Here is a 288,358-nt window from a genome sequence, read left to right on the forward strand (position 1 = left end):
CGGCCGCGGCTCCCGGGGTCCGGCCGCGGCGCGCTGGGGAGGGGGGTCGGGCGCGCAGGGAGACGGCGGCGGCCCCGCGGCGGATCCCTGCGCCGCAGCGAGAGGAAGAGGCTGAATGAGGCGCCGCGCGGGGGACGTGGGGCGCCGCGGGAGGAGGCGGCGGCATGGGGGCAGGCGCTGGCGTCGCGCGAGCCCGGGCTGGAGCGGCGCGCTAGAGCCCTGACGTGCGCCCTTTTCTTTCTTCTCCCGGCCGCGGAAAGCATGAGCGTGCAGACCCGCCGCTGCGGCGGCCGCCCCGGCTCCTCGCTCGCGCGTCCCCTGGCCGCCGGTCGCCGGTGAGGGCCGCGAGCGCGCGCGCCGGCGGTGGGGGGGGAAGATGGGGGCCGTGCTGAGGAGCCTCCTGGCCTGCAGCTTCTGCGTGCTGCTGAGAGGTGAGGCGAGGCCGGGGTGCGGGCAAAGTTGCCGGGGGTCGGCGACGGGGCGGGGGGGAGGGGAGGCGGCGGGGACAGCGGCGGGGAGAAGAGGCCTGGTGCCGGGGAGCCGCGCGACGAAGGGGCCCGCGATCGGGGGGCCGCGCCCGGCCACCGTGCACACCCCTGCCCGGCCCCGCGGCGCGGCCGGACAAAGCTGCGGGCCTTGGGGGAGCCCCTGGCCCCCCGCACTCCGTCGGAATGACCGGCTGTGCCTCGCTCTGCCTGCACTCCCGGGCAGAAAGGGTCTTTTGTAGTTCGGCTTTCAGCAGCGTTGGTGTTGACCTCCTTCTCTCTCCTTTCCCCCCACCTTTCCCGTGTCTCTTAGGTGAACTTTTTCCTTCTTCTTCGTCGTCTTCTTCAAACCTCACTATCTTTCCTCTCCCCTCCAGGCCTTGTTACAACTAATAATTGGCTTCCGTTTGGGATAGAATGATCCTGGGTGAGAGCACAGTTGGAAATTGACTCCAGGGTTATAGGTCGCGCTTTTCAGCATTGGGGAATCTTCTGAGCCCATAATAAAACACAAACGTTGCCCTCGCAACCCCTGGCATTCAGGACTCGCCCCCTGTTTTCGGAGTGTGCAAGTGTACAGTTGGCACCAAGTAGGGAAGTCATCCTCATGTGGCGAGGAGCCTGTCTGTCGTGGGGACTAAAGTATCATTTGCTGGGCACCCTTGGGAACTGCTTGGCACTTTAGTAAATAACAGAATGCCCTGGGTAATTTGCTATGGGAATCGCTTACATTTAGTGGCTCTGTGGTGTTTGGGATTGGGTTGCGAAGCTGACACCTACGGCCTGACTTTTTGTCTGTGACAGTTGCAGAGGGAAAGCTGGGTCTTCTCCAGTTGGTGAGAGATGGAGCTAATGCTGTTGAGTGTTTGACCCGTGCAGGAATTTAGGTGGTGCTTGGCGTTGTGGCTTGCAGTTCTGCTTTTGTTAATTTCGCTTGTTCCACTTAATGGGACTTCCCTGGCATTCTTAGTTATCAACAAGCTAAACTTCTAAGTCCCCCAGAAGTAAGGCAGTTGGCAAAGCAGGATAGTAACTAACAATCTTATTAACGGGACAGGTGTGTCATCTCTGTGTATGTGTGTGTATTTGAATAAGAGTAGTTGCCTTTAAAAATAGGTAAGCATTTTCTAAAAATAAGCATATCCCAAATTGTCTAGTCCTACTTGTAAACTCCAGAAAGATAATTGTTTAATTTCCATGGCGGAGAACTTAACATTATTAGATACTCGAGAAATTTAATAAGTACATGCTTTTTTCGTTATAGTAAACTCTACAATGAAAGATTTTGCTATAGCTTTGAGAAAGCCATAATTGACGTGAGGATTTAATTGACTGGTTCATAAGAGGTAAATATAAGAGTCAGTGGATTGATTAGAGTTGGGAAAACCCAAATCCATAACCTAGGATGAATTTGGCTTCTGATAGTCTAGCTGCAGTTCTTAGGCATGGTGTGGTGTAAATGCTGTTTGTTTATTTTGATACCAGATTTGAGTCTAGAGTTGAGCAGATTCATTATTTGGCTGTATTTTCGGCAATAGTTTAGAAGCATGATACTATGTAACAAGCCCAAGAAGAAGTAACTGTCCAAAGTGGAGCTTCCTTTAAATGTAACATAGTAATGGTGTGAGATCTTTCTTCTGTTCAGCACTATTTAATTGTGAGTATATATCATTTCAGCTGAAACTGTCTTTTAATATAAAAGATTCTTGTTCCTAATTTAAATTCTCTTTACTCCTTGCTAATGTTAGCCTGTTATAAATGACAGTTACTTTTGGTTTCCTAGGAGCACAGTGTGGTTTAATTCCTTGTAGCTCGCAGAAGAGGTGGTATTTTTACATTGGGTGTGTGAGTTTTGGACTTTTGGCCTTATAGCCTTGTTTATCTGCAGCTGAAAGTCATTTAGTACTGCCATCATCAGGCTGCATCCCTAACCCTATTATCAAGTGACAAGGTATATTGGAAAAAAATTGAAACTTGAGGATTTCAATCCTGAACTCTTGGGTTTAAAGCTAGATCTTCATTATTCCTGCTTCTGGTTCTCTAGGCCTCAGTTTATAAAACATGGGTAATGATACCTGTCTGCCTGATTTGCAGGGTTATTAGGTGTGTTTAATGAAGTCACATATAAAGTGCTTTCTAAATGTTAATTAAAAAGTGTTTTTAAGACATTTAAAAATGTTGCCCAGGCTGACCTCTAAAAGCAACTATTCTTCCTCAGCCTCCTGAGTGCTTAACGTATGGCTATAAATGTTATGCTTATGTGTGTGTGAAAATTTTTTATTCTTTATGGATGTGTCCTCCATTGTTGGTGATTAAAGATTTAATTTAAGATTCAGGGATTAAAGTAGATGGTATTGTGGTCATTTGCAAGGAGTGGGGACAGTATGTGCCAGCTAGTTAATGGTAGAGCAGAGGTTAACTCCATTCTCTTGGCAGGTGTGCCCAGAGTAGCTCCTGTAAGTACCTCAGCTCCTGTGATAGCTGTGAATAAGGCAGACAGGGATGTGTTCTATTAGACTCCATAGCTTAGGTTAGGTCTACCCAGCTACCAATAGAAAAAACAGTATCTCTGCTTTTCTAGATGAAATATTATTGGAAAGAATTAAAATTTTATAAAAGGTTAATTTTTAAAAATTATGAGTGTCTGTATATATGAATGTAGAGGTCAGAAGCATGGATTCACTGGAACTGGAGTTACAGATGGCTGTAAACCACTTAATGTGGGTGCTGGGAATTGAACTCAGGTCTTCTGTAAGACAGTATGTACTCTTAAACCCTGGGCCATCTCTCCAGCAACAAGAATTACAGCATTGGAAGGCAAGCATGGAAGGCAAACACTTGGGAGGTAGAGACAGGAGACAAAGCCAGCCTAGACTACATGATAAGTTTGAGGACAGTCTGGGTTACATGAAAACTTTATCAACAGTAACAACCATCACCCCCAATACACAAAAAAACAAACTTTCAAATGACATACAGCCTTGTTTTTTTTTTTTTTTTTTGAGGAGGCTTTTTAAACTTACTATTTTCTGTATAAATATTTTTATTTTCTTGAGAATTTCATACACACATACAATGTCATTTTGGTTATAATCATCCCCCTATTTCTCCACCTAACTCCTCCCCCTAATTTCTCCCAGATCTACCCTCACCCTAGAGTTCTTGCTCCTTAAAAAACCTACTAAGTCCAATTTTTGCTGTCCATATAGATACTCATGAGTTTGGAGCCATATACTGGAATGTAGTAAACCCATCAGGCCACACATGGGACTCTTCCTCCCCCAGAAGCCATCAGCTGTCCATAGCTCCGCAGGTAGCAGTGGGGGGCTCACGAGCCTCTCCCCACCTCCATGTTGGAATGCTGACACACTTGATCTTGTGCAGGTCTTACGCAGGCACCCGCAGCTGCTGGGAGTTCATGAGTGCAGTGGTCCCGTCATGCCCAGGAGACATTATTTTGCTCTGATCCTCCATGACTTTTGGCTCTTACAATCTTTCATTCCCTCTTATGAGAAAGATCAGATTCCTGATCCTTGTGGGGAAGGGAGTGTGATGTAGATAGCCCATTTGTGGCTCAGTTCTTTGCTGCTCCCCCACCCCTCACCCCCTTGTAGACTGGTGAATGGTATCAGAGCAAACTAAAATGTTTTCAACTTACGTTTCTAGAAAAGTGAGTCTTCCAAATGTGTTTTCCTTTAAATCAGGTATTACGAAGTTTTGGGGCTGTCAAATAGGTTTTGGCATGGGAATCAGGTCATATAGTTCTAAGTTTGGTGTTCTGTGCTTGAGCTGGTCACTTAGTCTCCTTATACCTCATTGTCTTCATCAAGGCGAGGGACCCTTTGGGAGATTTCTGCCCCTGTAAGGGCTTTGAGATGTCTTAAAGGTGACGGGCAGTTGTAGCTTCCCTTGCATAGTAGTCCTCAGACTTGACAGTCATAGGGTTTCTGTTGTTTTGCTTTTCCTTTGCATCAAGATGTTTCTGCCTCTGCCTCCTAGGTGCTGGAATCACAGTCATGTACCACCGTGCCTGGCTCTCACAACAACTCTGTGTGTGTGTGTGTGTGTGTGTGTGTGTGTGTGTGTGTGTGTGTGCGCACATGCTTGTGCACCTGTGTAGTGCACTCATCTCCGTGCGTAGGCATTAGTCATCCTCAGTTGCTCTCCACCTTATTTTTGGAAAAAGGTTCTTTCACTGCATCTGGGGCTGACGGAGTGGCTGACTCCAGCCCGGTGCGCCTGTCTTTGCTTCCCAATGCAGAGATTATAGGTGTTTGTGGTGCCTGTTCACTGGGTGCTAAAATGTGAACTCAGATCCTCAGGTTTGCATAGCAAGCATTTTGCCCACTTAATCTTTTAAAACCGAATCTTTTTTTAACATGTCAGGGAACTTTTGCTGCAAGAAACGCACTGGAGAAGATTGGGTGATCTTTTGAGTTTTGGGCTGACTCAGGTGAATTGGTAATGTTGGATGACAAGTTGGTTTTGTTTGATCTGTTCTTTCATTCCAGTTCACTTGTCCTAGGTTTGCTCACCTGGCTAGAGAATAATTTGTAAACCTTTAAAATTTCAGTTCACTGTTATCAGAAGTGCTTACAGTGTTTACCCATGGATCTATTTTTTTTTTTAATGGAATTTTTTCCCTTTAATTAAAGGTGTTCCCATTTGCTAAACTGACCAGTATCTTTAACCACACTTTGACCATCAAAAAGGGCTTATCTTTTTTCAATATCAAAGACAATTCTGTGAAGAGATACATTTGTTAGGGTCCATGAGAAGTCCCATAGAAGTTGTGCGACTGTAATCCCAGCAATAGGAAGGCAGGGATCAGCAAATCACTGGGACTCACTTGCTATCAAATCCCAGACCAGTGAGACCTAGCCTCTTTTACCTAGGATTGGCTTATGCAAGTGGCAATCATATTAGTAGCTTTCTAATTGGTTAGGGCTTGCACGGGTGGGCTAAGGCTATATCTTGGGCAAGTCTGGACAGTCTCAGGCTGTGTCCTTATTCGGTTATTACCTGTGTTGGGGGAGGGGTTTTGCCCAGGTGTCTACATGCAGGAACTGAGGCCTAGTTCTTAATTGAGTTATTAGGAACCTGTCATGGTACTTGCCTGGCCTTCTCACATTGATGGTAATTATTTTCTGAGAGCAAAATTTGAATAATTTAGATGTGTCAGAAAAAATAAGTAGAAAATTTACTACTAACTACTGTAAGAAATTGGTTTTCACTGTGGAAACTTGAATGAAAGTTTATATTTGGAAATGATTATAAAGGGGCTGCTGTGTTAGAAAGGTGTGGGTTTTTATCATCCTGTTTCCTGTCACTCTATATCTCTTATGACAAGTAAGTTATGCAGCCAACTTTGCTTTCTGTTCATTCATAACCAGCAAGATTTTAGTGAGAAATGGTAAGGTTTGTGAAGGAGTACTGCGGGTAGCAGGCATTCAGTAGGTGGTCGCTCTTAAAGATGCCAAGTTAAGTCAGTCTTGGTGGCTACAATCCCAACATTGACAAGGAAGAAGCAGGAAGATCAAGAGCACAAGGTGAGCCTCAGTCACATAGGGAGCTTGAGGCCATCCTGAGCTACCTGAAATCTTGTCTCAGAAAGTACTATCCAAGTTTAGTAAAACATTTAAATGCTCACTGTGCTTCAAGTACCATTTTACCAGTTGATAGGTTCAGGACTATGTTTTTGAAAGTTTTAAATCTGTTACTGAAACATGAACTTCCGAGGTTTTGTATTTTGCTTTCTATGAAATAGCATGGCTGCTGGCTACTTGACATTTATTTCACGCTAACTTTTTTTTTTTTTGGCAGAGTCTCAGTGAAGTGCAGATTGGCCTTAAACTCTGCACGTGTCCTGCCTCAGCCTCCCATGTGCTGGCAGTCAGGTGTGAACTGCATGTGTCCTGCCTCAGCCTCCCATGTGCTGGCAGTCAGGTGTGAACTGCACGTGTCCTGCCTCCCATGTGCTGGCAGTCAGGTGTGAACTGCACGTGTCCTGCCTCAGCCTCCCATGTGCTGGCAGTCAGGTGTGAACAGCCACATCAGCTTTCTTTTTACTTCTGTTTTTGTGTGCATATGTGTGTGGGGCCACAAATGTGTGCAGGCGTATATATTGTTGTGTGTGCAGTTCCTTAGAAACTGGCATCTACCCTATTTTGAGGAAGCAGGCTTTCTCACTGGTTTGGGATTTGATAGCACGTGAGTCTCAGTGATTTGCTGATCCCTGCCTTCCTATTGCTGGGTTTACAGTTGCACAACTTCTGGCTGTGGTTTTTTTTTTTTTTTTTTTTTTTTTTTATTTTTGAATAGACATGGGTTCTGGGGATTAAACTCAGGTCCTCTTGCTTGCAAGACATTTTACAATAATGCTTTATGGACCGATCCATTCCCCTAGCCCTCTTTTACCTTCTGAAGGGTTATAAGCTTAACACTGATTTAGGTGATGATGACTATAAAAAGGTTAGAGAGTAGAGAACTCGAACTCAATTGATTATGATACTTTTTCACTTACTAAAGAGTTAAGTAAGCTATGTGTGGTAACATATGCCTTTAATCCCAGCACGAGGCAGAGGCAGAGACGAGTGGATCTCTGTGAGTTTGAGGCCAGCCTGGTCTACATAGTGAGCTCCAGGACAGCCAGGGCTATTACACAGAGAAACCCTGTCTGGAAATACAACAAACAAAGAAGTGTTAAATACAGGTAATACAGTTTTATCAAAATAATTAAAAGTATCTAGTTGGTGGGTTCTTTTCTGAAGACTGAATAGATGACATCTATACTAAGTTCTTAAGTGTTTTTAGCCTTAACATAAGTGTTCCCATGTCTTCTCTAAAATAAGTTCTGCTTTAATGACTAGAGCACTGCTCCTTAGGAATAATTTTGAAATGTCAAATACATGATGAAGAATCAGTTTGCCCTTAAAATGATTTATTTTGCTGCGTATGGCATCGCAAGCCTTTATCTCAGTTAGTTGGAGACTAAGACAGGAATGTTAAAGCTTGGAGGCCAGCCTGGGGTCCCGGCTCAAAAGAAAAAAAAAATCTGTATGCACAAGTACAGAGAAAACGGTGTTGTTCAGTATTAGCACAGAGTTTTGTCTCTTACAATTGTGTTATTTGTGGCAGTGAGTGTACTCACGAAAGGGCCAAGCTGTTCAGGCATGAGGTCAGAAAACAAGAAAAAGTGCTTGGATTCTCCTTGTTGAATGATTGGGCCATTGTCTGTTGTTTAGCTTGTTTAGAAGGGCCATGTATAAGTGCTTTGACCAGTTGACACCAATCTCAGGAGATGGGAGATGCATGATGAGGTTAGAGTATGTAAGTGACTGATTGATACCAGGCATAATGTTACTGACCAGATTCTTCGTGTGAAGTGAAAATGCAGAGGTGATCATGATCAGCAATTGCCACCCCCAACCGTCCCTGAAGAAAAAAAAGTCACTCAAATATTAATAAAAAATTTTACCTTACCATATGTTTGACTAGTAGGTATTTTCTGCATTGGCTTTGGTTACTTTTATCACTGTGAGACCTGTTACACTGTGTAGATTATTAGAGTAACAGTCTTTATTATTGGCTGGCTTTGTTAGAAAGTGAAGATTAAGAATATTCCTGTATTTTGGGAGGCAGAGGCAGGTGGATTTCTGTAAGTTTGAGGCCAACCTGGTCTACAGAGGAGTTCCAGGATAACCAGGGCTACACAGAGAAACCCTGTCTCAACTCCAAAAAAAAGTTGTATCTATGCTTGACAATACAGATTTCCCCTTCTTCTGTTTATTCCTTAAGCAGCAGTGTGACATATGTTTTACAAAGTGTTTATATTAGGTGCTGTATTCTTGAGGTGGTGGTGGTGGTGGTGGTGGTGGCGTGTGTGTGTGTGTGTGTGTGTGTGTGTGTGTGTGTGTGTGTGTGTGTGTGTTTTAAACGTACATACTATGCATTTTTGTATAAACTTTCTGTGTCTACAGGTTTTGGTAGGGGTCTGGGTTAGGTGTGTGGGGTAGAGAGGATGTGAATGGAGGTGTCCAGGAATTGATAAGCAGAGAGTGACTGCCCTGTATTCACCTCTCCACCTCCTGTGTTAGGGATGGAGCCCAAGGCTTATGTATAAAGGCAAGCACTCTCCACTGAGCTACATTCCCAGTGTTGTTTTTTGGAGAGAGCTCAAATCTTGCAGTTCTCTTGCCTTTGCCTCCTGAATGCTGGGTTATTGGTCTGTACCACCATGTATAGCTATGATAAGTTTTTTAAACCCATTTTTTAAAAGGCATAATTCAAATAATATAAAAATTTCCATTTAAAAGTGTCTACATAGGATAAACATCTCCATTTTTAAATGTCCAGTGGTTTTTAGTGTATTCACAGGGTTGTAGATGTCACCATGATCTTATTCAAGAACATTTTTAGTACTTGCCAACAATCTTCACACCCCTCAGCAGTTACTTTGTACCTCTCTGCCCAGCCTCTGGTAACTGCATCTGCTTTGTGCCTCTGTGGATTTGCCCTTTTTGAATAATAGTTCAGAGAAATGGAACATAGCATGTGGCTTTTTGTGTCAAGCTTCTTTCACTTGGCATAATTTTTGTAATGTTTATCATATAACATGAATCTGTATTTAATTGCTTTTGATAGCTGAGTAATGGCATTGTATAGACATGAAGTGAATGTGTGCTTGATTGTTGAAGTCTTTACCTTATTTTTAAAATCTTACCCCACCCCCTTTGTTTTATGAAAGGAATTTACTGTGTAGTCCAAGCTGGCCAGGAACTTGGACTCTTTCTGCATCAGCTTCCTGAGTCCTGGGATTCTATGCATGTGTCACCACACATGGCAGGAACCAGAACGTTTCCAGGTTGCTGAAAAGATTACAGAATGTCGTTTCTGTTGGGCTGCCGAGGTTTACCTAGGTACTTACTAGGTTTACCTAGGTACTTACTAGCATTTCTTGCTTCTCTCTTTTGACTTATAAAAAGCCTTGTCTTAGTTAAACCATTGTGTGTGGTGCGGGGAGGCCAAAGGTTGATGTTGGATGTTTTCTTCATTTCTCCACCATCTGTATTGAGACTTGGAGCTCAATGATTGGCTAGACTTGCTGGCCATGAGCTCCAGGGATTGCTTATCTTACTTTCTAGGTTTTTATTTATTTATTTTTAAACAAGTTCTGGGTCTCCTGGTTGACCAGTAAGAGTTTTACTGAGTCATCCTAACTCTTAGTTAAATTATTTCACTTTTGATATTCACATCTACCGAGTGCACATCTCCTAAACTCTTATTTAGAATAATAAGGTAGAAGAGGCTTGGCATTCTGTGTTCTTTCATTTTACAAATTAGAAGGTGGACAGCTAACTTAAAGGCCAGATTGCTGGCAATGGACGGAAGTTGCAGCCTCAGTGCTTCCTGTAGGTATCTGGTCTTACCTTTCTACCCAAGTCTCTTTAAAGACAGGGTCTCACCTTGAGCCCAGGTTGGTCTGTAATTCATAATCCTCCCATCTCAGCTGGGATTATGTGAGTTTACCACCATGTTTATTGTGTTTTTTGGAATGATACTGGAAAAAATGATTTATTTATTTTTGAGACTGAGGCTTGGTATGTTGCCCAGGCTGGCCTTGAACTCCTGGGCTCAATTGACATTTCTTCCTCATCTTTTTAAGTAGCTGGGATTACAGGCAAATGTCACCACACCCAGCTAGTCACTTTTGATAGAAGACAATAACATAATTTTGGAATTTGCAAGTAGATGGTTTGTTACAGGATTGCAGGTAAAGCACCAAGGTAGAAGAGAGGCTCATTTTTATCAAAAACACTTTCCTTAGATCCCCACCTATCTCAACACCACATTTTGGAAACATTTCATTTCTAGGGGAGGGCCAGAAAGCTGGCAGGAACTCGGTGGGAGTGGAGCCAAGTGGAGAGGGTAAGCAGATTGCACGACCAGAACCGTTTAACTGGAAAGTTATGTTTTGTCTGGTCAGCTGATACTTGGACTGAGGGAGAAAGTTGTGCATCTGCTTGCTTAAGCTTAGGGTGAGCCAGAGTTTAAGGGCTTGAGAAGGAGAGAAGTCTGACTGAAGTTTGGTCAAGACTAGTCCGTGGGGACTGTGATGAGCATTTGTCAGAGTCCCTGTTGTTTAGAACAAAACTTGTCTCCCTTGGAGATGGAACAAGAGGTTGTGAAGTTAGTCTCTGGATTTGGCCTCATTGCTGCCATACATGTAATGGGCCTTTTAACAACTTTGCTCAGAATTTTTAAAGGACTCTCAGAGTTTTTTTTAAAGCCTCTTGAGGCTAGAAATGTAAGTGAAGAACTCAACATCAGTTTTCAATTCTAGTATAAGATTTAGGTTAATTCCTATATTTCAGATGCTCCCCAAATACTCTGGAATTGTGAGGCCTGCCAGGAAGTGACCATCCTTAATGTACCTGTGAAGCTGGGAATTCTTTGAGCCAGAAAGCAGGGCACGTTTCCAAGAAAGCTATGAATGTAGCCTGTGCATTCAGCCACACTGCAGCTCCTTTAAAGTATGTGGGCCTGGGAGACTAACGCTTCAGCCTGCCCTTTGCTTCCAGTTTGGAGGCCGACTCGGTGAACCTAGGGAACAACTGTATTCAGGAGGAGCTCTGGAACTGAGAGATAGGCAAGGAGAAAAGATAACTCTTAGATTACAAAGGATTAGACTATTACCAGTAATGGAGAATTTAAGAAAGAGAGGGATTACTTACATTCAGGAAGTAGGGCATTAGAGCATCAGCAATATTTTAAACAAAACCCACAATCATCTCTTAACAGTTCATTCAGCTCTGTGTAATTAATTCTTGTTCTGCTGGGTCTGTGTGTTAGTTTCATGAACCCATCTGTTTATCTACCAGCTTTTTGGAAATCCTGACTCAGTCTTCTTGTGTGATCTCAAAAGACACCTGTGTACAAGAGTCACTTGGCACAGGATGACCTTTTTCAGTGTCAACTTTTTCTTTTTTAAATTGTAGATGAATACTTGCTGATTTGCAAGTGTGTCCCAGGAAGCATCAGAGTAGATGACAGCATAAATCACATGGTATAACTTACTCATTACGAAGGATTTTAAAAGTGGGGAAAAAAATCTGATGAGTGGTTGTTAAAAAAAAAATAGCGCAGTTGCCAAGGATGTATGGTGTGTGGTGATTTTTGAAGCATGTACACCAAATTGGGTCCATCCAAAAAAGTTTTATTTAAGATATCTGTAAGCAGACTGATAAACTTTATTTTAAAAGGGGAGTGGCTAGTACATCTGATAAGTGAATATAGATAGATATAACCTTTTCAGAGAAAAAAACTAAAGATATAATAATCCTCAGACTTAGTGTTCTCAAACTACCAAGCAAGCATAGAGTATGTCAAGAATAGATATCAAGTAAAAAGACTTAGTAAGTTTGGAATGGACACTTCTTGTCTGTATAGTAAAATACCTTAAGTTAATGATGTGAGTTCTCATCTAAGAATCCTAGTTTACCTAGAAGTTATTGCATTCAAATTAAAGAAGTTAATTGTGACCAAGTTAACATTGAACCAAAAGTATAACAGGGATGGACTGTAGTGTATTATAGTCTTAAGCAGACCAGAGCTCTGATAATAGAAACACATAGTTAATTTCTAGCAATTTCATACTTGTATACATCTTTTGAAATAATTCAGATTAATGTCTTACCTATACTCCTATAACATATGCTCCTATAACAAAGAGAAGATAAGCTTTTTTTGATAGTGCCTGACAATTTTTTTGTTTTGGTTTTGGTTTTTTGAGAAAGGGTTTCTCTGTATAGTTTCGGTGCCTGTCCTGGAACTCTGTAGACCAACCTGGCCTCGAATTCAGAGATCTGCCTCGAATTCAGAGATCCGCCTGGCTCTGCCTCCAGAATGCTGGGACTTAAGGAGTGCACTACCACCGCCTGGCTGCCAATAGAATTTTTAATGTTTGATCAGATAAACAAAATTATTGTTAACTTTGGACTTGTACATTTTAACGAAAAAAGCTCTTTACGATTTGTCAGGATTCCTCTGAGAATTTTAAAGGCAGTACCTTAGACACATTTCATTTAGGATTTGGTTTTGAAAGGGCAGAATGTCATTTGTTGTTAAGAGGACTGAATGATTAAATAGATCATATAGGAGGTAATACAATGGTTAAAAAAATAGTTCTTAAATGAGATTTTCGTTCATTTTGTTTTTGTTTTTAAATAATCTAGAGCCGTAAAATCAACATTAAGCATGGGGAATACTGATAAGGTAGAGAACCTATGCTTTCCAGAGGGAGCCTGTTATTTAGAAGGCAAGGCAAACCTTTTAAATCTTCTCTCTAATCTCATACCTACCTATAACCTACGAATATTTATTAATTTTAACAGAGAACACCAAAATCTATTTTTTTATAAGGATTTCAAAGAAACTCTTGTATACAAACTCATTGGAGCCCAGCTAATTTTGAATTGAACAAAATTCCCTTCTCATGAATAAATTAAAAACTTTTATAGCCATTTAGATTTTGTCATACATTCCCCTGTGCTAATTTTGTAACAATGATCATTTGACTTTAGCACAAAAGTGTTGTCTTTTCCTTTCACAAAAACCGTACCCTGCATATCTTGCATATGAAGTTGTTTCTGTGTGTCATTTTGAATAGTCTTATTTGCATATAAAATTATAACTTACATAATTGCAGCAACCGATGTTTTAAGAGGAAGCTACTTGGTAGATAATTGTGAAACTTGTATATCAGCATTTCATAGTAGACTAATTGAACTTACGAATACACCTCTTTCACCTTTTTATAGCCAGATGTTTCTTGACAGTTCAACTTTTCTTTACTCTCTTATTTTTTATTATTACTCTTTTTTTAGTGGTGCTGAATTTGAAACTTGGAGCCTTACACATGACCACTGAGCTGTATTCCCAACCCAGTACAACTTTTCAGTGTTACAAAATGAGTGTTCTTTAATAAACTCACATAGCCAGGTGGTGGTGGAACACACTTTTTTTTTTTTTTTTTCCAGACAGGGTTTCTCTGTGTAGCTTTGGTGCCTATCCTGGATCTCACTCTGTAGACCAGGCTGGCCTTGAACTCACAGAGATCCGCCTGGCTCTGCTTCCTGAGTACTGGGATTGAAGGCATGTGCTACCACCACCTGGTTTCTGAGTTCCAGGACAGCCAGAGGTATACAGAGAAACCTTGTCTCAAAACAAACAAGCAAACAAACACACCAAAAACCTCCTCATATATTTAACTTTTCTACCATAAAAATAAGAGGAAAGAAACTATATAATTAAGCATACTTTCTAATTATAGTGTTATAGTTTATTTAAAATAACCTAGACAGATAATAAACATCCATGAACTAATAGCACACATCTGAAGTTTTATAGTACCCAAGATTTTGGAAACTGTCTTCACATTGGGTTAGTGTGTGGTGCATGCGTGCATTTGTGAGCACGTGTAGTGTGCACATTTGGAGGCCAGATGTCAAAATGTTGGGTGTCTGCCTCAGTTGTTCTTCATATATATATATATATATATTTTTTTTTTTTTTTTTTTTTTCTTTTTTTTTTTTGGAGACAGGGTTTCTCTGTGTAGCTTTGTGCCTTTCCTGGAACTCACTTGGTAGCCCAGGATGGCCTCGAACTCACAGAGATCCGCCTGGCTCTGCCTCCCGAGTGCTGGGATTAAAGGCGTGCGCCACCACCGCCCGGCACTTCATATATTTTTTGAGACAGGGTTTCTCACTGAGTCTGGAACGTATCGACTTAGCCATGTTGCATTGCTAGAGCTCCAGGGATCCACCTGCTTCCGCCTCTGGCACTGGGATTAGGTTGTACTGCAATTCCCTGCTGTTTGTGTGGGTTCCAGAGACGGGAACTCAGGTCTGAAGCTTGTGTAGCAAGCACTTCACCACTGAGCTTTTTCCTAGCCTTACATTGGTTTGTTACATTACATAATTGGAAAACATCCAAGCAAAATAAAGATTTATGCTAGTATTATATTTAATGAGTAACTTAGAAGATACAGGATACAGATATAAACTACTACTTGTAGTGTTTTATTTTTTTGTCTCTTTAGTGCTGGAAATTGAACCCGGGACCTTATGGATGTTGATGAATGTTGTGCTTAACCACATGCTTGTATAAATGTTAGTAAACCAACAATATTTAATTAGTCTCTTGTCAGATTACCCAAATTCACTTTAACTTACTTAACCTTTTTTTTTTTTTTCCTTTTGGGATTCTCTGTGTAATCTAGATTTCCTTAGATTTGATTTGTAGTCTGGAAATCCTGTTTTAGCGTCCTGAGTGCTGGGATTACAGGTGTGAGACACCATGACTGGCCTTAACTGGGCTTTTTAAAACATTTGGGTTAGTTTCTATAAAAATACTTTTGAAGGTACATTTTGGATATCTCAGGAATGATGGACTGAAGGGAGACCATCTGTCTTAATGGGTGTCTCCAAATCTCATCTAAGTGTGTAAGAGCCTGTGTCTAGCTCGATTTCTGACTTCTGCATGTATCCTCAGTGGAGGATGGGCAGCCTCAGGTTTAAGCAGGCCTGCAGTATTTGGGAGTTTGGAGATGGAGGGAAGAATCTGACAAGATACAGGTCATTCAGTTTGAGGAGCCTGAGGTATTGAAGGAGTACATGAAAGGATTTAAGGGAGCTTTAGGGAAGGTTGAAGACAGAAGAAAGGAAGAGGGGGGGGGCGAGGGCGAGGGCATGCCAGGTCTAGAGGCTTAGGTGAGCCAGTGAGGGAAGATTTCAGGTTTCTGAGGATGTTGAAGTTCTTAATTGTCTTGAGTAGAATTTTGTGAGGCATTGAGCTGGTTTTAATGCCATGAGAGCAGAGAAGGGAAGGCATCTGCTAAAGCTCTTGTGAGGGTTTAAAGGGTCTAGGAAAGACCCTTGTGAGGAGCCAAGGAAATTCCTTGTGACATCCCCCCTGGAGAAGTAAAGGGAAAACACAAGACCCTAGAATACTTCTGTTAGTCTCAGAGACTGCTTCTGTGCTCATAGCCAGAGGAACTGTTTGCTTTGAAAGATCTAAAGTAATTTCTTATGCTATTACAATAGACAAGAGGTCTGGAGAATTAGTTTAAGAGTTTATCTCAGGGGGCTGGCTAGTGGTTGAGAGCACTTGTGGCTCTTGCAGAGGACCCAGATTCAATTTCCGACAACCACATAGTAGCTCATGCCCAACTGTAACTCCAGTTCCAAGGGTCTGATGCCCTCTTCTGACCTCCTTGGGCACCAGGCACCACATGGCATACAGTTATGTACCAGGCAGACACTTAATACACATTAAAAAAATAAGTTGATCTCGGGAACACAGCCTAGCCACATCTCTGAAGAGGAGAGACATTCAACTAATTCCCAGAGCACTGTCTTTGGGGTGGGGTTGTCACACATCCATAGATGAAGTTCTCTTCCCATACAAGCGATGCCCCCTTCCAGATATTGAATGGAAATAAAATCTAGGCAGGCCTGTGTAGGAAAGACCTTTTAACAGAAGGTTATGTTTTGATTGTAGGATCTTTAGGGACCTCACAAACATACAGAAAGACTCTTGAGCAGGTAGTGGTGACAGTGCTGTAGGGTTTCTGCTGGTGAGGTGACTAGGTTGGTTGTGGTTAGCACATGTCAGGATTAGGTCAGTTTAGCAAATGACTTGATGTGGTCTGCGGATTTCTGAATGATGGTTAAGAGAGGATTTTCAGGGGCTACGGCTGTGCTTGGTGGTAAGCCATTGCTTAGAATGTATAAGGCTCTGGTTCTGTTCTCAGAATAGCAAAAATAGAGAAGAAGAAAGAAGGATGGAGAGGAAGGGGAGGGGAGAGGAATTGCATCTGCTTAAGCTGAGGGTGCTTAAGTCAAAGTTTAAGGGATGATAGAAGCCTGACTACATTTAAAGGCATGGCATTGGGTAGTTTCATGGGCATTTGTGACTCTTGGTTGTATATATTTGTTTTTCTGGGCTGGGGATGTGTTCCAGTACCTTGTACATGCTAGATAAGCACTTTACCATGGAGCCTACCTACCCTTCATGGTAAATTTCTCCCTCCCTCCCTCCCCCATCCATCCATCCATCCATCCATCCATCCATCCATCCATCCATCCATCCATCCATCATCCATCCTTCCATCGTGTGTGTGTGTGTGTGTGTGTGTGTGTGTGTGTATGTATGTGTGTGTGTGTGTATGTATGTATGTGTATGCGTGTGTGCATGTGGAATTCAGAGGACAACTTGGGAGGAGTCAGTTTTCTCCTTCCACTATGGAGATTCTGGGGACTGAACTGGAGTCACCACGCTTGTTGGCAGGCATCTTGACCTGCTGCTGAGTCATCTTTCCAGTCTCTAAATGTTTAGATTAGGCTATGGAAAATGGATGATTACTTTTTTTGTTTTTGTTTTGGCAAAGCTGGGGATCTAGTCAGGGCTTTGTGCATGCTGTGTAAGTGCTATCATTGAGCTATATCCCTAGTCCTGGAAGATTGCTTTAAATGCTAGTAAAAATATTTACCATATGACTGTGTGCAGTGAACTCAGCTAGGCACCAGGAGTAAATTAGTTATAAGGCATATAGCTCTTACTCCCAAGGAGCTGAGATCCTAGTTGAGGTAGAAAATATACTTAAAAATGCTAGTATCAAAAGTACATGTCGAGCTGGTGGGATTACTCATTGAGTAAAGGCACTTGTCCCCAAGCATGAGGACCCGCATTTGCTCTCCAGAACTGACTTCTGAAACATGTCTTAAAATGTAGTGGTACATGCATGTGTATACATGCACATGCACTCACAAATAATAATGAAAAAAGATGGGTATGGTAGCATGCATCTGTGCCCCAGCAAACCCCCCCCCCCAATGTTTAAACAAGCAAGCAAAAGCTAATATGAAGTAAGTGATGAAAGACTGTAGACTCTACAGTGTAGAGGTTCAAAGAGGAAAGATGTAGATAAGATTTGAATCTAGCCTTGAAGGACTTAGATTTGCTCACTGGGAGAGAAGTATGAGAGAGAGGGGAAATGAGTACACGGGTGATAGATGACATGGGATGTGATGTGTTTCCAGTCTATATGTAAAACTCTGTTTTTGCCGGGCGGTGGTGGCGCACGCCTTTAATCCCAGCACTCGGGAGGCAGAGGCAGGCGGATCTTTGTGAGTTCGAGGCCAGCCTGGGCTACCAAGTGAGTTCCAGGAAAGGCACAAAGCTACACAGAGAAACCCTGTCTCGAAAAACGAAAAAAAAAAAAAACCTCTGTTTTTATGTGCAGAGGTTATAAAAGATGAATTTAGAGTTCAAGGAGGAAGTTGATGACTAGTGGAGAGCTGAGGCATTGAGGCTTCATGCTTTATGCAAAGAGAATGAGAAAGCTTTTGAGTTGGGTGAAGTACAGCTATATATTAGAAATAGGAAAAGGGGAATGTTGAGATCATTCACTGTTTGGGTAGTTTAGATGTGAGCTCATGAAGCCTAGGGTAACAGAGTGGGTCTAGAAATGAGGGGCACATTTAAAGCAATGGTAAGGAGGAGTTAATGACACAGTAATTGGCAGACTAGGAAAGAGGAGGCATGCCCTTAAGTAAGGTTAGGAGACGTGGGTTGGGGGCTGTCTCTGTGTAAAAGTGCCTGTTCTGCAAGTGGGAGCACCGAGGTCTGGATCCCTGGCACCCTGGTAAAATCAGTGTGCTGTAACCCTAGCACTGGGCCAGATTCAGGAAGATCGGGGGTGGGGTGGGGGCGCTCACTGGCCAGCCAGTCTGGGCTCAGTGAGAGATCCTATCTCAGAAAGACATCTGATGTCCACCACTGGCTTCAGCATGTGCATGCCTGGGCTAGAGCAGTCAGCCCATACTTGCACACACTGGCATATACCATCCCCCCCCCCACAAAGAATTGTAACATTTTTTGGAGGGAAAGGTAATGAATTTTAAGTCAATGATAGGAAGGTTGCAGCCCCTCTACCAGAATAAAAAGCCTGGGGAACAGAAGATGATGTTAGGTTAGGTTGAAGATGCTGGTTTAGAAATCAGTTGTGTAGAGTTTTGTGAGGAGATGATCAGGAGAATCTGAGTAGTTGTTTTGTACTCTCTTATTTTTTGGATTAGAGGTCTCAATACGATGTGTATGAGAAGTGGGAGAAAGATTGAAACAGACAAGAATAATAGGTAGTACGGTATGGAGAGGACACTCTGCCGGCAGGGCCATAGTGAACGCTGTAGAGAAGTAAAGAGTAAGGACTGAGAAAAGGTGGTCAGTTGGATTTTTTTAAACCTTGGAGAAAGCAAGTTTAGTTGAGTAGTGTGTTTGAGGTTAGATTAAAGAAATTAATACAGAGTGAATGTTGGTGTGAAGTGTAGTTAGGAGAAAGAGAATTATTTTCTTGATAGTAAGCAAGGTTAGAGTTGGGTAGATTGTTTGATACCTGAGCCTGCCATGATCCTTTGAAGATACGGAGCAACTGATGGAGCTAAGTTGCGGAGTATGTGTTGCTTGATCCTACAAAGAAGGGAGGGCATTCCCCCACCCTCTACTGAAAACCGGGGAAATAGGTGTGTAGCCCTGGCTGCCTATAGCCTGCTTATATAGATCAAGCTGGCCTTAAACTTTCAGAGATCCACCTGCTTCCAGTGCTGGGATTGATGGTGTGTGCCATCACACCTGGGCCTGGATAACTTTTTGAGAAGTATAATAAGTAAGATGTTGAAGGTGTGACCCCAGACCAGAGAGACTTTTTACTGTTTGAGACCATCCTGGGCTACAGAGCAAGACCTTGTCTCCATCAAGGGGGGAAAAGATGTATGGCATTTAACCCTTCCTCCTGGGACACTGTGTTTATGAGTTAATTTGAGAATGAAGAATTAAATGGACCCCAAGAGCTTGTTTGGAGGTTCTACTCATGTACCTTTGACTGAAGACCAGTCCTCCTTTATTTAGTGAAGGTCATCCTCTTTGACTGAGTACACAGTTTTGGGAGGGATGCACATGGAAGCAGTGAGTGAGGAAAGTGACACCCACCTAGCCAGCCAGATCAGCCAAACCAACCCTGAAGATCAGTGGGGTAACAGATGCTTTCACATCCATTGAAGGGTTAAGGTGTGAAAATCTGTAGAGCAGAGGAGGTTCAGGAAGGAAGTTTGGTGGGGATTTGGTGAAGGCAGCAGATTCCTGAGCTCCTGCAAGCAAGTGCTTGCTAAAGAGATGCCACGGCTGTTTAAATTCTGCTGGTTATGAAGTCAGGTAAACATTGTGGAATGAACACGTGGTGTGTATTACGTGTGCTACTGTCAGGAAACAAGTGTGTGGAGTCTGTTGTATCTAATAGATAAAACGGTATTGCAATTTTCTCCACTACTCAACAGATACTGGTGGCCATGTTGTAGACCCTTTTCATGCATCAGAAGGGTAACTGTACAGATAGACCTTTTGATAATGTTCAAGTTAGTGTACAGTTCCTAGAAACCCTCAGTCATAACTAGTGCTGCTAACGGGTTAATGTGCAGTCCCAGAATGCTCAGTTATAACTAGTGCTACTAAATTTTTTTTTTTTTTTCGAGACAGGGTTTCTCTGTGTAGCTTTGTGCCTTTTCCCGGAACTCACTTGGTAGCCCAGGCTGGCCTCGAGCTCACAGAGATCTGCCTGCCTCTGCCTCCCGAGTGCTGGGATTAAAGGCGTGCGCCACCACCACCTGGCTTAGTGCTACTAAATTTAAGCTCTTAATCTGCTTCTGCTCTCCTCCAGAAAGCCCATGAGACTTTAAATTACCAGAAAAGTTCTTTAGGCTTTTGTAGATAAAAACTGTTCAGTGGAAATATTAAAGTTCGACTTAAAAGTTACAAAAGTCATTTGACTGCCACTAATGCCACAAACAAGTGTAGTATATAAGCAGTCTTGGGTGGATGATAGAGCCATAAAGAAGGTATCTGTTAACTACTCCATTGTTTTTACTATTGAATTGTAAAGGTTAAGTGTCCTGGGACTGTTTTTTAGTTTTCTGCAGCCTTTGGCATCGAACCCTTCACTAACAGGTCTAGCTAGAGTTTTCCTGCCTTGCCCACAGTCAGGACAAATCTCTGTCACCCGCCAGTCCCACAGCCGCTCAGACCCAACCAAGTAAACACAGAGACTTATATTGCTTACAAACTGTATGGCCGTGGCAGGCTTCTTGCTAACTGTTCTTATAACTTAAATTAATCTATTCCCATAAATCTATACCTTGCCACATGGCTCCTGGCTTACCGGCATCTTCACATGCGGCTTGTCATGGTGGCGGCTGGCAGTGACTCCTTCTGTCTTCCTGTTCTTTCTTTTCTCCTCTCTGTTAGTCCCGCCTATACTTCCTGCCTAGCCACTGGCCAATCAGTGTTTTATTTATTGACCAATCAGAGCAATTTGACATACAGACCATCCCACAGCAAACAGGAATGTTTTTCTGATGTTCCTGTTTGGCTTATACTATAAAAAGCTGAATATAAGACTATTCTATAGTGACTATTAGGATTGGTTAATTAGTGTGATGTGTGCAAGTCTGCAGTGAGTTCAGGGAAATCTGATGTGCTTGTCTGTCTGTAGTTGTTACACACAGTAAGAAGAAAGGACTCAGTTTTCTTTTTCTAGTGAAGTAGATGCCCACATGTATTTGACTGAGAAATTTGGGTTTCAGTATGTTTGAATCAGAAATTCATGTTATCTAACAGATGAATAGAATATGTATTCATAACTCAATTTGGCCAATGCAGTTCTATAAATAAAAATGGCCTTCTTTTGTAATTTTGTGAGCCACTTAATTTTTTTCAAATTAGAATAATGTTTGTAATTTATAAAAGGGAGGGCACTTTTAGGGGTGGATAATTGAGTGCACTTGATATGCTTGCACAAGACCCTGGTTCTGATTCCTGTTATTTACAGGGTGGCTCACAGCCATCTGTAACTCCAGTTCCAGGGGATCTGACACCCCTTTCTGGCCTCTGTGGGTACCAGGCATGCATGTGGTGCACAGATGTGTAGGCAGAACACTCATATATATGAGCATGTGGGGGGGGGGGAGACAGAGAGAGAGAGAGAGAGAGAGAGAGAGAGAGAGAGAGAGAGAGAGAGAGAGAGAGCAGAGAGGCACAAACACAAGGCTTATTTTCAGATCATATAAATCTCTTCCCATTTACTGAAAACAAAACACTCATAAAATAAGAATAAATAAATTCTTTGTTTTTTGTTTTTATTTTTTTCGAGACAGGGTTTCTCTGTGTAACAGTCCTGGCTGTCCTGGAACTCAACTTTGTAGGTCAGGCTGGCCTTGAACTCACAGAAATCTGCCTACTTCTGCCTCCCGAGTGCTGGGACTAAAGGCGGGTGCCACCACTGCCGGGCCAATGAAATCTTTTAAAAAGAGAATTGCTGCTGTCAATAGTACCTGGGTTGGGTTCTGAGTAATTTTAGACCTTACGGAACTGTGAAAAGATTGTGGAGATTATTGTGTTATATTCTCATTTGTGGCCTTTGTTTGAGCTTTCCTTTACTGACACTACCCCTATCTGTTCACTTAAATAAATTAGTGTTTATAAAGTGAAAACTTAGTACCCCACTAGCTGTGTTTTAAGTGCTCTGTGGTCACATGGCTGACGGGTGCTCATTGTGCAGTGACGACTTCCCCCACTGTCACAGGCAGCTATGGGACAGTGGCCCTCGTTTTTAAATTGCTGCTTGATGCTAGGAAAGTAGATGTTAGAAATTTGGGATAGATATTTAGAATAAAAAAACAGAATTTATGCAATTGCAGTCCTAGTAACTCAACTTTATCAAAATTATTTCTTATAAATGTTATTTCTTTAAGGTAGGGCTTATATTTAATTGTGGTGTTAGGTCTAGTTAGAGGTCACTAATATTGAAGAGCATAAAAGAGTTATAGTATCAGGTTCTGTTAGGCTGCTTATTTAAGTTTTATTGATGGGCAGTGGTAGAGCATACCGGCACTCAGGAGGCAGGGGCAGGCAGATCTCTGTGGGTTTGAGGCCAAATCTGGTCTACAGAGCGAGTTCCAGGACAGGTTCCAAAGCCTGTTTTTTTTTTTCTTTTTTTTTGTTTGTTTTTTGAGATAGGATTTCTCCGTGTAGTTTTGGTGCCTGTCCTGGATCTCACTCTGTAGACCAGGCTGGCCTCAAACTTACAGAGATCTGCCTGGCTCTGCCTTCCGAGTGTTGGGATTAAAGGCGTGCCCAACGCCACCTGACCCAAAGCCTGTTTTGAAAAAAAAAAAAACCAAAAAAAAAAAAGTTTTATTAAGATACTGATATTGTATTTCAATGAATGTTACTTATTTAAAGCATAAAATTTAGGAAGTTCTGATATGTATATACAGCTGTGAAGCTATCTTCATAATTGAGACAAGTTTCCTCATACTCCTGTGGGAAATGTGGCTTAGCCCTGAGTGCTTGCCTGGTATATTCAGGTTCTGGGCTCAGCCCCTAGCATTACAGAAAAGCAATGAGGGAGCTTAACTTTTGCTTCCTGTTCTTTCCACTGCTTACCTCAAGAAAATCATCCTTTGTCAGATTAGACTAGTTGACGTTTTCTATATGCTTTCATGGACGAGCATCATGAAATATGTTTTCTTTTTGATCTGGCTCTTTCTTCATGTGCTACTTAGAGATTAATTCATTTTTCTTGTATAAATGGTTCATTATTTTTTAGAAATGGTGATTGATTTTGGCTTTTGGAGATGATATCCTTTAGCTCATACTAACCTTCAAAAACCTACGTAATCAAGAAAATCTGAGCTCTAATTTTTCTGTCTCTTCCTTCCAACTGCTGGGATTACAAATATTTAGTACTGGGGTTGGAGAGATGGCTCAGGGGTTAAGAGCACTGTCTTGCTCTTCCAGAGGTCCTGAGTTCAATTCCCAGCCACCACATGGTGATTCACAACCATCTATAATAAGATCTGGTGCCCTCTTCTGGCCTGCAGGCATTCCTGTATGCAGAACACTGTCAGTGATAAATCTTTAAAAAAAAAAAAAGCTCTGTTAATTTACAAACTAATATGTTCTACTACTTCTTATTCTGTTGATATATCACTGTTTATTAGTTGTTGATCATATTTGGGTTGATTTTAATTTATGTTATTACAAACAAATTTATTTGAACATTTATTTATGTGTTTATATTGATATGTATTTATTTCTCTTTAGTAAATACTGAAGTGTGTAGTAGCTGGATTATATGGCAGGTTGTACATTTAATTAACCATTAATAAACTGGCTGGCTTGCGTGGCATTCTGGAGGACCCTGGGTTTGATCACCAGCTCTGCAAACAGACAGTTAACCAAGCACCCTCCAACTCTTTCCCACCAATAGAGCATGTGTGTTCTTCCAGTTACTCATTTTTTAGTATGTATAAGCTTTTAAATTGTATCTGACAGACTCTCAGTAAGAAAAGACATCTGGATGGAATAGATTTCAACTCTCATATTCTTCTAAGGTGCTAGAAAAATATTTTAAATGTGAAAAGATTTTAGCCAGTTCACTATTGATTTATTTCTCATTTAAAGAAAAAAATGTTTTATTATGTGTGTGGATGTGTGCCTGTGTGAGTTTATGTGTACCACATGTGTACAGTGCCCAGAGACTCAGAAGGCATGTGGTCCCTGGAGCTGGAGTTACAAGTGGTTGTGAGCCATTTGATGGGGGTACTAGGAACCAAACCCAGGTCCTTTGCGAGAGCAGCAAGCCTTCTTACCTGCTGAGCCATCTCTAGCCTCTTTATTTCCCGCTTTCTTATTTTTGATAGTGTTTGGTCACGGATGCCGATTTGAAGCCCAGTTTATAAGATCTGATATGTTTTCTTCTTTCTTTCTTATGTATTTTTCTTTTTGTTTCAGCGGCCCCTTTGTTGCTTTATGCAAACAGACGGGACTTGAGATTGGTTGATGCTACAAATGGCAAAGAGAATGCAACGATTGTAGTTGGAGGCTTGGAGGATGCCGCTGCGGTGGACTTTGTGTTTGGTCATGGCTTGATATACTGGAGTGATGTCAGCGAAGAAGCCATTAAGCGAACAGAATTTAACAAAACTGAGAGTGTACAGAATGTTGTTGTTTCTGGATTATTGTCCCCGGATGGGCTGGCATGTGATTGGCTTGGAGAAAAATTGTACTGGACAGATTCTGAAACTAATCGTATTGAAGTTTCTAATTTAGATGGATCTTTACGAAAAGTTTTATTTTGGCAAGAGTTGGATCAACCCAGAGCTATTGCCTTAGATCCATCAAGTGGGTAAGTTTCTGTGTAATGTACAAAAGGCATTCCAATTTCTTATTCTAGTCTTCCTTCCCTGGTAAACACTCCTTCACTGCTAGGGGAGAAAAAAGAAATGGGGACTCTTGGTTTTGTTTTCAAGTAGACTTGACTATGGAAAGTTGGGTTTATCCTTAAAGGACAGTGTTTATTCACGGTTGGTGGGGTGCAAATAAATAGAACCATTGTGGAAATCAGTTTGGAGATTTCTCAAAAAATTGAAAATAGAATTACCATGTAACCCAGTGAATTCACTCCTGGGCACATATCCAGAGAGAACTATATAACCTACCATAGAGATATTTACACGTCCATGTTTATTGCTGTTTTTATTCAGTACAGCAAAGTATTGGAATCAACCTCGTTGTTGGTCAGCAGATGAATGGCTAATATTATGAATACTGTTCAGCTCTAAAGAACAGTGAACTATAAGAATATCCAGGAGCACTGGCCCTGCACATTGCTCATGGCTGCAAGGGGTGAACTAGCCAGGACAGTACTGGAGAGCTCACCCTGGAGGTGAGGACAGGGGAGAGCTGGCGGGCTGACCAACCCTGAAAGTACCCAGGCCCAGAACAAGGGTTTTATGTTGGCCTACCCAAGCATCCACCCCATCTGTGACCTGCTGAAGCACACGGGTGGGGTTGGGGTGGGGTGGGGTCAGTCCTACCAGAGCTGCGGGATCTCCATGACACAGGGCAGCAACAGGTTGTCCAGGAAGAGTCCCAGTGAGGGCCCAGTGTTGATGGTGCGGCAGAGACCAGGGGCCTCGAACCAGACCAGTGATTCTTTTCAATAAACACCTGCATGCAAAAATATATGGATAAAGGGGTTTCTTGAGTGTCTCATGGTTTCTCTTCCTTCCTTCCTTCTTTTTTTCTCTTAAATCTTATTTTGTTTTATTTTGTGGTAGGGAGGGAGATGGGTGGGGTCAGGAGACATGATGTGAAAGACACAAGGTATAAAAAAAAAATTCAGGGAAAATGAATGGACTTAGAATGTAAAATATTAAGTGAGGTTATATAATCTTAGAAAGAAAAAAAAAAAGCCCTGCATATTCTCCCTCATGAGGAATCTAGTCAAACACACACACACACACACACACACACACACACACACACACACACACAAACACAAACATGTACAAATACATACAATATAATGGTAGAAAAGAGAATAAGAAAGGGTAAATACTAATACTTTACAGATTAGGAAAGACTGAATGTACATAATGGATATAAGATATGAGAAAGGCTGTAAAGCTGATTGTTTTTCTAGTTACAATGCTGTTGTGGACTTATTGTTTTTAATGGTGGATAAATTCATTAAGTGAATGTATAAAATCAAATGTGAAGCTTATGGCTTCAGAATCAGTATTTAAACTGTACAGAAGTTTACGGAGATGTATAGACTTTGAGTCTGATTGGTTTTGGTGTGTGATTTTTATTTGCAGTTTTTTAAATAATAAAGTTTATAAAATTAAGAAATATAAAAACAACAGTATAAATAGTTGTTTTTTTACAGCAGTTATAGAGCAGCCATGTTTATAGTTCTTGAGTTTTTTCTTTTTTGTCTTTTTTTTTAAAGTAAGAGAGAAGGAAGACTTAGTATCCGATCACTTAATGAGATTTTTAAAAAATATCCTTGATCATAGACTATCATATAACCAATCATTTCACAGTATACCAATCATTTCACAGTAGTATCTTTTATATTAAGCTATGAGATACTACTTAATGTATCTGTGCTGAATGGAAAGAATAATTATTAAATAACTTATTTCTACTTAGCTAAACATGTATTTCATGTACTTGCAGTGATGGTGTTATTTTGTGTCCATGTGTCCTCTCCCCACCAGACAAACCCAAGGCCTTCCTGAGGCTAGGCTAGTGCTCTGCTATTGAGCTACATCCCTAGTGCTGCAAAGGGTTATTTTCTAAAGAGAAATATAGCTCAAAATTGAAAATGATCACAGAATATGAACTCTGCCTGCATTGCTCTTTGCTTAACTGTCTCAATCTTACTGTATACTATTTTACATTTTTAGTCAATATATTGCTATGGCTGAATGTAAGTAACTATGTGAACATGAATCTGAAATGACTTAACTGATACTTTGTCAAAGTCCTGAGGTAGCTTCTGTCTGAATACCTTTGAGTAGTTTAATACGTTTCTTTGATTTTTTTTTAAAAACAATATTAGAATGCTTCAAACCTCTTTATATATGGGAGTAAATTAATTTCATCTAATAAAGTAGAACTTGGAATAATCAAATAAAGGTTTATATAGATTCTTTTGTTATCAGGCCTGATTTGGTGGCATAGATTAAAGATGATGCCATGTTGTAAATAAATGAAAAGTTTGTTTAGCTGTGTTTAGCTGTAAAAGATGACGGTAGTACAGTGAAATGTTAGGTTTGGATGTTCTGGAGAGAACAGATACATATATATATATATATATATATATATATATATATATATAAAATGATATTAAGGTGTTGTGGTTCTGGAGTTGCTTAGAGATTCACCATGACCATGAATAAGTTTTAATAAGAAAAGGCTTTTTATTTAGATACAGCATCCAAACCTGGCACCATGTTTATATACCTGAGAACACTCCCAAGATACAGCCCCTAACCATATCAGTCCAGGGCTTACAAAGGCAAAACCTTGAAGTTACAGTTTTGGGTCTTATGACTGTCTTTTTGAGCAGAGTAAGCAGATTTGATTACAAAAGCAGAAATAAGTCTTATGACCTATTATTTTGTAAGAACAGCAGATTTTACAAGATCAGTCAATTTAAGAACTGTCTTCAACATCTGGGGAAAAGGGAAGTGGGTTAACAGGGTACAGCCTGTACAAGCTAGGGGCTTACATGTTAGAGGCATTTTTTTTTTTTTTCCTTTTTGGTCTCAAGCATAGAAATGTTACTCATCACAAAGGAGCAGCTGTTGAAGTGAGATGGTCCTTTAAAAACACACACACACATTTGGGGTGTGCAAAAGTTGAAGGGCAGCTTTCAGGAGGTCAGTTCGCCCAACCACATGGATCACACTTGTGGACAGGCTTGGTGCAAGTGCCATTAAGCGACACCATTACTCTAAGCTGGCTCTTAATAAAGAAAGCATCAGAAGTGTGGAGGTAGGAAAGGGTTGGGAATCAGAAGAGGGACTCTTAGAGATTGTGCATAGTAAGCTGTTCCAATTAGAGACTTAGGTTGTTGAGAACTTTGAAGATAATCTTGAGGGGTGGAGCTGGTATTTTGCTAATTCTCTAGTAAGTCTGAGGGGTGGTGATGTGTTTGTGGGGTTACTGCTTATGTAGATCACATTAGATTTGCCGCTTTCACTGATGATTAGGAAAGAAGTCTGGTGAAAAGAAACAGTTCTCCTCCCCTTCCCTTGACCCTTCCCCTGTTCCTCTTCTCCCTCCTTCTGTCAGGTCTCAGAGTTTCACTGTGCAGCTCATGCTGACACGGCATTTGAAATCCTGCTTCAGCCTTCTGAGGTTGGGATTAGAAATCCCTGTTCCAGCATTTCCCCTTTTCTTTTTCTTGACAGGCTCATTCTTACCACAAGGGAGGTAACTGAAATTAGCTATTCAGTAGTTAGTATGTTTCAGACCTCTCCATTTGTTACTTCCTTTGGGAAGAAACGGGGGTATAGTTTTAAGGATCTGCTGTCTACTTAAGGACAGAAACTTGGGAGAGAGAACTTTTTTCACAGAATGAATGTGTATTATGTTGCATGTATTTGGAGATGGAAAGAGTAGTATTAAAGGAGTTAAAAGGCCAGTTGAGAGCTCTTACTGGGTTTCCATTCCATGGTTTTACAGCTTGAATACTACAGTTCTGGTATAGCACCTTGTTCATTTCTACATGGGGTTATAATTGTGTGGTAGTACACTACACTACACACACACACACACACACACACACACACACACACTTCCTCAACTCTTTTTTTTTTTTTCCCCAAGACAGGGAATTTCTCCGTGTAGTTTTGAGTTTTGGTGCCTGTCCTGGATCTCGCTCTACAGACCAGGCTGGCTTGAATTCACAAGATCCTCCTGGCTCTGCTTCCAGAGTGCTGGGATTAAGGCATGTGCCATCGTGGCCCAGCCTTTCTCAACTCTTAAATGATTACAAGCTAATGATTTAGTGAGTGGATATTTTTATTTCATTTCATTTCTTAAAACAAGTGAACTTTATTGCTGCTATGATAGGTCTGCTGTATTACTAAAAATGCATTAGAGGTTTTTGTTTATCTGTTGCCTTTTCTGTATTAAATGTGAATATTTACTAATGACTCAGCTTATACATCATTGTAAGAATGAGTAATAATATACTTTGAAGGTAGAAATAGTATCTTTTAGCTTCTAAATGTGATTTGGTGAAAATAAACACATTCTTTTTCTGAGGCCCAAACACCTATTGAAACATTTTTCATTCTTTCTCACGTGGTTAACGGGGTGGGGGCGTATGTTCACCTTTTCCTCTTCTCCTTCAGCAGTTCCAAAAAATTCTTTTACTTTTGGGGACATTGCTTTGACTCACATGGCTATTTGAAACATAATTTATGCTGATGAGATGGCTTGTTGGTTAAAGGTGCTTATCACCAAGCCTAATAACCTGAGTCTGAGTCCTAGGACTCACGTGGTACAAGGAGAGAACCAACTTCCACAAGCTGTCCTCTGACCTCCACATATTCATGCACACATTCTCTCTCTCTCTCTCTCTCTCTCTCTCTCACACACACACACACACACACACACACACTCAATAAATATGATTAATATATAATTGGGACTAGATAGAATTCAGCCAAATGGCATATATTTGATAATTAATATGATAGGGAAAATATTTAAAAATTGTATTTTAAATTCATGAGTTAAAAATAAATCACTCATTCAGTATTCTTGATCTTAGATTTGCATCATGGATTGTGCTTTTAGTGCAAAAACAGTCACAGGTAGAGTTTACTACTTGTCAAACAGAAGAGTTGATTTCCAGATTTATTTTCTAGGGAAACATGGAGTTTACTTTTCAGATAAAACACTTGAAAACAGTACTGAGGAAAAAAGTACTGAGGAAAAAATTTCAGAGTTCCAGAATCCTGGGTTTTGAGATTCAAGAGTCAACTGAGCTCTCTGACATCAACATGTATGAGGAAGACAGTTGAATGACTGGTATTGTTGAATATTGGGAACCAGTGCAGAAATCTGTGTGCTTTGGGATGTATGGGGTTCTTTGTATTACCAGTTTAGTTAGCCTAGACTGAAGGAAGATTTTTTTTTGTTGTTGTTTGTTTTTATTTTTTTAATTTTTATTTTTTAAATTACACTCATGATATTCATTAATTACACTCATGATATTAATCACATTTGTGGTATTCATAGATTACATTCATAGTATTCATTCAAATATATATATATTTAAATGCTGAATGTCATTTATTGAACGAGGGAGGAGGTCTTAAATACAGGCTTACAGCACAATGGGAGAACCCTGGAGGGCAGAAGTTCACTACTGATGTTTTACAATCTTACATCTAAGCTGTTAACACCCATTATTCAGGATACACAGACAAGGAACTTCCCTTAAGCATTCAGGAGGGTGGAACTTGGCAGGGAATTAGCATAGGGAGGATATCAATGTCAAGGTCCACAAGCAAGGCAACAGTTACCCAAAACGGGGGCCAGGGACCTATAGGTCCCCCTTTTATTTAAAAATGAGCTTCTGACTTGGGTTGCGTGGGACGTCAGCAGGTCACCTTACCTGTCATGGAGACGCCTGCCCAGGCCACACAGGCGCTCTGTCTTAGGTTGGTGAGCGCCCCCCCAGGCATTACCTGTCTCTGAATACTCATTATACAGGCTCAATCGTGTGTGAGCTGCAGTGTTAACTGCTGCCAAAGATCTCAAAATGGCACTGGGCTTGCAATCTGTGTGTTTGACACAGAAAAGACCAACAGAGGTCCTATCTCACCCATAGCCAATAGGCTAAAGGCAACTGAGCTATTCCCTTCCTTAATGAGCCGTACTGGACGTTGGAGTCCTTGTAAGATAGTATCCCAAAAGCAACTGGAACTTGAGTTTATAAATTTATAATTTTCAAAGCCAATCGAGATATATATAACTACTGAATTAAATTTATCATGCCCAATAGAATAAAAGATTAATTAACTGTGGTAGCTATTTTTGCTGCCAGGGTCTCCACTGTGCTAGCTGTAGTAAGCAATTATGAAATGGTAATCCCAGAAACAATAGCAGCGGTGGCTGCCACTGCTATAACAGCAACAATGGCACCAGCAATGTCAAATTCTCTTCTGGAGTATGTGGACATCCACTGGCATGGATACAACTCCAGTAACCAAACTGCCAAGGCCCATTTTTCTTGATCCCAGCATGACTTTAGCTGGCAGCTCTGGGTCTCTATTAGTCTTAATACTGACTGGTAGTGTAGAATTTAGGCCAAGGAATAAGAAAATGTGTGTCTTATGAAAATTGTTCCAGAAGCAGTGTTGTCTTTTATATTGGGTAGAGGACGTTCCTGTACCACCCCTGTTCAAGTTCTTCTTTCTGATTCCCACAATGCTATACTGACCTTCATGATGCTGAGAACCTGGTTCAGTCCCATAGTAATTCTAAGATTTTTTTTTTTTGCTTGATTCACTAAATATTTCTTGCAAGTTAAATGCTAGTGGTTCAGCTTGAATTCATCCTGTGTGTGGCCAGTGAACTTGTGACCCCAATGGTACAGGTTTTAAAGATATATTTTCTAATATTCATTGTTGAGTGTAATATTAATAACACTAAAAGCTCACTTAGAAATACCTTCGTAAACACTGGGGAGGTGGAGGTAGGAGGATCAAGAATTAGAGGAACGCCTGGACCGTATAGCAAGTTTAAGGCCAAACCTGAGCTACATATAGTAAGACTATATCATAAAAACATCTAAGAGTTAGGGATGGAAAAAAGTGAGTTAATGTATATGACTGATAGGGAAATTAATTATCAGATTATGTTTAAAATGTATGTTGCACTGGTATATCAAGGTGATTAAACTAGTCCCTGGCTCATTCAGGTGTTTGATAAATGTGCTTTGAATGGCTGAACTTTGTAAATTAAAAATGTTCTTGTAATGTATTCTCTTAATACCTTATAATGTATTCTCTCAGTTTTCCTTGTTAAGAATGGAAAGCATTTTTAAGGTAATGTAAATTTTAGCATTGTCTCTTGTGCATTAGTGATTATAGCCTGGGACTGGACAGATGGCTCAGTGGGTAAAGGTGCTTGCCGTAGCAACCTGAACCACGCAGTAGAGGGGGATACGGACTTGAGTTAGTTGTCCTCTTCCACACATGCAGGATTGCGCGTTTGCACCTCACCTCTAAACACATGCGCACAGATAGATACAAGTTTAAAAACTAGAAAAAATACAGAATAACTTTTATTTATGAATGTCTATGTAAAAATTAAAAAATTTTAGTCTTTACTTTAAAAAATGTTAACCAGGTACTGTTTTATTAGATTATGCCAGCCAGAGTTTGTTCTGTTTCTCAGCCTTGCCATTTTCTGGTGTATTGACTCAGCTTTGCCATGTACTAGTGTGCTGACTCAGCTTTGCCATGTACTAGCGTGCTGACTCAGCTTTGCCATGTACTAGCGTGCTGACTCAGCTTTGCCATGTACTAGCATGTTAACTTCAGGTTTGTTATGTCCCAGCGTGTTTCTCAGTTTTGTCATTTATTAACGTGTTACTTCAGGTTTTGTTATTTATTAGTGTGTTACTTTAGCTTTGCTGTTTACTACCACATTACCTCAGGCTTTGGACCTCAGTTTTTTCATCTGTAAAATGAGTTTTTTCCATCAGTCGTCCCCCCCCCCCCCCCCGTGTGTGTGTGTGTGTGTGTGTGTGTGTGTGTGTGTGTGTGTGTATGTGTATGTACTAGAGATTGAACTCAGAACCTTGTCTGCAATGAGTATAAGTTCCTTTCAACTGTGACATCAAGTTTCAAAAGAGACATTTTAGAAAAGCTGGGCATGATGGTTTACGCCTATAATCCTGACACTTGGGAGGCTGAGGCAGGTGGATTATCATGATTCGAGGCTAGCTCAGGTTACGTGAGTGAGTTTCAGGCCAGCCTGGACTACAGAGTGAATCTCTATCTTACTACAAATGTAGACATTTGATGACAGTAGTCTGAATATTGGAACTTTTTATTTCACATGTATATATTCAAGTCAGCAATTTAGGTATGCTCTACTTAGAATTGTGGGGTTCTGCCCTTTTTTAAGTCCAAGTGATTGTTTATTTATATATGTATTCTGGAATTTATTCATTCTTTCACAATTTCATATCTATACATATCAAACTTTTATTATATCTTTCCTACCCATGTTATTTATCCTCTGTGTCCCCTACTCCTCCCCTCAAGTTCTTCTTTCTTTACTATTTTCCTCCTTAAGCTCAGGTCTGCTCAGGTCTCACTGTGTAGCTCAGGCTGGTCTTGAGAGCCTCAGAATAGTTGAGAAGGCTTTGGGCTGTTATGCCAAGTTAGAATTGTTTCTACAGAACAGACTCTTAAAATATTGATTCAACTGTTCTTACTGTATTTCTTAGATTGGGTCTTGCTTTTTCAGAGCTACTTTGCCTTTAAAACCTACTTAAGTCCCCCTCCCTACAGTTTCACTTGATATAGACTGAAAAAGACTTTAAAATGTAAAAGGAGTTTTTTTTATTTGCAGAATGGAAAATGCAGTCAAGGGATTTGTATTTATCCTTTCTGTTTTCTATTTTTTAATTAAATTATTATTTATTTGGAAGTGGGCTAATACTTTATTAGCATAAATGCATTATAAACATAATGAGTTTATTATGATATTCTTATACATGTGTAACATTTTTAAATTCTCCTTATTGCCTATAAAACAACCCTTGTTCCCCCCTAACTGCCACACACCACACACCACACACCACACACACCACACACACACACACACACACACACACACACAAACACAAAATATCACCTAAAAATTAAGAGTAGTACAGCTGGGAGGTGGTGGCACATACCTTTAATCCCAGCACTCGGGAGGCAGAGCCAGGCAGATCTCTGTGAGTTCGAGGTCAGCCTGGTCTACAGAGCGAGATCCAGGACAGGCAACAAAACTACACAGAGAAACCCTATCTGGGGGGGGGGGAGTAGTACATTAGAAAAATTATTACTCTTCTCAGGAAATTCTATTATCAGTTGTGCTTGATCAGCTTCTGGGATATGAATCCAGGCCCTTGGAGGGGTAGTGAGTGTGTATATATGAATGTTCTCAAATACTAGAATAGAGCATTTTTCCTGAAAATGTCATATCCCTCATCCAGTTTTTCCTTATATAAAGTGATGTCCATAATTTTGCTTCAAATTAATAAATTTTAATTGTCTTGTTGTTTGTTTGTCTTAGCTATGTAACTCTGGCTGGCCTGGAACTCACTGTGAAGACCAGGCTGGTCTCCAGCCTAGAGTTCTACTTGCCTTTGCCTCCTGAGTGAACTGTTTGATTCTTTTTGTTCCACTGTTTTGGTTTTTGGAGACAGGGTTTCTCTGTGTAGCTTTGCACCTTTCCTGGAACTTGCCTTGGAGACCAGGCTGGCCTTGAACTCACAGAGATCCGCCTGCCTCTGCCTCCCGAGTGCTGGGATTAAAGGCGTGTGCCACCACCGCCCAGCTTGTTCCACATATTTTAAGCACCCTTTTATTAAGGTAATATTGAAAGGGAGTATTTGTGATGCTAAGTGACTTTTTTTTTTTTTCTTTTTTCTTTTGGTTTTCCGAGACAGGGTTTCTCTGTGTAGCTTTGCGCCTTTCCTGGGACTCACTTGGTAGCCCAGGCTGGCCTCGAACTCACAGAGATCCGCTTGGCTCTGCCTCCCGAGTCTGGGATTAAAGGCGTGCGCCACCACCCCGGCTTGACCTTTTTTATATAGCATAATATTTTCCAGACCATTGTTTTCTAGTGAAAGCTTTCTTTGTAGTATGATCTTTTTGTTTGCTTTTTTTTTTTTTTGCTGCCAATTTGTCAGATCGAAACTGGGGCCCCTGGAGTGCTAGGTAAGCCCTGTACTCCAAGCTACATTCCTGACTCATAGCTTATGCATTAAAATTGCATTCTTAGTATAAAGAAAGACATTTTGTGATGGTAAAGAATAAGATACTTAGTTGGGTGGTGGTGTTCATTTCTGTTCTTTGACTCTTTGGGGGTTCAACTTTGACTCTTTGGTTGGTTCAACTTTGCAGTGCTTATAATCCCATGTCTCTTAGCAGCTGTTGTTTGCTTGTTAACATTAAAAAAATTGAAAATCAATCAACACAATATTATACAGGATCCAGACTTCTGTGTGTTTCCCATCTTATGTGGCTTTTTTCTTTTATATTACTTTTATTCTCTCTTGAAAGACTTTATTTTATACTATTATTTCTTTCTACGACTGTCTATACCCATATTCTTTCTTAAACATTTGCACATTGTAAAACACACTGGAATCTGTTTAGAGGTTTTTTTCCATCCGGACCTCTTTTACTGTTTATCTCTTGTCCTCTTTTTGACTGTGAGCAAACCTTTAAACTGCTAACCTACACCTGGATCCTCTGCCTGGCTCTCTTGACTGGCTCTGCCCACTTCTTGGGTCATGAAAGCCAAGCCTACAGCTCACAGCCTGGTTGAGATAGGTGATCAAGAACTGCATTCAACCTTCCTAGAGATCTAGAATGCTGGTGCTTGCACTGTGACAAGCATTTTTACTTAATTTTTTGTTCCTGCTTAACATACTAGCTCCTCAAGGGCTCACCAGCAGGCAGAAATGCTTAAAGGAGCCATATCTTTTTAAGTTTTCTCAGGCACTGCAGAAATTCCAGCACTATGTTGGTGTGCCAAAATGTTGTTGGGGTTTACTCTTTTGGGGGACCCCCCACCCAGCTCCCAAATAAATCATACATAGAGTCTTATTGTTAATTATAAATGTCCGGCCTTAGCTTGGCTTGTTTCTAGCCAACTTTTCTTAAATTATTCTATCAGTCTTTTGCCTCTGGGCTTTTTCCTTTTCTTACTTCTGTATATCTTACTTTCACTCTTACTCCCTGGCTGGGTGGCTGGGTGGCTGGCCTTTAGCATCCTCCTCCTTTCTCTCTCATTCTTTTTCTGTCCTCCCAAATTTCTCCTTCTATATATTCTCTTGCCTGCCAGCCTTGCCTATCCTCTCTCTTGCCTTGCGATTGACCGTTCAGATCTTTATCAGACCATCAGGAGTTTTAGACAGGCACAGCAACACAGCTTCACAGAGTTATGCAAATGCAAAACAACAACAACAACAACAACAACAAAAAACTAACACACCTTAAAATAATATTCCCTAATAGTTTGGTTTGTTTGAGACAGGGTCTTATTCTGTGGTTCAGGCTAGTCTTAAACTTCAGGATCCTGCTGGGAATACAGGGTCTCATAGTGTAGCACACATTGTCCTCTTAATTTGTAGCCATCCTCCTGCCTCAATCTCCTAAGTCCAAGCACTATTATGCCTAGTTCTGTATTTAATTTTGGAGTTGGGAGTTCCTGTAGTATATATGATAAATTCAAACCCTAAACCTTTGTGAGGGCACTCTGGCTACACAGTATTTGGTGAAGTTTTCATTTACCACATTTTTAGTGGGTTAAGCCAAGACAGAAGGACTTTGCTTTCTCTGTGGGTTGGGCAAATTGTTCTGTTGAGTTGTTCCTAGAGTGCTTTGTGCAGAAATCTTAACACAGGCTTGTTGTGTTCCAGGGTTTGTCTTCTTTCTCTGTTTGCCACTAACATAGAAGCCCTTTAGTTTCTGCGACCTGAAAACCTTCTAGGGTTGCTGTTCACTCAGTCTTGCAAGTTCTGCCTTTTTATTCTGTCATGCTTGGTCTCTGCAGATCACCCCTTTCTTGATACTCTAGTTCTGTGCTGAAAGAAGTATTTATATATTTTATTTTGTATATCTGTACAAATCAAGTAAAACGTTGTAGTTTTAGGTGTTTTGTAAAAGGGGGTTTTCCTGGTTAACTGGTTTCTAAATTACTAGAACCAGAAATTCTGACTTTTATATTTTGTATATTGAAAGGCAGCTGTGCTCACCACTATACCACCAACACACTGTCCCTATATTGCCTATTAAGGTAGCTGGATTTGATGCATTCTTATGAACAGTGGAACATGCAAAGCTTGAGTGTGCAGTTTGTTTTCAACAAATGAAAGATGGATGTTCCTACAGTATCATAACAGATTACTATATATTTTAAGATTCATACTAATGTGTATGTTAATGACTTTTATAGGTAGGTTAAATAAGTAACTTAAGGGTCATAAAATGAATTGTAACTTAGCATAGATATGGTTCACTTGGGTTTTATAGCTCAATTTTGATGTTACCTTTTTGTGTAATTATATCTTGTAAAGGGCAAATATTCTCTCATCAGTTTAGATTTATTGCAACCAAAAATTTCTGAATATTTTCATTTTGGAAAGCTGGATTCAGATTGAATGTATATACCAAAATAAGGATTTATGAAGATTTTGAAAATTAGTATTTTTTCTTACCTAAGCATAGAAAATATATGCTTATAATTCAATAAAAATTTATATAAAGTAGCTTGTGTCTAATTTGTAGTTTGAGATATTTTTACTTTCTTGGCATAACAGTTTTTGATGTCTTAAAAACTCAATATGAGCCAGGCAGTGGTGGCATATGCCTTTAATCCCAGCACTTGGGAAGCAGAGGCAGATGGATCTCTGTGAGTTCAAGGCCAGCCTGGACTACAGAGCGAGTTCTAGGACAGCCAGGGGTACACAGAGAAACCCTGTCTAGAAAAACCAAAATAAAACTCAGTATGTATTAACTTTAATTCCCTTTCTGTTGAAATGAAGCCTGTCTTCTGTCCTTTACTCCACTTAACATTTTTTTTTTTTTCAGAAAGTATTACAAATGAATATCAGGCCAGACAGAGCAATGAAATTGTATTCATAGGGACACTAATCAACAGCTTATGACAACCTAGCATTAGTTTTTGTGAGTTTTGATAGCTTGCAGATGTGCATACTGTTACAAAATAGGACTGTAACCACACATTCTTAATTCTTTAATATCAGTTAAATATGCTTATACTCTTATTCAAAGCTAGAGTAGAAGCCATTGAGGCCAAAATAAAGAGGCAAGTAGGCTACATAACTCAAGAGTTAATAATTGCTGATGAAAAGAGATTTCTCCTCTATGAGACTGTGGCCAGGTTTTTGAGAATCCATGGGCGATAATTTATCAAAACCTACTGAGTGCTTCCCTGATCTTACTTTTGAATGTATTGATAAAAACCTACAGAATATAATCCTAACTAGTTGAATTTAGCAACTTTATTAGACTTCTAGGTATCCATAGCTCCCTAAGAGAGGTTCACTGCATTAAAAAACAAAAAAACAAAAAACAACCAAACCTACTCTTTAATCTGTGCCCACCAATTAGTTTTCACTTCTGAGTTTAAAATAAGATGATGACTGTCAGCCAAGGTAAGTTCTAGATGGCTGGGGGAGAGTAGCATTTGATCTTGAGATTGCTCTGTCCTCCTGAGAATTTATTCTGTACACTAAGGTCTTGTAGCCTTCTGATGCTTTCCATTCCAGAAGCCCACCTCTAAATGAAAGTTAACATATTTCCTTCCTCACACTGCCTTAAAAAATTTTATTTACCCTTTAAAAAAAAGATTTATTTTTATCAGTGTTATGCTTACATCTATACATGTGCACCATGTGCTGTTGCTGGAGGGCTTCTCTCCAGGTTCCCCAAGCCCCGCAGTCCCACAATCCACGTATAAAATAATCACTCAGACACTTATATCACTTATAAACTGTATGGCCGTGGCAGGCTTCTTGCTAACTATTCTTATATCTTAAATTAACCCATTTTTATAAATCTATACCTTGCCACGTTGCTGGTGGCTTACCGGCATCTTTACATGCTGCTTCTCCTGGCGGTGGCTGCAGTGTCTCTCTCTCAGCCTTCCACTCCCCAGAATTCTCCTCTCTCCTTGTCCCACCTACTTCCTGCCTGGTCACTGGCCATCAGTGTTTTATTTATATAGAACGATATCCACAGCAATGTGCGTGTCTGGTGCCAGTGAAATTCAGAAGAGGGCTTCCAGGTTCCCGGAACTGGAATTTGTGAGCCATCATGTGGTCAGTCGTTGGGAACAGAACCTAGGTCTCCTGCAAGAGCTGTAAGTGCTCTTACTGTTTAGTTTAGTATAGGAAGAGCATACCTTTTACACATCATTTCATTAATCTCAGAGCCTTTACCTTGGAATTAAAACACATTGAACAGAGTTAAGATGGGAATAGAAAAATATATTAATGTCAGTACTTTGAGTATTTCATTTAAGAAAATGGTTCTCAACCTGTGGGTTGTGATTCATAACAGTAGCAAAATATAGTTATGAAGTAGAAACAAAAATGATTTTATGGTTGGGGGTCACCACAACATAAGAAACTGTATTAAAGGGTCTCAGCATTAAGAAGGTTGAGAACCACTGATTAAGAATTACTGTATTGCCGGGCAGTGGTGGCGCATGCCTTTAATCCCAGCACTCGGGAGGCAGAGCCAGGCGGATCTCTGTGAGTTCGAGGCCAGCCTGGGCTACCAAGTGAGCTCCAGGAAAGGCACAAAGCTACACAGAGAAACCCTGTCTCGAAAAACCAAAAAAAAAAAAAAAAAAAAAAAAAAAAAAAAAAAGAATTACTGTATAATTTGTCATATCTCAGGGACAAAACGGTGGCGGGTTGGGGGAGGCGGAAAATCCTAGGCTTAGGTATGTTGTATATTAACCATATTGCTGAATGTTTCCAGCATAAGAGAGATTTGTGCTGATGTAAACATGACCACAGACTGGCTTTAATATATTGTGGTATTTATAATTTTGTTAAATATAAATACAAAGTTCTTTCCTCTATTATTCTTAAAAAAAAAAAAGCGTTCTAGAATGTCTACATAATTAGCATATGTACCTGCTTTTTAATTAAACGTGTTTTGTGGCAGGACTTACCTGGTCACTCACAGGCTGTTCTCTGAGGCACTGATAAAAAGGCTTGTGATGTGAAAATTCAAGGTACCCCCATCCTGGGAAAGCGAGGGCTTGATTGAAATAGACACTTCTGAAAAAATCTTAAGAGTGTCTTTTCATTACTTTTCTTCGCTGTTGGCATGTGAAATTACCAAATTGTCTGGGAGGATGATTTTAAATACTTTATTTGATGTTGGACTCTCGTGTAATTTTGGGTTCATAAAGTAGTATCACATATGGAGATTTAATTGATGTTTTCTGAATTGATCGGTAAGCAATTTGCCAATTGCTTTATAGGTATCTGGAAATATTCCTTAGTGTTTTTTTAGAGTTGTATATAAATTTTTTCATATTATGTACTGATTGTGCAGTTTCTGATAGAGCATCATGAGTTAATGATTCTTTACTCAGGTGGAGTTTGAGATTTTCCTGAGCCCAGTGGCTCAAGGACCACACTTTGAGTAACATAGTTTAGAGAGGGATAGCAGATGTTTTCTGTAAAGGTGCAAATAGTAAATAACGTAAGGTTTGGCAGGCCACATGCGGTTCTTGTTACAATGCTTTTCTTTTTTCTTTCTGGAGTTTGTTTTTCAACTCTTAAAATATGTAGAGATCATTTTAGCTTATGGAGCCATGCAAAAACATGGTGTGGTCAGATTGCTGGTAATTGCTTTTCTCTGAGAGGTGTATGCATTTAAGTCATCCTAGAAACAAAAATTCTGAAATCAATGCTTAAGACTTTTAAGCATTTTAGATGACCATGTGACCCATGTGACTTTTTTTTTTTTTTTGACCTAACTTATCGATAAGGTGAATCATTGTTGGTGGTTTGAAAGCTATTTTTTTTTTTTTTGCAGATTTTAAAAAATTTAATGGAGACATAATTTATACACAGTAAAATTCACCCTTTAGTTCCACCATTATAAACAGCTGCATACAATTATATTCTGTCAAAGGTAAAGCCACACATTATTGTTGTCAGAGCAGATTTTAATCAGTAATATATTGCAGTGGGAAAAAGATTAGCACAAACTGAATGTACAAGGATGTCCATTCTACAAGGAAACAAAGGGAGGAAGAAGAGGAAAGGGGAAGAAGCACAGATTGGGAAAAATTACCTCTATTTGTTAGTATAATTATGTGTTAAAACTTCTGCTGCTCATGCAGAGAATCAGAATTCCCAGCACACTTGTTGGGTGATTCACAATTAACTGTTAACTCCAGTTGCAAGAGATCTGATGTCTTTTCCTGGACTCCTTGAACACTTGTGCCCACATGCACACACACACACACAAACAGACACATAAATAAACACAAACCTTAAAGAACACTGAAAGTGGTCACTAGAACTAATCAGTGAGTTGAGCAAGATCACAGATTGTAAAATGGTATGCAAAGCCGGTGAGACTGAGTAAAAGCACCTGCTGCACAGATCTGGTTACCAGACTCTGACACCTGGAACTCATGTAAGGCTGGAAGGAGAGAACCAGCTCCACAAGTTGTCCTGTGACCTACACTGCACTTGAGCTGTGGCACATGTGCACCCATCCCTCATGCACGCACACGTGCAGTAGCAAGGAACAATTGGAAATTAAAATGTTAAACAATATAATTTACAATAAAACATGGAATGCTCAAGTGTAAAAGTAACTATGAAACATGCAAATCTCTGCTGGAAACTGCAAGGGAGGAGCTTAAGAAGTCAACAAAGACCTAAATAAACTAAGAGATATACTGTAATGGTGGACTGGAAGATGTAGTAATTGATATGCTAATTCTCTTATGCTGATTAACACTTTCAGTCTTAAACAGACACTCAGCATAATTTAATTAGGAAATTGGCAAGCTAGTTTAATACTGATTAAGAAAATCAGATTAAGTTGACAATACTACTTGATTATGAGACACTGTTAGAAACAATAGTTTCATTGTTGCGCAAAGGAGCACATGAACAAAGCAGACGTAGCTCAGCAAGGCAGTTTTTGCAAAAAGGAGTTTTAAACCAGACTAGAGAGAGATAGTTCTGGAGAGAAAGTTCACTTGACTTTTATTCTAACTCAGGTGGTGACTGTGCTTCCTCTCCGCCCCCCATTGGTTGGAGTCATAACCTCGTAGATGATGAAGTATAATGATAGGTCATTAGGGTTAGTTTAATACTGTGCTCATTTAGCTGGATAATAATTGTAGGTCTTCTTCTAGGGTCTGTGATTTGTCTAGCCACAGGTTCTTGGCCTGATAATGGTGCTAGGTATGGATTTCATTTTGTGAGTGGCCATCAATCCTAGTAGAAAGTGGTTGGCTATCCCATGACCTCTGTGTCACTGTCACACCAGCCAGCATGTCTTGTTAGGCATAACAGGTTGTTCTTATAGTTTACAGGTTTATACCTGCGTAAGATTGATGATTTGGGGGGCTGGAGAGGTGGCTCAGTGGTTGAGAGCACTGACTGCTCTTCCAGAGGCCTGGGGTTCAATCCCCCGCACCCACATGGCAGCTGACAACTGTCTGTACTCCAAGATCTGACACCATCACACAAACATACATGTAGGCAAAACACCAATGTACATAAAATAAGAATAAATAAGTGATTAAAAAAAAAAGATTGATGATTTGTTTCTCCTCTGGTAGCATGCATAGTATCTTCTAACACTAGGAAAGCTAGCCAGTAGGGACGATGTTTCCAGGTGAGTACCTGCTTGATTTCTTCATGTTCTATGTTTGAGTATGCACTGTCCTAAGCAATAGGGTCTTATCATCAAGTCCTGGAGGGTAACCAGGAGCTGACAATAGCCTATAATGTTTGGAGGTCTTTAGGGACCTCACTGGTTAGTAATTCCAGAGGAAGTGACTCACTCCTGGGACTGGGCCTTTTCTTTGTTAGCCTTATGGTTTCTGGTAGGGGCATTGCTGCTCTGTTATAAGGTAACTCCATTTTTACTTACTTGATGTGTGTGTATAAATATATTTTAAGAACTTCTACAGTAGTAGGTTTCCATATGACCTTTAAAAGTTTTTAGTGTTATTTATCCTTCCCATTTTTCCTCTTCTACCCTACCCTTCTCTCCCTCACCACAATTTATCCTTTCCTGTTCCATAAGTCCCCTTTAAAATTTTATTTTTATGTGTGTGAGTGTTTTGCCTAGGTGTCAGATCCCTGGGATTGACTTACAGATGCTTGTGGGTGCTGGGAATTGAACCCTGGTCCTGTGCAAGAGCAGGCAATTAGTTCTCTTAACCTCCGAGCCGTCTCTCCAGCCCCATAATTCCCTTTTAGCTTTTTATATCAGTGTATTTTCCCTCTCTTGAGAGCCCCTCTCCATGGGCCTTTAATAACTTCTGTGAATATTCCTATTGAAACACATATCTAAACATTCAAACCTACTTTCTTTCTTTCTTTTTTTTTTTTTTTTTTAAAGAATGGGGTCTCTATGTAGTACAGGCTGGCCTCAAACTCATCGTCCTTCTGCTTGGGGTTGTAGGTTGGTATTAACACACTCATTTCAGTTGCTTTCTTGAGTAGTACAGTTTAGGTTGTTAGTGACTTGTAAGAATTGATTTCTTACAAAAATATTATTATTTATTTTTCTTTGTGTTGGGTGTTTTGCCTGCAAGTATGTTTGTGCAACACATGCTTGTCTGTTGCCTGGTTCCCACTGCCCTGGGACTGGAGCTACAAGAGTTGTGAGCCACCATGTGAATGCTGGGAATTGAACCCAGGTCTTCTGGAAGAGCAGCCAAGTGCTCTTAATTGGTAAGCCATCTCTCCAGGTCCTAGAATTAGTCTCTTGCTCTACTGGACTTATTAAGGAGTAGACAGATTTCACAGTGGTTAAAAACACTCATTGTTATGATCTTCTCCATACTTGTCCTGTAGCCAGAGGTGGTTAACCTAGTGTTAGCAGCACGGTGTCAGCCTGTGCAGTCAGTTGTGTGTGTTTTTGATGACTGCAGCAATGCCATTTGGCTGAAGATGAAAAACTTTTAAAAGAATATTTATCACACTAATCTTATTAGTAAAGACAAACTACAGTAAATTGGATGAATTAGCAAAATAAAATATATATAAAAATTAGGTACTAAAAGTCTTGAAAGGTTATTGGGGAAATTTGAGATCCATTATTGGGGGATTTATTAAGGCAACTCACATAGTTATAAAAGGGAAGTTTATTTTGGGGTAATTTACAAGTAAAGGGGTTGATTACAGGATTCAGGAGAAGTGAAGGTGCAGTTCAGCGGTGTTCTCTGGAGAACTCTGCTCAGTCTACCATCCAGCATCCAGGATCACCAGGAACCACGAGAGCTGGCACATCCTATCTCGGGTCTTAAGGGCTCCCGTCTTGGCCTCGCCTCAGGGGTAGGTCATAGGTAGGTATGACAGTTACCAGAAGCCTCACTGGGGGGTAGTACTTCCAGGTCAAAGCTGGAGCAGCTATCCACTACAATCCATTTTTTTAAACCTCAAATATTTCCAGTGAAGTTTAAGTGGTCATTGTGAAGTTTTAAAGTCCCATTCTCAGATGTTCCAAAGAAATGGGAGGTGGTTGTGTGGGAAGGGATCTATTTTGTGCTTTGCTACCATGTATGGACTTGCAGAACTTTTGGGTCACCTGAGCTAATGTTTTGAGTCAGCTGGTTAATGAGTTAAACACATTACATCACCAGTATAAGAACAGAGCATGATGGATAAAGAGGTGTTGAGAAGAAAAATCATATTCTGCTTCACTGGTTCTAAGCCCTGTCTGAATATATTAGAATTCCTTGGGAAGTTTTTTTACTTCCAGTTTATTTTGAGACAGAGTCTTGCTTGTAAATACAGGTGTGCACCACCATATTTGTCTGCCTGTCTGGGACTTGCTCTGTCTGTCTCTGTATTTGTCTGTCTCTCTGTGTACATGCATGTGTGCACCTGTGCACCTGTGTCTGTCCTCACCTTCCATGTATTGAGACAGGGTCTCTGTTGTACACAGCTGCATATACCTGGCCTCCCAGGCTTCTAGTGATTTTTCTGTCTCTTCCTCCCATTGGTACTGTGCTGGGATGACAGATGTGTGCCCTGCTGCATCCTGCTTTTTTTTTTTTTTTTTTTTTGTTTTTCAAGACAGGATTTCTCTGTGTAGCTTTGTGCCTTTCCTGGAACTCGCTTTGGAGGCCAGGCTGGCCTTGAACTCACAGAGATCCGCCTGGCTCTGCCTCCCGAGTGCTGGGATTAAAGGCGTGCGCCACCACCGCAAGGGCGCATCCTGCTTTTTTTATATGGGATTTAAACCAAGATGGTTAGGCTTACTGTGGGAGCCCACAAAAGCTTCCTAGTGAGATCTGAGCTTGCTTTACCCAGCAAGGCTGCATTAGGGGATGACTTGACCATGTGCATGGTCACCAGGTGTCTGGGATGGTCTACACTTGGCTGTGCTGGGAGGAGGTCTTTTGCTCCACCCCTTGGCATTCCTTTAAACGCCCTTTAGTAGAGACAGAAGGGGCTGGTGAGTTTTGACCCAGGACCTCCCAAGGCTGTCCTATGTTTCTAACTGTCTCTGTCCTCTATATTTCTATCTAAGTCTCTTATCCTTCACTCCTCAAGAATCCCTAGGGTAAATAAATGTGGGAGCTGGCCCCCCAGAGCTTATATGGCAAGTGCTCTACCCACTGAGTCATCTCTCCAGCAGCTGTTTCAGACTTAATGGAATTTTATTCAGCCATAAGGAAAAATGAAATTATGAAATTTGCAGGAAAATAGATGTATCTGGAAATTATTAAATGAGGAAACCCAGACTTAAAAGACAAGAACCACATGTTCTCTGTTATATGTGGATTTTAGCTTTTAATGTATGTATGTGCATATATGTGGGTGTGAGTATGGGTATAGTTCATGAAATGACAGAGGGAGAAAAGAGGTTTTGAGGGAGGTGAGGTAATAAGCGCATGGAGACAGTGGAGGACTGCTGGGGATGTAAGGGTTCAGAGTGGGGCCAGGGAAGAGGATCAACAAAAACAAGCTATGCATGAAAATGCCCCAGTGAAACTTAGTACTTTGTAGTACTTTGTACTCTAACAATAGCAACAACAGAAATACATTGATTCCACCTCAAACCAACTAAGTCAGAAGATCTGGTGGAAGAATCCAGATCAGTGCTGTTTTTAGTAAATTTCTCAGGTTGTTCTCAGTTGCCAATGATGAAAATTCCCTCAGCAGGGGCTTTCTTGCTTTGATCTTGATGCTTTGTGTATCAGGAGCCAGGGAGGAAAGCATACCAAAGAGAACTTAGAAAAATCTTAGTTTTCATTATCTCATAGCTATCCTGAAGCCTCCCAAAATGCTGGTGACCACTAGATGTGCCTGCCTGGCGACACTTGTTATGAATGTATGGGTGATGCTAACTGCTCATTTGGGGTTTCTCTCAGCTCCATTATTTCACTGGTCATGGTCATGTAAGTGTCATCTTAATGCTATGGTGTGGCCTTTTGACCTGTCATGTGCTCCCTTATCGGTTGACAATCAAAGCACCACCTTGACACCTGCACAGCAGAGCGGTCAGGCTGCTGCCTTGCCACTAGTGTTGCCCTTGGCCATGACTGTGGGAAGAGCGTGGGATGTTGAAGTGCCCTTTGTTAGAAGTGGGAAGCTCTAAAGGGAGTTTTGAGATGGCTTTGGGTCTAAGAGTGTGTGTTATCTTTCATAGTTTTAATCTAAAGAAATCTTTTTAGTTCAGTCACCAAAAGATTGTAGGTAAAAAGCTGTTGGGTTACTTAAATAATTTTTTAAGCAATAGAACTTGGCTTGGACTTTCTATATAGGAACAGTGCTACAGATCACACCCATAGCTGGCTGTGTAGGCAGTACTGTCAGCAGTACGCTCGTCTGTTAGTGCGCTGATGTGAGATAACATGGACCCCTAAATCTACTGTAGACTCCCTTTTGAAATTGGTTGAAGGATTAATGAATGCCAGTTACCTACAGCCTCACTGGAACGAATTGTTTGTGATATTTTCTGCTGCTTCCTCCTCTTCTCCATCTTCTCTTCACACTTCATTTCTTTTTCTTTTTGAGGCAGGTCTGTTTGGCGCAGGCTCACCTCCAGCTCCAGGCCCTTGAGACTCTGCCTAAATTCTAGAGTTACAGATACAGTTACTGAAAGTTGACGTTGATCTGTCTGATTGGCAAGATTGGGGCTTGTGCACATGTACTGATTGCAGGGGAGGATTGGAAAGCAAATAGCTGGTGTTCTCTTTCTGTGCTTTCGAGATGTGGCTCTGTCTCATAAGTTGAAGGATTCCTTAAGTACACAGAGAAATAGTTTAAATGCTGGGTTGCCCCTTTTCCTCCCCCAGTGCCAAGTATCTGTGACAGCATTTTGTGAGTGAAAATGAATGCATCTCAGGTTTGTGGATGTCTTTGCTACAGTTTGATTCTTGCTTGTATTTTCCCCCTTTCTAATGTTAGAAGAATGATTGAGATATGATAGTGAATATAAAAGGAGATGACAAAAATTAAAAAAAAAACATGTAAATAAATCAGATCTTAGGAATAATCTACTTGGTCCCTTTGCTTTATTAAATTATTAAGGAAAAATTAAAGCATATGAAGATTATGAGATTACAAAATCAAAGCTTAGATACTTTAAAAAAACTTTCCAAAGTTAGACTAGCAGCAGATCTATCACATAGATTAAGACATGCATTACCATTATTCATGTGAATTTAAGATTTGGGCAGTTAGAAAGATTGTGAGAGCCAGAGGTGGTGGATGACTTAAAGAAAACTGTTTTCTGGACACACCAAGGCACATAGGAATGCACAGGAGTTGTGACAGCATACCCCCCCCCTCCAAAAAAAAAAGCTCAAGTCAGACAGAAATATCAGTATCTCCTGTAAGCTTATGCCTCCTGTGTTTAGTTCCTACAATAGCTGCCTCATGTATTCTGTTTTAAATTGTGATTGTTTATTGTGGAACGACTGTCATGGTAGAAGTTACTGTTCTAGCTGCAACTCTTGGATAATTAAATGTGCTTGCTAGCCTTTTAAATTAGGATGGCATACGATAGTATATGTTAAAATATAGATGTGAGAAGCTGTATGATGTATTTTGGGAAGACTATTTTCTCATGTGTTTAGAGTAGGGTCAAGCAACACAAGGCCAGTAGGACTCGCCTGCGCTCTTGGCTGAGCTGTGCTTCAGTCTTTGTTAATGGTCTACCACAAGAAGCCACAGTGAGACAAACATTTGTTCATCTTATCATGAGGCAGGCTCTAAGGTAGGAAACATTCAAAGATGGATCTGGAAAGGTAGGCTTTGTATAAATGAATATTTCTATTGTTCAGCTACCATTGTTTCATTAACTCTCCCGTCATTTTTTCATTCTTTTAAATAGAATTCAGTGATATTTATATATATATATATATATATATATATATATATTTTATTATATATATATATATATATAATGTACCTCCTGGGGACAAATCAGCCAAATTCATTAGTGGTTTCTCAATGCTTTAATAAGACAAGTTGGGGCTGGAGAGATGTCTCAGTGGGTAAGTGCTTGCCATGCAAACATGACTCGAGTTTGGATTCCCTGATGCCATGTAAAGCTGAACTGGTAGCATAACCTGTAAGATGCTGTGGATGGCAGAAACAGGAAGTCCCCAGGCCAACTAGCGTAGTGCCTAGCATGTGCTACATGAACAGTGAACAAGAAAACCTGTTTCAAACCACATGCCCGATACCCCTCCCCCATAATTAAAAAAAAAATCAAAATTAATCATCTGATTTCTTACATAAAGTTTTGTTGGTGATTTGACCACTTCTGTGTCTTTCTCTCAGCCCTTCAGTTTTATGCTGCAGTAGTAATAGAATCTATGCTCTGAAGTTCCTTATTACATATATCTGTGCCCTAGGGTGTGGTCCCTCTTCCTTGAATGTTCTTCCTCTGAGGCTCAACTCAGTGTCTTATGTCTGGAGGGATTTACCCTTTGTCTGAAATATATGAAGAAGAGATCTAGAAGTGAGAATAGCGTTAAAATCTTTACTAATGTGTGGCTTTGGAACCGTGAACACTCAGATTGTAAATTAGCATGTCGGACTGGAATGAAGTCCCGCCACAGCCACCCCCTCACATTTACTGTGAATTTCTACTCACCACCTCTGCCAACTCATTCTTTAAATGTTAATTTTTTTTCTAAATCTTTCAGAATAATCAGTAGATTATTAAGAATCAACATGTAGAGGGGTGCTGAGGAGATGTCTCAGTGGTTAAGAGCACATACCATTCTTGCAGAGGATCTAGATTTGGTTCCCAGCATCCATGCCAGATGGGTCGCAGCTTCCTGCAACTCCAGCTCCAGGGGATTAGATGCCTCTGGCCTTTGGTCCCTTGATTCATATACACATGCCTACACACAGCTGTAGTCACACATACCCCTAAAAATAAAATCTTTAAAGAATCACCGTATCGGAAGTCATAAACCTCAGAAAAAAGCAATACTTCCATTACTTCAAGAAATGGAAAAAAATTATTAATTTTTTTACCTTTTCTTATTCAGAAAAATGTATTAAACTTAAATGTGTCAGAGGCAATAAATCCTAAACATTAATTAGTTAACATAAATTCTAAGAGTGTAAGATACTCTTAAGTTTATAAAGGATCATTGATCAGATTTTGGGAGGAAGTATTGCGCTATTGGAGTTAAACTGTGAGAATGGTGATATGTAGATTGAGATGGCCACATCATGATAAAGTGTCCGGTGAATGTGTGGAAGCTGAAGACACAGGTAGAGAGGTCAGTGTAGCTAGAGTTTTCCTGCCTGGCCCACAGTCAGGACAAATCTCTGTCACCCACCAGTCCCACAGCCGCTCAGACCCAACCAAGTAAACACAGAGACTTATATTGCTTACAAACTGTATGGCCGTGGCAGGCTTCTTGCTAACTGTTCTAATATCTTAAATTAACCCATTTCTATAAATCTATACCTTGCCATGTGGCTCATGGCTTACCGGCATCTTTACATGCTGCTTGACCTGGCAGTGGCTGGCAGTGACCCCTTCTGCCTTCCTGTTTTTTCTTTTCTCCTCTCTGTTAGTCCCGCCTATACTTTCTGCCTAGCCACTGGCCAGTGTTTTATTTACTAACCAATCAGAGCAACACATTTGCCATACAGACCATCCCACAGCACTCCCCCCCCTTTTTTTTTTTCAAAAATGAATCTATACCTTAACAAAGTAAAATTACATATAATTTGGGAATTTTGGTGTAGCTTCTCTTACTACTTCCTGCTGGAGGGGGGCGCTGTATCTTATGGGGATACAAAGAAAATTTTAGAATTATGGAATAGTCCATGAGGCTGTATTGTCTGAGCTAGTTGCTTTCAAACCATTCTGGATGTTGGATCATCTGGGCCATGCTGTCATTGGAGACCTTTCAGGGGGTCTTGGCTGGTCAAACCTGATGTATCTTAATCTGGAACAAATCCATAGCCTCTGGCTTTCTGTGGGAATAAAAGCAGAGCCTCCTTTCCAAAGTAACACATCCTTATATCCAAATTTTGAAGTCAAGGTATCTTTAAAATATACATATTGGTTTAACTCAATGTCTTTTACGATCAAATGTTTTTCTGCAGTTAAAAATCCCAAAGACAACACAATCCAGATTCTTTGTGTAATATTCGTCTTTACGTGGCTTATTTTTTATATTAATTTTATTGTCTCTTTATATCACCTTTTTTTGTCTCTTTCAAGCCTACATATATTTTACACACATTGTAACCTATTACATCTCAATCTGTCTTATTGTGAATCTATTGCTTTAAACTGCAGCATTTGTAAGACTGAAACAGGGCTATGGCTGCTGGCTCCGCCCACCTCCGCTTCTCAACATGGCGGTGGTGCATTTACTGCCAGCTCTGGGAGCTATCGTGGGTCTATGCTTTTATCCAAGCAGCATGTAGCCCAGAAACCTTTTTTTTTTGTTTTGTTTTGTTTTGTTTTGTTTTTTTTTGTTTTGTTTTGTTTTGTACTAGCAAAGGTTAAATCCACCATGCAGCTTAATGTGCCACTTGCAGAGGCCTCATTCCCGCCATATTGCAGATGGAGCGCGCACACCAGGAACCCACAAGTAGCTCAAACCGGCAGCTGTTGCTCATTTGAGAGAGACAAATTAGGAAGCTGTTTTTAGCTCCGTTTTAGAATCTTTTCTCAGGTTTTAGGTGGAAACTCTTGCCAACACGTTGGGCACCATATGTAGCTACAGTTTTCCTGCCTTGCCCACAGTCAGAACAAATCTCTGTCACCCACCAGTCCCACAGCTGCTCAGACCCAACCAAGTAAACACAGAAACTTATATTGCTTACAAACTGTATGGCCATGGCAGGCTTCTTGCTAACTGTTCTAATATCTTAAATTAATCCATTTCTAAAAATCTGTACCTTGCCACGCGGCTCGTGGATTACCAGCATCTTTTCATGCTGCTTGTCAGGGTGGCCACTGGCAGTGACCCCTTCTGCCTTCCTGTTGACCCTGCCCTTTGCTCCTGAAGTGAGAAACCAGCAGAGTGCAAGGAGGGCCTCTGAGCTTTGTGAGGCAAGTCTGTTTTTAATCTTCATGTTGTAGAGGAAGAACTTGAGGGACAGAGGTGACTAATTTACTCAAGGTCACTGTAGGAAGTGGCAGAGCTTCTGTTCTCTGAGGCATTGTGCCACACTCTTTCCTGGTAAGTGCTTCATGATTAAAGGATTTGTAACTGTAAATTGTGCGACTTGCCACTGAAAACAACAGCTCCCTAGTCTCTCCAGTGCCTGTCCATACTTCCAGGTCAGCTCCCTCCTTCTAACAGCTGGGTTGTTCTGGGATGCCCTGATGCCTCCCACTCTACGGACACGGCTTTCTACCCAGACCTGTAGAAACCATCCCTGATGTCTGCTCATGCCTTGCTGTCATCTCCACCCCATTCCTTTTTTCTCAAAAAGATGAACTTTCTGTTTTCCATCTGCTGCGAGTTGCATGGACTATAGATATTTGCTGGGATTAGTTAGATAGCATTGCAACCACTTTTCTCTGTTTTCACAGAATACTTTTGACACCTATGTCCTGTGACATTAATAAGGATTATTAAAATCTTCAGAAGATTTGACAAGGTCGTTTTAAATATTTTGGCTTGAATTTAGTTTGTAAAGTGTAACCTGCCATTGTCTGTGCAGGAGTGGGTTTGTTACTCTTGTATGTGAACAGGGATAATTGCATTATTCCCCTTGGTCTTATTGGGTCTGCTCTTGGGGAGAATACATTCTTTAAAATGCTGCCTCCCCACCTTCCCCACTTTCACAACTCCCCAGTTTCCATTGACTGACAGCCTCAGAGGTTTAGAGCATTCCCATTACCTGGCAGAGGTTCTTGCTCTCACTGCCCCAGGCAGCTGCTAGTTTTCTGTACCCTGTGTATTTGCTTTTAATGGACTATTGATTCAATGGAGTCTGACAACATGTAATTTCTCTGGCTTCTTTCACTTTATGATAGTATTTTTGAAGTCTATCACATATTCATCCATGAATCAAGTATGTAGTTTTGTTTCATTGCCATTTATTATTCTATTGTATGAAGGTAGTAAATTTTGTTTTATTTCATTTATTAATGAAAGATTTGGAAGATTTCTGCTTTTTCCTATTACTAGTAATACTGATATAAGTGTTCATGTATAAGTCTATATGAATGTAGTATTTTCTATTTCTTGGGCAGAGAAATTGCTGGGTTATCTGACAAATCCAGGTTTAACATATTAAAAAAAAAATCCCAGCATTGTGTGGTTTATTAAAGTGGCCACACCATTTTATATCTCCCCCTTACCACATCCTTGCCAAAACTTAAAAAAAAAAAATACAGTTACTTCTGTTTTCAAGTCCAAATTAGCTGTGTGTATGTCTGATGAAATGACTGCCAACCATTGTAGAAGTCTCCAAGTGCCTTCATGTTGCTCTTAGAATTAAAACCCTTAAGGGAAACATGGCCTGCCTGTCCTCCTGTATAACTTTATCTTGTGTGAGCTAGTCCTTCTCTTCCTTAGTCTAGACGGTGTCCAATCATCACCCTTCATTTAGGAAGACTCTGCTTGCTTTCTAGTCCTTAAACACCAAGGCTATAGCCTGAGCATCGACTTTAGAATCAAAGAGAATTTTGTTTGAATTTCTCTTCTCCATTTGCTAGCTGTGCGCCTGAGCAAAAGTGAATTTTCTGAGTTTTCTTGTTTGACATCTGGTAAGGAACAATGTTTCCCGAGCTTGTTGGAGTTGGTATATGTAAGTCAGGTGCTTCCTGACGCTGCCTTCTCACCGGTTCTTTGGGTGAGGCACCGTATGCTACAGCGACAGTGCCAGTGGGTGCAAGCACAGGCAGTTCCCTGTCACATTTCCATACTTGGTTCCATTTGGGTTTTTCACATATTTATTGACTGCCTAAACATAAACATTTGTGTGTGTGTGTGTGTGTGTGTGTGTGTGTGTGTGTGTGTGTGGTATACAAATGCTGTAGGCCTCCTGTGGGGTTCAGAGATGGTTTATGGGAGTTTACTTTCTACCGTGTGGATTCTGGGGCTAGAACGCAGGTTGCTACACTTTGTCACGTGTCTTTACTTAATGAGACATCTTCCTAGCCTGAATGCCTCGTCATATAGGTTTGTAGTATCTTCATTAGCTTTCTTAAAAGATGTGCTGTCAATTGATGCATAGCCCATTTTTCCTTTATATCAAGGAAAATTATTTTTCCTTCTGTAATGAGAACATTAGATTTAGTTATCATGCTTGGTTCCCTCTAGTCTGGGTTGGCTCCTTATTAACCTTTTTGTGACTTTTATGTTGTCAGTATTGTAGCACGAATCTTAAAGGTTTTATTAATTAATAAAATCAAACCTGAAGCTAGGTATTGGGGTGAACGCTGGATAATCAGAGAAACAGAACAAGCCATAGCCACCTCATCTCACCAATCCCTCAGCTGATCCTGTTTCCTCAGACTGGAAGCCTCTGAGTCCTCATCCAAATGGATCTCAGCTGAACTGCTGCTAAAAGCCTAAAAGCTTAACCAGGCTCTAGTTCCTGATCCTCATGCCTTATATACTTTCCTGCTTCCTGCCATCACTTCCTGGGATTAAAGGCATGTGTCACCATGCCTGCCTGTTTCCAGTGTGGCTTTGAACTCACAGAGATCCAGATGGATCTCTGCCTTTGGAATGCTAGGATTAAAGGTGTGCGCCACCATTTTCTGGCCTCTATATCTAGTGGCTGTTCTGTTCTCTGACCCCAGATAAGTTTATTAGGTTGTACAATATTTTGGGGAACAAAATATCACCACCATACAGTGTAGTCAAGAGGCCAGTTTTATAGTGTCCCTCTATTTGAGCCCTTTTATGTACAGTGAGACTAAGCATTCTGTGGGATGAGTGGGAACAGGATATAAAATTACGCAAACAGTGCCTTGTTGTTTTCAGTACCCCACAGTGAGAGGTTTATCATGTCAGTCCTGTCTCTTACTAATGATGTTGATATAGTTTGTTTTTGGTATTTTCATCTAGACTTTCTTTTTCTGTAGTTACCATCTTCTCCTTGTTACTAAGTAATCTGTGGGATGTACATTGGGACAGTGTGAATGTTCTTTTTGCAAATAAACCCTGACCTCTGGTTTTGCACTCCTGCTGTTCCTTGTCTGTATCGGGCACATCTGTACATTGGTTTCAAGTAGCAGATTAATAAAATGTGGATAAAAAGATTTCTAGGGTTTATTTTCAGTTTGTTGTTTCTGAGAGAGCTTTATGCAATAGTAGTAATTACAAATATTTTATGGTTATTTATGTCATGGCTTTAATGTTTCTTTTTAATGATTTTTAGGTTCATGTACTGGACTGACTGGGGAGAAGTGCCAAAGATAGAGCGTGCTGGAATGGATGGTTCAAGTCGCTTGGTTATAATCAACACTGAAATTTACTGGCCAAATGGACTGACTCTGGATTATGAAGAGCGGAAGCTTTATTGGGCAGATGCAAAACTTAATTTCATCCATAAATCAAACCTGGATGGAACAAATCGGTAAGATTGCCTTGTTTTAAAATTTGATTTTACGTATATGACTGCATGAGTGTGTGTGTACATATGTGTGTACATGCCTGGGGTGTGGAGGCCAGGGGTGACTGGATCCCTCAGAACTAGAGTCACAGGTGTTTTTGCAGGACACCTCTCTTACTACATGAGTTCTGGGATCTGAACTCCATTTAATATGAGTGCTCAGCAAGTTCTCTTACTGCCAAGTCGTCTCCAGCCTGCTGTGCCTTTTTTCTTTTCTTTCTTTCTTTTTTTTTTTAATTTAAGAAAGCTTCATTGTGACAGCCAAAGAGTGATAGAGGGAGAGATACAGCATTGAGCTTTGGCCTCTAAACACACGCATGCACGCATGTGCACAAACATGCTCAATTTCCTCACTCCCATGTAGTTATATTACTCATGTGTTGTCATAACATTTTGAACATGCAGACTTAGCGAGGCTTTGTTTAAAAAAAAGTCCTGGCTGTTTTGGGTGCACACCTTTAATCCTCGCACTCAGGATGCAGAGGCAGTTGGATCTCTGAATTTGAGGCCAGCAGAGATGTAACGTGACATCATTGTCTATGCAGGGGTGAGCAGGGAGGTGACATGACATCACTGTCTGTGCAGGGGTGAGCAGGGAGGTGACATGACATCATTGTCTATGCAGGGGTGAGCAGGGAGGTGACATGACATCACTGTCTGTGCAGGGGTGAGCAGGGAGGTGACATGGTATCTCATAGTACTTGAAAGTAGGGAAGCTCCAGAAGAACCTCAACTCTGAGGGATGGTAGGATGTGGCACATGTTAAGATTGACAGACAGATTTTTGAGTTCAAGGACAGCCAGGGCTACGTAGAGACACTGTCTGGAGCCCCTCCCTACCCCTTAAAAACGATTGACAGGAAATACAGAGCATGAATGGCTGCTTGCTCAAACATCTGGCAGGCGTGGTGTGTGCACAAGGACAGGTGGATTTGCAGTCTACCCCAGCGGACTCTTTGGATATGGTCATGTCAGAGTTCTTACTCAAGTTAGGGCACCACACTGAATGGAAATAAATTGCGTAGGAGAATTGATTCACAGTTGCACAGAAAGAAACGATAGACCAGGGAGAAATGAAGGGAGGAAAGGAGAGTTTTCAGGGAGACTGGGGAGAGGACAGCTGGGGGTTCTCAGAAACTGTGCTGCCATAGTTCTGAGCATCACAGAAGCAAGGGGATGCATTTTGTGAGGTTGGAAAGCTGTCTTAAATATTGCATTCTTTTTAAAAGCTCATAGAAAATAATCGGACAAAGGAGAATCAGAAAAGTATCAGATGAAATGCCATTTAAAGTTACTGCAAAGGAAAAAATAAGGAACAGAATACACACACACACACACACACACACACACACACACACACACACACACACACACAGCATTCCAGAAAACTTCACCATAGAAGAGGGCAGGCACACTTTTGTTTAAATATGACCAAAAGTTAATGAGAAACCAATATAACATGTAAAGGAAAAAAAAGTTCTGAAATAAGATTATTAAAACTCAGAAAAAATTGCAAATGAAAGAAAAATCATTTTAGATAAAGGAATAACAAAGAACTGAACAAAAACAAAATCTACCTTAATGATCAGTGGCATAAGAGTGAATAACAGAAAATTTGGTAGACGTTAAAAGGAGAAAAAAAATACAGTTTTATGTTCTCAGTAGACAGAGACTTTCAAAGTGTCTCAGTAACACTGAAAGACCTATAGGAATAAAATTGAAATTAAAAAAGCAGAAAGAAACTTCTGTAACTGAAATGAATTCCTGAGGTGAAAATTTTACTAGGGAATTTAAAGGCAGCTGCTGCCTTTAAATTTGAGTAAACAGAAAAACAAAAAACAAACAAACAAACAAAAAAACAACAAAAAAACAAAAAGAACAGAAACTTGAGACAGGACAAGGAACAGTATCAGATCTGAGGACCAGAAAGAAGAAAGACTGTGTGAGATATCATTGCATGGACTAGTGTGCTCACTGTCCAGCTACCAGAAGGAAAAGAGGAAGAAAGGAAAAGGAGAAATGTCTCTCATTTCTCCTATGGACCTTACTAACTTTCCTTGCTTCTGGCCAATCTGTAATCTTTTGGGTCCCAATTTTTGGCTTAGACTTTATTCATGAAATATCAGTTAGATATTATTTTAAAGCATTCTGTCAATCAAAAATTTCTTATGCAGGGGAAGCACATGCCACGGTTGGCATTTGGAGGTCAGAGGATAACGAGTCAGTTCCTTCTTTCTGCCATGTGGGCCCCAGTGATCATCAGGACTTGGCAGCAAGTGCCCTTACCTGTTGAGCCGTCGTGATAGTCCTCATTCTGTAGTTTTAGTAATGGTTTACTCATTAGTTCTGTTACTGAATTATAAGAGCATTTTCCTTTTTAAGGTAGAACAGACTTCGTTATTGGACGTAGGACTTAGGAACGTTTCTGTCGCTGCAGCTTGTGTCTTCATTTTCTTGATGGCATATTTTGAAACAAATACTAAAGTTTGTATTAGTGCAATTTATCTGTTTTTACTTTTGTTAAAATTGCTTTTGGCACTCCCAGGAATCTTTTTGTGATACAAAATGGTAAATATTTTCTTCTATGAGAGAAACTCCCAAGAGTTTTATTTAGTTTAATGCTTACATTTAGATCAGATGTATGATCCATTTTAATTTCTTGCTTTGTGTAGAATAGCTCTTAAATTCCTTTATAAAATGTATCCCCGATAATATTTTGAATGTGTACCATAAAAAGTAGTTCAGTGTTATATATTTATGTATTACAGTATAATTATTTCATACAGTATAATTATTTCACTTATAGTGCTGGAGATTGAATCCAGGGCCTCACTACATACTAGGGGCTGGGATTGAATCCAGGACCTTACACATGTTAGGCAATTCTGTGTTCCTGAACTGTAGTCCTTAGCCTTTTATGCTGTTATTTTTAAAGAAATGAATTATTTTTTAATGAATTTTATTTTTTTTATATGTGTGGGGAGATCAGAGGACGACTTTTGGGAATCAGTTCTCTCCTTTCACTTTTATGTGAGTTATAAGACCAAACTCAGGTTGCCAGGCTTGCCTAGTAAGCACCTTCACCATTGAGCCATTTTGACAGCCTTTTTTACTCTCGTGTGTGGTGCTCGAGGTTGAACCAAGGATCTCACACATGGCAGGCAAATACTTTTACTCCTAGCCATTATTTTTAGTAACGAGGTTAGAATATTTATTTTTTATAGAAGTGCAAACTATTTTTGTTTATGAATCATTTATCTTACAATCTTGTTGAATTCACTAGGTTTGGGAAGATTGGTTTAAAAAAAACTAAGTATATTCTGTGTACAGAATCATGTCATCTGTGAATAATGCTGTTTACTGCTTCCCTTTGCCTTCTGGGTGGGGTGCTCTTTTGCTTGGTTGCATTGGCTACATGTAGAGTAGAAGACATCTCTTCTCTACATGGCTGGAGAGATGGCTCAGAGGTTCAGAGCACTGGCTGCTCTTTCAGAGGTCCCGAGTTCAATTCCCAGCACCCACATAGTGGCTCACAACCATCTGTAATGAGATCTTGGGCCCTCTTCTGGTGTGCAGACATAATGCAGGCAAAATACTGTATACAAAACAAATAAATAAATGACATCTAATGCAAGCAAAATACTATATACATAATAAATAAATAAATAAATAAATAAATAAATAAATAAATAACTGACTGACATCTCTTGCTCCTCCAGAATTAGCACTTATTGCCAGATTAGCAAATGTGTGGTTAGATTTTTTTTTTGTAAAGTGCTTTCTTCAGGTGAAGGAGGTTTTCTTTTATTCTTAGTTTATTGACTTAATTTTAAATCATGAATGATTATGGATCTTGCCTGTTTATTTTATATCTATAGAAATAATTATGTATGTGTCTTGTTTTTAAAATAAACATTGTAAATTGGTCTTTTGATTGTTGAACCAAGCTTGTATGTATTTCTTGGATAAATTCTACTTAGTGATGGTTTATAATTCTTTTTAGATGTTCTGTTGAGGATTTTTATGTCCTTATTCATGAAGATATTAATATGTAGTTTGTTTTTTCTGATACCTTTGTGATTTTGTTATTAATTTAGAATTTTCCCTTTATATTCTCTCAGTGTGTTAAGTCTGTCTATCGTATCTATCTATTGTAAGATTAATTATTATTAAGATTTATTATTATTTATTATTGTAGATTTAATCTGTGATGCTGCCTGGGCCTGGCTATTTCTTAGGGGTTCTTTAAATGGCTGCGTATGTTTATGCAGCTCTGTTGACCTTCTCCATGAATCTATATTAATAATTGGTTTCTTTCTAAGAATGTTTCCATTTCCTGTAAGTTGACTTATTTGTTGGCACAAAGATGTTTATGATTGCTCCTTGTAATTACATTTTTTTATTTTTTTTAAGTTGATGATGTTCCCCTTTCAGGCATGGTGTCTTTCAGTTTCACAGTTTGTGTCTTTATTTTTTCTTTTTTCTTTGCTAGTATAGCTAACAGGTTGCAGTTTCGTTAATCTTTTCAAAGAATCAACTTTTTGTTCGTGTCTTCCTATGCTGCTTTTTGTCTTAGTGTGCTCTTCCTTCTCCAGTGTCTTCAGGCTGAGGCAGGTTGAAAGGAGATTAATTTGCTATCTGTCTTTAATTGAGGCATTTATAGTCTATACATTTATACTGCTTTTGGATATTCATAAATTTTTAAGCATTATTTTATATTTTGTTTTAGTTCAACATTTAACTGATCTTGTGATTTCTTATTTGACTTTTTTTTTTTTCTTCATATTTTGAACTTGTTCTCACTCTGTATGTTTGCCTACACAGGCCTCAGATTTATATGTCTGCCTCAACCTCTTAAAGTTTATAGCTCTATCTATATTATCTAAAGAGTATAGCTATGAACTACCTGCCTCCGTGACACATTGCTTAAAAGAAGAAAATGAGGAATTTAGAAAATGAAAAATTGAGAAAGAAAAATAATTTTTTGGTTCTTTATCTATTTTTATTTCTTTTATAAAAGATTTATTTATTTTATGTGTGTTTGCCTGAATGTATGTTTATGTTCGTTGTGTGTGCTTGGTGCCTTTCGAAGTCAGAGGAGGGTGACTGATCCCCAGTACTTGGATGGTTATGAGTCAACATGGAGTTCTGGAAACTGAACCCAGGTCCTTTGTAAGAGCAGTAAGTGCTCTTAACTGGTGAGCCATCTCTCCAGCCCTGGTTTTTAGTTTCTTGATGAATTCCAGTTTGGACAGAAAACACACTTTGTATGACTTTGGTATTGATTGATTGATGAGGCAGGTCTCCCCATAGGACTGTTCTCAGTCCCTGGAGTATGGTGTTACAAACCTGTGTCACTTCCCAGGCAAAACCCTGCATTAGTTTGTGTGCATATCTCTTAGTGCTGGAGACTGAAGACAGGCCCTTAGGAGTGTTAGCAAGGGCTCTGAGATTTCAGGTTTTAATTAGCTGGCATGTGGAGTTGGGGTGTAACACGGTGGTAGAGAGAACACTTTCCTTGTGTTTGCACGCCCTGAATTCAGTCCCAGATCTTCAAGAAAAACAAGGAAAACGAAAGGAGAAAATGGACGATTTAGGTCAGCTAGTTGGTATGATGTTCTAAAATATAAATTAGCCGCTTTCATCTTGTACTCAATTTTTAAAATAAAACCGGTCTTGAATTTACAGCACTTTAGGTCAGGACTGGTTCATGTACAACAGACACTGATTCCACAGTTGTCCTTGCCAGAGATCGTGAAGTCACCCAGTGAACCTGCAGTTGAATTGTTCTCTTCAGTAGCTTGTGTGTCTGTGTCTCTCCCCACCCCCAGGCTGAGTATTGGAAAACATAGTTTATGAAAATACCGAAGTATTGATTGTCTTAAATGTTTGTTTGACCGAAATCACAAATTATTCATTTTGTCTAGAACGCTTACTAATTGCACAACTCTGAAAAGTGCTGTCTTGAGGATTAAATCTTTCTTTTTATGCAGTATGTTTTGTTTGTGAAATTCTAGTTTTATATTATGAACGTATTGTGCCAATGCAGGACTTTGGTTAGCTCACTTGAAAGGTTTAATTATATTACAATAAAAATAAGTGAAATAGCTTAGATAATAATTTTCTGCAGCTAGACTTGAGTCCTGCCTGTCATTTCAGCATCATGTGTATGTTTTCAGCTGCAGTTGTTAAAATCCTAAGATTGAAAAACAGGCTCAGCTCTTGGTTCTTACACATCAAGAAGGGGCAGACCTCTTGTCTCCTGAAATCTGCTGCCTGGTGCCACTGTCACCCCTGGGTTTTCCTCAGTGCTTCCTTTTTTCCTGGTCATGTTAATTCCATGAAGAATAGAAAGTGTGAGTCTAGGGGCGGTTGCTGAGAAGGGGCTGACAGCAGTGTTAAAATTGTACTTCTCTGTCTTGTGACTGCATTGGCCTGCTGCCAAGGCAGGGACCATTTTGAATATTTGGTTAGAGCTTTTTGACAACTTGAAAACATTTGAATTTGCTATTTGAATTGTTTTCACATGTAGTTTTAACCTACAGGTATGTACTCCTTAGCATGTCTGTGTGTTGATATGAACTCCTTTCATTGCTGAGTGATGATCTTTTATGATGTTTTCATAAAAGACAATTTTAGAAGTTTGAGTTTTTCTTTTTGTGTTAATAGGCAGGCAGTGGTTAAAGGTTCCCTTCCACATCCTTTTGCCTTGACGTTATTTGAGGACACATTGTACTGGACTGACTGGAATACACACTCTATTTTGGCTTGCAACAAGTATACTGGCGAGGGTCTGCGTGAAATCCATTCTAACATCTTCTCTCCCATGGATATACATGCTTTCAGCCAACAGAGGCAGCCAAATGGTAAGTGATCTGGATTTTTAAATTCCAGGTTGGAACAGCTCTGTAGCACACTGATGTCTGGCTTTAGTGAGGTCCGGGAGGAGGAAGGGCATATCCAAACACGGTAGGAGGGATAACAGAGGAAAAGCATACAAACAGAATTCAGTTTAACACCAGTCTAAACCCTTGCGGCCTGATACTTTTTACTACATAATAGCTTGTCTTTTATTTGGGGCTGGGACAAAAGAAGTGGAGAAGAGAAAAATGAGTTAAAAATTAAGAATTCTAAGTTTACACATAAATGCATTTCTTGTTCATGTTTCTTCTCACTATTCTTGTATGTGTTCATGTGAGTGTGCTAAAAAAAAAAAAAAACAAAAAACAAAAACTGATTTAATAGGAAACCTCTGTTAACCTAGCTGATGAATTCCAGTACCTGAGTGTACTGAATAAACTACCTCCTTAAAGCATTCATATGCACCCCTCCTCTTCCGTCTGTGTGTTTTTCTTTTTAGCTTTGCTTCTGTTTTTGGTTACACAGGGCTGTGTCTGCTGACAATGACCCCTTGTAAGAGAGGAATGGATTTGGGTTTTAAAAGGAATATGAGAATGGTAAATGTTTGGCATTTATGTGTAAATAAATGTCTGGCATGTGTCTGAGTATATTTCAAATAGTTTTCCATAGCCAAAAAGGAAGAGTGCTTGGATTTTGAGTTGTTTGGTACTAGTTCTTTCCATTTAGGGGAAGATAATCAAATATTGAATGTGTTACATTGGAGTCTGATGACTGTGAATTCACAAAAGCATTTTAAAATAGATGTGTTAATCTGTGTAAAAATAAAATGTTTATTTAGTCCTTTGTGAACTTTGTATTCTCATGGTTAGTCCTCAGAAAGTCTCCAGAACCCCATTTTAAGTGGCACAGTTGATTCTTTGTTTTACTGGTTTGAGAATTTCAGTTTTCTTGATGATGTTCTGTTTTATGTTATGTCTTCTGTTATGTTGCTCTCCATCTTATGTTGATATTTCCATGAATATTATTTGAATGTATTCATTTCTACAGTGTTCATAGGCTTGGCTGTTTTTTTCCTGTCTCTATTGTTCTTGTTCTTGCGTTCTCTCTCATTGTGTTTTGCAGTGCTGGAGGCTGACCCTAGGTTTTGTACATTCTAGACAACCACTCAAACCATTAAGTTGCAACTCAGTCTAATAAAAATAAAAAGGAAAACAGGATCCCATGTGTCTCACACTGTCCCATCTCCCTGTACCTAAGACTGAGCCGTGTGCTCCAGTTCCCGGTGGGGGATTTCGGGTGTGTGCCGTTGTGCCTGTCTTTCTGTGTGTCCCTTTCCCTCTACTCTGTTGAACTTATCTTTCCATCTTGTTCATTCCAAAGGATGGCTTTCCAACATTCTAATTGTATTTCTTGGCTTTCATACCCTCTGCCACAGCGTGTTCCCATTCTTGATGTTCCTACCCGTCTACAGAAACTTTAGCCTCTGTTTAATAGTGTTCTTCTTACTGCTTCCCAGTGCCTGGTCTCTAATTTTTTATTCTGAAGGCTTTTTACCACACCCAATGTTCAGAATGACCCCTCCTGTATGGACTTCAGGATGCCTGCTGGGCCCCATGCATTCTGTGAAGGTGTCCCCCCGTCCCGCGTTCCCCCCCCCCACAGCTTTTTAAACACCAAGATTAATTTCCTCATTGAATGTCTACCCTCTTTGAGTTGGGAATGTACGATATAGTATTTAGCTTCCTTGTTTTCTTTCCATTTTCATTTTCATAGTTTATTATTTTGGCTCACTGATAAGTTTATAGGCTCCGCTAGGGCAAGGACCTTCTGCTTTTCTTCTTAATACTCCTCTTTGTATTAAAAAATGCTAAGTAATTTTTCACTAAGTAATTCCTTTCCTTACAGATGGTTGGTAGTCAAGCACCTGGATGAAATTTGGTGTTCATTTTGGTTTATCACCATTGCTCATGTTAGGGTTGTTAACCTTTGTGTATCTAGAGTGAGTGAGGTCATCCTTCATCATTGGTATTAATCAGTCTGATTTATATTCGACAGCTACAAATCCATGTGGAATTGATAATGGCGGTTGTTCCCATTTGTGTTTGATGTCTCCGCTCAAGCCTTTTTATCAGTGTGCTTGTCCAACTGGGGTCAAGCTTCTGGAGAATGGAAAAACCTGCAAAGATGGTAAGATTGTGATTATCCAAGGGAGAGAAAATTGTGAGAGTAGTTGGATTCTTTATGAACAACTTTCATTTCTTTTGTAAGCTCTAGCATTGGCAGTGCTTTGGGAGCCTCTCAGATGACTGTTAGCAGGGATGGCTTATGTTTTGTGTCAGCTTTTATTTTTATTTTATGTTATTTCATTTAGTTAGTACTTAGAAACGTTCTGTTTTGGGAAAAAACAAAACCGACAAACAGATACTATTTCTCTTCGTGGCTAAATTTCATATTCACTGAAATTACAATCTCATAATAGGTGGGTAACACTTGTAAATAAGAAACTGAAGAAACTGAAGGAAAATTATTTATTAAACTTTTATTGTGAAGAGTAAAAGATATTTTTGACTGCTCTTTAATGACAAAGAAGGATCCTAAGAAAAAGTTTCTCATTGTACTATCAAAGTAACTTTAATTTTTTTTAACTCAGCCAGTCTGCTTGGCCTCTTCTCTTCATTCTTACTAATTCCTATAGACAGAGGGCATGTGGGAGAAGGGCACTGGCTTAGGACATTGCAAGGGGCTTGTAGTTTGGAGAACACCAGCTCTTGTTGTCTTAATGAGGATGTTATTTTTCATTTTTACCCTATGGGTCACCATTCTCTAGCAACCAGCAAAACCTGGTAAGAAAATCGTTGTACGTGAAGCGGCTTCTTTATCTACCTCTGAAGGCCAGGCGCCTTTATTCTAGAGTGTGTCAGAGAGCTCCTGGCAAGGAGGTCAGCAAGTCAGTGAGATGGAATTGAGTCAACCTAGTGGATATTTATTATGAGTTGGCGTTGATAAATTATCCTCATAGTCAAAGGTGATGCTGGCTGACTCTTGTCAGATGGTTTCCATGGGAAACAGTGATTTGGTTTCAATTTAAACAAAAGAGTTTTTGTAACATTGCTTTTCTGTTTAAAAAATGTACCTGACGTTGAAAAAGAGGATTTATTTCAGCAGTGGAAGTTTATCTTCTTCACAGTGGTACATATGTACATGCTTAACCAGTTTTGAGTTTCAGATATTTAGCACCTACTAGCCTGAAGTTAACTATAGTTTTTGATCGCCTTGCTCAAATTAATAGTTCTGTGAATTCTTTGCAAAGTTTGAACTGACTCCTTTTGTCAGTAAGCAGGGGCAGTGAGTTGTGTGGGATCATTCCTGCTTTGTCTGCAGACTCCGTCTGTGTTTCCTTTTCTCCACTTTGGAGTTCATGTTTAGTCAGCCCTGCAGTCGGAGAGCTGGTGCTGAAACCTTCCCTCCTCTTCTTGCTTTGCAGCTGTGATTCCAAATTCAATTTAAATTCATACACCACTATTTCTTTACACACTTATTTTAGCTGGGATTTTTTTCTCCTTGCTCATTCAGGTGACAGTTTACATGTTATTTTTTTGATTAGCCTCTTAGACGATTATTTTGCTGGTGGTTTACTTGCACATTAAAAATAAACAAAAATACTGAGCTTAATATTTTTATTTTTAATTATGTTTTCATTGGATCCTAATTCATGTTAAATATTTCAGAAATCTGATTTATAACTCAGTCTTTATTTTTAATGATAGATTAGTTGATACTTATTGAATACTTTTATGATTAGTACCTTCCTGAATTTTATGTCTATTTATCTTTAATTTTTTCATCAACCTTTACAATTTAGTTGAGTCTAGGCTTAGAGTGGTTCTGTGTTTCATCTCCGTTTATATCCCTGCTTGAGCTAGATTTTATTGGCTCAAGTACTCTTAACACTGCTGCACTTCTTAGGTTCCCTCTTTCCAGTGCTGCTGTTCCTTCTCCAGAGCATCCCTTGTCCTCAGGGCTGTCAGCTATTGCTTTGTGTTCCTTTAAGACAGCTTCCCTGGGAGATGATTTACATACACTTTAACAGTCTTCTGTTTCAAAAGACAGTTTTTAACATTCTTATCCTAGATTTTTTTTTAATATTTGTATGTGTGTGTGTGTCTGTTTGTGTATGTGTACATATATAAGCACACTCTTGCATGCACATGTCTGTTCATGTTTACGGGTGTGCATGGAGGCCAGAGAACAAACTCAAGTATCACTTTCCAGGTGCCATCACCTCTTTTCCTCCTCAGAGGCAGGTCTCTGGCATGGAATTTGCCAAGTAGGCTCAGCTGGGTACCCTGTGATATGCAGGGATCTACTCATCTTTACCTTTCTGTCTGGATTGCTACTACATTGCTACCATGACTGGCTTTTTGTATGTGGGTTGAGGGGATCAGACTTGGGTCTTCATGCTTATAAGGCAAGCACTTTACTATTTTCTCAGCCTTTTTTTTTAGACCCTTTAAAAACATGCTTCTTGAATAAAGGATCTGTATTCTACAAATTTCTTCCTCCACTAATACTTAGCTATGAGGAATAAAATGATAGTTGATTACTTTTATGTACCTTTATTATCCAGGGATTATCTAGTAAATGAAAGCAAGTGTGGATCCATTAAAACTTGATTTGGAGAGGTTAGCCATTATGGAGTTTGCATTGACTTTACTGTCTCACAGTGTCACTCTTTAGTTTTATTCTAAAGAGAGTAGAATAAGCTCAGTTAATTTAATTTCTGAGGACTTCTGCATATTTTATATAGAGTGGCTACATTTTGCCTGAGGCATTAAAATGATTGCTTGATTTTGCTCTGTTGTTTTAGGTGCCACTGAACTATTGCTTTTAGCCCGACGGACAGACTTGAGACGCATTTCTTTGGATACACCAGATTTTACTGACATTGTCCTGCAGTTAGAAGACATCCGGCATGCCATTGCCATAGACTACGATCCCGTAGAAGGCTATATCTACTGGACTGATGATGAAGTTAGGGCCATCCGTCGTTCCTTTATAGATGGATCTGGCAGCCAGTTTGTGGTCACTGCCCAGATTGCTCATCCTGATGGTATTGCTGTTGACTGGGTTGCAAGAAACCTGTACTGGACAGACACTGGCACTGACCGGATAGAAGTGACTAGGCTCAATGGGACCATGAGGAAGATCCTGATTTCAGAGGACTTAGAGGAGCCCCGGGCTATTGTGTTAGATCCCATGGTTGGGTAAGAAGCGTTTATGTTAGTAATCTGTTTTATGCAAGTACCTAGAGGCAACAGCTTGGGCGACAAGAGCTACAGGGACTTGTTTTCCAGTAAAGAGCCACATCAGCTTTAGAATGCAGTGGTTAGAATATGGTCTCAAAGAATTGTCACTTTGTAAAAAATCTCCTTGAATATCTTGAGTAATTTTTATTTCTAAATTAAGTTAGATTTGTTGATTTGGCTGTGGTCTGTAGATTTTGCTCAGATTATATCATGGTCATGAAAAATGTAGAAAGAAATTATTTTCAGAATTTCCCCCCCTCCCATGGTGGATTTAATTTTATTCTATTTCAGTAGTTATTGTGATAATTATATTACTTTATATTCCTTGGTACATGAATAACTCACTTTCGAAAACCTTGGGAATTGCTTTATTCTCCATGTTTTTGTGAGTGAATATAGTCCAGGGAAGACACCGCTCTCTCTGTCTTCCCGATGCTCTTCTACTGTGAGGTGATTCTGAGGGCTGATACAGGGGTAGATGTTATGCCTCAGTGTTCACAGTATCTGAGTGCCACTTAGACATCCTGGAGCCTCAGGAATTGCTTAGTGCCACAGTATTGGTTATTTGGGGAGTTCAGTTTGTCACCTGACTATCTGTACGAGGTAACTTTCCGTACCAGAGCTGACAAGCCATCAAGCAAGAGTGGAACTTCATGGGAAGAAGAAGAAATGTATTTCAAAAACTGGAAATAATATTGGGAGGCATTTTTCATCCATTCTGGAGAGCGATTTTGATCTGAAAGTGTGCTTATATAATGCCGTGATATGTATTAGAAACTTACTCTGCCAAAGCTTAGTCTTATGTTATTTTCCCCCTCCCTCCCTCTTAGCCTTCCTCCCTTCCCCTCCCTCCTTCCCCTCTCTCCCTCCCTTCTTGGCATTGACTGATGATAATGTAATATGTGGAATGGGTTTCACTTTTATCATCGTTCAGCTCTTTTTTTATATGCTTCTGTAGGTACATGTACTGGACTGACTGGGGAGAAATCCCGAAAATCGAACGAGCGGCTCTGGATGGCTCTGACCGAGTAGTTCTTGTTAACACCTCCCTTGGTTGGCCAAATGGCTTAGCTCTGGATTATGATGAAGGCACAATATACTGGGGAGATGCCAAAACAGACAAAATTGAGGTTGGTTTCTTTCTTTCTTTATAAAAAAAATACTTGAAACCAATTTTATAATGGTTTCTGGGTTATTAATAGTTTGATTCACATAGCTTCTCAACAGTTGTCTGGGATTTCAGGATGTCGTTTCTAGAAATCTTCTTCAGTGTTCACAGTTCTAGGGATAATGGATTTTCTTCAACCTACTCTTAGGATTTCTGAGTTGTGTTGGTATAGGAAGTGTGCGTTTCACCGTTTCTGCTCTTAACAACTTGGTAGATGATTTGCTTCATTTTGGGTAAAGCTGCTACCTGAATTTCCTAGAGCCGGTTTCTGCAAACCAAAATTATATAAGTTCCATAGAGGAAAATAATATCTACCTACCCACCTACCTATATAGGTATATAGATATATCTACCTATATAGATATAGATGGTGTGTGTGTATAACTTCTTGTTTTTGGTTTTGATTTGGTAGTGGAATATATTAAGTACTCAGTTTGTGACAAAAAAAAAAAAAAAAACCCAAAATTTTGTTTTTTTATTGAGGCATCGTTTGACTGTGTAGGTCAAGCTAGTCTCAGATCCATGATTCTCTTGTGTTAGCTTCCCAAGTGCTGGGATTACAGGCATGTGCTGCCATACCATATTAAAAGCAAGTTTTAAATTAATTTGTGGACTATATAAGAGAAATAGCCAAATCCCGAGAAAAAGATTTACCAAAATAATAGAATTAAGTTTGTGGGAAATAGAATTATTTTGAAAATAATCAGTAGTAAATATTTTATCAGAATGTCTTGTAAATGGCACACCCTTGATGCTGAGTGTGGATTAGGCTGTTTTTTTGGAGATTCGTGGCTTTTCATATAAGGAATGGCTTTGAAGAAAACTCTTTATAGACAGCCCCTTGCACATACCTTAGGGATATACAGTCTGCACCAGGGAACAGTTATTTTAGAAAGGTAATCCTGAGGAGTGCCAGGACACTCAGGGAGTAATGAATTAAAGGCCCTCCTTCCAGAGTGGAAACTTGGAATTGAAAAAGCCCATTAATACCTCACCAGTCTCAAGTATTGGAAATGACATTTTTTCTCCTTACAGCTGGTTTCCATTAACAGAAAGTTTTGTATGGCCCAACTGTAACATTTCTCCTTGACTAGAGTTTCAGTGCACAATCCCCATCCCAGTCCAAATTAGTGTCTGGACCTTCAGCAGCTGGAGGGGAGTGCTAACAGGGCAGAGGTGATAGGTTCCTGTTTCAGACAGGTTGCCAGCTTTGTTTGCTTAGCTGTACATCACTCACCCTACACGAACACATAGGAAGACAGCTAAGAGCTCATGTGTCCTACAGTGTCCAGTCCTGAAATTTTACCCTAGAGTTTTTAAAATTTTTATATTTGGTTTTGTCTTTTTTAGTTGATTTTGGTTGGCTTAAAAAGAAAGTTGTTGCTTCTTACTGAGAATATATTAGTTTTCTTTCCCACTTTCAGGTATGTTATTTTAGACACATAAATTTAGTCAGTCACAAGTAGTTGAGTGGCCTTCAAATAGCGAAATTAGAATTTATTCATAAAGTGAATACATAATCATTGATTAAATAGAATATATTGTGTATGCGATGGTATTGTTTATTTCTTCCCCTTCTCTGCTTCTTCCCTGTGATATTATTTGTCCCCTTACTTAACATGCACAAAGCTTTGGGTTCTAGCACACAGAGGCTAGTTGTTTGCCTCCCCCTCAAGAAGGGTGTGTGTGTGTGTGTGTGTGTGTGTGTACAGTCCATCCTCCCTTTGACAGTGATAAATTTACTCTCAGGAAACTACACAAAGGCTTCCCATTTTTCTTCTGGAGATCTTGATGTGCTTCACAAAGTTAGATGTTGATGCTCATGCCCCTTTTTCAGACACATCTAGAACACAGCAGTTACTCCTATTTATCTCCTCTGCCTTCCTCCTCCTTTTCCCCTTTTTGGCCTTTATTTGATCTTGACTGTGTTGCCCAAGCTTTGTTGTCCTGGGCTGCAGTGATTCTCGTGCCTTAGCCTCAGAGGGTTGGACTGAAGTGTGTCACTGTACCTTGCTTGTTAATCCCTTCTACACTAATGTGTGAAGTTGCCGATGGATAGCAGACTGAGTTGTAAAAAGCATAGCATTTCATGGAGGAAAAGCATCCATTTTTTATCCTGAGACTAGTAGGGATTATGGAAACTTTTGCCCCCAGCATTTCCATGCTTGAGAATAGGCAGATAATATTAAACTTGTCAATTTTGGGAAAGGTGTGTAATTTTAAAGTTTAATTGTTAGACTCTTGTTATACAGCAGCAGTGTCCGGGTACTTCTTTGACCCTAGTGTGGATGGTAAGATCCCTTCTAATCCTGCCTTCCAAAAAAGTTTCCCAGCTTAATCAAAGGGGTGGTAGCTGCTCACTCCTGGGACTGTAAGGGAATATCAGCCTATTGTAGCCCTGTTTGCTTCTGAAGACCAACTATTTCTAGTACACTGGAAAAGAAAAGATAGTTATCTGGTAAATTATTTTGTGGCACAATAATTTCTTATGTTTTGAGTGGAGGACAAAGAAGTGCTAGGAATGAGCAGGCCTTCGATCCCTCAGTGGGTGGGACTTGGAGCTGCCTCTCCCTCTTTCTGTTGAAGGGGCAGGTGCTGGATGTGTTGAGTTGACAAAGGATTCAGAGAAATGAGGGAGAAGTACGGGGAGCCTTAACTCTCAGACTAGATTCTTCCTTACAGAGCTGTAGGAAGGGAGACTAGATGTTCTTGACACTTAGAATTGGCTTCTACGGATAGAGGCAGGACACAGAATGTTGTTAATGATGTCATGACACTTAGAATTGGCTTCTACAAATAGAGGCAGGACACAGAATGTTGTTAATGATGTCATGACACTTAGAATTGGCTTCTACAGATAGAGGCAGGACACAGAATGTTGTTAATGATGTCACTTAGAACTGGTGCCATGCTTCTTCCATATAAAGATGTGTAGGTGAGGATAGTCTGCTCCCTTAGCTCAGCAGCTGCTGTGCATGCATAGCTGTGGGTGGTGTTGAAAGGTGCAAGCTGGTGCTTGTCCTGCTGTTTCTGCAGTACATGGGAATGCTCTCATCTTCTTGTGAGCAGACCTTCCATAGTGTTTACACTTGGTTCCTTAGCCTCCCAGCCTTAGTGGTTTATGGCTTCTTGTATTAGCAGAAAGAAGTTTCAATTTTTCTGGTAAGGGAGATATCAAAAACCTTTATTTCTCTTTTATATGACTTGTAGTTATTGGAAAGACATTATAATTTTGACAACATTCACATCTTTTTGGTCAGGTGTCACTGCCTCAAATGTGGTTTGCACCTAGTACCTGCAATACTGCTTACTAATAGTAAAGACATATCATTCATACTTTAAAGCAGTCCTTGCATGGTATAAAATTAAAGTACTGTTAGAGGGTGTGTGTTTGTTTGTTTGTTTTTGTTGTTGTTTTTTGAGTCTTTGAGAATGGGTACCTACATTGCCCAGACTGGCCTCAACTTTATTCTCCTGTCTTGGTCTCCCAAGTGTTGGGAGACTATATCACCCTATCCAGTTACATTGTGTTTTCTTGAGGATGCTTTCTCATTGTATACTTATTTAACTAATTAAAAAATTAAGTTGGATCATTCTTTTACCAAAATGATGATATCATAACTAAAATTTCTTCACAGTCTGTTTTCATAGGGCTTATTATTTGTCCCCTCCTGTATTTCTGAGCTTCTACTCAGAATGTAACAATACTTGGTAGTTATAGCTAAAAAGATTTTCTTGTCTTTTTGAACACATAAATTTGTTTTGAAATCTCTTATTGTCCTTTACTTTGATAATACAGTATCTGTAGGTTATATAGTCCAGATCTGATTATACATGGCACTGTTTTTTAGGGGGTGGGGGGAAGACAGATTACTAGAGCCTTCTGTAGCATTGTGAATAAAAGAGGTATTATTGTCTGTGTGGTGTGTTGAAAACTTGGCAGTTGGTGAATGTTCTGTTTCATATTCTGAACCTGAAATTGCTGGGCTACATTTTCTTCTGATGACAACGTCCTCTGGTTTATCAGTCCCTAATAAGGAAAATTCTTTTCCAAGTATTCAGGTTTCTTTTTAAAGGAATTTCTTTGTCTCACATTTCTAGCCTACATAATGTGTTTGTCTGTCAGAATACCCATGGATCTGTCTATGCTGCTTTTCCTTGCTGTTGGTTTCTAAGATTAAGAAATTATAACGATATAATTGTCTTTTATTAATAGAAAGCGCTTGATTTTATATGCCAAGTGTCAATGAGTGTTTCCTTTTGAGTCTTGGTCAGTTTGTAACATTCATTGTCCAGAATTCTTTAAAATTGATTATACTTTCAGTTTGAGATAGTGTATTTAAATTCCTGAATCTTTGCCTATTTGTACTTCTTTAACATTGTGTGTATGTTTGTGAATATATATATATGTTTTCCTCCACATCTTCCTGACATCTGATCACAGAAGAAGGATTGCTAAAACTCTGTCATTAGATTCTCCAAGCATGATTTTGCCTTATTCTGTCATTTTATATCCTTTAGGGGTATATAAGGGTTTGTGAACTCCTGTTGAAAGTTTGTTGATATAACAGTAGTAGAAACATTGCTTAATGTGTTACAACCTACAGAAGCCGGAGCAGTTCATCAATCACTCTGTTGTCTCATTATGCACACAGTCTGGACTCAAGTATATGCAAAGAGAGCCTCAAAGATAGGTGTAATAGTGCTCTCCTGAACTGCCACAGCAAACCCTAGAACCTCACCAGGCAAGAGAGACAATTCACTTCAGTCAGGACAGTTTCATCTATCTAATTTCAGAACAATCTAATGCATCTTGCTTCTCAGCATTTTAGTAGCCTGTAGTTGAACTTGCTCTTGAACCATTTTAAAAAATGTTCTACTGTTTTGGTTTTATACCTTGTGTTTAATATAAAACCATTTAATATGTATAGTAATGTTTTTAGTTTCAGTCCTATTCTTTTTAAAGTATTTTATTTCTAGGCTATGGGCTTAACTCAGTGGTGTAGTACTTACCTTGAATGTACAAGGCCATGAGTTTTGAAGAATCATGTTACATGATCATAATGCAGTTATCATCAACAGGAGGTTAACACTGGTGCCGTTTTTGTACTTTCTTATTGACGTCTCCTGGGGAAGCACACGTTCCTCTCCTCTGCCAGTCTAGCCAGCTATCTCCATGTGTGCACCCATAGATGCTGGTGGATTCTTTTAAGACTGTTTCACTGACTCATGAACTGCATCCAGGTTCTAGTCAGCTTTTGTTCCCCTTTTACATTCCTCACTTTTTCTAAGTTGTAACAACATGGGCAACAGACATTATCTTAACATTTTTAAATATAAGTACAGCAGATCCTTTTAATGTATTTCATCATCCACAGCAATTATAGCAGCTTCTCTTTTCCTGTTTAAAATTTCCAGCATGAACCAGCCACCATTCTTCTGTTTGTCACTAAGATCGTAGAGTATTATATCACCAGGCACTTGTTCTTATCATCTGGTCACTTCCACTTTTAAAATTATTATTTAAGGCTGAATAATATTGCATTGCGTATCTATAGACTGCATTGCTGCAGCTGTTCATCTGTTGATGCCCATCATGTTTGGTTGTTGTGAACAGTCTCCAACAGATGGACTATAAATGTCCTTGAGAGATCGAGTTGTCATTTCTTGTGGATATGTACCCAAAGTGGGATTGCTGGATTATATCATTTTAAGTTTTTGAGGAGCCTCTATCTTTTTAAAACCACTTCTATAATAGTATATCCCAATCTCATCTTACATCCCTCGTCTCCATCCTAGAATCTGCTCTTTTTCCAAGGAGCTCTAGTTCTTTTTAGAGAGTATTTAAAATCTGTATCTGCATATAAGTTGTGCTCACTGGTCCTGGAGCAATCAATCTGCCTTTTAATATTAAGGTATTACAGTTGATACACTTTCTATTAAGATTGCAAAGAGAATTTATTTTAGCTGTGTTTGAAAAGAATGAGAGGAAATTGAGGTAATTTTCCATGTTAACACATTAGTGTTTCTTGATTTATTTATGACTTCAAGACAGTGGAACTCTCTGAAGTATTTCATAAATCATTGAGTATAATTGACTGTGTTGTTAGTGTTCATCATAATGATGCCTTTATCTGCAAATCAGTTTGTTGTATTTTTTGAAACAGGGTTTCTCTGTGTAGCCTTGGCTGTCCTGGAACTCTCTCTGTAGATTAGGCTGGCCTCAAACTCAGAAATCTGCCTGCCTGCTCTTGGTGTGGATAAAGTTATGCTGCTTGAATTATTAATTATATAGTTTGCCTGAGTAATTCAGGTTTAAACAGATTTGGTCACAACAAGTAACTCTTATCTGAGAAAAGAGCCTAGTAACCGGAAATGTCTAATTCTAAGCATGATTATTTTCAGTAGTGATATAAAATTATGTAGCATAATTAACACACTGTTTCTCTTTTCTTGATAAGAACATGTGTGTATACTCAGATGTAGATTGTCTTGGACTAGGTTTAAGAACCTAGAGGGTGGTACTGTAACTCCCTGCCCAGAGTGTTAAGCAGCTGTATGGTGTCCCTTAATTTTGCCTACTGTGTCCAGAGCATTTCTTTGTACTTGTCATTAGGCTATATTTTCTGGGCTGGTGTTGAATGAACTCTTGAACTCTCGTAATTTTCCTGACTCAGCCTTCTGAGTGCAGTATTCCCTCTCTACTCTCTCTCTCTCAGCTTATTCGACTTTTGAAAACGACAGTTTACTGCAGTTACACTTTTGTATCTTAGGAAGTTGTATCAAAGATAAGATATACTTCTCTAAATCCTGATTACACCTTTCTTAATATATAAGCTTTCACTGACCTGCTTTATTTTGGATCTTGACTGGAATATTTAAACTAAATGACTGATTTATTTAGAGCAGAAGTTCTCAACCTTCCTAATGCTGTGACCCTTGAATACTTCCTCATGTTGTGGTGGCCCCTAAACATATTATTTTGTTGCTACTTAATAACTGTAATTTTGCTACTTGTTATGTATCATAATGTAAATATCTGATCTGCAGGATAAATGTCGACCTCCAGTGGGGTTGGGCCCACAGGTTGGGACCCACTGATTAGAGCATAACTGACTGTACAGTGTAGAACCTTGCAGCAGTGCCATTCTAGCTGTTCTGCTGTCATGTGTTCTTTCGACATGTCTAGTCACGCGAAGTTACATAGGAACAGTGTTGGTAGTTGACTGGCAGCATTCCAAGGTTTCATGGGTAAGTCTGTCTTGACATTTAATTAGCTGATGAAGCTGCTGAAAAACTGGATGTGATGTCTGTAGGAAGTTTGCCATTACCTAGTCTTTGTGCACATTGTGCTATGGTTAGCCCACATCTATTGCCTGTTGTAGCCTATACTCTCAGTGTGGTTAACAGGATTGGGGGATGCTTCAGAATGTTAAACCTCATACCAGAGTGTGGTGGTAGCTGCTGAACCACTGCAGACCCTAGTTCAGATTTGGAGTTAGATTTTAGAAATGACAGAAGTATAATTTTTCAGTTTAGCTAATTAAACTAGTCTGAGGTAATACAGTGAAACACTCTCAAGGGTTGCCAGATATAATTAATGATGGCTTAGTTTTTTTAACACAAACAACAAAAGGTCCAGCCTATATTGTTTGCTCCCAGGGTTTGTGGAAGAGTCTACCAACCAGCTGAGGATTCTAATCTGAGGGATATCAAATGAGTCTAAGCACACTGAGTTCTTCAGTCATTCACTTTATTCTTCTAAGTCAGTTCTATCTACACAGCTTCTTTTCTGTTCTCACACCTAGCTCTTCTCAGTCCCTCCTGCTCTCAGTCCCTCCTGCTGTCGGTCCCTTCTGCTGTTCTCTCGTCTCTTTCTAGTTCTTTCCATCTCTGTTCTCATCTTAGTTCCTCTAAATCAATTTTCTCTTGCTGTTCTCTCATATCTATCTAGGTCTTTTCCATCTTCTCTCCTCTTTGTTCCCCCCAAGCATGATATATATATATATATATATACACACACACACACACATATATATATATATCTTCATTAACAGCTTGTTAGTTAAAACTGCAAAATAAATTCTCAGGGACAAGTATTCTGATAAGAGTCACACTTAGCAAAGACTTAGCTTAATTGGTAATTGACAACAGCTGTAGGTTGTAAAAAAGTTCTGGCTATCTCTTAAAGGGATAGCTGCAAAGGTTACAGGGAAAGAAATTAAACCAATGGGAGATTTAAGGAAAAGGCAAAGAATATGTGTACTATTTTATGTGATTAATATCCAGATATGGTTAGTCAGTTAACAGCCTTTTTCTCTTAGTCATCAGAATTTCAGGACCTATATATAATTAATCTACTGAGCCTAAAATCTTGCATTAAAACCTGGTGTAGAAAGTGTTAATTGTTATTTGAATCAGAGTGGGGAGGTGCTGGTGGAGGAAGCTTAGGGCAACATAGGTACTATTGATCTCTTGAAGGACTGAGCTATACCAAGGCCAGACACCTGTGCTATCACTTCTGGTTCACTATAATTCTGCTGAAGGGTTTTGATCTAATAAGGCCAGGCACCTGCAATTCCACTCTGTGAAAGTTCTATGAAGACACTTTGTCTGGCCAGTATTTACCCTGTCAGTGGCTAAGGATGGAGAGTAAGACCTCTAAGTGTCTACAGTCCACATGGAACAGTAGATCTAGTATGAAGCATATTTTAGTGTGTTTCTCTTCATAAAAATTGTACAGTTAAATAAGAAACCATCTTCTAGACTATCCACAATTATGTGTGCCCATAAGATTGAGATGCAATCATGAGAGTAAATGTACACATAACATTGAAATGCACTGTAAATGGGGAGAATCATGGCTGTTATTGCACAAGAAGTTTACAACAAGACACAGACACTTCATTCAAAAGTCAGTAATTCCATAACGCCTTGCATGATGGTTTCCTCTAACAGAACCCTTAGTTCTGATAGGTTGACCTTCTGAACTCTAGTTGTCACTGCTGTATACTCCGTGGACTTTTGCTCTCAATAGTTTTTAAAATATAAAAGTTATCTTTTGGGATCACCTAAATTTTTTTTTTCATTTGTTCTAGATTCAGATACAGATGAGCTGAACTTTTACCATGATTTGCTTTATTTTAAAATGTAAAGGGCTTAAAATCATTTGTATGAATCTGATAATCTGTCCAGAACTGTTCTTTGTTTGCTATTAGAACTTGGTAGTGATTTTCCTGGAGACCAAGCAGCATGCCTCTTCTACCCACCCCAAAGCAGCATGGCTGATCTGAGATCACTGTTTGCTAATAGGAATGTCTCCTCTGCAGAAGGAAATGGGTGTCAGTATTCATCACACCTGACACAGGGAAACATCATTCTGTCGTTTTAGTTCTTACAGTCAGGCTTGGTTTAAGCTGTTGATCTTTTAATCTCTTCAGAGGATCCTTTTAATTGCTCTCTGCATCATATTAACAACAAAAGTGATAAGCGCATTTATTCCTCACAGCAATTATCATTATTGTTATTATCCAGGGGCCCTTGGACTTGTTCCTTATCTTCCTCCCTTCATTTTTCTCATTATAGAGAATTTTAGGCATATAGAAAGCAGAATAAAGATAATCATGGACCACCCAGCTGTCCATACTTGGCTCATCCAGAATGCTGCACAGCTCAAGGGAAGAGTTCTATTGCTAATATTACTGTACTGTTATGACTGTTTTGAGATTAGAAGAAACAGAACAGTAGGCCTTTTTGTTACTCTTACACACATCAGATAGTGTTTTGAAATGTAAACTTGTAAATAGGATGTAAGAAGAAAGATTTTAAAGTGTATTTTTTGTCATACCCTCAATCCCAGACTGAAGATAACAGGCACAGGAGAGGGCAGGATTATAAATTTAAAATGGAGAAGACTAAATTCTTTGAATGCTGTATAGTCACCTCATTGAAATTTGAATCCCACATGGTCCAGCATGTAGCCACTAGCTAGATGAGCAGATATAGCATTTACACGATGGCTTGTATGAGTTGACCTGTGTAAAATACAGAGTAAGAGACCTAGAATGAAAACAAAAATATCTTAAAACCTAATCCACAAGCTTAATATTTATTATATTGAGAGAAAACATTGACCATGTTAGATTAAGTATATAGTGGTTGTATCTGTTCATTTTTTTACTTTTTAAAATGTGGTTACCATTGGTTTGGAATTGAAAGATGGGTATGGTGGCATACATTTAAAATCACAGCAGTCTGAGGCAGGATAAATTCGAAGTTTGAGGCCTGGGCTGTGTGGGCTACATAGGGAGAGATTGTTTGCCGGAATGCAAAAGCAAGGTTTAATTCTGGATATCCAAAAGCAATACAAGCCTAGGCAGGGACTTCGTCCAATACATCCAACGCAGTGGAGGCTGGAGGAAGCACCTACCTGTCTGCAAGCTCAGTTTTTAAAGGGAAAAGTCACAAGGTTACATCATTTAGGGGTGCTAGTACAGGTACAATTCTGATTGGCTTGTGTCTAGGAATTCCAGAAATCACAATTCAGTTTTCCTTCTAAGGAAGTAGTTGCCCACCACCATTTTTCATTGGCTGCCACCAGATGGGGGCATCTGGTGATTACACAGTCACTATGGAAACTAGGGTTGGGACATTCTATGGTCAAGCAGTTGCCTAGGGGGCCAGGGAGAGGACATTCCATAGTCCGGCAGCCATTACCTCCTGACTACCTTGTGACTCTGTACTTTTACACTTCCTGGTTTCTGGAATCTGAACTGACTGGTCTCAGTAACTTCTGGCCTGTTCTCAAAAGGAGAAATCTTAGGCCTTAATTTTAGGGTGAAAGCATTTTGGTCTTATTTCTAAGATGGCTCATTTTGGTCTCACAAAGCCTGATGCTGTTTCCCGAGTTCCTGTGTGAGTTTTCTGCTTCAGTGAAAGCATCTCTTTTGGAATCCATCACATGACATACTAAGTGCATTCTTGACCATGTGACGTTAGCATATGTTAGTTCTTTTCTTCTAGAACTGCCTTGTCTTTTTCAAAATTCTAATTCTTCAAGATGAATTCCAGCTACTGCTTTCTGAAGGTTTTCCCTGTTCTCTGTAGTCAACAAAGAGGGATATGCTTAAGGGTTTGAGTGTAAATACAGCTCACCTCCTTGACTAGGCTTTTATTACCTTAGGTGGGAGAAGCCTTGTTCTCATTTACCATGGCATTCATCATGCCTTTGGTGATGATTTTGGGTGAATTAGCTGTACTTATTAATGTGTGGTTTAGGGTGAGATGGGTAGAAAAGTCACGGTAGACTGTAGGTGTAATTCTGAACAGTCTTATTAAATAAGAAACACAGAGCCAAATGTGGAGTTAGAAGCCCAGCGATCGAGCTGCAGCCTTCTTACCCCTGCTGCCGCTGTCGTCCTTCCTCTGAGAAAAGAGACCCACTTCCTGTGTGTCTGTATTTTTATAGACTTTCTGTTCTGCCTTCTCATTGGTTGTAAACCCAACCACATGACCTCCTCGTCACTGCCTGTCTATACAGACCTCCAGGTCTCTATGGTTGTATTGAGATTAATGGTGTTTGTCTCCATGCTGACAGTGTCCTTGAACACACAGACTTTGCCTGCCATGTGATCAGATTAAGGGCATGTGCTACCACTGCCAGACTTCTGCTAAATGGCTTGCTATTAGCTCTGACCTCCATATTTATTAACATACAAATACAATCACATTTCAGCACAAATAGAATATCACCATAGTAGACCCCACCAAATTGGCAAAGTGCTCCCTTTGTGTCCTAATCTAGTTTTACTAAGTAGCAAAAGTAAATAGGACTGAAGTTAGGAAGTAGGAATAAAGCTGCAGCCTCACAGTTGTTCACTGGCTGCCAGGACATCATAGGCCTGTATTAGTTTTATCCTTTAACAGTGTGGTTATTTGGGTCTTATTTCTACATACTCTTTTATACTTATGTACTTATTTTTATTTTATAGCATTATATTTTAATAATTAATTTTATCTGTTATACTTAGGTATTAAAACATTTCAGTAAAATAAATTTTAACCAGTAGGAACTAACATTTACCAAACACCTACTTTGCATTTGACACTGTTACAGATTTAACATTATTTTAATTTGTTTTTTGACTAACCAGTGTTAGTAGTGGTTCACTTGCTATCTAATAAGTGATAGAGAATCTGAACCTAGTTAAACTGTTTCTGTTACTGTTATTTGCTATCACTTGAGATTTAAATAAAAAGAGCAGAGGACTTGAAAAGAGGGTAGTTATTAAATAGAAGATGCAGAATTATACAAGCTAAAAAAGTCATTTTGAATTATGGTTTAAATTTTTTTTTTTTTTTGATTTTTCCAGACAGGGTTTCTATGTGCAGCTTTGCACCTTTCTTGGGACTCATTTGGTAGTCCAGGCTGGCCTCGAACTCACAGAGATCCGCCTGCCTCTGCCTCCCGAGTGCTGGGATTAAAGGCGTGCACCAGCACCGCCCGGCCTGGTTTAAATTTTTTTTATTTGTGATTTTTAGTTTTATTCTTAGCCTGTTATCCAGATTCATACCTAATCATTCACTTTTTAAAAAATATTATTTTTATTTTATGTGTATGAATATTTTGCCTGCATGCATTGTGTGCATGCCTGGTGTCTACAGAGGCATCAGATTCCCTGGAATGGGAGTTACAGAGGGTTGTGAGCTGCCTGCCTTATTGGTGCTGGGAATAGAGCCCGAGTCTACTGAATGAGCAGCCAGTGTTCTTAACCACTGAGCCATCTCTCCAGGCCCCAGTCATTCATTTTTTAAATTAAAAATTTTATTTCTATTTTGTGTGTACGGTTGCTGGTGCATGTGGTGGGCCCATATGGAGGCCAGAAGTCAATCTCATTCTCAGATGTTGTCCATTATATCTTTTGAGACAGGAACCCTTAGGAGCTCACTAGGCTACCTGACAAGAAAGCCCCAAGAATCTGCTGTTCCCACCTTCCCAGCTCTGGGATTGTGAGCGTGTGCCACCAAACCGCGCTTTTGTGTGGTTTCTGGGGAGCAGACAGGCAGGGTCTGTGCTTGTGCAGCGTGCACTTCGCTGACTGAACCGTCACCCAGCCCTCTGCTGTCTTGATTTCAGTTGTTCATTCATTCACTCAAATGAACAAGCAGAATGATACAGGGTGGTAATGCTCAGAGAGAAGAATTGGTAGGCCCTTCAGTATTTTTGAAGTAGAAATATAAATTTTGTTTTACATTATTTGGTATTAGACATCTTGTTTGTACTTTTAGACCAGCAAATTCATTTTATTAGGATGGATAACTTTGAATGTAATCAACAAATTAATGTAATTTATTAAATGTAGTATGATGCAAGATAATTTATTTAAGATAGCAATAAAACTAGTCATAAAGTTACAGCAGACTTGTTTTAGTATACCTTAAGTTTATAAGAAGGTTTGATAATAAAGAATATTTAGCACCCTGTGTAGGGTGCTCTCTGACGAGATGATGAACATCTCTTAGTGGAGAACACAGTTTACTTTTTCATACATGACTTAGATGAGATGGTAGTGCATTTTTCCTGAAGAGGCAGGTAGAAATACGGCCATAGGAACTAACCAAAAAGTCATGTTTGCCAACATATTTCTATAATTCTAGCCCTTTGGAGGCTGAGTCAGGATGCTGGAGGGTTCCAGACCCTTTGGCTGTGTAACAAGAGCCTCTGACCAAACAAGGTGTACAAAGACCCTAATCAGACCTTGGACTAGAACTTACTGATTCTCCCGCTCCCGTGTGTGTGTGTGTGTGTGTGTGTGTGTGTGTGTGTGTGTGTGTGTGCGCATTTGGAAATCAGAGGTCAGTGCCAGAGATGTCTTCTTCAGTCACTTTTTGAGACAGTGTTTCTCACTGAGCTCGAGCCTCACTCAGTAGGTTAGGGCTCAGGGATCTGTCTGTCTCTGCCTCCCCAGCACTGGGATTATTAAGCCGTGCCTGGCTTATTGTGTGGGTGCTAGGGATACACCTCAAGTCTTTAGGCTTTTGTGACAGGCATTTTACTGACTGAGCCTCCTCTCCAGCCCTAGAACTTAGATTTGTAAGTTTTCTACATAAAGTTAAAAGAAGAAATTGGGTTGACTCAGGATCTTTGAATTATATTAATCTTGAAAAATGTGAAGCCATGGTTTGGGGGTGGGGAAAGGAACCAGTGAAATAAACAAAAATGAAAAGCAACTTCACTATTAAAAAAAAAAATCCAATTTTGCTGAATAAGCTTGGTGGAGCTTCAGTGGGTATTTAAGAATACTGAATATTAAAAAGGAATGGAAAGCTCATAGGAACTGAGGGAAGCAGGAGAGGAGTTGGAGGCCATTTTTAGTAGTTCATCTGAGTTATAGTTTGGAATCCATGTCAGCAATTAAAAGAATTAATGATAGGAGGAGGAGACTGTTGTCACAGATCATATGCAGATCAATAAAATAAGAACAGCTGGTTGACAGTGGATGTGCAGAATCATTCCGTTTGTATACTCTTTCTGAGATGCTATGTAAAAGCACAGGGGAACTCCTGGGAAGTATTGGGAGGAAATTCTTGGAATGTGTGATGGAGCTTAGAGTGCTTGCCTAGGACACCTGAAACCCTGGATTCCAACTTCAATATGGGATGGAGTAAAAGTCAAATACTCTCCTTAATTAAGATTGGACTAATGGGGCTGGATAGATGGTTAGCAGTTAAGTACATCTTCTCTTCTTCTAAAGGACCCAAGTGCATGCAGTTCCCAGCACCCACACCAGCAAGCTCACAATGGTTTGTGACTCCACCCCCAGGGGCTCCGACACCTTTGTCCCCCTTGAGTACCTGCACTAATGTGTACACGCCCACATGCAGATACAAACACTTACACATAATAAAAATAATCTTAACAAGATAAGGACATAGTACAGAGTTCTAAGTAAGCTTCCCCTGCTTAAGACACCTTTCCAATTTAGATATCTAGTAAAGGAAAGATTTTTCATGCCAAAATTGAGAGTAGTCAGAGATTAGGGCCAGGAATAGAAAGGGATGGAGAATGTGTGCATTCTTCTGGCCCAGTGTGTCTTGCCAAGGATTTAAAATTTAGGGGCGGGGCAGGAAACAGCATTTGTGGTTCGAGCAGTAACACTGCAGGAATGAGAGTGAGAGCAGTCTCCTGCCTGCGGTTGGAGAGAGGGCTTGAGAGCGCCCACAGGCCATTCTAGCAATCCCACAATCCCACTGTACATTCTGGTCACTGATATTTTTAAGGTGTATTTAGGCTGGGAATGGTGCCACATTCCTGTCACCCCAGCACTAGGGGGCTCGCAGCAGGAAAATCTCGAGTTAGTGATCATTCTGGGCCATATTGTATGTTCTAGTTCAGAAAAGAACACTAAATAAAATGTGAATTCGAACCCTTTGTATTACAAACTACTTCTAAGAGCCTGGGTAAATTGTGAGAGCTGGAGAGTGGAGAGGAAGGTTTATAGACAGGATAATAGCAGCCACAGTAATTATTTATTTTTCCCTTTATCCACAGTTATATTCTTGCTATATGCGACTTCTTTATGCCCTCTAGTCCTCTCAAGTAGGCAGTTACTATTTTTTCTTTTTTAATGAACAACACACATTTTGTAGTAGGAGAAATCAAGAGTTTAAAAGTAACACTTTAATCATTAAGATTAAAAAGAGTACAAATTGTTTGTAAAAGCCAGGCATACAAACAGGGTAGTTTCTCTTGCTTTGCCTTATTTGTGATAAAAGTATTCAGTTCATTGTGTTCTTAGTTTAAAAACCACTTACCATTTACTAACTATGGCTTGAATAGTGACTCTAGAAGGAATTTGAGGCCCTGCTAGAACACACATTCAAGCTAGACACATGAAGAAGTAACTGACTCCTTTTCACTGGCTACCCTTTTACCTTCACACACTCTTTTGATATTATACCTAAAATAGACAGGTGGCTTAGCAGTTAAAAAGCACTTGTTGCTCTTGTAGAGAACCAGAGTTCGGTTTTCTAACATTGGGCAGGTTACAGCTACTAGTGACTCGAGTTCTAAAGTATCCTACATCCTCTTCTGGTCTCCATTGGCACCTGCATGCATCTGCGCATACATACATGCTCATATATACATGTAGACACAGACATATTTAAAAAATAAAAATAATTTAAAATGTTACTTACACATAAATATGATCTAAGAATGATCTATTGAAAGAAAATGTGAATAATACAAAGTTTCAGCTTTTTCCCCCCAATTAGATGTAACTTCAATAAGTGTTTCATGAAGAACATGGAATAGTGTCTAGGTTTTGATCTTCAGAAAATGTTGTTTACTGTTACATACAGTTGCCTAATAGTCCCATTATATCTGACAGAGATAAAGATGAATATAATCTCTTACACTAGATATACATCAAATATTATTGAAACTTGCAAGTGATAGTACAAGGATACAGCGGTTTTGTTTGATCAGTTTCCAAGTGCTCGATTTCTTTGATGATGGAAGTTCAGCAAATATGTGTGAACTTGGAGAGAAGGTAGACAAGATAACATGTGGTTGCCCATACAGACAATTGCAGTGCTGACTTACTTGGACCACCCCACCCCCTCACCTTTCCTGTCTCCTGTGTCCTTTGCCAGCCTCTGAGTTGTTATGTAGTCTGAGGATGACCTTGAACCTCTGATCTTCCTGTCTCTACCATGTCCTTTTTTTTTTTATTTGTAGTGCTGGGGACTGAACTTGGGGCTTTCTGTGTGCTTATACCAGTTGAGCTATACCCTCAGTCCCTTACTTGGAATATTTCTTTTTTTTTTTTGGTTTTTCGAGACAGGGTTTCTCTGTGTAGCTTTGTGCCTTTTCCTGGAACTCACTTGGTAGCCCAGGCTGGCCTCAAACTCACAGAGATCCGCCTGGCTTTGCCTCCCGAGTGCTGGGATTAAAGGCGTGTGCCACCATCGCTGGCCTGGAATATTTCTTATTGAGTTTATGGATTCAAAAATTAATATTTGCATGTAAGATTATATCTGTTGCCTTTTAAGGTTTGTAGAGGTAGGTGTTGTTAACATGTTCATATGTTTAGTACCAAAATTAAGATCTCTGAAGACTGATTTGCCTAGCATACAGGCTATTTACAACTGCAGCAATAATCTCATGAAGGAAGTTAAACATTAGGGAAGTTTCTCCATCGCTCCAAACAAGATTAGTACAGGTTGCTGCAAATACATGGCTGGATTTCCTAATATAGCTCTTGGGTAATTGGGAAGAATAGGTATAGCTTTGACTATTGAAATGTATTTGCACAGAGGGTATTGCAGGCTCTATGTACAGTACTTTCATAATAAGGTCCTCAAAAGAGTGATTTACTGAGACATCTTATCCTTTTATCTATTAAATTTTTGTTGATGGTTGTTATTTAAATAATAAAATTAGAAGCGTTAACTCTCTTTACAAGTAATGTGACTTTAATGAATCTTAAATTCCTTAGGAAAAAAAGCCAGACTCTAAAGGATGAGTTAAAACATTGTAAAGCAAAATAGTGTGTTATGTACTTTGTATCTGAGAAAAACATGCAAACTTAAAGATAATTTATTGAATTTTGGCAGTCATTTAATGCAAGAGTTTCATACTAAATCTAAGCTTACCAGAAAAATTTTAAGGGAAGAATACTAGGAAATTAGAAAAAGAGGCAAACGTGAACTTAAGATGAATGTTTGAAATTATTCTCATTGAATCATTTTGTTTTGTGATGCATTCATTGTCTTAGCAGGCGTTCTCATTTTACACCGCTTCAAAGGATAAGTCCTGACCTAATCTTCCTCCTTCTCTTCCAACTTAAACTGAAGGTTATGAATACTGATGGCACTGGGAGACGAGTGCTGGTGGAAGACAAAATCCCTCACATATTTGGGTTTACCCTGTTGGGTGACTATGTTTACTGGACTGACTGGCAGAGGCGGAGCATCGAAAGAGTACACAAACGAAGTGCAGAAAGGGAGGTCATCATAGACCAGCTGCCCGACCTCATGGGACTGAAGGCCACAAGTGTTCACAAAGTCATTGGTGGGTCATTCCAGGGTCTCTTAGAAATGGAGACTAGATCTAGAAATGATGAAGAGAGACAGGCAGCAGCTTGTAAAGCATAGAAGTAAATTGTTGATGTTTGAAGCGATCATCTTTACTGTATCTGCCTAGTGTTCTGACTTCACAGTGTGCTCCTGGTATGTGCAGACCCATAGGCAGCCACCTTCATCAAACGAACTCAGCCTTGCTGTATAAGTAATGCATCTTATTTTAAAGCTTACTGTGGGTATAAAGCATTTGTTCATACTTGTACACACAGATAGTCCTGATACTGCTTGTTTGTAAAAATAGAGTGGAAACTAGGTCAGGACCAACACAATCATGTCTTTATGAACCAAATGTATTCTACTTTAGAAGTGAATATGTGTTGATTGTGTGAATATATATTTTTCTGTGCCTTTTGTAACATACTTTTCTTTTAGGTTCCAACCCCTGTGCTGAGGAAAATGGAGGATGTAGCCATCTTTGCCTCTATAGGCCTCAGGGACTTCGATGTGCCTGTCCCATTGGCTTTGAGCTCATCAGTGACATGAAGACTTGCATTGTTCCTGAGGCTTTCCTTCTGTTTTCACGGAGAGCAGATATCAGACGCATATCTTTGGAAACAAACAATAATAATGTGGCCATTCCTCTCACTGGTGTAAAAGAAGCGTCTGCTTTGGATTTTGATGTCACTGACAACAGAATTTACTGGACTGATATATCACTGAAGGTTAGCAAAGAAGTTTGGAGTGTAAATGCCGGGGCTGAAAGTGAGAGCTTGAATTGCAGTGTCATTGAATCACAGTAACACAGCTACAGTAGCCTATACCAGCTGACTGTAGTAGAAAGTGCTGCTTGTGAATTACATCAGCCTTTTGTTTTGTTTTTCCTAGAATTAATATTGAGAAGCTTATTGAGCTAGTGAGGAAACTCCTGACTATAAAATCTGGAGGTAGTCTTTCTTTCTTCTAGATTGTGACTTTATTTCAGATAACTTTTGTACACTTTTAACTTGCAAAGAATGTGAGATGTTGGAACCAGACAGTTGGATTCTAGTGGTGTTTAAGTAAAGAAAATCTACTAATTGAGTGGAGTGGTGGGGAGTAAATGAACCTTGGCGTTAGCTAGGTGAGCCACCATCTTGCAGGACTCTTGTATTAAGTGAGAATATCTGCAGATACACACCACTTATATACCACTTGGCCTGGAACTTGTTAGGAGCTAACATCTGTTATTAGCTTTTAAAATTGACGGGGTTCAAAATCTTAATGATCATATAGAAATTGGTTCTGTTTGTTTTATGAGCTTAGAGGAAGCTGAGATCTGAATTGACACTGACCCTAGCATGCTTTCAGGTGTCTTCAGAAAATGACTACCAGTGAGCTTATTATAGCTTTCTAGTCCCTTCTTGTTCACTTGATTACCTAGAAATTCCAAAGAAAACTCATTCTGGGTAGATGGCTCCATGGGTTAGATTGTGTATTCTGTGAGCATGATGACCTGAGTTCAAATCCCTAGACTCCATATAAAAAGCCATGCATGACTTTGCATGTCTGGAACCCCAGTATTGAGGAGTAGAGACAGGGAGATCCAAGAGCTTGCTGGCTTGCTAGTCTAGCTCAGTGAGCTTCTGGTTCAACGAGAGACCCCATCTTAAAGGAATATGGTGAAGAGCAGTGGAAGAAGACACCGGTGTTCTTCTCTGTCCTGTGCCTGTGCATACACAATGTACCTAGATAAACAAAAACAATCAGGTATCCCATTCCACTGCCGTAATAAGAAAAAATTTTTGATTCTTCACCATTTCAGAAATTTCCCCCGAAAGTGGCTATAACACAGTTGCATTTATTAAAAATGGTCACTTCTGCATCTTTGTACCACCAATAATCCAGGCTTCCGGATAATGTGTCTTGTGTCTTAATTGCACATTGTATTTTTGCAGACTATTAGCAGAGCCTTTATGAATGGCAGTGCACTGGAACATGTGGTAGAGTTTGGCTTAGATTATCCAGAAGGCATGGCAGTGGACTGGCTTGGGAAGAACTTGTACTGGGCAGACACAGGAACGAATCGCATCGAGGTGTCAAAGTTGGATGGACAGCACCGACAGGTTTTGGTATGGAAAGACCTCGACAGTCCCCGAGCTCTGGCACTGGATCCTGCTGAAGGGTAAATAGCTTTATGTATGTATTCTTCATAGCTTTATCACACAGTGGTTATGGATTATATCCTTGATACCTTAATGTTTATTAATAGTCTAACAACTAAATGATAGGAGAGGCTGGGCAGCAGGGGTGCACACCTTTAATCCCAGCATTTGGGGGGCAGAGCCAGGCGGGTCTCTGTGAGTTCGAAGCCAGCCTGGTCTATAGAACGAGATCCAGCACGGGTACCAAAACTACACAGAGAAAAACCCGTCTCAAACAAAACAAAACAAATGATAGGAGAGATTTGTTTTAAAACCAGTTATTGCTGGGCATAGTGACTCATGCCTGTAAGACCAGCATTTGGCATGCTGAGGCAGAAGCATTGCTGTAAATGGAGGCTTTTCTATGTCCTGTCCCGTCCTGTAGCCACTTCCGGATAATCACTCAGAGACTTATATTAATTATAAATGTTTGGCCGATGGCTCAGGCTTATTACTAACTAACTCTTACATTTAAACTAACCCATTTCCATTAATCTATGCATCGCCATGTGGTTTGTGGCTTACCGGCTCTCTGACATCTTATTCCTTGGCAGCTGGATCACATCTGCCCGACTCTGCCTTTCTTCTCCCTGTATCTCCATTTGACTTTCTTACCCAGTCTTATTCTGCCTGGCTATAGGCCAAAACAGCTGTACTTATCAACCAATAAGAGCAACCATATTCATAGCATACAAAAAGACCATCCCACAACTCATTACTACCAACTTCAGCTACATCATGAATTCCATGCCAGCTTGGGCTACAGATAGAGACTTTGTCTCAAAAACAAACAAAAACAAAAAAACCCAGGGGATTCATATTTTGCTGCTTAATAATAATTCATTGCTAAAATTTACTTCATCATTATAACATTGAATGAAGAAAGTAAAATAGATTTCACAATAAAATATTAACTGATCAGTATTAATATACTGAGTGAACAGTGTTGATTTATCATCCTCCTACATTTAGTTACTACTATCTCTCAAATCCCTCCGTTATGTAGATTCCAGACTTCTATTGGAAACCCACTAAAACAGTGTTCTATACTGAAAACAACTAATGTGGGTCCCCCTCTCCTACTCTGCTTTTGCTTTCTACAATTCTACTTACTAGTGGTCTAGAAATAGTGGTTAAAGCATTCAAGAAATGAACAGATCATACATTTTAAATTGCTTTTATTATGCTATGTATTTTTTCTATTTCTTATTAGTTGTTAATCTTTCGGGGCCAAATTTATACATTAAACTTTGTATAAATGAGTGTAGAAATAAACATAGTTTATATAGTTTGTTAATATTGTAGTTTCAGATATACAGTGTGGGGGATGTGTTAGAATGTATTCCTTACAAGTAGGGGTGGATTACTATGTATTTCAGAAAGTGCCATTCATTTTATCTGTGTATATTTGTGTGTGTCTGTATGTGTATGAATGTTGTTTGAAATCCAACCAAGTCCTTGCCCCCAAGTGCTTGCCCCCAACAGTTGCATTTTAGGATACCCATTAGTTTAAAGTGGGCAGTTAGTACAGTCTTTATTGTAAACTTAGAAAATCAGTGGCATTATGTAATAGACTAACCTGTTTATTACAGCACAATTTTTTAGCATTAGGTAGTCCTTATTGCAGGAGTCAGCATGTTTTCATGTAGCAGCTGAGACTCTTGAAAATTAAGAAAATAGTTTGTAATGAAATTCTCACATTAAGTTCACCATTAGGTTTTTGTTTATATAGTTGGGAGGCCATATGAAGGACAGCTTCTTTGTATACTAGTAGTTATAGTGGGATCATGGTGATCTTTGCTTTAAGCACTAGTTGCCAGTCAGTTAAATTCAGTACTTAGAACTGTGAAGTTTCTCTATGGATTTGAATGTTGTGCACATGGCTCTCAATTGACAAGAGCAGATGTGAACCAAGTCTAGGACAACTCTGATTTTCAGAAAGATGTTCATAGCAAATGCTACCAGGTGAACCTTTAGTTAACAGGCTGTTGAGTGAATGTGTATGTCCTTAAGCATTCCATGAGCTGGCATGTGGAGTAAGGCCCCAGGGAGCATTAGCAGCTCTCTAGCTTAGCTGGAAAAGCCTTTGGTAAGGGTAAGATTCTGGTTCTAGCTATGATGTGTAATTGACTTGAACACATGAGGTGGAGCTTTCATATTTCTTTACCATTTTGGCCTTCCATATATATAAAAAGCCATAGGGAGCACTAAGATTAAAGTGACCCCTCAGAAAAGTCATATGCCAGTAGACAAATATTTTAAAATATCATAAGGATATTTATAAGTAGTTGTGCTCATTGCTCAGCCAATTACTAGGATGGTACATTGTGCTTATTTAGGTAGAGTGTTCCCTGGAACTGGATGACCAAATACATTTTCTAGCCTTGCCTTTGTTTTGAGCCTTTCAAAGGCTACTGTTTCTTTTGACATTAGTGTACTCTTGCAGCTTGTTTTTGAAGGAAGTTGATTATACAAGTTGGAAGGCAAATCCGGTATTTAAAAATTTTAAGTTACACTCAGAAATACAGAAAGATATTTTGGTAAAGTGAACCAGATTCTTAGACCAGACCGTTAATCATTTTCTTAATACCAGTTTTATAAATGTTAATGCTGCAGTAAAGAAATCATTGGTTTGTTTCCAGTTCCTAGGTCTGGGTGGAACAAATTGATTGGGAAGACTAAAGAGAGCTACATGACTCACATCTTTTTTGGAATGTGAGAAATATAGTTAGTTGGAAATGACTAAATACTTGGAAGAATCGTAGCCATGACTTTGTTTTATCGATATACTTGTTACTGTATATTTTCTTCAAGTTTATTCATATATTACTATACATGAATATGACCTCTTTTCTCCAGAAAATCAAATGTGAATTATTAAATTTCCATTGTTTTGAATCCAGATTTATGTATTGGACCGAATGGGGAGGAAAGCCTAAGATTGACAGAGCTGCTATGGATGGAAGTGAACGTACTACATTAGTTCCAAATGTGGGGCGAGCAAATGGTCTAACTATCGATTATGCTAAAAGGCGGCTTTACTGGACAGACCTGGACACTAACTTAATAGAGTCTTCTAATATGCTTGGTAAGGTTCACTGCTGTGTTCTCAGGTGCTGCATATGGAGAAGTCAGTGGTGCCTGCCACTCACTGTCTAGATGTTGCTGCTGACACTATGTCAGTAGCTAGCTTGTGTCTGTTTTGTTATTACTAATAGTCACCCAGTGACCTGGATTTATACATTTACTATGCAAAGTGTCATTCCTGTTGGATCTCTACTGATAATTTTGAAGGGATACTCTTGAGGTGATGCTTTTCTTGTGGCAGAAGGAAATACTGAACTATTAACTATTAAGTCCTCATGTAGAGGAAATAAAGCAAAAGTCAAAATAGACTACAGGAATTTAAAGAATCTTAGCAGAGATACGAGTTTGAAGCATAGAATCAGACTATAGATGGATTAATTTCAGAGGCCCGCTCTGGTTTTAGAATTGTTTTTATGAATTGTTCTATTTTAAATTGCTTACAAATATAATTTTCATGTTACCACCCTACAAAGGCACTTGTTCCTCACATGGTTCGTTTCTGTGACTCTCCCTTGTCTACTGACTTTCCCAAAATAGGACTCAACCGTGAAGTTATAGCAGATGACTTGCCTCATCCTTTTGGCTTAACTCAATACCAAGATTACATCTACTGGACAGACTGGAGCCGACGCAGCATTGAACGTGCCAACAAAACCAGTGGCCAAAACCGCACCATCATCCAGGGCCATTTGGATTATGTGATGGACATCCTTGTCTTTCACTCCTCCCGGCAGGCGGGGTGGAATGAATGTGCCTCCAGCAACGGGCACTGCTCCCACCTCTGCTTGGCTGTGCCAGTGGGAGGTTTTGTGTGTGGATGCCCTGCCCACTACTCCCTGAATGCCGACAACAGGACCTGTAGTGGTAAGCTACAGTATCCCCCAGAGGCAGCTAGAACTAGAAGAGAAAGCAGCATTTTGAGGATGCTTCCTCCCCTCAAAATGTATATCTTTTAAAGTAAAAAGTAGTGTAATTAAAAAAGAAGACTAATGGAAGACATAGAAGTTTTTGTCACTTAATTCATGATAGAACTTAATTTCATGTTGCCTTTTGCTTTTGAACTTTATTTAGTGAAAAATGTGTAGAGTGAGAGAAACCCATGTGTTAATACATAATGCTTATTTATTCATAAAAGAAGAGCAGTACAGTAGAACAAAGAGAATCCTAAAATATACTTCTTTGAAGTACGTAAAACAGGACAAACATAAGCATTTTAATTGTCAATGAAGCCATACAGGAAATGCATATGAAGAAGTTTAAACCCAGGGTGAAGCAGTAGTTGACAGATGGGGATGGTTCCCATGCCAACATAGTGCGTAGTCACTGCTTGATTCCAGACCTTCTCACCTGGTCATGGTTCAGAATTTGAAATGATGAGAGGGAAGGATGCCCCTATGTCTTAGTCAAAGTTCTATTGCTGTGAAGAGACACCATGACCATGGTGACTCTTATAAAGGAAAACATTTAATTGGGGCCGGCTTACAGTTTCAGAAGTTGAATCTGTTCTCATCATGATGGGAAGCATGGCAGCATGCAGGCAGACATGGTGCTGGTGAGTTAGCTGAGAGTTCTATACTCTACAGGCAGAGAAAGACACTTGGGCCTGGCTTGAGCATTTGAAACCTCAAAGCCCACACTGAGTAACACACTTAAGCAAGGCCACACCTACTTCAAGACTGAACCTCCTAATCGTGCCACTCCCTAGTGACCGAGCATCAAATCTGTGAGCCTATGGGGGCCATTCCTCTTCAGACCAGCACACCCTACATTATTTTTTAAAGTTAACAAAAATTTTACATTAAAAATGAACACATACACAGTGCTAATAACAAAGCATGTTGTGACATTGCTGGCCACAGAAAACCTGGTGTATGACTTAAGTATCTATGGAGACCCATATCTTGAGGATTAGATATGAAAATCAGTACATGGTCAAGAAATACATGGACAAATCAGATCAGGAACTCTTGGGAGGCAGGAGACCATCAGTTTGGAAGAAAGTGACAGCTTGGTATAAGATTTTAGATATAATTAGTGAAATCACGTCGTTATCTAAGGAAATGTATCTGAGATCATATAGGGAAGGATTTAATCTATTCTGAAATAGGCTTCAATTATGGAGGAAGAACACAGATTATAATTAAGAGATTATACTTTAGAGATTCCCACAAATTGTTTTTTTTTTCTTTATGCAAACTGGTCCTCCCCCACCCCCAACCCCCCGAGACAGGGTTTCTCTGTGTAGCTTTGTGCCTTTCCTGGAACTCAAGCTCAGTCGGTAGAGCATGAGACTCTTAATCTCAGGGTCGTGGAAACTCTTGCCCCACGTTGGGCGCCATTTGTAGCTAGAGTTTTCCTGCCTTGCCCACAGTCAGGACAAATCTTTCTCACCCGCCAGTCCCACAGCCGCTAAGACCCAACAAAGTAAACACAGAGACTTATATTGCTTACAAACTATATGGCCGTGGCAGGCTTCTTGCTAACTGTTCTTATATCTTAAGTTAATCCATTTCCATAAATCTATACCTTGCCATGTGGCTGGTGGCTTACCGGCGTCTTCACATGCTGCTGGTCATGGCGGCAGCTGGCAATGTCTCTCTGCCTCAGCCTTCCGCTTCCCAGAATTCTCCTCTCTCCTTGTCCCACCTACTTCTTGCCGGGCCACTGGCCAATCAATGTTTTATTTATTGACCAATCAGAGCAATTTGACATACAGACCATCCCACAGCACACTTTGTAGCCCAGGCTGGCCTTGAACTCACAGAGATCCGCCTGCCTCTACCTCCCGAGTGCTGGGATTAAAGGCATGCGCCACCACCAAACTGTTTTAAGACTTAATTTTTCTCATTTTAAAAATGTGAATAATAATAACTAGAGTTGCTGTAAGAGTTCAGTAAGATGCATGAAATCAGTGCGTGAAAAGTGATGTGGCTCTGGAGAAGACCTGGACTGCTGATGTGGTGGTGATGGTGGTGATGGAGAGCTGCTCATGGACTCTGGCTGTGCTTTGGAGTTAGACTAGATCTTGGAAGTGAGCTTGGTGTGGAGAAGAAGAGAGATGCAACAAAGCAAAGATGGTTTCCAAGTTTGGTGTCAGAGTCGATGCACTAACAGAGAGGAGTGGTAAGGCTGAGGGCACGTATTTCAGAGCTGCAGGTATTTATATGAGGTTACCTACAGGGAGAGTTGAATGCTGGGCCCAGCAGACTTGGGAAGGACCAGATAGCAAGTTTCAGGCACGTGGGTGTGTAGGCTCTGTTAACACCTCTCAGGTCTTCCAAGCTCTGTCCACTGTAGCATAACAGCAGCCACAGACAGTGTTAGAGAAAGGGCAGCGACCAGGTTTGGTTTATGGGCCACAGTTTGCAATATCTTTTTTCTTCTTGGTTTTTTGAGACAGGGTTTCTCTGTGTAACTTTGCGCCTTTCCTGGAACTCGCTCTGTAGCCCAGGCTGGCCTCAAACTCACAGAGATCCGCCTGCCTCTGCCTCTGCCTCCCAAGTGCTGGGATTAAAGGCATGCGCCACCACTGCCCGGCAGCTTGCAGTATCTTATGGAGAGAAAAAAACAGACCTAACAGCCAAAAGAATTGGTTCAGAAGGACAAGTTTGCAGAGGGTACTGAGAATTGGCATAGCTGGAGAACTAAGAAAAGTAGAGAGCATCAAGGTGCCAAAGAGAAGAGAGAAGACGGTTTCAAACCAGAGTTGCTGACCGCTGCTGAGAGGTTAGAGGAGGTCTTAAGAATAGCATCCATCCTTTAAGCAGTTGCCATCCATTTCACCTAAGGTGGGTCTTGTGACCACAAAGACAGTAACTTCAGGAAGGGATGGTGAAAGACAGGTTGGAGGACACTTGGACAGTGAGTTGTACAGAGAAAAGGAGGAACAGTGACGTACTTGGGTATTCCTCTCGAGAACCTCAGCTTTTGAGTGGGAGGAGAAAATGGAGTGAGAACTGTTCGAGAATAGAGACATAAGGAACATGGCAAGACTTCCTGAGATCATTGCGCATGTAGCTGCATATGTCCTGTGGGTTGGTTGGTGAGTGAACACCATGGGGAATTACTGTTGAGTGCCCCTAATATCTGTGTTTGACTGTCTGATTTAGTCAGCGGTGCCTCAAGGCGTCTTGTGTGCTCTTATGAGTGCTCTGTAATATTTGCATGGAGTTGTATTATGTATTATGAGGAGCTTAATGCATAAGTTCTTGCTTTCAAATTGTTTCAGCATTGTTTAATTTGCATCTTGACTGATTTTAAAAGCCAATTCAGACCAGCTTTTCTCTGGTCTCAAATGTGACAATGCTCTATCTCATTCAGAGTAAAACCCCCAACTTTTACAAGGCCTTCAGGGCTCAACATGAGCAATATCCCTCACATGAAAACAGCTTCTTTATCCCTCACTTCATAACTACATCTTTATCCCACATACCCCAGTTTCCTTGTCTCACCCCAGTTTCTACTATTCTTTCATTTGCTTTCTCTATAGCAGACACACTGGTCTCATAGCTTGTTTCAAATTGCAAATCAGTCCCATTTCAGGACCGTTGAGCTGCTTATTTCATCAGCTTGGCATGCTCTTCCTGCAAGACTTTGCCTGGCCATCCTTCATGTCTAAGTCTCTGCCTAATTGTGACCTGTGTAACAAGGCCAAGTTTGCAGCACTTAAAATGGAAAAAACTTCCACCAGGATCATTCCCACACCCTCCTTCCCAATAGCACTTAGAAGACTTTGTGTATAATATAATTTATACACTATTATTTATATACTGTTACTTCCTTTGTTATGTTTATTGCTTACTGTGTATTCCATGAAGCAGTAGTAGCTTTGTTTCTGTTTTCTTCATTGATGTATCTGAGGTGCTTCTGGTCCATGGTAGACAAATGGAGTAATGAGTGAAGAAATAAGGTGGTTCTATTAATTCAAATAAGGACGTTTGGCCTTCCACTCAGTAGCTTTTGTGATCTTGAGGAAAACTTAACTTTTCTGAGTTTGCTACCTATAAAATGATAATGTAGGGATTGAATGGCATTCTGTGTGACATGTTGAACTATAGGAATTAAATGACACTCTGTGTTGGAATAAAGGGATTACATGACATTCTGTGTGACTTGTGATGTGTTGGGATATAGGGATTAAATGGCATTCAGTGTGATGTGTGACATGCGACATGTTGATAATATACGGATTCAATGGCATCCTGTATGATGTATGACATGTTGGATAGCTGTTTTTCAATAGCTATTTTTTTTCTTTCCTTCCTCTAATTTTATTGTTACTTGCAAAATCAAGGCTATAGGGCTGTCTTTGTTGTCATTAAGTGCTTATTTATTTAGGTCATTTTTTTATTTTTTGATTTAATATGTCTTAAACACTACATGCTAGGCCTTATTTTAACCAGTGGAAAAAACTAACAGTGAATGAAATAGACAGAAATGCCTGCTTTCACTAAGCTTACATTTCCCTGGGACTGTTAAGATGAACAATATGAGGGCTCTATGGTGATAAGTGTTATGCAGGAATATTAAAAGGAAGAAAATGTGGTGACTGAGATTGCAGTGTTAATAAGGTTACTGGGAACTCCATGCTAAAGAGACATTTATATCAAGACTTGAAGGAAATGAGATGAGCTATGAGGGTGTCCACATCTGACTTGATAGGTTACTCAGGAGGTTGGTAGTGGAGTGAATAAGGACATTGAGAGATGAAAGCAGCAGCCAGATTTTACAATCCCATCTTCAGTCCTGAAGTGGCCCTATGGTACCTTGTGTAAACTGGAAAAGGTTGATCCCTTTGAACTTCCGCCATGTGCATAGCTTGGCTCATAAAGTGAAGGTTGCATATCTGTCCTTACTCAGGGCTGTTGGTACCGTGGATGGCATAGTCATATTTTGTAGGCTTGCCCATGGAGATCATCCTGTTCATACCAGAGCAACGGCTCCTTTCACTTAGATGAACGCTGGTGCTGACAGAAGACAGCTGAGACTGCCCCCGGCGCACACCTCCAGCTTCTGAGTCTTGTTTTCACCCAGTGACTATTTAATTTTATTTTACTTTGAGACAGGGTTTCCCAGGCTGACTTAAAGCTCTTCCTTGACCTTTTCATCCTCCTGCCTCATCTTTCAAGTGCTGGAATTATAGTAATGTACCACTCTGCTTGTGTTTTTTTTTTTTTTTAAGAACTTTCTATAGGAGATGTGAGAATGTGGTTGAGGATGAGAGGATAGAGTTAGACTTTAAATGGCGTATGTTGTGTCACTTTAAGCATGGATTGTAAGAAACTCAGCTTCCCCTGAGAAATAGTCCACCATTTATAATTGTTAATTTTTTAATTAAAATGTATCATACTTCAGTTTAATTGTGTGTGTACGCGTACACACACTACACGCTTATCCCATGGTATGCATGTGGAGGTCAGAAGACAACTTTAAGGAGTTGAAGTTCCTTTACTGTGTAGGTCCTAGAGATGGAACTTGAACCACAAAGTTTTGTGACAAGTACCTCTACCTTAATGAGCCATCTAAGTGTGTTCTTAGAGTTGAACTCTACTAAAATTGCTCATGGTTGTTAGGTCAATGTGTGATGAAGATTTCTAGTAGACTGGGTTGCTGTGGGATGGTCTGTATATCAAATCTGTTGCTCTGATTGGTCAATAAATAAAACACTGATTGGCCAGGCAGGAGGAAGTATAGGTGGGACAAGGAGGAGAATAATTCTGGGAAGTGGAAGGCTGAGTCAGAGAAACTGCCAGCCGCCACCATGACAAGCTGCATGTGAAGACACCAGTAAGCCACAAGCCATGTAGCAAGGTATAGATTTATGGAAATGGATTAATTTAAGATATAAGAACAGTTAGCAAGAAGCCTGCCACGGCCATACAATTTGTAAGCAATATAAGTGTCTGTGTTTACTTGGTTGGGTCTGAGCGGCTGTGGGACTGGCAGGTGACAGAGATTTGTCCTGACTATGGGCAAGGCAGGAAAACTCTAGCTACACTGGGTACTTCGTGAACCTTCTAAGCTGGACGTGGACTTTTCCCTATGAAGGACTTAACATGGAAGTACAGTGTTCCAAGTATCAGGCTTCATTGCCAGTACCAGTGAGTTCTTTTGTATGTATTTGAGTGTGGATATAAAGACAGACCCAACCACAAGTAAGAGCCATGAGGATTGGGAATTAGGCAGGGTGTTCTGGCATGGCCTCCTGAGTTTACATCCTTGAGAAGGACCTGCTTTTGCTGAGCACCAAGAAGAAAAAAAAAGTAAAGTATTGTTATCAAATTTGTGTATATAAACTATAGGAAACCCCGCTCACCCACTGCCGTCAATTTCTGTGGTTTCCATTACCTGTAGTCAGCCTCCATCTGGAAATAATGCATGGAAAATTCCAGAAATAATTCATAAGTTTTAAATTGCATGTGGTCCTGAGTATCACAGTGCAACTTATTTCAGTCTACCCAGGATCTGAATTATTATTTCTTTGTCTCACGCTTCTGTGCTCTATGTACTGTCGTCCTGATAGTTCCTTAGCAGCCATCTCTGATGTCAGAGCAGCTGTCACAGTGTCCTGAATGCTGTATTCAGGTGATCTTAATTCTCCTTAGTAGTCTCCCCAAAGCAAAAGGGGGCAATTATATTATGGTACATTATTATAATTTTTCTTACTCCCCTGTTTGCCTGTATGTATGCATGTCAATCACAGGTGTGCCTGGTGCTCATGGATATAAGAAAGGGGCATTGGATTCCCTGGAACTCAAGTCAGAGGAAGCTGTGAGCCACCATGTGGGTGCTGGGAATTGAACCTGGTACTGCAGCAGGAGAACAATTTCTCGGAACCAGTGAGCCATCTCTCCAGCCCTCGGTTAAACTGTATGGTAGACATATGTGTAGGGAAGAATGCAGCAAATAAAGGATTTTTACTGACAAACTGTCTTTATCAATAATGGGGTGGGCTATGTTTCAGTTAAGATTTAAAAATGCTTTTAGGGTTTCCTGTTGGTAACACTCTCAAATGTCATCTGTTGTTTGGTTGTTTCATTTGTTTTGAAGATAAGTTCTTATCATATAACCCAGGCTGGCCATGAAATCACTCAGTAGCCTCCTGCCTCCACTTCTCAGATGTTTTCCTGATCTGAAGATGACTACAGAGTAGTGAAAGGCTGTCCCTGGGAAAGGAAGTGTTGTCTTGGATACACTTTCTCATTTTATGAGTTAGAGTGTCATCTTACCATGGAAACAGAACATTTTTAGTGAAAATAGAAATACTTACCTTTTTTTATAAGTTTCCTTTATTTAATGTGTAGGAATGTTTGCCTGTGTGTAAGTATGTGTGCCATGTACGTGCCTGGTGCTCATGGGGGCGTCACAAAAAGATGTTAGTTCCCCTGGATTTGGGGATACAGACACTTATGATCTACCACGTGAGTTCTGGGAACTGAACTCACATCCTCTACAAGAGCATCAGGCACTTTTAACCACTAAGCTATTTTTCCATAACTTCTTATGTCTTTATCAAATGATTCATTAAAAATAAGATCTCTGTTATTTCTGCAAGACAGAAAAATAGGCTAGATGATTAAAAATCAATGCCCAGAGACATCTAGCTACAAAATTTTAAAGTATTTTTCTAATTAAGCATTTTAATTACTAAAAATGAAATACAAATCATTTATAGGTTTTATCCCTTTCCTGTAGCTCTAGAAGTAAGCCATTTATTTCCCAGCTAATACTCTTATCTATGCAGATGCAACTGAGCATTGGATTTTTTTTTTTATCAAATGCAAAGCTCTCTATTAAATAAGAGAAGACATATTAGTTATTTACAATGGAGCCGAAGGTCTAGTACATATGTAAGATATGAAGATCTAGTACTGTGTAACTGAAAAATAGTTGAGTAAAGACAAACTGGAAAGGAGTAAGTATTGCTCAAGGGACACAGAGTAAGCACTAGATTCTAGAAGTGGGAGGATCCCGTCTGTCTGGGAGTGGAGAGATGAAGAAAAGCTGAAGACATGTCAGTGCTGTGGTCCTGGAGGTGTGGGTGGAATTAGAACCAAACCAATGACAGAATTCATACAATTTATAACTGGCTCTATAATCAGAGTGCTAATTATTCTCTCTCTGAAGGAAGTTTCTGGAGGTGTGCCCAAGGGTTCTCCCCTCAGCCTTACTACTGTGTCGTTCTGTTGGAGATACAGGAAACAGGCTCACCAGGCTTGGGGTGGTAGAGAAGAGTCACTGTATTTCAGATTTGCTCTTTTCTCTTTTAAGCTCCTACCACTTTCCTGCTCTTCAGTCAGAAGAGTGCCATCAACCGCATGGTGATTGATGAACAGCAGAGTCCTGACATCATCCTTCCTATTCACAGCCTTCGGAATGTCAGGGCCATTGATTATGACCCTTTGGACAAGCAGCTCTACTGGATTGACTCTCGACAAAACATGATCCGAAAGGCACAAGAAGATGGTGGCCAGGTAACTCGGGCTTAGTCCATTTCTGACTAGACTTGCTCTAACCATCCACACTGCTTCATCTGCCTACAGAGGAAATGGAAATCTAGGGCTAGTATTTTTGTTTGTTTGTTTGTTCTCTGTGTACATTATTATTTGATGATGGCTTTGGGTTGGAAATTTTATCAGGGAGGCAAAGTCATTAATCCACCACTGGTTATATCCATTCATGCCATGTTTTTTTCATTATCCTGCTATGTGTAGTAGAACACGTTTTGAAATCAAGTAGGTCTTTGTTCTGATCCCAGCTCTATCACTCACTAGAAATCTTAGAAACTTTTTTTGGTTGAACAGAATGCAAGGCATAAAGCCCCTACTTGTTTAATGGTAGGGATTTTTATAGAGAATAATTATATCACTAATTACCATTTATTTAAAAGACTCATTGATTAAGAAACAGGATAATCTTAGTAAAATTAAAAATGTCAACAAATTGTTATTGATTCTGTATTTTTTGGTTACTATTTGGGTACTTTAAAATGAGAATAAGGATATTATCAGTCTTATCTGTGCCTATGTACTGTTGTGGATTTCAATACTATTATTTATACTTCCTTCCTTCTGGATTCAATCAGTGTAAGCTTAAGATTACAATAGCTACCTGTTGTCTTCCTTATGGCAAAGATGTTAAATTGGATTTTGAATGTGTTAAAATTTAAGGAAGTATTACTAAATTTTGTTGTTTTACCTTACAAGTAAAGAACAGGGAGGGTGATACATACAGGAGTACTCAGGGATCATTTACCAATATGGTCATTCTTTGTACTTCAGCTGTACCTTGTACTATGTAGACCAGTACTAGTGACCAGTAACTGGTAGAGAGAAATTATACAGCCAAAGACAGCAACTAAATTAACTAACTTTTTACAAGGCTGTGCTAACTCAGAGAGTAAATGAAATAAAATTTATTTGGACAGAATAAATAGACAAAGCTGCTTTTGGTTGGCTTTGTAAGAAAAAATGAACTGCTGGTGGCCATGTCAGAGGAGCAGCAAGTGGCAGTTGAAGTTCAAGGTGTCAGCCCACCAGGAGGAAACACCTTGATGAGTGAATCTCAGATAGGCAAGGCCTGAGACCCCAGACCCCAGACCCCAGACCACAGAATGTCTTTTGCTTCTTCTGTGCCATTTGCTGCTGCCATCTTTCTCTGGTATCTGGCATGGTGTGAATGGGTGTGGGGAGACCCCACTGCCTGTAATGTACTGTGTTTATCTCATGGCAACATTCCTTTCAACTGGGCGTTTTTACCTGTGGATTATTATGAAGAAGATTTCTTTTTAAGCTGTACTATCTATTTGATAATAATAATGTTAGTTTAAATAGAGTTTTGATGATTACAAATAAAAACAAAGTGTCACACAGCTAGAAGACATGAGTTTCTATTGAGAAGCCCTGTAGACTGTGGCTTAGGTTAATGATTAAGGAAAACAATTGAGTCCCAGTTAGCCCAGCTAGCTTAAATTCTTTTAATCTTAGTGTTGAGAAATGTGTTCACAGGTTTCAGAGTACATAATAGCTGAAACAAAGCTTTGAAAATAATTTAAAGTTTGACTAAGATGTGTGCGTGTGTGTACGTGTGTGTGCGCGCGCGCGCGCGCGCGCGCGCGCGTGTGTGTGTGTGTGTGTGTCTGTGTGTGTGTCTGTGTGTGTGTCCCTGATTGTTTTTTTGTTTTTTTGTTTTCTCCAGAATAGGGTTTCTCTGACTTGGTACTGTTGGTCTTGGGGGCTGCACAGTTCTTTGTTGTGAGGCTCCCCTATCTATGGACTGCAGAATGTTTAGAAACAGTCTTGGTCTTCACCTCATATCTCCAGTAGGTTTCTCACATCTTGATATTGAAATATCTCTGGACGTTTGCAATGCCTGTGGGTGCAGTATCACCTCGGTTGAGAACTACTGCTTTAGAGGTATCTCCTGGTTGTGATTGGACCCACAGTTGTTTTAGTTAGGGGGGAAAGCTGTTACCCTCTCTGATCAAGACATTGTCAGATTCTTGGACTGTCTATGCTGTCCTCAGCATCCTTTTCTGCTCCATAAAGCAGCCCAAGGGGATATTTGAAATGCATGTTAACAAACAGGTACATCACTCATAAAAACCCTTTCTGTAAGAAATGTCCTCAGCTGGGCCGTGGTGGTGCATACCTTTAATCCCAGCACTTAGGAGGCAGAGGCAGCCCGATCTCAGGCCAGCCTGGTCTACAAAGTGAGTTCTAGGACAGCCAGGACTATTACACAAAGAAACCCTGTCTCAAAAAAAAAAAAAAAAAAAAAAACAAAAAACAAAACAAAAATGTTCCCAAAGAACAGATACCCTTCTGAGGGGTGACCACAAAAATTAAGAATTTTGTTCATGGCCTTATAGTTGTCTGGTGTGGAATCTAACTTGTATGTTTTTTTTTTTTTTTTTTTTTTTTTTTCCTTTCTTTAGGGTTTTACTGTAGTTGTAAGCTCAGTTCCAAATCAGAACCTTGAAATACAGCCCTATGACCTCAGCATTGATATTTATAGCCGTTACATCTACTGGACCTGTGAAGCTACCAATGTCATTGATGTGACAAGATTGGATGGGCGATCAATTGGAGTGGTTCTAAAAGGCGATCAAGACAGACCTCGAGCCATTGTGGTAAACCCTGAGAAAGGGTATGTCACAGAAGATGCCCTTGGAGGCTTTGCCCTCCTTGCACCAACAACCGACTCCACTCAGTGCTTCCCATCCGCTTGGCTCTGCACTTCTTACTGCTTTTTCTGATTCACTGGTTTGGTTCTAAATCCCACTCACACCTCCAGGACAGTCTCACTGCCACATCCTCTGTGTAGCTTTCCTTGACCTCTTTCGTCCCTAGCCAGATGTGATTCTCCCACTTCTGGGATCCCACTGCTCACTCTAGGTCTCTTTAATCATGCTTATTCCTTTCCAGTTTGCCTTTACTCAGCTATTTTTCGGTTACATAGTTATTTATTACTAGACTTTCAGCTACATTGTAAATAACTAATGTCTTCTTTCGTTTAACAGCTTTGCATTTAATAAAAAATCCAGTGTTCATTTGTATCTGAATAAATGATAAGGGCATAATCAGGAAAATGGCTTACTTCTAGAGTTACAGAAAAGGGATGAAATCTATAAATGATTTGTATGTCTCATTAATAATTAAAATGGTTAATTAGAGACATGCCTTAAAAGTTTATAACTAGATCTCTCTGGATATTGATTTTTTTTTTAATCTATGAAACTTAACTCTCTGAAAACTCCTTGGTACCCTGTTACTATTATTAAAAGTAATAAATATATCCCTTGATCTTTAAAAGAAACAGGTGGGGGGCAGGGAGAACCTGGAGAGAGTTTAATCAGTAGGGGCTCTCAGTTGTGGTTAGGAGGGAGCCCTCTGTAATTCTAGTGCACTACTGCACAGCAGGCCGATTGCTGAGAGAGACTGACTGCAGAGTGCATGCCCCAGAAAGCTGGAAGAGAGAATTTGTTCATTATAAACAGTAAATCCTTGAGGATATAGATATATTTAACCTAGCACTGAAATATATACATGCATTGAAGTATACAATTACTCCATTATATACATAATTTTGTGTGTTTGCATATAGCTAAAAATTTTTAAATAGGTTTAAAAGTATTTTACCTCCATTTATCCTTATAAATTTGTGTTTGTGTTTTTGGGGATCAAACCCAAGGCCTTGCACATGTTAGGCAACCGAATATGTCTTAACAATATTCTCAGTTTGTCTGATTCTTCAGTAATTTTTTTTATTTTCTCTTGTTATCTTCAGATATATGTATTTTACCAATCTTCAGGAAAGATCTCCTAAAATTGAACGGGCTGCTTTGGATGGAACAGAACGGGAGGTCCTCTTTTTCAGTGGCTTAAGTAAACCAATTGCTTTGGCACTTGATAGCAAGCTGGGCAAGCTCTTTTGGGCCGATTCAGATCTCCGGCGAATTGAAAGCAGTGATCTCTCAGGTACCCTAAAAGTGTTTCTGTATTTTGATTTGAGTTTTAAGATGATTTCATTACTGCAAATTTGTACTTTCCTTGTGTTATTTTTGTGCATGATTATAATTTTATTAATTAAATATATTCTGTAATATGTTAGTTGGAGACATCTTTGAGATTATTCCATTGTTTCCTACTTAGCAGTTTCATTGATCTGAAAATTATGTATCTGTTTTTTCTTTCCTAATTCTTCTACTCTACTTTTATATTCTGTCCTCTCTGAACTCTAATCTGATTGGTCTCTCTTTCATTTTTCCATATGAAAGTTTTCATGTGTAAACTTTTAGAAACACTTTTACATATGCAGACATTGTTCAGAAATGTGTTTTGTGACATTGCTTCTTAATTCTTCCGAGTATTTTCACTCAAGGGAAAGCCTGGCTCAAGCTGGTACTCACCCTCCACAAAGTCATCACTTTTCCCTTTTGCTTCTCTCTGGTCTTCTGTTTGTAATCAGAGTTACCTCTTCTGTCATAATTCATGATGTCCAGTTGATGCATGGCCTCCTTAGTGACCAGGAAAATAAAACTGAAATAATATACTGTTTATTTTAATCAGAGTGGCAAAAGTATGTTAAGGTTTATTATACCCAGTTGCCAGGATGTAACATACTCTTCTAAGGGCGGAGCTTGAGCTCTATGGTACAGCATCTGCCTAAGGTACTATGCTGAGTCCTATCTCCAGCACCACAAATCCAGGACACTTTGAGGTAAATAGAAAAAGTAGAACCTTTAGTGGACAGTCTGCTAGTAATTATGAGGATTTAAAGGAGATAGAACCTTTGATTAGCAGTTTGTCTTTTAAATGATTGTCTTACAGAAATACTAACAGAGTAACCACTGAGCATTATTTGTGATAGATGGGATAATTTAAGAAAAGCTGGCAAGAAACAAGCCAACCTAAAGGTTGGGCATTTATAATTAAGAATAAGCCTCTGTGTGTGATTTATTTGGGAGCTGAGTGGCGGGCCCTCCAAAAGAGCAAAAACAAACAACAATACACCCCACAGTAAATTCTTACACGAGTCCATTTCTGAGTTATATTTCATAAAACTTTTGATATTGCTTCTTGTATATGGTCTTCCTTTTTTCCTCAGAGATGTTCTGAAGCCCCCTGAGAGCATGTGTGACACCAAACTCTAGAGGTGAAGAATCACCTTCCCTGCTTCAGCATTACCACACCACCCAGAAGTTAATCTCCCCTCCTTTGTATTACTGTTTTTGGACACTGAGTCCAGGATATTATAACATTAGTCCATAACCTGTGAGTCAGATGGACAGTGTGTGTTCTGAGAAGCCAGGTGGAATTAGAGTGGAATTGTTTTTGGTAGATGTCTCAGGTGTTTTCAGAAAGTGGCAAATGCTAAGCATAGAACCCTGGGCTTACCACCACTGCTTCATCTGGACAAGCATTGTTTTCATCTGCTTTATTGTGTTAGTTTTTATAAAATTTAATTTGAAAATGGATTCTGCTAAAAACAAATTGGAACCTGCTGTTCCAAGATCTTTGCTATATTTCATAACTAGAAAGTTCCCTGTATATGGGAATTAATTCCTAGTTGCACATGTCTGGTTTAGCACCGTTTTCTGGTACATGTAAGTCTGTGGTTGCAGAGCCTGTATTTCCCATACTTTTAGGATCTACCTGGTATTCATTGGACAACTGTTGAAAGTGAGATTTGGCCACACAAATCATTGCTGTTGAATATTTTCCTTTTCTAAGGTGCCAACAGGATAGTGCTAGAAGACTCTAATATCTTGCAACCTGTGGGTCTGACCGTGTTTGAAAATTGGCTCTATTGGATTGATAAGCAGCAGCAAATGATTGAAAAAATTGATATGACTGGTAGAGAAGGAAGAACCAAGGTCCAGGCTCGAATTGCTCAGCTGAGTGACATTCATGCAGTAAAGGAGCTGAACCTTCACGAATATAGTAAGTGAGGTGGCTGGTGCCAAGGAGCACTGTGTATGTTGTAAGAAACAAGACATGGTTTTGTGGCTTTTTGACATCATTTTTCTTCTTTACTTTGTTTTTATATTTGGAAAAACACTTTGTTGAACTTTCTAATAACATAAACAGTGTATGATTTTGGTTTATCAAATCTGCTTAAATCTTAGCACAAAGGGGTGAAAGCAGGAAGATGGCGTGTTTGAAACTAGCTTGGACTATCGAGTTAGACCTAGTCTCAGTGAAACTAAGACCTGAGATGTAGCTCAGTGGTAAAGCACTCGCTTACCACCCACAGGCTCTGGGTTTGGTCTCTAGTCCAAGTAGACAAATGAATAGTATTGTATTGAAAGTATTGAAAGACAGAACCACCTCTATTGATGCATATTCAAATATAATAAGTAATGTCTATTTTGGGCAATCTGTTCCTTAATAGTTAGTTGACAATCTCATTATCAACACAGACTGATATAGCACCCATATTAGGATAGAAAACAGATCATAATTGATGGCTGTATTGCATAATGGTAGCAATATAGTAACAGCAAAGGTCAGGTTGTTTGTAACACAAGCTAAATAGAAAATTGAGAACAGTGACTTCATAAGTACAAGTTGTGAAATAGACATTGAAAAGTCACCTAATGGCTTGTCTTTTTAGCTTTACCCAAGTAAGAGAAAAATTAGATCTTTGTCATGCTATCATTGGCAATGGAACAAGCAAGTAATTTTGTCTGTTTCAGCTCCATGTGACCATTAAGTTTTTCCTTCTACTAACTTTAATTTTCTACAAATTCTTTATTAAAATATGCTTTTTAAAATGAAATAATTTTACCTTTTAGAAAAGTAGAAGTTCTGAGTTAAAAATCTTTAGAAGAGAATTCTGTTTTAAGAAGACTATGTAAGTGTCAGCAGTCTCCCCTGGCAGTTTTTCTAGGTCTATAAATCTTTTTTTTTTGTTTGTTTGTTTGTTTTTTGTTTTTTTGGTTTTTTTTTTTTTTTTTTTTTTTTTTTTTTTTTGGCTTTTTGAAACCAGATCTTGTTGTGTGGTCCTGGCTGGCCAGGAACTTGCTGTGTAAACAGTCCTGGCCTTAACTTATGGGATCTTCCTGCCTCTGCATCCTAAGTACCGGAATACAGTTGCACCCCATCATGGCCAGCTAATATCTTAAAGAATTAACTTAAGCCCCTTATAGTTAAGTTTTATTCATTGTATTTATTCATAGTTTTGTTCATTATCTTCTTAGGTTTGTTGTTGTTTGTATAGTGCTGAAGATTGAACCCAGGGCCTCACTCATGGCAAGCACTCTTACACAGAGCACTTTCCCCAGCCCTTGCTTGTATTTTAAAATGAAATATGCATACCTATATAACATGCTAGATGTTATACATGCCTGTAATCTCAGTAGTTTTAGAGGCTAAGAGAAGAGGATCACTTGAACCTAAGAGTTTAAGACTAGCTCAAATGATAAAGACTCCCATCTCATCCCCCTCTCCATGCAGTGGTTATATAAAGGCATTTTGCTATAGGTTATATAGGGATAAAATGTGGAATTACACTGTGTAGAAATAAAATCAGAACTTATTTTATATTTAGTATTGTTTGTGATTCATAAATCATTGACTTTGATAATTACATTCTTTCCCAGGACAGCATCCTTGTGCCCAGGATAATGGTGGCTGTTCACACATTTGCCTTGTAAAAGGAGATGGCACTACAAGATGCTCTTGCCCCATGCACCTAGTTCTGCTTCAGGATGAGCTGTCCTGTGGAGGTAAAGATGCTAAAATCATTCTTGTGCAAACCAGAATTCTCTTTTTGTTTGTTTGTTTGTTTGTTTGTTTGTTTTTCGAGACAGGGTTTCTCTGTGTAGCTTTGCGCCTTTCCTGGGACTCACTTGGTAGCCCAGGCTGGCCTCGAACTCACAGAGATCCGCCTGGCTCTGCCTCCCAAGTGCTGGGATTAAAGGTGTGCGCCACCACCGCCCGGCTCCACATCTTGATCTAGCCATCTATGGCTAGGCAGTGAAGTTGCTATTTTTCTTGACTTAATTGGTCATTTGTGTTCTATTTATTTGCACATCTACCGGGCTTGCCTTTTTTCCTCTCTGCTCCCCAGACTCTTCCCTGCTACTGCAGCCTCCAGTGACCACCATTTTAACAAACTCTGTTTCTGTGTGTTTGGTTTTATACACTCCACATCAAGCGTGATGAAGTGATGTTTACCATTTTGTGCCTTCCTCACTTCATTTAACATTTTCTAGGCTCATTTCTTTGTAGCAGATGATAGGAGTTTCTTTTTTAAAAGTCAAATAGTATTTCATTGCATATGTGTTGTGATATTTTCAGTCTATGAATCATATTTCATAGTAATACAGTAAGTAGCTTCCTCCACTCCTTGAGGGAGTTGGAAGATGAATTCACTCTGCTCTTCACCCATTGAATTCTGGATTTTGTTGGTGTGTCATTGGAGTATGTCCAGTGAAGAAAATATTCTTTTGTTCAGCTCCATCAGGATTTTCCTGTTTTTAAAAAAAAGAGCAAAACAAAAATGACCCAACAATGAAAGAAAATTAAAAAACCCTGTGGTGTGTCGTCTGCACGTCTGTGGGGTGCGCACACATGCATGGACCCTTGTGGAGTGCAGAAGATGCTTCAATGTTCCTCATCGTCCACCCTAAGAAAGTGTCTGTTTATCACTGCACTCCAGGCTGGCGGCGGTGAGCTGCTGGGCATTCTGTCTACTTTCCACCTTGCGTAGGAGAGTGGGATTGCAGGTGGACACTCCCACACCCAGCCTCGTGTGGGTTCTCACCTCAGGTCCTCAACTCACACCTAGTGTGCCCTCTGCCGGGGTGTGGTCATGCAGTGAGCTTTGTTGTCCCTCGTGAGACATAACAATTGGTATTCTCTTTTGTTAAATAGTAGTGTGGTGGCATTGAGCACCATGATAATATTCATACTTTAATTAAGAAGTACTCTTCCTAGAGATAATTCACAGTTAATTTTAATTGAAGAAAAAGCAATTGAGGCATACTGTTACCTGCAAAAGCAGTGATTTAAAAGAAATCTAGTTTCTTTTATTTGGAAAATTGTTAAATACAATAACTGAGTTAAAATACTTTGTTTTATTTATTTATTTTTTGGTACCAGGAATTAAACTTAGTATAATGTTGTGGATATTAGTCAAGTGCTCTACCACTGAGATTTATCTCCAGCCCAAGTTATTCACTTAGTAAATATTGTGATTATAAAGCTTATATAAAAATGTATTTGGCTTAAGGGGGAGGTGGGAGTGGGGGTCCATTTGTTTGCTTGTTTTATTGTAATACTGAGACTCACCAACTCACCACCATCCCTTCATTTGGGATCTTTTTTTTTTTTTCATTTTTATTTGTTTATTATTTATTTTTCTATTATCAGCTTGATACAGTACAAATTCTTTTTTCCCTTTTCTATTTTAATAAAAAGAAAAAAGGAAAAAAGTTATAACTAATATTAAAAAAACTATATACAAAAGTACAATGACTATATGCCACATATACAAGCAATAAATACCTAAACAATGTCTAGTCCATTTGCATTTGACAAATTCAGAGAAAATAATTCCATTACCTATCCTATTTTGGTAAGTCCAAAATGTACCTGATTCACTTTCTATCCTAACTTATATTACTAACAGAACTATCTTACAACGTCTTTCAAATTTATACACTTATACCTCTTTAGTGAGTTTCTTTTCTGAAATTCTTAATAAAGAAAGCTATAACTATCTAATCTTCAACTATCACTAACTAATCTTTAACTCCCTCAGAGACCCAAGAAGGAAATAATATTACCTAATAAAAAATAAAAACAGGAAATGCATGCAAGCAGCTTCCAGAAAAAATGTGAGTTGACAGAAACAGCCAGCTGCCTGTACAGTCACCTGAGGTTTCTCTACAGTGTTTGGGCATCATCTTCAGCCTGTAGGCTTAGCGTATCTGAAAGACTCATTTGTGAAGTAGGATGTACATAAGGTCAATAGTTCGACCTCACATTTGGTGAGAGCAGTGCACGTACCAGAAACACCTGAATTCCACTAGTGTCATGTCATGATTCAGGATTTTAAATTCTGGAAATTGTTGATGTTTTTTGAATTCAGCTGTCTATTCTTCTTGGCTGTGTGTGTGTGTGTGGCTTCATCTCAGCATCCCCTTCTTCTCCACATCCCTCTATTAAATGCCAGTCTACCATTTAGAGGTGTAAGCTTAGTTACTCTTCAAGAATAACTGTTTCAGCTGCTGTTCCACTGCACATCAGAAGCCATTTGCTTCCTGCTGGATATGGGTGAAGGTATCTTTATTCTGAAAAGAAAAATTTTGGGTTAATTGTCAAATTCTAGGAAAGGTAGCTATATCCTTTGTTATCCAGTCTGTGCATAATGCCAAAGTTCAGAGTTTATCTCAAGTCCTTATTCAAGTAGTCTTTGAAACTGAATCATCTCAGCTAGCCATCTCAAAATTGCTCTGAGCAGTTTGTTGTCTCATTTGGGATCTTAAATGTGTCCCATTTCAAGGCTATGTGTTACCAGATTGTGGAGCTGGTAGGTGTTGGAATCTTGGGCAGTTTTTGAAATAGAGTTTGACTGTGTTATCCAGGCTAATCTCCATTGCCAAGCTTAGTTAGTTTTCCTATTTTAGCCCCTTAGTTGTAGACAAATTTCTAAATGGTCTTATTAAATAAAAAAAACACAAAGCCAAATATAGGGGTGAAAGCCTTAGAGAGATCAGGGAAACAGGGAAAGTCACCAGCCAGCCTTACCTCACCAACTCTGCAGCTTCCAAATTGGAGTTCCTGTCTTACCAACGCCTTTATTGCCTTGATGTTCTGCCTTCTCATTGGCTATCTTAGCTCAGCTACCTCACTTCCTTGTCACTCTCTGTCTGTACAGACCTCCAGGTCTCTGTGGTTGGTACTGGGATTAAAGGTGTGTGTCACCACGCTTGGTTCTGTTTCCTAGTGTGGGCTTGAACACACAGATACCCTGCCTGATAAGTGATCAGATTAAAGGTGTGTGCCACCACTGCCTGACTTCTCTGTTTACTTAAAATGGCTTGCTATTTCCTCTGATCTCCAGGCAAACTTTATTAAAGCACAAATAAAATATCACCACACTTAGTGCCAGGTATCTGCCACTGTACCTGGCACAGAAAATCTTATTACAGTGATGTTTTCTCACTACAAGTGTAACTGAGCAGTACAGCACTTGGCCAGCTTGTGTGAGGCCTTGGGTTCTGTTCTGAATATTGCAATTTAATATTAGAAAGTGTTTTCTTCTGTGAAGACAGTTCTGTAAAGACACATATTTCTGTAAATCAAGATTTAAAGAGAATATATTCAGAATATAAAAAATGGTGATAAAAGAGGATTACAAATTCGAGACAGGGTTTCTTTGGTGCCTTTCCTGGAACTCACTCTGTAGCACAGGCTTGCCTCAAACTCACAGAGATCCACCTGCCTCTGCCTCCTGAGTTCTGGGATTAAAGGCGTGCGCCACTCTGGCCCAGCCCTGTCTGACTTTTTAAAGATACAGTAGGTGTATGTCTCCATAGCAGCGGCAGTGCACTCTGCTTTGATTGCAGGAACCTGAAGTTTAAGGTAGTGCGCGCATTTGAGAACACGGAAGCACGCGTGGTGTGCACTTGACCATAGTACTGAATCTCAGAAGTTTGTTCACCGGGAGATCCAGACCCAAAAAGTAACATTCCATGATTCCATGATGTTACGTCAGGAGGAGGCAGAGCTACTTTGTGTGACTAAAAATCAGAATAGCTTCTTCCTGAAGGAACTGACTGCTGTGGGATACTAGGGTGTTCCTCTTCAGAGACCCAAAGTACACAGAAAACTTAAGCCCTAGAATTTGAAATAAAGAGGGGGAAAGCGGGAAGCATTGCTGGGCATGGAGGTGTGCGCTTGTAGTTCCCACAGAGAAGCTCAGACAACTTAGAGAGACATTATCTAAAAAGGGGGAAATTATTAGAACAAATAAATTAAGACAAAATCAAACCTTGCACAATAATATAGACATATTTAATACAATTGAACTAGAATACCTTTGTATGGTTAAATTAGTAAAATTTTGTTACATATATTTTATTACAGTTTTTTAAAAAAAAATGTGTTTCTGTATAGAGCACTAGACTTGCTTTAAAAAACACATCCTGAAGAAATTTCTCATGGAGTTAATAACATAAAACTGAATCATGACCTCATCTTCCAGTTAGAAGATGTCTTTTAAAGGGGCTTAATTTTTTGCTGATAAAGTGACTTTTTTATTTGTATATAAAATGAATAGCAAGCTTTAGAAAAGTGTACAGCTGTGTGGTCACCTGACTCAAGCTGTGGAATGTTGCTGTTAAGAAAGTACTCTTAAAGGTGGTGTGCTCGGGAGGTGGAGGTCAGCCTGGGCAGTGTGAGGTCCTTTCTCAAAATAACAACAGCAACACAAAGGAAAGCAAGTAGGCAGGGTAGGAAAGGCCAGAGCAGTCACAGAGGAAAGTGTTGGACTGTGCACAGTGATGCACTCCTGTAATCCCGCACTGGGCCACAGAACGAGTTAGAATCTGGACTGGGCTGTTCAGTGGGAACTTGTCTCAATCCTCCACTGCAAGAGAGAAGGGAGAGGAGGAAGCAGAGGGACAGAAGGAAATGGGGAAAGAGGAAGGAGCCCTCGGGTTCTTAGCAGGCAGCTGTATGTAGTAGAGGCACCTATTCTTCAGACTGTAGCTCGATACAGAGTTAGTTTCTCAAATATTATCAGTGGAATCATGGCATGTAAATCTTTTGCGTTTTAGATTCTCTTACATAATGTATTTTTGAGATCCAATAATATATCAAATGTGTCAGCACTTTTTTGTTGCTGAGTCATAGTTCATTATGTAACACTGCAGTTACTCTCTTCTGAGGAACTGTTGATATTTAATTTTTAATAAAACTTCCACGCATGTTATATGCGGTCTTTAACTTACATTGGTTCCACAATAGAAGTAAATGAAGCATAAATCTTAACTTCTGTCCAACTTTTCAAACACGATTTCATTTGAACTTGGCTTACCTATCCATCCTGAGTTGTATTTCTTCCCAACTTGCTCTCTGGTTTTATCTGACTTTTTAGAGGTTGATTGATGTCCACTCTGGTGAGTTCTCTTTCATTTTGCTTCTGTGTGCTTGTGCTATTACACATACATGTGTATCTTCTTGTATAATATCCTCTTACTTATCCGTCAAATGCACTTGGGTCCCTGTGCACATACATACGTGCAGGCACTCACTCATACATAGAAAATAAAACGAAATCTTAGGGGCTGGAAAGTTGGCTCAGAGGTTAAGAGCACTGACTGCTCTTCCAGAGTTCCTGAGTTCAATTCTCAGCAACAACATGGTAGCTCACAACCATCTGTAATGAGATCTCGTGTCCTCTTCTGGCCTGCAGTCATATATGCTGTATACATAATAAATAAATGAATCTTTAAAAAAAAAAAAAAAAAAAAAGAGTCCGGGCAGTGGTGGCACACTCCTTTAATCCCAGCACTTGGGAGGCAGAGGCAGGTGGGTCTCTGTGAGTTCGAGGCCAGCCTGGTCTCCAAATCGAGTTCCAGGAAAGGCGCAAAGCTACACAGAGAAACCCTGTCTCGAAAAACCAAAAAAAAAAAAAAAAAAAAAAAAAAAACCCAAAAGACAAAAAACCCTATTCTGGTTAGATGTGCAGTGTAAAATTAATGTATACCTCAACCTTTCAAACAATAATAAACTCAAGACTTGATTTTTTTTTTAAGAACATTTTTCTTATCATGAATATTTTAGTATCTTATGTAGTCTAGGCTGTTCTCAAACTCACTGTGTGGCCAAGGATGACCTTTAACTCCTGATTGCCTTTCCTGTACCTCCAAAGGGTACAGGAAATCCCAGGCATGTGCTCTCAAGACCAGCTTCCACCATAAGTATTTCTAAGAGAAACTGGCGTTTTTTTGTTCATTAAAGCTGTGGTTTTGTGGCTGTGTGGCATATAGGACCACTACTGTGGTACAACTGCCTTGAGTGCACTAAGTCCCTGTAGCTTTACCGACAGTTCTTTCTTCTGTAACATCAGTGCAGATGTGAAACATGCAAATGCCACTTCAGAATTATTATAAACAGCCCTCACCTGTTTACTGCTCTGACTGGCAGTGGGACCTGGGAGAATGGAGCTGATAAATGAGGTGGACTCAAGTCTCATGCAATAGCCAACTTTATTCAGAGCTTCAAGACAATTCATAATCTGAGGGTTACCTAAATAAAGTGTACAGTCACGAGGACAAGGCCATACATGGTGGGCAAGCGATGTGTGTGAACAAGCTGCACATGGCAGAAACATGTTTTTCCGTAGAGGCATCTAAACGAATAACAATAGCCAGTTGTAATGAATAATCTGAAGTAAACCAACTCTTGTCTGTTACACCTGAAGGGGCACAAAAACACATTCAGGAACAATTTCATATTTTTGAAGAAACTGAAGTTACAAGACTGTTGTCTTGTTTTCTTGGAGTTTTCTCACAAGCACTTAGAATTCTCCTCACAGGACTCCATTCTTGGATGGTGTTCTGACATTCACTCATTGAACCCAGAAAAAAGAAGTAATAGGGATCTTCAGGGGGTGGTAAACAGGCTTTTGAGAACCTCGGAGCTAGAAAAAAGTGTTCATTCTAGGCTAACTTTAAAATATTTGGAAGTTGGTAGTCATAATGATTATTCTTGTGTGGTGTGTGAGATCAGAGTGAGTTGCAGATATTTTAGTGCTATTCAAACTTTAATTACGAGAAAATGTCAGTGTTTTTATAGGTTGCTGTATCTGAACGACTGATTAGATGAAGTAGGTTAGAAATCCTTTTTATTGTAAGATGTGTTTCTTTTTAATGAGCTCCACTTGGCTATAAGTGTTCGTGCTTCTGTGTGACCACTGTTCTTTTTGTCCTTCCTCCCTTGTTCATTTGAAGAGCCTCCAACATGTTCTCCTCAGCAGTTCACTTGTTTCACTGGGGACATTGACTGTATCCCTGTGGCTTGGCGCTGTGATGGTTTTACTGAATGTGAAGACCACAGTGATGAACTCAACTGTCCCGTATGCTCAGAGTCTCAGTTCCAGTGTGCCAGTGGGCAGTGTATTGATGGCGTCCTTCGATGCAATGGTGATGCAAACTGCCAGGATAAATCTGATGAGAAGAACTGTGAAGGTATCAGGAAGTCCTCAGTGTTGGTTTAGAGTGTCTTTGCATCAAGTTATTTGAAATTCAGTGGGTTTTTTCCCCTTAATAGATTTGGGTTTTATATTTATGGCATGAACATTATACATGTTGCTAAGTATTTGAACCATTTCATATGTGTAGTGTCTCTGCAAATTAATGTGCTAATTTTGCTATTTTATTGAAATGTCCTGGTGGTGAATGTCTTTTTTACCTTTTTGGCTATGATTAAAAAACATCATGACCAGGGGTGTCTTAAATAATAAACAGTTTATTTTGGCTTAAAGTTTCCAGAGGGAGAGTCTGTGAAGGCAGGGAAGCTGGGAGATCACATCTTCTACCTTAGGATACCAAGCAGAGGGGGTGAGCTGGAAGTGGGTGAGACTCTAAACTCAGGAAGCCCATCTCCAGTGATGTACCAAAACAGCTCTGCCTACTGAGGACCAAGCATTTAACTATGTGAGCCTGTGATAGGGTATTGCTCATTCAAACCACCACAGTGGGCATTTTTATAAAGAAAAGAGGTTTATTTAGATGACAATTCTGCAATGTCAAGGGCATGTTGTGGAATATTATTTTAACTATGTAAAGTTGTGTTACATTTGTTTATGTTGCAGAAATTTACTTTATATAAAGTTGTGTTACATTTGTTTATGTTGCAGAATATTACTTTAAGTATGTAAAGGTGTGTTATATTTGTTTCTGCTGTATTTGTTTAATGATGTAAAGATGTGTTGCTTTTTTGCACCTGATTGATCTAATAAAAAACTGAACAGCCAATAGCTAGGCAGTAGAGGGATAGGTGGGGCTGTTGGGCAGAGAGAATGAGTAGGAGGAGGAATCTAGGCTCAGGAAAAGTGAGACTCGGGAGAGAATGAGGCAGAAAGAAAGGGAGATGCTTGGGACCAGCCAGTTAGCCAGACCTGGAGTAGGACATACAGAATGAAAGAAAGGTAAACAGCCCCGAGGCAAAATGTAGATGAAGAGAAACAGGTTAATTTAAGTTAAAAAAGCTAGCCAGAAACAAGCCTAAACTAAGGCTGAACATTCGTAATTGATGAGTCTGTCATGATTTGTTAGCTGGCAGTCTTAGAAATCTGCCTGCTCCAAGGGTGTGGTGGCTTTCGTTGGGCTCTGTGACAACCTCAGGGCAGACGGCAGCACTTGGGAGATTATGGGCGCATCTAAGTAGGAAGCCAGGGTGAGAGGAGGTGGTGTCAGGCTTCTTCTTGTTCTTTTAAAAACGTGGGTGTTATGCCTGCATGAATGCCTGCGTGCCCTGAGGAGGGCCAGAAGAGGGTGTCAGATCCCTTGCAATTAGTTATTGTGAGTCACCATGTGGGTGCTGAGAAGTGAACCCGGGTCCTCTGGAAGAGCTGCCAGTGCTCTGAACCATTGAGCCATCTCTCCAGTCCCAGGCTTGCTCTTTTATAGCAACAGTTTTTCTCAAGAACTGACCCAGGGTACATGGAGAGCTCCCTCACACATTCTGAAAAAGAGGTCCAGTTACCTCCCACTAGGCTCCCTCTAGCTCCATTGTGGCCTTCTACCCTAAGAACCAGACCTACGAACCTTTGGGGGAGCAAACGTACTCAGACCACAAAACCACACCAGTGAGCTCTGATGATTGAGAAATGGCACCAAAAATTAAGTAAAATAAAAATTTAAGAAAAAAGCATGAAATTTCTCATTCTACCAACCAGAATCCTTAGAGAATGGAACTTGCTTTGTGTCTACGCCTGATATGTTTTTAGATTGTACTTAGAAAGCATTTGACTCTTAATAGAATTTGTCTTCACACTGTGATAAAAATAAAACTGTGCATTTTTTCTAGTGCTTTGTTTAATTGATCAATTCCGCTGTGCCAACGGACAGTGTGTCGGAAAACACAAGAAGTGCGACCACAGTGTGGACTGCAGTGACAAGTCTGACGAGCTGGACTGTTGTAAGTAGGAAGGGAGCCTTGTCAGTGGTTCTCAAGGGAGTTTGAAAAATACTTTTTCCTTTCTTTCTGTAGTTTACTTACAATCCAGATTTCCAGGTAGAACACATATACTAGTTATTATTTGCACCAGAGATATTTTCCGTTTTGTGTTTAATAATTGTGTAAGGGCAGTAGTTTCTTTGTGCACAGAGATAGTAAAACACCAAATAAACATTGCCCTGCCACAACTAAAGTCACAAAATTCTCAGGTAATTTAGATGCATGGAAACTAATTGCTGATCTGAACTTCATTCTGAACATTAGTGTTTAACTGTTTTCTTGAAGTGTTTCCACCAGTTTCTCAGGGTCTAGAGTTAAAATGCTTTCTTCTCCCTCCTTTCTTGCCACCCTCTCTCCTTCATTGCCTCCATGACTGCTTGTCTGCCTCTCTTCTTCCTTGTTTCCCTCTGAGCTAGCCCGCCTCCCTCCCCAGGCTCGTCTTGAACTCACTAGTGCAGAGTTACAACAGAGCCACATAAGTGGTAGCATAAAGCAGGAGGCAACCAACTTTTTAGGAATGAAGATCAAGGAAGCTTCCTAGACAAATGATGCTTGAGATCAGATGTTTATGAATGAAAGTGTTCATTCTACAGATAAGTAGAGATGCTGCATTATGTTTAGAGTCAGGCAGGTGTGAAACCAGTCATCTTTCTGGAACTGCTGTATGTAAATGGGATTGCCGCATTAGCTGTGTCTTGAGTGTGTCACCAAGAGAGAATAGTAGTATCATGGAGGTGATACTCCACCATGGTTCAGAATCACTGACATGTCTAAGAAAAGGCTAGGGTGGGAATATGAAAGCAAGAGCTATAAAATGTGTTGGAGGTGATATGATTATAGGTAGGGCCATATTTCTTTGGACCACATCAAGAGAAGTATAAAGATGAGAAGCATATTGTAGAGAAACAGGTGTCATGCAATAAGCTTTTATGCACATGAAGTAGACGATGTCTGATTTTTGTTTCCTTCATTTTAAATGCTGGTTGCATCCCACTAAATTGTTTTCCCCATCTACTAATGATTTGCAGTCTGTAATTGAAAATGCTCAGGAGGCTTTTTGGCTCTGACTGAAGATGATCTAGATCAAGAGGTGCAGTATGGCTGGGAAAGGAAGGCTGGGTTTCAGTTATTACAAAGACAAGGGTTGGTAGCCACTTGGATACAGTTGGCAATTTTCAGTTGACCCACAGGTACCTCACAGCATGACTGGAGTCATTAACCAGGATATGCAGCAGGAACTAAACACTGAAGTACCATAACATGTCCTGGTGTGAGCTGTAATGCTTGGTTAATGCAGTGCTATTTGCTGTCTTTGTTTTAAATTTAAATGGCTTTCACAGGCATGCACTTTTCAGCTTGCCACGGCCATGCCAGTATTTATTGTTCTTAATTGGTCTACCCTGTTTATTATCTGTGTTACCTCTGGATCTGGGAGAGGGGTGATAATGGTGAGTTCAGTTTGGGATATGTTACATTAAAGGTGATTATGGACTATCCCATTAATGTTGTTGGGAAGTTGATTGACTAGGGTCTGTATGGCTCAGGAAGTTTTTGGCACTCTTTAGATTATCGATGGTAATTAAAGCTATGGCAGTGGGTGAAATCTCCAGGGAGTAGAGGAGGAAGCAAGTAGATAGTAACTCAGGGAAGCATGCACAATTAATTGACAGCAAGGATAATCAGAGCTAGTAAATAGGGTGGGGCATGGTCATGCACACTCAGGACCCCATTCAACTTCAGCTACATAGTAGGATTGAAGCCAGCCTGGACTAAGTGATACACTGTTTCAAAAACAAACAAACAAACATAAATAAATAAATAAATAAATAAATAAATAAATAAATAAATAAAATAAGCAAACAAATAGAAAAACTAGGAGAGTGGTGTCTTCCATAGTGAGCAGAAACTGTTTAAAAGAAAACAGGAGCCCACTCTGTTGCCCTTGTAGAAAGTGTGAGATGAAGAGTCTCTTGAATTTCCCTGCAGTGCTGAGGGAGGAAGCCTGACATCAGCAGTGTGACCCAGAGACCAGCAGTGTGGAGCAGGAATGTCAAGAAAGAATTATTCTTTCTTGAATGTTGGCATTGAAGAGGAATACCAAGGTACTAGAAGAGAATACAGAGGTGATGGTAGCTAGCGAAGACTAAAGAGAGCATATGCTTTGGATTCCACAGACTGAACTAGGAACTGATGGCACAAGGCAACTTAGTGCTGCCATTGTCACTCATTTATTTTCCTAGTAGAGATGAGTTTAGCTACATGGATGGGAGATTTGAGTAGCAAGAAGCAGAAAGTGTTTTAAGAAGTCTTCATTATGAGATTATGTATGGGTTAACTAGTCAGAATGGAAGAATTTTCCTTCTGAATAATAGAGGGGCGCTAAATTTGATAGCCCATTTCTTGTTCTTTCCATTCATGCCTTCTGCTTCTTAAAGGCTCAAGTAGCCAGGAATCCAGAAGGTGGGTGTCCTGGGCAGGATCCTTCTCCAGCACTCTGTCCTTCCTCTGGGAGTCCTCTAGTCATCAAATTAGAGACCTGCATGTATCCTTGCTCTCAGGTAGCCAGGGGGCCTGAGGACAGGAGAGGTTGGATCTAAGTGCCTTGACTCATCTGCAGTTTATAGACTTCCTTCACTAGACCTAAGTGGCACTAGTTCCACTGCTGCTTTTGGCTTCTTCACTGTTCCACAGAGAACATTTGATGACTTCTCTAGGTCTGTCCCTTCTGGCCTGAAATTTGCTGTGATGCTTCCTGGTCTGTTATCTTCATTTAAGCAGCTTCTTTAAATTTATTTAAATTAAATGATGCCATTTAATTCATATTTTTATGTGGCATGATATATAATTATTATATATTTATTTATATAAACTATATAGTTTGATTCATCAACATATAGTTTTTACTTTTGTATTCTTTTGTTGCTATTTTGAATGTATAGTTGTTTTTCCATTAGATAACTATAGTATTTTCCATTTTAGATCCAACTGAAGAGCCAGCACCACAGGCCACCAACACAGTTGGTTCAGTTATTGGAGTAATTGTCACCATATTTGTGTCTGGAACCATATACTTTATCTGCCAAAGGATGCTGTGTCCTCGTATGAAGGGAGATGGGGAGACTATGACCAATGACTATGTGGTTCATGGCCCAGCTTCTGTGCCCCTTGGTTATGTTCCTCACCCAGGCTCTCTGTCGGGATCTCTTCCAGGTAAGTAAAGACTGGTTTGTGAAAATCTGGTTTTGTCCAATTTTAAGTTCTAAAAAAATTACTGAATTTCCATTGTGGAAAAAGGACATTCCTAGGATTACAAACTAGATTACTTTGGGTTTAAGAACTTGTGAGAGTGATGGGTTTTTCTGTTGTTGTTTTAACATTTATACACTGTCTCTCTGTGCAGAAAGACTCAGTTAGGTCTGCAGCTTCAGGCCTCTGAGTGCTTGTAGGGCTGCACTATATTAAAAGCAGGTCACCAAGTGCTTTGGTGAACACCTACAATTTAATGTCACCACTCAGGGCCCCTGAGGCGATTGAGTCTAGCAATAAAGGATCGGTTGCTTTCCGCAGACGATGATTTGGAAATAGCTGGTTGACAGGGAAGGCGCATTCTTCCCTCTGCCTTCTCCTGATCTGACCTGGTGACAGAGGTGCAGGCTGGGTTAAGGTGTGGCCAAATGCTAGAGTTCTACCTCTGGGGAGGCCATATTGTTCTTGGGCAGTCAAGCTTTTTCCAGTCTTTTGTGGTACCTTTGGTGAGAAGAATGTTGCCTTTTAATGAATATGGAGGAGATGCCTGAGCTCTGAAAATAGGAATCAATATGGTGTGACTCTCAAGTAAACAGCCGTAATATTTAAGCTGGTAAATGGTGCTTCCTTGTTGCCATCCCTATTTCCAGTAAGTAGAAATGGAAACCTACTTGGAACAAATAGAAGGTTTTCTTTAGCATTAGCAGTTTTGAGTCCAGAGGTATTCGAGTGCCTTCTGTGCATTGGCTCATGTCTTTAAAAGGCTTTGCTTTCTTTGGAGCTCATCTGTTGACTTAATCTGCCCTGGTTCACAGTCTTCATCCTCAAGTCTTCCATGAAAACCTCGTACTCCGAAGGGCCCTGTTTCCTCGGACTGGACCAGGTGGGAGTGGCGTGGTCTTACTCAAAGCCAGTTCTCAATGGAACCATTCATTTCAACATTTGGTTCCTTTTTCATGAACTCTTTATGGCTATTATTAGAAGAAAAGGACAAAAGTTGTTTTAGTTGGGCTGCTTGTGACTTCAGTGTTGATTAGTTATTTCATATATTTTTATAGATGTTACTAATCTTTCATTTTTATCTCCTTTAGGAATGTCTCGAGGTAAATCAATGATTAGTTCCCTCAGTATTATGGGGGGAAGTAGTGGGCCTCCCTACGATCGAGCACACGTCACAGGAGCATCATCAAGCAGTTCTTCAAGCACCAAAGGCACTTACTTCCCTGCAGTAAGCAGTCTGCTTTTGCTTTGCTTTTCTTTCACTGTTAAAATACATAGCATGTCAGATTAAGTCATTTAAATGTGAACACTCAGTAATGGTAATGTAAGAATAGTTGTTAATGTAGGATTTAAGTACATAGGAGTCAATGGAGGATTTACTACCACTGCCCCGTGCTTGTAAATCTTTGAAGTTTGCTGTGTAATAATAAACATAGTTGAAAGCATTGTAATAATTTCATCATTTAAACTACTAAGGTACCAAACAGACTTAGGACTTTTATTTCATAACCTGCTAAAAGAAGAAGCATGTAGCTGGAGAGATAGTTCAGTTGTAAAATACTTGTCCCTCAGGTAAGAGAACCTGAGTTCCATCCCCAGCACCAAGATCAAAAGCTGGACCTGGCTCATAATCTTGAAACTGCAGAGTACAGACAGGAGGATCCCTGGAGTGCACTGGCCAGCCAGCCTAGACTAGTTATCGAACTCCAGGCTAATGAGAGCCTGCCTTAAAGGAGATTCGCAGTGTCCTGAGGATGACATTTATGGTTTCCTTTGGCCTGCGGTTGCATGCATGCACACATGCTCTTGTACCTACATATATAAAATGAAATGTAAGAGGAAACACATTAGAATTCCTCTTAAATTAATAGTTTTCCTACAAACATAGAAAAATTACACTTCAAAAATTAGATCCTGGTGGTGCCAAGCAAGCCTAGGCGACAGGTTTTTGTCACCACTTGTTGGGGATAAAGAACTTGTGGCCTAGGAAGTGGGAGCCACAGTCATGAAGTGCTGTTGAGGTGGTTGTTTTGAAAAGAATATGCTAATAGTGTAATGGAAAAGCACAGACACAAAGATAAAGGTGTTCTTTATAATATCTATGGAAAGTTATTGTTAGTTAAATATTTTCATTGCTTTCCTCTCAGATTTTGAACCCACCACCATCGCCTGCCACAGAGCGATCTCATTATACCATGGAATTTGGTTATTCTTCCAACAGTCCTTCCACACACAGGTCCTACAGGTAAGACACCTTTTCCCTATTCCGTTCGTGAGCACACTAAGCCTCAAATGAACAGACCATAATCACCAAGACAGACCAGGATTCTTGTCTCAGCAAGACTTGAAGTTGTCCACCCCCCACCCCCACCCCCGAATCCTTTCTTTTTTTTTATTCTATGTTTTTGGGTTTTTTTTTTTTTGTTTTTGAGACAGGGTTTAAGAGAGTCACACAGCTGGTTCCTAGAGTGCTGCAGTTGAGGACTGGGCAAGACAGGTCAGAGTCGTGAGAGCTGGCAGGCAGTGGGAGTGTGGAGCACAGACACGAAAGAAATCAGAAGGAGGTTGGCCCGCGTTTACAACGGTCACTGTGACCTGGAAAGAAAGATTTGCTCTGTAGTTAGTTGTATGGGATAAACAAGTCTCACTAAAGGGAATGAAGCATATTTGTAAGTCACAACAGGAAATGATGCCTCTGTGCCAGTTGTGAGTGTGTTGAGTATGTCTGTTACTGTCGTGTGTACCTCACTCTTCCATCCTGTTCAAACGCCGGCAGAAGCCTGCGTGCTGTGCCTGTGGTCCTCAGTGCCTGTTAGCATTTGGATGATGTTTCCTTTCAGTCAGCTTGACCTGGTCTGACTTTGCAATGATGGAAATAAAATGGAAACCGCCTACCCAAATCAGTTAGGACTGAGAGAGGGTTGGCTCCAACACGACCATTTCCATGAATTATTGTAGGATTTCTTTTCATGCCACAGTTTTGTTCTAAAATGCCAAAACAAAGCAGAGGCCTGAAAACTTAAAAACAAGACCAGAACCTAGAAATTCATTTTAAAAAACTTACTAATTCAGCTTGAATAAAACATTAGGCAAAGTACACAACTGCTTTAAATCGTTTCCCACGTTTAAATAGACTCCAAATCTCTGTCGAACTGTCAGTTGCCGTGATTTTGCCTAAGCTGAGATTTAACAGAATTTTGTCGAACAACTTCCTGTTTCTTCTTCTTCATTATGAGACTAGATGTTTTCAGCCTTTTAAATTGTAATTCAGAAAATCTCCCTAGACTGTGGCACCTGTTTGGACAGAAAGGTGGAACGAAAAGGCAAAAGTGCTACGATAATGTCCTGTGAGCACTGGGGTAGAAGTCCCGGGAAGCTGCTCGCTGGGGCCAGGCCGAGTGCCCGCAGGAGGCGTGGGCTCTGTGTCACTGGGACGTTGACGGAGCCTCGTCGGTTACTCTGCCCCTTGTCTTACAGTCACTGTTTTTTAGGACAGTTTATGCATGGATCTTTAGGATAAGTATGAAATAAGATAAGCTTGGCAATACGTAGAATCAAAGTTGTGGGAAATCCTACACGGACAAGCCAGTGTTTGAGGTCAACTCTTACCTTCATGAGTGTGTTCCTCTTCAGATCGCTTTACTTAGATAACCATGTTATAACTATAGATTATTTGTAAAGATATATAAACAAGTGTAGACATGTATTAAACTCTTACACTGTGTTAGGAAGTTCACTGACCCTCTGGGCATTTAAAATTGATCGTTTTGATATTCAGTTGAAACTGCACTTAGGACACGATTCCTGACCACACAGAAATCAAAACTCCTACTTCCAAGTTAGAATAGTTTCCCTTTGATCCGGCTGGAAGTTCCGCCTGGATTGTGTAATATTTTACTTTTAAAAGAAATGAAGTCTTCAGACATCATTAACTTACCTATCAGGAAAATTATGAAATGACAAAAGTGTGTGGAGCAAGAGCAGACTGTGTGAAGACCCATTTCCACACACTGTAAAGCTGTGGGAACTGCTGCGATCTGTGAGTGTGAGGTGTGTAACAGGCGGGCCAAGGCTGGAGTTGAGCTGTAGACCGCTTGCTCTGTGTGGGCAAGGCCCTGGGTTCAGTCCCCAGCACTGGAGGAAAAATAGAACAGTTTTCCAAAGCACGTCAATAATAAAACTCTTGAGTTGGTTTGTTTTTATTCTTTTATTTTTTTAATACGGTTTGGGGGGTCACACCCAGGGCCTTGTGTACAGCACATACACTTAAATTTACCTCAGGGTAGAAGAGCGCATTTGGGGCTCGATTGAGGTCCTCTCTTCTCTCCAGCACCATCCATTTTCACTCCATGCATTTTACTTGCAAACGTCTTCCTTTGTTAGTGTACCGTTGCCTCTTCATCTATGCCAATTAAAGGCAGTGGCTTTTTGGTTGTGGAGGTGGCACTGGGGATTAAACCCATGACCTTACTGCACATGCCAGGCAAGGGCTACCCATCCATACAGATCTGAACTGCAGTAGCTCATAGCTTTCAGACTAAATTTATTCTGTTTCTGATTCCTGATACAGACTATTTTTCCATAAAGCTAACTGCACTTCTCTTTATTTTTCCGTGGACCAGCTACAGGCCTTACAGCTACCGGCACTTTGCACCACCCACTACGCCCTGCAGCACTGACGTCTGTGACAGTGACTATGCCCCCAGCCGGAGAATGACCTCAGTGGCGACAGCCAAGGGCTACACCAGTGACTTGAACTATGACTCAGAACCTGTGCCCCCACCACCCACACCCCGAAGCCAGTACTTGTCAGCAGAGGAGAACTATGAAAGCTGCCCCCCTTCTCCATATACTGAGAGGAGTTACTCCCACCACCTCTACCCACCACCACCCTCGCCCTGCACGGACTCCTCCTGAGGAGGGGCCCTCCTCCTCTGACTGCCTCCACCGGGAAATGTAAATACACATCTGGTTGAGATCTGGAGGGGGGGAGGGAGCTATAAAGAAGAGTGAGGCAGACCCTGTACAGTTAACATTATAAAGTGGGTGGGGTACTGGAGATATTTGTACAGAAGAAAAGGATATTTATATATTTTCTTAAAAGAGCAGGTTTGCTGCTTGTGCCATAGAAGTTTGTATAAAATATAAATTTGTACTAAAAGTTTTATTTTTGCAAACTAAATACACAAAGCATGCCTTAAACCCAGTGAAGTGACTGAGCACAAAGGAAGCAGGGATAACAGAGGCATCACTGACCAGGAGTGTCTGGGTTTTACTGATACCAAAAACTAAAGAAAAAGAAGAACGTAATACCATCTCAGAGTGGCAAACTTGGAAGTAGCCAAATCGCCTTCAGATTAACTAACATTTGAGGGCCAACAAGTTAAGAAACCATAAAAGAAAAAAAAAATTACAGTACTAACTTTGGACAAAGGGCTTTGTTTTCTCTAGGAATCTAACAGTTTTCTTAAGGAAAATAGATAGTTGTACAATCCATTTGGAGTGTGGCTGCTGTAGGAGATGAGTTTATTGCAGGACGCTGTGGAGCTGGTAAGAGCCCACGCCTCTGTCCCAGTGCCTGGTAACACTGGCTGCTTTCATCTTGCTGCCTGCCCAGCAGCTTGTAGGCCGTTCTGCCAAGAGCCATGGTTTAGTCAAGCGTTTTAATCTGAGGAATTGACTACATGGAGTTTACTCAACAAGGGATTGATTTCAGTATATCTACTATGTTTGTTCACCATTTGGCTGAGCTTTTAAGTTGAGGCTGTTTTTGCATAATCAAAAGTTAGCCATATTCTTGGTCTTCCATGATTGTTTTAATGTTCATTAAAGTGTCTTTTTACAACACATATAGACAGTGCTTAACAAAATCACAAATCCGTTATATTCTTGTAAATTAGTTTTGTATCCTTGCAGCATACAATATCACAGTGTGAAATCATTTTATGTATATTTTTTGAGTAAAACATTTAAATGTGCTCTGGTTAGAAACAGTCTATTTAAAAAGAAGGGTGTTTTTGTTGTTAGGTTTCCCCTGTATTAACTGTTGGTGACAATTTCACTTTCTGTGGACCAGCTTTTCTCAGAGTGACATCTACATGCATACCTCTGTTAGTGTGGTGTGAGGTACCTCCTTGTTAGGCACTGTGAATGTGTTTTCACACAATCCGCAGTCTGTTCTTACAGTCACCTGTGCTTGTATGTGTGTTCTCTATTATCCCATTACGGATTAAGATAATTTCACAAATCTAGCAGCGGAGTTAAATGAGAAGACTCACTGTGAACTTCTCAACTGCAGGAGCTTGAGTGGTGGAGACTGATGGGAGTCTCTTCTGTAACATGCCTGACCTGCCGTCCTGTCACGGTCCTGAGCTGCTACCTCTGTCGCTGTCGGGGCTGACCTGTGGGATGACCTTAGCTAACACTGCTCTGCCGCTGGAGCAGCCATTAGTCTCCTGCTTTTTACGTGTGTCTAGCACTCTTCTGCTAAAGTTGAACTGTTTTTAAGCTAGTGTACTTTGAACTTGGCAGGTGTTGATTACTTATTGAATATATTTTAAAATTATATATTAATGTGAGGCGTCTCTGGATTTTAGAGCCTAAGCGAAAACAATGATAGAAATGATTCCAGAATTTTGGCCGAGTTTAAGTAACTTTAAAAAAAACACGTAAGTACATTTTTAAAGAGAAAAATAAACCTTTCAAGATAATGCTTATGTTGTTGGGGACAGCTCAGTCAGAATCAGGGGCACTTATCATGCATATAAGTAAATGGCAGTCCATCCATGTCTTGCATTTCAGTCAGATAATCATTAACTCTTCCTGTTACTGAAACAAAGTGCTCGGAGTCTAAAACAGGATGAACATTGAACTTGCCTTCTGTGATGAGCAGGGACACTTGATGGAAAGGTTAGCAATAACTGGGTATCAATTAGAATTTGAGGATTCTCTATGTTTACATTTTTAACGTGCATCTTCATCTGGTGGGCTTCCCATGTAGAGACTTGCACTATAGTGAGCTAAGAAGGATGCTGCCTTGTTTCATCTCAGTCCAGGTATTGTACTGAGATGGCAATGGCCTCTTCTTGCAGAATACTAAGTTGTGTGCCAATTTGTTGAAATGATTTGAAGGCAGTTCAGGTTAATCTCAGTATCCTCTTTCTGGGGCAGCTGAGTTGTTGTATTTCTGAGAGTACTTTTTAGTGAGATGCTTGTCAAACTTGGGAAAGAGATAATGATACTCAAGTTACATGGACAGTTAAGTTTAAGTAAACCATGTCATAATTATTGAACATAAGAAAAACAAAGGAAAAATAAACTTATGAAAACACCAATTGGGAAAAGGGGAAAGTTTTAAATTAGTGTGTGCCTAATTATTTAAGAGGAGACGTGACTAAAATTTGATTAGGTTCCATAGTTATTTTGAACTTGAATCTTAAAGAATGCCTATTCACTGATAGGAGAGTGCATGAGGTGAGCTTTGGTGTAGCTTGCTTTTGTACACTACAGCAAGCTTTTCTGCATTGAAATCTTTTATAACTAGGACTCAAACTTGACTCCTTTGGAGCCCTAGTCTTCTGACTAAGGCCTGAGAGTTCTTGTTTAGGTCAGGTAAATGGCACAGTCACAGAAAAAGGTGTAGAGTTTGTGGGTAGAATATTTCTAGTATTTTTTCTTCTTTTTTAAAAATTTTACAATGCTTTTGGCAATGCACACTAAGTTGTAAAAATAGTCCTCTCTCTTAGGTACCAGTTAGTCTGGGGAAACAATTTTTGTCTCACTGTAAAGGCCCGTCAGTGAACATTGTTTTGAGTTCATAGCTGCGCTTACCTCACAAGTTATAATGAAATGTGTTTAGTGACCAGGATGGCTTTCTGCAAGCTTCGGAAACAAAAGTCTTGTTTTGTTCACCCCTAAGAAACCCTGCTTCTAGTGGTTGTGCAGTGCTAATGTAGCCCGCCTGACTTTATAGAGAGAAGTACACACTGACTTCTCACTCAGAATTAGACTGCAGACAGGAGTATGGCTATCAGTTGGCTGACAGTGTTTAAGGATTCACAAATGAGAGCCATGCATAAGTGTGGGTGTGGACTGAGTCCTAAGCAAGTTTATCATCAAACATTAGTTAAAATATCAAAATCCCTTTGAATTTCCTGGGGTTTCCTTATCCTAGGCCTAAAACAGGCCATGAGAAGAGGTGTGACTTTAGGGCATCTGGGACGGCATTGCTTTGTAATAGTGTCAAATCCTCAGGTTTTAAAGTCAAGGACTTTGGGCCCCAAGTGTGAAATTGCACATTTGTGACTTAAGTGACATGCACTGCGGCTCTGTAGTCTTAGTGTCTTTCTCTGACTGTGCAGCTCATTGAATTCAGCTTACACCTGAGCAGAGAGGAGAGGTGGATGCTCAGGTTTATTTTAGTGACTTAGAATCAAATTACCAACTCTGTCCCCACCCTTCTTCAATGAAAAGGAGCTTTATCAAATTTTTGTTTTATAATTTTCACAGGCATTTATAAACCATTCTTAATTTTATTCCTAGGGAATTTTTAGATTTACAGACTGAGTTATTGTACTCAGAAGCAGAGTATGAGCCCAACATATACTAATCATTGGATTTCTATCATCACTTAGCGTTTGCCCAAAGTCAACACCAAAGAGTTATAGACAGCATGCTTTTGCTTAACTGTCCATTTGGGCTTTGTTTATCCATGAAATGTAGGAAAGCTGAGGGGGTGGTATAGCTATATATCCATGTGGATAAGGATCTATATCCGAGCCTAAATATGAGTATTAAGAGGAAAGGAAATCGAGGAGAATGATTCCATCAGAGTCTGGTGATGGGAGGCTACAGAGAGAGGATACAAGAGACTGAACTGGACTGGCCTTGTTGCAAGTGAAGGATCTGGTGCTGCTTTCGGATGTTTGTCCTTTATGAGTCTAAACTTTTTCTTAAGCTTTAATCTTTGTCATTGTCTTAAAGTCAGCTGGTGTTTTCTTGTACATCGACTTTGGTACGATGGTGCTTTGCAAGGATGTATTTATATTATAATGGCCAACATTTGGTCAGCCCTTGTCCACTTATTCACTTCCCCTTTTTGTAAAATAAGTGCTTTAATTATAAATTGTATAAAGGTACCTTGTATAAACCCCCCTTTTGATTATTACAATAAGCTGAATTGTAACAAATGAAATGTTGATTTTTATAATAAAACAATGGAAAAATCAGTGAAAAAATGAAATTGTCATTTCTTTACACCAAGAAATAATGAAAATGGTTGTGCTTTGTGTGATTAACACTGCTATATTTCAGATAACAGCAAATGCAGCTTTGATGCAGTTTGTATGAAGACCTGAGGAGGACTCTTGACTAGTTCAGGGCTGAAGCGCCTGTGCCTAGAAACATTGAGAAGTACGGGTGCTTCAGCACTGCCTTGTTCTCGTTGAGGACTGTGACAACGCCTCCCCCTCTCCTAAACTAGCGCTAAAGCGGTGTTGCTTTTCCTTTTGTGGAGCCCAGTGCGATGGATGATGTTGTAAGAGATTTGTGGAGCTAAACCAATGAGAATGTCTGTACCAGGTCCCACTGAGTCTGGCTTTGCTAGTGTAATGGAAAGTGGCAGGTTAAGTTGAAGCCACATTCTAGTGTAAGGTCATATCAGATGCTTTTGAGTTGATCTTGAGAGAAGTCCTATTGTCTCCACTTTTCCCTTATGAGGAAGGAAAAAAGGCCAATCACATAGGTCACGCCGTTTCCAGTAAAAGGGAGGGAAGAGCCACAGCTTTACTTCAACTTGACGTGGTCTCACGAATGGTGGAAAGCAGTGTGTGTCTTCAGCCTCCTTTTGCCAAATAGGCTTTTGGTGACATTTATACAGTCCTTTGGTTTTGGTTTTGGTTTTGGTTTTGGTTTTTCGAGACAGGGTTTCTCTGTAGTTTTGGTGCCTTTCCTGGATCTCACTCTGTAGACCCGGCTGGCCTTGAACTCACAGAGACTCTGCCTCCTGAGTGCTGGGATTAGAGACATGAGCCACCACCGCCCGGCTTATATAATCCTTTTCATTTGATTTTTTTTTCCTTGGATGTACAGCTTGTGTAGTTTCTGTAAACAGCTCAGGATGAATTGTGGCCAATGCTGTCTCTGTCATTTACATCATTATTCAGTCTACACATTGGCATCATTCTCGAAAGCTCAACTTGAGATTTACTTTTGCAAATTCAGATTTAGTCAAAGCAGAAAATCAATCTTCCTCCATACAAAGGGTAAAATGAAAGGTAATTTTTATTAAATTTGGCCAGCATTTACTATGCACCAGACACTATGCTGAGTCCTCCCATTACCACATTCAAAAGTAATCAACTAATTGATGAATAAACTTGATAGGAAATGCCTTTTGGAGCATTGAATTCTCTGCAGTAAATTTTTTATTAAAGACAGGTTGTCAGTACAGAGAAAAATAAGACTGGGACATAGATTCTGCTGTTGTGTCATGGGGTTGTTGTCTTAGTTACTTTTCTATTGCTGTGCTATGACACTGAGACCAAGGCAACTTAGAGAAGAGTTGATTGGAGGCTCACAGTTTCAGAGGGTGAGTCCGTAGTCGTCATGATGGGAGCATGGCATCAAGCAGGTAGACATGGTGCTGGAGCAGTAACTGGGAGCTCACATCTTGATCCACAAGCACGAGACACACTGGGGATGGCTTGGACTTTTGAAAGCTCATAGCCTGCTCCCAGTGGCACATGTTCCCGAACAAGGCCACCCCTAACCCTTCCCACACAGTTCCATCATCTAGGACTAAGTATTCAAGTATATGGGCCTGTGAGGGCCATTCTTACTCAGACCACCACAGTTGTTAAGCCATGTCTGGTCACATTTTTTATATTTTCTTCACTTTGGGGAGGGTGGTGGTTCTTCATTTGTTCTATAACAGGCTCATTGACCAGGCTGACTTTGAACTCAGAGGTCCACCTGCATCTGTTTCCTGAGTACTGGATTAAAAGTATGCATCATCACTGGGCAGTGGTGGCGCACGCTTTTAATCCCAGCACTGGGGAGGCAGAGGCAGGCGGTTCTCTGTGAGTTTGAGGCCAGCCTGGTCTACACAGTTCCAGGACAGGCTCCAAAGCAACACAGAGAAACCTTGTCTCAAAAAACAAAAAAACAACAAAAAGTATATATCATCAAGCCTGTACTGACATGCCTGGCTCCTAAGCATGCCTTAGTTTCTTCCCCATAAATGTTTTCATTATCATCCAGTTTATAACTTTCTGGTTTTCTTTGAATAATCAATCGCACAAAAGTATGCTTCATTTCTAAATATTTTGGGGATTTTCCAATATTTTGTTATTTTAAATTCCAATTCCATAAAGGTCAGATTTAATCCTTTTAAATTTTTTGAGACTTGTTTTGTCGGCCAGACTGTGGTCATGGCAATGGATGTTTCCAGAGCTCTTGAAGAGAATGTGTACTCTGCTGGTGGTGGGTCTAGCCTTCTAAAAGTCAGTGGGATAGCTCATGTCTTCTATATCACGATAGGTTTCCTATCTACTGTTAATGAAAAATACTTGAAATCTTCGAACGAACATCCCCACGGCCCTACACCTTTCATCTTTTCTGTTAGTTCCTGCCTACACATGATAGGATCGTGACATCCTCGGATCTGTTCATCCTTTGGCTTTATGCAATGCTTTTCCATCCCTGTATTTGACTTGAAGTCCACTTGTCTGGTAGTACTATACCCACCACACGGCTTCCTTGTTGTCCTGTATGCTTTTCTGTCCGTTCACTTTCAACCTCTCTTTTTGTGTCTAGATTCAGAAATTAAAGATGCATGAATAGTGTTGAGATGGCTCAGCAGGTAGAGGCAGGTACTCTGGCTGCCGAGTCTAAGGACCGGACTTTGACCACCATGGAGAGAACCAACTCCCGATTGTCATACTCATAAAATACATGTAAATGAAAGTGTCAGCCCCACGTTTTAATGAGGTCTTTATTCTTTTGTTTGTGTTTGTATGCTTGTTTTGAGACAGGCTCTCACTATGTAGCCTAGGCTGCCTTGGAGCCCCCTCTGTAGACCAGGCTGGCTTCAGACTCAGAGATCTGCCTGCCTCAGCCCAAGTGATGGAGTTTTTTGTTTATTTGTTTTGTTTTGATTTGATTTAATTTTCGAGACGGGGTTTCTCTTTGCCGCCCTGGCTGTCCTGGAACTTGCTCTGTGGGGTCTTCTTTCTTACCCGCTTGTTTTCTTCGCTTTAGAGGAGATGCTTGGCCATTTCTCTAAAGCAGATTTCTCTTTGTGACTCCACTGCCTACCGTTTCTCTGTCCCTCTCCCTCCCTTTTCCTCTCTTTCCTTAGCCCTCCTCGCTTCTGAGATAGGGCTTCACTTTGTAACTTGGGTTGTAACTTACTACATAGTCCAGGCTGCCCTGGAACTCAAATCTTCCTGCATTTGCTTCCTGAGTATGGCTTCATGCCCAGCTTTAGTCTAGTGCTTCTCAACCTTCCTAATGCTGTTTCCTTTTAATACAGTTCCTCATGTTGTAGTGACCCCCAACCATAAAATTGCCTTTGTTGCTACTTCATAACTGTAATTTAGCTACTGTCATGAATAGTAATGTAAACCTGGTATGCAGGCTATCTGTATGTGTCTGTGTGTCTGTCCTTTCTTCATCCCCTCATTGCCCCAGTTAGGTCAGTCCTTGAAGCCATGCAGAGCTCAGCGCCACACAAGCTTGAGGACCAGAGTTTGGGTCCTCAGAACCCACATAAATGCTGGGCGGGCCTGGTATACCTGTAATTCTAGTGCTCATATCAGGCTTACTAGCCAGACTAACGGTGTTGGTGAGCTGTGGGTTTAATTGTGAGACCCTGTCTCAATGAATATGACAGAAGAATTCTCCATATCAACCTCAGGCCTCCACACACATGTATGCACTTGTCTGTGCATCCACACACGTGCAAACACACACCACACCACATATATTTGGAAAAAAAAAAAAAAAGTCTGTCCAAAGGCTAGCAAGATGGTTCAGCCAGTAAAAGTGCTTGCTGCCCAAGCATGACAATCTGAGTTCAATCCCTGGATCCATGGTGGAAGCAGAGACCTGACTCCTGAAATGTCCTCTCACCTCTACATATGTGCTGTGACACCTGCACTCTCATACCCACCCAATATAATAAAATAAAGTTGAAAGTTCTATGTTCAAGTCTGTGCAATCTACCCAGAAATATAATTGCTATGTTTTAGACTAATTCTGTTTTTAATTTCTTGAGTAGTTCTTCTGCTATTTCCAAAGCTCCACACCTATTGTAGGAGCTAACAGTTGATGGCTGCTAATGAAGGGGGAGTTACCACTGTAGATGACTCGTGCCTCAGTGGATGGCCACATACCCATATCACTAATTGGATTCAGGGGCTTAATAGTAATTATATAAATACATGTACATACATATGCATATACATGATATGAACATCACTGTGTAATCAAAGATGCCCTTGAATGTATGATCCTGCCTCAGTCTCCTGTCTGCTACCTTGTTCACACTCAGATCTACCACCTGCCTTTGCCTCCCAAGTGCTGAGATTTAAGATGTGCACCACTATGCCTTGTCTTACTTATGTCCTCTTGATGTGTTGAAAATATTTTGTGTTTGTACAATAGGTGTGTGCACTCGTGTGCATATGCATATGTGTGTGTGTGTGTGTGTGTGTGTGTGTGTGTGTGTATTCAGTGCATGTGTGCTGTAGTGTGCATGTGGAGGTCAGACAACCTTGGATGTTGGTCTTCATGCTCCACATTGTTTTAAGATAGGGTCTCTTTGTTGTTCTTCCATTGCATGCATAGCTGGCCTGCAGGAGTCTGGAGACTGTCTTGACTCTGCCTTCCATCTCCCCATAGGAGACCTGGGATTACAGATGCGCATGCTACATGTCAGGATTTTATGTGGCTTCCAGGGATTTGAACCCTGGTTCTCATGCTTGTATTACCAAGCACTTTCACCCAGTAAGACTATCTCCCTAGCACGTGTTCAAATTTTACCAACATTCCAATGTAGTCCTTTGTAACCTTCCTGTGCACGTGTGCATTTGTGTGTATGTACACATGTCTGTCTGTGGAGGCCAGATACTGTCTTTCTCGGTCAATAACTTTCCACCTTACTTTTTGAGGCAGGGTCTCTCCCTGCTCCTGGAGCTTTCTGACTCAGCCTCCTTGGCTGGTTCATAAACCCTGCCCTCACGTCTCTACTTCTCCAGCTCCGGGATTACTCGTGTGTCCACCATACCTGTCTCCTACATGGGCCGTGAGGCATTGTGCAACAAGCGTTTCACTGAGGAGAAATTCTGAGTGTTCCGCCTCTTTCTAAAATGTGACATTCCTCCTGGCTCTGTGAGCTCCGGAGGGTGCTCCTTTTCCACAGTTCCAGGGTTTTGTGGAGCCTTGGGAGATTTTTCCACATGTACCCGTTGATCTGTTCTCATCTGTAGACTTGGACTGTCTGCAGCTTGGGTGCTACTCTCCCCCCACCTTCCCTGGACACTGAAGCCACATCACCCTTCCTGGACTCCAGCTCAGACAGACTGCTGTGCTCTGGGTGTTCCCGTCTCAGAGCACAGCCAGAGAATGCTTTCCATGCCACATTCCAAAGCAATCGCGGGCTCATGTGGCTTCTCATCTGTCAGCATCCAGGTCTTCATCACCATTGCCGCCTCTTAGAAATCCTTGTTTCATTTATTTTGTCTGCAGTAAAATGAAGACTCAGGCAGGAGATGAGATCTAGTTACTGTCACATCATCCTGACGAGAAGCTGCATATGATTTTGGAATCACTTGGAGTGTTTGTTATGACTCCGTGCATCTTGGGCCACACTCCAATTGTACTGATTTACAAGCTGTGGCAGAGGCTGGGGTATGGCCTGCAACCACGTGCCAAGAAGTTGCCTGGTGTCAGATGTATAAAGTCAAGCTACACAAAAGAGTTCCCACACCCCCGAGAAAGGCTGCGTGTGCCAGGTCGTAGGGTGCAGCGCACTAAATCCAATGTCTGCAGAGGGAGTGCTTTGGATCCCCCTCGAGGAAAGACATCCAAATACAGCCCCATGGCAGCCAACAGAGTCTGTAAATGACGCACGGAGGTGGGGGGGGGGCAGGAATGAAGGAGTAAATTTGGATTAGGAGGACCGGGAAAGGAGGCTGTCAGGCAAGTGCATTCCAAGTGGAGAGGACGTTCAGGATCCAAGGTGTGGGAATGCATGGCACATCCGGGAACTGAATAGTTAGGAATGGCCGGACAAAAGGCAGAACAGGGAGAGGACTTCAGTGTCTCCATCTTAAACAGAGACCCATAGGAGGAAATAGAGGAGGAAGTCATTCTCTGTGTGCTACACGGGTTAGTGGTGCCTTTTGTAACAGATGGGGCCCTTTCCCGTTGATCTGTTCATTTTAGGTCAGACTACATTCAAGGTGCCAGCAGCCCAAGGTCCTTTTTTTTTTTTTTTTTTTTTTTGTGAGACAGGGTCTTACTGTGTAGACCAGATTAGCTTGGAACTTGCAATTCTCCTGCCTCAGTCTTTCTCAAGTGTTGGAAACTCAGATGTGTACTACTATGACTGCCTAAGCAGTTTTTTTTTTTTTTTTCCAGTCCTAGTATCGATAGCAAAAGAGCCACCAGTAACTGAGAACAGGGCACTTTCCTCGGCGTTGTGGGCAGCTCACAGCAGGAAACACAGCCACCAGCTAACACTAAGAGGTCCTAAGAACCATTCAGAGCACTGGATGTAGGTTAATGCAGTTGGTCTTCATGGAAGCCATGCTATGAAGACTTACTATTTATTTTAACAGAAAACACTCTGGGGAGGGGAGTGTCGAGACAGAGTCTTGAACTCATGTTTGGTTGGCCCGAAACTTGTGGTCCTTCCACCTCAGCCTCGGCTTCCTGAAAGCTGGGGTGGCAGGCAGCTGTCACCACACCCAGCTTAGATGACGCTTGCTCTTTTAACAGCAGTCTTTGAATGTATTTATTTTACTAGTTACCAACCATTATGCTACTTGCAGGAATAATAAAGGCCCAGAGCTCAGGCTGGGGAGATGGCACTGTGGATATAGTGTTGGCCACAAAAGTGTGAGGACCTGTGTTTGAATCTGCAGGACTGACCTAAACAGCTGGATGTCTCAGTGCACATCTGTAATCCTAGTGCGCTGGTGATGAGATAGGAGGTGGAGAGAGAGAATTCCCAGAAGCTCACGAGCCATCTAGCCTGGGGTCGATGCACAAGTGGCCCTGCTCAAACAAGGTGGAGGGTGAAGACAACACCCGAGATTGCCCCTCGACCTCCATCCGCATGCTGTGGTACGTGTGTGCTCCCATTCTCAATCCCAGAAACCTGGTGGAGTGGAGGTGTGCCACACAAAGAAATCGGTAGGTGATGATGGGCTAATGGTTTTGTACCAAATGGAAGTCTGTCGCACTGCCACAGTAGGTTTTGAGAATGGGTCAGCACAGCTTATACCCAAATCAGAGCTAATAGTAAACTCGAGTTTCTTCTCTCACACCAATAGAGACATCTTTTTTTCTTTTTCAATAGAGACATCTTGAGATGATAGTCTGAGAACAAACAGTACCAGAGACTACAAAAGTAAGCACATGCATAGTTTATCATTTCACCTCCCTGAGATCAACAGACACCCACTGAACTCGTCCTCTAATGTAACTAACAGGATGGTTTCCGTTCTGAACATTTAATGGTGAAATCACCGCTTATCTTTATGGACTCCTTCACACACTCAGCTCAGTTAACCTCGATGCAAAGTCCATGCTACTGAATCCTAAGAGCTGCAAGAGCAAGGCTTCTCCCGATGCCTCTTGAGTCAAAGGTTCTAGAAATTTTGGGCTCCATCTGCTGCATACATTTTAATTTTCTCCTGAAGTCTATGCTGAGAGCAGTGGGCACAGGACCACCGTTGGACAAGGAACATTCCAGATGATAGGTCTTTGGATATTTCAGTCTACTTCTTCAAGTGATATCCCAAGTACTTTTTCCTAGAGGAGAAAGGGAAAGAAAAGCCTTAAAATTCAAAGTTTGATTCACTGCTGAAGTGAAAACACAGGCTGGGAGGCTGGGCTGGAGTTGGGGAAGGTGTGGAAAGGGTAGCTTGACATCCTTGGGGTGCCTGAAAGGAAACCAACAGTGAAGGCCTTCTGCTACACACCCGGGGCTCACAGGCTGACCTCTGAAATGTGCAAAGGCTTTGAGACCCCCTTTAAGATTCCAAAAATGAAAGAAGAGTTGACACTGATGGAGGCTGCAGTGACTGTGTGAACATGCGCCTCACTCAGCGAGGAGGAAGCTTGCTTCGCTTGTGTCGTGATTTGAAGGGTCCCTGCTACAGATGCCTGTGTTGACCGCTTAGTCTCAGCTGGTGGTCCTGTTGTGGAACCTTGAACGGGGGTGGGGGGGTGCATTGAAGGAATAAGTGGATCACTGAGGGTGAACCTTGAAGTTTTAGAGCCTGGCCCCACTTCCTGTTTGCTTTCTGCTTCCTGTTCACCCAAGATGTGAGATGAGGAGTCCCACACTCCCACATCATGGAACTACACACTCCTCTCCATGACTGTCTCCTCTTCAAACTGTGAGACAGAATAACCCAACCTCCTTCTCAGCACTGAGAAAAGTAATTAATACAGCAGGATTTGGAGATGGAGCTGACCTTCCTTCTGCGACTGATCAAGTCACTACTGAACAAGTATTGGCTCAACATCCTTGATGTATGTAAAATAATGGGACCTATCAGAAAGACAGGAGGTGCATACATACCGTCCCAGGCATACGGTAGCTGAATTGATATGGTTAGTTGTAAGCCCAGGAAACCTTCGGTATGGAGACAAGAGTCCAGAGCTTCCTCCATCCCTCTCTATTCCCTCTCCCCTCTGCCTCCTGGATTCTTCCCCCTTCCCTGCTCCTTCCTCCTCCTCCTCTCTCTTCCTTCTTTCATTTTGAGACTTACTCTGTAGCCCAGGCTAGCCTCGCACTCACAGCTGTCACCCTGTCTCAGCCTCCGGAAAGCTAAGATCATGTGTGTATCGTCATGTCCCGCTCACACTTCCCTAGGTGGCATCAATTCATGTTTGTTCATAGGTATTCATTTACCAGTGTCTCTTAGTTCTTCAGTGCTTTTCTGGCGCTTTGGCAGTCAGTTCTCTCACATCATTTCCTTCCGTCTTCTAATTGACACTCTCCAGATTAAACCCAGCTAAGGCCAAGAGTTAAGATTAAGGTTTATTGCCACCTGGTTAGCCAAATTTGGATGGGAAGTACAGAGGCTAGGGCTGCGGATGTCCTGCGTGGGTAGACTGCTTGCCTGGCATGCACAAAGCTTTGGGTTTGATCCCAGAACAGGAGGAAATTAGGAAGGACGTACCTAAAGTCCAGCACTTAGGAGGCAGAGGCAGGAAGTTCAGAAATCAAGGACAGCCTGAGCTACATGAGATCCTGACTCAAAAACAAAAGCAAAATTACTTATAAATAAGAAGAGATTGAAAAACAAGCAAACAAAAACCAGGGACTGGGAGAGACATCTGAGCATGTAGCGTGCTTGCATTAGCATGTGAGGCCTGGAGTCAACTTCACGAGCACGCGTGTGTACGTGTACACACACACACACACCCTTCAGCAATTGCATCAGTTTCTAATCTCTGAAAAATCCCCTCGAAATTCCTCCTGAGGGACTCATCTACTTCCTCTGACTGAATCTGCTTCTCTGTCTAGCCAGCAGCCACGTTAAATAGTTAAAATGTTTGCATTCACTTTTCCTTCTTCTTTTATCTGATTACTGGAATAAGAGCTGGTTTTTTTCATATCTGCTGAAATATAATTTTACCACAAACTTCTTCCTGTAAAAGTGCATAGCTTAGTGGCTTTTACTATTCAGCACTGTACAACCATTACCCTGGACCCTAGAACCCCTTTGTCGCCCTAAACTACTGGTGCCTACTAGTGGTCGGCCCCAGTCCCTCACCAATCTCCTTTTTGCTTCCATGAATTTTGGACATTTTATATGAACAGAACCATATAACAAGTAGCATTCTTGTCTGGCTTCTTAGCACGATGCTTTTTTCAATTTTACTTTTATTTTTCAATCACATATATGTATGTGTGTCTGCAAGTGTGGGCATATATATGTGAGTGCCCACAGAGGCCAGAAGAGGGCATTGGAACCCTGGTGTCTGGAGTTAAAGGCAGTCATGAGCTGCCCAGCATGGATGCTGGGAATCGAACTGGGATCCTCTGAAAGAACAGCAAATGTTCTTAACCGCTCTGGAACCATCTCTCCAGCCCAGCCTAGTGTTTCCTAAGGTTCATATATATGTGTCACTGCTGTTTTTCTTTTTATGGTTCTGTCACATTCCACAGCATGATGTGTGTTCCATTGTTCATGAGTTGATGGGACACTTGCTTCTGCTTCATGGCTAACGTGAATAACGAATATGGCCGTGAGTATTTATGTACATGTTTTGGGTGAAAATGTCTTCAGTTTTTGAGGGGTAGAGATGGTAGCTCTATTCTTTTTCTTTCTTTCTTTCTTTCTTTCTTTCTTTCTTTCTTTCTTTCTTTCTTTCTTTTCTTTCTCTCTCTCTCTCTCTTTCTTTCTTTCTCTCTTTCTTCCTTCCTTCTTTCCTTCCTTCTTTATTTCTCTCCCTCTTTCTCTTTCTCCTTTTCTCCAATTTCTTATTTTCCTCTCCATTCCCTATCCTCATCTCCTCCACTCCTCTCTTCCTCCTCTCACCCTGTCCCTTCCCCCACCCCCCCCCCACGCCCCCGACTGGGGATTGAACCCAGGGCCTAATGCTTGCCAAACACACACTGTACTGAGCTGCATCCTCACCACCCCTTTCTCATCCCCCATCCCCTCACAGTGGTCAGGAAAGGAAGGCAGCAGAGAGCCTCAGTGCGATCTTGACAGGAAGAAAGGAGAACTGAAATACTGTTGGGCGATCTAACCTCCTTTCAGAATTGGTCAGGCAGCTTGAATTTGGGGCTGGTTGGCACACTTCACAGTTCTCACACCTGCCACCAATGCGGAACACAGAAAGGAGCAGAGGCTGGGCCAAGTGGGATGCCACTGAGGACAAGGGCAGGCTTTCCAGCTCCGTGGGGGAGTGTACACCACACTTCCTTGTGAGAGCCACAAGACCAGCCTATGAGCAAGACCCAGGGACACTCTGGTCATACCTAAAATTGACTCACGTGTCCTGCTGGCCCTGGAACGTTCTGGTGGAAAGAAGCCCAAGGACACTGAGAGAGAGCACCTGTCCTCCTCAGACTAACCTTGACCAGTCAGCAATGAGAGCTCAAAATTGGCCTGATGTCAGTCTTGAACAATTTATGTGAGGTCTCAGAGACGAGAGATCAAAGATGGAGGAAGGGCTGGGGCACCGAGGGAAGGAAGCTGATGTGACTGGTTCAGCTCATCAGGAATAGATGCAAGTTCAAGCGCTTGCTTGTCAGTTTGTGCCGCATGGTCCCTGTGGAGGTCTAAGCAGCAGTGACAGGATCCTGTGAGCCTGAACCCTGTGTGAAGATCAGCCCTGCATCCTGCTGTATCAGAGAGTGAGAGCCAGTGTCCCCTGCCCTCATCCGACAGCAGCATTCTGTCGCTGCAGAATTGGTGAAAAAAGAAATGGCATCCATGGAAACATTTGTCGCACCAGCTCCTCATTTCCTGCTTCCTCTGACCCTTTGCCCCACTCCCCCGACATGCCCTTTGGGAGCTCAGTAAATATTTGTGGATGGAGAAGATCATCGCTAAAAATATGTTCCAATTGATGGGACGTGTCTCTTGCCGCGTGAGTGTCATAACCCCATGAGAACTGATTCCCACATGTGTTCCCTTTGTCTTAATAAAATCTTATCGCCCATCCTTTATTAGAGTAGCGAAGGTGTGTGTGTGTGCGGTGTGCATGTGGTATGTATGCATGTGGTGTGTGCGTGTGTGTGTATGAGTGTGGTGTATATGTGTGTGTGAGAGTGTGTATGTGTTTGGTGTGGTACGTGTGTGTGTGTGTGGTATGTGTGCACTCCTGCATGCATGGGTGTGTGTGCACACATGAGTGTGTGTGTGTGTGTGTGTGTGTGTGTGTGTGTGTGTGTGTGTGTGTGTTAAGGTCTCACTATGTAGTCCAAGCTTGTCCCAAACTCACATTCTTCCTGCCTGGGCCTCCTTAAGAGCAGACATGTACCACAGCGCCCTTTTGAGAGGATTCATTTCCTTAATGGATTACACTTACCCATCCACCATTCTGCTGGATCCAGGGGGAGAAGTACTCTTTTAGGTACTTGGTTCCAAAGCCCAGCATCCTATTCATTGGGTGGTTGTCTATGGCTGTGAGCTTGGCTATGGCGTCTATTGCAAGGGCAGCCTTAAAGCCCTGAGCTTTGACTTCTGATTCTCCTCTGGTGTCTACATCCCTCAGGAACAGGTTTGTGATGGTCTTGAACACTGAGTACGACAGCCCATCCTGGAAGCTGCTCATCAAAGCCTTGTCTTTCTTCATCTGTGTATGAGAGGAGGAGCAATTAGGAGGCCTGTGGAAGGCCAGGCTTGCACTCAAAAGCACCAGTAAAAAGACCCTGATTGCAGTTTCAACCATGGCACAGCCTCCTACAGAGTCAAGTGGAGCTGGGTACCTGCTCTATGGATTCCTTTCATTGGTACAAATAAGGACAAAACTGAAAATCTTATTCAACATTCAGGTACTTCCCAAACACCAAGGATGGAAAGGTGTCACGGGTGACTAAGAGCCGGGTGCTTACCCATGGCCCACAGTCAAGTGGGAATGACTAGTAGTGGTGTGTGCTTTTCAAGAGGCAGGACTACAGATGAGATCTGGAACCCAGTACTTAGGGGTAGACTCTGCCCTACCCTATCACGGCAGTGCCGTCTTGGGGATACGACTCGTTTTTCCTATCTTTTTATTTTATCTCTAAACTAGCATAATGATAGTACAGTGTTAGACATGAAAGGGGGAGTCCTGGGGGCACAATGGGGCCACGGAAGACTCCCCACACACATTTGTTAACTAAAAATAAATGAGGGGGGGCTGGTGAGATGGTTCAGTGGGTACTTGCTGCCAAGCCTAAGTTTGACCCCCAGCATCCTTGGTGGAAAGAGAACACAGGCTCTCGTCCATTCTCTGACCTCTACGCATGTTCCATGGCACATGTACATCCCACTCCACCTCCATGTGAATAAACAATAAATGTAAAAAAAAAAATCCATAGATTCCTTTCCCATCATTCTACCCAACTGATTTCACCTCCCACCTCTTCCTCGAACCGGGATCTCTGTGGACTGCTGCTTGAGTTCTGTATGCACAGTGCTATAAGCTTCCTGTGTCCTCTGAGGCCCACTCTCCCCTTGCCAGTGATTCAAAGCTCACACAATCCACCCTCTTCTCTTTAGCCCAGTATCCCTGGTTTTCACTCTATGCCTTCCCTGGGCCTTTTGTCCCCTTTGTCATGATTTTCTGGGCACGTGTCTGGCAAGGCTATTGGAGAGGAACTGTGGTCATGCCAAGACTGCCATTTTATTCTACTTTTCCCTTCTGCAGAAGCGCACACACGTTGTCCCTGGGCCTGAATTCCTCCCAACAGGTCCTGACCGCAGAAGAAGAATCTATAAGCTAGATCCTGGTGGACAGACCCCAGAGATAGGGCATGGTCTGTGGGCACAAAAGAAAATGACTTCTGGCTGCACTGTGGCCTTGTTCTTCAGTGTCACCCGGGGACAGCTGTCTCACTTTCTAATGAGAAGGTGGGGTCTCCACTTCTCCACTTACGGGTCCCCGAAGTTCCACTAGCCTGCCTCTCTGGGTGGATTCCTAAGACGGACTTTAAGCAGGCACAATCCAGCAACTGTATGGGGGATTTCAGAGAGGACCCCAGCCTTTGAGCAACTATGAGACACATATCAAGGCTGCTGGGAAACTGCAAACATCCAGACTCCCCTGAGGTTCAGTTACATGAGAAGGAGACTGATAAACCTATGCAGAAATTTTTCATTTTTCCAATGTCTTTTCTTACAATAACACAGTTGCATTTCTAGTTTCCAGAAATTCCAAGGAGGCTCCAGAAGATTTACTTATGTTTTCCAAAGTGATTCATTTTTGAGATGCTGCCAGTATGAAGAGGCAGACTCCAAGGGAAATAAAATTCAGGACTAAGTGGAAGCCAGGACTCTGGAGAGGACGAGGGTCAGAGCCTGGTGCACAATTCCATTGTCCTGCCCTAGTGCGTGGGCGCAGACAGGAATCACATTAGCTCCAGGAGCTTCATACCTCTCTTCCCAGCTGATCCCCTGAGTATTTCAGCAGCTCGACAATTTTGCTTATTATTTCATCTTCTCCATCTGTTGGGGGAGAGGGAAATTCCAGTTATTTCTTTCAAGACAGTCACAAAATAATAAATGTTTCCTTCCAGTGGCGATGCTTGTGGCATGGTCAGAGATGGAGAAAGAAGCAAGCATTCAAACCCTCAGCTGATAAATCTCACCATTCGTTCAGGACTTCTCCAGTCCCATCCCTTGCTTCTTTGCTCAGTCCCTCCCTCCTCTCCCGATTCTCACTGAGAAACTTACCACCTATTTACTATACGAATACTGTTGAAGACATCAGTTCCACTACACATAATCCTGCCCATGAAGATACTTAGGAGCCATTTCCCTCTTATTTAATTTTTATTTTACTTTGCCACTAAGCAATAGCTACAGCCTAACCCCACTCTGTCTGCTGGGGGGTCAAACAGAGCCTCATGTTTCTAGACAAATGCTCCACCACTGAACCACATACACACCTCTTTTTCTTGTTTTCAGACTATTCCTCAGCAGATGGTACTTTTGTTAAACATAAATCCCCTTTTGTGTGTGTCTATGTGCATGTGGAGGAGAGCAAGGGTCGACACGGGTTGTCTTCTCCGATCAGTTTTTGAGACGGGACCTCTTATTGAACTAGAACTCAGCTGGACTGACTGGCCAGACGGCCCCAGGTCCCCTTTTCTGTACCATCCCTGTCAGGTCGCACAGGCACACGCCACTGTGCACAGCTTCGTATGGGAGCTGAGCATCTGAACTCAGTCTCTGAGCACAGAGAACACCTTACCAGCTGAGCCAACTTCCCAGTCCCCTAAAACCCACATCGGATCGTATGTCTACCTTTGTCAGAAAGCATGGAGCCAAATGTATAGCCCAAATGTGGAGTGACATTTTCCTGGCCTACATCTGGGGACCAATCTCATTTGTAAGTCATTTTTATATTCCTATGTATTTTTTAATGTTATTTTTAAACTTGGTTGATTTTTATGTGATTAAAATTTATACCCTGTATTCCATGTCTCTACAACAATGTGGGGTACATGGGAATAAATTGAACAAGTTCCCGAGTTTCCCAGGATGAAATGGCAGTTGGATAAAAAATGGCTATTGTTGGCATGGACTTTGATGGCTTTTTTCACAACTTGCTACTTAGTAAACATAACGGTGAAAATGATCATCACTACAGAACAGAATCCAAACAGAGAAATGTCAGTTACTGAGGGAATCGAGTTTCTGACTTACAGCCCAGTCTCTGAGGCAACAGGGGACCCACATATTTATCTTGGCTAGAGGCAAGGGAGGCCGGGGATTTAATGTAGCAAAGGCCCAGAAGGTGTGGGAGGAGGAGCAGAGTGAGGAGAGTGATAACCTGGGACTCACCATGCCTGAGAGAAACCAGGCGGAAATCTCCATAGCCCTGGGCATATTCTCTTCTTCAGTCTCTCCGGGAAAGATGCTGTGCTGGAGCCCTGGATTCCTCCCGAATGCAGGGGAGGGGTGCCTTGGCTTCAGCTTGTCTGAGGATATCACTTTCTACCTCCCAGGCACACTTGGGATGGCCACAAAGCCCCGGCTCTTTCTTTTTGGCACGCCTGGAAGGCTCCTCACTCAGAGCCCAGTGGCAGTTTTTAGTTTCAGATGTACAGCAGACAGTGGATAAAGCCACAGCTCTGTTTTGGGGTCTGAGATACACTGATGCCTTTGTGGGGGAGGACTTTCGCTTTGTCCTTCACGCTGCTACAGACCCAGGAGCCCCTTCGTCCTTTATACCCTCTATTAGAGGCTGGGGAGAGAGAGCTCAGAGGAAGGTCAACGGTGAAGGACGGCGGAAGCTTTTTCTCCTTCTACTCTTCTCGCTGAGGCCAGGCTTTCCATGCGGCCTCTGGAATCTGTAGTAGTCCCAGCTACCGCTATCATGTGGGGCAGTGACTGACCTAATCTGGTCTCTAATTCTCACTTTTTCAGCATCTTCTGATCCAGACCTGGTACCGCTAGACCAAATACGAATTGTCCCTCACAGGCTCATGTTTGAATGCCTGTCCTCAACTGTTGGCCCTGTTTGGGGGGTTGTGGAGTTTTTGGGAGCTGGGGCCTGCCGGAGGAAGCAGGGCACTGAGGGTGGCCTGTGAGGTGTACTATGGCTGGCCTCGTCTGCCTTTCTGTGCTTCCGGGTTGACTGCACAGTGGACAACTGCCCTCTACTCTACCCCACTGCCGTGTTCTTCTGCCTAAATGCATGTGGTCCAGCAAACATGGATGGAACCTTCCGAGACCATCAGCCAAAATAAAGATTTTCACCCTTAAGTTGCTTCTGGTAGGCATTTTTCTCACAATGGCAAGAAAAATAACTAACACGCTGGGTGGCTGACAGCCCTGGGTGTTTCCCATGAGTCCTGGGTTGGTTGATGCTCCGACTCTATGCACGACCGTTACAACATGATGAGAGCTGACGTTTCCTCCTCTCCCTCCACAGGAGACTTTTCTTCCGACTTAGCAGTGAGCCGATGTGTTAATTCAACACGCTCATGGCATCTCTGTGTCTTGGGCTGATGTCTTAAGCTAGAGCTCAAGGTCTCCATCATGCTGCTGTGAAGCAGGCTGAAATTCCCAAGGCACAGGGCCCTGGGCTGCATACATACATACACGCCCACACACTTCTATCTGGCACATGCTCCACCCAGCACACTCAACAAGGAAGGCTTACCTTTCTTAGAATCACAAGTTCTAGCGCCTTCAAGCCGCAAGTACGGAACCTCTGGGATGCTCTCTTTGAACTTGCAGCCTCCTCCCTGGATGTGGCTATCTTCTGGTGGTGGCCACAAGCAAACAATTTCAGCCACTCGGTTAGCGATACAAGCAACTTTGGGGTCCACAGCTGAAACAAGAAAAGAAATGCTCAGAGGGCACCCCCAGAACGGGGGCTGCTGTACGGACTGCCCAGTTGCTTAGGATGAAGAGGCCAGCCTAGCATGAGAGGACGATGTCCGCGTCTGAGGTGGGGCTTTCCTCAGAAGGGACTAGCAATTCCCCAGTAGAGGCTGGCATGAGGGGGCAGTATACAGCCGCCCTTCCACAGCCTCATCTTTCCCCCCTTGCCAAGGAACACTAAAGGAGGGGGGAGGTGGCACATTCCTTGACAGAATGCTCATGGTACTTTTATTTTTATTCTTTTAAATTTATTTATGTTTGGGGACACCCTTTATACCTTGGAGGGGTGACCTCTCAGTGCAGTGAACAGGAGAGTTCAGTAGTTTGAGACTCCTTGATCTTATAGCCACAACTTGCCCCCTTTATGTTTAATAGAAAACATTCAGGTTATACTTATAGGTAAACATGGTTGCACAGACACAGCCAGATGTGGTGCTCCACATCTGTAGCTCAGCACTAGGATGCCGAGGCTGCAGGATCATGAGTTCCAGGCCAGCCTGGGCTACAAAGTAAGACTATCTCAGAAGAACAAGTATATGAAATACAACTCAACCTTCATGGATTTGTAATCCGGGGAGTGATATATCATGTGTTTCCACTTGGGGCAGGAAGGTTTACATGGCATAGACTCCCTTATTGTTATTGCCAATCTGATGCAAGCCAGCTGTATGTCTGCTTGAGGAAAGCATGGTGGAATGGGCAAGTACATGATGGACTTGTTGGGCAGTAAACCTGTCACTGCTTTTCCACCAATCACTTCACTGTAGGAACTTGAGGTGGCTCTGTGTTTGGCCCCAAATGGAGCAGCTGAGTCGAATCACACAATGCTGGAGGTTGTTCATTCATTCGCAAGATTTAATGATGAGGAGTTGGTCAAGAGGTCGAGGTCAGCCTAGGCTACATAGCGAGGTCCTGTCTCAAATAGCAAGTAAATAAATACACAAATATATACCTAGAGTGAGCCGAATACTCTAGAAAGAAAGCCATCTCTGTCTTTCTCTTTTTTTCCTGCTTAAAATGGAGATGTGACATCCAGATATGCATAAAACTATATTCTATGGTTATGTACATAGTAATATGTGATTATTCAGCCTCTGATGTAATTTGGCCGATAAACCCACTTTCTGTTTTAGCTGAAGCTTTTTATTCTTAATCTCACCTGAAAGTTATTTTTTCTTCACTTATCTCCCCTTAAAAGGGTGGAGGGTGATCTGAACAGTTTCTTTTGAAAATGTGTGTGTTGGCGGGGAAGCCAAGTGATACTTCCGTTGTGTCGTTTACTCCAGGCAATGGGGAATGAAGAAATGTCCTGTCTCCCTGTGCAGGCCACAGTGACTGACAAAGCCAGGTCTCAGGGTGGGGATTGTTGCTGCTGCCTGTGTTGGGAAGGATGAGGCAGGAGAGGAAGACACTGAACAGCTCCTCACTCTTGGCTCTCCTGCAGACTCAACCATCCTTGGATTTAGGGAGCAGATGCTTTGATTTAAACGAAGCTGGGAAGATAAATGGTCTCTATGTAGTCCAGGCTGTGTCTCCTCCAGCAATGCCCCCCCCCTCCAGAAATTCTCTCTGCCCCGTCAGTGACAGGTTCCGCACATCCTCTGGACCCTGGGTCCTCAAGGCCACAGGAAGTGTAAGTTTCCTTGGCCACAGAACGGTACGAGCCACCCACACCCGGGACCTCCTCCAAAAACTAAGGATGCCGGCCGCACTTTAAAACTGGGCCCTTACTGCCATCTGTTGACTGATTGTGGACACCATCGGACCTGGCAGGAAGGGGCGCTGCTGAGGTGGGAGTGGGTGGGAAGATGGAAGGAGCTTCCGCTCAGGTCTGTAGGTGGAGGTAAGCCCTCAGCGACTGCGTCTTGGTCAACACAATTCATTTTTTCCCAACAAGGGAAGACTGTCAGTGTTTGTTTTAACAATTTTATGTGTGTTGCCTGGTGTGTCTGTGTGTCAGATCCCTTAGAACTGGGGTTACAGACAGCTGTGAGCTGCCATGCGGGTGCTGGGAATTGAACTCTGGTCCTCTGGCAAAGCAGCCAGCGCTCTTAACCCCTGAGTCATTTCTCCAGCTCCTTCATCTGATTTTTTAAAAAAGTGGTTCACATATTTTTTTTTCTTTTTTCTTTTTTGTTTTTTTGTTTTTTTGGTTTTTTGAGACAGGGTTTCTCTGTATAGCTTTGCGCCTTTCCTGGAACTCACTTGGTAGCCCAGGCTGGCCTTGAACTCACAGAGATCCGCCTGCCTCTGCCTCCCGAGTGCTGGGATTAAAGGCGTGCACCACCACCGCCCGACTTTTTTTTTTTTTTTCTTTTTAAAAAGATTTAACACGTATTTTATGTATGTGGGTATTTTGTCTGCATGTACATCTGCACACCAGAAGAGGGCATGGAATCCCATGGGATTATAAGTAAAGGTTTCTGTGAGCTACTTTGTGGGTGCTAGAAATTGAACTCAGGACCTCTGGAAGAGCAGCCAGTGCTCTTAACCTTTGAGCCATCTCTCCAGCCCTGGTGTTTACATTTTGAAAAGTATTTTGTTTGTTTTTCTTTTTCAAGACAGTCCTGCAGTAAGCTGGCCTCTAACTTGCTATATAGCCCAGGATGGCCGGGAACTGGCCATTCTTTTCCTCCGGAAACCTGATGATGCAGGTATGAGCCACTGTGCCCACCTGAAAAACTGTTTGCTTCTATTTGCCTGCCCTCCCTACCTCCCTCCTTCCCTCCCTCCCTCCTTCCCTCCCTTCTTCCCCTCTCTCCCCCTCCCTCCCTCATTCTTTCTATTCTTTTCATGCCCCTCTCTCTCTTCTCTTCTCTCCCTCCCCATTTCTTTCCCTTCTCTCTTATTTGGGTTTTTGTTTGTTTCTTTTTTGAGATAGGATCTCATGTAGCCTAGGCTAGCCTCCAATTTACTACATAGCCAAGGCTGGCCATGAACCTTTGAAATTCCTGCCTCCATCTCCTGCATTCTGGAATCATTAGCTCTTCGGCTTGATCTTTCCATCAACCGTAAGAAGTAGGGAAGAGTGTGCTCTCCCTAATCAACAGGTGTAAACACAGTACCCAGGGGCTCCAGAGGTCAGGACAAGGTGCCTGGCTAAGGTGCCTTTCTTTGTGCTCCTCTCTCGAAGCAAACTTATTTATAGTCACGGAGCCGGAAAACCTCTGCAGCCACCATTCACACCCACCTTCTTCCTTTCTTGGGAAAAGTGGGTGGTTACGATACAAGGTTAGTGAAGTGGAAGGTCCAGGCCTGTCTTCAGCAGGTAGGAGGAGGCAGACCACTCGGCACACACATGGACCGAGACGGTTGTGAGGACGAGACCTCCGCAAAGCCTACCTTCAACCTCTAGGCGCTGCTCCACATTGGACAGAGACCTGGCCCAGTGCTGGTTCTGGAGGCCCTGACGCTGCACCACCAAGGGGCTCTGAGCACCCTGAGCACGGACTTCCTTTGGGGAGCTCGGCGGGCCTTCCTCCTTCTCTGCTGCTCTGAAGAATGTTCTCCAGGAAGACTTCTTCTTGCCAAGGCTTAAGTGCTTCTCACTGGAGGGGGAGCTTCTGCAAGGCAGTGGCACCTGTGTCCAGGAGTCAGTTGACCAAGCCCCCACCAGTGCTTTCTGGGACAAACTTCTTGTTCTGGAGAGCTTGGGTGAGAAGACGGCTGGCGTGCTCTTGAAGACGTGGTGCCTGGCATAGAAGGCCAGGATTTTGAACTCCAGGCTGTTTGGGTCATCATCCTCCAGGGGGATGTCTTCCAGGTCACACTCACTGGTGCTGCACATGTTGGGTCTGGAACGACAAACGGCACATGGTGTTCTACGTGTGGGGGCATTGACTGTGCAGATTCAGAGAAAGCCTGAGGAAGAACTGAAAACACATCCTTTGGTTCTGACCCCACATTGCTAGGATAGCCAGGAGTAAGCAGGGTGGGAAAAGCCACTGCGTTACTGGGATAGGAACAGACAGAGCATAGGAAAGGCCTGGTAACGATAGAGTAAGAGCTCTAACGGAGGGGAAGTCAGCTGGGTATGCGGAGGCAGGAACAAGCCGGCTTCAACCGCAAGTGAAGGCAATTGAAAGACAGAGGAGCTGGGCTGGGGATGTACATTCAGCTTTAAAACTGCATGGGCAGAGAGTAGACTCATGGGTATGTGCTCGAAGGTTACTGAATGGTACAACACAAGCATCTGATGGCCGGGGCTTGTACCATGTAGCCCAGGCTGGCTCCAAACTCACTAAGTATGAGTCATTCAGGGCAAATAAGTGAGAAGGCAGTTGTGGCCACTTTGGTGGCCTTAGACCACCAGGCTGAGGGGGTCCCTGCTTCTTCTGTGAGTCCTTTCAATGGAGTCCAAGCCTGTGGGGGGATGAGGGCAAGGAATATTCGTATGGGAGGGGGCAACTCCGGAGGTAGAAATAAACACATGCCTTCAGCTTTCCCCTCTCTCCTTTGTGAGGTACCTTCTGCCCCTGCTTCTCTGGTTTCTTTCCTGTAATTGGCTCTCTAGTTAAGCTGTCACCGGGTAAGAGTTTCCATATTTATTTATTTTACAAAATTGATAAGGCATCAATGGAAGTAGTGGGGAGCTTGTTCGTGTTCAGGTGGGAGAGGACATGATTGCATACATGATTTAGAATGAACACTCCAAGCCTGGAAATGGGTGGAAGTGGCTCAGTCATCTTTATTTCCATCCAAGTAACCACATGGACGGAGAGGATGGACTTTGCTCCATTTCCCTTGCTGAAGCTGTCATAGAATTAGCTCCTTCTGTCTCCTGCTAGCATACCTTCACCTTGGCTGAGCATCTGCTTTGCTGAACGCTAAGGACTGCATTTCCCTTTTCATCCCAGATGCCAGAAAGCCTGATCTTCCGCTTCTCATTTCACTCAAAATTCAGCCATGGGTGCATCATGAGACACCTTGTGCTTTGTGTCTAATGGCCTTGAGTTCAAATCTTGCCCACACCAGTGACTAGTTTTGTGCCCCAGGGGAAAATGCATTATGTCTCTAACTCTGAGCTTTCTGTAGACAGACTAGAAATTATAACAGCCATTAGTGTGTGTAGAGAGTACTATGAGTGTAGAAGACAATGCATGGGAAGTCTTGGCATAATACCTTGCTCAAAAATGGTGGCTATGGGGCTGGTAAGATCGCTCAGCAAGTACAGTACTTGATGCACAAGCCTCGAAACCTTAGCTTGATCCTCAGAACCCACATGGTGGAAAGAGAGAACTGATTCCATATAGTTGTCCTCTGACCTCCACTTATGTCCTGTGGCATGTGTATGCACATACACATTATACACATACAATAATAATAAATAATACATGTGTACATAAAAACATATAATGTATGCCTGTATATAAAGTGGTAGCTATGCCAGGCATGGTGCTTGCGCTCAACACTCAGGAGTCTGAGGCAGAAAGATTGCAAATTCAGGCCGGCTACTATTCCATTCTTCTGTCATGTGCACACCAGACAATGACAAGGACATGTTTTGAAAACATGTCATCAGGCAACCTTGTGCAAACAGTGTATACTGATACAAGCTAAGAGGGTATCACATCACTTGGTGATATAATCTCAAGGGATGATCCTTATATCTTGTATTAGCCCATTGTTGACCAAAACATTATTATGTGGTGCAGGACTATGTAACTTCCCCTGCCTCTGTCCTTGGTGGAGCTCTTCGCCATGTTTTCTTCTTTCACTGATCCTGTTGGGTTTTTGCCCTAAACACTGAAGATACTGTAATCATAAACAAGCTATAGTGATCTTAGTGGAATTCACTGGCACATCCCTCCATTTCTTTTCTCTATACCTTGTCATGCCAGGACCAACCTACAAAGGAACAGGGTAGAACCTGCAGACAGGAATTGAAGAGGTAGGACATGGTACGGATTGGACTCATGGCCCTGGTCTGACAGCTTCAAACCCACATCATCATTGAGCAACTCAATCTCTTTGGTCCCTGTTTTCCATATAGACTGAGAACCAAGTGTCAAGGATATAGCTCAGTGTCAGTATGCTTGCTTAGCATACACATGACCCTGGGTTCTCAGCACTGTAAGAAAATAACCAACCAATCAACCAGCCAACCTCTTCTTGTCTAGACTGAGAATGTTCTCTAACTCCCCTACCTTGGCTTTGATGTTTGACAGAGGGATAGAGCTCCAGTACCTCCACAGGCACACGATTCCTGTTGCTGAGGTGATACCCCTGCTTTATTTAGAAGAGGCGCCAACTGGCCCTCTGAGGAGCATCATGGCCAGGCCCATGGCCTAACTAGGCAAGTTCTAGTGGAAGGTAGCTGCGAACTGCAGGGTGGTTGAGCCAAAAAGCCAGGTGAAGATTGAGGAGCAGAAGCGGCTTTCCCAGGGCAGCTATGGGCAGACTTGTAAAACCCAACACCTGCTAAACAGTCATGTTCATATATGGTGATATTTTAATTGTACTGAAATGTGATTTTATTTGTATGTTAATAAATAAAGTTGCCTGGGGGTCAGAGCAAGCCATAGCAGGAGCTGGGCGGTGGTGGCACACGCCTTTAATCCCAGCTCTTGGTAGGCAGGCAGAGCTAGGCAGATCTCTGTGTGTTCAAGGATACAGCCAGCATGGAGACACACACCTTTAATCTCAATACCAACCATAGAAGACCTGGAGGTCTGTACAGACAGGCAGTGACAAGGTGGTCATGTGGTTGGGTTTACAACCAATGAGAAGGCAGAATAGAAAGTCTATAAAAAAGACAGACAGGAAGTAGGTCTCTTGCTAAAGAGGACAACAGCAGCAGTGAAGGGTAAGGTTTTTAGCTCTGACCTCTTGGGCTTTCATCTCTGCATTGGCTCTGTGTTTCTCATTTAACAAGACCGTTCATCTCCTCCCATGTCCACAAAGCAGCCTGGTGACCGGGTGTGACCAAGCCCCTGGGGAGTGCAGCACACAGGGGATTCTAACTGGCATCCGTCCTCCCTTTCTGTTTCTTCACATTCTGGGCCAGTTCCTACACTTCGGCACTCTGTCTTTCCTCAACCACTCCAGGTGCACACTCATTACACCCGAGGTCTAGGGCTCTGTTAGGAGCCACTTAGCTGTCTGGAGGACATGATTCTTGCTACGTCCTCATCACTGTTCCTTCTCTGCCTAGAAAGCCAATCTGTCCAGTCTTCCCCACACAGACCTTCTCACTGGTCACCAGTTCCTCCCACTCACCCACCCATCTCTCATCTGTCCCACATCCCTTCTCCATGCCCCTGACCACCTCAGCTCCTCTGTTCTCTTCAGAGTACCATCACGTCTCACTTGGAGCCAGAGTGAGATTCTCTCTCTCTTCTCCTTCTGGTTATTCCCTCAACCCAGGTTCCACCCAGTAGCCAAACGACCTCTTAAGGCTGTACATCTTAGGGCCTGCCTACATGGCTCAGTCACAAAAGTACCAGTTGTACAAGCTTAACTACATGAGTTTGCTCGCAGTAACAAGATTAGAGATTGGAGAGTCACCTGCAAGATGGCTGTCATGGTTAGGGTTACTATGGCTATGATGAACATCATAAACAAAGCCACTTGGGGAGGGAAGGGTTTATTCAGTTTATGCTTCCACATCACAGTCCATCATCAAGGGAAATCAGGCCAGGGACTGAAGCAGGGCAGGAACCCAGAGGCAGGAGCTGAAGCAGAGGCCATAGAAAGTGCTGCTCACTGGCTTGCTCCTCATGGCTGGCTCAGCCTGCTTTCTTATAGAATCCAGGACCACCAGCCCAGGGTTGGCACCACCCACAATGCCCTGTGCTCTCCCTCATCAATCATTAATTAAGAACCTGCCTTACAGGCTTGCCTACAGCCCAGTCTTAGGGAGGCATTTTCTTCATTGAGGTTCCCTCCTCTCTGATGACTTATGTGAAGTTGACATAAAAATGAGCCAGTACAATGGTTCATGGGCCAGACAGCCTGGAATAGGCAGCATGGCAAAAAACTCTAAGAGATCCTGCCTCGAAACGAGGTGGAAGGAGAGAACTCCTCAAAGTCATTGTCTTTCCTCCACACTTGCATTGCAGTGGCATGTGCATCCCGTCCCCACCCCCAGAGTATGATTTCAAACCTGAATCATAGCAATAGCTCCTGGACTCAATGACCAATCGCTCATTGCTAAAGTTAAGATAAGCATTCTGAGCCATTATTTGTGATAAAAAAAACAACAACTATGTAGCAGGAATCTTAAAAGTTCTTATTAATAAAATCAAACCTGAGGCCAGTTATTGGGGTCCATGCTGGTAGATCAGAGAGACAGAATAAGCCACAGCTATCTCACCTCACCGGATCCTCAGCTGGTCTTGTCTCCTCAGACTGGAGGCCTCTGAGTCCTCATCCGGAATGGGTCTCAGCTGAATTACTGCTCAAAAGCTTGAATGCTTAATCAGCCACATGCTTAACCAGCCAAATGCTTAACCAGCCAAATGCTTCTAGTTTCTCGCCCTCACGCCTTATATATCTTCCTGCTTTCTACCACCACTCCCTGGGATTAAAGGCTGGCTTTCTGGGATTAAAGGCGTGTCACCATGCTTGGCTATTTCCAATGTGGCCTTGAACTCACAGAGATCCAGAGGGATTTCTATCTCTGGAATGCTAGGATTAAAGGTGTGAGTGCCACCATTTTCTAGCCTTTGTATCTAGTGGCTGTCTGTTCTCTGACCCCAGATAAATTTATTAGAATACACAATACCACCACACAACTATGATAAGATGAAAAAAAAAATCAGATCTTACAGATATGGCTCGGCTCTTAAAATCATTTACTGCTCTTGCAGAGGACCTGGGTTCAGTTTTGACATTCACATGGTGGTTTTGAAACATCTGTAATTCTAATTCCAGGGGATCTGATGCCCTCTACTGGCTCCCACAGGATCCTGTTTATATGTGGTGCATATAAACTCATAAGCTCACACACACACACACACACACACACACACACACACGCACGCACGCACGCACGCACGCACGCACACATGCACACACACACACACACAAAATTAATCAGATTTTAATCTGATCAAGTCTCTAGATCTAAAGCCAGTTTACAGGGAGCATAGGAGGCAGAAGCCCAATGATCTAAATCCAGAATGTGGTCATTGCTACAAGATAAACGCAGATGAGTGTGTGGTGCAAGCCTATAATCCACCTACTCAGGAGGATGAGGCTGGAGAATTGCAAACTTGAGGTCAAGCAGGGCTGCTAAGAAAGACACTGTTTCAAAAAGAAAGAACGAGGCAATAGGCCAGTTTTCTCAACAGATCTACGGAGTTCACACACACACCAACACATACCGAGGTAGGGAGAACGGCACCGACTGAAGGACACTTAAACACATCCCTCGGATGCAGTGAGTGGCCCTCCTTTAGATCTGAATTCAAACACATTTATAGAGAGGCAGATGACTGAGGCAGTGAGGGTGGTCTGAAGATGATGTGTGATTCCGTGGCCGTGAGTTGTGTCTCTAAGTCTTTGTGCTGTGTATGCAAATCCGGTAAGGGTATTTACAGTGTAAGGATATGACAGCTAATCCTCACAGTCACCCGACTGGATTTACAGTCACCTCGGGGACACACTTCTGGCATGTCTGTGAGGGTCTTTCTCGAGAGGTTTAACTGAGGAGGGGAGACCCATTCTGAATGTGGGTGGCACTATCCCTGGACTGGATAGAAAGGGAGGAAGAGTGAGCTGACACTGGCATTCATCTCTCTCTGCTTCCTGACAAGAGACACAGTGTGACCAGCCACCGGAAGCTCCTGCCACCCAGCTACAGCCACTCTCCCTGCCAGGCCTTCCCCAAGTGTGAGCCCAAACAGACCCTCCCTTCCCTAAGATGCTTCTGCCAAGTATTCTGTCCCAGCAACAAGAAGAGTTACCAATACAGAGAGAAGAGTGGAGCTTTGCCTGGCTTTCCCAGCACCTGGAATAGTGCCCGACAGCTTGCAGGTAGGTACTCAACGAATGTAAAGAGTGAATGAATGAATGAAAAGACTGACAGATGAAACACGAGGTATCTTGTGGAATATGAATTTGGGCAGTTTGCTTGATAAATTACAAATGAATGCTACTGTAACTATGTGCCAAATATTACAAATTGAACTAAACCACAACTTGCTTATGTGAAGTTCAATCAACTGGATGTCTTGTGTTTGCTAAATCTGACCACACCATGAATAAGAGATGCTGCTGAGAAGTCCCGAGACCTAATGGATAAAGTGTTGGGACTGAACCTGAGGCAAGCAAAAGAATCAGCCAGGAAGTATGGCCACAGTGGGGTCTTCAGGCACAGTGGGCGAGACTGTGACTCGGTGAGACTGAGCCCAGATTTCTCAGGGGAGGGTTTGGGAAGCTTCCTTTTAAACTGGGTGGTTTGGGTCAGGTGTGGTGGGGCATTCAGCTAACCCCAACACTCGGGAGGAAGAGGTGGAGGCAGGTGGATCTGTGAGTTCGAGGCCAGTTTGGTCTCACAGAGAGACCCCATCTAAAACTATAGACAGACAAAGTGGGCAGCTCAGGGCAGGCAGCTCTGTGCCGGGCAGGTGGTGTGCCTGGCAGGCCGTGTGTGCCGGGCAGGCCGTGTGCCGGGCAGGCGGTGTGCCGGGCGGGCGGTGTGTGCCGGGCGGGCCGTGTGCCGGGCAGGCGGTGTGCCGGGCAGGCGGTGTGTGCCGGGCAGGCGGTGTGTGCCGGGCGGGCGGTGTGTGCCGGGCAGGCAGGCCGTGTGCCGGGCGGGCGGTGTGTGCTGGGCAGGCAGGCCGTGTGCCGGGCGGGCGGTGTGTGCCGGGCAGGCAGGCTGTGTGCCGGGCGGGCGGTGTGTGCTGGGCAGGCAGGCTGTGTGCCGGCAGGTCGTGTGTGCCGGGCGGGCGGTGTGTGCCGGGCGGGCGGTGTGTGCCGGGCGGGCGGTGTGTGCCGGGCGGGCCGTGTGCCAGGCAGGCTGTGTGCCGGGTAGGCCGTGTGTGCCAGGCACTCTTGCCCCATAAGCGCTTCATCTGAGGATGATGAGGGAGCCCCGAGCCTCCGTGAGAGATTTTCACGGGCTTTAACAAAACCCAAACGTCTCGATGTACCGTGGAGCACAGGAGCAGGCTTCAGACCGCCGCTGAGCTGTGCATGCGTGCTGTTCGGGAGAGGAAGGATCCGACTTCTCTGAGAAACAGGTTCCTAAACGGCTGACTCAGGAGTCATGTCTGAAGTTGAGGAAACCACTGAGCTGAGGAGGGAACCTGAAGTCCTTCCGCTTTGTAAAAGGGGAGACCTGTATCTAGCAGGTTAGACTGACCTGGGGGACTTCGGTCAACTGACAGGGAAGGGAAGCAGAAGAAAGACGATGCTCAGGGCACCATGGCTGCAGACAGACAGAAGGAAGACAGGGCTCTGTGGCGGGAGCTTGGAATGCATGTGGCAAAGAGAACATTTGGAGACAGGACAGGCACTTTGAGGCCAGCGTGGACTGTGGGAAAGGTAAGATTTTTCAGAGATTGTGTGTATATGATCCAAATATACTGTATAAATGTGTGAAATTCTCAAAGAACAGAAAAAAATGAAGGCTTTTGAGGTTTGAAAAGGTCTAGGTTTTTCTTTACACTGACCCTTAATTAAGGGAGAGCTACCTACCACAAAGATGGAAGCAGTTAGAGAATTGTCACGTTTGATGCTGTCCTCAGTGATCCCCAGTGACCTTTCTACTTAATAGAAGGCCCCCCAACTTCTGCTATCCGTCCTCAGTGATCCCCAGTGACCTTTCTACTTATAGAAGGCCCCCCCCCAACTTCTGCTATCCATCCTCAGTGATCCCCAGTGACCTTTCTGCTTAATAGAAGGCCCCCCAACTGCTGGGCCATAGAAACTCAAATGGTAAATTTTGTGCTTGTGAAGTCCCAAGAGCTACTTCAGAGGCTCACGATAATTCGGGGATTCAGGGACACACCCTCTCTCTTATGCTGAAACTACAGCTTTTGCCTAGTCAAGGCCATATTCTCAAAGGCCAATGCAGTAGCTTCGCTGGTCTCTTTTCCCTTCCCGAGGGTATCCCTGAGCATCCTCTAAAGACAGTTGCTCGGTGTGTTAGTGTTCTTCTGGGGGGACCCGGACCGCAGCGGCCACCCAGACTCTGAGTGGCAGTCACACGGAGAAGTTTCCCAGTCTGTGGACTGTGAGTGTGTTGGTGAAGATAAGATTTTACTTCCCTCCCCGAGGCAGGTGGGAGAGCGCTGTTCCTTGAGAGGCCTCCACAGCCTCATTTCTGGGTTTAGCTGCAGGTGGAACCTCACTTGGTTGCCTCACTTCTGCTTGCCTTGGAGGAGAGAACCAGGGAGAACCCACAAGCCTGAGTGTAACTCCGTACTAACACACTCCTCTCAGGGAGGTCCCTAGACTCAGCCATGAGCTCCATTACGCCTCGTCACCTTCAGCATCCTATGTCCCTTTGCCAGGTGGACTTAGTCTACACATCTCCCTCCCTGCCTTTCTCCAGACTCTGTGTCTCTGGTCTTTCTGCCTCTCTATCATCTCCAAGGATAAGACATATTTTTCAATTCTGAAGGTAAGATGAAGACCGAGATGAAATGTCTTAATTTCTCACAACAGAAGCTAAACACAGAGACAACACTTTGGGCCTGTTTAGGACACAGAAGGATGAAAGCCCCGACTGGGAAAATGGGGGCAGAGAACTTCGGGAGAAGAGTTTTCCTTGGGGAGCCTGTTAGGACTAGGCTGAACACTCAAGTTCCTGCAGAGTGCTCATGTCTCCAGGTTCGGTCGCAGGGGGTCCCATCCTGCAACCAAAAACCCTGCTCCAAGGTGGATTCATCATCTCTGCGGGCTCTCACCAGCTATCATGCTGTCACACACCTTGTTATATTTACACCGAGAGAGAAAGAGTGCAATTAAAAAGACCACAGTCAGCCATGAACTCTTTACCATCCTTTTACCATTTATTTCCCTGTAGAAGGGAAATAAAAAGAGAATCCCTCTGCCAGGTGCGGTGGTGCACACCTTTAATCCCAGCACTGTGGAGGCAGAGGCAGGAAGATCTCTGAGTCTGAGGCCAACCTGGTCTACATAGAAAGTTCTAGGACAGCCAGGACTACATAGAGAGACCCTGTCTCAAAAGAGAGAGAGGGAGACAGACAGACAGACAGACAGACAGACACGTGGAGAGAGAGAGAGAGAGAGAGAGAGAGAGAGAGAGAGAGAGAGAGAGTTCATTAACTTATCTTGCCCTTTTTTGGAAACTCCACAGAACCAGCTTCTCAGTGTCACTTTGCATTCCAAGGCTCACACGATAAGAACACTTGTTACCGGGGCCCATAATTCCTGAGTTAGATGGCCTCTTTTGGCCAGTGCAGCCTGACTGTGAGCTCCAGACTCATGTTTTGTCCCCTGCTGCTGTTACCTGGTCTGCAGGCTGTCAGCCGGTCTCCTCTGACTTCAGGTCAGGTAACAGGTGCTATTTGTACACCTGCGTGTCTGAACGCGCCGCTGAGAGGAAACTTCCGCTGGGTCTTGGCTTCTCACCACACAACTCAGTGGCTGGAAGCTCCCTGGCGCTGGCTCCTCAGGTTGGGGACCAAGACTGAGGAAAGAGGCTTAAGAAAGGAAGCCACTTCCTCATTAAGCTCCGCCTCCAGTTCTTTAACTGAAGGAGAGGCTGCCCTTTGCTCAAGTAATTTGACTCGAAAAGCACTGAGATACCCTGTACCAAACAAACACTCTCATAGCCCTCGGGCACAGATAGGTGGACCTGTCTTGATGGTTCTCTGCTTTGCATTTTATCAGTTTAGTCGGTGTTTACCGACCAGCTAATCTGCTGCAGGCACACTCTTAATCTTTGCAAAGGCATCCATTGCTTCTATGCCTTGTGAATGGTGCACTCGGCATTTCCACACAAGTGTGTGCAGTGTGTTGTGACTGTCCTTTCACGTCCTTTCTCTTGAGCATGTCCCTCCTGTTAGTCCCCTTTGTTCCTCTGGGTAGTTTTACTTCTACTTTCAAGTCGCATGAATGTAGTTATGGTTGGAAAAAATAAATCCGACTGTGTAGACACGCCACGTTTCTCTGTCCGGTCCTTTGTCCGTCACTTAGCTACTGTGAGCGGTGCTGTGAGGATCAATGGGCAAGGGACTCCTCCATGGGTTGACTCTGAGTCCTTGGGGTAAGCCAGGAGTGACACAGTGAGTCCCCTGCTTGATCTGTTTTAGCTTTTTGAGGAACCACGGTGCTGACTTCCACAATGGCTGACTAGTTTAACATTCCTAGCAGCAGGGCACAAGAATTCCCTTTTGTCCACATCCTAGTCCACATTTATGTTTGCTTTTCTTAAAAAAAAAAATGGGGGAAGATTCTGCTTATTTTTATTTTTACATGTATGGGTGTTTTTTTGTTTTCTTAATGAGTGTGATTCTGACTGGAGTAAGAAAGAATTTAATTTTAACTTGTATTGCACCGATGGCTAGTGTATTTAATCTTTTGAAAATTGTTAATTTGGTTAGTCCACTTATTGGGGTATATAATTTCTTTTTTAAAAATAAATCTTTATTTATTATACATACAGTCTTCTGCCTGCATGTATGCTTGGACACCAGAAGAGGGCACCAGATCTCATTACAGATGGTTGTGAGCCACCATGTGGATGCTGGGAACTGAACTCAGAACCTCTAGGAAAAGCAGCTAGTGCTCTTAACCTCTGAGCCGTCTCTCCAACCCAGCATAGAGTGAGAATATATCCATCCTCTGTATTTCTGACAAAGACTCCTCATTCTGCATGCTGTCTGCTCACTCATGGAACTGTTTCTTTGGCTATATAGAAGCTTTGTAATTTCTGTCACTTGTGGACATTATTTTCTGAGTGACTGGAGTCTATTCAGAAAGGCCTTGTCCAAGCCTGTATCTCGAGATGTTTTTCCAATTTTTTCTTCTAACAGTTTCATGACTCACATTAGGGATTTGCGTTCACTTGGAGTTGACTTTTCCACAGAGTGAGAGATAAGGATCTAGCTTCATTCTTCCACAAGTGGATAGGCCAGTTCTCTCAGCACTGTTTAGTAAGACGCCATCTTTTCTCCGGTGTGTATCTTTGGCATCTTTGTGAAAAGGCAGATGGCTGTAGCTGTGTGGACTTCTATCTGCACGCCCTACTCCATTCGACCGATTGGCATGTTAGGGTCTGTGTTAGTATTATGTTGTTTTTGTTACTCTGGTTCTGCAGTATAACTGAAATCAGGTAGACTGAGGTCTCGAGAATTCTTTTAGCTCAGGATTTCTTTAGCTATCTGTGTGTCTTTGTGACTCCATGTGCGTTTTAAGATTTTTTTCCCCCTATTTGTGAGAATGATTCTGGAATTTTGGTGGGGAATATATCAAATTTGAAGCCTTTCTCATGATATTAATTCTTCTAATCCATGTGTTTGGGGGCAGGTCTGTCTTGTAGTGTCTTTTTAAATTTCTTTCTTGAATGCTTTAAAGCTTTAATTATTGAGGTCTGCATCTTGGTCAGGATTATTTTAATGTTTTTTGGTTTTGAAGTAATTTTTAATGGAATTGTTTTTCCTGAATTCTTTCTTGGCTTTTATATTGGTATATAGGAAGGTTACTGATTTATGAATGATAATATTGTATCCTGTTGCTTTACTGAAAATGTTTATACGATCTAAAAGTTTCATGGTGGAGTCTCTAGAGTCTCATGTATAGATTCTTATCTGCAAATAAGGAAGGACACGCTGGCTTCTTGCTGTTCTATTTGTATTGATTATATTTCCTTCCCTTATTTTATAGCTAAGTCTTTAAGCAAAACATTAACTAAGAGGAGAAGGTGGACATCCATGCCTTATTCCTGACTTTAGTAGAACATTTTGCATTTTTTCCCATTTAGTATAATGTTGGCTATAGATTTGACATTTAGATCCTTAATTATGTTGAGATGTGTTTCTTCTTTTCCTAGTCTCTTTGGCGCTTTTATCATGAAGGGATATCGTATTTTTATCAAACACTGTTTTTGCATCTATTGGGACTATTATGTAATTTCTGTCCTTGAGTCCACTTAAGTGATATATTGTGTCTATTGATTTGCATATATTGAATCATCTCTGCGGAATAAAGCCAACTTTATCATGTGAACAATCCTTTTTATTTTCTTTAATCTCTTTTGCAAGAATTTTACTGAGATTTTTACATCTAAGTTTAACAGGGAGATTGGTCTATAATTTTCTTTTGTTGTTGTAGTAGTCTACTTTGTGTGGTTTGACAATGAGGATTGTCAAGTCCAAAAGAAACTGGACAAATGACTATCTGTGGTGCCTGTTAGCGTACCAAAGCACGTGCTGGCCTCCGGGCTCACTCTGTACTTGTGGCTCTTCTCGGCAGTTCTCACCCCACTGGCTGTCCTAAACTTCTCCAGCTCACGGGCTTCATTCACCGAGCTTCTCATTCCCAAATGACCCTGCCATTTCGGCCATGCACTCTTCTTTTGTCTTTCTCTTTTGTCTCTCTCTTGGTCTCCTTTACCCACACGCTCTTTCTCTTTCTCTCTTGCTTTCCCGTCTCTCTCTCTCCTCTCTTGGTCCTGTCCAGTTTGCTGGCCATTTTCAGTTTACAGCTTTCTCTCCCTGCTCCGGACTCTTCCAGATACTTCTGGCTGTCCTTTTCCTCGAGTCTACACTAAAAACCTACTCATCCACCATACCTTGGAGTGGTTACATCCTCAGTTTATACAAGGACAATAAAGGCTTCATAAGAAGAGTTTGACAGTCCCCTTTCCTCTTCTGTGTTATGGACTAGCTTGAGAAGCTTGGCGTGAGTCCTTTAAAGTTCTGCTCAAACTCAGCAGTGAATCCATCTGGCCTTGGGTTTTTTTTTTTTTTTGGTTAAGAGGTTTTTGTTTTGTTTTGTTTTTAAATTTTATTACTGCCTCAATCTCTTTGCTTGTTATAAAATCTTTTTAAATTGTTTATCTAGTTTTAGTTTAATTTTGGCATGCCATATGAGTTTAGAAATTTATCCACATCTTTTATTTTCCAGTTTAGGTTTTAAATTATGTCCTCCCAATGAGTTTTTGCATTTCATTAGTATCTGTTGTAATCTTTTCCTTTTCATCTCTATTTTTATTACTTTGAGGTTTTTCTCCTTTCTCTCTCCCCTTCTCTCTCTCTCTCTCTCTCTCTCTCTCTCTCTCTCTCTCTCTCTCTCTCTCCTTCATTTTTGGTTAGTTTGACTAGGAGTTTGTCAATCTTATCTTTTCAAAGAGCTAACTCTTTGTTTCATTGATTCTTTATATAATTTTTCTTGTTGTTTGTAGTTCATTAATTTCTGTTCTGATCTTAATTATTTCTTCCCATCTACTTATTTTGGATTTAACTTCTTGTGTTTCTAAGACCCTAATATGTATTGTTAAGTTATTTGAAGTCTCTGAGGGAGGGTTGTTTTGTATTTTAGTATAAGTACTTATACATAGATTTGAGTGTGTTGCTTTTCATCTTCAGTCAGTTATATGAATCTTTTTATTTCACTCTGAGTTCTTTGATGACCCATTCATCATTCAGTAGTGCCATTGTTCAATTTCCATGTATTTGTGTATGTTCTATGGTCTCTCTGGTTGTTGATTTCTAGTTTTATTTCATTGTGGTCATATAAAATCCAAGAAATTATTTCATTTTTTTCTTATATTTGATAAGACTTGCTTTGTGCTCTAACATATGGTCTAGTTTAGAGAAAGTTCCATGGATGCTGGGAGCAATGTGTGTTCTGCAGTGTTTGGATGGAATGGTCTATAAATGTCTGTTATGTATGACGTCATTGAACGCATGTTTCTTGGTGAGTTTCTGTCAATATGACCTGTTTACTGGTAAGGTCTGTCCATTGACCTATAATTTGAAGCTACCCATTATTGTTGTGTGGGGATTAATGTGTCTTTACATCTATTAGTATTTATGAAATTAGGTGCACCCATGGTTAGTATATGTACATTTAAAATTGAATTCCTTCTTGCTGGGTGATAAGTTTCTGTCAATGCAAAAGGCCAGATCAGACCAGATTAAAAACAGATAAATGCAAGTTTATTGGTCATGGTTCCTGGGTGGGTTCACTGGTCCCAAAGAATGGGGTCAGAGAAGTTGTGCCTAGGCTAAGGCAGGGAGGTATTATCGACCTTAGGCAAGGGGTGATGATGTGCCAGCCAGGAGCTGGGACTGTGCCCAAGTGTGGTCAAAAGCTGGGTCCCTGGGCAAGTACTTGGGTGCCATTCCTTAGTTCGTAGTTCTCTCACTCAGCAAGGTGGGATTGGGGGAAGTAGGGAAGATGGGGTTTCCCAGCTCGTGCAAGTGGGGAGCAGGGGTTCCAACCGAACATTGGTTTGTTCCTTTACTCAGTATATAGTGACTTTCTCTCTTCTAATTTATTATATTATTATTGTGGTTTGTGTGAGTAAGGGTCTGAACATTCCACAGAGCACACATGGAGGTCAGAGACAACTCTCAGGAGCTGCTTCTTTCTTTCAGCCTTTTTTCTTTTTTTGGAATCGAGGTCTTTTTTATTTCTGCCACTCTGGAAAATTCCAGTAACTGGTCTATGAACTTCTGGATGATTCTTATGTCCTTTCTTCCCATCTCACTGTAGGAGTGCTGGGGTTACAGATGTACTCCATGACATCAGGCTTTTATGAATTCCAAAAATTTGACTGAGATTATTGGCTTGTGTGGTGAGTGCTTTTACAAACTTCCATGGTCCCTTTTTCACTAATTTTGGTTTGCATTCTATTCTGTCAGATGTTAGAATGTGCTTTCTTCCTAGTTCCATTTGCTTAAAATGCCTTTTCTGTCTTTTCACCCAAGGTTGACTGTCTTTAATGGTGAGGCATGTTTCTTTGGGATAACAAGTAGATTTTATTTTCAAATCCAATCTATTATTTTGTGTCTTTTAATTAGGGGGATTGAGACCATTAAGAGTCAGAATTATTACTGAAAGGTATGTATTCTTATCATTTCATATTATTGGCTCTGTAGTGTTTGATGTTTTCTCATTTGCTTATCTGCTGTTCTGGTCTGTTTTTTTGGAGTAGCCTCATGACTATAACTTTCTTAGAAGGTTGAGCATCTTCTGTAGATTACTCTCAGTCATGAATTTTTCAGTCTGTTTTTTATCATTGTTCCTCCTTTAATTACAACAGATAGTTTTGCTGGGTATAGTATTCTGGGTTGCAGCTGCTGTCTGTCAAAGTTTTAAACACAATATTCTAAGGTCTCCTGGCTCTTAAAGTTGCTGTTGAGAAATTAGACATCATTCTAATGAAACTATATAAACATACCTTTATATGTGACTTGGTTTTTCTCTGTTCACACTTTAGTATACTTTCTTCTGTACATTTAGTGTTTTTGCTATAATATGACATAGGAAGATTCTTTTATGGTCTTGTCTGTTGGTTTTTAAATACCCCTTATATCCAGATAGGAGGCATCTCTTTCTTTTTTTAACCATGATTTCACTGTCAATGTTTTCTATTCCTTTAACATGAAATTCTCTTCTTTTCATAGGATCCTATGGATTTCAACTGCTCTGTTCTTCATATTGTATTATTTTTTCTTTGGCATTGACTGAACATCCTAACTTTTCCATCAAGGTCTTCCAACCTTGATAGAGTGCTGTCTGCCTGGTGGTTCCAGTCTTCATGCTCTTGATGTTTCCTCCTGGACTCTCAGATGCATGTCAGACCCCTGGGTAGCCTTTTGTGAGGCCAGAGATGCTTTTCTTACAGTGGACAGTTCTTCATGGGTTGGGTTACAAATGCTATTTTTGCCTTGGAGTGGACTTTTGAGAGTTTGGGTCACATTTACTGGCTCCCATTAGTGGGTAGTCTTTCATGGGTCAGATCACAGATGCTGCTCATCTCTGGGTGGCCCTTCAGGAGTCTGGACATGAGTGCTGGCTGAAACCCTGGTCTGTCTTTCCCAAGGTCATTTATACTATTTGGACCCTTTGTCAGATTTTTTTCCCCCTGTAGACTCTGTCCCCAACCAGGTTTCCACATGGCTGAATATTGTACAGTTCTGATAAAAAAATTTCCCCCCATGGTCTAGAGGAAATATGCTGGCCAGGATTCAGTGCACAGTCCTGCGACACTTATTCTGGGTTTCCAAAGAGTGTGGTTCTGAGGGGATCCTAAGGCAGCTGCCAAGCGACTGGCTTATCAGGGGTCTCTTCAGAAGGCTGCCTCACTGCTGCTGCTCCAGTGCCAAGGAGAACAGCTGTTTCCAGCAGCTGTTTCCAGCACGTCTTCTCTCTGCTGCTCCTGTTTGTAACTCTCATCGGCCTTCTTTCCCCCTCTCTTCTCTCTTTTTCTCCACTGCCCTTCTTTAAAGTGTCACTGAGATGAGCATACTGCGACCATTTTCTGAGTGCTGAGAGAGAGCAGGAACAGAACTACGGCTGTCTTACCCTGGAACTCTTTTTGCTTTCTCTCACCAGACCTGCTGACCTCTCCCGTATAGATTCTGAGCCCCACACACTCCTCTGTCCTGCCTTACACAGTTTTCTAGTTGTTTAATAATTTATTTTCATTTTATTTGTATTGGTGTTTTGCCTGCATGTGTGTCTGTGTGGGGGTGTCAAGATCTTGGAGTTATAGACAGTTGTGAGCTGCCATGTGGGTGCCAGAAATTGAAACTGCGTCATCTGGAAGAACAGTCAGTGCTCTTAACCGCTGAGCCATCTCTCCAGGTCCCCCAGTTTTCTATTTTCTGGCTTTGAAGCTGGTGCCTTTCAGCCATCATTTACTTCATCTGACAGCTGTTAGTCACCTGGCCCCACTTTACTCCAGTATATGGAGCCTATGCGTCACCTACCATTGTCCACATGTGTAATCTTAACCACGCTGAGGGGAGGTGTCAAGATTCCTGTTTCCCAGAGGTGACAGGCTTTGAGGAGTTAGGATTCCCCTAAGTTGATTGAGATCCAAATCTTGGTCCTTCTGGCTTCATGCCAGATACATCATCTCTCCTGTGACCCCCAAACACTACGTTCAGGTGGGACCAGAAGAAAAGCCTATAAACATGAATTTAACCCCAGTCATAGTAAAAGCTGCAAAACCAAATTTTAGACACAGCATGCCACCACTCAATGCATTGAATTCCCTATGTGTATGAAATAAGAAATAGTTAAATACGGTTTTAGTCTCTATCCAGATACGTAACTGACAGACATTTGTATCCATTCTTATGATCTGAAACTTGGGGCATGGCCGGTTGAAGTGTGAGATGAAGGAACTGGAAGTGGTGGAAGGGGAATTAAGACTACTTTCCTCAAACTTGGGGAAGAACTGGTCATTTAGCTCTTAAGCTAACAGACCCAGGAGAGGTGAACAGATGGCATGATCACGGGAAATTCCAACTCTTGGTGTCCCAAAGTAAACTCTTACCAGCAAACTAATGTGATGTTCAGGAGTTTGGTCAACTGAAGGAATGTCAAAGAAATAATAGGAATTGGTTTTCTTCTTAAAAAACAAAACAAAACAAAACTTAAAAATACTGTTGTGGAAGATGAGATACTGAATATTTCTTTGAAAAATTCAAGAATAACAGAATGCATACAAGCAACAACTGAGTCATGCAGCATGATCACTCACAGCTGTCATTAGAGATCACCTGGGAAACAAAATGACCCTGGTTACAGGACTATTCAGAATCCCCAGTGGGCACCTGTTACCCTAGCACTTTAGAGGTCGAGGCAAGAGGACCGGGAGAAGGTGGTCATCCTTGGTTAGAGCTAGATCTGAGGACTCCTGGGCTACCAGAGACTTTGTCACAAGAGAAAACACCAAAAACCAAAGAACAAACAAACAAAAGGTCCCAACCAAAAGATGCTGGAAAGGAAGCTGGGGGCCAGGGAGTGAGCTCTCCAAAGGACAGTCTGTCCACAGTCATGGGAGGCACAGCATCGCTCAAGGTGACATACTTGTGTGTCACAAAGCTGGGATTGGAGGGAGCCCAGACAGTCTGTCTTTAGAACACATGTACCCTGAGCATCTTTCCAGTCACTGTTTAGACATGTCTTTCTTTATTAACATTCTCTGTCTTTTTTTCTGGACCCATGATCATTGCCACTTGATTCTGGAGTAGAAAAATATTGCAAGGGTTGAAAGAGGTATAAGAATGAGGATATCCTTTCAGTGGGCTGTTTGATGGAGTCTTGCCTCTTGCATGATCTAGATTAGTCCTCATCACAATTCTACAGAGACACAAGTTAATATGTAGAGAACTAGGGTATTGTAAATAGAATACCTCCCGTGAAAATGAGAACCAGTTCCTGCAGAATGCAATCCTTTATTGTCCTGGAGAGAACAGCCAGCATTTCCAGTTTTTCCTGTTTGTAGAATCACCTCAGCGTTAGTTCCTTATCTGACTATAAATACGTGGTGTTTGAAGTTCTCCTTTGAACCGGATAGAATATTTTATTGGTTTCAGTTAAGTGAGTTATGGAGGGCATTTGACATAAGCACTTTTTAATGCATTAGTTAAGCCAAATACATTTATCTGTAAAAGCTCCTGCGCGTATACAACATGTTGTGGTCATAGTCTCGCTCATTTCTCCACTGTTCTCCCTCACACTTGGGCTGGCTTTCTTCTTCCCAGGGAGTCAGCTCCCTTTGCACTCCCATGCCTTCCGTGTCCTACTGAGGCTAGTTAGGGCTGCTTGTGGGGCCATGGCTACGGGCTCATTACTAAGGCATGGACAACTTACCACTGAAGAAATGACACCCTGGCCCCCAGCAACCGTTAACTGCCGATAGTTCCTTGGCGGGGGTGGGGGTGGGGTGGGAGGGTGGGTGGATGCCTCAGGAGCTCCTCCCCTGTCCGTGGTGGAATGTTGAAGGACCCAATCTGACATGAGTTCTTTTACAACATGTGGGTGTTATAATGATTTTACTTTATTGTTGTTGTTATTTATTATTATTATTATTTTTAACATTAATTAAGTCATTTAAATTCTTTGGCTTTCACTACAGTTTCTTCTTGGACTATATGCTTGATTGACAGAGTCACATTTGGGCACATTGGAGACATTTCTCGTAGTCATTCCGCTTCTGACTAGATGAGGGCTCAGAGGGAGACTTACAGTTCTTCGGGTGGCTTCAGGAATTGGTTGCTGCTATTGGGCCTTGGACCTCTATTTCCTACAGGTCTGTACAGATGTGGACGAGTCACATGACAAGTTGGGGAAGTGATCCTCTGTTACATAAAAGAGCAAGCTGAGCAAGCTACAGGGCAAGCCAGAAAGCAGTGGTCCTCCACTTCCATTTCTCAGGTCTCTACCTCAGTTCCTGCCTCCAGCTTCCTTCCTTGGATTCCCTCAGTGTTAACCCTTTCTTCACCAGGTTGCTTTTGGTCATGGTGTCTTTACTGCAGCCATAGAAAGTCAACTAGAAACAGGTCACTGTTGGGTGTTGGAGGAGCGGGCTGATTTTCACAGTCTTGAGGAGTTGGTGGTTCAGAAGCCTCACATTTGTGAATGTCCTGCAGAAACCTGGGTTACTAGGTAGATGAATTTCATGTGTTCCAAAGAGTCCATGAGGAGGGCTGGGGCTATAGCTCAGAGGTAGGGTGCCTGTCTAGTATGCTTGAGGCACTGAGTTCAATCCCAGCACAACCCAAACAACAAAAACCTGAAGAGTTGGTGAAGGACATTTGATTTACGTGTTCCATAACTGGAGGGTCAGAGGTCTCAGGACATGCATGGGAATGAGTTGGAGAATCACAGTCCAGGTGCAGATGCAAAACTTCTTGGGTGGCTTCTCACTGTTACCCAGAGTGCAAGGTGTGCATTTGTGGAATGAGGAACTTAGCCCTTCCAGCTTGTGTCTGGCTAGGTGTCTGAGTGTGGGCATGTTATTTAATGCCTCTGGCCTCCAACATTCTGTGAAAAATGCCTCATCTCTGTGACTGTGAGTATCCAGCACATGTACACCAGGAGGGATGTAATTCACTTTTGTCCTTGAATCTTTTTGACATTTTTTTTTTTATGATTGACTTCGGTAGTGACAAGTTCACAGATGATGTGAAGAGGAGGTTGGGAGGAAAATGGATGGGATTTCAGGCCGTGGAGTCAGATGATCATTCTCCTTGGGCCTGTTACTTCCTAACTGGCCTCTCTCTCTCTCTCTCTCTCTCTCTCTCTCTCTCTCTCTTCTCTCTCTCTCTCTCTCTCCTCTCCCCTCCCCACCTCCATCTCACTGAGTCTGGGACTTGCTGCTTCAGCTAGCCTGGCTATCCAGCAAGCCCCAGAGATCGGCCTGTTTCTGTCCCCTGCACTGGGGTTCCAGAAGTGTGCCACCACACCTGGCTTTTTCTGGGCCTCCAAACTGAAGTTCTCACACTTCAGTGTGCAGCAAGCGCTGTGGCCACTGAGCCATAGTTCTAGCTCCCCAAATAGCTTATGAGCAGTTTCCTTAACCACACTAGCCTCAGTTTCCTGGCATATTAAAAGAAGACAAAAAGATTTGATGTTGTGTAAGGACCAAATGACAGGGGGTATTTTTTTTTTTTTTTTTTTTTGTGGGAAGCACTTAGCAGGTGTCGGGCACAAAGCTGAGGTTCCAGAAACTGCCAACTGCTGTTGACATGTGATCATTACTTTAGGAGAAGTAACAGTAGGTGATTTATGAGGTCCCCAAATTATCATATTGCCAAGTGTGTGCTAAAATTTAGAGTGTTTAGGATGAACTAATCAGTCACATGTAAAAAGAATGAGAGAAATCTCCCTTAGGAGGGGCTCTTGACAAAAATGCTTTGTGTCTGCTTCATTTAAAACAACGTGAGAGCTTCCAAAAGCGTGATGATGGGTCAATGAGATAGCTTGTTGCTTAAAAGCTCTTGTTACCAAGCCTGATGACCTCAGTTTGATCCCTGAGAGGCACATGGTGGAAGGACAGAACCAACTCCACGCTGTCCTTTGACCTCTGCACAGGTGCTGCTATGATGTGAGCACACACACAGAGTAAATAAATGTAAAAATTAAACAGCAGGACATAACACTGGAATGCCACACCTGCAAAGCTGTGTTCCGCCCTTCCCTTCAAGTTTGTAGAATCCTGTTGAATCCAGGGCCTCGTGCATATGAGGCAAGCATATTACCAGAAGTTACAGCTCTGGCTTGATTCTTAGTTTATTCAGACTGGGTCTTTCTGCGGAGCCCTGGCTAGCCTGGTACTTGCTGGGAAGCTCAGGCTGATCTGGAACTCACTGCAATCTTGTTGCCTCTGCTTCTGGGATTACACCCATGTGCCAAAACGTCTGGTTCCCAGACTGACTCCTGTGCCTCTTTATTGAAGAAATAAAGGAGATAGCCAGACTGTCTGCATTCATATCTCAGCTCTGTCTTAGAACAGCTCTAGGAGCCAGGGTGAGCGGTTTAACTTCTCTTTGCAGCTGATAACTAATTTGGGTGGAAATGAAAACTGAGATGGTTGCGGTTAGGCCAAGAGTGCAGGAGTCCTCTAAGCCCACGTGATTGCATCTATAGACTGAGGTTTATGCTGAGGACACAGATTTCTTTCCTTCCTTCTTTCCTTCCTTCCTTCCTTCCTTCCTTCCTTCCTTCCTTCCTTCCTTCCTTCCTCCTCCTTTCCTCCCTCCCTCCCTCCCTCCCTCTCCCTCCCTCCTTCTCCCTTCTCTTCTTTCTTTTTCTTTCTTTTTTTTTTTTTTTTTTTTTTTCTTTCTTTCTTTCTTTCTTTTTCTTTCTTTTTCTTCCTTTTCAGTTTCTTGAGACAGGGTTTTTCTGTGTAACTGCCCTGGCTGTCCTAGAACTCACTCTGTACACCAGGGTGGTCTCAAACTCATGATCTCAAACTGCCTGCCTCTGCCTCATCACTCAGTGGACACAAATTTCTTACTCTTTATCTTCCAGACAAAGAATGCTGTCTGAAAACTGCTAGAATCCAGCCCCTTCCAGTCCTGGGACTTATGTCTTTCTGGAAAGGTTCATGGTTCTGGATGACTCCCTGGTGATAGCCTTGCTTGTGACTACAGATTGACCCCCATGAATCAATTATTTGTAACTTAACGCATATCCAGACTCGAAGCACAAAACTAAATTCACCCTCAGCAACTTGTAGAATTAAACGAAACTAACAGAAAATTGTCCAAAACGTTACTTCACCTCATCTCACTGTTCTCCCCTTTTCTTAAAAAAAAAAAAAAAATCCAGTAAAATGTGTGGTGATATATTTATCTGGGTACCCAAATAAAGTTTATCTGAGGATCAGAGGAAAAAGCCAGCTGCTATACTAAACATAGAAGTCAGGCAATGGTAGCATACGCCTTTAATGCTATCATTCAGTAGAGATACATCTGGATCTCTGTGAGTTCAAGGCCACACAGGGAAGTACTAACCATGGAGGTAACCACGGAGGTCTGTACAGACAGACAGGAAGTGATAGAGCTGGGCAGGAAGAGGAAGTGATGTAGCTGGGCTGAGAGAGGAAGTAGGAGGGCAGGACAGAAAGGCATATAGGCATGGGTATATAGGAAGTAGGTCTCTTTGGAGGCTGAGGAGTCGGTAAGGTGAGGTTGGCTGTGGCTTGTCCTATTGTACTGATCTCTCAGTTTTCACCCCAATATCTGGCTCTGGGTATTTTTTTTTATTATTATTAATAAGACTGTTTAACAATTCGTCTTACAGAAATGGATCTGAGTTCCATTTCCCAGGATCTAGACTCATGATGCACAGTCCAGGCCTGGGGAATCAGAAACAAGAGGATCCCTGAGGCTTGCTGGCTATCCAGTCTAGCTGAGTCAGCGGACTCCAGGGGCAGTGAGAGACCCTGCTTCAAAACACAAGGGGGTGTTGCTGAGATGGTGCAGGAGTCAAGGCACTTGCTGCACAAGTCTGAGGACCCTAGTTCAATACCCAGGGCCCACATGAAGGTGGAAGGAGAGAACTACCTACACCACGTTGTCCTCTGACCTCCACTCATGTGCTGTGTGCGTGTGCCCCTCCCTATATGTGCACACGCAATGGCAGTTTCTTAAAAGTTTAGAAATGAAAAAAGGGGAGCAATTAAGGAAGACAGTGACATTGACCTCCTGATCCCTCTCCACATATGTCTATGTACACAAATGTGCACATTTGCACACACACACACACACACACACACACACACACACACACACAGCCCAGTTCTCTTTTCCCTTGATGGAATCACTTGCTTAGCTTCTAATTGAACCTGTATTTTCTGATTAGCAAATCTCTTCTCTCCGTGCTTCTAGCTTTAACCTCATAGGATGCCCTGGCTTACGTCTGTAAATCTGGAACACTAAAAACAGTACCTGTCTGATGAGGTAAGGATCCAATAGATGTACATATGACTAGGTGAAGTGCTCCCTACCAGGTCTAGCTCACAGTAAGGGCTACTGTAACTGTAGGGGGTGGTGGTGGTGGTGGTGGTGGTGCTGGTGCTGATGAGGTTCTGTGGTACCACTACCATCCTTAGGAGATTGTCACAGGAACAGAGACTTATCGGGATGCTGATCTATGCTGCATCAGGGGCACAGGGAGAGTGAGACTCAATGATGCCCCTTGGTTAACTCCACTACTCTGCTCTAACACTCCCTGCTGTGAGCAGCTTCACACAGGACATACTGTACACTCATGCTCATTCCCACACATTTCACAGTAGCCAGGATGTATGAATCATGTTAACTGTCCATCAGCCACTGAGTGGACAGAGGAATTGTGATACATACATAGCATGGAATCCCAAGAAAGGGAGAAATCTGGTGAACTGTGATATCACGGATGAGTCTGGTGTGTACTGTGTTAAGTGAACAAAGCCAGCACAGGGAGAGAAATGCTACCCAGCCTGCCTCCCACAGACTTGGAGTTGACTTGGATCAGGCAGAGGCTGGGGGAAGGGAACACTTGGTTAAAGGCATAATGGTTCAGTTTGACAGTGATCACTGTGCAGACTGGTGACCCACTGCAGTGAATAATTCATTCTATGCTTCAAAACAGATGACAGCATAGATTTTAAGGAGGTGAGTAACTTGTGAGAATTAGCCTGATTTAATCAATATACATTACAAACACATATCAAAGCATGACATTGGTCTGACATGGGGATACATGTCTATAATCCCAGCCCTTAGGAGCAGAGGCAGGAGGATCACAAGTTCAAAGCCAGCCTGGACATATAATATGACCCTGTCTCAAAAAGCTGACAAAGCAATAGACCATTGCGCTGTATCCCACCAATATATACAATTATTACTTGTCAATGGAAAACCACAAAAACTGAAGCCAGGCCTCATGGCATAGTCCTGAAATTCTAGCCACTCAGGAGGCTAAGTTCAAGAGTAGCTTGAGCTTCTACATGATTCCAAAGCTAGTAATTAAGATCCTTTTTAAAAAGAAAAAAACCTGGGCTGGAGATACAGCTCCATGAGAGAGTACTTGCCCCGCACCTGTAAGGCCCTGGTTCTGAAAACAAAACAAAACAAAACAAAACCAGAAACAAGAAAGAAGAAAGCAAACATAGATCCTTACACTCATACTACTCTTTCTATCCAGGACCCGCCTCTCTCTACAACTTCTGGAAAAGTCTTTCCACCTCAGCTTTGGTTCTCACCTCCTTCAGAAGTGTTGGCAGGCCCTTCCGGGTACGTTGGTTCACTCTTGCACATGCTGTCCCGTAGTAGGTTTGGTATTCATCTTTCAGTACTTATTGGCCTTCTGTGTATTAGAGTCCACCGACCAGGCCTCTGCTTTCATCCTGTTTGCCTGAAGAGCAAGGAGACGTGACTCACCTCAGGGTTCTTCTCAGCAGGCACCTTTGCCAACACAGGCCGTCATGAAATGACTACAGTCATTAAGGCTGCCAGATGAGAGCTTTAGGAGAAACAGCTTTTCTGGATGAAGAACCAGAGTTAGGTTCAGAGCTGCAGAGAGCAGAACCAGGGCCCGATTTGATCTGTATGGGGAGAGCTCCTCACAGTGAGAGCTATTTAATGAGTAGGACCCTCCCTGAACAATGAAAGGCATGATGACTGCCATCAGGAGTCAGTGGAGAGGAGCCAGGACGCACCCTTGAGACTTCTTGTTTATGAGCTGGGTTTGAACATCATGAAAGATTCCGGTGACATTTTAGGGCTTACCTGTGGTCACAGTCATGGCAGATGAGTGGGTTGGCTGGAGTGTCAACCCAGTGAGGCTGAGAAAAGACCAGCCCTGTCCAGGTGGACCTGGGTCTCATTCTCTTACTACCCGAGTATACAGAGACTGTAGTGGGTAGCTGTTCCAGCTTTGACCTGAAGTACTAACCCCCATTGAGGCTTTGGTAACTGTCACACCTACGAGGCAGGGCTGAAACAGGGGCCCTTAAGACTCAAGATCCAGATGTGCCAGCTCTCTTGGTCCCTGGATCCTGGACGTTGGTGGTAGACCGAGCAGAGTTCTTCAGAGAACAGTGCTGGACTGCTCTTCATTTTTCTCGGACCCTGTAACCTATCCCTTTACTTGTTGTAAGTTACCCCAAAATAAACCTCTTTTTTAACTACATGGAGTTGCCTTGATACTTCCACCAAAGGAGACTGCTCCGTGAAGTCCAAGTCCCCTCCTGCTCTCTCTTTAGCTTCTTCTAGACTGTCATGTTAGTTTACATTTTCTAAAATTGCTTGTGACTATGACGAGACACTGTGACCAAGGCAACTTACAAAAGAAAGTTTACTTGGGGCCACAGCTTCGGAGGGTTATAGTCCATGACTATTCATGGCAGGGAGTGTGACAACAGGCAGGCAGACTTGGCACTGGAGCAGTAGCCAAGAGCTCACATCTTGAGACACAATCACAAGGTAGAGAGCGAGCTAACTGGGAGTGGTTTGGGCATTTGGAACCTCAGAGCCTGTCCCCTGTGACACACCTCCTCCAGCAAGGCCACACCTCCTAGTCCTTCACAAACTGCCCCACCAACCGGGGACCAAATATTCAAATGTATGAGTCTACGGGGGTTATTTTCATCCAAACCATCACATACTCCAAAGTCATGAGTTTCATATAAAGTATCTGAGGTATTCCATTTGGCTTTGGTCAGCCATGCTGTTCAGTATCCATACTGAACACATTCGCAGAAAAAGCCTTGGGTCTCTCTTTCTGGGACATTTTTTTTTTTTTCTGGGATTCCATTGCATTTTCAAGTTTCAGGTCCAGCTTCTCCTTTACTGCTTGCATCCCAGATGGACAGCTATCCCTCAGTGCCTTGCAAGGGAATTGATTTCAGACTCCGGCTGGGTAACCAAATTCTGATATCCGAGTATTTGCAAATGGTAGGCACACAGCCTCCTGTGTACTACATTATCCTTAAATCACGTATAACCCTAGATACAATGTCCATGCTGTGCAAATAGTTGTTATACTGGATTATTTTGTGTTGCTATGGATATGAAGCCCCCTACCCCCAAAGGCTCATGTTGAGGACGTGGTCCCCAGTTGATGCTGCTACTTTGGGAGATATTAAAACCTTTAAGGGTTTGGGCCAGCTGAAGAAAGGTCATCGAGGGTGGATCCTTGGGGGATTCCTTAGTGTTTCTTTCTCTCTACTTCCTGTCTGCTAGGAGGTGAACTTCCTCTATCACACACTCTCCTGGATGATACTGTGTCTCACTACTGGCCTAGGAGCACTGAGCCAAGTGACTATGGCCTGAGACCTTGGAAACCGTGAACAGAGGCAAATCTTTCTTTACTTATTGTTTCAGGTATCCGGTAAGAGCAGTGGAAAAGTAACTAGCATGTTTAGGGAGTATTAAGAAAAAAAATTCTACATTCACAGCACAAATGCGTTCTTTTTCCCAGGCTCCAGTTGAAGCCACGATTGAAACCGTTCTGCAGACCCAAGGGCCCACTCTTAAGTTTCTAGCTAAAAAGCTTTGATTTTATTCACCCCCTTGGCATTTCTCTTAGGGACCTGGTGTTTCCTTGGTTTGAAGCTCTTTCAAAGGCTCCTCCCCAGCCTCGGCATACTAACTAGGGTGTTGATGATGACCTCCTAGTGAACATCCTACCTCATGAGGGTCCACATGGTTACTTCTCTTCACAACATTCCTTTCCTCCCACCCTTGGCCTGAGCATCTGGACCTGCTCATCCTCTTTCCCGAGGATTTTGCTCAGCAAGGCTGATGGTTTCTCTACTGTATATCAGTTATCTCTTTTTTTTTTTTTTTTTTTTTTTTGTTTTTCGAGACAGTTCTCTGTTGCTTTGCTTCTCTCACTTAGCCAGCTGCCACAAAGTTCTCTGAGAAAACGCGAACGTTTTCAAGACACTGGGTTTGTATTTTAAATAAGTGATTTGTTTAGAACTCACATTTTCCCCTTGCATCGAAGTTCTTCATGATGGTTAGTTTTGTCAGGTTAGGCCGGGAGAGGCCATTTAACTAGAAGGATTAAACTAAAGCGTGAAACCCATAGAATCTTAAGGACTGTTAGGTAGAATACAGTGTTTCCATGGGAAAATATTTCCTGGGTTCTGCATTGGAATGCTAGGATTCCTTTAAATGTCTGCGGGGAACTGAGCACACTCTCACCCCCATTTGCATTTATAAACACTGCAGTATTTTCTGAGGGACCACTGTATACCAGGCCGCGATGTCATTAGAACGGCTGTCACCTGTTTCAGATAGGGCAGCCGAGGCTGTGCTCCGAGACTTGTCTAAGGCTTGCTCCATAAGTGGAGGTCTGTACTGGGGACGGTTACAGGGCCAGGGACCCGTGGCTAGAGGTCATAGGCCCTAAGAAGGAACCTATTACCACTACTCACCTAAACAGATGTAGCATTAAACCCACTCCTAAAGACTTATCATTATACCTGTAGATTAGTAGATCAGCAGCCCTCATCAGGGAAGCTTCTTTTTGCAGTAGATGGTGATTATAAACACAGAAACCACAACGGTCAAGATGCTGAGAATAAGGAATTTCATTTAGCAGATTCTCCATTCCTATTTATTATCGACATCTCAGCTCCTTGTTTTAAGCCTGTAGATTTTGTTCTTAACGTTGGTCTCTTGATTGTACCCCAGAGTTCTTAGATGCTGTGGTCCTGCTTATTTTTTTCTTTATTTGTATCTGAATGTAATACATCTCAACCTTGTACTTCATCCCTGTGATTCACTTTCCTGCCTTGCCAAGTCTACTGCTAATGCTGATGATGACCATTGTGCCTTTTATTTTATTCACTGTACTTTTTGTTTCCAACATTTTCATTTTTTACAGAATTTGAATTTTTTATTGTATTTCTCGCCCATTTTGCTGACCTTTTCCATTCATATTGCTAATTTCTCATCCATTTTGGCCACTTTCTCTTCTTCATTGTTAGCTTTCCTCTACATGTCCGTACTGGTTTCCTTGCTTCATCCACGTGCTTCAATAGTGTCCTTTTTGAGACCGTTAGTCATTTTTTGTTGGTAAACTTTTGAGATAATTATCTTCGTTCTTTCCCTGTTGCTGTGACAGAGTGCTTTGGCAACAACAACATAAAGGGAAAAGGGCTTATTTGTGCTCACAGTTCAAGGGGCCCATCATAGAAGGGAAGTCAAGGCAACGGGCTCTTGGAGCAGCTTGTCATACTGCACTCATAATCGGGAAATACAGAGAAATGAATGCCTACATGACAAGGCCCTGTTCACTTTGCCATTTCATGCAATCGAGTATTTGCCCTGTCCACAGGTAAGAAGGACTTTTCCTATCAATTGATGTAATAAAGAAAGAGTAGGATGTAGTATGAGGAGCAGCAGTGACTTACTTCATTCTTTTTTCTGTTCTGTGTTCAGTACCAGGGCCTTACAGGTGTGGGCAAGTGCTCCCTGATTGAACTGTATGTCCAGTCCCAGTTTTTTTTTCTTTTTAAAGAGGATCTAATTTACTAGTTTTGGAATCATATAGAAGCTCAAGCTAGTATTGAACTTAACCTCCTGAGTGGCTGGGATTTCAGGACTGTGCCATGAGGCCTGGCTTCAGTTTTTGTGGTTTTCCATTGACAAGTAATTATTGTATATATTGGTGGGATACAGCGCAATGGTCTATTGTTTTGTCAGCTTTTTGAGACAGGGTTATATTATATGTCCCAGGCTGGCCTTGAACTTGTGATCCTCCTGCCTCTGCTCCTAAGGGCTGGGATTATAGACATGAACCACCATGTCAGACCAATGTCATGCTTTGATATGTGTTTGTAATGTATATTGATGAAATCAGGCTAATTCACAAGTTACTCAGCTCCTTAAAATCTACACTGTCATCTGTTTTGAAGCATAGAATGAATTATTCACTGCAGTGGGTCACCAGTCTGCACAGTGATCACTGTCAAACTGAACCATTATGCCTTTAACCAAGTGTTCCCTTCCCCAGCCTCTGCCTGACACAAGTCAACTCCAAGTCTGTGGGAGGCAGGCTGGGTAGCATTTCTCTCCCTGTGCTGGCTTTGCTCACTTAACACAGTACACACCAGACTCATCCATGCTATCACAGTTCACCAGATTTCTCCCTTCTTGGGATTCCATGCTCTGTGTGTATCACAATTCCTCTGTCCACTCAGTGGCTGATGGACAGTTAACATGATTCATACATCCTGGCTACTGTGAAATGTGTGGGAATGAGCATGAGTGTACAGTATGTTCTGTGTGAAGCTGCTCACAGCAGGGAGTGTTAGAGCAGAGTAGTGGAGTTATTAAGGGGCATCACTGAGTCTCACTTTCCCTGTGCCCCTGATGCAGCATGGATCAGCATCCCGATAAGTCTCTGTTCCTGTGACAATCTCCTAATGCTGGTGGTGGCAGTATTCCCCACAGACACACAGAGGCTAACCTCAGTCTAGACAATCCTTCACTAGAGTGTAACCTTAGTCTAAACAACCTCTCACAGATATATTAGAGGCTAACCTTAGTCTGGATAATCCTTCACAGACACAGGGGAAGCTAACCTTAGTCTAAATAATTCCTCACAAGTGTGCCTTCAGGTCCTGCTCCCAAGTGAGTCTAGATTCTGTCAAGATGATAATACTAACCATTATATTCACCCAACATTTTACCTACTTCAAAGGTCTTGAATCTGTAGTTGAGTTACAGTCTTTTAAAGGGTCATGTTGCCTTATGTTTTTGTGTTTCTTATGTTTCTGTGTTGCAGTGTGAACATCTATTGATGTGGACATTTCTTTGTTTTATTTGAGGATCCTCTTAGTGGTCAGGCCACCCAGGTCATGGCAAAGAGAAAGTAGAGTGTGCTATGAAGTTGAAGATTATTTAAAGTAAATGTAGGACTAGTAAACAGAGAGAAAAAGGGCAGGAAAGGGAGAGGAAAAATAGATAAATGAGGCTAAATAATTGAAAGGTAAAAGAAGAGGAGGCGTGAAAGATGGAGAAAGAAAAAGAGTTTTAAAAAAGACAATGAAAAGGACTTCCTAATGATGAGAAAATTTGTAAAGAAAATTATATAATGTAAAAAGGAGAATGAAAAACAAAGGCACAATAGCTTTACAAATACAATTAAGTCAAAATATTATTGAATATTTTTAGTAGAGTTTTTGTTTTTGTTTGTTGTTATTTTAAGTAAAACACAGAGAATCCCTAAAGAAAATAAATAAGTAAAATTACTCAATAATAAAAAAATTATGTAAACAAAGTTAGAATGATTGTGGTGGTTTGAATGAGAATAGCCCCAGAAGCTCATAGATTTGAATGCTTGGTCCCTAGTTGGTAGAACTGTTTGGGAAGGATTAGGAGGTGTGGCTTGTGGGAGGAGATGAGTTACTGGGAGTGGGCTTTGAGGTTTCTAAAGCCCATGATATTCCTAGTTAGTTCTCACTCTCTCTGGCTTGTGTCTGCAGATCAGGTGAGAACTCTCAACGACTTCTCCAGCACCAGGCCTGCCTGTCAGCCGCCATGCTCTTCCCCCATCACGGCCTCAACTCAGCCTCTGGAACTGTGAGCCCCAGTAAACTCTTTCTTCTATAAATTGCTTTGGTCATAGTGTCTCATCACAGCGATAGAAAAGTCACCAAGACAAGGGGAAAAAGTTAAACACAAAAACTGAAAAAAACATTGCTGTGGATATCACTCTATATAAATAAAACACTGATGGCCAGTGACCAGGCAGGAAGTATAGGCGGGACAAAGAGAGAGGAGAATTGGGAAACAGGAAAAAGGAGGAGGGACACTGCAGCCACCGCCAGGAGAAGCAGCAGCATGTAAAGACACCGGTAAGCCACCAGCCATGTGGCAAGGTATAGATTTATAGAAATGGGTTAATTTAAGATAAAAGAACAGTTAGCAAGAAGCCTGCCACGGCCATACAGTTTATAAGTAATATAAGCGTCTGAGTGATTATTTTATACGTGGATTGTGGGACTGCGGGGCTTGGGGAACCTGGAGAGAAGCCCTCCAGCTACAAATCATGATGTAAAAATAGTACTAACCATGCAGTAAGATAAAAACAAGGGGGACCTCAACGGCAGAGGAGAAGAAGGAAGGCAGTGAAGTGCTGGGGAAGTTGCTTGTAAGTCCTTGAACATTGGCGACTTCCAGTTATATCCAGCGGACAGGGCCGGTGGAACGTTCGGGCTGTAGCTTTTTCTAAGGCTTATGCTGTTGATGGATAATCCTGTATTAGGTGTCTGGTGTCCCCAGAGATGATTTTATTTTAGTAGCTTCTCTTTTTCTACCAGGAGATCCTCTCTGCTGGCCACATTTAGCTTTGTAGTCTGTGGGCTTGGCAGGGTCGCTCCCTGTCCTGATATCCCCTGGTTTGTATAGCCTAGGGTGGCTAATGTTCTAGCTGGAGAGTGTCTCTCAGGAGGTCTGTTAACAGGGGAGGTGACCACAGCACCATCTGCTAAGCTTCCATCATCCTGCAGGAAGGATGCAGCTGTGGACACCACACCATCCACTGGGGCTTTGGAATTCTCAGACCCTACAGCAGAGGACTTCACGGCAGCTATATAGTCCTGGAGGTTGATCCACCTGCTGACATCAGGCTCCAGAGCATCAAACTCTACAGTTACTCTCAGTTGGTGAGGTTGGTTTCCAGGCACCCAAGAGAGTATTCTGTCCTTCCCTGTATGCTTTACTGCCTGGGCTCGGCCTCCTCTTACTTGATGTTTTAGCCTTGAAGGTGTCCCATTAGAGAGCACTCTGCTACTGCTCCAGGTTGAAGCTTAAGTCGTAGGTGCCTGGCTCCCCTGCTTCCCACAGCTTTCTCCCCTGCCCGGCTGAGTCTGTGACAGGTGGAATTCAGACTTCCCGACTGTGGCTTCACTTTAGACAATAGAGTCCCTCTCAAGACGGTACCTGGACACACTCCTCTCTACCCATGACCCAGGCTGCTAGAGAAGTCATTGTCTCAGCAAGCTCACACTGGATTTGAGTCTTGTGAGGGCAGCGGGCTTGTCCTATGGGCGGGACTTCCTGTCTCTTTTCACCAGGGGAGCCTGTCTTAGATTTGGATAAGGTTGCAGCTTCTTCCCCCTTGGTGGGGAGCTGAGCAGCGGGAGCTGCTGGACTTCCGTGTATCACCTTCAGTTTCTCCACACTTTCCTGCTGTTCCTACTCCTTTTGTGGATTTCCCAAGCTCTTCCCTCTCTTGGGAATGAAGTCGATTTTCTTTTTTGATTTGCATTTCTTTTATTATGAGTGAATTTCATGTTTAAAGGCCTTTGTAAAATCTGGTTTTATTTTTCTCTCTGAATAAGTCTCTTGACCGTTCTTATTTCTTTCTTTTATTGAAAATAAAATTTCTTTTTCCTATAATATATCTGATTGTGGTTTCTTCCCCCTCCAGTCCTCCCCACATCTCCTTCCCACATCTCCTCCCCTCCAGTTCCACCCTCCTGTCTCATTAGAAGACACACCTACAAGAGATAATAATAAAATAAAGCAAAATATAATAAGATAAAACAAAAGAAACACATTGGAATAGGACAAAACAAAGAGTCAGGAGGCAAAGAGCCCAAGAAAAGGCACAAGAAACAGACAGACCCAGAGACCCACTTGTTCCCACACCTGGGCACCCCATAAAAACACTAAACTAGAAGCCACAATATACACGCAAAGGACCTGTACAGAAAAAACAAGAGAGAGAAAAACGAGAATAAAGAAGATAAAATTTAAAAGAAAGAAAGAGCGAGCGAGCTCTGACATGACATTATGAGGCAGGGAACCTCCAAAGTTGCGGGAGAGCTCGCCTTCCCCGGCCATCCACCTCTTGGCACCTGGCCTACCCCAAGAGTAGTTTGTTTCCCGAGTGAGACTCCCTTGGAGAAAAGCAAATTCTCATTTGCAAGTGGTTAGGAATTGTAGATAGCGTCTGGGTTAGGGATGGGGTCCTGTGTCTGCTTCTCCTTTCAGGTCTACAACTCCATCTAGAGCAGGCCACACAGGTCGGAGGATGCACCACAGTCTCTGAGAGTGCTTATGTGCTTTAGTCCTGTTGTGCTTCAAACGACCTGCCCCTTAGTGTCCTCCACCCCTCTGGGTCTTCCTGCCTCCTCTTCCGAGGAGCTGCCCCAGCCTTGAGGGGAGGGATTTGATAGAGACAAACCCCTTAGGGCCGAGTGTTCCAAGTGTTTCACTTTCTGCACGTTGTCTGGTGTGAGTCTCCGTATTTGTTCTCATCTGCTGCAGGAGGAAGCCTCTCTGAGGATGGCTGAGCAAGACACTGAGCTGCTTCCATGGCTGGCTTATTTTCTTTCCTCTTTGTGTGTGTGTGTGTGTGTGTGTGTGTGTGTGTGTGTGTGTGTGTACACACGTGCGCGCACACCAGATGTGTCGTGGCCAGAGGCCAATTTGAGTGTCTTACCTAGTTGCTCTTTAGTTTATGTTTTTGAGGCAGTATCTCTCCCTGAAGAGCAAGGCCATGGATTTGGTTGGACTGGCTGGCCAGTGAGTCCCAGGGACCTGTTTCCGCCTCCCTGGCACTGGGATGACGTGCACAGCCATGCCCAGCCCTCTACCCAAGTTCTGGAGGTCAAACTCACGTCATCTCACTTGTGCGGAAAGCCATCTCCCAGGCCCACCTGTCTTCCTAGTCGGATGTTTCTCTTTTGCTGAAGCACACACACAGGCAGCTCCTACCCTACGGTCTCATATGCAGCTCTGCAGTTTTCTTCTTTTTTAAATTAATTTTTTAGTTAGCATACAAAATCATGGGTTTCATTGTGGCTTTTCCTATCCACACAGCACTGTGGCTCCTATGTTTGTTCTCTATTTTGTGTTTTCCCGTCTCTCTCTTTTTTTTTTTTGTCCTCTGGGGAGTTACTTGAATGATTTCCCATCTTGACTGATCTGCGTTTATGAATTTATCTTCTTACAGCTTTTAGTGGTTCAGAAAGTAGACTTGTTAGCATCCTGAATTCATACCTAGCCAGTATCAGTGCGTCCCGCTAGGTGCCACAGCTGCTCACCATTGTGCTTCATGGCTGTGGAACCCCGGATGAGTGTCAAGGGCACTCTAAGTCTCCTACGCACGAGGACCCCAGGACTCATGTGTGAGGGACGGGGTTCCATCGGCCAGCGATTTGCAAGACCAGAAAGTTCTTTCCTGATGCTGTTTGTCTATTAGAGAAACGTCGCTTCAGAAACATATTAAATACTTGTCAATTTAGAAAAAAAAAACAACTCCGTGGCTTGCTTATATTTTGTGCGTGTGAAAAGACAGGAGATTTTTCAGTTGCTACGTCTAAGTGACTGGGTTCTCAGGAGACAGCAGAACACACGGGAGGAGGCGGGATCTAGCTGTACCTGTCTGGAGCCTTTCACACACAGGACACGGAAGGAAACTGTGGTGTTCAATTGTGGTCGCCAGGTGGCGCTAAAAACACGCTATCAAGTCAATTGTTCTAGTCCTTGGGGATTTTTATTTACCAAAGCAAGGGCTGGGAAAGGCGGGTGACTAGGACGCCACAGGACCCGAACTTCAGGGCGGAATAGTAGAGCTGAAAGGAGGTGGAAAACCCTCAAAGAACTTGCGCTGTCCAGTTGTGTGGCAGATAATCCTCTAGCGAGTGGAGACTCGGGAGTCCAGCACATTCCAGGCCCAAACTCTCCAAGGTTGGCCCGTCACTTGTGTGGATCCTGTTTCCACCTGACTAGTTTGGTCTAGGGAGAAAGGCAATTTCCATTTCTGCCCTGGAAGCTTATTTCCTTCGGTATTTCTTTCATTTTTTTTTTTTCTTTTCCTTCCAGAGATAGTCTGGAGCTTTCGAAGGTGGGGTTGGACAAGGCCATGACCCAGTAGTGCCTTTGGAGAAGATCCTGGGACCCCTAGTCTTATCCATCTCCCCAAAGGAAACTTGCGTAGGCACATCCACATCCTGAATCTTCTGGTCTATTTGGCAAATTTGCTCTGAAGAGGCGAGAACCCAAACCCCACGCTTCCATCCACAGAGCCATTTCTTGGTACCACAAGAAACAACTGCGTGTTGGCCGTCCGCCACTCTGACTGTAGGCCAGGGACCACTGCACTCTGATGACCACCAGTGATGGGATGCTGGCGGCTGCTGTGGTCACCAGCCCTGAGTGTGCATTAGTGGCTGGGCCTGACTCCCTGAGTTTCTGATGCAGATGCTGCTGGCCTGGAGACCACACTTAGATGATCGGTTTACTCAGGGCAGAGTGCTGGTGGAGAAAATCTGCAGCAGAAAAGAGCTGACGGCTTTTTCTCGGGGGTTGTTCGTTTCAGGATTGCAGGTCACTTCGGAGTGCCTGTCTTCTGTGGCTACTGTAAACTGTTCTTTCTCGTCCAGTGCGTCTGCACTTAGCACTACAGTGGAATGGATACATGCTGACTCTGGCTTCCCAGAGAGCCTGCTTTAATGGTTTCAGACTGCAGTTTGGGCATTGGAAGCCGTAAACGCCCCCTTGCTGTGTGCGCCTGAAATCCCAGCACTCAAGGGACCAGGGAGCAGAAAGGTGACCATGAGCCCAGTCTGTCACAAACCAACAAGGCTGTTAGGTAGGGGATTCTGGCTGAACAACCACACTTCAAGCTTCTGCTGTTCTCCCATTCCTGTTTATTTATTTAGACACAAGCTCTTCGATAGCCCAGGTCTCAGATTCATTATGCAGCTGGGGATGACTTTAAAACTTTTGATCCTCCTGCCTCTACCTCTTGAGTGTGGGGATCACAGGTGTGCACCGCCATGCCCAGTTTATGGGGTGTTGGGGATCAAGCCCAAGGCTTTGTGGATGGCTGTCAAACTTTCTACTAACTCCAGCCCCGGCCCCCTTTCTCACATTTATCATATCTGTAATCTATCTGCGAACCCCTATTTATCTTTCAAGATCTAGTTCAAGTATTTCCTCACTAGGAATTTGTCTTGCTCTCACTCCTGACAATTAATTGCTGCTTTTTCCTGTGTCTAGAAGCATGTTGGACATGCTAAGTTATCACCTCTCCTTTGCTGGATTGTGGTTATTGACATTCATATTTTTCCTTCGCATTCAATGGTGCTCCTCTCATGAGTCTTATTACTTTGTAACAGGATAAATCCTGTGGAAGGGGGTGTAGTGACGCATGCATGGGACTCTGAATAAGGAAGTCTGTGCAATTACGAACAGCAGTATGAGTGTCTACTTAGGGTATCAGACTCCAGAGGGTGCTTGAGAAGACATGGGAACATTCATACAGGAGGTGGGTTCTTGTTAAATCTGGCTTGGGGGCCACTTTCAGAGAGCTGCACTTGACTACCAGAGCAGACCTGGGTCTCCTTTTACATGCTCTTTCTTCCCGTGTACTGATGTCAGGGTTATGTACATTGTGGCTTGTCTTTCAAGAACCTGTCCCGTCTCCTGCTCCAGACACGCAGTCCCCAGTCGTGTTCACACTTGGATTGTCATTGCCTGCACAGATGTTGCTGTATTAGGATCACACCTTACTATTCCCCCACCATGCCCTTCTCATCTTGGCGTGCATGGCTGGCTAACAGCCATGGCCTAGGTGGCTACCTGAACCCCCAAGGCTGAGTGCCTTCTCTCCATATTCTTTTAGCATTTACATGTACATTGTATGGCTTGAATATGTCTCCAAAAGTTTAGGTGTTGAAAACACAGATTTCTGTTGCTGGTGTTTTGAAGTAGGTAATTGAGAGTAGATGGGGTTATAAGGATGGGAACCTCCACAATGGCTTTATAAGAGGAGAAAGAGAGATGCAAGCCAGTGGATGACCTCTACACTTATCACATGACAGTCAGCATGGAGGCCCTTACTAGATGGTGTCATTGACTTCCCAGTCTGCACAATCATGCACCAAATAAACTTCTATTCTTTATAAATTATCTGTATAAATCTCAAGTATTTTGTTATAGAAATAGAAAGCAGGTTGAAACAATATCTTTACCATCCTTGTACACAATAGATGCTTCATAAGTGTCGAGCTGAGACAAGTATTTACACACCCATTCTTCAACATTTTTCCTAACTACCATTCACACACAAGACACACTCTCATGGTTCACGTATCTGAAGTCCTGGTTGTATCTCTCATGACACGTGATGATTCTTCACCTATTTCCAGGGCATGGCTTTGGAATGCTGGGACACATTTTCCTGGGGGAAATAAGACCCTCAGTGGGGGCGGGGATAGTGCAGAGTCAGATCCCACCTGTTGCCTGGATTCTACTGTGTCTGTTCTCAGGTAGAGAGCTGTGCACTTATTATAGTCTAGGCTGTGTGGTAGACACTTTTAAGATTATTCCTAGACTGCTCACAGCAATCTTGTCATTTAGTTATTGTGTCCTTGTGTTGTGGGAAACTGTAATAGGGTAAGCGATTTGCTTACAGTTATAGGGATCCAAGGAGCAAAATTACACTACTTCCTCATTGTTTTCTGTGTCTTTCCCCAGTTTGCTCTTAGTAATGTTTTTAAATTTTAGTTTACTTTATAGGTACGTGTGTCTTGCTTGCATGTATGTCTGTGTGCCATGTACATGCCCGGTGCCCATAGAGGTCAGAAGAGGGTGTCAGATTTCTTGGAACTGGAGTTACAAGTGGTTGTTAGCTGCCATGTGGGTACTGGGATTTAAACCCTGGTCCTCTGGAAGAGCAGTCAGTGTTTCTAACTGCTGAGCCATCGCTCCAGCCCCAGTCTTAGCGGTTTTGATATTGACACAGAGCCTGGAGTCAGAAGGCAAATGCTGAGCGGAACTGAATTGCTCATGGTCACCTTTCTCTGTCATTTTCTACAAACGCTCATGGAAATGATATGTTCAGATAGGACATTGCTGTTGCTCCATCTCTGGGCTCCTCACAAATACCACACCAGAGCCCTGCTTTAATTATCTTTTGTCTATTATCTGCTGAAAACCTCTGCAAATCCCAATTTTACTGTTGCTTTATCCCCACGTCATGGGCACAGGCATGTTTTTTTTAGTAATGTTTGATATTCTGTTATTTTTACTATAATTTCTGTGTGCTTCTTTTTCAGAGTAGATTGCCCATCTACTAATTGCTCATGTCTGAACTTTTCCCTTTAATTTCTTATAATTACCTTAAAGTCTTTGTCTGCTAATTTGATCAGTGTCCTCTCTTTACTCATTTATTTGAGACGGGTTGGCCCTGAACCACTATGTAGTTGAGAATGACCTTGAGCTGATGCACTACCATATCTGACCTTGTCCTCCAGGATTCTTTCTATTTACTGTTTTATTTCTTTCTTGTAGGTGTCCTGTAATTTTTTATTAGGTACTAAACATGGATTTCATTGTCTTCTTTGAAAGAGTACTGCATTTTTCCTGGTGAACAAGTCTAGAGGTGAGGCCCCTCGGATCTCTGCTGAGTACTAGAGTGCCGTGGGGTTCTCTCTGCCATGGCCACCGAGAACACTAATGTCTCTCCTGACTCGGGGACCCTGGGATTCCTGTTCAGTACCCAGCTCCCAGCGTCTGTTCTCTCCTGGCCCCATGGAGTTTACCTGCACGTGTGTGACTTGTTTCACTGGAGACACGGGTGTTCCCCAGGCAGATGCCTGCTCTGCACAGATCCCGCCTCCCCTGCTCTCTGCTCTACAGCATCAGTCCTCAGAGAAATCCCGACATTTGGTCTCCTTTCTTCCATCCTCACTGCGGGCTCTGCCTCCCTGCACGGTGGTTAGAGTAGAGGGAGGCTCTGTCTCCTAGGGCTTTGTTCTGTGAAAGGTTGCATCCCCATCCATCCGTAGGGGGCCACCAAAAACAGCCGTGTCATATGCATGCGTTACGTTACTGTTGATGTCAGAAGAGTGAACCCGATGTCCCTTACTCTGTTATGGTGACAGTCAGATGGCACCTTGTCATAGACAGACATCTGTCTGTTTTACAGTTGAGGTAAATGAGGCTCCGAGTATGCAAACACCCAAGAACACATGATAGCCTGCTGGGAAGACAACTCAGAATTGAGCCCGTCTCTATTTCACTCCTGTCCAAAGAAAACATTCCTTAACTCTGTGTGTGTGTGTGTGTGTGTGTGTGTGTGTGTGTGTGTGTGTGTGGTGGTGGTGGTGGTGGTGGTGGTGGTGGCGGTACTGAGGATTGAGCCTAGAGCCTCCCACATGTCAGGGGAGTGTTCCACCAGTGGGACACTATATCCCTCGCCCACTCCATACAGCTCACCCGATGCCACCTTCAAACTTCTTCTTTTGAGACAAGATATTGCTAAGTTGTCTAGGCTAGGCTTGAACTTGCTCTGTAGTCCAGGCATGGCTTAAACTGGTGAGCTCCCTACCTCAGCCTCCCAAGTCACTGGAATTACAGGCCTAAATCACTGTACCTGATGGGAATATGCAAACATGTTTCATTGGCCTTTATGTCTCCAATTCTATCACAGTTCATGTTGTCCCTCTCTTCATGGTGCCAGACTGTCTTCAGACTTCATGGCTGCCCTGTCTTATCTGGCCAGCTCTCTATGTCCGGTGTCCACTCTACCCTTTCTGTTTCTGTCAAAGTATCTAGTGAGGTTCCATATTTCCTTTTGCATCTTCTCAGCATCAGGCAATGGGGTTTTCACATAGCCGTCTCTGAAAATGTTTGTTAGTAGGGCCAAAGGAAAGGTAAGTACCATTTCATGTCCCTTGTCACCCTCGTCCCCACAGCCACCCAGAAGAGGTGCTCACGCGGCCAGAGGAGGATTCGGCAGCCCGGAGCACTTCTCCGCACACAGCATGGACATACTTCTCTCTTGCTATGGGCTGTTGGCTGATAACTCATGCGTCCCTCTATTATTCTTGGCATGCTGGAACCATCCCACTAACATTCTTCTTCTATATTTCTCCTGGAAACAACTTCATAAAAGTCCCTCTATTATCCATCTAACCATGCCAATATAAATCTATCCACTCCTCTCATTTAATTTTAGCATTGCTCTTTTTTTCCCTTTACATTTCTAGCATGCTCTAGAATTTTGCATCCAATTTCTTTATATTTTCTCTTCAACAAAAAATTTAGAAATGTATTATCATTGTGCTTGTGTGCACGCACGTGCCATGGTAGGCATGTGGAATTCAGATGGTACCTTTGTGGAGGCATTTCTCTCTTTCCGTCTTTATGTGGTGTTGTATGACACGTGATTCCTGGGAAGATGTGAAAAAGTGTCTACTCGCCCCTGATAGGGAATCAATGGCAGGCTAAAGTGAGAATATTGCCTAAGTCCAGCTTATTGGGGTTACTTAGAGAAGCACAGCTAAAAGGTGACTAAGGAGCAGAAATGACCCGAAAACAGTTGCATCAACAAAAGCCACCCCAGCATGGGTGACCGCCATGAAATCTGTCACCCTGTATCATACTTGCAGGCAGCTTACAAGTTGGAATACTCTTCCAGGTGGCTCAGCTTGCCTGAGGGTGTTGCTCAACACTCTTCACGGCTTATACATGTGTGGAGAGGGAAAAGCCTGGTGAATTTCATCAGTTTCAGGGACTCCCTGAAGCTATTAAGTTGTTTGTTTACTTTTTGAGTTTTCAGGTGCTTTTGTTGGGATGGAATATGCCCCCTCCCTTTGTAACGCGTTGGGTCTTACTCAGAGCTTCCCTTAGATGGAATGTTTTATCTTTAAGGAGACAGATATAAGACACTTGGATTCTAGGGATTGAATTCAGGTAATCAGGATTGCATAGTAAATGGTAAATGCCTTTATCCACCAAGTCATCATCCTCCCCACAGCCTTTCTTATTTCTTCAAAAAAATTCTTTCATTTTATCTATCTATCTATCTATCTATCTATCTATCTATCTATCTATCTATAGTGTATGTGTGTGTGTGTGTGTGTGTGTGTGTGAGAGAGAGAGAGAGAGAGAGAGAGAGAGAGAGAGAGAGAGAGAGAGAGAGAGAGAGTGCATGTCGAGGTCAGAGGACAACTTGCAGAAGTCAGTTCTCTTCTTCCACCATGTAGGACGTGGGAATTGAACTCAGGTCATTAGGGCCTCTTTATTAGCCCTGCCCTTTCCCTTTCTTCTTCTTGAGTCAGGGTCTTACTGTACAGACCTGGCCTAGAACGCACAGAGCTCCACCTGCCTCTGCCTCCCGAGTGCTGGTATTAAGTGTGTAGGCCACCACACCTGATTTTATTTATTTTTTTATGCAACCATCTCTAGAAACTTCTCTGGGTTCTTGACATTTCATAATTCTTTTCTTGTTGTTCTTTTGAATTTTTGACACAGGGTTTCTTGTAGCCCAGTCTGGCCTTTACCTTGAACTCCTGATCCCCCTGCCTCTACTTCCCAAGTACCAGGTGTTGCAGGCATGGGCACCACACTCAGCTTAAATCCCACCGTTTCTCTCCGATTTCCCCATCGGGACTGCTCTGCGTATCGCTTCTGCTTGAGAGCTGCTGTTCCCTCAGGTCCCGGCCCCCAGTTCTTTATCACTTTCTAGCCTGGGAGACACCGTCTGCAGGGAGGGTGGGAGGCCCGCTCTCTCTTCAGCTCTCCATTTTTTTTTTTGTTTCAATCTCTTCTTGTTTGATCAGGAATTCACCCTCTGCTTTCTACCTCTGCCAAACTTCTCATCTTCATGAGGTGGCTTTTGGCTACTATCTTCAAAATCAAGAGTGGGAGCATCATTCCTATCCTGTGTCATAACCGCTGTCCTTTTCTGTATATAAACAGTGTCATCCCCTGGCTCAACTTCCGTTTTGGTAGGTAACTGGGCTTGTGTGCCAACAAACACCTTCAGCCCTGTGCTCCTGCCGTCTGGGTTCCCTGGGTGGTTGGGACACTTTTCTCCCATCTTCTGTGTATTATGTCCCTTAAGAACTCTTCCTCTTCCTCCTCTACCCACCCCTTCCAGAAGTTTTGGGAAAATGACACATGGTTTTAAACATGCTTTGGTTTTCCAGACTCCTTATAGAGATTTTTCTCTTCTTTTCCTTTCCTTCTCTTCTTCCTTCTTTCTTTTTTTAAAGTTACGATTTTATTTATTTATTTTGTGTACCTGTGTATGCATGTGGCACACGTGCTGTGGTGTGTGAGCGGAGGTCAGAGGACAACTTGTGTGAGTTGGTTCTATCCTTCCACATTGTGGGTTCTGAGGATTAAACTCAGCTCATCAGGCTCAGTGGCAAACATCCCTATTCACTGAGCCATCTTCCCCAGCCCTTCATCATCTTCTTCTTCATCATCATCATCATCTCTATCATCATCACTTTTAATAACAGCAAGGCACAAAGTTTCTCTTATTTTTTCTTTTAAAAAGCATAATATTTTAATTATCAATTCTTGGAGAACTTTTTACGATATATTTTGATCATATACATTCCTCATTATTCCCCCTAAATCCTTCCCAGATCTCTCCTCTACCTCCTTACTCACTCCCAACTTCATGTACTTTTAAAAATAATGCACTGAGTCCATTTATGCTGTCCATGTACTCATGAGTGTGGCACCATCCAGTGGTGGACCTAACTAAGAGCCACAGCATCATCAGAAGTGATCACCTCAATAAAAATGCTTAATACACTCACCATCCCATGTAGTAATTGTGTTTGTTACTTTTTTGTTGCTTTGTGTGAAAGGATTCTCTGACCAAAAGCAACTTAGAGAAGTGTTCCAGAGAGAGTTCCTGATGGCCAGGAAGACACGGCAAGATGGCAGGAGCAGAAAGCTGGATGATCACATCTTTATCCACACACAGGAAGCAGAGAGCATGAACAGGAAGTGGGGTAGGCTATAAATACCGAAAACCCACCCCCAGTCGCGTATATCCTCCATCAAGGTTGCACCTCTTAAAGGTCCCATAACATCCCCAAACAGTACAACTAACTGGGGACCAGGAGTTCAAATACATGAGCTTGTAGGGGACATTTCTCGTTCAGATCACTACAGTGCCGTTTTCTTTCTTTTCTTTTTATTGTATGAGGAATGCTAACATTTAAAGCATATTTCAAGTATATAATGCTATATTAACTTGCCAACGTACTATAATATAGATTTCCTGAACTAATTCATTTTGCATAATTGAGCTTCATACCTTTGGACATCTCCTCATTTCTGTCTCCCCTTAGACCCTGGCAACCACTTCTCTCCTCTGCTTCTGGACATTTAACTGTGTGAGATCCCACACTGAAGGAGATCGTGCAGTTGTTTTCTGCCTGATTTCTCTGCTGTGTCCCCACGTTCATCACTCTGTTTCAAATGACTGGATTTCCCTCTTTAGATGGTTGGATACTATTCCCACCTGTGAGTGTGTGTATCTACATTTTCTCTCTAGCAGATGCTGATGAACATTTAGACTTCTCCCCAATCTCTTGAGCCTCACCTTTTGTAGGTCTTTGTATAAAACACAAAAAGTGTAGACAAATACTTCAGACTTTTCTGCTGGCAGTTCAGTTTCATTACTTCCCAGGAAATTCCACAACAGTCAGCCATTATTGTTTCTACCAATATGGCTAGTGATGCGCCAAGTCTCATTAACCGAACCATAATATCTTTATGAACAAGGCCCTTAGATCTGGCCTGCCCAGGGGACTCACCAGAAAGTTCCTATGCTATCCTGACCTATTTGTCAGATGAAGACAGATTTCTCTGATGGCCGGATCTTACTCATTTCTAGGGAAGTCTGCCTCTCTGTACTTTGTTCATCCATAAAAAATTGAAACAAGGGTCCCCCATGGGCCTCATGTTGTAGAGAACCCCACACAGTTCCATGTGGTATCACTCCCAGTGTTGATACAGCTTGGAGAAGCTCCGACTACATACAGTTCTCTACAGTGTCTGGATAAAAGGCTGGAAATTCAGTGTGATCAATTGGTGGACCTCCACTGTCCGAGGTCTATGAGATTGGTAATTGTATTCATCTGGTTTTCTGATCAGTAGAACTGATGGCTATTGGTACAGTAAAAGACTGCCACATTTCAAAACCTGTGTAAGGCCACATTGGCTAATGTTGGTTATGGCTCCCAAGAGCAACTTTGGCTGGTTTCTGAGGCTCTAGCTTCAAGACAATGGGTGCTTTAAAAACATCCCCAAAGAGTCTTATCAGATTGTTTGGGAAGGGTCCTGGTCATGCCATTACCTCTAGAATCAGATAGACATGGATTCCCAGTCTGATTCTCCTGATTTCTGGAAGGATCTATGAAGTCCTTGAGTCTAATATATAAACATGAACATAACAATGCCTACTTCAATGGATGGTTCTCAGAAATTACAGGGCATCTTGTAAGGTATTATTATAACAAAGTGCCTTGTGAATGATAGTCATTTGTTTCTTTTTCTCTTTCTTCCTCTTGTCTTTACCTCCTTTTGTGTATGTGTGAGGGTAGAGCATGGATAGACTCAGGCCATACAATAGACAAGGCTGAGTATAAAAATAATGAAAAGACTCAGGGCAGGTGACTCCCACCCCCAAGACAGTAAAGGTGACATAAGACACACAGATATCTATCTATCTATCTATCTATCTATCTATCTATCTATCTATGTATGTATCATCTATCTCTATGTATCTATCCATCCCCCCCCCCTCTCTCTCTCTCTCTCTCTCTCTATATATATATATATATATATATATATATATATATATATATATATATCAGACAGACAGACAGATCACCCCTCTGGCAGATCACCCCTCTGGCAGATCACCCCTCTCTTCAAAGCATGAGGGGCTTCCACTGCTGACTGATCCCTGCATTTCAAAATTGGGAATAAATTTTGAGACACCTAACCTAGAGTTTACCAGTTCTGCTAGGCTGCATGGCCAGCGAGCTCTAGGATCCCCATCTCTACCTCCCCAGTGCTGGTGTGGCAGGTCTACGCAGTCAAACCCAGCTTTTGAAGTGGGTGCTGGGAGTCCAAACCAGATCCTCATGTTCGTGCAGGGCGCACTTTCTGTTCTAAGCTATCCCCCGGGTCCCGCCACCGCCATGGCTTCTAGCATTTGTCCTTACTCTATATTTCTCCTGCTGTATGTGTTCTTAGATCCTCTCCTTTAGAGAGTCCTTTCTCCTTCCCTCTGTCTTCTAGCCTCCCCCAGCTGTGAGGGGCAGCTTCACCAGGGTTCATGGTACATGGTGGTGCTTGGAGATCCTGCTATGAGTTCTACTCTGCCTGGTGTGCAAAAGGTTCAGGGTTGTATGTACTAGAATTGGGTCATTTGGAGCTGCATATGATTTAGTTTTTGTGAACCAGAGATGTTCAACTGGCAGCTTGAAGTCAGTTGAGGCTGGAGTGTCTATACACTGGAGTCTTCAGGGCTAGAGACGGCTACTCAATAAGCTCCCACCAGCACATTACCAGCTAATGAGATAAAGACTCAGACCGGTTCTCGGAGCGGCTTCTCTTCAAGCTCCCAGAGGTCCCTCGTGCTTCCAACAACATCAAGGGACCCAATGTCCTCATTTAAAACAACTGCCTCTGTGGGTATTGGCTCCCCTGGGAAAGAGTGACAAGGAGGGCCAGTGTAACAGTACAACTCTTTGGAGAGGCCTTCTTGGGAGAGTTAGCCCTCCCTAACCTTTTAGGGGCTCTTCTCTTAAAAGGAAAAACAGAGTTATTTTTATTTTGCGTGCATGTGTGTCTATGCCCCATGTGCACACATGGAGGCCAGAAGAGGGCCTTGGATTCCCCTCAACTGGAGTTAGAGATGGTTGCAAGCTGCCATGAGGATTCTGGGGATTGAACCTGAGTCTTCTGAAAGAGAAGCCAATGCTGTTAAGTGCTGAGCCATCTTTCCAGACCCAAAGGACTCCTCTCTTTAAAAAAAATTAATTTTTCATGTATATGTGATGTGTATGCATATGTATGTTCAGGTATGTGCAGACAGGTATGCATGCATGTGTAGAGATCACAGGCTGATGTGGAGACTCTTCCTGGATTGCTCTTTCACCTTCTCCTTCGAGTCAGGGTCTCTTAGTCAAACTCAGAGCTTGCCAATACAGGATCCCCCATCTCTACCTTCTGAGCCTGGGATAACAGGCCAGCCAATGTGCACACCTTCCAACATTTATGTGGGTCTGGGGAATCCAAACTCTGGTCCTTCTGATTGCTAGGCAAATGCTTTATCTACTGAACATCTCTCCAGCCCCTCCTTTCTGGTTTTAAAGACAGGGTCTTCCTAAGTTGTTGAGGCTGGCCCTTGTTCCATACTCCTCCTGTGTCTGCCTCCTGAGTGTTGGAATTGTGTTATGATGTCCAGATGAATAAATGTTGAAGATATTAATGGCTAAGCTAAGTATTAAGATTCATAGAACATAGAACATTTGCTGGTTTTGTTATTGGTCTTCAGTGAACTAGCTGTAGGAAGTAGAAGTCCATGGACAGAGGACAAAAGAAGAGAGAGACATATCCCGAGTGACAAAGCCCTTGCCATCGGCCTGTTGCCTCCCTGTCCCTCCAGTTCCTCCCTGTGCAATCTCTTATGTACAGTCTCTTATGCATCCCTGAATGGCGAGAGCGGGCTTTGTGATTGAAGCCCGATTCCTTCTCTTTGAGCAGCCTTGCCCAATAGTCACTTTCCTTGTTGAAACACCCTGCCTCTCAGCTTAACTGGCCTTTCTTTGGTAAGGGGTGAGCACCAGGGTTGGTCCAGCAGCCCCAGTACTGAGTGATTCCCTGGCATAGATAGTAACCAGGCTCCTTCTGCCTCAAATCCTGGCTACTCCCTGGCTCCTATCGCCCAGATGTGACTGGAAGGAACCACTCTGGGGCACAGCAGCCACATTCTTTGATGTGACTGCAGGGGCAATCGCAGGGCTCTGAGTCTGCCTGGAGCTCCCTGCCAAGGCTCTCCCTCTCCCTTCCTTGTCTTTGGAAGGCAACCATATAAAACCTAGATGTCCAGCTGTCACTACTTTCCCAGCTGAGGCATCTGCTCTTGGCAGAACCTGGATGTTTGACTCTGGCTGAACCATTTTGACCTTCCTATGATGGACCCCTGGAAGTGTTGTGTACAGGTTTTGCTTTTCTCTCTTCTCTAGAGTTTTCTCTCCCCCTTGCTACCAGCTTCTCATTAAACACACATCACAACACAGCAAAACCAATACTTTAAAGAGCAACAGAAATCCAACCAAACCTCCCTTTCAAAGAGGGAACCCCAAACAACGTCCTCACCCACACCTCAGAGGAAGCTAACCTGCTGCTTTCCAGAAAGTGATGGAAACATGCTATTCAGAAAGCGCTTGGCCCGTGAGTCATCTGCCCACCCACTCCTTCGTCTGTATGAAAATAGACCCGTCATCTGCTTCCACGTCCAGTTTCCTGCCCAGAAGTCATTATCCTCTGGTGGCACCAGAGATAATTACTCCAAGGGACTGCTGCTGGCTGGCAGCAGGCAGTGCCAATTGGATGGGGTGCCAGGCCTGCCAGTACCTAGCTATCCAAGAGAGGGGAGGGCCAAGAGCTGCGCTGAGCTATGGGAAGAGGAGTCAGTGACTGAGGTCAGCCGCAGAGACGGCAGAGTCTAGGTTCTAGGTCTAGACAAGGTAATTGCCCTGCCCGAGGTGGGCTCATGGGCAGATCTGGAGATGGCACAGGGATGAAGTGCGTTGTGCTCAGAAGTGCCAGGCTGTTGTCTTTGACGTCCAGACACATTGAGACTGAGAGATTTAAATGCGGACAGTTGACATAGCATCCGTAGAGGAAAGAGCACAGTAGCAGCGTCTTAACCTGTGGACTCCAACCGAACAAGGAGTCACCAGCCACGGCCTTGCTTCGGAGTACAGTTCTCAAGTCCTAGGGAGGGATTGGATTGAATGAAGAGAAACTGGCACACTGTGACTCATGCTCTGCATCTAGCTCATTGCCTGCTTTTGTATCAGCGTTCATGTTTTAAAATGATTAAAACAAGCATAGCATTTCTATGGCCTGGAAAAGTGATGTGAAATTCAAAATTTGATAACCATAAGTAAAATTTTATCAGAGAGTGATCATGGTAACTAGTTAGTTTTAACTGTCAACTTGACACAGCCTAGAGTCACCTAGCGAGGACTTTCCCAGGTCAGATTGGCATGTGGGAGTTTCTGTGGGGAATGTCTTGATGGCTTTAGTTGATGCAGAAGGGCCCAGACCACTATGAGCAGTGTCATACCCTGGGTCAGTGGTCCAAGGCTATGTCAGAAAGCTAGCTGGGCGTGAGCCTGCAAGAGAGCGGCAAACAGCCTTCCTCACAGTTTCTGCTTCAGGTTCCTGCCCTGACTTCCCCCAATGATGGACTGAAATAAATCTTTCCTCCCTAAGCTGTTTTTGGTGAGACTGGTGTATTGCAGCAGCAGAGACCAAACTATGACATATTTTCTTCCCCAGTTGCTATGGAGGCTTTTGTTGAATGATTGGGACAGTGTTGGTGTGTGGCTAGGTGCCAGATGCCCGGGCAAAGTCCTTTTGCAGCCATCCCATGATAGCCACAGGTCCACATTTTCCCATGGGGCTCTTCCCACTGCTTTTCCAGAATCTTTTCTCCTTGTGAATTCTCCATCTGCTTCTCAGAGCATCTTCCTACTGTTGTTGTCCTGGATGGTCTGGGAGAAGTGGTGGACAGATGCCCAAGGAAGGTCTGACCTAAAAACCTAGGTTTTGAATGAAAGCGGAAGGGGGTGGGGTGGGGGTGGGGGTGGGGGAAGATAGATGTAGACAAGGAAAATAATCCATTTATCATCATCATGATTATAGCCCATCAGTCTAGTGTGATCAGTCTTCAGTGACTGTCCAGGACAGTCATGGTGTTGGAAAAGCACTTTGATTGGAAATCAAGACACGGGTTTGTCTCCTGTTCTTTGACTTGTTTCTAGCAGACATTTAGTGAAATAGTACCACGTACCAGGAATATACCTATTAAAAACAGACCCCAGAACTCCATGGAGAGATAGTAAATACATAATTAACTTCCAGGAGAGAGAAGAACATTGAGAGGTGACCTGTCTTCCTAGTCCTGAGCAAAGCAGTGGCTTTTCAAAGTTTTTTCCAGGGCTGTGGCCAGGGCTCAGGTTACCTCTCAGGGATTCCACCTCATAGAGACCCCTGAGATGCTTAATAAAGCCCCAGGTCAAGATACTTCCACCACTTTGCTCTACCATGGCTACAGTCTCTCAAGGCCTCTAAGTTGCCCTCAAAAGCATGAAGACCTGAGTATGGAACCCAAGAACCTATGCTTGCTAAGGCATGGGTACCTTAATCCCAGGGCTGGGGAGGCAGAGACATAGGTCTGTGGGGTTTACTCAACAGCCAGTCCAGCCAATCGGTGGGCTCCAAGTTCAGTGGGAGACCATATCTAAACAATAAAGTGGAGAGCAATGGAGGAAGGCATCTGACTTTGTTTGACCTCTGACCTCCAAACGAGTAAGTGTGTGTATGTACACCACACTCAAATGCCCATATCCACATGAACACACACACACACACACACACACACACACACACACACACACACACCATGCACAGACACTACACTACACATACACAGAGAGACAAAGACAGAGAGATAGAGACACAGAGAGACACACACAGACACATAGATGCACAGAGACGCACACAGAAAGACAAGAGAGAGACAGACAGACACACGCATACATACACACAAACACAGAGAGAGACAGAGACAGAGAGACAAAGAGAGACAGAAACACAGAGAGAGACACAGAGAGACATACAGACACATAGACAAACACAGAGAGACATACAAAAGACACACAAAACACAGAGAGAGACACACAGACACAGACACAGGGAGATGGGGGGGGAGGGAGGAGAGAGAGAGATCTTTACATCCTGTGCCTCAGTGTGAAGTTCTAATTGATGAACATGTTCTGGTGTTGAAAAAAAAAAGCTTGAGATTACAGCCTTCTGGCCCAGGGATTGAGAACGGAAGGGCTCTTTGTATGACAACCAGATCATCCCACCATGCCGGCATATAACACTGCAGACACTTCTCTCTTTACGTTCCGAAGTGCAAATTTGTGACTTCTTGTTTGAGACCGATAATTTGGGAACATTAATTCTAGCGTTCTAGAGCATTCAGGGTAGGTCTTACTTCCACACTTGCGGTCCCATATGCCAATCATCTCTGGGAATGTCCCCCAAAGGCACACTGAAGCGGGCTTTACTGACATCTGGTGGGCATCCGTCTCTCAAGCCTGTCAAGATGATGGTCAAGATCATGCAGACTTCACCCTGTAGTTCTCAGCTCCGGGTTATTCTCTAAGTTAGCCTGACTCTAAACATTGCTCATCCTCTCTTCTCTTTTCTATTCTTTTTTGTAGATGTGAGAATCAAACCCAGGGCCTCAAATTGGATGTTGTATGCAATCCTAGCATTTGGGAGGCTGAGAGAGGAGGATTTCTGTGAGTTCAAGCCCAGCCTGGGATGTAGTGTGAGACCTTATCTCACTCTTTCCCTTTCCACCAAAGCCCAGGGCCTCACACATGTTAAGCAAGTGTTCCACCATTGAACTACACACCCCCAGCCTAGCTCTTGAATTTTATATGTTCAAATGGCTATAGAATCATGGAATACTATAGTAGCCACCCAATATTTTCCCATTGTCTCCATACTCATTTTTAATATTTATTTCATGTTTATATCTATAAAGGTCTGGGATTGACTCTAGGGAAACAAGAGAATGAATATACTAGGAGTTCAGTTCTAGATGTAAGCAGGAAATTAAAATGGTAGTCATATCATATCAATGAGAGATGGAGGGCAAAAAGAACCAGGAGGCAAGGAGAGAGAGCTCAGCTCTGCCTGGTAGTGTCGAGGACATCTTCTTGATCTGTTCTGAGTTGCTGTAACAGGCAGGTATCCATGTGACTTGTCCAACATCATGTGAAATCCAGGCATGCTATCTACTGCATCTTCCTGACCTAGGTGTCCAAAAATGCTTAGTAGCTTTGTTTTAAATCAAGCCAGGGAGCAGAGGGTGGAGGCTGGGGAGGAAGGAGGCTTTGAGGGTAGAGACGGCTGAGGGATGCTGAGAACCTAGGCCAGGCAGAAGCAGGGAGAAGACAGAGGACAGGAAGCCAGGGCTTGTTAGGGAGGCAGCACTGGGGCCCGGGTGGAGGCCAGTGTGCAGCTCTCTCTGCTTTCCTGGGTAGCTGGGGGCTGTTAATGCCATTGGTGAGATTACAAGGAGGGAAATCATGAGCTTCAGCCTTAGAGGCCTGTGAGAGGCGTAGTGGGATGCCTTGCCTTTCCTGTTTTGACTTTGGTTTCCAGTTTCCTGGCAGCTACTAACTCAGAGATGACCTCTAGGTGAGGGCCAGGGTGAGTGGAGGGCAGTGGTGAGCTTAAGTGTCCCCAAGAAATGCTTACACTGCATCACAGACTCTTCATTTTGGCTTAGCTGGGTCTCTGCTATACCTGTGGCCACATATAGACCTGTTGGCGTAGAACGTCTATGCATCTTTGCACACCACTGTCTGTGGATGTGGCTAACTCATTTCAGTTTTCCTGGGAGTTGCTTTGCTTTGGCGCCAAACTGTGGTTAATCTACACAGTTCTCATCAGCTCCAGGCAAACCAGAGTTGTTAATTACCCTGCAAGAGTGCTCAGTGTCGGTGCTTGATGTCCACAGAACATTCTAGATGCCTGTGATTGTTCAACTCCATTGTCAGCTTGACTGAGAAGCATCTAGGCAATTATTAAAGTGTGCCTCTAGGTGTGCCTGAGAGTGTTTCCAAAGAGGCTTAACTAAGGGGAAAAGACACGCCCCGCATGTGGGCAGCACTCTCCTATAGGATGGCTGCTAATGGAATTGCAGAGGCAAGGGTCCACAAGCATAGGCATTCCTTTTCCTGCTTCCTCAGCGACGCTGGAGCAGTTCCCCCATGCAGTCCCATGGTGGGCGCCTGCCCACCGCTATGGACAGAAACCGTGGAAACCATGAGCCAAAAGAAACACCCCTTCTACCCCCAGCAAGGCGTGTTGTCATAGCAACAAGGACGTGGCTAGCCATTGGAAGAAATGCAACTGTTGTATCAAAGCACAGCTCCTAAGTTGATGTGCAACAACTGAGAAGCCTTTGGGGACTTCAAGGCAGAAGGAAGGGGCCTAGGCTCCCCAGAAAGTCACCCCAGGGCAACTGGACACGCCAAAGCAATGGCCTCGGCAATGTGGTGGCTGCGGCGGGCCCAGCCACCTCTCCTGGAGCTGCGCCAGGATCCCCCACTGCACACTGAGCTCTCAATTACTTGAGTGAAGGAAATGAATGAAGAACACACAGTCTGGGCCCTCCAGCCCGCAGACCACAGCTAAACAGAAGCTTCTGAACAGAAGATTCTGGGGAGCACATCCTGCCCTCTTCCTGTCACTGCAGGGCACACTACAGGAAGCTAAGGACATTGCTTCAGGGAAGGCAATTGTGGGTATCCTGAAAGCGAGTCAGACGGAGAAGGCGTGTGGGTGGTTCATGTTCCTGCGCCTTGGGCTTCCCCTACACAGACCCCTAGACCCACTCACTGTGAGGGAGAGATGCAGGATTATTAGGGCACACCTCTCCTTGCCTCCTGTAGGAAGCACAAGAAAGCCTTTAGCCAATCTGGTCCTAAGTGTCTCTCTAGAGCCAGATCTAGCAACCCCCTCATGGCTCTCTTCCAAAGGTTAAACAGTTCCCACAGGGTACAAGAAAGGGTTATTGAAAAACAGCAGGTCTTTTTTTTTTTTTTCCTTAACTTCAGCACTTCTGGTAAATCTCTGATCCAGCATCTAGTGGTTAACCACTGATACAGGAAGTGACATTTAACGTTTTTTATCACTCAGCCAGAAATGGAAGAACAAGGCAAGTCTGTGTTTAGGGAAGATGGATGGCTGCCCACCACCTTCGTCTTAAAGGCACATCACCACTTTTCCGGGCTGCTGGGCTGCTGGGCTAATGGGCAGCGTGTTTCCCTCCAACCCGGTCACTTCACTGTTGGGGTGAAGCAGGAGTACCAAGAGGATGCTCACAGGCTGCTCAGGGTGGGAGCACAACCTCGTTGGCTACGGTAGGGGTGAAGCAGATGGTACTTGCTTCCCCTTTCTCAGGAGCCGTTGCGTGTGGGGACAGGCAGGAAGGAAATGATCTGGGATGCCTGTGTCCCAGGCACATCAAACCACAGCCTCAGCCTGGGGTGGCTGAGTGTGCGAGGCCACCTGGCCAGCTGAGACTTGGAACACAATCCTCTTGGCCATGGCAAGGAGGGCAGTCACCTGAGGCCTTGTTAACTCCTGCCAAGGTGCTCAGGGACTCTTAAAGCTAATATTGGACATGGCAAGCCACGTTGGGGCCAGCGCATTGGGTTTCACTAAGAAGTTGCTGCCGTCGCCGGCTTCCCTATTTTCTGTTGCGTCTCAGGAATGAGGGGTTTTCAGTGTAACTGGGAGGTGGATCCCTGGTAACAAGAATGACAGGAAAAATCATAAGCACTCTGAGTTCCTCAGTGTCCGAGTTTACCACCTTTCTCTGGCGAGCATCTGGAGCTTGTAAGCACCACGTCCAGGACTCCACACCAAGTTGAGCCTGAAGTACCCAGTCCTGCTCTGGAGGTAAGACATGCAGCTCCAGGCATCACGTCCTGGCCCAGTCTTGCCCCTTGAAGGGAGGCCTAAAGACACTGCACAGCATATGTGGGAACCCTGCTGGAGGGTGTGGGTGCATCAGACACTGTACTGTCGGCAAATACCCCGTCTTCCCACATTTGTCAGGGTGCCAGATTCTCTGAGAGATTCCCCCTTCTTCAGGAAATGGCATGATAAGATTATGAAAAAAAGTCATTGTGTTACAAAATTCTCTTTTCTCCTCTTGCCCTTTGTATGTGGCCCACATGGATTCTCGGCCCTGTCAACACGAGCAGGCAGCGATGCCATGGGCCGGCTCTGTCTCTGAAGTGGGTAGGTGTCATAGGGTCAGCAGGTCCACCACGAAGCCAGCTGCCCCGGTGAGTAGAGTCACCTATTGATTTCTGCTCAACTTTGTTCTAGGGAAGATTTGAGGTGACAAGGCACTCCTGGTCTCTTGGAGCCTCAGCTTGTCTGTCCATGCACTTGAAGAGCTCATGAGAGCTAAAGATCTCTGCAAAGAAAGGGCATCCTTCTGAATTTGCACTTCTCTCCACGAGGGGGACAGCTTTGGTGACTTCAAAGTGTTTCTGGAAGGACAGAATTGCACTTGGGTGTCCCATGCCCCGGGCTGTATGTACAGTGGTGTGGGACTTTGTGTTGGAAGTAGTTGAAGGGTCAAGAGTAAGGTTCTGGTCCTCCTTGGGGCAAGCTGCTTCCCAAGCCCATGTCTTCTCCACGCCCTCCCTGTAGAGATTTTACCTGACAGACGCAAGTGGAACAAACAACAAGGCAAACTGAGCTGTTTCCTGTGACAAAGGACACAAAACCACCCTGTATCAAAGCCACAGTCTCCTCAGGGTTGCCCATGCCTGTCTGCCCAGTGCTAGGAACTTAGAAAACACTCATGGCCGGGTCCACCTTAAAAATCAGCACTAGCATTTGCATGTATGTGTCTATGTATGTGTGTGTGTGTGTGTGTGTGTGTGTGTGTGTGTGTGTATGTGTGTGTTCATGTGTGTGTGTGTATGTGTGTGTGTATGTGTGTATAGGCATATGTGTGTATGTGCACCCATGCTGGTGTATGTGTGTGTTCATATGTGTGTAAGCACGTGCGCACATGTGTACTTATGTCTGTATATGGGCAGAGGCCAGAGAACTCCTTCCCATTATTCCCTTGAAGCAGGCTCTCCCACTGAACCTGGAGCTCACCATGTTCTGCTGGGCTGGGGTCCACCCGTCTTCCCCCACCTGCAGCACTAGGTTTGTGGGTGCCGAGGACCCAAACTCACGCCCTTATTCTTGTGCAGCAAAAGTGCTCTTACCCAGCGAGTCACAGCCCCAGCATTTTCACAAGGGCCTTAAGTTCCAGGTGTACAGACCTTGTAGAGAACCTCCTTTTTAAATGAAGAGACAGATACGTTAAAAAAAAAAAAAAAAAAAAAAAAACACCAGAATATTCTTCCATGCAGAAAATTACATGCTCTGATTTGGGTAATTACAGGTTGCTATGGAAGCACAGAGGTAGAGCCACTTAGCCCAGCCCAGGAAGAGCTGGTGCAGGAGGCAACCTCACAGATGAGATTTCAAGATCAGGAATTAACCAGGTGAATCAGGACAGTAGGAGCTGAGGTAAAGGGAGTGAAGTCAGGAAGGGTGTGAGGTGGGAGTGGGTAGGACTCAGGACATGCTTTGCTGTCTCCTGAACTGTGTCAGCAGCCGTGACCCATCTATGGGAAGTCGGGAGCACACTGAAGGGAGGAACAAGGATAACCAGGCTTGTCACAGGCAGTGGTGGCTGCCGAGGCTGAGTCTCTGGGCTTGGTTGTGCAGGAGACTCCATGTGGGACTAAGCAGGTTTGCTCATGGCAGGTTCACACAAGTCCCAGAAGCTGTCCAGGCCTAAGAGCTTCTGCAGACAGTTCATGATCTGTAGAGCCTGTGCAAGCATCCCGGGGGCAGCACAGTCCTCCTGGGAGCATTGCAGGGAAATGCATACCTCAGGATAATGATGAGGGTGGATGCTGCGTTCTTTGCATCTTGCCAGCCTGTTCAGATGTCCAGGGCTGCTTCCCACTCAAGAGGCTCATTTCCTCAGCTCAGCCCACCCAGACCAACTCTGGAATCCCTGAGGCAAACTGACAGCAAACTGACACTTTTTGTGATCCGTTACTGCATCCCATTTTTCTCATGTAAATAAAACCCTACTATCTACCTCACATCAGATTCCTAAAATAATAATAGTAATATTTCTCTCCTCATTAATTTCCCCTTCTCCCTTCTTCCTCTTCCCCTTTTCCTCATCCTCTTTCCCTTCTTCCTCTTTCCTCTTCCCCACCCGCTGCTATGAACTAGAGACTCTATATAGCCTAGGTAGGATTTGAACTCATGGTTTTCTTGCCTTAGCATTCCGAGCGTTGTGATTACAGGCATGTGCCACCTTACCCAGACTCCTTTATGTTCTTACTACTAAATGAGTCCATACAGACACCCATGCCATGCCCGCCTAGGGACTTCCCCCATCTGGAGTCCCACTCGTTCTCTTACTCATACCCAGTTACGTACCTCCACTTCCACAGCCCACTGAGGCCAACTTCTTCCCCATTCTTGTCACTCCTCTTTGCTTCTTTGTCTTCTCATAGTCTTCTGCCATGACTCGACCGCCTTTTGGAGGCTTCTTTTCTGCTTTAACTGACACAGTGTTATTCCACAAACATTTGAAGAAATTCTGCAAAACTGATTCTATTACTTTACTCTTATTTATTTATACTTTTTCTGCAGTAGTGGAGATTAAATCTGGATCCTCATGCCTCCCCAGCAAGTGCTCTACCATTGATCTACATCCCCATTCTTAATCTGAATTGTCAGGGTTGTGTGATGGGTTGTTAACTGGACTTGGAATCACCTAGGAGACAACTGTCTGGGTACATCTGTGAGCGTCTTTCTGGAGAGACTTAGCGAAAGGGAGCAGACAAGCTGAGTGTGGGCAGTGTCACCCCATAGGTGGGGTCCTGGACCAATCAAGAGGAGAAGTGAGTGGGCATCGGCACCCAGGGGTCTCTGCTTCCTGAGTAGGGCGCAGTGTGAGCAGCCGCTTCAGGTCCATGCTGCCATGCAGGCCCTGCCATGATGGACTGCACCCTCCAACTTCAAACCAAGAAACCCCTCCTTAATTTACTTTTGTTAGATATGTTGTCATAGCGTAGGTAAAATAATTAATATGGGCTGCTTAGTGTTAAATATAGCCGCATAAGAGAAAATATGTCATAATCCATAAATAAACAAATGATAAATAATGACTGCGGCACACTTGTCTGAATGGCATGTAGAAACAAAGGTTGGAGTGTGATGAAGCTCTGTCCTAAACTCTCCAGGAAGCCCAGCATCTCCTGTGGATCCTTCGTAATTCACATTCTAAGCAGATGAAGTACTGGGAGAGGTGTGCAAATTAGTGTTCGCCTCCAGGCTCCTTTTGTTATTTGCAAAATATATTTTTCCTGTATACCATATAAACGTGAGCCTTTCCCTCTGCTGTCATCTCTCCTTGGAATTTTCCCGCTGAACACATCCGTATTGAGTACCTCATTATAGTCTCTCCTTCTTTCCTCCCCCCTCCCTCCCTCCCCTCATCCTGTGTTTATTGAGGTCTACTCTGTGACAGCTAGTCATCCAGCAGTGGACAAAGACAGAGGGCTCATACCCTCATGAGTGTAGCTCAAGGTTAAGTATGGCAAGTAAAGGGTGAAACACATTAGAGTGGTCATATAAATAATAGTAACGTGAGTAATAGTAACATACTAGTTGTGTGGAGGGAGACACCAGCTGCAGAAGTCCCTGGCACAACAGGGATTTGACCAAGGTTGGAGGTATGTGGTAGGTGGCAGTAGGAAGTCTTCCTTGAGGAGATACTTTCTTTGCACAGATGACAAAGAAGAGTTAATTAGATGAGGGGTGGGGGGTGGGGGCTGAGGAGATTCAGAAGTCATGGAAATTTGGATGATGGGTTCCTAAAATGCACAGAAGCCAGTTGGGTCCAATGGCAGAGGGAAACAGCAGAGACAGAGGTTAGGGTTAATCAGTGTGGGCTTTGAAGAGTATGTTAAGGATCTTTTCATTTTACTTGAAATACTTCATTTAAAAATTTTCCAGCCAGGCAGTGGTGGTACACGCCTTTAATCCCTGCACTTGGGAGGCAGAGCCAGGCCAATCTCTATGAGTTCTAGGCCAGCCTGGGCTACCAAGTGAGCTCCAGGAAAGGCGCAAAGCTACGCAGAGAAACCCTGTCTTGAAAAACCAAAAAAAAAATTTTTTTTCCATTTTATTTTATGTGTATAGGTGTCTTGCCTGCATATATGTATGTGCACCGTGTATGTGCAGTGTCTAGGATGGCCAGAAGTGGGTGTTGGATCTCCTAGGATTGGACTTGAAGACAATTGTGCACTGCCATGTGCATGCTTGGAATTGAACTTGAGGAACTGCCAGTAATCTTGGCTGCTGAGCCATCTCTCCAACCCTGTGCTGAAAATATTGTAATCAAAATGCAGAATGATATCAGATTTGTATGAGGTAGGTTAATAAAACCAAGGTCTCATTCACTATATCCTTCGTCACTGAGAGGTCTCGACCTATAAGAGATTCATAAACAAGTATGATTGCTATAATTATATAGAAGTGCTGGGAAAGTAGAAGGATGTAGGATATTTTTCAGTGTGAGAAATCAAAGAAGGCTTCAAGAAATCAACATATGAGGTAGGTATTAGAAAATGGTGTGGGACCTGGGGGTGAAATTCTGGCACTGCACATGCCTAGCATGCTGGAGCCCTGTGTTGGGTCTCCAGCACCATGGATACCTGCACACACATGCATCTTGACATAGGTAGGGGCTGTCCATGTCATAAGAGGTGTGTGGAAAAAGAGAGAGAGAGAGAGAGAGAGAGAGAGAGAGAGAGAGAGAGAGAGAGAGAGAGAGAGAGAGAGAGAGGAGAGAGAGAGCACATGTTGGGAAGGAGGTATTCCCTATTTGCTGTAGAGGCACATGCAAGCATCACACACTACATGGATATTACATGCCCTAGTACTCACTAAAGGTGATTAGCAATACTTTCTCTCTTTCTTCTTCTGAGCTTTGTCCTTTCTGGAAGACCTGAGTTTAGATGTGGGTAACGATGGTGGGCAGAAGGGAAGTCTGTACCTCCAGACAGAAGGGTTTGGTGCTTATGTGTGCTTTGACACTTCTGCCTTTTTCCACTGACAATGTATAGGGGATGGAAACTTCATCAGATTGTGACATGGGATGAGGATGGTGGTACAAATGGAATCTGTGGTGGACGTGGAGGATGAGCAAGAAACCATACTCTGTTCCGAGCAGCTGAGATCTGGAGCCATTTAGCATGAAGGCGCGATTCAGTTTGTCATGCTTGCCTCAAGGATCTGCTGACACTTACAAAGTGTGTGAGGTTCCCATTACACAGAGACTGACACCTTAGCCTGCTGCACTTATGTGGGGGTTGGTAGAAGACATGGAGTTTCCGGAGTCAGAGACGTAGGACTTTTTTGCTCATGGTAAGACAAGCAGCACGAGCCTCCTCATTGCATCTGTTCCTTGGCCCTCAAAAGCCTGCTGTGTAGAGTGGCCCTGATGGATGCTCACCAAGTGAGTCTGTGTCACGATTAAGAAACTCCATGCTTAGGAAACTCCAGTTGTTTGCAATGGATAGCATATAAACCTGCCCAACTATTCCCTAAAGTCAAAAGCAAACAAATGTCCCCTCCTGATCTGGAGAGACATTATCCTTATTTTCCAAAGTTGTTCACTTAGTAACTATCCTTGAAAGATCTGGAACAGCCTTGTCAGTGACTCCGCTGGAGTGTAGAAACAGACAGACTTGGAACTGCTCCTCTACAGCATCTGCGGGTGGTGGTGGGGTAATGAGTGGTAGGAAGTATTCAGAGCAAAACTAGGAGGAATTTTGTTGAAGGTTGGACTCTACCCAGAAGACATCACGGAAGCCTTGAAGGTTCTAAAGTAGGTGCTATGGAGAAAAGGGAATGGATGTGGGGGCACATTGCTAGAATGGAAATTAAAGCTAAAGATACAGGTTTGGGGGATTTTTGTTGTTTTGGTTTTTGTTTGAGACAGGGTCTCTCTACGTAGTTCTGGCTGCCCTGTAGTTTGCTATGTAGACCAGGTTATCTTCAAACTCAGAAGTCTGCCTGCCTCTGCCTCCTAAGTGCTGAGATTGAAGGATTGCACCACTCCACTGGGCTAAGCTTCCAGATGTTATGTGTACTTAGATAAATTCTATAACCTTCAAAGCCTAGATCAAAATATATCATAGTAGAAACTTCTTGATAAAGAACTTGTGTTAGTCAGACAGAAACAATTTCAGGAAACAAGGATTCATTTAGACTCATGGTTTCAGAACAGATACTGTCTGTCATGGAGGGGAGGTATGGCGGTTCGAGCATGAGGCAGCCGGTTGCATCATGTCCACAGTCAAGTGGCAGATCTGAGAACTAGCATTCTGCTCACTGGCTCCCTTTTCAATCAGTCCAGGGCCCAAGGAGGCTGTACCAACACTTACGGTGGGTCGTCTCCCTTTAGTTAACCTTTTCTGAAACTCCCTCACAGACATCTCCAGAAGGATGTCCCCCTAGGTCACTCTAAATCCAGTCCAAAAAGAAGACCCATCACAGAAATCAAATGCAGATGTGCAAGAAATAAAACAGAAGGAGCCTGTTTGCTTGAACTGACCACGAGAGACCTGGAGCCTTCCTCCTGCTCCGCCAGCTCTAGGAGAGGTTCCTGGGATCCTCTGTGGAGTTCCTACAGTCTAGAAAACACGAGGAGACCTCATTTTCCTTGTCCAACTCAGGACAGAAAGAATTCTTCTTTGTTTCTCTCTACATACTTGTTTTTGGTTTTTGAGACAGGGTTTCTCTGTGTAGCCCTGGCTGTCCTAGAACTTACTCTGAAGTCCAGGCTGGCCTCGAACTCAGACATCTCCCTGCCTCTTCCTCCCTCCCTCCTGAGTGCTGGAATTAAAGGTATATGCTGCCACTGCTCGGCTTCTCTCGACATTTTGACCTGATCATTTGGTTGCTTCTTTCACTTGACACAGTAGGATGCAGACTCCACATCCATCTCTGTATTATTACCTGAGTCCGAGGTAGCACCTGCCACGTTTCAAGACTCTTCACTAGTGTTTGTTGAGTTTAATTGAATTAATATGGAAAACACATCAGTGAAATAACGTTAGAAGTACCCATTTTGGAAAACTTTTCCTTTTAAACTTGATGAACTATAAAAGATGGCCCCTGGGAAAATAAGGACCAAGGAAGAACAAACAACAACAAAACAAGACAAAGAACAACCGTGTTCTGTGGAAATTCTATGGAAATTATTTTAGTTTGTCTATGGACCAATAAAATGTTTATTCAAGAAACAAAGAGCCTTTTCTTAGTAGGGGACCATGGTCCAAATAAATAGCACCCTTGAAATTAGTGTGCTGTTAGTGAAATTAGTGTCAGGACTTCTCAAGTGTGTGAGCCCTGCCAGCCAGCTGTGGTTTTTGCCAGGTGAGAATGGACAGCCCTGTATTACTCTGCTGACTTATGCCATGCCAGCAGAGTATTTACATTTGAAAAAAAAAAACCAACAAAAAACACAATGATTCAAAAGAACTTTATGAACTAGGTTTGATCCAGCTGCTGTCTTTAGCAAGTTCAAGGTGAGTTCATCAGGGATCTAGTGAAGACAACAGTTCTAGAATCTCAGGGTGCTCTGGATTTTCATGGACTTCACAGACACTAGTGAGTGCATGTTATTGACTTTCTTTTTTTTTTTTTTTTTTTTTTTTTTTAGAAAGTATGAGGGAAAAAACATGCTTTTATTTTGAATTGATTTTCAACAAAGATACTTACGAAGGCACAAGGGGAAAAGAACAGTTTCTTCAATAAACGGATTCATAAAATTGGATTTTCAATACAGAAGAATGAAATTAGACACTTATCTCACTCCAGATATTAATATAAATTTAAAAATGGACTGAAGACTAAAATATAAGAACTGAAATTATAAAAACTATTTGAAAGAACAATACAAAAAAATCTTCATCATATTGATTTAGACAGTGATAACTTCGATATGAATCCAAAAGCACAGACAACAAAATAAAAAAAAAAAATAGGGTAATTGGTTTGCTGAAACTTAAAAAGTTTCTTCACTGAAGACAATCCAAAGAGATAACCTATGAGACAGGAGAACATGGCTAGGAATACCCAGAGCTTCAGCTCAGCTGAAAGCTTTGATTTGCATACTAATAGGCACAGGCATAGAACATCTAACAAATATCCCACTGCCAAATCTGGAAAACTTCTTTTTCAGTTCTTGGTTAGGAAAGTCCAAGAGACGCCCCAAACAATAAAATCTATTGCTATTGCTTTTGATTTTCTTCCAGAACATGAGGGTAAAATTGCTGAAAACACCCCACTTCAGCGATAGGACTTGGGAAATTAAGCTGGAACTAACTAACATAGAGGTCTGCTCTGTGAGTACCAGCTTCCAGTATCCAAAGGAGCCTTTTAAGTTGCCACAAGAGATGAGCCATCAGTAATCCTTCCCAGCTGTAAAGCTCTGAACCACAGAAATGTCCAGCATGTTATTGACTTTCAAGGAGAAAAATCACATATGACTTACCATCATCCTGCTCTGGGTATGTGCTAGCCTCTTTCTTAAGACCACATGGGACTGGGTCTTGATGGTTTGTTGAGCTGAACTTTGACAAGTGGAGGGCCCTTTTTAAGTAAAAGAATGCAAAATTAGTTTTAAATGTGAATGTTTAGAATGAGAACAGAAATAACATAATGACAATTTAATTTATCACCTATTAAAATATAGTATTATTTTAGCTACGTACTTAAGTTTCTGTCTTATTCTTTGAACTGATTGCATTTATGCCCTCATTTTTTGACATTTTAGGAATTTTATTATATTCTCATTGATACTATTTCATATTAAATCAGCAAAAAATTTTAAATTTCTTTCTAATGTATTATTTGTGTGTATATGTGCATTTGTGTGTGTGTTCATGTGCGTGTGCATGTATGTATGTGTCATCTATGTATAGAGACCAGAGGTCTACATTGGGTATCTTCACCAATTGCTTTCCATTTTACCTTTAAGACAGGGTCTCCCCTTGAACCTGGAGCTCATGAATTTGGCTAGCTCCAGAAATCCACTGCCTCCATCTCCCCAGATGTGGGCTTTCAGATGTGTGCCTCCACAGCTGGCTTTCAAACGTGGGTGCTGGGGGTCTAAACTCAGGTCCTCATGCTTGCATGGAAATCATTTTTTTCCACTGAGCCATGTTTCAACCCCTCTTCCTGATGTACTCTGAAGACCTCCTTCTTGAGCAGAGTATCATATAATCCAGGGATTTATTCCTTATCAGTACTTCTGTTTTCTTTTTACATAACCGTAGCTGCTTAAGTTTGATTTTGTTCTTTGAATTCATTCATTAAAAAAAAATTATTCCCCGGCCCCCCCCCCCCCCCCCCCCGTGTGTGTGTGTGTGTGTGTGTGTGTGTGTGTGTGTGTGTGTGTGTGTGTGTATACACGTGCCGTGGCCTGTGTGTGGAGGGCAGAGGACAACTTTGTACAGTCTATTTTCTTTTACATGGGTTCTGCAATCAGACTTAGGTCTCCAGGCTTGAGCTACAGCACTTTCATTTGCTGAGCTATCTTGCTGGCCGTAAATTTATTCTTTAACTGATACACAAAAACCAAATTGTAGGATTGGAGAGGTGGCTCAGCTGATAAAAGCATGTTCCTAAGGACCTGAGTTCAGTTCCCAGCACTCACATTAGGTGGCTCACAACCATTTGTAACTCCAGCTCCAGGAGATATGACACCTTCTGGAACCTGTGCTCATTTTCACATACCCACCCCCATATATGCATGGTTAAAGGTTAACGCTAAATTAAACACACACACACACACACACACACACACACACACACACCCTCAAATTACAATATTCATGAAGGTTAAATTTTGGTATCTGTAAACATGCATAATATATAAATCAGGTTGTACCTGTTTCCTCAAGAATACCATTTTTTTTTTGTTTTTTTTTTTTTGTTTTTCGAGACAGGTTTCTCTGTGTAGCTTTGATCCACCTGCCTCTGCCTCCAGAGTGCTGGGATTAAAGGCGTCCGCCGCCGCTGCCGCCACCACCACCCAGCAAGTATACTATTTTTATGATGAACACTTTCAAACTCCTCTCTTCCAGTTTTGAAAATGTACAGTATGGTGGTGTTATAATGTCATCACAGTACAGTATATTATTGTTGTTATGGTCACCCTACTGCGGCGTGATAGCACACCTGAACTTCTTGCTACCAACTGTGGCTTAGTTACAATGTTGAGGGACTTAAAATAAACTCTGACATTGCAATCCAATGGCCAACCTTTCTCCATTGGGTGTATTTCTACTTTTTAGTCTTTTGAGATAGAGTCTTGCTGTGTAGCCCTGGCTGGTCTTGAACTCGAGAGCCTCCTGCCTCTGCCTCTGTGTGCTGGGATTATAGCTGTGCACCATGCTTGACTGCTTGTGCTTTTATAAGATAGCAACTTTGGGGTGTTTTAGTGTTTTGTCTAGGTTGTCTAATTAAAAACATCATCTTTTGGCTTCACAGACTGTGATTGGTGATGCAGGGAAAACACTTCTCGTCAGGCCGGCAAACCCTGTCAGGTCTTTTGTGTAGACAAGCTGTAAGCTTTCAGGGCATTTGTGATTTTCCTGTGAATTTCTATTTTAAATATTCCTTGAATTGATAACATTCATGTCCTAATTTTCATGGTATATTACGAATTTTATGTTCTCTTCATTGATGTCACTATTTGATGTCAAATCAGCAAAAAGTTAAATCTCTTACAATGTATCTTATGATTCATTTATTAATTGTATTATCAAGTAATCCAACAATGTATCATTGTATCTAATTGAACTATATTCCTTCTCTTCCCCTTGATGAATTACTAATTGCCTTTGACATAATCACATTATTTTTTATTGCAATTTGCTTTGTGTGTGATTCTAGGGATTGACCTCAGGGCCTTGCATATGCTAATGAACTCTCTGCCACTGAACGGCATGCCAACTGTATACTTGGCTTCTTGGTGTTAGGGTGCCTATTGATTTTATTATTCCTTTTTATTGTTTTTAATGTATATTTCATTAATGTGATTTTTGTATTTGTGATTTATTTTTTGAGACAAGTTCTTTCTGTGTTTCCTAGGCTGGCCTTGAACTTGTGATCCTGCAGCCTTAGTTTCCTGAATCCTGGGATTACAGGAACATACTCCCTCTCCCAGCTTATGACTCTTTAATAATTACAATGAAAAACTTTTATCAGAAGCTTATAATTCCTTATTTATCTTATCAAGACATTCTAAAATGACTTTGGATGTTGGAGAGAGCAGAGAAACAAACAGGTTAGACAAAAACCTTAGCTTCATACATTCTTCAAACCAGAAAAACCTTGTCAGTGTTGAGGTGTGATAGGCAGGTCAAGCAAGGACAGGTAGAGTTAGATGAGTGTTGTAGACCCCAGGGAGGTGAGGGCAATTCACTTGGGCTAGAATTGCTACAACCTCATTAAATCAACCCAAGGATACAGAGTGGCAGGATGAGAACCCAAGAGGAGGATGGAGGTGGAGTCTCCTTAAAAACAAAACAAAAAAAGAAAGAAAAAAAAAATTATGATCAATGCTGTTATCTTTCCTATGCAGTTTTTGAAATTTCTATCCAAAGTCAGATGAGTGTAGCTGTATGGGTTAATTTCTGGTCCTTCTATTCTATTCCATGGGTAAATATGTCTGTTTTCCCACTAGTACCACACCATCTTTGCACCTACGGCTCTGTAGCAAAATCTGAGGTCAGGAGTTGTGATACCTTGGTGTTGGTGTTTTGCTTAGGATTGCTTTAGATAGTTGGGGTCTTTATGTAAATCTTACTATAGATATATTTGCACATCCATGTTTACTGCTGCATTATTCATAATAGCTAAGAATGGAACTAGCCTACATGCCCACTAATGGAAGATTTTAAAGTGTGGTACATATTCACAATGAAATTTTATTCAGCCATAAAGAAATGAATCATGGGATTTAAAGAAAATGGATAGAATTGGAAATTATTATGCTAAGTGAAGTAACTCAGACAAACATTGCACATCTTTTTTATATGGAGATCAAATATGCATGCGTGTGTGTGTGTGTGTGTGTGTGTGTGTGTGTGTGTGTGTTCGAGTGTGCTGTGGAATAATCCTCTTTGTACACTGTGAATATGTGTTATGCTCATTGGCTTAATAAAGAGCTGACAGGCCAATAGCTAGGCATGAAAAGGTTAGGTGGGAGACCCAGACTGAGAGGATGATCTGAAGAACAAGGGAGGGGTCATGAGAATTACCAGCCAGATGCAAAGGAAGCAGGAGATGAGTGTGTTGTGCTGACAAAAGGTAAAATGTAGATAAGAAATATGGGTTAATTTAAGTTGTAAGAGCTAGTTAGTAAAAAGCCTAAGCTATTGGCCGAGCATTTATAATTAATAATAAGTCTCTGTGTGGTTATTTGGGAGCCAGCTGGCAGGACAGAAAACCTTACCCCTATGTGTGTGTGTGTGTGTGTGTGTGTGTGTTTTGTGTGTGTAGATTGTGAAACCAGAAAAGGGACCATTCATGCTTCTTATTTGCCCATGGTTAGGTCTCAGTGGCTGTTTATTGGCCATTTGCCATTTCATCTTTTGGAAACTTCCTGTTCATTTCATTAGCCCATTCGTTGATTGGGTTGCTTGATTTCTTGTTTTTTGGTTTTCTAAATTCTTTGTATATTCTAGATATTGACCCTCTATCAGATATAAAGCTGGCAAAAACTTTGACCCCATTCTGTAAACTGTCCCTTCACTCCACGAACTGTTTCCTTGGCTATGTGGAAGCTTTCAAGTGTCCTGAGGTCTCATGTGTCAGTTGTCACTGTTATCTGCCTATTAGGCTGCTGCTTTTGCTGTTGTACCTGAAATAGCAAAAGTTCTGGTCACAGTTTACAGGAAGTATTTAAGATGCAAAAGGTTTTCAAACATGTTTAAATTTGGTATTCCTCATAGTTTTGGGCCTCTTAGGATGTACTCCCCCATGATCACAGGGTAGTAGTGGGCCACACATTGTGCCATCCTGGGAGAATATCCTGTTCAGACATGGATGTACAGTGATAGCTTTTCTATCTTCTGTTTGCACCCTTCAATAATTCCATCCTTTTTAATTGGCTCATGTGGAGTGGCCAAATTAATTAAAACACACAGGAGGATTCGGGAGGATAAACCCTTGAACAATAGCATGCCATTGTCACTATGGGGTCCATAAGAGAGTTTCTCCACAACTGGAAAGAACAAGCCTTCCCCCAATCTCCTAGTGTGCAGAGGTGCATCATGATTACTATTAATTAGAATAAAATGAAAATGACAGCAACACATTGACTTCTCACCAGGACAGAAGTCTGCTACAGAAGACCTAAAGAGGCTGCCAGGAGCCCCTCCCCAGGTGAGGATGTAATACCATCCTCAGGCATGAGCACAGTAAACACAATGCTAGGAGTTGAAAACGGAGAAAGAGAGCATGGGACGGTCCTCTTCAACCTGCGGTGTTTGTCATTTCAACCCTTAGCCGGGATACTCTATTGCATGTGATAAAAACAATCCTACTCCAAATAGCTTAAGCAGAAGGAATTTAATATGTATGAGATAATCCTGGCAGGAGGGGCCACTTGTCTCAAAGCTGTCACCAATGACCCCTTTTTATCTACCTGCCCCATGATGACTTAATCCTGGCTCCATGCTCAGAGCCTCTCCCTGTGGGGTCATGATGTCTGCTCAGCTCCAGGCCAACAGGACGTTATTTCTGGACTAGATTAGCATTTGAGCAAAGAAGATCCACCCTCAGTAGTATGGAGTGTGAGCAAACATCCTCTAATCCACTGAGAGCATCCATGGAACAAAGGCAGAGGACGGCATGGCCACTGTGATGGCTATTCTTGTTGTTATTCTATGCCGACATACCTGGGAAGAAGGAACCTCAATTAGAGAATTGCCTTTATCAGAACTGCAGCATGTCTGTGGAGAGATTTTCTTTATTGCTAATTGACGTGGAAAGGCCCAACGCACTGTGGGAGGTGTTATCCCTGGGCGGATGGGTCTGGGCTGTACAAGAAAGGTAGCTGAACGTGAATTAGCAAAGAAGCTGGTAAGCAGCTTTCCTCTGTGGTCTGTTTCAGTTTCTTCCTCTGGGTTCTTGCCTTGGGTTTGTGCTTTGGCTGTCCTTGATGATGGACTCTTTCCTCCCCAAGTTGCTTTTGGGCATGGTGTTTATCACAGTAACAGAAAGCAAGTTAGAACACCCACTGTGTTCTTATTTTGCCACTGTTTTTATCTGAGACAGGGTCTTAGGTATCCCAGACTGACTTCAGACTCATATATAGCCTCAGAGGACTTGAATTTCTGATCTCTTTTCTCCACCTCCTGAGGATCACAGGTATGCCCCTTTATACTCTCAACACCTCTAAGAGGGTGAAACTCAGGGTTTTGTGCATGATAGGTAAACACTCTCCCAACTGAGCATGCTCTGTGTTCTTGGGCTGGAATATGCTTCTTCTCTTACCTTTGGAGACTGGAGTTCCTTGTCCCTAAGCTTTCACACTCTAGAATTTACATAAGCAGCCTATTGAAATTACAGCACTGGCTTCTCTGGTTCTCCAGCTTTCAGACAGCAGATGGTGGGATGTATCAGCTTCATAACTGCGTGAGCCAATGCCCATGATCGATCTCTGTCTTTCATACACACACGCATGCACGCACGCACGCACGCACTCTCTTGTTAGATGACGCCTTCTTGCCTTCTACCATATTATCATATAGCAAGAAAGCCCTCATAGATGTGGTCTCCCTACCTGGTACTCTCAGCCCCCAGAATCACAAGCCAACTTAACTTCTTTGTTCATAACTTGCCCACTGTGTGCTATTCTGTTATACAATCAGAAAACTAAGACTGTGTGTGCTATTCTGTTATACAATCAGAAAACTAAGACACCGTTCCTGCAGGATCTTTCTGGTTCCTCTCACTCTAATTCCATTTTCTTCGTTTACATAAGCTACTACTGTAGCTCAGTTGGACCAAACAACTGTAGAAATGATAGAAATGGAAAGCCACACAGTCTCCTGGCTTTCCCTGAGAGGCTGGCAGCTGCCACATGCCTGTGCCAGAATAGCAGCCTGTTAGTGAGAGTGGCCTCACCACTGCCACAACAAGGGGAAACCTGGCTATTAGAATCTAATTAAGAGATAATTAATCAAGAGGAGCTCTGGTTGAAGCCTGCCCAGTGTTCATGTGAAAAATATGTCTTCAATGGCAGTCAAAACCCTTCCAAAACTATGATACCCTGCAGGTGAATAATGGTGTTCTATTCATTCCTTTCCCAGAAATAGGGAGCAAAAATCACTTTTCTCTGAGTTTTAGAAATTACCAAATCAAATGGCCCAAAGTTTTCTTATTATCCCACAGAAAGTGTGAACATTGCCAGGCTCACGGTTGATAAAGTCATCATCAGACATATTGTGGCTCTTGTGTCTTTATCAGGGACTGGAAAGAAAGAGAAGGCTGAGAACTCTGCTGGTTTGGGGACAGGCACATGTTAAAACTAGGACATCTGGTGAGCCATCAAGTGTCCACAGGAGGCAAGGATCCAGCTTTATTGTTGTGTGCCCCGAGCCCTTATGCCTCCTTGTGTTTCAACAGCGCACACAAAGCTGCCTCTAGAAAGCTCACTCCGGAGGAGAGGAGCAGGAGGTTGGGATTACCTGACTTTTAATCAACCTTTGGGAAAATGCTAGGCACATCCTTTCCTATGGGTGTGTTCTGAATTTATCCCTGACAGGAAAGTGTGCCTGGAGAACAAGGGCCTAGAACTGGTGGCCTTTGGGCTTATAGGGACAATTTACATGCCGCTGTCATTGTCTCCTTCACATCTATGATAGACTTCTGTTTAGGGAGTGGATTAGTCAGAGAGAGAGAGAGAGAGAGAGAGAGAGAGAGAGAGAGAGAGAGAGAGAGAGAGACTTGATAGCAGCCTTAATTCATTTAAGTATTTAAGGGTAGAATTTTCATGACCCAGTTACCTCTTGGAGACCCCATCTCTCAACACATGTACACAGGATCAAGTTTCAAACACAGTCAAATGTGATGATGCACACTCATAATCCCAGCACTGGGGAGGCTGACACAGGAGGATTGAGAATTTGAGGTTATCCTGAACTGCAAAGTGTGGGAGACCTTATATGGTGGTTTAAATAGATATGGCACCCATAGACTCGTGTGTTTGAGTACTTGGCCAATGGGGAGTGGAATTGTTGGAGCAGGTGTGACCTTGTTGGAAGTGTTACTGTGTGGACAGGCTTGGAGGTCTCATAAGCTCAAGCTTCACCCAGTGTGGCACACAGACTCCTCCTGTTGCCTGCAGATCAAGATGTAGAACTCTAAGCTCCTTCTCCTGCATCATGTCTGCCTGCATGCTGTCATGCTTCTTGCCATGATGATATTGGACTAAACCTCTGACCTATAAGCAAGCCCCAATTGAATGTTTTCCTTTGTAAAAGTTGCTGTGGTCATGGTGTCTTTTCACAGCAATATAAACCTTGACTAAGACACCTTGTCTCAGAAAAAAAAAAAGTTTCAACCATGAATTTTGGAGGAAATAATTAAGCCAAAGTAAGTGAGCCTCAAGTCATCATCCTGTAGTCACTTTTGAGGACATTCCCTTATTCTCGCCAAGTCTGAGCTACAAAATGGCCTTCTGATTCCTAGATGAAAAGCTATGGGCAACTAATGGCTACTAAGAGGGAGAGTCCATCTGCTCCAGGGACAAGTCCCCTGAGAGGTGATCCAATCCCAAACAGTCACCCGTAAACACACACACACACACACACACACACACACACACACACACACACACACACATATACACACATACACACACACACACACACACACACACACACACACACGAGCTAAATATGTAAACTCATCAGGTTGTATTTATAAATTTATATGTATACATGTAGCGGTAATAATAAAAGAGTAAGAGTCAGGAATTTGAGAAGGAGTGAAGGGGATGGAAAGAGTTAGAGGGAGAAAACTGGGGATGAGGGAATGACATAAATGTAACACTAATTTATGAAAAATAAATAATAAAAATATACGTATTATTTAAAGATAAAATGTTGTACATTAAAATCCTTCTTAGATTTTTTTGAATAAAATCATGGCATGGCATGGCATTATTTAGACAGACATGCTCTGTCTGGATAGACTGAGGAGGGGATGAGCATGTTGTAACAGTCTTAAAGAAATGAAAATGTAAAAATATTCATTTATCAAAAATTCAGACGATCTGAAGTAATTTATCGGCCATAAATTATACAAGTAAAGGATGAGGTCATCCTGTCACTCAGAAGAAGACCACATTTCAAGTATGCTGGTCCAGAGAGAAAAGAATACACAAGGAATAAATGTCTTTAATTTAAAAAGATCTTATAATGATAATGGACTGGACCTCTGGGCCTGTAAGCTATCCAGTTAAATGCTTTTCTTTATAAGAGTTGCTGTGGTCATGGTGTCTTTTGTCAGCATTAGAAACCCTAACTAAGACACCACTTCTGGACAAAAACCCATATATAACTTCATACTAGGGGAATCTTTTCATATGCTTATAGACCATTTGGATCTCCCAAGTACAGGTATAATACATTTTTAGGCAGGGTCTCACTATGTAGCCCTAGCTGGCCTGGAACTTACTATGTAGACTAGGCTAGTCTCAAACTTGTAGAGGGCTGCCTGACTCTGCCTCCCAAGTGCTGGCTTAAGTTCATATGCCACCACACCTGGCCCAGATTTTTAATTAGAACAATGTCTTTTTTCTTTGCCAATATGAGGGGTGAGAAAAATGATATCTTTTTGAGTCTGTCTTGGGAATCTTTCATATGCTTGTAGGCCATTTGGATCTCTCTTCAGTGGTTTGCTTTTTCTGTTATATTGCATGGGATTATTAGTATTATGTATTATAGATGTATTTTCCTTTATCATTCTCTCTCATAAAAAGATATTTTAAATTATGCATTGAGTTTACATATTTTAAACATATCAAAATTACTCAAGTAATATTGTTTCCAACAGAAAATTGTGAAATATAATAAACCCAAAGAAGAAAATAAAAAACACTCATGGCTATACCACTTGTGATGGTTTGAAAAATAATGGTCCCCGAAGGGAGTGGTACTATTAAGAGATGTGGCCTTGTTGGAGTAAGTGGCCTGTTGAAGGAAGTGTGTCACCGTGGAGGCAGGCTTTGAGGTCTCATATGCTCAAGCCACACCCAGTGAAACAGACTACTTCCTGTTGCCAGTGCAAGATGTAGAACTCTCAGCTACCTCTCCAGCACCATGTCAGCCTGCATGCTACCATGTCCCACCATGACTATAATGCCACCATTGTCCCACCATGATGATAATGGACTAAACCTCTGAACTGTTAGCTACCCAATTAAATGTTTTTCCTTTATAAGAGTTGCTCTTAGACAAACGCCCATATGTAACTGCATCCTGGGGGTCTCCTTCGCCTATCTTCTACACATTGCTTGTTTTAAAACATCCCCACTGGAGGACAGAACTCTGAAATACTGATGAGAAAATAAAGGGAGACTTGAAGGTGGATTCTCTTTATAGAGTCATAAGACTTTTCAAAAGGCACAACAGATGGAAGAGCTGTAGGTTATGGTTACTGGCCAGGGAGGGAGCTTATGGTTCATATTGTAATGATTCTAAAAGGCTGTTCCACCTCATATTCACTTCTGGAATGAGGAAGCCTCTCTCTCTCTCTGTCTCTGTCTCTCTCGTCTTTCTGTCTCTCTCTGTGTCTCTCTGTGTCTCTGTCTCTGTCTCTGTCTCTCTCGTTTGGATTGAACCCAGGGCCTCAAGCACTCTACAACTGAGCCACATTCCTTAGGAAGTTTCTTATAAGCAATGGTGTCTCATAAACACTGTTGGTCAGATAGCAATCAGGTTGTGCTCTGTGTTGTCCACACTTAAGTGAACTTCTGCCTAGACTTTTTTATATGTCTACACTTCACTTGGGCTATGCTCACTGTTAGTAATACAAGTATTATATTTAGCTCTGCTTTGAAATGTCTTCTAAAAGACTACACTGTGATTTTATTTGATTTCAGGAGGCAGAAGCAAGTGGATCTCTCTGAGTTCAAGTCCAGCCTCAGGTAAATACTGAGTTCCAAGCCAGCAGAGAAGAAAGGAGGAATCTGCCATTGATAGAGCTAAGAAAATGTAGTCAAATTTTTAACAAACTTTCAGTCATGTGGGAGCCAACATTACAGATGAGAATGTCTAGGAGCTTAACCACAGAGCCAGTGGGCATCAAAGCAAGACCCTCTTAGCCCTTCACTGAGGCGTGAGGCTGGTCAGGGAAATGTGGAGGCCAAATGGGAGATTGAAGAGAAATCCACATCCTGTACCTCCCCCTCAGCAAGACTCTTCCAAGTAACATGCAATAATGTGGTATTTCTACTGCTCTTCCCAGTGGCCACGACATGAGCATATGTTCTAGAATCCATGGGTTAGCCTACTCTCTCTGAGGTTGTGTTTTGAGTCATTAAGTAATTTTGAAATGAACCATTCTATCTCAACACTTTAATGAAGGGAGGAGATTGTGTGTCTCCTTTTATAAAATATGACCTGTGCTTTCCTCTTCTTTGTTGGCATATTCTTTTCTATTCTTAGATATTTTACTGAATAGAAAGTCAGCTCTCAGAAGTTCTTTCCAGTGAAACCACTGTTGGTGTCATACCCCAGGCTTGGCAATAGTTGAAATACAATAACAATTTATTTATCAAACTGGGTGTGGTGGTCCATGCCTTTAATTCCAGCACCCAGGAGGTGGAGGGAGGTAGATCTCTATGAGTTCACAGCAGCCTGGTCTTTCTAGTAAGTTCTAGACCAACCAAGGCTATAATGCAAGACCTTGTCTCAAAAACAAACAAGAAACAATTCAATTTCTATCTTATTTAGGCAAAAAACCTTAGTTAAGGTTACTCCTCGATGACAGTGACCTTGAATCTGCCCACCTTGTTGCTCAACCATGTGTGACCTTGGGATTGTGCTCCAGTGTAGGGAATTCACATTCCATGGAAGAGAACAGAAGAGGTGCAGAGTAGCTGGGAAAGGGTGAGGGTGGATGTGTCCACTATCTCTTAAGGAAGATTCTAAAAATTCACTCATATACCTGTACTCCGTCCACAGTAATTTCTCCATATGGCTACACTTAGCTACAAAAGAGGCTGGGAGCAGAGTCACCCCTGTAGGTAGGCACCTACAAGTCCAGCCAATAGTTGAGGATTCTATTGCCATAGAGGAAAGGGATAATATATTTAGGAGACATTTTGAATTCTTGCTCATTAGTTGGCTTTTTGGTGATAAACATTAAAGATTTTCAGTTTAGTCTCTGACCTTTGGAACCATTATGGAGGGGAGAAAACTAAATGTGTCTTTAATCTTTTATTCTAATAACTGCTCCCTTTTCTCATTAGCCAGATGGGTCTGTAGAACCAGGGCAGTGATGTGTCCAGATAAAGGAGGAACTGAAAACCATTTCTGGGGCTGGGGAGAAGGCCCAGTTGCTTACATGTTTGTTGTATAGGCAGGGGACCTGAGTGTAGATCCTCAGCACCTATGTGAAAACAGGCACAAAGACATCCTGTAATCCTAACACTGAAAATCGAGACAGACAGACCTCAAGGCCTTGCTGGCCAGCCAGTCTCACTAACTGGTAAGTTCCAGGTTCAGTGAGAGGCTCTGCTTTTAAAAGATAAGGTAGTGAGCGACCAAGAAGACATTCTAAGTTGACTTCTGGCTTCCACGTGTGCACTAGTACACATGAACCTGCGTGTGCATATGCACACAGACACAAACGTGCACTCATAACACACACACATACACACACACACACACACACACACATACACACACACACCATATCATTGAGGGACAGTGGATAAAAATTGAGAACAGTTAGTCTGGAAGAAAGAAGTGATGGTGACCCAGTTTTCATAGATCTGATAGTTTATCTTGTGAAGGAGCTACATGGACCAGAGAGAGAATCTGACCAGTGGTGGAATTTCTGGGGAGAGTAAACTATGTTGAACACACAGAGGGTAATTCTACCGGTAAGAGCTGCCTTAGAAGTAGCTGAGCATGCATTTCTGCTGGAGACAGGGTAGTCAGCAGAGAAGGTTGATGCTCCAGTAAGGAAAACTGATATGAATTAGATAATCACACCTAAGTAAATGCATATTCTGAAGCATAACCACTGTACCTTAGAACACTGGATGTGAGGGAAGGCAGGGACAGACAAGCATTCACAGATCTCACCCAGAGAGGCTTAATGTTCATTTGGGGCCAAAGAGAGGAATTTTGGTCCCTTCTGGTTCCTGACTGAAGATGTGTTTTTTGTAACGAGGCAGAGGAGAGAACAGAAGCGATCTAGCTGTGAGGGAAGGCTGAGTTTCAGCTCGTGGGATTTCTAAAGTGGACCTCTGCACATTCTACAGTGAGTTGCCATGACTAACCCTGGCTGTGCTAACCAATCTGTTCTGGTCAGGGGACATTGACTCAGCACACACATGTTCAACCCCTCAAGACCTGAAGAGTTGACATCGGTTTGGAAGTCAAGTCTCTCTAATTTGTTAATTTTCTGAAAAAAATCTGAAAAGTTTGCCCAGTGAAGACTTTTTAAAAAGAAAACTCTCTTTTGCCCAAGAAAATAACCAGGAAAGAAATCAGAAAAACTCTTTTTTCAGATCTCCCAATGTCTAAATATATCAATATACAAAACATGGTAATTTTATGAGTGAAACAAGATATACATAATGTATTTTTTGTTCCTAAACTAACAGCATGACTTTATATCTATAAAGGGCACTAAAAATAAGTTTGCATGTATTTCAATCCCTTGCCCCTGAGCTTTTTTGAAGAAAAATTTATTTTGTTCTTGCATAGCCTAAAATTTCTGAAGAATATACGTATCTAATCTGTTCCTTTGTTCTTGCCGCCTCACAAAGTATGTTCCATTCCTACAAGTTTAGAGGTATGAAATTATCTGTTCTTTTAGCCTAAATGGTCAGTACGGGTTGACCCTGGGTAACGCCTCAAGATGGCCTGCTTCATCTTTCCACGGCTTTGGTTTTGATAGGGCCTGCCAAGTGCACAGGCTTGCAGCGAGGCTGTCAAAGGACCACAGAAGCATATAGGTAGAAAGTAATTTGTCATTATGACAACTCAAGGGCACTCAGGATAAAAACCAGTGGCAAGGGGACCAGCTTGGAGTCTGGACAGAGTCATTAGAGGTTCGGAGTCTTAGGCTCTGCCACCAACTCCAGGCTGCAATGAGGAGGGTTATCACCGTCTTTGAACCTCTCATTGCTGGTAAAGATTGTAGACATTGAATAAAATCTCCGTGTTCCTCAGAGACATTGGCATTCTAGAAATCTACTATGTTAACCTTACGTTTTAAGAAGGCCTCGATGGGAGAGTTCAGCCTTTTCATTTCTGGATGTGGCTGAAGTCTTTGGGATAAACATACTTGGTTGGGCAATCCTGGTTTCCTGCAGGAAGACTTGAAAGAGAGACATAGGTTCTTTCAGTGCCAAAATGACTATTGCAAAGCAGTGCTAATCCCAACACCTGCCTTAGGCTGTGTCACCTTGCTGTCTCTTGTGGAGGAGACCTGGAGAAGGAATGTTTTCTTGGTTTCTGGTGCAGTTGGGTTGGCTTATTTCCTTCCAAACCTTCCTTTGAAAGCTGGCTTGGTCTGTGATCACCCGGCTGGGTACTGGCTTTGAGCTGTGCCTGACCAGTGTAACAAAGCCCGGGCTACCATTCCCTGCTGTGGTGATTGAGATGGGCTGAGGAGCTGGGTGGCATTTCTGTCCCAGTGGCACAAGAGCCCCCAGGGTTCCTTGGCCTTCCAGAAGTGACTCCAAGGGCAGGATTGCCAAGGAGCCACCAGGGTGCCTGGCCTAGTTTTATCTCTAGCCCAGTTGGCAGACCAAAGAGGCTGAGATAAACATCTGAGTTTAGGAGTGCTAATGCTGATTCAAAACTTAAGCTTGGTGCTGAAACCACCCTGAATCTATAAAATGAGAGTAGATTGCAGTCAACATACACTCTCTTTCGAAAATGACTAATCTCTTCCCAACCACAAGATTTCCTTCCTTGCTACCCACATTCTATCACCAGAAGAGTGGTTCTATTTATTGTCAACAGGGCACTGCTCAGATTTCTTACATGTGAAAATGAAAAAGAATGCTTTAGTTTGTGTATGATGTGATGTGAGTTATTGTGCACGGAGAAAGTAATTCTGAAAAATTGGAAATAACCTAAACTTCCATCTGTGGGCATTGGTTTAAGCATTTATGGTAATTCATAAATGAAATACAAGGCATGATTTAAAATGACGTAGTTGTGTCTTAGCTGAGAAAAAGAATCACTGGACTTTCAAAAGTGGTGTGTGATCAGTGGTCCTAAACTTGCACAAATAAGTGTGTGTGTGTGTGTGTGTGTGTGTATGTGTGTGTGTGTGTGTGTGTGTGTGTGCTACAAACATTCTCAAAACAACAACAAAACAAATCCTGTAGGAGAGACCTCACTAAGCGTTTGTTTTGAGCGATGAGGATGAGGATCACTGATGTTTAAGCTGTCTGACCCAGAGCCTTAATGCTCACGTTTGTTTGGATAATGCCACCTTTGATTTTCAATGTTCTGTAATCGCACAAGAAAAGTAAGACTGAATAATACTGGTACAAAAATAGACATGTAGACCAACAGGACATGATAGAAGACCCAGAGATAAATTCACACAGCTACAGAAACCTAATCTATTTATTTTATTAAGATTAAAATATATTTACATAATTGTCCCCCTTCCCTTTCCTCCTCCAACCTCTTCTATACTCCTGCGCTCCCTCTTAAATTCATGGCCTGTTTGTTATTGTTGCACTTGCACACACACACACACACACATACACACACACACTTGCCTAAATATATAAATATAGCTCACTGAATGCATTTAGTGATATATATATAATTTCCTGGATGGCCACTTGAAATTGGGTAACCAATTAGAGGCTCATCCCTGGGAAAGAGTATATCTTCTGTTTTCAGCATTCCTTAGTTGCCTGTAATTCTTTTTCTTTTCTTTCCTTTTTTTTTTTTTTTTTTTCTAGACAAGGTTTCTCTGTGTAGCTTTGGTGCCTGTCCTGGATCTCACTCTGTAGACCAGGGTGGCCTCGAACTCACAGAGATCCTCCTGGCTCTGCCTCCCGAGTGCTGGGATTAAAGGTGGGTGTCTGTAATTCTTTATGGGGCCCTTGAGCAGGTCTATTGGTATTGTATTTGTTCAGGTCTTGTTAGGCAGCCATATTGTTGGGATATCACTGGTGAAGCTTCCCTGTCATTTCTAGGAGACAATTTCACAGTAGATTTCCAAGACCTCCAGTTCTTAGAACCTTTCTAGTCCCTCTTCTGCTATTCCCTGAGCCTGAGGTGCAGAAATTGGGGTGCAGATGTATCAGCTGGGACTGGGTTCCCCTGGATCACTTTTTCTCTCTGTTTTGACCAGTTGTGGATTTCTGTAATTGTCTCTGTTTGCTGCAAAGAGAAGTTTCTTTGATGAGGGGTGAGGGCTACAATTACCTGTGGATATAAAGATAAATATTTAGAGTGCAGGAAGGGATGATGCTAGTTTAGTAACATAGCAACAGCAACTTCTCCTCTAAGACCTGTGACCTCACTCACCTCAGGCAGCTGGTTTCCAGGACCAGGCATAATTTTCTTCCTCTTGAAAGGACCTTAAATCCGACTGTTTGGATTTAAGAGCTGTTGGTTACCATCAAGACACAAGTGCCACCACTGTAACCTGGTGTTACTGGGCCCCGTACTGGTCATTGTTGTGGTTCATGGACATCACAGCTGCATAGGGCTACTGTTTGCTTCCCTCCCTTGGAAGCCTGTGTAGCACCTGCCTTTGGTAGAAAGAAGAAGTCCTCAGGGAGGAGGCTTTCAGGTCAGCTCCTGCTTGGATCCTCTGGGTCTTATAGGACACCCAATCTGGGACAAAGATGGGGATCTACTGGGGGAATCCTGTTTAATAAATGGTGCTGGAAAGACTTGATCTCCAGAAGGAAATTAGATCTGTATCTCCTACCCTATATAACAATCAACCCAAACTGGATCACAAACCTGTAATTGCTAAAGGAAAACATAGTGGGAAACACTTTAGTGTATTGGTATAGCCAAGGTATTTCTGAATAGAATCCAACAGCACAGGAATCAGCCCCAGGAATTGACAAATGAGATCACATGATATTTTAGAAATTTCTGCATAGCAAAAGAAACCATCAGCAGAGCAAACAGATGGCCCCCAGAAAGGGAAAAATATATTTGCTAGCTGTACTTCAGACAAGGGGTTAATATCTAGAGTATACAAAGAACTGCAAAAATTAAACACTAACCCCAAATTGTCAATCAGTAAATTAGCCAATGTACTGAGCTCTCAAAAGAAGAAATACAATAGCTAAGTAGATAATGATAGTGTGGTACATACACACAATGGAATTTTATTTAGCCCTAAAAAATGAAATTTTGAAAGTTGCATGAAAATGGACAAAACTGGAACATATTATATTGAGATAATTAAGACTCAGATGGACAAACACCACCTACTCTCCCTCATATGCAGACCCAAGTCTCTAAGAGTTAACTGTGTATTTAGATGGAAGAAAGTGTGTGTGCATGTGTGTGTGTGGGGGGGGGGAGGAAACTATAAAGAGGACCTTAAGATGGAAAAATTGACTTTCGGATAACAGAAGGGCCAACAGAACACATGGGCTAATGAAGGGCAAGGTGGCAGTGAGGGGGAGGGGCTGAAGTGAATTGAGCTTGTACTGACATGCTCTTGTCATTATTTCCTTAATACTATTTTCATAATGTTTACAGCTTATTGATACTGTAAATAAAAAAAATAGGGACTGGGATATGCCTCAGTGGTAGAATGCCTGCCTAGCACGCATAAGACTGAGTTCTGTCCCCATATTGCAGAGCAAATAAACAAACACACACAAACAAACCATGTTGTGAGCAACGCCTGGTGGTGTAAGTCTGTAATCCAACACACTGGGAGGTTGAAGCAGGAGGACTGAGTTTGAAGCCAGCCTGGATTACATAGTGAGACCATGTGCCTAAAAAGCAAATAAAAGAAAATGTCTGAACAGTAGCTAAGATTTGAGTAAAATTATGACAGACAGATGAGTTTTCTGCTCATATGACTGCTTTTTCTTCTATGTTAGACCTCCGTGATAATAAAGTAGGAAATGTGAAAAGACTTAGGGCATCCTTTGCTGGGGTGCTCTGGTAGCGATTATTCGAACTTCATTCCCAGATCAGATTGCTAAGTGCATTGCTCCCTCGACCCCTGTTCTGCTCTCGGTTCTTTGCGCCCCAGTTTCCTTTTTGTTGTCTTCATAGTCATTGTGCTGGGGCTCAAACCCAGGGTCTCACTGCGCTAGTGAAGCACTCCATCCCTGGACCACATCCTCTACCTTTCCACTCATGTCATGTAATTGTGTCCCCCAGAATAATGGAGAAATCCTGGCACATGTCAGTTTGGCCAGCACTTTCTGAAAGAAATGTGGTTCCTTTTTTTATTCAGTGGACAACAGTCTTGACTCATAGGTGAGCATTGTGAGCATCACTGTGGAAGCCAGAGAAGAAAGGCAATGGAGGAAGACTGGCCTCTGCATGAAGATAGAATTGACGCTGTGGCCCAAATCTTCCCAGAGTTCTGAGTTACTCAACCTGTCTGCATGCTGTGTCCTTATGGCAGACAGTCTCCTCCCTGCCACTTAGGGTTTGGTCAAGAGACTATGTGACTCAAATCTTCCCAGAGTTCTGAGTTACTCAACCTGTCTGCATGCTGAGTCCTTATGGCAGACAGTCTCCTCCCTGCCACTTAGGGTTTGGAAAAGAGACAACAGTGTGTGTGGCATGACAGATACTTGAAAAGAGTCTGTGTGCTATGGGATGTCTTTTCCATGCTGTGAATATGTGTTGCTTTGATTGGCTGATAAATAAAGCTGCATTGGCCTATGGCAAGGCAGGATGGAGGCAGGTGGGAAAATCCAAGAGAGACAGTGAGAGGAGAAAGGAGACACCAAACCACCGTCCAAGGACCAACATGTAATGGGACGCAGGTAAGCCATGGAACGTGGTGATACATAGATTAATAGAGATGGATTAATTTAAGATGAAAGAGCTAGCTAGTAAGAAGTCTGCGGTAGGCCGTACAGCTGGTAATTAATATAAGCCTCTGAGTGATTATTTTATAAGCGGCTGTGGGACCTCAGGGCTGAGCGTGACACAGGAAAACTTCCAGCTACACCTGTGCATTCCAGCTTTTTTATCTCAGTCACATATCATGAGCATGTCTTCCAGACGGTTGTCATCCATGCAGCCATGGCCCAGAATGAACATGCAAGCCTGTAGCTCAGCTGCAGGCTGGAGCTGAGCAGAAGCTGGCACCTAGCAGAGCTGAGGCATGGCTGGGATCAGCAGCCATCAGCCAGGTGGAAGAAGTCCTCATTTCCAGTCACCTAGTTCCTACCCCGACACAAAGCTTTAAAATTAATTTTAACTGATACATCTGAGCATTAAAGTTATACATATTAATGGAATACCCTGTGAAGTTAAAGCCATTTATCTCCTCAAGCTTACTATTTCCTTTTTCTTATTAATTCTCTTAGTCATATGTAATAATGGATGCCATTATGACATTTCCATATACATTCGTCATTGTACTCTGTTCCTAGCTGCCCCTCCACTGCCCTCTCCCATCCCTCCTTCTCTGCTTTCTCTGGTTCCTTTCTTCCTCACCCCATGCAGTTCCCTCCTGCTTTCATCTCACACACACACTCTCACACACACACCACACACACACATCACACACACACACACTCACACACACACCACACACACTCTCACACACACATCACACATGCACACACACATCACACATGCGCACACACACACATCACACACACTCTTATACACACACCACACACACATCACACACCACACCACACACGCACACACCCATTTACATTCCACATATTTTGACTTCCCCCCCATTACTGTCTCTTGTTCCCCCCTTTAGACTCTTTCCTTCATCTTCATAGTCCTTCTTCTACTTATGTCTCCCATGGGCATTTAAATCTACGTTCTACACGAGAAAAAGCATGCAGTGTTTGTCTTTCTGATTCTGGCTCATTTTGCTTAATATTATAATCTCTAATACCATCTGTTTTCCCTGCAAATGATACAGTTTTATTCTTTATAGCCAAATAAAACTCTATTGTGTACATACACCACATTTTCTTTTATCCATTCATCTGTTGGTGGACTTCTAGGTTGGTTCTGTAGCTCCGTATCTTGGCAATAAACATGGATGTGTAGGTATCTCTGTGATTTGCTGGCTTAGAATGCTTTGGGTAGAGGCATGGGAGTGGCATAGCTGGATTTATGGCGAATTTATTTTTCGTTTTTTGGGAGGAACCACCAGATTGATTTCCATAGTGACTTTACCCACTTACACTCCCACCAACAGTGCATAAGGATCCGCCTTTCCCATATCCTCACAAGAATTTGTTGTTATTTGTTGTCTTGACAACAGCCTTTCTGACTGGTGTGAGATGGAATTTCAGCGCAACTTTCATTTGAATTTTCCTGAGCATTTTTCAAATACTAAGTAAGGTACTAAGTCTTCAAGTGGTTTTATTATGCAGCACTACCAAGCACAAATACACTGGACTAAGCCTGTTAAGCAGAACTTCAGGGGTCCTTGATGTCTAGGATGGGGTTCCTGGCCATGTGGGTGTGGGAAAACTAATAGATATGTCATATCTATTAGGGAAGGTAAAGGATTTGATTCACCAGCATGACTTCCCATCCTTGGGAGCCAACTGCCACTTTTTTTTTTAATGTAGGACAAATATAGCTTTTTTTCCATCTGATTATCCATGGGTGCCAGCATCATTTGAGCTCCCTAAGTTAAGGATTACATTGTTGACATTGTAGCTCTTGGTCCTGAGTAATTCAGCATCTTCTCGTTTCCTGACTAGGGCTTGAGTTACTCTGAGTGACATAGAGACCAGCCGGTCCACATTACCCCAGACTCTGATTTTCTGTCCAATCCTCCTTGTTTTATATTGCTTTGTTTTCAGATGTTCTTTCCTCCTACTTCATCTTTGCTCTGAGTGTGAAATCCAGCATGCTGGTGTACAAGTCAGAAGCCATGGTGGAGAATGGCGGCAGGAGACACAGAGGTGGCAGCAAGGATGTTGGATACATTTCGCTTTTTGTCCAAAGAATTTTGCTGTCTGGGGAGGGTCTAGAATCTGGGGTTCCCCCTTGCAATCCCCCCACCTGCAAGTGAGTGCAGGTGCACCTCACTCAGTGCTTGGCAAGAAATTAGATCTGTACTTGGATGTTGGCCTCCTGTGCATCCATTGCTGATCCTCCCGGTGTTGCTGGATGGGTGAAACTTTGGAGAAACCCAGACACAGTGCACAAAAGTCATGTGGCATCTTCCCTGTGACAATGGGGGACTGGACTGGAACATGTTAAAGACTCATCACAAAGAGACCTAGAAAGCACCAGGGCTGGAGCTGGAGACTATGACTCCGCATTCTCCACCGCTCAGATCTTAGTGGTACCCCCAGGGGTACCCCAGGAGACAAGCCTTGCTCACTTCCCTGGAAGTGCCCTCACTTCAGATAAGTCAGAGCAACAGCTTTTTCCTCAGGAAAAAGTACCCCAGGGTTCCTCCTTTCTATGAAGCTCTCACTCACTTTGGGGCTAATTATTTAAATCTGTAAACTATAAAAATCATAGAATCACATAGTGTCCATATAGGTGTTTTGGAAAATATGGAAACTGTTTAGATTTGATAATAAAACCACCTGTGATCCCACAACAGGGGTTAGTCCATGTTTCTGTATTACATGACCTCACAAAGAATTTGGTGCTTAACTTTCAGGGGATTTCATTTAAGCTCAATTCCTGAAACTGAGCTAAGACTGTAGCTCAGAGCACTTGCCTCAGAGCATGCACAAAGCCCTGGGTTCAGTCCCCAGCGTCACATAAACTGGGTGTGGCGGAGCACACCTGTAATTACAGCACTCAGGAGCTAAAAGCAGATCAGAGATTCAGGGTTATCCTTGGCAACAGAGAATTCAAGGCCAGCCTGGGTTACATGAGAGTTCATCTAACAACAACAACAACAACAACAACAACAACAAAACCACACATCATTTTTCTTTGTCATTATATATGACAAACGATATAAAGTTGCTAAAAAATAAACACCATGAGCTATTTAACTTTTCCACTTTTGTTGAGTATTTTTCTTCAAGTTTTTCTGTTATAAATAATGCTGTGATGAGCATCTTTCCCAGGAGTTCTCTCTTAGGAAGGGAAGTGGAGTAGGTTTTAAGAGCCCTCCTATTGTATAGACAGATGGAAATATCATATATTTTATTAACATATAAATTAATATAACACTTTTTTTGTGTGTGTGGTTTTTCGAGACAGGGTTTCTCTGTGTAGCTTTGCGCCTTTCCTGGAGCTCACTTGGTAGCCCAGGCTGGCCTCGAACTCACAGAGATCCGCCTGGCTCAGCCTCCCAAGTGCTGGGATTAAAGGCGTGTACCACCAATGCCCGGCCAATATAACACTTTTGATCAGGACTGTGAAGATCATTAAACAATTTCACACTATAAATTATGTTTATGAAAAATTTGAATATGACCAAAAAGAAATCTTTGTTTAAAATTTCTTTTTCCAGACAGGGTTTCACTGTGTATCCTGGGATGGACTGGAACTCACTATGTAGTACAGGTTGGTCTCAAATTTGTGATCCTCCTGCCTCAATCTTGAGTGCTGGGGTTATGAATGTGTGCCACCATGCTAAAATGTAGTCTTTTAAAAACAATCGCATATACTGAGAAAATGATTAGGTAAATGTCCAAGTTTGTTCCTTATTTTGAAGTGATGCTTATGAGAATTTTAAATAGGGGAAAACATTGAATTTAGAAATAAGACACTATATGCAGACAGAACACTGTAATGTATAACATGACGGGACATATGTGGAGTGTGCTTAGGAAAACTCTCTACCAAGAGGCAGAACTTACGTCGCCATGATGATGATGATAAGAGATTTCCCCTCTCTCTCTGTTTGGTATTACCTTCAGCATGTTGTTTTTATAAGTGAGGAAAAAGCTGTTGCTCTGACTTATCAGAAGTGAGGGCACTTCCAGGGAAGTGAGCAAGGCTTGTCTGTGCAGGCTCCATTTCCTTCCCAGAAGGAAGCCTTCTGAGGGTGGCGCAGCCACGCTCCCCTGCCCTGAAGCCTTCAGATCGGGTCCTGATACCTGACTGCTCTGCTCACTTGGACAAAGTTTGACATTCAGCTTGGTTTCTGAGCATATTTACCCTGTTCTATTTTCTAGTTATCAGACATTCTGAAGTTTTTCCCAGAATGAATGAATGGAAGCCCACATGTTGAGTCCTACCTTTCCAACCTTTCTCTTTATTCTACGGCTCTGATATCAAGTATTACACTTTTTAGTTGTATTTACACATCTTACAATAACATAGAAACAGTAACAATAGAACAGAAACAATAACATAGAAATGTAGACTCCAGTGGTTTTAGGTGTATTCTCAGAATTGTTGTGATCCATCATGACAATCATTTCTGGAACATGTTCTCCATCCCCCAAAGTAGCCCTGAATCCATTATCAGTCACTCCCACTCACAAAGGAGCCTCCCAACCTACTTTCTGTCTCTATAATTGACTTATTCTGAACTTTATACAAATTGAATGATTTTTTTATTTGTATGACTGGCTTCTCTAAATTAACATAATAACTTGAAAGATCATCCTTGTAGTGTGTGTATCAGTATTTAGTTCATTTTAAGGCCAAGTGATATTCCATCATGTAGATTTACCAATAATATTAATCTTTTCATCATCTGATGGACACTTGGGCATCATGTAGATTTACCAATAATATTAATCTTTTCATCATCTGATGAACACTTGGGTTGCTCCCATTGGGTGTCAATTGTAACTAATTCTGCTACCAGCATTATACATGGTGTTTTATTTGTGGACGTATGTTTTCAGAATTTTTTGATTCATATATTGGTTCTAGACTTAGGCTTCTGAGGGATCTCTGGACTGTTTTCAAACTGGCTCTAACCATTTTCTACCCCACCAGCCATGCATGAAGATTATGATTTTTCCACATTCCTCACACTTGTTATGGATATGGTCTGTCTTTTTGATTATCTTCTTCTAATGGGTATGAGATGCCATCTAATTGGTGGCATGAGTTTATTGGCCATCCTTAAAACCTTTTTTGGAGACAGTTTTTCAGATTTTTTGCCTGTATTTTAATTGGGTTATCATCTTATTGCTGAGTTGCAAGGATTTCTTAGGTATTTGAGATTTAAGTCTTTTATGGCATATAATTTGCAGTTTTCTCCTGCTCCATGAGTTATCTATTTCTTGATATGGTATCCATGGAAGCACAAACATTTTTTAATTTTAGATTGGGCCCATCAACATCCCATCATGGAGAGGGGAGGGGCCCATGCAGTCCCTTATCTCCCTGATGATCTATAGACAGTTAATGGTTTCTGGGGGAAAGACATGTTGTCTTCAGTGTTGTGACCACTGGTAAGTTGTATGTGATCCTCTAAGTTGCTCCTGACACATTCTCATGTGAGCAACCCTAACAAAACTCATAACACACACACACACACACACACACACACACACACACACACACATTCATGGAGGAGTGGGGATAATTGGGAAGAGGAAGGGGTCAGTGGGAGTGGATATGGTCACAATATCTTATATACATGTATGAAAATGTAATAATGAAACCCATCATTATATAGAATTAGTATATGCTACCAAAAGCTTTAAAAATAAAGTTTCAAATTTTGTGAGGATCAGGTGGTCTGTATTTTTCTTTTTGTCATTTTCTTTCCTTTGATATCATTTAATTTAATTTATTTATTTATTGTGTGTGTGTATGGCATATGTACATGGGTGTGGCATATGCAGAGGCCAGAGGAGAATACTGAGACCCCTGTTTAATTATTATCCACCTTGTTTCCTTGAGACAGGCTTTCTCACTGAACCTGGAGCTAGGCTGGCTGTAGTAAGCAATGATCCTCCCATCCCTGTCCCCTACAGTGCTGGATTATGTTGTACCCCTGGCCATGCCTGGCTTTTTAATGTGGGTTCTGGGGATCGAACTAAGGTCTTCCTGCTCACACAACTCACACAAGTGGTCTTACCCACTGAGTTGTCTTCCAAGCCCTCTGCTGGTGTCATTTTCTCCCAGACTTTGTTTATCCCAAGGTGGAAGGGATTGATGTCAACATTTTCTTCCAAAGGTTCTATCGATTGTGCTTTTATGTTAGGCTTCTCATCTCTGGAGTTAGGTTTTTTTCTTTTACAGTGTGAGGATAAAGTTGCTACTACCTGCGTTGTACCCTGCTCCCAAAATTTGTATGTTGAAACCGTAGTCGCCCTCGGAGTGGCTGTATCTGGAGAAGGGAAGTCATTAGGGTGAGTGAGGCCCTATCAGGTAAGATGAGAAAAAGCGGTTTCTTTCTTCTTATGCCCTCTCCATATGAGAACAGAGGACGGGAACCCTCATTAGAATCTACCTTCCTGGCCCCCGATTTCAGACTCCCAGCCTCTGGAACCACATGAAAATGAATTTCAATTGTTTAAGCAACCCCCCCTCCCCCATGGTGTTTTGTTGGAGCCATCCAAGCCAGCTAACAAAGCTCCCTTCCTTTGTATGTTGCATGTATTAGCAACATTTTTATGTTGCATGTACCAGTACCATTTGCTGGAAGTACTATTCTTACCCGCTGAAATGTCTTGGCTCTCATCACTGTTAAAAACTAGCTCAGAACTGAGAATAGAATCTGTCCAAATCATCTGTGAACAGAGGAGTAACAGTGAAATAAATAACACTACTCTCCTCCCGGTTCATCAGCAGATCAGAACATTCTAGAAGTTTGATGGTAACTTCGTCCATACTGGGCATGGACTGTTGACTCTCCCATTCTTTACAAGCATTGGCGGTATCTCAGTAACTTTGCCTTTTGTTCTGCTGTCAGGATCATGGAGGGGTGCTGGGCACACGACAGTTTAGTATCTTGGGGAAGGGAGTCCTAATGTCCAGAGTTCAGCCTAGCACCAGAGTGAGGCGGAAAGGGAAGGGAGGGATTGAGAGAGCACGTGTGTAGAAGTGAATGTATGTTAGCAACAATTCTAGCTATAAGCCTGTGGATCTGCACAGAAATCTAAACCCCAATCAAGAAAGAAAGGTTTGTCTATGCCGGTCCTTTTCCTCATAGCCCATGGCCAGGTTTAATTTCTGCTCCAAACCAGCCCCGAAAAAGAGAGGAAAGGGGTGTGGAGGCAACAACAAAAACCCCTTTGCTCTCTGAAGCTCACACAATGGGTTCATTGATCTAAAAGCAGTTCAGCTTGCTCTACCTTGCTGCTGGGGAAAAAACAAAACCTCCTAGGAAAACATGGCTTGTGGGAAAAGGTGTGACTCCTCCAAAATGCTTTTCTTTGTTTCTGTGGACAGTCCTCCACAGAGCTTAGGTTGTCCAGTGAGCAGGACATAGAGCTGAGAGGCAAGCCTGGCAAAGTTATTTGATGCAGCCCACGGCTTGGAATGACCCAAAAAATTTTGTCAAAGCACCCACAGGAAATAAGGAGGTAAGCATAATGATGTATCTGTGTGGCAACATGCTTGTATCTTTACCCTTCAGATTCCAAGGAAGCCACTGTGAATGCCCAGAGTCAGGGAGGCCGGGACATCCCTTCAGTCCTTTGTACCCATCACTGGATATCCCATCGAGAGGGCAGTCCCAAAGTGGACCTTCCATTCACATGTTCAAAGCTGAACAAAGAATTTTCACACATTTCCCCCTCCCAGTGTCTGAGCGATGTAGACATGTTCCAGGTTTTCAGATGTGATCTGAATCAGCATCTGCAAGGAGGCATTCACAGGAACTAATGGAGGCAGTCTGGCTGGCATCGGTTCCCTCTCTACAATGAAGGAAGCAGGAGTACAATAATGATCTAGTCCATTAAATGATTCCGTAGACTTGTACCTGTCTATGGCTTAGCACTGACCTAAAGCCAGGTAAACATCAATGAATATGTGTTGTGGAATATTTAACTATGTAAAGATGTGCTACATTTGTTTATGCTGTGGAATATTACTTTAACTGTGTAAAGGTGTGTTACATTTGTTCATGCTGCATTTATTTAATTATGAAAAAGATATGTTGCTGTTTTACCTTGCCTGCTTAAGGCAGCTGATTGGTCTGATAAAAAGGCCGAATGGCCAATGGCTAGGCAGGAGAGATATAGGTAGGGTTGCCAGCAAAGAAAACAAATAGGAGGAGAAATCTAGGCGGGAGAGAACAAGGGAGAAAGAGAGGGAGATGCCCTGGGACAGCCAGCAGACACAGAGTAGGACACAGAAAGAAAGGTAAAAAGCCCCAAGGCAAAACATAGATAAAGAGAAACAGGCTAATTCAAGTTTTTTTTTTTTTTAAAGCTAGCCAGGAATGAGCCTGAGCTAGGCTGAGCATTCATAACCAGTGAGAAGTCTTTGTGTCATGATTTGGGTGCTGGTTCGTGGCTCAAAAGAAAAAAAGCTGGTACAAATATGAGAAATAAGCACCTATTGTGTGCCAATGACACACATTATCTCACCCCCTACAACTGCTCTGAGGGTCAATGTCCAAGGTCCTGTTGTACTTTCTTTCTTTTCTTAGATTTAATTTTATGTGCATTGGTGTCTTGTCTGTATTCATGTCTGTGTGAAGGTGTTGGATCCCCTGGAACTGTGGTTACAGACAGTTGTGATCTGCAATGTGGGTGTTGGGAATTGAACCCTGGGTCCTCTGGAAGAGTAGTCAGTGCTCTTAATCTCTGAGCCATCTCTCCAGCCTCTGCACTTTATTTCTATTCCAGGAATTGATAAAATTAGTGAAGATATACGCTACTAATTTTATAAATTGCTTTTCAGTCAATGTGGGGTCAAGACTAGGAGGCTTGGGACCAGAAAGGTGGTAGGGCGGTATTTAGCTCCTGCTTCTGAACCTTGTGAGCTGTGTGACCTTGAGCAAAGTAGTCAACCTCTCTGTGTCCTACAAAGGTTTGTGATAATGATGATAGCTATTTTACTTGGTTGCTACAAGTTATAAATTAGTTAATGTGTTGTGCTAGTTGATTTTTCTTGTGTGTGTGGGGTCAGCTTGATACAAGCTCAAGTCATCTGAGAAGAGGGAACCTTAATTAAGAAAATGCCTCCATAGGATGGGGTTATAGATAAGTCTGTAGGGCATTTTCTTAATTAGTGATTGATGGGGAGCACCCAGTCCATTGTGGGTGGTGCCATCCTTGACCTGGTGGTCCTGAGTTCTATAAGAGAGCTGGTGAGTAAGCCATGAGGAGCAAGCCAGTATTCAGCACTCCTCCATGGCCTCTGCATCAGCTTCTGTCTGCTCGTGCTCCTGTCCTGACTTCCACTGATGAACAGTGATGTGGAACGTAAGCCAAATAAATTCTTTCTTCCTGAAGTTGCTTTGGTTCTGGTGTTTCATCACAGCAACAGTATCCCTAACTAAGACACCTGGGTATGTGTCTCTGGGTTGTATAAGAAAGCAGGCTGCCCAAGCTATGGGGAACAAGTTAGTAAGCAGCACTCCTCCACAGCCTCTGCTTCAGCCCCTGCCCTCAGGTTCCTGCCTTGAGTTCCAGCCCTGACTTCCCTCAGTGATGGAGTGTGCCCTGAGAGTTGTAAGATGAAATAAACTCTTTTCCTCTCCAAGTTGCTTTTTGTCATGGTGTTGTAGCGCAGCACTAGAAACCTAACTAATACATATGTGCAAAGAGCTTAAGAAGGTTCCGGTGTGTGCTGGGAAATACTGACAGTGGATATTTTAAAATTAAGTGGTGTCATCAAGATGCTTTGAGTATCTTGCTTCCCAGATGCTTGGGTAGGGCACTATGGCTATTGAGATCTATGGACATTCCACCTTGACCTGAAGTCTTGGCATGAGTTCCGGCAAAGCCTGGGTCTGTACTGCTGTGCTCCTGGAGCTGGCCCTTTGCACAGCGTCCCCTCTGTGGGTAGCACTGGTGTCAGGGCTCCTGCCAGTTCATGGGATGCAGAGACTGGATCCATGTCCGGATGGCCCAATCTACCCTCTTGCTGCTTCTCTCTTTTTTCATTTCATTTGCTTTTCTTGAGTTCAGTTAGCACTTCCTTCAGCAAAATTTCCCCCATAGACAAAGCGCATCTCAGTAGGGGGCTTGGAACAGGAATCTAGAAGCTTCCTTTTCCCTTTTGTTTGTTGGTAGAGCTTCCTGTTTGTCTTGAAGGCTGGGCTGGCCTGGCCTCCAGGAGTTCTGGGAGGAAGCTCCTCTGCAGGGGGCTTCCCCAAGACTTCACCAGAGACACCTCATTGTGAGCATCATGGAGCCAAGTCTGAGAAGCTAAGTTTGCTCTCACCCTGAATTCCCATTTTTGCAGTTTTCAGTTGACAACACTAGACTTAGTTTTGGTGCCACCATCAGGCTGGAATTCACAAGCGAAGAAACAGGCTCCTCCTGGACTCACAGCTAGCTCCTTTGTAATCTCTGCTCTATGGTAGACAAATTCTATATTAAGGGTGCTAAATGTGGGGGTGGCTCCGAGGAGGCTGGCTCTGAAGTGGGCCAAGAGTTCCTTGTTAGGCAGCCAAACCTCAGGCGGCGGCGTTTGAAGTTGTACCAAGTATCTGGTCAAAGCAGAGATGGTAAGACTTAAAAAAAAAAAGAAAAAAAAGAAAAAAACCTGCCTTAGAAAGTGGGAATTGGCAGACCATGTGTTTATTCCGTGCTGACATATAAGGAGAGGATGCTGGCCTGCCAGAAGTGATGGTGGGGATGGAAGGCCCACTAGCGGGAGTCGAGTCTGGTTGAAGAAGGTGACCAAACAGACAGGAGAAAATGGCGGAGCCAGAGCCTGGGTTTGCTTGGCCGCAAAGAGGCCTCTCAGCTTGGAGCACGGAACACTACAAACAAGAAGACTTGTTCAAGAAAGACCGTGCTGGGCAGTGAGGCCTAGTGAATAGAACATGCACATGAGCAAAATGGAGTTGGAGTCTCAGTTCAAAAGTTTATTTGTGTTCTTAGGCAAATTAAATAATCTGTGTACTGGTTTCTTTCTTTCTCTCTCTTTCTTTTTCTCTCTTTCTTTCTTTCTTTCTTTCTTTCTTTCTCTCTCTCTCTCTCTGTCTCTCTCTTGCTCTTTCTTTCTTTCTTTCTTTCTTTCTTTCTTTCTTTCTTTCTTTCTTTCTTTCTCTCTTTCTCTCTCTCTCTCTCTCTCTCTCTCTCTCTCTCTTTCTTTCTTTCTTTCTTTCTTTCTTTTTTTTTGGGACAGAATCTTGTTATGTAGCCTTGGGCTGGATCTTACTATGTAGACCAGGCTAGTCTCAAACTCACAGAAATGCAAATGCCTCTGCTTCCTGAGTGTTAGAATTAGAGGCATTAAAGCCATCTGTTTTTTTCTGGATAACTCTGCATGGTGATTTCTCTGCATCTGGAGAACAAGAGTGGAGGCTGACTCTAACAGCAGAAAGGTGAGAGATACAGCCTTCTGAGAGAGGCCATAGTCTGCTGGCCAGACTCATCTCAAACTCCAGGGCTGAGGTGCTCCTCGGCCTCTGCCTCATCTGCCGATGTGACAAGAGGCAGATGCCACAGTGCCAAGTCGAAGGGCCCAATCTCTAGGTAGGTCTCATCCTATAACAAGTGCCAAGTCACTTCCAGTTTGCCAGAACACATCTTGTTGGATTTACCTTCTCAGAGTTGCTGATTTAGTGGTTCTCCGAAGGAGTCCCAGGAAGTACTAAAGTTGATGGTCCAGGATCACACTTTGAGAATCACAGCAGTGATTCACAGTTGTGGAGTGGGCTCAGTTGGGCATTTCCATCATTAATTAGCTTGTGACTTAGGCAAACGACACAGTGTCTCTCGTCTTCAGTTTTCCCACCTGTACACAGGAGAGTGATACTTCCATTTGGACATGTTTTCATGAGCAGACAAAAAAGGGATGTAGCTCATTCAGCAGAGGGCTTACCTAGCAGGTACAAAGCCCTGCCTTGGATCTCCACACTCAGAAGGTAGGGGCAGGAGGATCAGAAGTTCAAAGCCATCCTCAGATTCACAGAGAGTTCGAAGCCAGCCTAGGATAAATGAGGCAAGGCAAGGATGGTGGTGCATGGTGTAATCCCCACACATGGGGAGTAGAGGCAGAAGATGAGGGGTTCAAGATCATCCAGGGCTACGTGAGACCCTGTCCCAAAAATAATGATTTAATGAAGAAAGGAAAAGAGCTTTGCCTTGAAGGAAAAAGTAACAGTAACCATTAATGGGTAGATATTGGGGACTTTGCTGTAGTGGGAGATGAGAGGCTCCTGGGAAACTAATTAAACAGGGCCTAAAAACAAGGGCAGTGAAGCCAAGCTGTTGTTTTCCTGCCTGGGTCCTCCCTGCTGACGTCACAGTCATGAGTGTGAGAAGGATGGGAGTCTGCGTGGGCAGAGGCATCCAAGTGAGATTTGGAGAACCTGGTATAAAGGAAGACTGTTATTTTTAGCCAAATAGGGTTTTCTGGCTTATTTTTCAGCAAAAAATCATGTCTCAGAAGTATTTCGGTGACAGAGAAGAACCCTGTCCTGAGATTTGGGTTCTTCCTACCCAGCGCTCCAGTGCTGGGTTGGGAATCCCAGGCAGTACATCAAGCCCCTGTTCCACCACTAACACAGCCACCTCTGCTTAGGGTATTCAACTTCACCTCCCCATCTGGAGCCTGTAATCATATTTTAAGGTTTCTTTGCTTCTGTGAAGCTAGTGGTATGTTATCGCCTGGCTCAATTTTGAACTCAGCTCTGATTTAAAATCTTTTTTTTTTTTTTTCTTTCTGGCTGTGAATGTCACAAAAGCATGACTGTTGTAGAATATTATTTTAAGATGTGTTACATTTGTTTGTGCTGTGGAACATTTGTTTAAAGCTGTGTTGCACTCTTTTGTGTTGCATTTGTTAACTCTGTGAAGCTGTGTTACTGTGCCTGTCTAAAACACCTGATGGTCTAATAAAGAGCTGAACCGCCAACAGTGAGGCAGGAGAAAGGATAGGCGGGGCTGGCGGGCAGAGAAGATATAGAAGGAGAAATCTGGGAAGAAAGAGGAAGGAACGAGAGAGGAAGGAGGAGGACTTCAGGGGCCAGCCACCAGCCACTCAGCTACACAGCCAGACATGGAGTAAGAAGGAAAGAAAGGTATACAGGAATAGAGAAAGATAAAAGCCCTGAGGCCAAAGATAGACAAGATAATTTAAGTTAAGAAAAGCTGGAAAGAAAGTAGCTAAGCCAAGGCCCGGCATTTATAATTAAGAATAAGCCTCCGTGTGTGATTTATTTGGGAGCTGGGTGGCGGGCCCCTAAAAGAGTAAAAACCAATGACAACACATGACCTAGACTTTACCTTAAGAAAGGAGTAGCTCAACAAAGATTTGATAAACTACAGAGGGCGGGAAGGAGACAGGCAGGGAGGAGAGAGGAAAGGGAAGCTGGGAGAGTCAGCAAAGGAAGGAGGAGGGAGAAGAGAGAGAAGGAGAGCGTGTCTTTCTCTTCCTCCTTTTTCTCCTTTTTTAAAAAAATTCTGCTGGGCGGTGGTGGCGCACGCCTTTAATCCCAGCACTCGGGAGGCAGAGCCAGGCGGATCTCTGTGAGTTCGAGGCCAGCCTGGGCTACCATGTGAGTTCCAGGAAAGGCGCAAAGCTACACAGAGAAACCCTGTCTTGAAAAACAAAACAAAACAAAAAAATTCTGAGACATGGTTTCACATAGCTGAGGATGGCTTTGAACTCACTGTGCAGTCTAGGCTGGCCTTGAACTATTGGTCTACGTGCCAAGTGCTAGCATTACAAGTACGCGAGACCGTATCTGGCAAGCATACTTCCTGACTATTGCTTTGGCAATATTTAATTCCTCACATTTGAAGACTGACCAAAGAGACAGGGTTCTTTCGTTTGGAGGGATTATTCTCAGAGAGAAGAAGGTTCAGGGTGGCCTGGGAAATCATAACTGGGCCCTCTGCACACACATACAGATGGTAGTGGTGGCAATGAATGTTTGCTGGATCCTGCAACATGCTCCTCATGCACTTCTGCTCACACACACACACACACACACACACACACACACACACACACGGGGGGGGGGCGGTGCTACACAGAGAGACAGAGACAGAACTGGGCTTTCTCATGACATTTGACTGGACAGCATGATTTGGACCAAAATGAGGACAGTCTCACCTTTTCAGAGTGCTAACAGACAGTCAGATTTGCAATGCAGCACTGTCCACACAACAGCTGAAGAACTAGAAGGATGCACCGAATGGAGCGTTAGCTACAGGATCCCAAGCTGACTCACTCTCTTGCTCTGGAATATGGCAGAAAATAATCTCAGCCGATGGAGCTTCACTGGAGGAGATCAGGAGTCACAAGGTGAAGCCCAAGGTCTCCCATCTTTGCATCATGCTCCACCCCACCAAAACAGCCCGCCTAGTGAGTTAGGTTCGCACTCACCCAACTAGCTCCTCCTCCTCTAAGAACTGAACTGTCTCCTCACGTCCATGTGCTGAAGTCCCAAACTCAGTGTTCTCTAAGGGTGTTCTCATCAATTGCTGTCTTCCTAAGATTGTGAGACAAGGTCTGTATATGAACCTGAACAGATTCAGCTACACAGACTGCTCAGCAAACCACAGGAATCCTCCTGCCTCCACTTCGCAGGGCGGATGTTATAGGTGGCTGCTACCACACTCAGCTTGTTACATGGGTGCAAACACTAATGACTGAGCCATCCCCCAGCACCAAGTCCAGGTCCCTTGAGCCTGAGCTACTTAAATCTTGCATTTGAATAAATAAAAACAAAAAAGTTAGCATACGTGCTGAGGATATCTAGATGAAAAAGTCTGAGAAACACTACTCTGTTGAACAGAGCTACAAAGAACACAAGTTTACCTTTTGAGTTCTTAAGTAATAGTTTCATTACAGCATTTTCATTCACACACACACACACACACACACACACACACACACACACACACACACAGCCACACATTATAGTTAGTTCTTCCTCCTCTCCTTCCCTTTGACTCTCGTGTTTTAATTTGCACTCTGCACACCAATTCTAGTTCCCTCTGCTCTGCTCGCATTATTTTCTCTAACCCACTTTTTATCTTCTAACATTTCTCTAATCTGTAATAATTTGTTTATTTTGATTTCACTTGGGATCTAGCTACGTACGCATCCCACCAGGCTTTGATATCATCATCTTCTTACCTCCACCCTCTGAGTACTGGGGTTATAGGCATGTGTCATCACCCCTGACTGTAAGAATCCTTTCACATTCAGGGAGGAGGCGATACTATGTTCAGAGTCTGAATGCTACTTGGTTGAGGGGGACAGGAGTTATTTAAATCAGAAGAAACAGCTTTTGGGTACAGTGGAGGAGGCTCGATGAACCTTGACCTGATGCCTACATGGAGCAGAAACTTCACACATTCTAGAACTTTGGCTCACTGAATCTATGGAGGGAGACAAAGATGGTGATGGTGAATGTGCATTGGACCCTCCACACGTCAGGTGGAGTGCTGGGGGAGTCTCATACTTCTTCTTCCCATAATTCCCATGACACCTCATACCAGCACTTGTTTCATTTTAAAGCTGAGGCCACCAAGGCGCCGTTGTGCCACACTGTAGAGTCTCCCTATGCTACCAGGAGAGCCGAGCTTTTATGACACCAAACAGAAACAAGCAAACAAAGCTCCGAAGCAAGGTTTCGTGAGCCTCCGGAGAGTCCCGCTGAAGTCTGCCTCACTCCCGGGCCACGTTCACACTGCCAGGCTTAAGAAAAGAACATTCTTACAATTAGAATTGGCCAGGGATGGAATGGCAAAGACTACCATGTGGTCTCTTCTCTGTTCTGAGCCGGATCCAGCAGAGGCTGGGTGACCATCTGTTGGAAGAGCTGCAGGAGCGAGATCGATTTAGACAAACTTCAGTGTCTCTTTCCAACAGCAAGAGCTCATGATACTTGATGGGCTGTCCTGTGGGAAAGGTATTCAATAGAGGTGCGTTTCTCGGACTTTTCCATCACGTCAAGGGCAAACCAGCAGATACTCTGGGGAGTTCCCAGGGAGAGCTGGCAGTGGCCATCTGAAGCAAAACTTTGGGCAAAATCTGACAAGAAATCGTTTGAACTTTCTATTACACTCGCTTCTTTGTTTAATGAAATATTTTAAATTAGAAAGGTTTTTTTATTTTTGAGATTTATTTACTTTTGTGTTATATGTATGGATGTTTTATCTATAGGTATGTCTGTGCACACGTGTGTGGTGACCTCAGAGATCAGAAGAGGGTGTTGGATTCCCTGGAACTTGAGTTACACATGGCTAGGAATTGAACCCAGGTCCTCTGGAAGAGTGGCCAATACTCTTAACCATTTAGCCATTTCTTCAGCCCCTAGAAGTACTTACTAAAACCCTAGGTGTTCAATGCAATATTTAAATTTCCTCTACTTAATAAATCTTTGTTTTAATTTAGTTTGCCAGATAAACATCCTATATCTATTGTATGGGTTAAAAGGTCCCCAGTATATCACCAGGAGTCCCTGGGAGTATGTTACCACCCAATGAAAGGTTACAATACTAGTGCTAAGTCCATGGGAGAAGGTAGACCAGCAGTCCCTCCCATGCCAGAAGGGTCTGTCTCCAGTGGTCAGGAGTGGGGTGGGTCCTCTTGAGTGGAAGAAAGTGCTACTACTGAACATATTCCAGGAAGAAATGGGTCAGAGGTCTGGAAATGGTAACTGAGAATTCTGCTTTGGGGATTCTGTTGTCAGAGCAAATCTATATCCATGATTAAAAGAACAGACAAAACCCACACTCCACGCTTGAAGGGGACTCAGTAATTTGCATAGAAGCTTATCAGAGTACTAAGGGACAGCCTGGATCTCCTGGATGCCCACTCAGTGCTTAGATACCCTATATTATCTTCAATTCCATTTTCCAGATAAAGAATTAGAGGCACAAGAAAAGTAGTTAAATGGACTCATGTCTCAAAGCAGTCCAGAACAGACCTGGGTTTTCAAGGGAGATCATTGGGTCAGAATTGTCACTTGGATGCTCTGCTTGCCCTCGGGGCCTCCCCCACCCCACAATGGCATCTTGGTTCCTTGCTCAAACCTGGAAGGTGTTCAGATGGAAGAGGACTGCCCTGGTGGGGAGGTGAGACCTGCTGGCTGCTGCCCCACTGCTCTAGAAGCTTCGAGGGGCCACTCGCCGTCTTTCCTTTGAGGGTTTCTGTTTTTGTTTTTGATTGTTTTTGTTTTTAACTTGGCGACTCATTGTTTCTGAGTCTGGCATGGAGACCATCTGATGTCTTTAGATCAAACTCAAGGGAATGGTGCCACACTGCAGAGGCCCGCTCTGTTGCCTGTGGGACTGAGCTGCAGTGAAACGAAGCACAACAAAGTAAATAACCACAAACAACCCCCGCCCCAAAGCAAGGAATCTGCTAGAAAGTCTCTCCCGTGTTTAATTTCATGGACCCGTATGGGGTTACAACCCACAGTCTAAAAAGCCGTGCATCTGGACCGTAGAGGGAGTTTGTCTTCCACAAGGTTGGGAAAATGTCTACTACGGGTGTTCTTCATGTCTCCCAGCACCAATGTTAGCAGACTTTGACTGATTTTCTTACTCACTGCCCACTTACAGCTTCCAAAGATACAGACTGTGTCTGGTGGGTATTTGCTCTGTGGTTGGAAAGGTCACATGATGTGATGAATTGACATGAGACCATGGTTTCAATCATGAGTCACTTCTGGACCCCCTTACTGTGATAATGAGTATACTTCAGGGTCTCCCACAGGAATTTCTGCCCCGGTGCCCCTATACACCTCACGGAAATCCTAAAGGCAGTAGGCAGGTGGTAGGGGCACTCCTTAATACGGAGTTACCATGGCCACTGAGAACTTCATTTTCTTACAGTCCAGGATGGGTGAGGTGAGTGGCAATTCTTTCCAAGATGCTTTTGATTAGCATCTTTTAAAACATCCTTTAAAAAGCAGATAGCCTAGGGCAGTCTGACCACTGGAGGAACCTCACTCTTCTTTTTATTTTATCCCTGAAGATGTCTTCTTCCACATGAGGATCAAGTGCATGCAGGCTTAGTGTTTTCAAGTATCCCAGAGCATTTGCTCAAGTGTCTTGAGGGTCTTGTTCTGTTTGCATTTTGTAATCCGAAAGAGAAGGCAGCCACCTTCCTTCTGTGGCCTAACCAGATGGGAACAGCTCAGAAGCAACAGTCTGTCCACACATCTATGTCATGACCATGCCTTGGGGACCTTCTGTATGTGACATATGCAGTTAAATAAGGCACTTCCTTCCTTCATGGAGCTCACAATATGGCTAAGAAGTTTATCCCATAAGTAAAACTTGGCAATGCCACGAGCCATGTGCAGAGCCAGAGGTGGCTTCATCGAGCACTGGAGCCGGGACAGGACATTTTGAATAGGACAAGAAGTCATAGACATTCCCAGAAGGGAGTGTAGAGAAAGGAAAGACAGAATAGCACTGAAGAGCTGCTCCCACAGAGACTGGGGATGGTTCCATGTGGCTAGTGTGAAGGTGAGTTTATGGGGGGGCAGATATGTGAGATGGAAAGAACACAGTGAAGCAGCCTGTCAACTGCCTCAGAGAGGTGGGAAAGGGGCCTGTGAGGAGGCCAGAGGCTGACAGAGGCCAGCTGAGGGGAGTTCAATGGGTTAGAGATGAGGACTGGGCAATCCATGTGTCAATTAACAGTCATAACATCACTGAAGACTTTCTATGTACTCAGGGATGTGCTTTTAACACCCAGTACCCAGAATCATCCTAGGAGATGGGTGCTGTTTGATACTGTACTTAACACCCAGTACTCAGAGTCATCCAAGAAGATGGGTGCTGTTTGATACTGTACTTAACACCCAGTACTCAGAATCGTCCAAGGAGATGGGTGCACAACTACTTGTATTTTACAAACAGAGAACAGGACTAACTTCTGGAGATAAAATAAACATAAATGGTTCAAAACCTGGCTGTCTTATACCAGGAAGAATTAACTCAAGACACAAGCATTTGGCTAGATGCAAGCCAGTGTGCCGGTCTTAGTTCTCTGATTGTTTAATGATGCAGCATCCATGTTAAAGCATGGTCTTTGTCGAGGAGTTTCATGGAAAATGTTCCCCTAGCTGGTAATTTTTATTATTTACCTGTCTCCACAGCCCTTGATACATTTGCATAGTTCTTGGTGCAGGTCTTTTCATGAGGCAGTTGTATGGAAAGCACAATGCAAAATAAAAATTAGCCTGTGAAATGCACTGACAGGGCAGCAGCAGCGATTTGTGGTTTCTTCATGCAGTTAAAGTGTCCCTGATACTGGGACTGGGGAAGGATCTTCCCAGAGGGTTGTGGAGTGTCCATTTCCTGATCAGGACACAAGGGATTTTCAGACTCACACATGTTCACTGACACTTTAGCATCATTTACTAAATACAAAGTCATTGCATAGAACAAAAGGAAATTTAGAAGGGAATGCCTCATCTTTTTCTAGGATTAATCATGATTACAGTTTTTAGTGCATGAGTGGGGTGGGAAGGAATGTGTGGTTAGCCGATGGCTGGACAGTAAAAGTATCCTTGGGGGCTGTGGAGATGCTCCGTGGGTAAAGTGTTTGCTGCGCAAGTGTGAGAATGGGCGTTTGGATGCCCAGCACCCTCGTGAGTGCTAGATGGTTGCTATGGTTCACCTGTAATCCCAGCCTGCTTAGGTGGCAGACAGGACCCCTGGGATAAACTGGCTAGCTAGACTTGTCAGTGAAATCCAGGCACTGTTGAGAGACTCTGCCTCAAAGAATGAAGTGGAGACTGATTGAGGAAAGTTTTCAACATTGGCTCTGGTCCACCACACATATATATTCACACACTCTCTTACACACACACACACACACACACACACACACACACACACACACACACACACATTCGTGTGAACATGCATACACGTGTGCATGCATACCACCAACACAGAGAGACACATACAAACCAAGTGTCCTTGTATTCGTTGTTTTCGCATCATCGTGACCAGACAGGTACCTGAGAGAGAGAGAGAGAGAGCTCAGGGTTATTTTGGTTCATGGGTTCAGAGGGATTTCGGTTCCCTGTGGTAGGGAAAGCACAGCCATGGGGATGATTCCATTTTCGTTGTAGTGGGAACACGAAGGGAAGCTGTTCACAAGGTGCCTGACCAGGGAGCAGAGAGAGCCAGACAGGAGCCAGTGGGGTCATTGCCTTCATGGTCAGCTCCGAGTGGCCCACTTCCTCCTGACAGGCCCCTCTGCCTACAGGCTCCACAGACTTCAAAATCGCCACCAGTTGGGTATCTGGCATCAAAGCATGGGCCTGAGGGGGCACTACAGGTCCACCAGGACTTGTCCTCTCACAGTAAAGTTTTCTGAGAGCGGTACACCTGCTCCTTCACAAGCTGCGTCTCTCCCTAGTGGAGATCTGAACATTCACTCATGGGCCTATGCATGCGAAGTACAGCTTTCTCCCCTCAACGGGAACAACAAGGTTTATTCTGGGCCACATATGAGTGGCTATGGTCCGTGAGCATGGATTCAGGCTATGGTCCGTGAGCATGGATTCAGGCTGTCCCAAACAGCATGCTCCAACATGGAAGCAATTGCACAAACTTCTTTAGGTTACAAAACAAAGAAAGTCTTTAGGCTACAAAACAAAGAAAGTCTCCAACGCATTTACCAAATGTGTTGGAGGAGGCGTCAAGTAATGGGGTTGCTTGCTGAATGAATATAGATTTCAGATGCCATTTGATGCCATTCTTAGCTTTTGGGTTGGTGGAAGTTGGCTGTCTGTTAAGAATCCATTTTTTAACAGTTTTACCTGTTAGTTAAAAGGATGCTAGGTCAGACATGAGATGGAAAATGGCTGGCTACTAAGGAGGCTAAAGATAGATCATTTGTTTCTAGATCTGCAACATTCTAACCCTCCACAGTCAGGAATCTGGCCATTTCCTCTTCTTGAGTGCTGGGATTATAGCTGTGTGCCACTTCTCCTGGCATATAGCAAATATTTTCAAAAGGGTTTCATGAGACTGACACCATAAGCCTCAGGCCAGTGCTTACCTACTGGAGCAGAGGAAGGCGAAGAGGATCGGGGAGCATCCATGTAGCCAAATGATTCCCTTTTTACCAAGCCAAACCTCCAAAATCCTATCCAAAACCAACAAAAGCATAAAACCAAGAAACTGACTGAATAAAATATTAATAGTTTAACATATTTAGGTGGTGAATATACAGATTTTCAAATTGCTTACATTTCGGTATTCACACTCAAACACTAACAACATAAAATAGACAAGCACACACAAAAAAAATGTCTATCAGGGAAAACCACCAGAAAGGAATGCTCTGCTGCTTGGGAGATTTAATATGAGCTGGAATTTCTCAAGGCCTTTTCTTTTTTGGTTTGTTTTCAAGCCCCTCTCTTTGGAAAAGAAAATTCATTTGTTGCAAATATACAGCTTGGGAATGTTTCTTTGTTCATGAGTGTTCTGCTCCCAACCACCCCCTTTCCACCACAGGGGAATGAGTGCTCTGGTACATGGTAGTGGCCCTTAGAGGATGTTGAGGCGACTTTGTGGCTGTGGCTCCTGTGAGCAGAGCATAGCTGTACCTTGCTTGGAGGATACTGTTGACACATTTGCCCAAATACTCCAAGTGATAAGTTGAAGCTCCAGGCAAGGCCTGGGTGGAGCCACGGGAACCCGCCTCTGGAAAACGTGGGATTTTCTCTTTTCCTAGTGAGTAGGAGAGGCAGTAGTGAGAAGCACCGCTGTCCTGATGCTCTCCGTGGCTCCGCATGCTGCAGCGATGGACCAGGGAGGGTAGATCAGGGGCACAGGGAACAGGCCCTCGCCGAAAGCCTCTCAGAATTTATCAAGGTGGCTTGGTCAATTGTTTGCCTTGCCAGCATTAGGACCCCAGTTCAAGCTCAGGACCCACCCCGTCCCCCCAAAATCATGCCTGAAATCCCAGAGGATAGGAGGCAGAGACAGGCCGACACCAGTCAGCCAGTCTAACCTACTTTGTGATCTGGACCAGTGAGAGACACTGACTCAGGGAAAGTACAAGCTGGACGGGAGGAGCGACAGCTGAAGCTGTTCCCTGACTTCCTCATACGTGTGCACCTACTCACACTCACGCGTGCCCTGCAGATACACACAAAAACATCCCTCAGGGCGTGAGTTCAAATACACTATTTTGATATATCATCGGGAAGACTTCAGACAAGGCAGGCAGTGCGGACCCAGTGGCTCCTCTTATTTGGAAGACAAGAACCTGTCTTCTGAAGACAAGAACCCAGAGTGCCTCACGTAATGGCCGATGGAAGAAAGTTCTGGTGAATCTAGTGTCGTGCTAATATAAGGCAGCCTTGCTTTTTTTCTTCAGAGGCTTGAATGCCCTGTCAAGGGTCAGGCCCCTCCTCTGCCTTCGTAGCCTACCCCCTTTCCTGTCTTCCAACAGACTCCATGGGGGAGACTAACTCGAATCTGCTGCGGCTTCCCATCGTGGCATTATCAAGCCCCTGCGCCCAATGTAATAAACTGGCTGCGAATGTTCTTGAACTCCTGGAGAAGGCCACAGTGTCAGTGAGATGTTACTGGAAGCCTGGACATCTGCACAGACTGCCTGCAGCCCCCTTTAAACAACTGCGGGTGACGGAGAAGGAAGGCCGAAGTCACAGTGAAGACGGTGTCTGCAGACACCCTCAACTTGACCTTTTGGATTCTCCTCTGTCTTTCTGACCAAGGACTCAGAGCAGGGCGAATAAATCTGACCCATCTTTTGTGATCTGGCCGTTGAAAGAACTGAGATGGTAGCCCAGCTCTCCATGACCCGTGTCAGCTCAGCTCAGCAGCTGGCTGCCAGCAGCCAGGCACACGGTCCTGGCCCAGGGCCACCTGGAAATCAGAGTGCTTGTCTGGGGACTGCTTAGGATGGAGCCCTTTGGAAGGTCACCAGTCAGATGTCCAGGCACGCTCAGATGGTTACACAGCTGCTGCTTTACCATCCTGTGACAGGGAGCCTGTGGCAGAATACTGGAGCTCAGGAGTCTGGGCATAGCCTTTTGACCCAGTGTGTTTTATAAGACCAGCAGCTACAAGACCAGCTTATAGACCAGTGGTTCTCAACCTTCCTGGTGCTGTGACCCTTGAATTCTTCTTTAGTTCTTCATGTTGTGGTGACTCCCAACCATAAAATTATTTTCATTGCTACTTCATAACTGTAATTCTGCTACTGTTGTGAACTGTAATGTAAATGTCTGATGTGCGAGCCCTGGGTGAGAACCGCTGCTGTGGACAGAACCACAGTGAGGAGGGCAGCTCTCACGCACAGATCCAGAGAAGACTCACCAATGAACTCTCAGAGATTTCTCCCTTTATTTTCTTTAAAAGACTTTTAAAACTTTATTTTATGTTTATGGGTAAGTTTTGCCTGCATGTATGTATGTGTGCAGTGCCCAAGGTGGCCAGAAGAAAGCATTAGATGCCCTGAAACTGCAGGTCCAGGCAATTGTGAGTCGCCATGTGGGTGTTGGGAATTGAACCTCAGGTCCTCTGGAATAGCAGCTCATGCTCCTAACCACCGAGTCCTCTCTCCAACCCTCTTCCTTTATTTTCTTGACTCTCTGTTCACTGAAATTACACATGTGGCCAGCGCATGCTCTTCTATCTAGGCCCCAGAGAAGACAAAGAGAAGGAGATGGCCTGGAAAGATGTTTAGCACTCACTTCTATCTGTAGCTCCTCACCTTAGAGAAAGGATGTGTAAGGCAGATGGTTTGGTGGCACACACCTTTAATCCTAGCACTCGGGAAGCAGAGGCAAGAAGATCTCTGAGTTCAAGTCTAAGCCCCTGTCTACACATCCCCAACCCCCATACACACCAAAGATGTGTAGTAATCATCCCTTCCTATAAGGGAGAGGCTTGGGGTACAGACATTCAGTACTTCATGGGTAGAAGGGAAAGACTTGGAATACTCACATACAGTACTTCATGGGTATAAGGGAGGGGTCTGGGTACTCATACACAGTACTTCATGGGTATAAAGGAGGGGTTTGGGGTACTCATACACAGTATGTCATGGGTATAAGGGAGGGGTTTGGGGTACTCATACACAGTATGTCATGGGTATATGGGAGGGGTCTGGGGTACTCATACACAGTATGTCATGGGTATATGGGAGGGGTCTGGGGTACTCATACACAGTACTTCATGGGTATATGGGAGGGGTCTGGGGTACTCATACACAGTATGTCATGGGTATAAGGGAGGGGTTTGGGGTACTCATACACAGTACTCCATGGGTATATGGGAGGGGTCTGGGGTACTCATACACAGTATGTCATGGGTATAAGGGAGGGGTCTGGGGTACTCATACACAGTATGTCATGGGTATAAGGGAGGGTCTGGGGTACTCATACACAGTATGTCATGGGTATATGGGAGGGGTCTGGGGTACTCATACACAGTATGTCATGGGTATAAGGGAGGGGTCTGGGGTACTCATACACAGTATGTCATGGGTATATGGGAGGGTCTGGGGTACTCATACACAGTATGTCATGGGTATATGGGAGGGGTCTGGGGTACTCATACACAGTATGTCATGGGTATATGGGAGGGGTCTGGGGTACTCACACACAGGCCCACTTCATGGGCCTTCACATGTTGCCGACAATATAAACCAGAGTTGATCAGCAGGAATCCACAAGGAAAAAACAAACAAAACGGAATATTGCCATTATTTCCAAAGCTCTTTTGGGAAGTTCCTTCACTGAGCTTTTCTCCTAACGTATTCACATGTTCATATTAACTCAGCTGTGGAAGGGCTGACGGAGGCCCCCAGGCTTAGGGTGGAGTTAGATCTAGACTAGGCTCCAGAGTTCAAATCCCCTTCTGTCTTTCCCACACCTACTGCCCTTGAGTTTCTGAATGCTCAGCTCTGTAGGGAGCCTGGGTGGCAGTGGCATGTGTGGCATGGCCTCAGGCAAGGGGGTTCGCCACTAAGAGCTCGTGAGTAGCCTGCAAGGCCTACGGCACTGGGCACTTTGCATGGGGTACTCAAGTCCCAACTGCTCCCCAAAGCAGGCCTGCACTCCCCTCCTTACCCCCACCTTGCCAACACCTTAAACACACCCAACAAATACTCCTGAGTGCATTTGTCACTGTCTCATTTCTTTAAGTAGACCGTAAAAGACGAGAGAGCTGTGGTCAGCCTTGCTCCTGTCAGATGAACCATGAAGGGGATATTATTGTGGATGTTTTAATGACTTGTCTGTAGAGATGAGTACGTTTGACACCTTGGCTCTCTACACGGGTAGCCTTGAGACTTTAGGCTAGTTGCTTCAATATTTCTGAGCCTTAGTTCCATTCTGTTAGGACAGAAAAGATGGCAGTATAATGTGGGTTCAAAGATGTCTTGGATGTTCAGCATGCAGTTAATCATCTGTCTCCCTCCATGGACTTGAATTACTTGGACGGTAGACTTGCTCATTGAATCCTGGCATGGTGGTGCATGCCTGTAATCCCAACACTTGGGAAGTGAGGTAGGAGGATGAGAAATCCGAGGTTGTCTCCACTATATTGGTTACTCTTCTTTTGCTGTGATGAGACACCATGACCAAGACAACTTATAATAGAGTGTTCAATTTGGAGCGCCAGAGGGCGAGTCTGTGACCATCATGGTAGAGAGCATGGCAGCAGGTAGGGAGGTATGGTGTTAGAGTAGGAGCTGAGAGTTAACACCTCATCCACAAGTAGGGGGCAGAGTGAGCTATTGGGAATGGGATAGGCATTTTGAAACCTCAAAGATCACCCTGAAATGACATACATCTTCTAACAAGGCCACACCTCCTAATCCTTCTCAAACTGTTTCACAAACTGGTGGCCAAGTAATCAAATGTATGAGTCTCTGGGGGCCATTCCCATTCAAACCACCACACTGAGCTACATAGTGAGTTCAAGGTCAGATGGGTTATATGAGCCAAAAAGAAAAAAAGTAAACAATTAAAAAAGTGAGGTATGGGGCGCTGGTTTCTTCACAGTACAAGAGCAAGCTGCCTTCCTTGCCCCAGGATTATGGTCCTCCTGTACGTGGGTGGGTGGGTGGGGGTCAGGACACTCGTTATAGTTATCTCTTGGGTATGTCTGGGTTCTATAACATGTGCCATGCACTCAAACAGGAGACATCCATAATTGCTTTCTACCATATGAATTTTTATTGTTGACATGCGAGTCTCAATGGTGCTAAAATAAATACCATCTAGTGTCTCCTCTTAAATTTCTTTCCGTTGACAAAGCAGAGAAAGGTAACTGGTATTTAACAATGTAAGGAACATTTGTTAACCTTGAACAATGAGTCTAAGTTGAACTGCATAAAATTCTGTTGCTGATTTAATATGGTTTGACCCCAAATCCACAAATTTTCCTTTCTATCATTTGTTAGTACCGTTTGGGTTAATGGATCTTTAATTCTAATGTTGCTGTTCTAACTACTTACCACTGCCTCGTGTCTTTAACAACATCTGCTTTAGTCCTCAACACAACACAATGAGTAAGTAGCATTGGCTCCATTTACAGAGGCAGCAAAGGAAATCCAAGGAGGGTTTCCTGGGTCTCTGGAGATCAGAGGGGGGAGCTAGTCACTAGTAAACCACAGAGGCCAGGCAGTGGAGGCTTACATATTTAACCCAGCACTTGGGATCTCATGCCTTTGATCCCAGCACTAGGGAGGTGGAGACAGGAAGTGATACAGCTGGGCAGAGAGGGGAATAGAAGGCAGGGAGAGACAGGATCTCACCCCCCCCCCTTTTATACTGAGGAGTCATAGAGGTAAGAGGTGACTGTGGCTATCTTCTTTACTTCTCTGATCTTTCAGCATTTACCCCAATAGCTGACTCCAGATTTTTATTAAAGCCAATTAGAATTCACCCTACACGACGGGCTGTAGTTAATAGGAAGGTTTCCCATATCCCTCTGATTAAAGCTGGCTCGCTGTACATTCCAAGAGGGTTCCCCACAATCTTGAAGCCTTCGAGAACTTGCTCCTGAGCATGTGTATTGTGCCCCAAGTCCTGTGCAGGTTGGTCTTCAGGGGAGCCACTCTCTTCCCTTCTGCAGACCCCAGACTTCTAATCCTTCTGTTTCAGAACATCTTCCTGCTCCTTCCCTCTCTCTAACCCAGATCTCCAAGGCCAGGGCTATCACCCTGTCTTCATTTTTTTTGTTCCTGTTTTGCCTTTCATTAATCCTGGCTGCCTCCTGACCTCACCCACCTCACCTCACTGTGTCTGCAGAGCCTTTATGTCTTGGTGGCTAGCCTGCTCACCTGCGCAAGCTTCTCCTCCATCACCCTGGTCCTCCCTGTCACCTTCCCTTCCTCCTGAGGTAACACTGTAAGTTCCACTCAGGCAACAATCTCTGCTGTATATTCTCCATAGTGCTAGTGCTGGGTCATGTCATTTCACTATTTTTATTATTTTCAGTTAGGTTTCAAAGCAGTAGGTTTGTATCATATCCCTTCTGTCATCATCTACCTCTCTCAGAATACAAGCTGAAGTTTCTCTACTACCCCTTCATGATTACCCTCTGGTCCACATGCTCTCACTTTCTTCCTTCTCTCTTCCTCCATTTCCTGGTAAAACCTGGGCCCATCCCAGGATTGCTTTCACAGGCTCTAACTAGATGTTTGATGTCTTGTGTCCATTGCTCTCATATCTATTCCACATGCTATAATGTCCAGTGTCTCCCTCACCCTATTACTCTAACCTTTCTTCATAGCACTTATTTCCCTCAATATATTTTGTGTGTGTGTGTGTGTGATTATTTCCATGGGAATATAAACTACATGAGAATAGAGGCACCCTTCATCCACCCACACACAACTACTGAAGTACTGTGGATGGAATAGTACTCCAGAAGTCAGACGAAACTGGGCACATTCTTGTTGGTATGGCCAGAGACTCTCTTCCCAGTTCATATTAAATCTCTAATCCCCACTTAATGGAACTTAGAGATAGGATCTTCAGGAGGTAGCTATGGGAGATGAAGTCACAAGAGCTCTTGTGATGGGATTTGCGTCCCTCTGAGAGAGGCCAGAGCACTCTCTCCTTCTCTACATTGGGAGGACACAGTGAGAAGATGGTTTCCTGTTAGCCACAGAAAGCTCTCTCCAGGATTGGAATGCTCGACGTCTGTGTTGATTTTATCATCCTTTCCAGCTTGTTGTTATTCACCCTTTATTGGCAATGATTTTCATTATTTTATTTATACTTTCTAATATCTCTTTTGCAGAAAGAAGCAAATATAAATGTTCATATCACATTTTCCTGTCATATTAAATAAAAGCTGACACACTCTTTGGATTCCTTCATGTTTGCTCTTCCCATGTAATAACACACCCTAAAAATTATGTAACAAGAATTTATAGATATATTTATTCTATATATATTTATTCTTTTCATGTCTGCATAATACTGTGCTGTATGCATTCTTAATTCAGACAAACCCCTTTGAATACGTATGTGAAGTGTTTCTGGTTTTAGGCCAAAAAGATTTGCAGTTGAGTACCCTATACATACATTTTGCTTTGTAGTGTGAAAGCATATTTTCGTGGTAAATCCTGAGTGTGTTCTTGTTAGTCAATGCATAAAGGTATACGTGGTTTGACTGGACTCAAGTCCTCTGTATGGCTGTACCATTCCACACTCCAGCCAGCAAAATAGGTTTGTTTTCTCACAGCCTTGTCAACTTAGTGTGTTCTTAACAAGTAAAACTTTTTGTTGTTATGATAGGTGAGAAATGGCACCTGTGGATCTAGTCTGAGTTCCTTTGATTTAGTAATCAGATGCCCATTTGATAAGTCACTCCTTGGTTTCTTGACTAGATAATCATAAAAGCCTCCTGACTGGGTTGCCTAACCTTGTTTCTTTTAATATTCTTAACATACACCAGGGAATTCTTTGTAAGAGAAACAACCTTGCTATGAAGCACACTTAGTAATGCCATTCAGTCACGGCACCGCTTTAGGAAGGAATCTGATGTTAAGCATGATGAACAATGCATTGTTATCAAGTCTCTGTCTGCCTTGACTCTAATTTCTCATCTCTGTATGGCTGTTGTGGTTTAAATGAGAACGACTCCCATAGGCTCCTGTAATGCTTACTCATCAAGGGGTGGACTGTTTGAGAAGGATTTGGGGTGTGACCTTGGTGGAGTCTCTCTCGGCCTCAGGATCAGGATGTAAAGCTCTCAGCTACTGCTCCGGCACCATGCCTGTCTGCTTCTCAACATGATGATTATGGACTTACCCTCTGAAACTGTGAGCAAGCCCCCAGTGAAATGCTTTCCTTTATAAGCAGCCTTGGGTGTGGTGTCTCCTCACAGCAGTAGAACAGTAACCGAGACATCTCCCTGTCCTATTCTCTTCAAATGTGTCCTCAAGCCTTTATGTCGGCCATTTTGTCGTCTTGGGATCACCTTACCCTTCTTTACCAGAAAACTCCAACTTATGCTTCAAAGCCTAGTTCTCATACCATCTGTTTGACAAAGCCATTCTCAACTGCCACCATAGAACAAGTCACCCCCTGGGTTCCTGCAGGACTTTGGAGCACTGACCCTCACAACAGTACTCACAAGCTGCACTGTGTTTATCTTAGAAGCCATTGTCATTCCTCTTTGAACCCAGGGCTAAGTTTACAAATCCGCCCCTATTTCAAGTACTGTACATTTTTACATGGTGGGCGATAACGAAACCTGCTTAACACACACATGAATGACAAGTGGAATTTCACCCTTCTTGGTTTCCACTCACATACTGTTTTCTCTTTCTTCTGGGCTTTGTCCTTCAATGATGCCAACATACAGATTTAGCAGCTCAGTGAGTGGGACCATGTTGATGAGAGATTCACAGCTGACCACCATCCACTCGCTTTTAGAGCCACACATCCTGCAGCAAGTGGCAGGTCATCCAGTTACTGAACTCAGAGGGATCATTTATGGCTCCTTCTCAAGCAGAACCGAAGCTCCTGCTCCGTTGTGAGAGCATCCCTTTAGTGAGAACCATTCTTTTCAAAGATGAATCCGACAGTGTTGAAGGTAAGGCATCATGACATTGGACCGGGTGAGAAATGAGGGTGACAGGGACCAGATTTTTAAGGCGAGGAAGCAGACATCTCTGCTTGCTTTGCCACCATCGTCCTTCTAACTGGCCATAGGCACCTCTGAGGAGGACTATAGAGCAGGCATGAGGCCAATACACGAGGAACGCCAGGGAGGACACCAGCCGGTACTCCTTACCATCTGACTACTTGCTCCTTTGCACCGCTGTGGTCTCCCTGGGTACCATAACTATGAAACAACCACACTACTAATAATTGGATTCAGGGGCTGGAGAGATGGCTTGCAGGGTAAGAGCACTTACTGCTGTAGCAGAAGATTTAAGTTCCCAGAAACAGTGTTGGGTGGCTCGTAACCACCTGTAATATAACAACCAGCCCCAGAACATCTCATGCCCAGTTCTGGTTGCACATACCCCCCATCACACAAATATAAACATAATTTAAAATTAATGACTGTTACTTGGATCCCACTTGGCAAAGCCCATCAAAATAGGTGTTCTGCTTACTATCTGAGGAACATTTGGGGCCATAATTTTTAAACAGTACCCTTTCCCCCAAATCATCTTTCTGTGTGTGTGTGTGTGTGTGTGTGTGTGTGTGTGTGTGTGTGTGTGTGTTCCTATTCTCTCCTCCCTGCAACATGAGTAGATGAACTGTTGCACCTGCCTGTCAGAGAGAGGTGTTATCAGCCTGCAATGCTCCTGCTGACGTATCCCACATTAGGGAGCCACTGTTTTCATACATCTCTAATCCTCAACCAGCTCTGTTGTGCTTACTCCAAAGAACAAGCTGGAAAACTGCCCAGAAAGATGCAGACAATATTTGCATATTCCCTTTAGGATGGAATTCACTCAAACAGGTACGGAGCCAGATCCTAGAGACAGTGGTATGTATGGGTTCCTCGTCTTGTAGCAAAATAAAGACAATGATGAGATCAAGTGGTGTAAACAATGGCCAGCCTCATAAAGGACACATGATCTAGAGAACAAGAGGGACTTAGTTTTGCTGCGTTGGCTGGAGAAGGTATTCATGGAGAGATGGTTTCTATGCTGAGGCCTGTAGGCAGGAAGGAGCCAGCCAGGTGGAAAGCAGGACAAAGGCCTTGTGTGGGTTAGCATAGGTGGAGAGCTTGACTTTTTATCTTTATTTTGGAACAGTGATGAAGAAAAATAATGAATCTGGAGCTTCATGAAGAAGGAAGAGAGTAAAACAAGCAAGATTTGGCCAAGGAGAAGGCAAGGGTCAGGTCTGACCGAGGAGCATGCTGGTTGGTTTTAGTCAATGCAACACAAACTTACCTAGACCTATCTGGAATGAAGGAATCTCACATGAGAAAATACCTCATCAGATTGACTCATGGGCAACCATTTGATTTATGGTGTGGGAGGGCTTGGTCTATTGAGGGAAATGCTATCCCTGGGCAGGTGGTCCTGGGTGGTGCGGAAATTCCAGCTGAGGAAAACATAGGAGCAAGTCATTAAGCAGCATTCCTCCATGGACAAGATGAGTGATCGGTAAATACACTAGGCATCTGGGGAAACAGCTCAGTTTGTAAGGCGCTTGTAGTGCAACTATGAGGCCCTGAGTTCGATCCCTAGCACCCGTGTAAAAAGTCAAGCATGGTGGTGCCTGCTGGTAATTCCAGTGCTGGGGAGAGGCAGAGACAGGGAACCCATGGGTATTGCAGGGCAGCCAGCCTAACAACTAAAAATGGTGGAAGCCCCAGGTCCTGGTGAGAGAGTCTGTCTCAAAAATTAAGGTGGCCAGCTCCCGAGGAGTGGCACCTAGGGTTGAGTGATGACTTCCAAATGCATGTGTGCACACACCTGTGACCGCACATACCTCTCAACCATGAGATAAATAAACAAGAAATGTGCTAGATGTCAGGTTGTTGGGTATCCATGACAAAGTGGATTTAAAGGATGGGAATGAGAGCAGAAGCAGATCAGTCTGCTTCTCCAGTCTTAATGGATAAGTAGGCAGTGACATTCGTGTTTGTCTTCCTTCCTTCCTTCCTTCCTTCCTTCCTTCCTTCCTTCCTACTTTCCTCCCTCCCTCCCTCCCTCCCTGCCTCCCTCGTCCTCTTTCTTTCTTTCTTTCTTTCTTTCTTTCTTTCTTTCTTTCTTTCTTTCTTTCTTTCTTTCTTTCTTTCTTTCTTTCTTTCTTTCTTCTTTTTGTGACATAGTCTCACTTTGTAGCTCTGGCTGTCTCGGAACTTGCTATGTAGACCAGGCTGCCCTTGAACTCTTAGAACCAGGCTTCCATCACTGACTGTGAAACAAAAGCTCTCCATGAACCCTTCAAGTCTTCAGGCCCAGATTGGAAGGGCTGAGGTGCAATGGACTGAGCAACTATAGGGACGGTCTCTGACCGTCTCTAGTATGAGACAGCCACTGTGGGACCATTCTGACTGTGGAGGCATCCAGACCCAAGGACAGAGTGACTCTTGCATTCTCAGCTCTCAGGTGTGATATTCTGTGTGTGCGCGCGCGCGCGCGCACGTGCGTGCGTGCGTGCATGTGTGTGTGTGTGTGCGCGCACACGCACGTGTCTCTGTGTGTGTGTGTGTGTGTGTGCGCACGTGTGTGCGTGTGTGTGTGCGTGCATGTGTGTGTGTGTGCACACGCACGTCTGTCTCTCTCTCTCTGTGTGCACGTGTGTGCGTGTGTGCGTGCGTGCATGTGTGTGTGTGTGTGTGTGTGTGTGCACACACACATGCACGAAGGTTATTTCTAAGGGGCCACTTGACTTCTCCACAAAGAATACCCCAAGTTCTTGAGTACTGACTCTATAGTCAGGTTGAGGTTCAGTGGCAGGTTCAAGGATGATAACAAAGATGGGTGATTAATAAACATGCTGGAGAACTGGGGAGATGGCTCAGTTAGCAAAGGTTTTGCTGTGCAAGCATGAGAGCCTGAGTTCAATTCCTAGTAAAAGCTGAGCATGGCGGTGTGTGCAGCAGGGGAAGGGAGATGATGGGTTTGCCTCCTCCTTGAATGTGTACAGATTTCCTACGGAATTGCCCCATTTCCAGTTCTAAATCCTATCCTCAACCCTTATTATGCCTGGTTCTCAGAGCCGATGATGCAAGTTCCTATTTGCTAAAGATCAGCCCCCAAACCTCTTGTCCAGTTCCAGAAAGGGTTATAGCCTGTTGTAGCTTGAGGTTGGATGGACAGGAAGAACCAAGAATTCAAGGTTAGAACAGATGTTCTTAAATTGTGTGTGAAGCATGCACACGGAATTAGGTCAGGCCCAGTGAAGTCTTGTTTGAAGATTAAGCCTGAGGTCTCCAGCTCTGGAGGAACATGGGAACACAAGCCATCAATGTGGGAATGGGAGGAGGAGGTGAGTCCCTTAGTCCTGAGGAGCTCGAACAGACACTGAGCGTTGGAAAGAAGGAATTTCAGAAGAGGGAGCATCCTGTCTCTGAGGTGAGGGAAAGGAAAAGCTTACTCCACTTAGGAAAAATCTAGTAGCTGAGACCCAAGTGTGTATTAATGAAAAAGTGCATTAAGAAAATGTGTCTCAGACATAAAACAGGATATTTACCCTTTCAATGGAAGGGAATCTTGGCACATGGCCTTGAAAATATTACAAAAGGACAAACACCCTGTGATTCCATTATATGAAGTACCTAACCATACCAAGTTTGAGATCTGAAACTGGAACCATGGTGTCTATGGGCCAGAAGGACCAGGTTGGAACGGAGGAGAGCTGGTGTTTAATGGGCAGAGTTTTGATTTGAGAAAATGCGGAACGTTCTGAAGATGAATGATGAGAGCAGTTCTACAGCAATGGGAATGATTTGATGTCATTAAGCTGGGCTCATTGCAATGGCTGAGATGGTCAATTTCACCTTATGTAGGTTTTGAGCACACTAGAAAGATGGAATTAGGAAGTATCAGGCAGTGTGGACATTAGTGATGCCATAAAACAGTGATACAGAAAAACCAAACCAAAGCCGTGTCTAGGAAAATCCAGGAGAACCATGCCAGCATGTTTTATTAGTCTGGCCATGCTCTACCCCAGCTTGCCCACTGCTTTTGTGCCATGTTTACCACGGTGAGTATGATATGGGAGAAGATCTGGGGAGGGAGGAAGGAGTGGATTGAAGGGGTGGATCGAGGAGTGGATTGAGGGGTGAATTGAAGGAATCTATTAAAGAGGTGGATTGAAGGGGTGGATGGAGGGGTGGATTGAAGGGGTGAATTGAAGGGGTGGATTGAGGAGTGGATTGAAGGGATGGGCACTGGGGAGACGGCTCAGTGTGTAAAGTGCCTCCTGCACAAGCTTGAGGACCGACATTTGGATCCCAGCATTTATACACACATTGGGTGTGGTAGTGTGTGTCTGCAACCCCAGAAAGACAGGCAGATCCTGGGACTCGCTGACCAGCCATTCTTACCAAAAGAGTGTGCTGTGTTCAGTGAGAGACCTTGCCTTCAAAAAATAAAGTGGAGGGTGGTGGAGGGAGATAGCCGTTGCCTCTACACACACACACACACACACACAGAGAGAGAGAGAGAGAGAGAGAGAGAGAGAGAGAGAGAGAGAGAGAGAGAGAGAGAGAACAAAAGCTTCCTTGAAAGGTGTGGCAGCCAGACATTAGGACAAAGGCAAGGCAGCTGCTGTCTGTCTTGTGCTTGCTTTCAAACAGAAGACAATGATCCAGATGTTGGCCCCATAGTGATATGCCACACAGCTGGGAGACATCCAGACAGCAAGCTGAAGCAGCATTTCTCTGTGTCTGCCAACCTGACTGTGGTGTGAATGGCTGTAATGTGTAGGGGTGAACCTTCATATACACAGGCATGGAGATGCATCATGCTTCTTGCTTGTGTGCCATTGCAGAGGGGAGCTCGTGAGAAGCACACAGATGTATTTCTAAATTCAAACTGCTGCAAATTTACAAGGATTTATGAGAAACATGGTTTTATGTACTTTATTATACAGAAGAGAATCCTAAGAGAGACCCATATTTTGTTTAAAACACTTATTTGTATCAGGGAATACTTGGCTTATTTTGGTATGTTAGGAAATAAAGATAAGTAAAAAGAGGAAAATTCTACTCCCTGAAGTTAACCTCTGGTATTGAATAGGTGTGTAGCTTCTGCTTCCTGCTCTCTGAATCTGGAAAGGCTGGGGATTGCTAGAATGGTAGAGCAGAGCAGAAGCAGAGTGTGATTTCTGAGGCTGCACACAGAAGGCCTCGCCTTGTTGGATCGCTGCTCTTGGAGTCCCGAGTTGTCACGTAAGTGGTCTGATATTCTGAAGCATCCATGCTCTGAGAAGCCCAAGGTCACTTGAAGGCACGCTAAATGCCAGCTGAATCATCCCACCTCAGGGGCAGACACTGGCGTGAAGAAACTTTACGTTTTTCAGGCTCCAGACAGCTGAGTCACACACTGCCAGTCACCTCCTCCCCGCTGGGGCTCCAGACACCAGCATCCAGGAAGAAGACACGAATGTTGCATTCTCTCCCAAACCCTGGCCTACAGAACCTGTGTGCATAAGGAAATGGATATGGCTCTTATGCTACCAAACTTTGGGACTGTGTTCTCTCTCATCTTAAAAAAAATTAGGTGTGTGTCTGTGTGTGGCCATGTGCACATGCATGCAGGTGGCTATGGAGGCCAGAAGAGGGTGTTCACTCCCCTGGCTGTGAATCACTTGATCTTAGTTTTTCTCTCTCCCTTCCTCCCTCTTTCCCTCTCTCCCTCCCTCCCCCTCTCTCTCTCTCCCTCTCCCTCTCCTTCTCTTTCTTCTTCTCCTCCTCCTTCTTAAATAATTTGAAACATTTGGTGCTGTTCAATTGTTCATCTCTTTCTTTAAATTATCCAAGTTCCATGCTGTTGTTAATGTCAGATATAACTGCATATGTCACACAACTGTGGGAAACCAAAAGTCTAAACACAGTGGCTTAGATAAATAGGATTTGGTTTTTGTGTCATAGTGAGAAGTTAGAGATTGGGAAGTTGTTGTAGGATAATTGATCACACTGTGAATTTTGAGTTTGTGTTTTTTTGTATTAATTAAATAAAATCAACCTTGGGTCAGGAGTGAGCAACCATTTGACAGAAAGTAATCACAGAGAGTCAGAGGGAGTCTGGAAGATGATAGAGAGATGCACAGGAAGTAGCAGGGAGGGACTTCCAGTGGCATGTTTTTTGTTTGATGGTCCCTTTCAGAGATGCTAACAATGAGAGACGGTCAGCTTGTTGCTATTCAACCTCTCTGAGCTAGCAGGTTTTCATGCCAGTCTCTGAACGATAGCGATTTAATTAAAAGCTATATTTGATGGCAGCAGCAGAGCTGATGCCTGTAGGAACAGAACTCCTGATAGGACCCAGCCTGAGTGTCCAGGCCACTGCCGGAGAGGCTGCCCAGTGACTGCAGAGCCACAGTTACTTTGATAGTGCAGCCTCTGTGCTGATGGAAACACATTTGGTGTTGCTTGAGTTTTCCTGCCTTGCCCACAGTTAGGACAAATCTCTGTCACCCGCCAGTCCCACAGCCGCTCAGACCCAACCAAGTAAACACAGAGACTTATATTGCTTACAAACTGTATGGCCGTGGCAGGCTTCTTGCTAACTGTGCTTATAGCTTAAATTAATCCATTTCCATAAATCTATACCTTGCCACGTGGCTGGTGGCTTACTGGCGTCTTCACATGCTGCTGGTCATGGCGGCGGCTGCAGTGTCTCTCCGCCTCAGCCTTCTGCTTCCCAGAATTCTCCTCTCTCCTTGTCCCACCTACTTCCTGCCTGGCCACTGGCCAACCAGTGTTTTATTTATTGACCAATCAGAGCAATTTGACATACAGACCGTCCCACAGCACTTCCCCTTTCTTTTTTTAAAAAGGGAGGTTTTAACTTTTACACATCTCCAAAGTCAGCTTGGTATATTTGGGAATTTGGGCGTAGCTTCTCTTACTACTTCCTGCTGGAGGGGGCGCTGTATCTTATGGGGACACAGAAAATTTTAGGATCATGGAGTATTCCGTGAGACCGTATCGTCTGAGCCAGTTGCCTTGAAACAATTCTGGATGTTGGATCATCTGGGCCATGGTGTCATCGGAAACGTTTCAGGTGGTCTTGGCTGGTCAAACCTGATGTATCTTAATCTGGAACAAATCCATAGCCTCTGGCTTTCTGTGGAAACAAAAGCAGAGCCTCCTTTCCAAAGCAACATATCCTTACATCCAAATTTTGGAGTTAAGGTACCTTTAAAATACACATTTTGGCATAACTCAACAGCTTTTGTAATCAAATGTTTCTCTTCAGTTACGAATATCAAAGAGAACATAATCCAGATTCTCTGTGTGGTAGCCATCTTTACGTGGCTTATGTTTTATATTACCTTGAGCCTATTGCTTTAAACTGCAGCCTTCTAAGCCTGAAACGGCGCTGTGGCTGCTGGCTCCGCCCACTTCAGCTTCCCAACATGGCGGTGGTACGTTTTCCACCAGCTCTGGGAGCCATCAACTCTCAGAAATAGTGGGTCTATGCTTCTTATCAAAGCAGCGTGTAGCCCAGAAACCTCTTTTTGTTTTGTACTAGCAAAGGCTAAATCCACCATGCAGCTTAATGTGCCACTTGCAGAGGCCTCATTCCCGCCATACTGCAGATCGAGCGCACACGCCAGGAACCCACCAGTAACTCAAACCGGCAGCTGCTGCTCATTTGAGAGAGACAATTTGGAAGCTGTTTTTAGCTCTGTTTTAGAATCTTTTCTCAGGTTTTAGGTGGAAACTCTTGCCAACACGTTGGGTGCCATTTGTTGCTTGAGTTTTCCTGCCTTGCCCACAGTTAGGACAAATCTCTGTCACCCGCCAGTCCCACAGCCGCTCAGACCCAACCAAGTAAACACAGAGACTTATATTGCTTACAAACTGTATGGCCGTGGCAGGCTTCTTGCTAACTGTGCTTATAGCTTAAATTAATCCATTTCCATAAATCTATACCTTGCCACGTGGCTGGTGGCTTACTGGCGTCTTCACATGCTGCTGGTCATGGCGGCGGCTGCAGTGTCTCTCCGCCTCAGCCTTCTGCTTCCCAGAATTCTCCTCTCTCCTTGTCCCACCTACTTCCTGCCTGGCCACTGGCCAACCAGTGTTTTATTTATTGACCAATCAGAGCAATTTGACATACAGACTGTCCCACAGCAATTTGGTATTTGAGCAAACTGTGTAAAGATGTGTCTCTGTTTTATCTTGCATGCCTAAGGTTTAATAAGGAGGTGAATGGCCAATAGTGTAGGACTTCTGGGCAGAGATAAGAACTCTGGGAAGAAGGGAGGGAGGTTAGCCAGCGAGAGGTGGAGGAGTTGGATATACAGTATGGAGGAGAGGTGACGAGCCACATGGCAGAATGTAGATTAATAGAAATGGGTTAATTTAAGTTATAAGAACTAGTGGGACAAGCCTAAGCTAAGGCCAAGCTTTCATAATGAATAATAAGTTTCCATGTCATTATTTGGGAGCTGGTGGTCCCAAGAGAAAGTCTGACTACATTTGGTGTCTAACGTGGAGGCCTGGCCCATATATCCAGACATAGGGTCTGAGAAAACTGAGAAAGTCCCAGACATGGAGTCCACTGCGCATGGGGTACAGAGGTGCTGCTCCTTGAAGAGGCCCTGCTTTGCAGCAGACCACGTGAATGGCACACTACTAGATAGAATGGAAGGCCAGACAGAAATGCCTCCCCGACTGCAGGCCCAACAGCTTCCCAGAGGGAAGGTAAACACATCTCCTGGCTGGTACCCACAGGCATAAGGCTCAGCTCTCACAGACCCAAAGTAGGTGGAGCCAGTAGCCAGTGCCATATACTAAATGGAGCTGTGCAGCGGGTAGCCTAGTTTAAGGTTTGGCTCACACAGTGAGAGAAATGCTGCAGATATGCCCTCTCCCAAAAAAACTAGGTCCAGGCCAAGAAAACCTCTGAACAGTTACAGTATGCTTGAAAACGTGCTTAGGTGCTGAAGAAAATGGGTATGGACAGTCATGGAAAAATAAATAGTTTGAAAATAATAGTCTTTAAAAAGAGAGTAAAGTAGCATAAGGAGAATAAACCATGTAAGGATGGGAAATATTATAACACAGGGCATCTGGATCCTATATAGTGCTTTGTTAACTTTGAATTTTTAAATGCTAATGAACAAAAAGCAACAACTGCTGAGAGACATTGGCTTGTAGAAAAGGCTGCTGAATTGAACCAGCCTATATATTTTAAGGATGTCTTAACTTCAGAATGGAAGTCAGGAAATGTGTTGCTTGGGGGAGAGGTTATGCCTTTGTTTCCACAGGAATCAAAAAGCTATAGATTCTTTCAGAATTAATGAAGATTAGATTTGACTCTGGGAGACCTCCTGAAAATCTTGGCTACAGGCATGGAAGAAAAAAAAACAAGAAAAGATACAAGAAAAGTGGCATATATGCTGATCACTCTAATACAGGAACACTTCTGAGACTGTAGCAGGAATCTTTAAAGTTCTTATTAATAAAATCAAACCCAGAGCCAGGTATTGGGGTGAATGCTGGAAGATCAGAGAAGCAGAACAAGCCACAGCTTACCTCACCTTGCCAGTTCCTCAGATGATCCTGTTTCTTCAGACTGGAAGCCTCTGAGTCCTCATTCAGAATGAATCTCAGCTCAACTGCTGCTAGAAGTCTGAAAGCTTAACCAGCCAAATGCTTCTAGTTTCTGGTCCTCACACCTTATATATCTTTTTGCTTTCTGCCATCATACCCTGGGATTAAAGTCTCTCTTCGTGGTATTAAAGGCGTGAGTCACCATGCCGGGCTGTTTCCAGTGAGACTTTAAACTCAGAGATCCAGAAGGATTTGTGCCTCTGGAATGTTAGGATTAAAGGTGTGAGTGCCACCATTTTCTAGCCTTTGTATCTAGTGGCTGTTCTGTTTCTGACCCCAGATAAGTTTATTAGTGTGCACAATATTTTGGGGAACACAATAACAGCACACTGAGACTGGATGAGACATGATAAATCTTGTTGTCTACAGAGTCCTCATGACTTATTATTACATGCCATCCTTTCATGTGGCATGGATGGAGATTTGCATTACAGTTTGGTTATACAATCCAAATGGACTTATAAAGTTGACAGATGCCTTTTACCTGCTCAAACATAGAACATAAAATCATCTTTAGCTGATTTGTGTGTACCACACATTCCATACTTGTGTTAATGCAGGTATGTTACCTTTAAAAGTCTGTGTGTTAAAAAAAAAAAAAGCAAAGCAAAACAAAACAAAACAAAACAACAACAACAACAAAAACCAGACAAGTAGCTCAGGTGATCCAGTCTCTTAGAATGCCTCTGTTGCAGTTTCCTCAAAAATATGCATCCAGGACAACTTCAAAGTGGTTAACGAAGATGGTCCAGCCTCACAGACTACTCCAGCCAGGACTTCAAATAAGCCCTGCACTTTCCCATCATGCTGAGACTGAACAACAGCTAGCTCCCCCAGGACTTGACCACTCTTTTAATTTTTCTCAGGCCCCTTAAAGATGTCATTATCTCCAGACAACAGGAAGTAATTTTAAGAACATGATGCCTCTGAAGTACCCAGAGTTCATGGCCTCAGCTATGTCCAGCATGGGATCTAAGGGAAAAAGATCTACACACACCATGTTCTTATATCTGTTAACTTTATTCCTCTAAGACAAAATTCTATCAATTCAGCTATAGCTCCACCAGGCACTCAAGGCAGGAGTAACTCTAGACCTAACAAGCTCTTTATCTGTCTACTCTGTTTCTCTGGGATGAAATCCTGTTTCCATAGCTTCAGTTCCGTCCAGCTCCCTAGCTCATAGCCCTGCTAATGACTAAACTCCTATGCTTCCAGTCTCATCTTCGTCCTCTGTATCCTCTTTCTCCATCTCTGCTACTCTCTACTCCTGGGCCTCAGAAGACTCAAAAGGAGATCTGCTTACCCTCTACGGAACCTCTGTCATCCTCTCTTCTCTCTTGCCACTCTGTCCTTGTCTACAGAAAATGCCTGCCTTTTCTTTACCTGGGCAAGTGGTTCCCTGCCTCCTCAGGAATGTTGTTTTATCTCTCACCTTGATATGTAAAAACCTCTTTTGTTCTCAGTCAAATGCACTAGGTCTCCTCAAGGTGAGGGGATGGTCTGAGCTTCATTAACATAAGAAACAAAGCTATGCATCTCTTGCCACCTTGTCTCCTAAGCTCAGCAAGGGAGTTAGTAACTTAGTAGGTTCAGCAGGTCTGGGGATCTGAACTGTTTACCAATTGGTCTGGGCACGCAAGGACTTCATAGCAGAAGACATCTGGAATATTAAAGGCTGGATAACATCAAATATTCACAATAAATGGCTTTGCCTTTTGATGGACTCTTGGCCAGTCAAAGTTTAGCTTTAATACACAGCTGAATCTCTATGATATATTCTTGTGGCCTTCAAGAGATGCTCACATATCTAAGAGATGTGGTGGGTGGTTTTTGGTCATTTGGTGACCAAACATTGCAGAAGAACCTTAGGTGACTGTCCAGGCAGCCAGCTGTCTCTGAAATTTCTGTAATTTTGGAAATTGTTTGCTCTGTACTTCCTGTTTATTCAGGTAATATTTATCCTTCTTGGATCTCTGATGGGGTTGAAGACTAGATAGTTATACTGTTTTCTTTGTTACCAAATTCAGAAAAGAAACTTACATAAGAGATATAAAGTTTATAAGGTTGGGAAACAAAAACTTAAGTTGTTTATCTAATGCTGTGGAACAATCTTTGTAAACTGTAAATATGTATTACTCTCATTGGTTAGTAAAGAGCACTGACTCACCTATAGCTACGCAGGAAGAGATTTGGTGGGAGACCCAGACTAGGAGGATGCTGGGAAGAAGAAAGGTGGAGTCTTGGGAGTCCTTAGACACAGAGGAAGCAGGACATGTAGAAAATGAGGTTACAAGCCATGAGCTATGTGGTAGAACTTCGATAAGAAATAAGGGTTAATTTGAGTTGTAAGGCCTAGTTAGCAACAAGCCTAAGCTATTGGCCAAGCATTCATACTTAATAATAAGTCTCTGTGTGGTTATTTGGGAGCAGGCTGGTAGGACAGAGCTGACTGGCAGTCCCAACAAAAAACTCCACCTACAATCTAAGAAAATGATTTGAGGTCTAAAAAGATTGTTTTTAGGTTGGTGATACAAGTTATGTTAGAACATGGTTTAGATATAAAATTCTAGACTTACCAAGATAGGATAGAGATATAGGATAAATAGAGTAATTTCTCTGAATTTGCCAGATACAAATGGACTGGATGTTGTGAATGTAATTCTGACGTGATAATTGTTCTTACTGTATATAGTTTTACTGTGTTAGAGTTAAAAATGTTTCCTTATCATTTAGATTAAAAAGGGGGAAATATGGGATATTTGAGCAAACTGTGTAAAGATGTGTCTCCGTTTTATCTTGCCTGCTAAAGGCATCTGATTGGTTTAATAAAGAGCCAAGTGGTCAATAGCTAGCCAGGAGAGTTTAGAGGGGACTTCTAGGCAGGGGTAGGAACTCTGGGAAGGAGAGCGGGGGATTTAGCCAGCAAGAGATGGAGTTAGACATACAGTATGGAGGAGAGGTAATGAGCCACACGGCAGAATGTAGATTAATATAAATGGGTTAATTTAAGTTATAAGAGCTAGTGGGACAAGCCTAAGCTAAGACCAAGCTTTCATAATGAATAATAAGTTTCCATGTCATTATTTGGGGGCTGGCAGTCCCAAAAGAAAGTCAGCAGAGCCAGTGCTAACCATGGTTCATTTGTTTAACAATGTCAGAGCTGATGTCTCTGAATTCAATTATTTGTCTTTTCCTTCTGATCCTGAGATGATTTCTAGACTTTCAAGGGACATAGTAGCCAATGTGTGTGTGTGTGTGTGTGTGTGTGTGTGTGTGTGTGTGTGTGTTCATTTTTATGGGGAAAGATAAGGGGAAAAATCCTGCAGATGTTCACTAATGTTTTATTGATCCACCCAAGCTACACAGACAGCCTAGCTACAAAGGAGTCTGGGAAAGTGACCCAGAGAGCCACTGTCACCCATCTTTTGAGATTAAGCCTCTTCCTACCCAGAAGAGAATTTCATTAAACAGAAAGAAGAAGAGCATAATGGGTAACACAGAAGAGACCAGATGTCCACAGCCTGGCAAACCAGAATGAGTTTTCTTCCTTATGGATTATTAGCACAACTTCCCCATGTTTTCCTCTGGTATTTCTGTGGCTTAAACTTGTATATTTATATCTTTGATCAAATATTTTATTTTAAAAATTTTACTATATTTTTTGTGTGTGCTTGTGTGTGTGTGTGTATGTGTGTGTGTGCAGGTCAGAAGATAACTTTCAGGAGTCAGTTCTCTCTTTCTACCGTGTGGGTCCTGGGGATCAAACTTAGGTTGTCAGGCTTGGTGGCTAGTGCCTTTACCTACTAAGCCACTTCACTGGTTCTGTCGTATTTTATTGTCAGAGTATTGAATCAAATTTTTCCTGAGGTGGAAATGAAGTTTGACAGCACTTACTAAGCAATCCACCTTTTTCTCACTGATTGTAATTCCCTTTTCATCTTGTACAGAATTCCTACTCAAATTTGAATCTATTTCTTGATTTCCTAGTCTATTCTGTTGATGCATTCATAAAACAGTAAGCTCTAATGAGCTAATCTCATGAGACTAGACCACTTTCATTAACTTTTTTCCCCTCAGAATGCCCATGTAGCTTAGACTGGCTTCCAACCTGTGACCCTTCTTAACCCCCTGTGTGCTGGGATCACAGGAGCAGGACACCCAGCCTGGCTTCCTGGCATTTCTTCTATCTTTATTTTTCCATTGAACTTGCAAATTATTTGATTGAATTAAGAAAATTCTGCTGATATTTATGATAATGATAAACATTCTAGATTAGCTTAGGAACTCCATCTAGCAATGTGAAATCTTCCGTTTTTGGAACACATGCCATTTTCATCTATTTAAGATTTATTTGGGGGAAGGGGGATTATCTGTCCTTCAGTAGTGCTATAGAATTTGATGCACTTTTTCCTCCTATGTGTTTTCTCTTTTGATACTATTCTAAGTGTGCTCTTTCCAGCCGTTAGAAAGTCTAAGCAGATATTGTTTATGTGCAAAGGGTTTTTACTTTTGAATGTTAATTTCTTTGAGTTTTATTTTTAATTATGTGTACAATAATGTGTCTGTGCATGTGTAAGTACAGGTGCCTTCAGAGTCCAGAAGAGGGTTTCAGATTATCTAGAACTTTTGAATGGACATTTCCTGTCCCAACCACCATTTCCTAATACCTGGCAGCTGCTTCCCAAATTACTACACAGAAGTTTTTATTAATTATAAATGCTCAGTTGATAGCTCTGGCTTGTTACTAACTAGCTCTTACAATGTAAATTAACCCATTTCTATTAATCTATGTGTTGCCACATGACTCATGGCTTCTTCTGTCCTCTAGCATGTCTTGCTTCCTGAGCAGCTGGCTGGCATCTCTTAACTCCACCATCTTTCTTCCCATCAGTCTCAGTTTGACTTTCCCACCTAACTACCAGCCTGTCAGCTTTTTATGAACCAATGAGAGTAATACATATTCATAGTGTAGAAAAGGATTGTTCCACAACAAGAACTGGCATGATGGGTGATAGTGAACCTCCTGATGTGGGTGCTGAGAGTCAAACTTGGGGCCTCTGGAAGAGCAGCAAACTCTTTCCAGCCCCTTGCATGTTTTTATTTAGACATTTTCTTTCTATTATCTTAAATAAATTTTGGTAGCAGACTGAAGTGCTGCTCATGACTGAGGGAGTCACCCAAGCTGGTGTTTTCTGAAATGAAGCCATGGACCTCCAGATGCCTGGCCTGCATACATCTTTCCGGAAGAGAATGTGCATCTAAAAGCCATGTTTCCATTCACGTGTTCTTGTCAGCACCTTTAAGATCCAACCCATAGATTCTTCTGCAGAATCTCATTTTAGACTGGGAGATGGGACACACAATGACACACAATGACAAAATAAACAAAACCAACCTCCTGTTTCAGAATTTACAAAGGAGAAAAATGTAGATGATGTAAAGGGGGAAAATAGTGTTTCTGCTTCTGGGAAAGCTTAATGTAGGCACTGAAGCCCAAGGTCAACAGAGGCTTTAAGTCTGCAGAGTACATATGTGCTGTTGTTACCTTAGTAACAAAGGGACTAAATCTGCATTAACTCATCCCTGCTCCAGGTTGTGCTCTTGAACTTGGGAGGATGACATACATTTCCTTCTTTCCTTCCTTCCTTCCTTCCTTCCTCCCTTCCTTCCTTCCTTCTTTCCTTTCTTTTCTCTTTCTTCCTTTCTCTCTCTCTCTCTCTAATTTTTAAATGCCACTTTCAACTTCCTAAAGGGAGCTTATAATGGACTCGAAACAAACTGCAGTTGGAAGCTGGAAAATGTGTGAGTGGCTGTGTGCACTGACAAAGATGTCTGGGAGGGACCCCAGGGGGTTAGGCATAGGATTACAGGAAAGATCCTCCACCCTCCAATGCAGCAGCACCACCGGCTCTCCAGGGAGTGTGAAGGATGCTACAGTGTAGTCTAATTACCTCTCCCAGCAACTCTGGCCCATAGCTGTCAGTCCAAAGGAAGCTCTGGGTTGGGGCTGTTAAATGCAGGAGATGGAACAATGAGAGACCTGTTCTAGCATTCCCCAGACACCACATAATGGAAACTCGGGTCTTCTCTGAATTCTCTCTCCAGGTGAGGTGACATTGGCTAGGATTCCTCTTGCCTCCCTATTTGAATCAGCTTCGATTTCCCCCTTGTGTGAGAGAAAGTGAATCCCACATTCTTTTATGCCACAATTGACAATGCCTGCTTTGTGGATTCAGCTGTCCCTCCATTGCTTGTTCCTGGGGAAGGGTGAAAAGTGATAAGCTGGAAACCGGACCCACGGAGCTGGGCTTGGCTGCAAACCAATGACCCCAAAGCAAACAAGCCTTATCGACTTTCGTTAGATCAATTCTCGTTCCTGAACTGTGTGATTTTCCCAAGCTACAGTCCTTGTCATGTCCCTAGACGCAGACACATACTGAAAAACGTGAACTGCAGGTGACCATGTTGGGGCTTGAGAAGGTGTCAATGATAGATTCCCATCTTTGTGGTTGTTGGTAGTGACAACTCTTAGAAGCTCCGAAAGTATCCAGTTGCTTCTGTTGTGATGGCAAGGAAAAGAGGTAGAAAGGAAGAGGAGACTCCCCCCAAAAGAAAGAAGAGCAATGGGGATACAGTTGGTTTCACAGGGTTGTTACTGTTGTTGTTGTTGTTGACATCAGGACCGTGCCTCACATCCAGAGAAAAGGATTGGAGCTTCTACGTGTGCACAGATCACATGTCTGAATCCAGAGCTTCTGGGAATGAGGAACCTGCCTAACTCTATTTTGAAGGCAGGCGCCTTTATGTTGTACTGTTGAAAACGAGTTTCCATTTACTGTAAAAGCTGAGCTGCTGTTTTTAAATCTGTTCCCTGGAGCCTGATCTGTGCCAATCCGTGACTTGTCTTTGAGAAGACCCCAACCTTCCCTGACCCTTTTAATCACCCTCCCTAGTTACATGGTGACCACATAGTGTTTTTGAGATTTTTCTGTACTTACTTATTGCCCCATTTTCTCTCTTCTGTAAACCTGCTTTGCAACTAGTCATGATTTTACTCCTTAAAAGGGGCCCAAGAAATGACCTGGAGGCCGCTCTCTTTAACATGACTTCGGAGGCAACTGCTGGCCAGCTCTTGGGTGCACCCCCAATAAAATCAAGCTTCCTTCAACTTTGGCTCAAATTGTGGTAGTGGTCTTATTCTCATCTGGTGGGATTAATAGGAGAGATACTAAGTCCCTCTCAGGAACCCTTACAGCACAAGGAAAGAAGGAACAGGTCTTAAAATTGATTGTAGAAGACGTCCTTGGAGATCTCTGTTGCTTCTCAGTTGGATGGTGGTGTGTGTGAAGGAGAAAGCTATAAAGGACTTGAAGATGTGGGTGGGAGAGAAGAGGTTGTAGGAATAGAAGAATCACTGAAGGATGGGCAACCTGAGGTTGTCTTGAGTGGGAACAAAATCTGAGTCATCAAAGACAAGTCAAAATTTGTAAGTATCTGTTTAAACACTCAAATAGTTACAAAAATGATAAAGCTTATCAACAAAAAGTTTTAATAAAATTTTTTTAAGGCAAGTCTATAATCCCAGTGTCTGGGGCTGGAGGATTATAAATTTGAGACTAGCCTGGGCTATATAGGAGACACTTTCTTGAAAAAAGTAAAAGTCATCCAGTTAACATACTATTGAAGGACAGGAACAAAGTTGGAGGATTGACATTGACTGGCTTCAAGCCTTACAATAAGGCTACAGCAGTTAAGACAATGTAGGGTAGATGAAAAAAATCAGTGGAACAGAATAGGGAGTCCAGAAAAATGCTAACTGATGTTTGGAACAGGAACTAAAATTGAATGAGCATAATTTTTTTTTTTCAGCAAATGATTCTGGAGCAACTGGATGTCCAAACAAATAGATGAAGTATCTTCACAGGCTTTTTACCATTAACAGAAATTAACCAAAGATGAATGAAAGACCTAAATGTAAAATGCAAAACTATGACTCCCCTATGACAAGGGAAGTCCAGATGACCCAGGATTTTAACACCAAAGGTACGATCCGTGGAGGAAGGATGGATGACCTGGACTGCATTAAAGTTAAACCCTCCCACTCTGAAAGACATAGAATGGAAGAAATAACCTAGAATGGGAGAAAATGTTTGCAAAGGACACACCAGATAAAGGACAGTTATTCAAGACATACAAAGAATTTATAAAACTCAACAGTAAGGAAACAAAAGCATGATCATAATAAACAGTGACTTGAGTATTTCATCAGAGAAGACAGACAATTAATCGACACATACAAAGATGCTCAATGTCATATGCTGTCAAGGGAAATGCAAATCAAAGCAGTATTAGAACCAAATCAAAACTGACAACATCCAAAGCTGGTGAAGATGAGAAGAGGAATGTTTCTTTTTTGCTTGTGAAAATATTAGGCAGTACAGCCATTTTGGAAAATGGTTTATTACTTCCACAAAATATCTAAACACACTCTAACCACGTGATATAGCAGTTATAACTCCTTAGTATTTATACAAAAGAAAGAAAACAGTCACACAAAAGCATGCTTATGGAAGTCCATAACAGACTTTATGCAGACCTGCAGAAGCTTGGGGGGAAACCAAGATAATGTTCAATTGAGCAAATCGGGGCATGTATGGAGCTGTCAAGCCGCGAAAGGACACAGAAGAAACCTCACTAGCTACCAATAAGTGAACACCAATGAGAAAGGGCCGCATGCTGTGATTCCAGCCCTGACACTCTGGAAAAGGCAAACTATGGCGACAAAAAAAAGATCAGAAGATGCTGGGGCTGCGGAAAGAGAAGGATGAATGGGTGGAACATCAGGGATTTCTGGGACAATGAAACTCTCCTGTGGGACACAATATTTCTGGATATGTGACACTGTAAATGTCAAAGCAATAGATATGAACTCTGAACTGTGGACCTCAGAAGTAGTGTTGTGTCCCAGGTTAACATCTGGTGACCCATGAGCCATTGTGGTGGAGGACGCTGACAACAGGGCTTAGAGACAGCCAGGGCGTGTGTGTGTGTGTGTGTGTGTGTGTGTGTGTGTGTGTGTGTGTAGGACAGAGGTCCTCTGTTGTTCTCCACCTCAGTTTTGAGATAGGATTTCTCACCTTGCTTTCTCAGCTAGTCTGGCTGGTCACAAGTCCCTGGTATCCCCTGTCTCTGCCTCCCCGGCACTGGGGTTACAGCCGGCTATGCATGGCTTTTTCCTGGGTACTGGGGATCTGAACAGGGTTGGTTCTCATGCTTGTGCAGCAGTCCTGTTATCCATGAAGCCATCTCCTTAGCTCCATAAATAGCATATTCACGATCCCTCTTTCTTGAGAGTATTTTGCAGCTCTCCGAGCAACAAAACAAAATGACATCAAGTCATCCTCAGTCCAGCCTTCCTGGACTTAAGAAAATGAGGTGGGATGGGGAGCAAACTGGTCAGAACCCTAATAATCGCACTGGGAGACAATGTATTCCTTGAAATAAGTAGTCATTGAGTTACCCTCTATATGTAGCAATTGGTGCTTACTACGGTTGGAAATGGAGTTTCTGCACGTGCGATAGAAAATGACCTTTGCTGACGCACTTTCATGGAGTGCCCAGCACACTAGGAACAGTGGGAAAGGCTCAGTGGCTTCCTGCAAAAGTGACACGCACATTTTGACCAAGGACTTGTGGGTGGAATGCCTGAGCCACACAGTACGCTCCACTTCAGTCTGTTATCATTATCACACTATGGGGCTGAGCGTACAGAAGCTGGTGTGGAGAGCTTTCAAAGCATCAGTACACTTTTAAAAACCGAAATAGGTAAGCACAACTTTCTTTTTAAAAACAGGGTGTTGCAATGTAATATAGGCTGGCCTCAAACTCATGGTTGCCTTGCCTCAACCCCCTTGGATGCTGAGATTATAGGCATTGCCACCCAGGACTGGAAAAGTGAATTTTTTTGAGTGGAGACTTATGGTTCTATTTTGGGATGCCTACCTATTAAACTCTGAATTTTGAAGAACCAAGATGTCAAATGTTAGGTATTTTCTTAGTGCATTTTCTGTTGCTATAACAGAATACCCAAGACTGGGTAATTCATAAAAAAGAGATTTGTTTAGTTCATGGTTTAGGAAGCTGAAAAATTTCAGGCTTAGTGGCTACATGCTCCAAGAGCTTCATGTTGTTCCATAGCAGCAAGAAAGGAGCGGAAGGGCAGAGGGAGGGCACCAGCAGCAGAATGGCATGGGGATGACTTTGTTAAGGATGGCCTGCTTTAGCTAACAAATCAAGACCAGAATTAATTCGCTCATAAGGGCTCTCTCTACCTCTGTGATCCAAACATAGTACAAGGCTCCACCTCCGGATACTACCTCAAGGAGGAATCAAGTGTCCATGTGGATTTTGGTGGGGGTAAACCATACTCTAACTGGCAGAGACCAGCTGTAGATTATATAGAAGGACTTAATGATATTCACCTAGATAAGTCAGGGAATGACCTTAAAGAGATGTCCCTCAAGAGAAAGCTGTTTACATTGGTTCATTCAGTCTAATAAATATTTATTTGAATGGTCATTAAGAGCAGGCCTGGGACTTAATGAGATTCTTTGGCTTTGTTGGATATGAGCTAAAATTTGTAAAAGGAAGAGATTATTCATAGGGTACTAAAAAGAGTGATCAAGGAATATTCCAACTTTATTTCAGAATAAATAAAATCAAACCCTTGATTAATAATTGCTTCTCAAAGTACATCCAAATCTAGTTGGTTTATGATATGCTGTATGACTCATTGAGATTTTACAATGAGAGCATAATTTCCTACCCTGGCCCCATACTCCTGAAAGACCAGTAACTTTGAAACATAGCAAAAGTTGTTATTCTATAAACAGAAAAAAGGGCCCAGATCTTGGTACCCTCCAATGCCTTCTTTAATAGACATCTACCATGCTTTAGTTCATCCCAGGAGCTGAAGGAACTAAACAGCACCACTCATTTGCACAGAGGACTTACAGCCAGTAGATAGCCAGAGCCTTCTCTCTAAGGAAATAATTGTAGGGACCATCAGGGTGAGATGGTGGGCTGGGGGCAGAAAGGAGCAGACAGAATTCCAAAGCAAAACTGACCTGATTGTAAGTTTGCATGTGGCCACTCTCTCCTGAAAACGGCTTTTCCTTGACTACATGCTGCCCATCCTAAGCTTGTTTGCATCTCCATTGGCTGCAAACAATGAAGAATTGTTTGCTTGGCACTCAAGGATGCCTTGGGGTATTCCCTGCCTCCCAGAGCCTACATAAATATTCTTAGTGTTTGCTGCTTTGGAGGGGGTCATTGTATATGTTTAATGAGTGAGATCACTCCTTATTCCCCTTTGGAAGTCATCCTCATGTGGTTTTGGTTTTGAGGTCGTATTAGCCTTGTAAATGTGTTAGAAAAGTTATTTTGTTTTCTACTTTCTGGACCATTTTATATAAGACTAGATTTATGTGCTCTGAAGATTGAATCCTTGCTTACCTCTCTCTGGGCTCCAGCCAGTTCCTTAGTTCTTTCCTTCAGTGCCTTTGCACCTAGAGTCCTTGACCTCCCGATCTTTGATCCAGCTCTTCTTAGGGACCCTGCTTCTGAAGACTGCTCTGACCATCTTCTGACAACCAAGATGCCTCTCTCATTTGTGTTCTGTCTCAGCATTATAGTAATTGCTGTGGTTGGGTGGGGCCCTCAAAGGGTAAAGGCTTGGTCCTCAGCCTGTGGTGCTATGAGAAGTGGTAGAGCCTTCAAGAGGTGGGACCCAGTGGGAGCTCAACTGGTTATGGGGGCGTGTCTGAAAGATGTATTGTGGGAACCCATTGCTTCTGTCACATATTCCTGTATGAGGTTCTGCCGCCATTGCCCCAAAAGCTACAAGCTAATCAGTCATGGTCTGAAACCTTCCAAACTGTGAACCAAACGCCACCCTCTCACCATGCAGTGCAGGGTGTTGAAGCCGGTGCCTTGTACATGCTAGACAAACAATCCTAACACCGCTTTACATCCTCAGACCTTGACTCTGTGTGTGTGTGTGTGTGTGTGTGTGTGTGTGTGTGTGTGTGAGAGAGAGAGAGAGAGAGAGAGAGAGAGAGAGAGAGAGAGAGAGAGAGATATTGAATGAGAATGATGGCCTCAGAGCCTCTGAACCTCTCTTTATAAATTGATTATCTTACGGACTTGTCACAGCAATGAAAAGCTGACTAATGTACTACCAGGCAAGTTCAACCTGAGGCCCAGGAGCTGCATGCAGCTAAGAATAGCTATGAATATGATCAACACAAAATTGTAAACTTACTTAAAACATTATGAGATTTAAAAAAAAAAACTCAATTGAGTGGTTCTCAAGAGTAAACTTTGTAGATACTGTCATACCTCAAATGTCAAAATGTTGGACATGCTTGCATCACTACTTATAACTAGTGTAGTGACTTGATGTATTTATTAACATGAGGGTAAAGTCTACATTTGCATCACTCATACAATGTTTAGCTCAGTGCTTGGCCCATGTAAAGAACTTAATAAGTGCTTGTTAAGCCAATAGCTGGTTAAATTTTAATCGTATCAATTATACTTGAAGCTAGAGAGACCACATAACTGAGTGTTGTTCCCAGGGTTCCTTCAGTTTAGCTTGAAATGTTTCTTTTATCTTTTGTCACAAGAATGTAGCATGTTTACATGTCCTTGAATGAAATTGTCTTACATTACTTTTAAAGTAAGTTGGTGGTAACTTGGGGCATTGTTTTGCATATGGTAACTTGCTCTCCCGTGGACTAAGTGCTGTAAACTGACAACTACTTCTAGAGGCTCCCATTTGCTTCTTGTACTAAATCTTTCTCCCTTAAAGTACATTTTATCTGGATGGAACTAGAAAAAAATCATCCTGAGGTAACCCAAACCCAGAAAGACAGTCATGGTATGTACTCACTTATAAGTGGATTCTAGATATAAAATAAAGAACAATCAGACCACAACCCATAGAACCATGGAGGCTATATAGCATGGAGGTCCCTAGGACGACTGTGGCTTATAATAAATTTCGATTTTACTCAATTATTGAAAAAAAAAAATAGCCAAACGAATGGAAACACATGAACTATGAACCAAAGGCTGAGGGGCCCCCAGCTGGATCAGGCCCTCTGAATAGGTGAAACAGTTGATTGGCTTGATATGTTTGGGATGCAACTAGGCAGTGGGACCGAGTCCTGTGCTCATTGCATGAGTTGGCTATTTGAAACCTGGAGTTTATGCAGGGACACTTGGCTCAGTCTGGGAGGAGGGGACTGGACCTGCCTGGACTGAGTCTACCAGGTTGATCTCAGTCCTCGGGGGAGGCTTTGCCCTGGAGGAGGTGGGAATGGGGGGTGGTCTGGGGGTAAGGGGAGGGGGTGGGAGGGGGGAGAACAGGGGAACCCGTGGCTGATATGTAGAACTGAATGGTATTGTAAAATAAAATAAAAGGAAAAAAAAAAAAACAAAAAAAATTTTCTCAAACAATATAAAAATATTATGAAATAAAAGAAATTAATAAGAAAAAGTACATTTTATCTTGTATCAGTGTAAGGGCTTTGGCACTTTTTGATATTTACATGTGTAGTGGGTAGCCATTACAGCTTTGATTTGCAAGTTCCAACCCCCACTGAGGCTTCGGTAACTGTCACGCCTACAGGGCAGGATGGAGAAAGGACCCTGAAAACCCGAGATCTGGATGGCCCGGCTCTCTTGGTTCCTAGACCCTGGACACTGGAAGTAGATTGAGCAGAGTTCTCCAGAGAACACTGCTGGACTGCGCTACACCTTTCCCAGACCCTGTAACCTATCCCTTCACTTGTAAGTTACCCCACAAAATAAACCTCCCTTTTAACTATGTGGAGATGCCTTAATATTTTAACCAATATATATGGAATATTTGTCATATTCATTTATTTTTAGCCCATCTGTGTCTTTATTTTTAAAGTGTCTTTCTAGTAGACAACATAGAGTTGGGTCTTGTTTGTTCATCTATTCTGACAGTCTCTACCTTTTATTTGTAATGTTTAGACCCTTTGTATTTAATGTACTTACAAATTGGATTGCATTTAGCCCTACATTTTTGTTCTTCTTTTTTATTCTTCTCTGAAACAACACATCCTGACCTCAACCTCCCCTCCCTCCACTCCTCTCCCCACCTCCCATCTTCCCCAGATCCACTGCTCCTCCATTTCCTTTCAGAAAAGAGCAGGTCTCCTGGGGCTATCAACCAAATGCAACATAACAAGATGCAGTAAGGCTAGGCACAAACCCTCATATCAGGACTGCACAAGGCAATCCATTAGGAGGAAAAGGGTCCTAAAAGCAGGCAAAAGAGTCAGAGACACACCCGTTCCTACTATTAGGAGTTACACAAAAGCTCCAGTCTAAGCATAAGCAACCACAATGTATATGCAGAGGACCCGGGCCACATTTCTGTTCTTTACTATCTGTGTTATATGTACGTTTCTCTTTCATCCCTTTCCTGACTTTTTAGGAAGAATTAAATAATTTAAAATTTTCATTAAATGTATTTGCTAGTTTTTTTACATTTTAAGCAATTGTTTAAACATTACAATGTGTGATCCCATCCGGGCGGTGGTGGCGCACGCCTTTAATCCCAGCACTTGGGAGGCAGAGCCAGGCAGATCTCTGTGAGTTCAAGGCCAGCCTGGGCTACCAAGTTAGTTCCAGGAAAGGCGCAAAGCTACACAGACAAAACCTGTCTCGGAAAAAAAAAAAAAAATGTGTGATCCCAAGTTTTCAGAGTCATGTTGTACTTCCCACAAAAAATAAGAACCTTTAGGTAACCATATAAATCTGCTCTCCACCTTCCCCTCTGTCATTTATGCCTTGGATGTCATACGTATTACACATTTATGTGTTATGAGGTCCACATGGCCCTGTTGCTTTAATCTTACTTTGGCTAAAATTTTGTAATTTAGTTCATGTGTTTCCATTCATTTGGTTATTTGTCCCTGTGCTTTATCCAACCTTGGTTTCAACAATTCTCGCTCATATAGACCCTCCTCTTTCTCACTAATTAGACCAAATGAATGGAAACA

General features: G+C 42.6%; 2 protein-coding genes across 5 annotated transcripts; one reads left to right on the forward strand and one right to left on the reverse strand.

Annotated features, from left to right (window-relative positions):
* Window positions 1-275: 275 nt before the first annotated feature.
* Lrp6 (LDL receptor related protein 6) lies at window positions 276-130,889 on the forward strand. Of its 2 annotated transcripts, XM_028894475.2 has the most exons (23): window positions 276-431; window positions 24,390-24,783; window positions 54,787-54,984; window positions 61,689-61,885; window positions 63,936-64,067; window positions 66,748-67,144; window positions 68,145-68,316; window positions 86,214-86,430; window positions 86,874-87,163; window positions 88,376-88,602; window positions 91,525-91,709; window positions 92,246-92,572; window positions 100,979-101,181; window positions 103,644-103,855; window positions 104,996-105,186; window positions 106,942-107,151; window positions 108,813-108,938; window positions 116,178-116,414; window positions 118,258-118,368; window positions 121,387-121,617; window positions 122,745-122,881; window positions 123,801-123,898; window positions 126,276-130,889. In XM_028894475.2, exons 1-23 carry the CDS (start codon window positions 377-379, stop codon window positions 126,568-126,570), a joined length of 4,842 nt encoding a protein of 1,613 aa, XP_028750308.1. In that variant the 5' UTR covers window positions 276-376; the 3' UTR covers window positions 126,571-130,889. The 2 variants fall into 2 exon arrangements, with proteins under 2 accessions (XP_028750308.1, XP_028750309.1); XM_028894476.2 differs by lacking the exon at window positions 24,390-24,783 and having other exon boundaries at window positions 358-431.
* Window positions 130,890-138,289: 7,400 nt separating this feature from the next.
* On the reverse strand, window positions 138,290-179,415 carry Bcl2l14 (BCL2 like 14). Of its 3 annotated transcripts, XM_037204052.1 has the most exons (7): window positions 179,308-179,415; window positions 176,581-176,732; window positions 151,290-151,741; window positions 147,724-147,894; window positions 144,988-145,058; window positions 142,939-143,205; window positions 138,290-138,693 (listed from the first exon to the last, which is right to left on the reverse strand). In XM_037204052.1, the coding sequence occupies exons 3-7, from the start codon at window positions 151,732-151,734 to the stop codon at window positions 138,655-138,657; spliced, it is 993 nt and encodes a 330-aa protein (XP_037059947.1). In that variant the 5' UTR covers window positions 151,735-151,741; window positions 176,581-176,732; window positions 179,308-179,415; the 3' UTR covers window positions 138,290-138,654. The 3 variants fall into 3 exon arrangements, with proteins under 3 accessions (XP_037059947.1, XP_028750317.1, XP_037059949.1); XM_028894484.2 differs by lacking the exons at window positions 176,581-176,732; window positions 179,308-179,415 and adding an exon at window positions 161,371-161,584; XM_037204054.1 differs by lacking the exons at window positions 176,581-176,732; window positions 179,308-179,415 and adding an exon at window positions 154,773-154,855.
* Window positions 179,416-288,358: the final 108,943 nt, after the last annotated feature.

Source organism: Peromyscus leucopus, chromosome 3 (genome assembly GCF_004664715.2).
Source record: "Peromyscus leucopus breed LL Stock chromosome 3, UCI_PerLeu_2.1, whole genome shotgun sequence".
Classification (NCBI taxonomy): domain Eukaryota; kingdom Metazoa; phylum Chordata; class Mammalia; order Rodentia; family Cricetidae; genus Peromyscus; species Peromyscus leucopus.

What these genes read in the sequence shown, in the direction of transcription:
- Lrp6 (XM_028894475.2), top strand. Translation starts at nt 377, where the DNA reads ATGGGGGCCGTGCTGAGGAGCCTCCTGGCCTGCAGCTTCTGCGTGCTG. An exon ending in AACCTGGATGGAACAAATCG is followed by an intron (nt 54,985 to 61,688) that starts GTAAGATTGCCT and finishes TTGTGTTAATAG; the next exon opens with GCAGGCAGTGGTTAAAGGTT. An exon ending in CACAAGAAGATGGTGGCCAG is followed by an intron (nt 101,182 to 103,643) that starts GTAACTCGGGCT and finishes TCCTTTCTTTAG; the next exon opens with GGTTTTACTGTAGTTGTAAG.
- Bcl2l14 (XM_037204052.1), bottom strand. Translation starts at nt 151,734, where the DNA reads ATGTGCAGCACCAGTGAGTGTGACCTGGAAGACATCCCCCTGGAGGAT. An exon ending in GGGATCAGCTGGGAAGAGAG is followed by an intron (nt 143,206 to 144,987) that starts GTATGAAGCTCC and finishes TCTCATACACAG; the next exon opens with ATGAAGAAAGACAAGGCTTT. An exon ending in TCCAGCAGAATGGTGGATGG is followed by an intron (nt 138,694 to 142,938) that starts GTAAGTGTAATC and finishes TTTCTCCTCTAG; the next exon opens with GAAAAAGTACTTGGGATATC.